Source organism: Pelmatolapia mariae, linkage group LG1 (genome assembly GCF_036321145.2).
Source record: "Pelmatolapia mariae isolate MD_Pm_ZW linkage group LG1, Pm_UMD_F_2, whole genome shotgun sequence".
In the NCBI taxonomy this organism is placed as follows: Eukaryota; Metazoa; Chordata; class Actinopteri; order Cichliformes; family Cichlidae; genus Pelmatolapia; species Pelmatolapia mariae.
In genome coordinates, this window is record NC_086227.1 from 18,029,824 (window position 1) to 18,279,557 (window position 249,734).

Below are 249,734 nucleotides of genomic sequence, written 5' to 3' on the forward strand. Positions count from 1 at the left end.
ATCCCAGGAAGACCCATGTAATTACAATCATAAACACCTGCAATGGTCCAGTGATATAATCTGTATGATTCTTACAGAAGCTATTTTATATGAGTGAGGTATTAGGTATTGAAAATATATTTTGATTTTTTACACAGGTTGCACTAATAATAAGTTTACTTAAGTTAAAAGACTAAAAGACTATTTAACTATGCAAATAATTATGTTTAAACTCCTCTGTAGCATTACTTTTCAGGTAATAAAACTGTAACTGTTTTTTGTGAGTAACATCATCTCTAAACCTGCCATCTTGTAAACCTTCATTTTCACTCTTTCTGCTATCCTTCTGTCATAAATCACCCCAACACTCGTCTCCAGCCACTCCACCCAGCCTGCGCTCTCTTCTTCACCTCTCTTGTGCACTTGTTTGGTACCTTGGTTGACCCCGGATATTTAAACTCTGGGTATTTAAACTCATTTAACTTCACTACTCTTTGCATGTGCAAAGTCTCCCTCTCGTTCACACACACGTGTATTCTGTCTTGCTTCTACTGAGTTTAATTCCTCTTCTCTCCACAGCATACCTCTACCTCTGCAGGCTCTCATCCACCATCTCCCTGCTCTCACCACAGATCACAATGTCATCTGAAAACAGCATAGTCCACAGAGACTTCTGCCTGACCTCATCTGTCAACCTGCTCATCACCATAGCAAACAAAAAGGGCTTCAGAGGTGTAATGTGTCATCTGTAACTACTTCATCTAAACAGACAAATTCATTAAAATCCCTGATAGCTACCCGAAATCAAATGGAAAAAAAAAAAAAAAACAGAAAATAGTGAGAAGAAAAATAAAAAGATAAAAGGCGGTCTGCTAAATATTCACAACATAAATATACAAATATAAAAGTGAATAAAATTCCGATTTTATATATGTTATTTCTAACACAATATTAATTATAACCAGGGGCGATTTTAGCCCATTTTTGGGGGTGCCAAAAATGATTGAGGTGCCATTTTTCTTAATTTTTTTTGGACAATATTTGCTGTCTGTGTGACACACTTCTAAAAATATAAAAACCATACAGTACTTGGTTGAGACATAACATTTTAACAACAAAAGTATAGATATCCCCCCCCTCTCCCAAAATGGTTTGTTCCAGCTCGCTCTCCGCTGCTCTGGCTCAGTTGCTGCCAGAGCCGTGGTGGCTGAGACGCAGCGGAGCGGAGGTGTGAGTGCCTGGCTTAAAACAGGACATATTAGCTGCATTTAACCTTCAGTTACTCTTTATATAGTTAGGTAGGAGTCAGGCCATGTTTGTTTTTAGCTGAAAAACATTACACCCAGGTAACCTGCAGTGTTGAAAACATGTTTTCCGACGATGTTTGCTACCCTACAATCCGTCCTGCTCTGTAGTAAATTCAGCGACATTTGACCGTCCTGTTGCTCCCATTGAAATGTATATAGCCAATTTAAAATCTAAAACTTAAAATTGTCCGTAGCCTACTGTTGTTACCACTGTCCTGTTTGAAATGGATACTAATTAGCTAACTGACTGGATGCCCATTAACCTTATAACTCCTGTTGTGTGTGTGTGTGTGTGTGTGTACAGAGAGACTGCCAGGTTCATAGGGGATATAAGGAAGTTTTTTCAAAAAAAGGAGCCACATTCAGGTAAAAGTGTAAAATCAAATGATCCGTCAATCAAAAATAATGTTGGATCAGTGTTTCAATATTTATATCTTTTATTAGATGTTCATGTGGTTTGGTTATTTGCCTTTTGGTTGAAAGTAGACTGAGAGAGGACTTTTTGTTAGTGATCTTAATAGTATTTTTTCATATTAATGTAATTTTTCATCTAATTGAATACAATCTATTTGTGTATGATTGTCAGTCCAAAGAGGGAGAGAGGAAAGACGTGAGGAGAAAGTACAAGGTCAGGAAGAACCAGGTAAGAAAACAGACAGGGAACAGTGACAGGCAAAACAGAAACTGTTAAACTGAGGAAGAGAAAAAACCTGATTTTACTCATACAATCTGGAAGTTGTGCTCTCCCTATATAAAAGCTGCTATACAGAATCTGCAAAACAAACTGGGTTGAAACATTTTTGACCGTCTTTAACAACATTCCAACATAACATTATAATTGATTGGGGAGATTAAAATTAATGATATATTTTTATGTGGTTCAGCCACAACTCTACTAAAACCTCAGCCAGTAATAGGTAGTCATACAGACAACTGGACCGTCCAGTTGTCTGTATGACTGCCCAGTACAGTATCAGAAAGTGCCAAACGGTGCCCTGGTGGAGTGAGGAGCTGTAAAGAGAAGCAGATGCTCTGTTTATATTCTAAAAGTGTTTTAAGCTAGCTTGTTTCAATGATTCTGTACAGCAGCTTTAAATGTTTTCCAAAAGCACACATACACTTATCAGTGTTTCTCAAACTTTTTACAGTGTGTGCCACCTGATAAAAATGTCAAGCTCTCCCAAGTACCAAGCATGAAACTCATAAATCTTACAACACAAAATTAGTATTATTAAATTAGTAAAATTAGTATCTGCAGTAAAGATTTTTATTTGTAATAATTTATTCTGTTTTGGGAGTGTTTTTTATGTATCTGTATTATATTATACATACACATTAAAAGTGAATCTCTGTCCAAATGCACTGAGTTTACTTCTTACTCACTATGAGCATCATTCATTATTCTCCCGCAGTAATTAAGATTAGGATATGTATTTTTTTTATTATTCCAATCCATTCTTCTTTTGCAGCATTTAAATAACCTTTATCAGATTTGATGGTTTTGTTACAGACTTTTCAAAAAAAGTGTTTTGCTTTTCTTTCACAAATGTGGGGATTAAATTGTGTTAAAATGTACAAAACAGTGATGTCATGTTTTGAGACGAGGACCCAGGCACAGAGAGACTTGTTGAATTTAAGAATCTTATGATTTAAGAAAGAAATTTGCAGACTTGCACAGAGATGGTAAATTTATGATGACTGATAATGGAGATGAAGACAACAGACGACTAGGACAGGGAGGAACAGGGGTTTAAATGCACCAAGGAGACAGTCAGAGGGAATTCGGGACAACTGGAGACATTTAAGGATGCAGGGACTGACAGAGACAGGGAAGAAGTCTTATTGTGACGTGTAAAGTTTATCTTGCCTGGCTGGACAGCTCTCTGGGTGCTCAGCACCCCCAAAGATCTAATCCTAGAATCGCCCCTGATTATAACGCTGTTGATCTGTGTCGAAAGTGCAAGAGCGGATTTTCGAGCGGGCACTTTTGTGTCGAATCTGGCGCAGAGGAAGTCAATTTACGTCCGTTAACGTCACTCAACACATAGCTATCATGGCATCCACCAAAGCCTCGAAAGAGCAAAAATACGACCGGCAGCTCAGGTTAGTTTAAACAGCAGAGTAATTTTCACAAAGAAATAACATCCCTCTCGCTAAGCGTGTGAAAACATGAGAGGTCACAGCAGCAACGCTGTTGGGGCAAAAGTGCTGAAGCTAGCTAGCGTTAGCTTGCTATGAGAGATGCAGTTGAAATAAGCACCGGCGAGCTAATGCATTAGTAAGCCGTAAGAGTGATGTGACTGATGTGATGTTATGCTCTTTGTTTCTGTGAGGGCTCAGGTGTCACCCTGTTTGAACGTATTTATGAACAGCTCTTGATGGTTTAACAGGTGTAATAATACAGGGCTGTCGATGAGGGTGAATCTTTCTTACCAGCAGCCGAGTCATTCTGGGAAAAGTAGCTCACTGTGTTTGTATAGCAAGTGAGGATAAATGACAAATGGCAACAAATGTCCGTGTTGTGCTGTGTGCTTTCAGGCTGTGGGGTGACCACGGCCAGGAAACACTGGAAAATGCACACGTGTGTCTCATCAACGCCACGGCGACGGGAACGGAGATACTGAAGAACCTCGTACTTCCAGGTGAACAGATTTTTCTCAGTGTTAGTGACCGTGCTGCAGGTGATGGTGAAAACATCTGACTGAATGAATTGTTCTGTGTGTCAGGTATTGGAGCATTCACCATAGTAGATGGGCACACAGTCACAGGTGAAGATGTTGGAAACAAGTAAGTGGTCATGTTCAGCTTAAAAGTATTTTTATTCTATCAGTTTTACTTGCCTGCTTGCAGCTGACCTCTTAATCTCCTTTTGCAGCTTTTTCCTCAGCAAAGACAGCATTGGAAAGGTATGCGTTGCTGGCAGTTTCCATTTTCTCCCAACAGCTCTGTTGTTCTTTTGTTGAAGTACGCAGTGTATTTCCATATTTGTTCGAGTTCTTATCGTACTTTTTGTGCTGCAGAACAGAGCACAGGCTGCCACCGAACTGCTGCAAGAGCTGAACAGTGATGTCTCTGGAAACTTTGTCGAGGAGGTTGGTGTTGCTTCCCTTCCAAGGCAGTCTTGGCTGTTTGTAATCACGTGTACTGTCTGTAATCACATGGCAGCATGATTACACACACAAAATAAACTACTAAAATGAATTTCATGTAACTTATCACTATGGCTGTATCCAGCTATTTTTATTTAAATGTGTTGCACAGCTATTTTATTTTCAGCTAAAGATCATGAGATCATAACAAGATTTACCAACTTGTTTCGAATAATTTACCAAGAGGTCAATGTCTGAGCAATAGTTAAGTGTATGGTGAAATTATTTGACAACATGCAGGTATTAACCACATTAACTTTTCCAGCTGTTTTCAAAACCTTAATAATGTTTCAGTAGAAATTTAAAACATCCGCAGTGTTTGTGATGTTGAAATGAAGATCTTTCTGCACCATTACACCAAGACAAATTCCACAAACTTGACAATAAACCTAACTCTGATTCAGATGAATGAAACATGGTTTGTGAATTTATGACTTTTGCCACTCTGAAGCCTCTTGTAATTTCTGTCACACCTGCAGGGTCCAGATAAGCTTATGGACAACGATTCAGAATTTTTCCACAGGTTTACCATAGTCATTGGTGTACAGCTACCAGAAAGGTATGAGATCATCTTAATCCTTGCATTCATTTACAGTGCTGTGCTAAAATCTTGACCCACCTGTCATTTCTTTATACTGTGCTGGGAAAATAGAAAATTGGTGCAGTGTTTTGAAACAATGTGCAAACATACATAGAAATGCAATGTATAAGGAAAAAACATTTTGTGCAATTCTAACAAGTTTGAAAGTCAACATTTGGTATGACCACCTTTATTCTTCAACACAGCCTGAACTTTCTTAAGTAAGCTTTTTTGTCATTTCTTTAAGTAGTCTTGAGGAATAGTTCTCCAGGCTTCTTGAAGCACATTAAAAAATCTTTCATGATGATGAAGAGCTTTGAATGATGAAGATGATCCCACACTGCTTCAATAATGAGGTCGGGGCTCGGGGTAAGCCAGTCCCCAACTGATAGTGTTTCATTGTGTGTTTTACAGTTCAGTGTGTTTGGGATCATTGTCACACTGAAATATGAAGAACGGAAGCTGATGCCAATTTTCCCTATTTCCTAAGGATATGACTTTCAGATACTGTTTATCTGCTGTCACAGTCACTTCTTGCCCTCTTCCACCTGGACATATTTGGCACTTTTCAAGGACTCTTAGGCTCTTTTGAAGTCACTTTGGTGGTTCAAAAAAAATTTTTATGTTGTTCAAACTGTGTTCTCTTTGGCATTTCATAGGTCCAACTACAATGATTTGGAAATTGTTTAAAAAAGATACAAGAAAGTCTGATTCCTTGGAAGCAAAATGATTCAAGCCTTTTCCACTGTACTGTAATACTGTAACAAAGAGGTGATGAAGAAAACTACGGCGGTCCATAAGTCATTTATTCTTAGAGAATGTTCATGCATATCTATTGCAAGATTTTCCAATCAAATTAAAAAATACTTCATTGTCGGACTGCTTTTAATATGTGCTTTTTTCTTTTATGTAAAATGTTAACTCTTTTTGCAGAAAGTTTCAGGACTGACTTAATTTTCTTGCTGGTCTTATTTTCTGTCCAAATATCTTCACATCTTTTCAAATCCAACAGCACGTGTTTGAGGCTCGGGTCAGTTCTTTGGAGTGCCTCTGTACCTTTCCTAGTCTGTAAGACCTACGGCCTCATTGGCTACATGAGACTGGTGGTGCAGGAGCATACAGGCAAGTTGCTCTTAGCAGCAGTTTTCTTCTTTGCCAAGACTATAAAAAGGATTTATTCTACAGTTGGTATGTCTATCCCGATAAGTTCACTTTTCAGTGAACAGTGAACTTGGTAGGAACATAGCCTATTTATGTATTCATATTTCACAAATTACACAGTATATTTAAGAGTACTGACATGACACTAATATTGAATTTCTCTGCATCTCTCTTCAGTGATTGAATCTCACCCAGACAATGCCTTGGAGGATCTAAGGTTGGACCAACCCTATGCTGAATTTCAGAACCACATTAAGTCATATGATCTTGACAGCATGGAGAAGAAGGTGTGTGTTTCATTTGTGCATGCACATCATTCAAATGATGCCAGGGTTACACATCTAATCATCTTCCTTTCTGTTCTTTATTTAATCTGTAGGATCACAGTCACACGCCGTGGATAATCATTGTTGCTAAATACCTGGAGAAATGGCTCAGTGAGGTGCAGTATTACATTTTTCTTTTGCTTCTCTAGTGCCAAAATGTCTGACAGCTCCTTTAGCATTTTTGTAGCTGTGCAGAAGAATCTAATTCTGCTTTTGCTGTTTGTCATTGTAGCATAATGGTCAGCCACCAAAAAACTACAAGGAGAAAGAGGCCTTCAGACAGCTCATTCGGGAAGGTACTTGTGGACCTGTGAAGATAATTGTGGACCTTTCTCTTCATTTTATGTATACTATTTCTCTTTTTTTTTTCAGGGATCAGGAAGAATGAGAATGGTGTCCCAGAGGATGAGGAAAACTTTGAGGAAGCTATTAAGAATGTCAATACTGCTTTAAATCCTACCAAGGTGACAAAATTTAAAAGCTCTTGGCTTCCTTAAGAGCTATCTTGTGTCCCACACAGCATATCTCACTTTTAACCCCCACCCCTCCATAGTTTAGTCTATTAAGACTTGTGAAATCTCTTGCTTCTGCAGATTCCTAGCACTGTTGAAGACATCTTCAATAGTGAGCAGTGTAAAAACATCACAGCACAGGTTGTAATTTTTGCCCAATCTTTCCTATAAAAAATACATATTTTAAGGTGTTTGCTTTTAATCTGTAAAGTATTTCTTGTATGTGTTTGTTTAGAGTCCATCCTTCTGGGTGATGCTGCGAGCTGTCAAAGAATTTGTTCACAATGAGGGAAATGGAAGCCTACCCGTACGAGGAACCATACCTGACATGATTGCAGATTCTCAGAAGTTTATCAACCTTCAAAATGTGTAAGTGGGGAAATATGTGGGTGCTCACTGTTTAATTAAACAAGAGCAACAGAAATGAACTCAACAGTTCTGCATTTATTGATACATACTTGCCATTTGTGGGTGGTTTTACTTCTTATTTGTGTTTTATTACAGTTACAGGGAAAAGGCCATGCAGGATGCAGCAGCTGTTTCTAAACATGTAGAATCTCTGTTACAGTCTGTTGGAAAGGTATGGCGCAAAGCTGTGGAGTCAGTATAAAGCTTAGATTTCTAAATTTAATGCATAATGAAATTAGAATGTAGTGTGCTTTAAACAGTGCAGCAATCAGACTAGTATGCTAATCTGGAGAAATATATGGTACAGGTTTTTTTTTTAAAAAGTCATATCATAGCAGGTGTTTATCACAGGTACATTTGTAGATCCTTCATCTCCATCCAAATAAGTTTAATTCATCAGCAAAGCCAAGAGTGATGAAGTTTTTAGTTAATGCTTTTGGTACTAGAACCTAATATCTCCATCATATGTCTTTTCTCTTTAGTCATGATATGATTGAGCTATAGAATTCTATAGAGTTTGCCCTCACATGCTCAGTATGGCAGTTTCACCATTTAATTTGACTAAAAACTGGATTCCTACAGTACTTAATTCTGCTTACTTTTTTTCCACTAGCCATCAGAAAGCATTCCTGAGAAGGACATCAAACTGTTCTGTAAGCACTATGTTCTTTTATCAACAACCATTCACTCTGCGTGCGTGCGTACGTGCCAAAAGAGGGATAAATACCATGTGTGTTTTTGAGGGGGGCCCAGTTTTTATTGCTGTTCAGCGGGGCCCCATTTAATTGTGTTGTGTACAACCTGGAAGTTAGTTATAATTGATCAACTTCAAATAACATGGCTTTCAGATATGACTATTCATGGTAATTTAATTATTATTGATTTTACTAATGCCTTCCAGTGAGCTTTATTAACATCCATATGACATTAACAAAGCTGCACAGTGCCATACATTCATTTGTAAAAATGAAAGTCTGTCATGTGTTGCTTTACTGATAATTTTTTAAGTCTCTATTTCCTCTGAGCCTGGCCATTTTCAGCATGTGTTACTCTGTTACTTTTTCCTCTCTAAGGACTCATTGGAAGTGGAGCATGATATCTCTTTGTGACACCTGCTTCATGTGAGGCTAGTCATTTCCTAACTGTAGATATTTGTGTTTAGGTAAGAATGCATCCTTTCTGCGGGTGGTGCGCTGCAGGTCTCTGGCTGAAGAATATAGTGTGGATACAGTAAACAAAGATGAAATCAGTAAGTTGGGAATTCATTTTGTCTTAGAGTAAACTCTTTTATGTTGGAGTCATGTCATGTTCTTCTTGTTGCAACAAAGCCTACTTTTGTATTAACATCAGCTGTCTCCCCACAGCCTCCTGCATGGACAGTCCAGATAGTGAGATGGTCTTCTACCTCATGCTTCGAGCAGTTGATCGTTTCTATCAGCAGCACTCTCGCTACCCAGGTATGAAGTGCTTTAAACTTTCCTCAACGAGGAAAGTAATATTGATAAAGCTTTGGATATGTAAATGCATACTAATGTGGCCACTGACCATTAAGAAAAGAATAGCTGCTGCAACATTAAGAATCTCATCCAGTTTGTATACAGTCAGCATCTAAGCTAGAGTCTTAAAAAGGGAGAAAAAAAAAGGCTTGCAGGGTTTATCGAGAATACTTCTCATCTTTTATTAAACCATGCTTTCACCAGGTTGGACAATTCTTTTGCCTTCAGAAATGTCTTAATTCTTCATGGCACAGATTCAAAATGGTGCTGGAAACATTCCTCAGAAATCTTTGATCATATTGACATGATGGCCCAAAGTGTGCCAAAGAAAATTCAGAATTTGGTGCGATCAAATGGTGCAACAGAAGTCAAGATTCATCAGACCAGGAAACATGTTAGAACCTCTTCAGTTGTCCCCGGTTGGAGAACCCATGTGAAGCTGACAGGAGTGGCACACGCTGTGGTTTCTGCTCCTGTAGCCAATCTGCTGCAAGCATTGAAGTTTTGTGTATTCAGAAATGCTTCTCTGCATACCTTGGTTGCAACTAATGGTTATTTGAGTTACCATTGCCTTTCTATCAGCTTGAAGCCGTCTGGCCATTCTCCTCAGACTTCTGACATCAGCAGCCTACTGCCCACTGGATATTTCTTTTTTTAAAACCATTATTTGTAAACCTCTGTGATGATTGTGCAGAAAAATCCAAGTAGATCAGCAGCTGACACACCCTTTTTAAAGTTAAAGCCCCTTTGTTTTTCCCCATTCTGATGCTCAGTTTGGACTTCAGCAACTCACTTTGACCATATCTACATGCTTGAATGCACTGAATTGCTGCCATGTGACTGGTTGGTTAGATATTTGTATTAATGAGCAGTTGAACAGCTGTACCTAACAAAGTGGGCAGTAAGTGTATGCTACAGTCTGATTTTACTTCCTGCTGATGCCAGAATACAGAAACAGAACTGATTTCTTTAGTCTCATGTCTTTTTTTTCCTGTGTTTACTCTCTTTAGGCGTATATAACTACCAGGTGGAGGAAGACATTAGCAAACTGAAGGCCTGTGTGAATAGCCTACTGCAGGAGTACAGCCTCAATGTCAACATCAAAGACGACTATATCCATGAGTTGTAAGTCGAGGGCAAAGCTGGATGTGCTGTTTTGAGTAATTGTTTCAAAAACACATAAGCAAATACTTACTTTCTGTTTATACATCTGCAGCTGTCGATATGGAGCGGCAGAGCCACACACAGTTTCTGCATTTTTGGGAGGTAAAGTTTCGATTGATTCCTACAGCATTTCTTTGTGAAACAGTGCTGATAAGTAAGATATATCTGTTCAAATCTTTCATTACGTTTTATTTTAGGATCAGCTGCTCAGGAGGCCATAAAGATTATCAGCCACCAGTTTGTGCCATTTAACAACACTTTTATTTACAATGCAATGTCACAGACGTCAGCCACGTTGCGTTTGTGAGTACGATTACTGAAGCTGCTTACGGAAAATATGAGAGAAAAATAGCACAAGGATAAGCAGGAGTGTAATAGATCAAACTGTAAAACTGGACATTGGGATTTGATTTTTACAAACACGCATATGCTTAAACCTAGAAGTGCTTCTCACTGAGAAGAAGCATTTTAGACTGAACTGTCAGTCCATAGTGTTTCAGCTTCTTCTCAAAGTTCTTAAAATCAAGATATCACCCATCACACATTTTCTGTTAAGCGGACCTTTAAGCCAGAAATGAAACTGTCAGATTCCAAACCTCAATCTAGTATTTTCATCTGAAATTCAGCATTTATGGATGATGTATTACAGTGTAGTGGCACTTTGTATACATTAGTCACACCTGTCTTATTGTATTTGGAACAAGCTATGTAAAACTTGTAGCGTTGAACTGTCTTGTATTGCGATAAAACATTAAACATTTTATTTGATGTGTTTTGGGTTTTTTTTTTTTGTTTGTTTGTTTGTTTGTTTGTTTGTTTTATTATCAGTAAATCCTCTATTGAGTGTCTTTTGTCTTCAGCTCACTCACCAACCTAAGTCACATATGGGTTTACCTCTGGAAAACACTTAAAGTGACTTTTTGATTTGTTTTGCAATGATTTCAGTTCTTCATCCTGAATAAATGTTTGATGACTAACATGTGAGCTTCTTGAGAGGCCTGTAATGTGACCCCTGGCAAGATCCACATGAAACCACCATGGTATTTTTATGAGGGTTTGTTAACATTATCTTTACTCAACACTAGATGGCACTCCTCTTTTTTCTTTTTCTTTTTTACCATTTGTTGGTCATCATGTAGTTGCAAGTTTATTTAACATTCCTACACAGTGACCAGTACCTGGATGCTGACCTTTGGATACAGACTGAGTTTGACTTAATCAGAGGTAGGATGTTAACAAAAAACCTTTAGTGTTAACGATTAACCAGTGTGTTGTTTCTCAGCAGCTCTTTTTAGATACTGTTCAGTGTGGAGCACACTGGTCTTTCTTTTGAGAGTGATCTAATATGTAGCACAGCCTTGCAAGGTGCTTATGTGATATAACTGGTGCACAGGGTAAGGTTTGCTTTTTGCTTTTTCCAGACTTGAGCTGGATGGAAATTTACCCTTAGCAGACCTCTTCTCCTCTCCAAATCTCCCCATGTAGATATCTGTCACAGACTCTCACTCTCATACCCCCCGTCACCGTCTGTCTGAGAAGGATAGAGCAGGTTGCCAAGAACTACTCTGGCCATTTTCTAAATCAAGAATTTGTCCGTTGCCTCTTAGAGATTATCACAGCTCCATCCAGCCGCTGCTTCTAAGAGTACCACGCTGTAACAGTCCCCTGTACAGTGAAATTCTTTCTTTGCTGTCCACAGATGCCACACAGAATACATAAGTAGAGTTAATGATAATTTCAAAACAATAGAAACGACTATAAACTACACTAAGTACAATAAAAGACAACAGAAATATAAGATATGCAAAATATATACAAATAAATTCAGTTCACAGGTATCCATCCGAACATGTAATGTTCAGCGCTGGTTATACTAGGATGTCTTCGTTTCTGCTTCATACTGTCAGAGTGACGACAGTAACTCATGTGTCTTCTTGTAACCCAAGGCCCCCACTCATGTAAGAATGTCGACTGATAAGAGATTACAGAAACGAATAAGCAAAGAAGAGCTTTTTATCTGACGCAACAGACCAGCCGTTTGTCTTTTTTAAACCTTTTTTTTCTCTATTGAAGGATTCAGAGTGTAAAAATTCAAGTATTCAAGCAAAAATCGCAGGACATGATGCAATGATAAAGGGAAGGGTATCATGTAAAGCCGCTTTAAAATCCAACTAAATGCTTCTACCTAAATAAATATTAGAAACAAAATGACACAATTAGTCAACTTCAGTCAAAGTAGTGCTTTGTCCTGTAAGAAATATCACCTTTGCTTCATCACGAGATCCCTAAAAAATGTTGATTATACAGTTTTGTTAACAGTGGTGCAGACTGTAATTGCGTCATTGTTTACCACTGACACACACACAGCAAGCAGTCCTCCTTCTGCAGTGGTTGTAGGCAAACTAACATGTTTGCTTTTCAGTTGCCAGTGATTTGTTTGGTAAATTGACGGCTTTGAAAAGAACTGAAACTGCATTATTTAAATATGGTTGAGTGAAACAAGTGCAAAGGTACATTAGTCTTGAAACACATATTAAGCACAACATAAACCCAAGGGTAGAGCGACCCCTCACACTGTAGCAAACAAATATGTGATCACAAGATCAGAAGTTAATCACATCTGTTGCACACACCTCAGCTTGCAAGTGCTTTATCTTGAAGCTACAGCAGAGGCCCCACACTGGAGACATGAGTGTGTTAGGGGCCGTGGGTCAAAGGAGGTGGTCGTTAACGCTAAAATCAATCTGTAAATGAGTGGCAAAGTCTGCAGAATGGCCGCTCTGCCAATGATGATTCTGGCTGAAAGCTTCTAGCAACAAATGGAGAGCAAGGGCGGAGGGAACTGCATGAGTCAGCATAAGGAAATGAAGAAAACTGCACAGTAAAGGTGGCAGATTTATGGGCACATCCCCCACACGGACGAGGGACCACTGTGGCCTTTGTCACATAATATGTCACTGGATAAAAGGTTGCATTTAGCACACACGTCACTAACAAAGTCAGAGTGAAGAGTGAAGGCGGTGAAAGAAAAAACCTGCAGCGCTCGAGGATAATGTTCTCTGATGGTTCAGGGCTGTTACTTTGAATCATTTACCTGGCAGATATCCAACTTGTTCACCTCCTCGTGAGACCTGGGCTGAATTAAAAACAGTGCAGAGTGGAGTGTTGAATGTGTTTGCAGGAGGACTGCAGGAGGCCGGTATACTTTAAACCTCCTAGAGGTCTGCTGAGGGTTCTCTCCATTCTTCCTCTAAACAGAAGGAGCTGCATGCTTGGATTTAACACCTTTGCTTTCTTAAGAATGTACCTAACTTATATTTCAGTATTGTGTTGATTTGACTGGTGTAAATGGCTCATTTTTGACGAAGGAGCTGTAAAGCTTGTTCATTTGAGTAAAGCAAGCTTGCAATTGTGTTCCTGGAAACAGCCAGCTGGTTTGTTACACAGAACCACCTGCAGTGTGCTCCTTCAAAGGTTTTAGGGAAAGGGCAACCGTTAGTCTATCAGTGTGTACCAGCTAGCTTAAGGAACCACAGAAAGTGAAAAAGGAGGTTTGAAAGATAGAAAGTTGGCATCAGTGTAGGCAACATGTCTACTTTATTGTCACTGTAGCTGTGACCTTATTGGTCAGTAGTTCCTGAGAGGACACAGATTGGTCCCTCACGAGGTAGACTATTTTATTGTGATGTTGCACGAAATAAGCTGCCTCACAAAGTAAAGTGGAGGACTCGGAAGAAGTCTCTTGCATGACGTGTGATCAGGACGTTTAGCAAAGTTTCCCAATGGCAGAAATGTTCCTGGTTCAAACATCATGATCAGCTGTGGCCTTTCTTTTTGAAGTTGTCTTCTTTAGGTTCTCTTTGAGCACTCTGGTCCCTCCCACAGTCCAAAAACATGTTTGTTATGTCAACTGGTGATTATATCAGAATCAGAATAAAAGGTGACAAGCATGTATGGGTGTGTATGGTTGTCCTGTGTTCACCCTGTAATGGATGGACCATCTGTCCAAAGTACCCATTTCTCACCTATGACACTTCTAATAGGCCTCATCCTACCCACTACCCTGAGTTGGATAAGTGGTTAAGAAAGTGGATGAATGGGGTTCAAAACAGTTTCAAGATTCACAAATACATCTTTAGAGACTTCATTTGCCATCTACAAAACCTACTAGGAAATCCAAAGCTCTGCGATTTGATTCTGCTGACCACTTTTTGAACTTAAAATGCAAACCCAAGAGAGCATGTGGTGCTGTGATCACACCAACTGGTATGCCAGTGAGTTACACAGATTTTCCAAACTTTACCTTTAGTTTGCTCTCAACCGCAGGAGGAACGCTTTCTGGCTTTATTTCACACGGTAGTGACACTGTTGTGATCACAAAATGAGTCCACAGACAGGCAGACGTATAAACACTCAATCGTGTGTGTTAGTCTTTGTGTTGCAGGAGTTTGCAGAACAATATTTCATGAAGATACACAAACACAGGCTACACAAATTCACAGGTGCAAGCAAACACCAGTATTAAATATTATATGTTAAGATAAGGATATTTGACATTGGGAGTTACAAACGCATTAGTCTGAAAAAATGTGCGATAAGAGTAGAGCTCACTGGATAATTTCTCTTTTTCAAACCATTCTCTGTAAACCCTAGAGATGTTTGTGTGGGAAAATCCCAGTAGATCAGCAGTTTCTGGACTGAAGCACTCAGACGTGTCTGTTTGGCCCCAATAACCATGCTACATTCAAATACACTTGAATCACCTTTATTCCTCATTCTGATATTCGGTTTGAACTTTACGGGTCATCTCGGCCGTGTCTGCATGCCTATGAGTTGCTGTCATGTAATTGGCTGACTATTTACATTAAAAAGACCAAGCAGCATGTTTGTATTACTTTCCCAGCTTTGCAATCTAAAACGGTAAACTCTAAATTAAGGGAGGTTTTTATATTTATTATGATCTAAACATTGCTATCAGCATGTCCTGATTTAGATTTGATTTTTATTATTTAAAGACTGGTGGACATTATCAATTCAGAGGAGCTAAGCTGAGAAACATCCCAGTGTGCGTCGTCAAGTATAATACAGATCAACGGTATCATCGGATGTGTCTGTAATGATTTAGTACACTGGAATGAAATCATAACAAACATCCTGACGAGACTTCCACATAACTCAAACATGCGGTCATTGATGTTTCTAAGATGTTCATCTGTGTGTTAAAGAAGGGCAACATTACAATATGCCAAACTGAACCTTACAACACATCTGATATGCAGCTGACTGTTGTGGCTGTACAATCTTGATAAACTTGGTACAGGTCAGAAACCCCAGTTTGGCTCCTGTCAACATTTCACTAGCGATCTGAGATTTGTAACGCTGTCAGATTACCAGTGATTTTAACTCAACTTGACTTGTCATAGTAAGAAAATCACAGGTCTAGCAAGACTGAAAATGACCTCCACGCAATACTTAAATAGAGCCCCTGAATTCAGAAGGATATCTGGATAATAGAATAGTCTTTGATATTTAACTAACTAACTGATAAAATCCAGGATGTGGATCCACTACTTTGAAAGTTAATCACTTCTCTTCTGAGCACCTTCTAGTAAAATTTGGGTTATCCTTCTAGCAAACAGGCAAATTATGAAACAGAAGAACTAAACCCATTACATAAACTTCTTGGTGGAGATGGTAATAATAGAAACTATCTTGTGACCACATCAGCAGATGAGTTCTGAGACCACACTCATCCTAAAAACTGTGATAATGATAATTCATACAGGGAGTTACAAATGCAAAAGGCACTGACCAGTGGGAAAAAGCAACAACTATACATCTGTAAAGACTTTTGAATGTACTGTGCACATTTGTTGACATAGGTTGTGAGTATAACCACAGACAAACAGATGGACATATAAACACTTGTCACAGTTACCATCCATCCATACATCCATTTTCTTCTGGTAGTCCAATTCAGGGTCATTGGGCAGCTGGAGCCTTTCCCAGCTGTCACTTGGTGAGAGCCGGGAAACAGCCTGGAGAGTTTGACAGCCCACTGCATGGCTAACAATTCTCACAACCACCTTTGGTAAAGATTAATAGGAGGTGGAAAGGGGGTGAGGGTGGGTATGTTTGTTTATTGTCTGTCCACATCTACCATCTATTCATCTGCATTTATGTTCCATTAGTGGGTAGGACTTCAGGGAGTCTGGAAACAGGCATATCCAGATGGAGTCAGAGATTCAGCCCCCCCTACTATGTAAGACCTGGGTGTCACCTTACACTTCTAAAATGCATAAACAAATGGGGAGGCACACACACACACACACACACACACACACACACACACACACACACACACACACACACAGCCAGCTTGATAACTGTTATACACGATGGATGGTTAATCATCCTGTTTTAAAATGATTAAGTACACAGATGTCTTTGCATTTTAGATCCTGTCCTCCTAAAAGTTGCTGACAGGCTTGCGTGTAAATATCTTTGATTCTTGAACGTAAGACAGCGTTTGCAGACAATTTACTTCAGAGGTACATGAAACGTGCTCCAGAGTGCATTCTCCAAGAGCCATTCTTATCTCTGTCGTTGTACTCTGACATTCTCCTCATCGCTGAGATCAGACGGAAACGAGGCAGCCTGAATTCCACGCTGGTATAAAAACACAGTGTTACTCTGTGCAGTCATATCTATGTGTGTTTTATGTTTTATCAGAAGGGGATCTGTCATAGTGAGGTAAAGACAAAAAATGTCTTACCTCAACAGACCCTTATCGGTTTCTGGGAATACCAAAAAAGGGGTGAGATGAGATGTGGCTTGGTGGGCAAAGAGATTAGTGCTGCTTTGTAAGGAATTTTGACAGATATTATTCCTTTCTCATGAGTTGGTATGTAAAGGAAGACATTAAGTCATTCTTTGTTGTGACTCATGCTTTTAAGTAGGTTTCAATAAATAAAGTAGGTCTGGTAACATTAACAACAGAAAAACAAAAATCTATTCCAGCATCTACATATAAAAAACTGCAAATACAGAACAAAAATAAAACTACACTTCACGTTTTGTTCATTTAGGACACAGCTACACAGAGCTTTTATTTGGATTTGTCCCAGGATTTTTATGTGTTATATTTCAATAAAAATGATTTAATGCATTTTCAATGTGATTTCCAGGAAAAAGATGAAAGAATATTAATAATAACCAGAGCAGTTTTAAGGGAGTAACCCACAGGGGCTTAAAATCTTTCTCTCACAGTTATTCATGTTGACGTGTTTAAACGTTTAACTTTATCAAGTAAGCAATAGAAATGAAACACAATTTTCTTACACGGTGCACCGTTGTGTAGAATATTAAACTCAAAGCAAGATCAACAAGGCTCCGCGGCTAGATATATGATCATCTTGGCTAGCAGAGGAGTTTTTGCAGTGAGGAAGTGTCAGGTGGCATGCACGACTTGGATGATGGGTATTGTTTCTGTTACACAGCCTCTTGCATAGATTTTGGTTTCATTTACTTCTAAAGTAAACTGGTAGCACACCATGTGAATTCATGTGTGTGTGTGTGTGTGTGTGTGTGTGTGTGTGTGTGTGTGTGTGTGTGTGTGTGTGTGTGTGTGTGTGTGTGTGTGTGTACGGGTTCGTACTATCCTGGTGGGGACCAAAATCTGACTTTTACTATCCTGGTGGGGACTTTCTGCACCGTGGGGACCAAAATCCAGGTCCCCTCGGGGTTGAAAGCAATTTTCACACTCAAAATGCGGTTTTACTGTCAGGGTTACAATTAGGTTATGGTTAGGTTTAGGGTAAGGGTTAGGGTTAGGCATTCATTTTTAATGGTTAGGGTTAGGGTAAGGGGCTAGGGAAAGCATTATGTCAATGGGATGTCCCCACGAGGATAGCAAACCAGACATGTGTGTGTGTGTGTGTGTGTGTGTGTGTGTGTGAAAGCAAGAGACCGAGAAGGAGGAGCGTCTGCCACAGGGTAGTGTTTATGAAGAGGACATGTTCGGGATGAATTCCTCAGATACGTGACATGGCCTCTTACATAGATGTAGCGGTGCATATGGTTAGTATACACTGCTAACCATATGCATGGATTACATACAAGTCCTTTATTGCAAGATCAGCTTTATAATAAGTAGCCTTCTGCTGTTGGAGGATGCTTAGGAGAAAAGGTGGTACCAGTAGCACCAAAGTAAAAATCCCCCCAGTACAATACCCCAAGATGCACACACACACACACATAGACATGCTCTTTAAGTGAGTAAGTACGCTGCATGGGAGCCTGTACATGGTGTCATCCACAGTTCAGATCACAGCATTACTCAGATTCCTGTCTGTAATTATACTGGCAGGCCTGATTCAGCTTTATATAAAATTGGGGTATGGTTTAGATCATCCTCAAATCCTCCTAAAAAACTCCATCGCATACACACACACATGCAATCATATACAGAATCAAAAGATACAATAGAGAATAATCAGCTTGTAAAATAAAAAAAAACCTCTCAGCCTTGTGTATGTGTACACATTAACTTCTGTGCCCACGTGTATGGGTGTTTGTTGGTGTTTAGAGACAGTAGGTGGGTTTGGGGGGCGTTTTATGTGCGTGAATGCTTGCGCCTTGCATGTGTCAGCAGTCCAGGATACACTCCAGCCACAGAGAAACTACAGAGACCCATAAACGCAGCAGTGTGCCCTGGCGGGGTGGAGGAGGAGGAGACAGAAAGAGGGAGAGGAAGGGGTAACCTCAACAGGGGATTGCAGCAAGTATGTAGAGTCTAATCCTCTCATTAGACAGCAGGGGGTGCGTGGTGCAATCAGATTCAAGCAGGGAGTGGGGAGAGCCTTGTCGGGAGTCTGTGGCCTGGCAGAACACTGGGGAAGATGTCTGCAGCTGTAAGAATATTATCTAATCACAGGAGCAGACATACTCATGCACGCAAATTCACGTTTAATCACCGAATTCTGATTAAAATTCAAAGTTAAAAAACAGAACTACTTCACGGAGAAACATCAGGCAGAGAGCTGTGGATGCTGATCTACTGGTATTTTTTTAAAAGCTTCTCCCCCTTTGTATATGACTTTCTCCTTCCATCTCGAGGTTGAAAAACAACACGTGTTTCACACTGCAAACATCCACAATCGTTTACAGACATTTTGCTGCCTCAGCTCTTGCTTGCTGTATTTGTTCTACTTCCTCTGCTGTGTGGGATTTTTTTTTTCCGAGCAGTTGCTGTTTAGATTTTTTTTTAGATTTTCATTTTGAAGGAGTAAAATTTTGATCTAAGTTGTGGCAAGAACGTGAAAAAGAACATTTCTGAAACTAGAGCTATTTATTTGAAGAGATTGAATTTAGTTAAAAGTCTCCAAAGGGGAGACTTCTGTTGTTTTGTGAGTTTCCAGCACAGCAAATCACCAAGTATCAGTTCCAGGGTGCTCTGTCCGCCTCTGCTCACTCTGTAGTCTCTGTCTCCCCTTAACGTCACACTACAAGCCTCCCCCCTCCCATCCACCGCTAGGAACGCTTTGAAGAAAAACAGAGTCTCATCTCAAAGGAGAGTTTTACATTCCATTTTCTGGAGAAGCTGCTTTGAACAGTTTTTTTTTAGTTGTCTACATTAAGATGTTATGAACAGTTAACAAAGTAAATTATCTGTAATCTCGTAATGTGATCTATTATTGCAGATGCATCTGTCTAATGTTATCGTTCTCTCTAAGCCTGCATGCTCAATAAGCACAGCAACGGGGTCAAACAAAAGTCATTTGCCTGCATTTGGAGCCATACGGCTGCTATATGAAGGATAAACCATTGTTATTTTTTGGAAGGAAGGTTATTGGGTTTTTTGTGGGAGGTTACCTCTTTAGAGTTACATGAACTGAACACATGCAGCGCAGCTTTCCTTCAACCCCTCTCCCTCTCTGCTTTCCTTTGAGCATTAGCTGAGTTTGCTTTCTTGTTAAATAGTGCCAGGGGAGCTGTTCCTTCCTTTACTCTGAGTGGCAGTAATACTTTGGAGTGATGGCAGATCCTGACCTGCACTGCCTGACACTTCTCGATCAGAAATACACAGCAGTTTTGGATCTGGGTCACGTCCCATTGCCCAATGCTGAGTCACTGTGATAGCAACCACTGGTCAGGCTTTGTCAGAAGACAGAGCGCCCCTGTGAAGGGGAGATAAATCCATCTTCATTGTTTATTTAATCCAGACTTTCCACCTACAGTTGTGGTCAGAAGTTTACAAGCACTAACCATGGTTATGTTATGTTATGTTATGTTATGTTATGTTATGTTATGTTATGTTATGTTATGTTATGTTATGTTATGTTATGTTATGTTATGGTAATTTGGGAATTTTAATGATTTTTTTTTTCAACGTTGAATGATTATACAGCATACATCTTTAATGACATTAAAAAACAAGCATTGGGTGCACACATTTTAATTTATCTTGGATTTTCTCTAATTTATGTAGGTTTAAAATTATTTGTACAGGCTCAAATATATACATATCCTGACATCTTTTAATAAGTTGTGCCAAAGGTTCTACTTTACCTTGTCCTTTATCTTGACAAGACCAAGACCTATTAACTTCTCATTAGTTCTCATGACTGACAACAACTAGTCCCTTTTCTTTGGCAGTATAAAAGGGATTTGTTTGACAACACTGGATTAACCAATACTCAGAACAATGGGAAAAATCAAAAGGAACTGTAGATTCACAAGTTGGGTAAGTCTCTTCTATCCTTTCCTAAACAAATGCAGATTCCAGGGTCATCAGTTCAAACAGCAGAATAACAAAATTTGTCACCACTTTACCAAAGTCTGCCAAGGTCCAAGCTGTCAACCTCGAATGAGATGAAATTATTTTGAATGTTCATGTACAACCCAGGAACCACCAAGGCTCCAGCCTGCTGGAAACTGGAAGCCCCTGTTCCAAAAGTAACACCTTTAAACTCGACTGAAATTTGCAGCTGCCCATGTTAAAAAGCAACACGAGGTGTTTTTGGAGGAGTAAAGTTGAGGCTTTCAAACCTAAGAACACTGTACCAACACTGTCAGCCATGGTGGTGGTAGCATCATGCTCTATGGTTGTTTTTCTGCCAGTGGTACTGGTACATTGCACAAATTGGATGGAATAACGAAGAAGAAGAAATATTTCCAAATTCTTCAACATCACCTGAAATGCATAACTATGTGGTTGAAACTAGGACACAGCTGGGTTTTCCAACAGGTCAGTTATCCCAAATATATATATCAGCTGGGTTTGCAGTGGATAAAAAAGGCAAACGTTAAGCTTCTGGAATAACCTTCCCAAAGTCCCGACCTCGAGGGCTGTTGAAAATTTCTGTAATATGCTTAAAAGCTGGGTAGCAACCAAACCTACCAACACACCAATTTAAATTAACTCTGCCAATTCTGCCAAGAAGAGTGGTCAAATATCGAATCAGAATAATGCCAGAAGCCTGTCTCTTTATTTGGCTTGATCATTTCAGTTCATCTGTCAAAATACTCACAGCTTCTCAGTTCAAATCTTCTTAACGAGAAACCAAAGCTGAGAGTTGTCCAACTGTTTCATAACCTGTTCTCTGCTGCAATATGTCAGTACTTTAAATAATTAATGTAAGCTAATGTAGTCAGTCTGATTCAAGGCATTCAGAACTTTTTTTTGTCTATCAATATCTAGTTAAAATGTGACCATTTTACCAAATCTGAAAAAAATCAAAGCTCCAATGTACAACATGAAATATTTCTTTTGCACACTTAGTTTGACAAATTTTACGAATCAATAATAAATGTCACTCTTAAAGCCATGCAACACAAATTGTTCTGCAAGTAAAGGTGTTACAGTCAGTTATGAAGCTGTCATGGTGTGCAACTATCTAACTATTAACAATCAATCCTCAGCTGACCCTGAGACAAGGTTGCTGGTGACAACATACTTCACTGAATGCCTGTCAATGGTTGACTATGACCTGCATGATAGAAAATCAGCTCCGTCAAATGATTACCTGTCTTTCCACTGCATCTGGAAACCATGGAAGGCCTTTGGGGAGTTTATTTTTCACTTATCTGGTAAAAAAAAGAAAGAAAAAGAAATGTGGTTTATTCAGCTAATTACTTGTGCGATGTTTGATAGCACAGCAAGCAAATATATCAGCCTCACAGGATGAATCCAACTGTGACATGTAAGATTTAACTGGATCAGGGAGGGGTAAAAGGTTAGGATCAAATTTGCAGTCCTCGTACAAATCCAGTTTTGTCATTTCCTTTACACACAACTACAGCAAGAGGCATGAAAAGTTATATATTAATCTTTAAGAAATCTTAGATGGGCATGAATACTTTGCGCTGTCAAATAAAATGTTAGGGTGACTCTTGGTTTTCAATGCAATTTGTTTGTGTTGTCTAAAATGTTTAAAGGAAACAGACACTGCTTGGAAAACATGTGTAGAAACCCCAGAATGAAATAGATGATCCATAAACTCATGTTCTCAAACCCACCATGACACTTTCGATTCTTAGTGGGCAACACTGTTACATCAGATGGCTCTAGGTTATGTCAAAACCAAACCAAACCAACTGTCTCAACAGTGGGATCAAAAGCCTGAGGTGTTGTGGATGCCTTGCAGTCATTGTGCAGGGTCTTAGATTTAAATGTGTGTGCTGAGTACAAAGTAGTGCAAAGCTGCCAGTGCCTGGTCGATGGACATATGGCAACTACATGGGCCTGGGGCATCATGAGGGGGGTGGAGGCACGGGGCATTTTTGTAGCGTGTGTGTGTGAGTTAGTGTGTGTGTGTGAGTGAGTGTGTGTTGGGATGGATCTATGACAGAGTTTAGAGGTTTAATGAGGCATGCACGGGGTCAGTGATAAAAGGAGGTCCCAACACTTGCCCAGTGAGCCTCTGTTAAGGAGGCGCCAGTGCGAAGCCGTTGTTTCTCTAATACAATAAAACCCCACCCCATCTACTCTTTGCATCTTAGATCTTTTTTCCTCCATTGCAGGCAGAAAAAATACCTATTTAAGCAAGTACACATGCAATTGACAATTTAAAATGTTGAGTAATAGCAACGGTGAGCACTGGGAGGCTGAACTGAAAGACTCTGACCTCAGTTTTATTGTCTACATTGGGGTGAGTGTTTATACATGTATCCAGGCTGGATGGATTCCTTTTTATTGAGTCTATCCGTCTCACTCTGAAAAAATAGATGAGCTGGAATTTAGTTGTGTATACACAATGAGAATACACTGAAAACCCATTCTCAGCAAATGAAAAACTAAACGAATACTAGGAAATTGCTGTAATGTAGTATAATTTTTATATTATACAATGGAGTATTAATGAGCTGGAGTAATAATTGGTTTTGGAAATTATTTTTGATTTTTCAGGAAATACATTTCTCTGTAGTATTCCTGTTTCTGTTAGCCTTCATGCTCAAACACTGATGGAACTGGGTTTGAAATTCTCACTTTTCAGTTATTTGAATAGAAATGAATCTTTCTTCTCTCTGTCTCATTCTTCCTTTGCCTCTTTGTTGACAGAGCTGGATGAGAAAAGCTGGGCTGATAATCTGCCATGTCATTTTAGACTTCTCCACACTTAAACCCATGATGACAGGCCAAAACAAAAGGGAATACAAAGAACACTCTATGGCTGATGTAAAACAATATTCAGCTTATTTAGGATGTGCAAGTTTTTGGTGTACAAGATACTGAGTCATGCATGCTTTTCGCTAATTCAATTGTAACTTTTCAGGAATGCATTTATGGAGCCATTCTGGAGCCTTTCTCTATAGTGCAAACTCTTCTCAACCACTGTGGTTAAACACCATTGTGCAACTGAGTGGAGTCAGTTTTAATGTGCCTCTGTAAATTGTGCCAGAACTGTAAAAAAAAAAAAAAGCTTGCAAATAAAAGAAAAACAAAACATTACAATTAGCACCTTTTGTCATGTTCCTTTAGGACTGTGAAAACTGGCTGTAGGTGATAGATGCTTTAAGCTGACTGCTTTAACAGCTACCTGCCACAAAACAATCCCCAGTACCTGATATACTAACCTACTGGAGAAAAACATAGGGTGCAGTACACTGAGGCTGGTATATATCCAAAAAAAACACTGGAAATGTGTTCTTTTATACTTTTTCACATTGAGAAATAAAGTAAAGTTCATATACAGTACTGTGTAAAAGTCTTGAGCCATCCTTAGTTTGTCTATATTTTGAAAGGAAAGTAGGTGCAGTGATTTACTGAAACATGCGAACAGTGAACTACATTATAAAAGGCAAAAGCAGAGTTTGTGCAGTTCTAACAAGCCACTAAGTCAATATTTGGTATGACCTCCTTTATTCTTCAACACAGCATGAACGCTGTCAGGTAAGCTTTCTTGTAATGTCTTTAAATAGTCTTCAGGAATATTTCTCCAGGCTTCTTGGAGGAAATTCAGAGCTCTTCTTTGTGATAATTGTGTTTGGGATCATCGTCATGCAGAAAATTAAAGCCAATGCCAGTCAAGCACTTTCCATATGATATTGCATGCTGGATCACTATTGGCACGTGTAATATACTTCCATCAGTTTTGAAAAGATTCCACCATTGGCTGAAATGAAGCCCCAAAGCATCGCAGAGCCTCAGTTTGGTACAGATAGATATTTCTTGCATTCATCACTCCACAAGATCTGATTTCTAGTCCACTTCTTGTGTAATTGTACAAGATGAATCTCTCAGGTACTGGATTTTATTCCTATTTCTTTAAGACATGACTTTTGTTTGGTGTAGAGATTGTATGCCTGACATTTCTTATTTTGTCCTCCACATGTCCAGTGAAGGTCACACTGCACATCATGCTAAGATCTGCCAAGTTTTTTGATAATAGTTAACACAAGGACAGGCACAAGGACTGGACTGAAAATGAATGACAAAATAGATCTACTGCTAACAACCACTAAAGATCACAAGAAAAATTTGGCTCATTGGAGAGAAATATGTAGAAATGGGTTATTACTAAAAAATGAAATGAATTAATGTTACCTTATTCTTGAGACCTTTTAAATTTATGTGTACATGTGAGTTATAAGTCTGTTTTGGAGAAGAATGCTGCCTGTCATGTTGCCCTACGTGCCAATCAGTCTCCTTATAGTCAGCCTGTAAAAATGTTGCCCTACATCCCCTTGTCATGTTTCCTTCCTGTTATGTTCTGTGCCTTTTGTGTTCTTCACCTTTATCTGACCTGAAAAACCACTTACATGTGAAATGATGACTAAAATGGCAAAACAACACAATTACTTACCAAACAGAGGTAACATGTGTCAGATTTAGATAAGTGTACGCCATCAGGATTCTATAAAATGACCTCAGGCTTCATTTAAAAAGTAATGGAGCCATAAAAACACAAATATCAAATTAATGCCATGAGAAAATGGTGCCGTGATTCAAACTAATGACCTTTGACTAAATGTTTAAATACCTAAATGAACAATATCAATATAACTTCTTTTGACAGCGTTGGTAAATTAAAGTAATCTGTATTTTTGCAAAGATGGAAATTTGTCCTAATTCATTATGAAATGTACCGCAGGTACATGTGAACACGAGATATTCGGGTAAAAAAAAGAGCAAACATATTCAGTTCTGGCTGGATCTCTTTGCTTTTCCAGCATTCCTTGTACGTGCAAAGCTTTATTTCACTCGTTGTTTTTGAGCCCTACAACAATATAAAAGCAAAGGAGAGGACAAAGAGGAGGTGTATAAGATTTATTAAACAATGTTTAGGGTGTTCATGATCTGCATCACCCAGTTATTTTTAAAATGGTTATGAATACCACGTGTCCAAAGCCTGAAACCACAAGGTTATTGTGAGGGGAATATCATGTTCAGGAAATAATAAAAGTGTCAATACTGATTAATAATATGAGAGAAAAACACAGGCATCTGGAGCCAAAGGCAATCGTACCCATGGATCTGAGCTGTCAGCTCAATTTTACTGAGAAGCCTGAACTTTCAGCACTGCCGTTGACTCATTTCTGGCATTTAGTCTTAATCACTTCTAAATAATTAAATTTTTACTAATGGAATCTGTCGGCGAGTGTGCTTGTGTGTGTCATGTCTGCTTGACAAGCATTCAGATGGATGTTATTAAAGTTGACTATATTACGTGTAAGTATGTTAGATTTTACCAGTCAGACACACACTTGTATACTTACATATAGGGCATACAGATACAGTTCTCTGTACTCTCAGCATCACATTTGCTGGACTCATCTCTTACTGTTACAACTTACCTAAAACAAAACTAACTTTTAACCTTCAAATATTCATGTAAAGAACAAAACAAAACTGGGGATAATGCTGCCATTCTAAAAACAGGTGCAAAAATTTTATTTCAAAGTTGTATATCCACAAGCCTATAAACATACACAGCCTGCACAAGCAAGCTGCTGCTCCAGCAGGTTTGAAAATAATTCCATTAACCATTAACTCTTACTTGCTTCTCCTAAGGGCTGAGCATTCACTTTATTTCTTTATTTTCTTTCTCCTTTTTTTAGCATATATAGAAATATATATATATGAACATACAGCAAAACCTTCTTTGTCCCTGCATTTCACTCTCTCTGCCTACCCCTGCACTTTTCTCCTCTGATTTATCCTTGCTGTATTCATATAAACAATCGTACACTGGCCATAGAGACAGTGCACATTCGCTGTGTTAAACAGGCAGCTGCTTTGATTTTGCTATGGTTTTCACCAAAAGAACAGTGAAGGTCATGTCTTCCCAGCGGACACTCCTCTGCAGCCATGGCGGCTGGTTCTGAAACAATTTACGATTGAAATGTTATTACAAGGGCACAAACACTGTGTTAGTACTTGACTTTTCTATAAAAATAGAACTGCAAAAGCTTCCTGCCACCTCGATATTTTTATACGCTTGTCAAAATTTAATGATGAACACTAATGTGAGCATTTAAGTAAAGAGGAGAATTTCCAACAGGGTAAAGTGTACCTTACACCAGGGGAAGGTTAGAGAAGCAAAAACAAGGAATGAACTCTTCGCTTCGTGTTTCCTTGGAACTTGCAGGGCCTAGAGGCATCAAGGTGAATGCACACAGAAGAAGTTTCCATCTCTAATCTAAAACACACACTGTGCTTATACACTCCTTGTATGCAAACTCTCTTTCGATGACTAAGAGAGATAAGTGGTGGAAGAGTGGCCAATTTAAAGCTCTGTTCCTGTGTTTTGACAATGATTTCAGGAGAAGACTGGCAGGCTAACACATGTGACTCTTATGTAAAGCATGTATGTATTTAAGTCGGTTATAATTATGCATGTGCAGTATGATGTTATTTATCATATACTATGTCACACAGCTGAAGGAGTCCCAATTAAACCAGCTTTGTTTGACTGGCCATCTATATTCACCCTCTAGAGATGGGTCCAGAGCTGAAGCTGGACCCACATAAAACACATTTCTTTTTTTGTCCTTTTTTTTTTTTTTTTACCAACAACTGGTATCAAAGATCAGAAATGTTATATATATATATTACATTGGGTGGTGGTTAATTTACATCTTACTGGAAACTAAACGGGTGGCACGGGGATGTGATAGTTAGAATTGTTGTTTCATAGCAAGAAGGTTCTGGGTTCAAATCTATTCTGGGGCATTTCTGAGGTTTGCATGTTTTCTCCTTTAACTCAGCTTTCTTCCACAGTCCAAAGACATGCATCTCGTTAACCTGTGATGTGAATGCTTCTGCCTCTGTGTGTTGCCACTACAACAGTTTGGCGACCCACCAATGACCCTGAATTTAAAAAGCAAAAGAAAATGGATGGAAAATAAATAAGCTTACAGTTGTTGTTGTTGTTGTTGTTTCATAAGAACACATATTTATCTTTTTATTTTTATTTTCATAACTTACGTCAAAGTTATGACTTTGTTATTTAAAAGCAAGTTGATATTGAGATTTGTTTTACAGCACAAAATTTAAAAAATAATTAAGATCACCTCATGCTGAAGTGCTTCTTGGCAAGCTACAGCAGCTGAATTCAAACTGAGTTATAAATGCAGATCTTAAAATTTGTGGTATCAGCTAAATATAGAGATTGCATCCATACTGCCATGATAGCAACACACGATGCTATCGATGCTGGCTGCACAGTCATGATGCAAATCTCCCTTTCCAGCACATCTCAAAGCTGATCTGTTGAACTGAGATCTGGTGACTGTGGAGGCCATTTGAGTACAGTGAGCTTATTGTCATGTTGAAGAAACCAGTCTGAGATTCAGTTCAATTCAATTTTATTTATATAGCTCTAAATCAAAGTAACAGTCAACTCAGGGCACATAGCGACATGATCTGAGCTTTGTGGCAAGGTGTCACAAAGCTCAGATCTTCTTCACCATCTTCTGATATCTGGTATCTTCTGTTGCAAGGCACTGTCGTAATAAAGATTCTTACATGGTCTGCAAAAACACTCGGGTGGGCTGTGGTGTTTAAATGCTAAATGGATATGTGCTTATACAGTACCTTTCTACTTAGGCACTCAGAACTTCCTTCTACAAGTCTCATTCACTCACACACACATTCATGAAGCACTTTTATCTTCTATCTATGCTTAAGGGCTTTTGTCTAACATTCACACTCCAATGGTTGCATCAGGTGCAACTCGTGGTTCAGTATTTTGCCAAAGAATACCTCAACATGTGGACTGGATTATCCGAGGATCAGTCCACCAACCTTCAACTGGTGGACAACCCACTTTACCACCGGAACGAGTGATACCACCTAAATTTTAATTTTGGTGCTGTCCAGCAAGCACTGCAGCCCTGAGTAGTTGCTGATTCAACAGCCTGAGCAGTAAAAACTTCAGCAGAGATTGAGCCAAAATGAAAATTGAGATGGCATTGATGCTGATGTCTGCTTTATTTTGTGATGTCATAGCCTAAATAGGTTTCTGTTTTTGTGCTGGTTTTAGTTCATGTCAAACTATGCATGGTACTAGAGCAGCTTTTCCACATGGGGCTCTAAATCTTCTGGTTGTTATTGTCTCAAAGGTCTGGAATGTTTGTTAAAAGGAAATAAATTTAGATACAGCTGAAAAACCACATGCCCTTATATGTTTATGTAGCTAGGGTTTACATAAATCTTTATGTTCAGTTTTACTCCTCAAACATGCACACACTCACAGGCAGAAATGGGCAGCTGTAAAGTGCTCATTCAGCACAGCAGCTGCATCAGCAGAGTAGAATAGAAAGCAGCGTTTTTGTCTGTGTGCATGGTTGAGAGAGAGGAAGAGAAAGTGTGCATGTGTGAGGAGTTAGGGGTGATGGGATCTCTGAGCAGACAGAGGGGAATCACTGGTGCTCTCAGTGTCCATTAGACTAACCTCATGGATCAATATTGATCCTTACTACCACCAAGCTCTGTCTAATAGGCTTCTGGCTGCCCTGATACAATGACAGCATTAGCGCACATGTCCAGATGGATGGATTTGGGGGTAGGAGGATGAACCAGAGACAGAACAAGAGAGAGAGAGTGTGTGATGAGAAGGCTAAAAGGATTTGCAGGTCCAGAGGAGAAAGGAGAGGAGACAGTAATGCCGATTATTTGCGCAAGACATAGTGAGAGTAAAAGAGAGAACAAGAGAGCAGCAGAAAAATGGACATACTGTATCATAGCTTGCTTATGTCAGCAGAGACTGAAGCAAGCTGCATTTTCAGTTAGTGCATGTTTTCCTGACTGACTGTTTTTAGAGAACATAAAGGGAAAGTGAGGAAGTCTCTGTACAGCCATAATTGTAAAAGCAGTAGACAACAGTATTTGTGTGCATTTGTGTGTGTGTGTGTGTGTGTGTGTGTGTGTGTGTGTGTGTGTGTGTGTGTGTGTGTGTGTGTGTGTGTGTGTGTGTGTGTGTGTGTGTGTGTGTGTGTGTGTGTCTGAGATGAGAGATTGTGAAAAGGGAAGAGTGAACTGTTTCTCTCATGTATGTTTTCCTGTCTGTACTTCTGCTCTGATGCCCTGTTGTTTGAATAATAAATAGTGATCAGCTGTCGCTGTAATTTGGCCACCTGACTCGTGTTATCTCTGAGCCAGCTGAGTGAATGGAATGTGGAAAAGAATATCTCTCAGACACAAATATTTCAGAAGTCTGAGTAGTCTTCCGTCACACTCTCACATCCTCCTTTTGGTAATTAAAAAAGTCAAAACTAAACAGATTGTGTCTCAGAAGCACACAGGACAGTAGAATCATTAAATATAACTGCCCTCTAGACAGGAACAGGGGTGGAAACTCTGTTAAATATTGCCTCAGGCAAATTCGTCGTGAGCTACAGTCTGTGAAGAGTCAGACATGTTTGTATGCAGAGTAAAGTCTCTGAAATATATTAATCACAGCCATATATTTCCAGGGTTTGAGGTGATATAAGCTACATAGATTTATAGGTTAACATACATTTAGATAGATACTTAGAATAAATAAAATGGTAATATCAGTGCTAAAATCTGGCATTATATTTCCTCAAATATACTTATGTATAGTTTTGTATTATTTCACAGGATTCGTTCTGTTTTACTGCATTTAAGAGATACTGTACCACACTGTAGCTTTGGTTCCACACAAACAAATGAGAAGATCACACATTGCCATGTACTGTTTAAACCAGTGCTTAGCCTTCATTTAAATACTTTTTTGATTATAAGTATTTTGGCACTTTGATATTGCTACTTTTACTAAAGTAAAGCAAGCCAATACTTCTTGACTGTCCAATTATTGACACCAGAGTTGGAAAATCCTACAGATCTGAAAACGTTTTAAGAGGCTTCCAAAAAAGACATGATGAAAATTAATTTAATATTAAATTAATTATCTAAATATCTAAAATTTTAATGCAGTATAACTGTATACTTATCCAGTCATAATGTAAAGGACTTCAATCAAGTTAAGCCAAAATGATCAAGATGGCACTCATTTGTACTTGACTCTGTCACAAATGTATTAATACTTTACATTAAGGGTATCCAGATTGGAATGAGCTCATCATTCATCATTAGTTCATGGAACCAGCTTTAAAAAAACTCAGCAGTAATGGCAGCAATGGCCTATAATACCAAATGTTGCTACCACGATGAACTAAACATAACTTCCTTGTGGTTTCATGTTTGCGGCCTTTCAGACAAAGTGGTGACTTGGTTCTTGCTTCTTGTCTCTCAAGCTTAGCGTATAGGATGGATATTAACAAGGGTTAAACAGTCAAAATCAACACGTCTTTTTATGTATTTATTCTTTTTGCCATTTTTGGATCATGAGCCCTGAACTGGGGAAAGAGTTAAGTTTTGAAGGTGTTTTACATCTTTGAGTTTCTTATGATATAATAATAATGCCATCTTCATTTATTTCAGTCTTCTTCTAATGAACTCCTGCTGATAACACTAAATAGCCAAGTTTTAAACAAGAATCTGGACACCGCTTTATCTGAAGGATCACAGCCACAATAAAGTCATGAGGAAGTTATGCTAAATGTTGTATAGTTAATGCTGGCCTTCCTCCATCAATTTGATTTATATCTAACAACAAAACATCCATTAAAATAAAGTGTATGGGTGCATGCAACAACACTTAAACCTGGTAGTTTGGTGCTTCATGGAAATTCTTATAATATAGCCTTTGGACTAGGCCTTTTTCTGTTTGTTTGTTTGTTTCCTTCTTCCTTTTGCATCTCAGCTGGGGATAGATAAAGCCTGGAGGCTAGTCTTCACACCAGGAAAAAAGAAGCTGAGACACAGTCCGAGCTTTGTGCAGGACCTTGCGTATAGAGACCATAGTGTTTGGGTAACTAGGCAGTGCAGCTGGCCTTTCACGGCTATGCAACTTTAAGGCAGTGTTTAAATCAACATGCAAAGGACAAGTACCCTGTTCTTCTACACAAACACACACACGAGAAAAGGAAAGTGAACTGCAGGGAAATGTGGAAGTGATGAGGCTTTGGGATAATGTTTCAAACATGAAATCTGGTAAATCCTTAGTCATACTAATTAATATGCAGTAATAGAAGTCTAAATCGACATATTTTGCTGTTACCATTCTGTTTGTTTGTCAGCCTCCCCCAAACCTTCATCCATGGAGGTTAGCAGGGGTCAGTCATGGTCCTGCCAAGCTGTCTTTTTAGGAAATACATCATGAGTTGTACTAATTACTTTAAAAGGCATAAATATTATAAATGGTATTTTGACCTGATTTTTCCACAAGGAAGACAAAAAAACCTGCCAGCAAATTCCAATTTCTACCCCCAAACCCACTCCACAGCATTCCTATCATAAATTTGCTGTCTTGGAGTATACTGGATTTGTTTTCTAACAGTCTAGAGACATCTGGGATGGCCACTTGAAGGAGCTGCTTTTATGGGAAGCTTCTGTTATCAGATCTCTTCTCATGCTCTGACCCACGGTCCATTAGTTATTCCAAGGTTGGATCACTATACTCCACTAATGCTCCCCTCCGCACGCACAGAACACATACTCATCCTCCTCCTCACTTTCCATGCATGTACTGACAGATGCACAGAAGCGCTAATTTCATTTTGCTGCCTCATGTTAATGTATGTGCGTTAACACCTGCACGGCAACAATTGTCTGGTGTGACAGCGTGAGCAGCAGGAGAGGGCAGCTTTCTACAAAAAGGCCTCCGATAGGTGTCAAAGCACGTTTATCCCTGCCCTGAATTTATTGTTTTGGTCATTTTAATATGTGAACTACAAACTGAAAAAGCAGAGAATGCCATTTTTTTCCTTCATGATAGCAATGGCTTTCATCCCACAACACTCCTCCCCTTCCCCCTCTTCCCTTTCTCTGCCTCCTGCAAGTATCCCTGCCCATCCCCCCTTCTTTAGTTCCCCTTTTGCCGGTATGGATCTGTGAAATGTTAGCCGGATGTGCTGGTATGGCCTCAGCAAAAGGCATGGTGATATCAGAGAGATAGAGGCAACAGTTAACTCAGAAAATAGACCATGTGCGGTGATATCCTTTTGTTTGCTCAGTTGTGACGTGCAGGTTGCATACAATAACTGAAAATATTCCACCAGCTAGTGACCTAAAGGACATTGCCCTGTGTGGACATAAATAATCGACTGAGCTCTAACCCACTGACCTGTAGAGGCGGAGCCTAAATGAACGGACCCTTTTGATGTTGTGTAAATATTGATGCTCTGCTAGTCTTGCAAATGCAGCAAAACTGCAATTCAAATATAGATTTTCATAGTGCTGGTTGGGTCAGTGCCTTGCTCAAGCCTAATAGAAATTTAAAAATCAACTGCAAATTACAACATTTCCACCAGGCCAGAGTGAATGTTTTTAAAAAATGCATAAAATTATGTAATGGATGTCTAGAACATTTCCATTTGAGGCAAATGATTCATAAAAAGTCTTTGATTTGAATTCGAAGTAGATTGTGTTACACAGAAACCAAATGGGTTCGTATCCACAAGCGTAATCTTTGTAATCAAACTTTTTTTTTTTTTTTAAGTAAAAGAAAGAAGAATGACGGATGATCTGAGTCACAGCTTAAAGTACTATTAATATTAGTAGCCCAAGGCCTCAGATGCGTTTGATGCTGAGAGAACGTTTGAAAGAAAAAGAAGATCACTGTAGACTAAAACAGTCTCTTTTTATTCTCTATTCTGAACAATTGGTTTTAATTAAACAATCCTTACAGGTACCATTACTATAAAAGGCCAAAACACATCACGTCTCTGCATATAGTAATAGAAAGGATATTTGAGTTTCTAAAATCAAATAATATACTAATAATGACAGATTTTCCATTAAGCCACTTTGTAATATTCATCGGCCTCACACACACAGACACATTCCTTTATTTTACTGAACAATGTCGTTTTTGCTGTCCAGTATTTTTTTTTCCGCCAAGCTGTCCAGCTTCACTGCCTTTCAGTACTCGAATTCCAAACTTCAGTCTCTTCACGGCACTTCCATCTCACTATAAATATCTCCCTGTGTCCCTCTATCCTCAAGTGGTTGGGCTTCGTTTTTGGTTACTCAAGAGAAAGCATCCTTTTTGCCTGAGTTGCCACTAAAGAGATTGCAGTGGTTACAGCATTTCAGAAAGCGTAGCTGTGTTTGTGATACCTCGACGGCTTCCTTGCACCACGGGGGGGATTATACTTGATTTGAATGATGCTTCCTGCTTTTAAGCTTCTTGAGTGACCTCAGTGCTCAGGCCATCCACCATGTCTGAGACTGCATCAGGAAATTCTGGGCCATCCCCACTCAGGTTCAAGTCCTTTTTCAGTTCAAGGTCACTCGGCTCCTTGATAGGGATCTCCTCTGGCATTTCACCCCCATTAACACATTCCTCTGCCTGTGTGGCCATGGCAGTGTCAGGATCTCTACACTCCCCGTTCACAGCTGGAATTGCATCCTTGGTAACAGAGGGGCTCTTTAAATCTCCATTTTCCAACTTGTTTTCCACCTCCGGCTCTGCTTGAGGCACTGCTTCCACGGAGGGCTCAGCTGCCTTTTCAGATTCGACAGCAGCTTCGCACGCAGAGGCGATGACAACCTCAGATACAAGTTCTGCTTCCTTGAGCTCATCTGGCACCTCAGTGCTGGGAGCTTCTGGTGTAAAAGATTCCTCTTTTGCAGCTTGATCAGTGAGGGTATCCTCTGCGGTAGCCTCCGTGACATCAGAAGAGTCTCCTCCCACAGTCGCCACTTCACTCACATCAGAAGTGGCTACAGCCGGCTCAGCTTCAGTTTCTTCCACTTGATCCTCTGTTGCAGCTTTCAAAGCCTCAGCCTCTTGCTCAGGTCCTGGCTCTGATGTTTGTTCCAGCTCTGCCTCTGGGGCTTGTTCTGTTTCAGGCTCAGGTTCTGTTGTCTCCACAATCTCTGGCTCTGGTTCCTGTTTTAGTTCTGGCTCCAGTATTTGCTCAGGCTCTTCTTCTTTCTCTGGCTCCACCTCTGGCTCTGCTGCTTGCTCTGGCTCTTGCTTGGGCTCTTCCTCTGGTTCTGTGGCTGACTCCAGCACTGGTTCAGCTGCTGGCTCAGCCACCGGTTCAGGCTCAGGGACAGCTGCAGAGACCACGGTCTCCTCCACAGTAGCTTCAGGCTCAGTCTCTGGGATGGGCTCTGGCTCTTTGGTGGCCTCTGACACAGATTCAGCGACTGCAGCAGGTTCTTCTTCATGGACCTCTTCAGACTTGGGTTCAGCTTCAACTGGCACAGATTCTTCTGATGTTGGGGCAGAAGATTTCTCTGCTACAGCAGCCACTGCAAGGTCTTCTGGAGCTTGCTCTTGTACTGCTGCACTTTGTTCCAATACTACAGCTGCTTCTTCTTTTTCTGGAGCTGGCTCCTTTGATTCTGCACTTGGTTCTTCTTTCACTGGAGCTACTTCCTCCGCTGCCACAACTGGTTCTTCTACAACTGGAGCTGCTTTATCCGCTGCAGCAGCTGGTTCTTTTGCTACTGTAGCGGCTTCATCTGCTGCCACGACTGGTTCCTCTACAACTGGAGCTACATCCTCTGGCGCTGCTGCTGCAACTGGTTCCTTAACAGTGGATGCTACTGGTTCTTCCACAGCTGGGGAATCTGATTGTGCTGCTGGTTCCTTCTCAGATTTTTCAGGTGCTTCTGACTCTTGAGGTACCGCTGCCTCTGCTGTCACAGCCTTTTCGTCTTCTACGTTGCCTGCCTCTGCTGTTGTCTCTTCTCCTGTAGGCGGGGCTCCACCTTCCCCTTTAGCAGAGTTGTCTGCACTTGCAACTGTTGCAGGGGATTCATCCTTCTTGTCTTTTGGATCGCTCACATCATATCCTTTTCTTTTTTTGCTCAGCTTGCCTCCCATGATGTTTCCTAGAGGAAAAAATAAGAAATTGATTGGTTTTTGGCCTTTTTATTTAGTCGTAAATGTTAAGTTCATGTTCAGGGGGAGTCTAATATATGTTCATGTTCCCAGTACCCCTGATGTGACCCCATCCCTGGGTTGTGGATCAAGAGTCCTTGCATACACAAGGAAACCATACAAACTAAAACGTTCCACTAAATAGATGAAAATAATCTAGTATGTCTAGACTAAATATACGGAAAGCAGAAATGCCATAGTTTTGAAGCTTTTCTTAGATCTAATAGAAGCATATAATGTTCTATAATGTTCTAAATGTAATGAAATTACATTTAAATGACTAGAGGGAATATAAGGAGAAGTAAATGAAGAAGCGCTTTCACTTCAGTAAAGAAGTGTCTCATGTTAAAGTAAACCAGAAGTTCAGTTAGGAAATGATGTCTGCCATTTGCAATTTGTCTGGAAAACCAATGTCAGCGCATGGGAACCTCAGTGAGATCAGGCAACCAAGCAGACTCACTACCCTTTAAGGAATGCGTGGTGAGGATCAGCGCCAAGTGAACCCACAAGTCTGAGTTGAACATCTATGATGTAGATGCGCAACTATTTCTCCCTCAGTAGTGTCATAAGTTTCCCAGCATGCAGGCAGCGATCACCCAGAGTTTGTAGTTATATCCATTCATCTAAACTAGCTGAGAAATGTGGATTTTCAGCACAAACCACAACTGTCATTCTGCCGGTGCAGAAAATATGTTACAGACACGTACTTCCGTGTGATCATGCTTTGACTATGGAGGAAGTGAAGTGTAATGATTGCCACATAACTTCCTTAAAGCAAACCTGGGAGTTCAGCTTCATCCCTGCAATTGGTTTTCAGCGAACCTTGCAGACTTTCTGAATATAGCCCTAAATTATTCATAAGAGTGGAGTACTTAAACACCCTGATTCCCACTAAAGATACAGACAGATTTTTTTTACATGGAACATTTTCATTTAATAAAGCAGAAATACTGTTCAGCGTTCTTGTTTGTTTGGTTGATTGATTAATTTTTTTTTTCTGCAAAACTGCCACATGCTGGAGTTTTCACCTGCAGTGAAGCATGTTGGCACAGGTACGAACAACCCGGGAACTGTCCATAGTGCTGCAGGAGGGCATTAACGACAGGATGCGACACATACCGGAGAGCCAACCCAATATAGCAATTTGGATTCTATAAACCTTCCAATTAAAACAACAACAAAAAAAAGTGTATTTTTTTTTTTTTTTGAAATCTATTCCACTCGCTTCGTATCTTACTTGTATTATGTGCCTGATCGTGTTCGTGAGGATATTTATTTATTAATTTTTTTAATTCGCCCATTCATGTTCCCAGTGTCACGGGGCCTCCCAGTCAGACAAAGCAAAATTTTATAATGTGGGAAGACTTCATATTTCAAACCACTGAAATAATCCAATGTAACAGTTTATTACTGCGTAAAGCCAATTTTCCAGTTGGTCAAAAAGTAGATAAAATTCATCACGCTAAAACGCTGGGAAGATAAAGGAGGCGTGCATGTAACCGGCAGCATGTGCCGGCCGGTAACAAAGGACTGTGATTCCTCGCTAGGCGTTACATCCCGATAAAAGTAACGGTTTGGACAAAGTTGACAGGAAAAAAAAAGACGACGCCAGGCTCGGGACCTACTTTAGTGCGGACTTCTATTAGTCGCTATAACCAGGTGGATTTAACGTTATGTTGGAAGATTTGAAGGATAAAGGCTATAGAGGGGTATCCATCCCCCCTTTTCAAAGCCACCCACCCACCGCTTCCCTCAGCTGCTCTGCCCTTCTTCTTTTTTTGTGTCCAGCTGCTTTGAAAATGCCTCTCGCGCACACAAGCGTGCAAAAAAATACGAAATTCTCTACAACAATGTGTTGACTGCGTCCACACTAATGACTTTGTTCTGCGGTTTCGTTATAATGGCAGAAGGATTTCAACCGCCTGGCCTACTTTTAAAAAAGCGCTACTTGCCTGGAAGACGCTGATTCAACAACTGAGAACAAAAAAAGTCTTCCCTTTATTAAACACACTTTCAGCTGTAGTCTATAAAAATAAAGAAAAAAGCAGCACAGCGGGAATGATAAAAGTAGATCAACTAGATTCATCACAGGTAGGAAGACCTTTCTTTCTTTCTTTCTTTCTTTCTTTCTTTCTTTCTTTTTTACAACATCGCACTGCTCGGAATTCAATATAAAACATTTTAAAAAATGAAATCATTTTTAAAAAAATCATTGTGACGACACTTACCTGTATTTCTAGTGCGTAACCAGCTCGGCTTCTTTTGCAATCTGTGGCTGGATGTGGTAATGGAGGTAAGGCTTTTTGGAGTGACAGCTGCAGATTCCGCCCCTGCTCTCCGAGGTGCAGCCTGGGGTCCGTGTGTTGTAGACTATCCGACGAGTGCCCCTCACACAATTTTCTAGACATCTGTCGATATCACAATCCAGCCAACCCCACTACTGCTCCGTCTGCAATCTACACCCTCCCAGTCTTTAACCCCTCCTCCCTCGCACACCCACTCTGGCGAATTTGTTGTAGAAAGCCATCTGGGAAGTTAAGAATGATTATTAACGGACCATCGCTTATTACACTTTAAGAAACTGCATTTGTGTGTGAATGTGCGTGTGTCCTCTGCTTTTCCTCAGCCAAAAAGTAATTCTAAAAAATCAAGTTAGTGCCCACCTCCCCTCACAGAAGTATGGGTGTAATATAAATTATGCATGAGAAAGCTTTGTGTCAGTAAAACCACTTAAGCGCAACACACACACACACTCACACACACTCCATGGAAAAGGATTCTTTCATGTTTTTTCCCGTCTTTTTGTCAGCAAGAATCCTCCCTGCTCTTCTTTTGCCAGTTTGTCAGCAAATTATATTGTACATCACAGAAATAAGCACAACTTTTAGGGCTACACGGTCAAGAGTATGACATCTATAAAACTCTGTGTTTTTGAGTTGTGCTGCAATGTTGATACATGATTATTCACATATGTCACTGTGGGCTAAATCCACCCACCAATCCATCCATCCATCCATAATGTGGGGACATAGAGAGTACGAGAAGTCCATTCCACACTTTGTAATATACACTGAAGCACTGAGTCTGTTAGCTATCTTTCTTCTAAGTGTTAATGGGACAAGCCTGGTGTGACTGACTTTAACAAATTCACCAAATGACCCGTTCAGATAAACATGTTGTCAGCCACTGACACGCTGGTATGCTGACGCAGGTGTCAGGTGAAATTGGGGCTTAAGAATGAAGTTTAATGTTTCTAAAACAACGTCAATCAAAAGGTGATGACTGAATCACTATTAGCAGTTTTAAAAAGTACTGTATCAAATTAAACTGCTTAAGCATGCTTGGTTAAACAGTCTCATCTTTTGGTGCAGTAGGAATTACATGTAGAAAAACTTGATTTGTTTTTTTTTAATGACAAACACTTTTCTCTTTACTTTTTCTTTCCCCGAAACTGAAAGAAAGGGATTACCACTCATATGCGAAATGCGGCTGCCATGTTGATTGCATCATCCAAAAGTCCCCAACCTGCTATTTAATCACAAATGATCTGAAAAGCATCCAGGCGGGTTAGTAGGTCCTGTTTAGGCTATACCGAGGCTGAATTTCCCTTTATTTAAACTACTTCTTGCACGTGGCATCAACCCATGTATCACTGGGCTTTTTCCACTGCCACAACATCCGAAAATTCGTCAGCATTTATTCAGTGATGCATGTGATATATCCCAGATATGTTTTTCTGCCCTTTTACTCTTATTTTAATCCTTTAATTCAATACAGAAACGGCTTTCTAAATAAATAGATTTACGTAGATTTTCAAAGGACAGACCACATTATTGAGGAGACAGCGCCCTCTCCTGGCAAAAAAGCTGATAGCACAAGGCAGCATCTCTGCAGCCAGAGACACATTGTTGCGCATGAAAATAATATTTAATGCAGATATTTATAAAGCTATTTGCTCATTTATGAGATTTTAATAGAATTTATAACAAATTCAATAGACTTTCAACAGATTTATAAAATTAAATTAAACATATGTGACGGTCAGAAATATACCTAGCAAATCTATGTTCTGTACTCAATCTTCTCAGACATTTGAGTATTTTACAAGTTGTTCAAAGAGATGACAGAACAATTTGTAAAATATATCCCGCCACTGAACACGTGAAAGTTTGATCCCGGGAGGAGACACAAATCTCTTTGGGGTTGCGTCAGGAAGGGCATCAGCTGTAAAAAGAAAAAGAAAATCTGGCAAATAAAACACACAGAGCTATCTGTGGTGACCCCTTATGAATACAGGAGCAGTTGAAAATAGCTTCTGTCCCATCTACTTGTTCCAAATAGGATGAAGTTGTGCTTTCAAGCTTTACAAAAATAAAATCAATCTTGTTTGTTTTTCCTCCTGGCAGCAAAGCTAAACAGTGACAAAGGGGCAGCAAAGGCTGACTTTCACATGATGCAAAAGCTCTGGAATGCACTCCCTGGAGAATAACCACCATCCCAGCCAACCACTCTACTCCACATAGCCAGGACTCAAAGACATATGGGAAAATCCCCCAGACTTTCTGTGTTAATGTCCAGAGCTCATCTGTCTGCAACTCCTGCTTCAGCTGAGCTAGACTGAAAAAATGAAAGAAACACAGAGAAATAAAGAAACAGGTGTTTGGAAGCTACAACATGATACGGGTCAATAGCTCTCCACTCAAGAGTGCTAAGGAATGTGCCAAAGCCACAGTTCAGTAAGAGAGGGAAAACTCTGGACAGGTTTTCATTATATTAGATTTTCATTCCTATGCATAAATTAACAGTCAATACTCTGACCTATAAAACAAACGAAAAACATATTTGTTCATTTCAGAATAGTCAGGTGTCCTTGTATGTTGAGCACTTCAACTCTCAAAACCTGAAACTCTCCAAACACACCTGAGAGAATGTTCCCCTTGTAATGAGAGCTATTGAGCAGAGGGTGTGGCACACAGACATAATGACACCCTATAGTGTGTCACCAATAAGGACCTAGATTCTTTTACCAAAGTGAGGTGACACCTGTGCTGCACATGTTCACACTGTGCTTATTTCTTTCAAAGGTGTGTTGTTGTGCTCTGCCAAGTGAAAATGTCATCAGTGTTGTTACTGGTTAAACATTGTCCCAGGTAGTTTTCTTCCTGTAAGTAAAGGGTATAGTTTCAGTAATAAAGTAATACAAATGTCACAGTATGCGGTGGCACACTATAGGAATTTGTAAAGAGGACCCAAAATGCAGACACAAAAGGAATGTGGAACCAAAACTTGGGTATTAACAAAAAGCGAGCCGTTTAATGAGGCTGGTAAAAAGGGTACAAACAAAGGGCAAGGCAAACTGAAGCAAAACTAACATTAACCTAAAGTGGGTGAAGTAAACAAACAACATGAAAAACCTGGACATGAAACTTAGAAACATGGCGAGGAGAACATGACGTGAACAACAGACAACCTGACCAAGAATGAACAGAAACACACAGACTAAATACACACAAGGATGATTAGGGGAAGTGGAAACACATGGGGAAACAGCTGACACTAATCTGACATAATGAGACAAAGGAAGCAAAGCTGACTACACTGACATAGGACACAGACCTTCAAAATAAAACAGGAAACAGAATGGAAAGCAGACATGACAATACAACTTCACAACATGGCCAAGAAGACAAGAAACATGACAGACTAACACAGAAGACCTAAGTGAAACATAAATAAACTAAAGGCAGCCAAAAGATAATCCAATTACTCAACATAATAAAGGAATAACTTAAGAACTCAAAACGTAAACTGAAAACGCTGGGTCAGAGACCCAGGATCGTGACAACGAATGGGGTCAGTTATGAGTAAGTGAGTTTTAGTGTTATGCCTCAGCCATTCAGATTAATACAAAGGGGTGCTTTATTCCTCATATGACAAATTCAAACAGGCTACCACTGCGCTTTATGAACAATCATCTATTTTGATACTGAAACATTCTTGTTTGGCAATCCTGAATTGCTCATATGTAAGAACTCTAGATAAATACTGTTATGTGTTACTCTGGCATTTTTATTTTCTAAATCATATGTGCATGTGAGCTCTATGCCTTAAAGATAATAGATCTTAAAGGCATAGATCCAGTTATCTCCCTTGATAACAAGTGACCTGTGAAGTATGCGGGCTGAGCTGATTCTTCCTAAACTCCCTTTCTCTAGTCTTTCACAAAGAAAGCCTTGTTGTTCAACATTTGATTAATAAATGGTATTAATCAGAATCTAAACCTGTGTCATGTCCTTCTTTGTGTTCAGCCTTTGCCTACCCAAACCAGTGTCTTGTAGTGTGACTTGAGGCCTGTCAAACCATAAAGCTCTCCTCTGTAGCACCCCCGTTCTGTCAGCTCCAGACTTTTGCACACCATTCAAGCTGTCTGTTGACTCTAGTGGAGTTGGAGTTACTGCTTTTTTGTTACAGGAAGATTCCTTCGGCACTGGTCACCCAGTTTCCTCCTGATTGGTGTGAGTATAGTGCAACTGAAAGGGAAGCCCGAGCAGCCCTTCAGGCCTTTCAACATTTCAAGATTTTTAACACCACGGTCATTAATAGTCTTTACAGACCACAACATCAGCTCTGTTTCCTGCCTGGTATTTTTAGTGGAAGAGTGGTAACCACTTCATTGGGGTTGTCAGGTAGGTACCCTCCATCCTCAGTGTTTTGTTGATTTATTTCCAACAACACCTCTTAAAGAGTGATGTCACCCAACCTCCACAAGGATGCCTTGGTAAGCTAATTGTTTCAGCATAGTTTAAGTTTATCTGCCTCTCCAACTATATCTTACAGGAACTATAATATCTCCTGAGAAGACGACCATGACCAGATGCTTGATAGTCCAGGGAATGGGGGAGCGAAGACACTTGTGGTTGTTCACTTTCCTTCTAGGATGATCACCAGTTGTTGCAAGACCTGATTGTGCGTACAGGTGTAGCAGCCTCGGGACAGGCTGGTTTTTGTAAAGATGTGCCTCAGAGTTGCTGGAGTTTGGAAGAGAGTACACATTACACAGTACACAGCATCTTCTCTTAACCACTGATTTAAGTTTTGGGATGTCAGATGGATAAATAATGATCAACAAAACCTTCCCAATCTAAGCCTTTGTTGGATCACTCCTTGTGCTGTGGCTGTGGCTGTGGCCTTTAGACCCAATTGTAACCATATAAATCAAATAGAAATGGTAGTAGGTTTGTTTTTTCACTATTAGAATTTCCAAAGAGTTAGTGGAGACAGAGATCTTATTTCATTTAGTTTTTGTTTGTTGTTTCAATTCATTTTAGTTTAAGTTAGTTCCCATAGTGAGTTTCCATGTTTCAGTGTAGCTTTAACTGTTTGAAAATGTTTAGTTTTAGTTTAGTTTTTATTAGTTTCGGTGTTATTGCAATACCTATACTGATACTGGAAAATCGGTATCGGTGTTAGAATCAAAAATATTTTTGAAAGCAGTTAACTCACAGCCTTGGAGACCTTTAAAAACTCAGTAAACATGTCCATCAAAGCCTTTTTTATAACAAATTTTACTAAAATAACAAATCCTATTACTATATGTTGTTATTTCATTTTGTTAATTTATCACATCGCAAAATCGTTTCAGTTAATTTTATCTATTACTTTTTCTGAAATTGTAGCGTTTATTTTATTTTAGTTAACTGGAATGCCCGTTTTTCCACATCTAGTTTTATTTTTACATTTTGGTTAACCGTAATAGTGAAGACGGATTTCTGAGCAATAGCATCATCTACTGGAGACCTGCTAAATACCACTATTGTTGGACACAAATGTATTTACAATAATAATAATAATGATAATAAAACCCTGATCAATCAAATAGTATAACTTATATTTTCACTTTTCACTTTAAAACTTCGGTAAAATCAGTAATACTTATATTTTTAAAAAATAAACTCATTATGCATTTGTTGCTAAAAATGAGGAATTATAGGTTAAATTAACACCGAATAGTAAGTGTAAATGACAGAAACCAGTAAAATGTTTGCCCCGAGTCAATTATTGATATCACAATGTTCTCCATCAGCTGTTTAAAGAAAGAAAAAACTGCCATTACATCACTTACTGGAACGTGGCCAGAAGGACAACTAGATATTTTGACCCCATGTAAGTGCCATAAAAACAGTCTGATTTGTGCAAACTTTTTTACACTCATATATATCAATAAAAGTTTTAGTTTATTCAATAAAGGCGGTCCTCATCAATAATAAATATTAAATAAATTAATAAAAGCACATTACAATAAGTGAAATAGCAGAGGAGAAACACGGGGTTCCGGCGGGACGCGGCAGACGAAGAATGTAACGCACCCTTGGCCACTCGGATGAAGGCGGTGCTACTGGTGGCCAAGCAGCAGGGCCTTGCCTTTGTGGTTGTAGAAAGAGAAGATGGCTCCCGTTTTGGAGAAACAGCTCCCGGGCGCAGCTGGGACAGGAGACAACAACAACGAAGAGGAAGAAGGGCAAAATCTTTGGCAAGTCCTGCTACTCTTTTAACGACTTCATGCTTCCGCAGGGCCTTCTCAGAACAGCACAGCCGCCATGGTTCTGCTTTGTCACTGCCGGTTTTTCCCTATCAAACACCGGCCCGGCTAGCACCAACGTTAGCACTAACTGAAGCTGAGCGGTCAGTCTGTTAGCAGATCAGCTAACGTCAGCTAGCGGGTTTGCTGCTGCTCCTCCTGATGTTAAGCTAACACTGCCTTGTAGTTACCTAGCAGAGGAGTTTTACTAATACAGTGAACGTTAGACACTTTCCAGGGCGCCATTCAAATAACTAGTAGCTTTGATAGTTTTTGTCAAGATAAGAGCTAAATACTAGTTAGCGTCTTGATGCAGGATACAGTAAGCTAATAGTAACGTAAACGTTAGAAACCCGTTAACTTAAAGAGAAATGCAAAACACAAAACAAAAAACAAAACATGATAGCGTCTTTAGATAACAGTTGCTCGTCGGTAAATTCATGGATTCAGGATTGAGCTTCTGTCGTACCAGTCAATGGAAACGAATTATCATTTCCTGTTTCTGTGCTGTCTTGGAGTCATCACTGGACCGGCTCAAAGAGTCAAAAAGTGATCGTAATCAATGAAGTTAAGGTGTGTCCAACTAGTTACCGGTTAACAGTTTTGACACCACGTTTGACTGCTCTGAGATGAGGAGCTGCTGTCAGTCTGATCACAGTCAGTGTGACTTGTATATTAAAATCTACCTGTCTTTTTCTTATCTGTAGGTCCTCAATACTGAGTGAAGTTTCAACTAGATCGAGTTCAAAATTGCCTTCGGGAAAAAATATCCTGATATTTGGTGAGTATTGGTTACATGTGTGAAAATTGAAGTTTCTGTAGTTTATTTGTGCTGGTCAACCCTGAGAGGTAGAAGAGGGCAAAGCAGCTGCAAAATCTAATGATTGCACGTTTCTGAATTGCACTTTGAGCTGCTTAACCCCCACCTCGGGCTGAGGTTTGAACTAAAGACAGACATAATAAACAGAAGAATATAGGGTATTCTTCTTGGGTGGGGTCATATTTATTCGAACAGGCCCTCTGAAAATGTGAGAAGTGCTGCTTCTCATCAGGCAGGTTTGTGTGAGAGTGTGTAGATTGTGGAAAATCTAGATATCCTTCTTGAAAGGAACGGAAATGTATTAGTGCTTTTTTTTTGTCATATAATTTGTTGTTTAAAAATAACATTAATATAATCTATTTATCTGTATTATGAATAAAATATTTTGCAGGTGAGGATGGTTCAGGAAAGATTAATATAATCTATTTATCTGTATTATGAATAAAATATTTTGCAGGTGAGGATGGTTCAGGAAAGACAACACTCATGGCCAAACTTCAAGGAGCTGAGCACAACAAGAAGGGGAGGGGACTGGAGTATCTGTACTTAAGTGTCCACGATGAGGACAGGGATGGTGAGATTCACTGATGAACCTTGAATGTGGTCTCTGTCATTAATCTGCAGGAACCTTTATAAAATAATTCCACTTTAAAACTGATTATTATTAGTGCTTGTGTTTAACTAGCATTTTACTTTCTTATTGCAGACCTTACACGCTGTAATGTGTGGATCCTGGATGGGGACCTATACCACAAAGGCCTTCTTAAGTTTGCTGTTACTGCTCAGTCGCTACCTGACTGTCTAGCTGTGTTTGTTGTGGATATGTCACGACCTTGGACCATTATGGAGTCGCTGCAGAAGTGGGCCAGTGTCCTGCGTGACCATGTGGACAAGCTCAAGATTCCTCCTGAGAACATGAGAGAAATGGAGCAGAAGAGTAAGTTACATATACACCAATAATAAATGCATATACACCAATAATAAATGCAAGGCTTGTATTTAGAACACCCCACCCCACACACACCTCACCCCACACACACACACACACTCTGCTTGATCTAGCTTTACATTCATACCTGCATTCATGCATGTAGCTTATAAAGTGAAAAACTAACATCCCCTGAAACCTCAGCGGTAGAAATGTGTACATTTTGGTCAAGTAGCTGGCATCGGTCATGGTTGAGCATTTCAAAAGACACATTCAGATTGTTAAAATATCAATAACTAGCATACCTCCAAATAGATCTCTGTTTTGTTGAAGCAGATCCACTTATTGAAATGGCGATTTGTTATAATGTGGTCATTTTCCTTCATATATCAAAATGCAAAAATCTGACTTGAACTGACTCTTTAAGGTGAAAACGTAAAGGAAAAAAACAAATGTGCCTAAAGCATCCCATGGTGGATGCAATGGGAGTGTTACATAATAACTGCTGGACTCCTTGCTGATTGGTTGCTGTATAGCATCGAAGGCAAGCACTGTATGTTATTACACTTTGCTGAGGTGGATTCTAGGTCATCATCAGAGAGGCCCGTGATCCTCAGCTGTGTGTTCTTGCTGGAGGCAAGTTCTGCAGATCAATGACTGTGATGCACTCAGATGTTGTTCTCCTGTTAATTTTAGAATTGGGGCATCTCATGCTTATGAACGCTTCTTTTGTATTTGGAAAGATTGTTGGTATTCAGATAAGTTTATTTCAGCCTCCAGGGTTTGCTCAATGTTCTTGTCAGCTCCCAAACATTGCCTGCTGCTTTTGCTCTTAAAAGTGCCAAAAGAGATTGGACAGAGAAGTAAAACTGGTTATATGCTAGATGAGGTTGACAGCACAGGTTCAGAGAGATTCTCACTGTGTAGCATGCCAATACAAGTAGCCTTATCTGCAGAAAAACGTGTGAAAAAGAAAAGAGAAGCTGCTCAATAACTGATGACTAAAGCACACTGAATTGCTTTCTGTCATTTTGCCCACTAATAATTGGTTTAATGACTTTCAGTTAGCCCACATGTTAAGTTTGCTTTCGCTTTGAGTAGTTGTATTGGAATAAAATTACAATTGGCTGATATAATGTAGCAGAAAGCTTTCCTACCTGGAATGTAGACCTCATACCCTGTGTGGATTGCTGTTTTGTGACTACTGTTGTTGTTGGTGGTGGTGGTGTTGTTTACTATTTGGTCCGTTTTGGGTGACTGACTTCTGTTTGTCAGACTTCTCTTAACATTTCATTTTTGATGATCCCTGTCCAGTTTAGCCAAGGCCTCTCACCGAAATAAAGGATCTTCTGGCATGTAAACGATAATGTAAATAGCAGACTGGTGAGGACTAGTCAGATTTTAAACGTGTGACCATGAGTGTTTGAGTGAGAGTCAGACCGACAGACTGGAAGTGTGTGAGTGGCTTTTGTCCAGGGAGTCTTGCAGTCATCTTGCATCATGGTTTCCTCCCCTCTTACAGCAGCGTCAGGGACAGGAAGGGACGTAACTCAAAATTCAGTGGGCTGGACGTTCTGACTCGTGCTCTGTTCTGCTGTAAATAAAGTAGGCTGGCTGCTGGAATCATCTCAAACCAAATAACAGGATAAACCTACTGCTTCTCTACCGCTCGTTGAATGGAAAACTATTTGCGTCCATGACTTCTGTTAGTAATAGGCTTGTTTATCTGCAGTTGCAGTAATTATGTTTTGAGGCAGTTTTTGTATCTAATAAACAGTTGAAGAGCATTGTAGAAGTTTAGTTTGACTTAACAGTAGTATCCAAGACCAAATGTTATTAGGTGAAATTAGTCTGGCCACAAGACACCTTTATTTATAGCTGAAGTTGAGCTTTTACTGACATCAAGTGTAAACCTTTGAATTTAGAAAGAATATATACTGACTGGTGCTTTTGCAGTACTTAAAATGTAGTACATTTTAAAGTATTTGAAAAGTCCTTAATGAAGACCGCTGATGCATTTTGACCTCACCCTTGTTTGTGGAACAGATAAGTAGGTCTTAGTGGGGCAAAGTCTGTCTCTTTAATGTTTTTATTTTAAAGTGACAGTCCACCAATCATCTCTCCTTTCAGCATTAAATGTTGCTGTTTTGAAATCACTGCAAAATTTCATGTTTCTGTACATGCTGCCCAAAGTATTATATTTTTTCTTTCCATTTACTTAGAATATTCTCAGCCTTAATCAGTTGTACCAAATAACTTTTAAGGGGTTTTGTGTGTGTGTGTGTGTGTGTGTGTGTGTGTGTGTGTGTGTGTGTGTGTGTGTGTGTTGCAAACAAAGGAAAGTTGAGACGCGGCTCACATTATCTCAGGTGTTGCATGCATGGTTGTCATAAAACTTGAAGCTGCCTTAATTCAGTCTTTTTTTGTCTTTCCTGTGTTCTGATAAAATCAAAATGTTTAGTATTGCTGTCTTTTATTTTGTCTTATCTTATCTATGCCTTTAAAACACAGACTTAAAAAAACATTGTCTTTATATATGAAAGCATTAGGGGTTTTTTTTGGAATGTTTGGATCCTTTGGTAGTCCCATTTGGCCTATGAACTTTTTGTGCATACGTACTGGATTTGTGCAGTTGTGCATCTTAAGAAGGGTTCTTGTAGCTTTTCAGACCAGTTCTCATCCCCTGTATAAAATTCTTTGCCTGAAAGTAAAGGGCTTGACTCTAAACACCAAGTCAATCTGGCTTTAGCTTTTGAGGAAATAGGCCATGGCTTCCTGCGTAACCCCCCCCCCCCTTCACACTGCAGCTTTGTAAATGTCTGGACAGCTGGGATCAGCACAACAGGAAAATAAAGGATGTCTTTTTCTGTCTTTGAACAAGGCATGTTATTTAACTGGAAATGTAACATTGTAATTTTCTTTCTGTGATGCTACACAAATGTATACACGGCAGTGACTTCTTGTGTGAACATTTAAATTTAGACTGTCACTAGGCAGACATAGTCTTATCCTGATATACCACTAAGAAGCTTTATTTGTGTTGACCCTATGATCTAATCTGAGGAACACAGTTTGAGGCCTTGCACAACAATTAAAACTGTGCTATAAAACAAAGTTTATAGTGCTGAAGAAGCTGCAAGTGGCTCATTGCTCTTTCCAACGTTACAAGCAAAGATAATGTGCACCTATAAAATGCTGTCAGTGCTACAGAGTCCCTGAGGTCAGACCACATTTGTCACCTTAGTGTTGTTTATATTTTAGGGCTTTTTTTTTTTTGTCAGTGCTGAAGTGCTAGATGCCAGGCGAGGAGAGGGAAAAGGAAAGAAGAAAACAGTGGATCGAGACACTGAATACTGAAATAATTTTCTGTCTTTCTATAGATCTGGAGCTTTGCGTTCACTAATACACTCATTTTACCCTTTTTTCCCTTTAATTTGTCTTCTAGTGATAAAAGCCTTCCAAGAGTACACAGAACCAGAGGATGCCACCCCATCCTCCCCACAGAGACGAGCCCCAACAGCAGGAGAGGACGAGGACGTTGTGTTACCACTAGGGGAAAACACACTCACGCACAACCTGGGCATTCCAGTGCTAATAGTTTGCACAAAGGTAAAAACCTCTTAAACCTACCAGAATGTCACATTTGAAGCCGTTTACAAATGTTGCTATAAAAAGCTTTTTAGAGGTACTTGTTTCTGAGATGTAACAGAGCTAAAACTTGGAATCTTAATGATAATTAATCTTGGTAATGTATTACAACATTGTTGTTTCTTTTACTACACAAGAAGGAACAGCTGCTGGTCATCTAAAAAGCTACTTGTTATTTGTATGCGTGTCTGTGCCTCTACAGTCTCAGTTTTGGGAGTTAAACTTACCGTATAATCTATTTCCCCCAGCGAGGCTTTGATTTCTGTTGAGGGCATGGATCCATTTCATTCAGGAGCTTCTTAACATGCTGATAATTTAATTGTGTCCTCAGAAAAGTCTAAGGATACCTGTTTTAGGTTAAGCTATTTTGGACAATCTCTAGATAATGCCAGAAGCATCCTATCCTTGGCTGCTGCCATGATTTTTGTTTGTAGCCACCTGTGTTCATGATCTATAGATTTTCTAAACTGGCTTTTTGTATCACAGCCAGGAGATCAATAGCTCCTTCTATTTAGGGCTGAGTCGTCTGCCATAAACAGGCAAAGGAAATCTTCTTTAACACCCTGATATCTGTTCTTCCAGCTGTTCTATGTGATTGAATTCCCACACTAGTGAGCATATTTGGCCTAAAATCCCATGTGGAGACCATCCCCACTGATGCATTTATCTGTGTTCTTACTTTTATGCTGTGCTTTGTGAGGCAGTATTTACTAATAAAAAGTTACCATTATACTTGCCTGTTAATCCTCTAGGCAAAGACGGGTGCTGAAAAGCACAAGGTAGCCATCAGCAGAGCTTCACATGCTAGCTGTGGCTGGAACATGGGGAATGTGCCTTTTTTTTTTTTTTTTTTTTTAAATTAATTAATTTTTTTCATCATTGGGGCCTCTGAATAGCTCTTGTCAGAGGAAAAACTACTAAATCTGGATAAAATGGCTGCTCGATATCTCAAAGATATTTCAAAAGATTCAAAATGTCTTTTCTTCTCCAACCCACAACATCTCCAACTCTCAGAGAAAAGGTTATGAAACAAGAAGTTCGCCTACATTCACAGGAGTGTACCACTCTTCTCTGCTCAGTTATCTGTCCCTCAGATATCTGTTGTCGCCGATTCGACGGCTGGCCAAATGGTTGACTAACTTTAAAAACCAGTGTGTTATTTATTTTTAATTGTCTGCCACTAAAATCTTGTATTTCTTTCCTTATATCAATAATTTTTGCTTCAATTCTTAAGTGTGATGCAGTCAGCGTACTAGAGAAGGAGCACGACTACAGAGACGAGCACTTCGACTTCATCCAGTCCCACATCAGGCGATTTTGCTTACACTGTATCCTTGTTTTTAATGCATGTCTTTTTTTTTTTTTTTTTTTATTCTTTTTTACTCTTGAGCTCTGCCATACCTTGAATTTCTGTATGTGACTTAATATCAATTTACCATATATGACACTAACCCAACAACTGCTGCCTTAACTTAACTGAACAGATGGAGCAGGTCTGATCTATACCTCAGTCAAAGAGGAGAAGAACCTGGATCTGCTTTACAAATATATAGTACATAAACTGTATGACTTTCAGTTCGTCACACCTGCCTTAGTGGTGGAGAAGGATGCAGTGTTCATGTAAGTAAAACTAGTCAACCTTGTCCCAAATATTAAAACCTGTTTGTCATATTGTTGGCAAACAGTTTGTGCTGGCATCTGTCTTCAGATCTTTTTAAACAACAATTTAAAAATCTTTTCCTTCTCTTTTAGTCCATCCGGATGGGATAACGAGAAGAAAATTGGTATTTTGCACGAAAACTTCACAACAGTCAGACCAGAAGATCCATTTGAAGATTTTATCACAAAGCCTCCAGTACGAAAGGTATGAAAATGCAAATATTGATCAAACGTAAAAGTTACAAAAATGCAGAAGTATTCCAGAGCTTTTTGCCGCTGTAGTCCTCTGTTCTTCTCCTTTTTAATGCCATTCTTGTTTCCTTTGCTCTTCTTAACAGCTGGTTCATGACAAAGAGATAAATGCAGAGGATGAGCAGGTTTTCCTGATGAAGCAGCAGGTAGATGTGGCCTTCTCCCCATTTTTCATGATTTCTGTCACCAGCCAGTGAGCTGCGTTTGTTTGTTGTTTTTTAGTTTCTGATTTTGATCTAAGCAGGATCTCAAAATCAGGTCAAATATCTTTCACTGGTAAAAAAAAGGATCAGTCCTTTCTAACATATTTGTGGTGATCTGCTGCTTTCACTGTTAAACAGTGTTTTATACTGCACCCGTGCTGATCTGAAACTGTCGCATGACATGAAACATTACCCCCACTTCCTATTTTGTGAAAAAATAAACCAGGAAGACAATTTAAAAAAAAACGTAACTGAAGTTGCAGGTTAGTATTGCCCAGCGCTTTAAGTTCCTTCTACTGCACTAAATGCCCCCTTTATTTATTTATTTGTCACAGTTTTCTTGCATACATTTTTCTTTGATATTTTCATTATGAAAGAAGTTGTATCAAAATATGTTACCTGAAAATAAAGGATAGGGAAAACCTGTTGTTATACTAGTAATATAACAGTAATTGCATCTAACTCAAGCTTTTCTTCTTTTCTTTTTTAGTCCTTATTAGCAAAGCAGCCAGCCACACCAACAAGAGGAGCAACGGTAAGTGTCTTAAGGTTCCTCAAATGTGAAATTTAATTTGTATGTTTTTTTTCTCTGGATAGAAAAACGTGAGCTGCTTTTGTTCGTGGCCACACTCTTATTCTGGTTCCTGTGTTTTAGGAGTCTCCAGGACGGACAACCTCAGGGTCTCCTCGGCCTACAGGCCGTGCCGGTCCAACAGCCGTAACCAGTGGCTCACCAATGGCCTCTGTCAAGAAGCCTGACCCTAACATGAAACGTACGTTCGAAAGGAATACAATTTCAAATGTCAATAAATGAGAATCACACTTTACACTCCAGTACACCCTAATTTCTGATGTTTTGTTATGTGGACTCTCTTTTGAGATAGAGAGGGTATTCAAGATTCTCTTTTGTCATCCATATTATTTGAAATCAAAGAAAAAGAACAGCTTTTCACTTATTTTTTTTATGTTTTTGCTGTATGAACACTGAACAAGTTGTGAAGTACTGCCCTCTAGAGTTAACACTACAAGAATTCACATAATGGTGGAACTGTGCAGGTCACAAATTTGCCATTATTATATATACAGTCAGGGTTTAGTGTATTCTATTTTTTTAATATCAGTCTATTAACTATATTTAATAGTTTTTTTTCTTGGTTTGTAGGAACATAACTCTTTCAAAATAAAATATTGTAGAATATTTTGTTTAAAAAGGAAAGAAAGATAAATAGTTCCCACATTGGTGCCAAACACCACTCAGTGATGGGCAGTGAGGAGCTTTTGTCTTCAATTACACAAGAAAGACTTATTTTGGGAAAAAAAAACAAAATGGATTATATGTGTATTAATACAAATAATTCATAGGAATTAACTGGGTAAACTCAAATTATATGGCAATGGTGATGTTGTTACTAAGTAAGCATGTAGCATTTATTAGAAACGTATTTATAAACAAGTTCCCTTCCCACCCCCCACCCCTCTCATTTCTCCTACCTCCTACAGCGGGAGCTGCCAATGAGGGAGTGCTGGCTAACTTCTTCAACAGTCTGTTGAGTAAAAAGACTGGAGCCCCTGGGAGCCCAGGAGCTGGAGCAGTGGGAGCTGGAGTTCAAGGCTCTGCCAAGAAAACAGGTACAACCTCTAATTCCAGTGCTTTCACCTCTGATCTCAGTGAAAAACAGAAGTTGCCGATTATTTAACCCCTTCTCTCTCATAGGTTAGCAGTTGATCTCTTACCAAAGCAGTAAGGATTATAGGATGCTGTGTGTTACAGAGTGCGTGCACTCTAAATTACAAACACTTGTTAGAGACTGTGGACCATTTTGCTGTCTGGAGATTTATCTCTACAGCCTGAGTGAGAAGGTTAAAGCAGGAGAAAAAAGTTGTCCTCTTAGACTGAACTTCTGACAGCTGAGGAAACTTGTGGCAGGCCTGTATTTATCATCCCACCCATCATAACTGCATCTCACTCACACCATACCTTGTCCCGCTGCTTTTGAGCTCTATTAATTAATCTTTTTTTCTACTTAAGTAACATTTTTTTCTTTGTTATATTAAATGTAACAAAGTAAAATATTGGCTGTGCAATAGCTTGATTGTACCCAGTGAAAGATGAGAGAAATGATTGCATAACTCATCTCTGCCTGAGAACACTAACATGTACTCTTTGTTCCAGCGCTGAGCAGTGTTAATGTCTCTGCAACAGGATAATGCATGTTCCTTTTGTCTGATGATTAGTTTTGCATGTGTGCGTGTTAACTGTGGCAGCAAGCCACCAACCTCCAGCATGGGAACGCATCACCATTCAAACCCCATCCATCCATCCATCTGCTTGCCATAGAAAGCTGTTTTTATGAGCAGGCGCAGAAGCTACAGGAGATTACTTTTGGGCTTTGTCTCCTGTCTTTTTTTCCAAGGGCAGAAGCCGGGTTTGACTGATGTCCAGGCTGAGTTGGACCGGATGACTCGCAAGCAAGACTCCATGGTTTCAGCTAACAACATACCACCGCAGACAGAGAACGAAGCGTGAAGGCAACAAAAACAGCTGCATCGTCCACTTAATACTCTGGAAAAATATATGTACATGTGAGCATAAAAAAACAAGACAAAAAAAATTGACCAAATTCCTAACGCCTGTATCAGTCAGCACACACAGTGGTTTCACTGAATGAGATTCAAAGGCTATCAGAAGGTTGGAGAGGGAGTGGAGATGGGAAGAGAAAGAGAACATAAATGGAGGTGTTAATGAAATTAGTGCTGAAGGCTTGGCTTTTTCTATCCTCTCTTCCACTGTAAATGTTATTTTGTAAGTTTAGGGAAATGTGTGCACACTCCCTGGCAGTCAGCCTGACCTGCTGGGCTGAAGGCCCCCCAGATTCTGGGCTCATACACTCTACTCATAGGTTTAAGAGTGGCAGTATACTGGTTCCTCTGGTTTCGCTTGTCATACTGAAGGAATTTGGTTGCATTTGGAAAAGTATTTAAATATATTCATTAATAAATTCAAATACTTGCAAACATATGTAATATGTACAAAAAATGTTGGATATGATACTGATGTATTTATACAAACCTCCTCCTTTTTATTTCATGTTGTGCACCATTTATCAGTTTAAAGAAAAGGCTCATCGTAACATGTAAAAATGCCACTGACACCATGACACTAATATGACATGTTCAGTTAGCGGATAGCATATCATTCGCCCTAGTCATCTCGAAGGATTCTGTAAATATGAATACAAAAAAAAAATTATTCAGGTTAACTTGATTTTGTATAAAGCGCTTTTTTGTCCAAATTCTTAAGATAGCTTCTTTGAATAAAATGGTTGGGATTTGACAAGAAGTTAGAGGTCGCAGCAGAATTGCTTCTTTAGCTACAGGTGTGTATATTTGGGGGAGGGGATGGGGCAGCATCTTTCCTACTATAACGCCTAAGTGCCTCGCACAGTTAGCTGTTTGTGTCATAGTAGAGGTGCTTGTCTGCGCAGGAGGAAACGCACTTGTAGCACCATCGGTTCAAAGGTTTTTATCCATTTCTCGTCATCCAAATAATTTATTTCGTTTTACTATTTTTTTTTTTAAATGTACAACAAGCCTGTGGTCTCTTCTATTCTTCAGAAATACGATTTCTGTGGCCTAGTTCATGTTTATAGATTGAATGCCTTCATAAAAACTGTAAGGCTGCCGATACTGAGAAGGAACCACACGATGGAACCTTTGGGTCCCCCAGACTTACTGTGGTTGAAACCACTCATTTGCAGCCAAAGCACACAGGCACACACACAAAATTATCTGCTGTGGTTTGAACAAAATGAGATTTTCTAACATTCAGTGTTAGACACCACTGTCGTCCTCTGGTCTCACATGTTTTGCTCTCGCTGTGTTTTGCATGTCAGTTTAAACATTCCCAGTTTCTACGTGAAGTAGCTGTAGAAACTCATCCCTGTAGAAAGCCTGTTGTTGTTGTTTTGGTTCGGGTTTTTGTTATTGTTTGTTTTTTTTTTTTTTTTCAGATCAGGTCTTTTGTTTTTTCCGGCCCTTTTTAGTGCCCATTTAAGATGACAACTTTTGCCTTCAATGCACAGCTAACAGTTTGTCACAACAGGCACCCTGCCTTCACGGGAAAGCTCCTAATTAATTTGTGTGTCCTTAAGGGGTTGCTTAAATGTCTTGTGTCATTTCTATGCTTTTATCAAAAAATTATACTGTACCATATCAAATTGTCTGTATAATATTTATGGTTTCATGATACCATAATCAAAATGAAATGTACATTTTCATTCTTAAATCTCTATACAAGGCCCTACTTAATCCCATGGATGGTGTATTTCAGTAACTTTTGCAGAATGAATGGCAAGTGATAGGAGAGCAGCTATTTGCTACAAATAGCCAAAAAGGAAAAATGAAAACTGGAGTGAATTGGAACAGAACCAAAGATGCATATTATCTGCATTTGTAGTCATCCATAAGATTAACCAGCTGCCTTTTTTTGTTTGTTTCTTTTGTCCAACTCTTGCATAGAGCCCTTGCATTCCAAACCTCAGACTGGCCTATAACTTTTTTTTTTTAAGTAACACCCTGTAAAATGGTAGAAATGTCTTTCTCTATTCAGCCGTGTCTGGAGTTTCAGCAGACAGAAGGGGGGGCGTACCATAATTGTGTTTTGGCTGTTGAAACTGGTCTTTGAACACATTGTCAGCAGGTTTTTTGTTCAAACATTCGCTCTGTAAGGGAATAGCAGTGTACCGTCTGCTTTGTGCATTGTCACAGTGATTCAACACAGCAGTTCTGGGTTTACTTTGAACAAAATGAAGCGCTTATTGTTTTTACTTTGCTTTGTTTTTGTGACTGGTGGGGGGGGAAACGTGCACTCGAGGGCCCGTTGCCGACGTGGATGAAGCACAATTTCGGAAGGAGCAGCACGGCCGCATTTTGGAATAAGCACTTTTCTTTGGACACTGTTGCTACAGCTGCAGATGCAGAGTGCATCTTTTTCTTTTTGCCTTGCCTCATTTAAGAATAAAACAAGATGTTAACATGCACAGAGAAAATGCCATTTTGCTGCTGAGGTTGTTAAATGGGCCCCTTGTGGTTAACTATGGAATAACACATTTGTGCTGGCAATATTGTAACTAATACAAATCCTCTAATAACTGCTGCCAGTAAAGCTTTCACTGTAGATAAACTACAGCAGATAAACCCCCATTTGTTTGCACATTTGGCCTTTTTGGTCATGATTTGTCATTTTGTTTCAGAATACACAGATTCGTCATATCACACTTAGGTTTATAAGAAGTTTGAACTGTAATTTGTCAACAATATGGCCACACTTGTTAAATTTGGCATTTAGCTGAGTGGAATGAAGTGCTCTCTTGCTGCTTGTGCTTGAAAGTTGGACTTGGATTACTTTTTGCTCCCAAGATGGATTTTTGTTTTCTTCTGGTACACAAATTCAGTGGAAAGCAACTTCCTCTTCTCATCCTAACTGAATTGCCTTCGACCACTATCGACAGTCTACATCTATACGAGACTATGAGCTTCTGCTTCCAGTCCTTTTGTATTCAGGATATCAAAACATTGTAAGCACATGGCTGGCTGCACTTTTGTGCCCTGGGATAATTCAGAAGCTTGATTGTATGTCTGTAACACAAATTCTGTAGCCTTCAAGCTGCCATGCGGATTCTAGCTTATTATGCCGACAAAGATAAGGAAAATGTTTATCAGACCCCTGGCTTCAATAAAACCAAGAATCCAAACTTTTGTTGGCTTCCGTGTGTGTGTGTCTGTTTGTACAACATTTGATTAGAGTTGTGTGTGATGAGAAAGCAAAGGTTACAACTTTAAGTCACACACATCAACCTGTGAGGTCTACATACCCCTAATCCTTTTTCATTCATTTATTTGTTCATTTCAGGCACAACAAAAATACATATATTAAACATAAAGTGCACAAAAACAAAATTTACCTGAAAAGGAGTGGGACGAAGAAAACTTATTAAATCCCACCCCTATACTCACTTATCAACAAAAAATAAATAAATAAGCTTCCCGCAGCTACGCCCATCGTTACAAACCAAACAACCCATCAACAGCCCCCGGGCACATGCAAGCATCTCAACAACAACAAACACACATACATATACATATATATCTACACACGCATGTACATATATGTACATACATACGCACACACTTTTTTTTTTTGGAATCCATACCAGCAATGGTAAGAGAACAGACATTACAGAGCACACTAAAACCATCATTGAGTATACTGTGACCAGACCAACTGTTTGTAGAGAAATTTAAATCTATGAATATTTTTGCATTGTATCTTATAATATAATAACCCTATGTTATAAGAGTGTGATTTTTATTTTATTTATTTATTTATTTTTGGCATTGGAAAATTTGCTTTCTTGATCCTCGACAATAACGGGACAAAGATAAATCAATATTTCAGATTTTATTTCGCTCATTTTAAGTTCTTCATTTATCATTTAGTTTAAGTGCTTCATTTATCTGTAAAACATATTGTGATAACTTCTCACTATGTTCAGGGTTACAACACATTTATACTGTAGTTGTAATTCAATGTCTCTCACCAGTCACATGCATAGAGTGTCGGGTTTTTTTTTTTTACGTTTTATTTCAAAGGTTATTTCCAGCATCTTTGGACCTCTGCAATTACCTAGGCAACCTTTAATGCCGCTTAGCGCCACGAGAGAGCAGTAAAGTACGGGGGGGAGCTATACAGCACAGCTTATGCCCCTGAAAGAAAATTAGGCCTACCCTTTCATTTGTTGAAGTTAGACTAACTTTACATATATGGTACGATTTCTAACCTGCACTGACTTCTTTTAAAAACTCGGTGAAACCAACCTGCTTTATACGCAGAGAATTGGCAACGTGTAATTTGAAATATGTCTGTATTTTGTATTAGACATTTTCACATATAAAACGTAGGAGGAAAAAAAAGCTATGTGGATCATGATGGTGATATTCACCCTGGCAGAGAGGAACAGTGGGTTTTAAACTCCATATAAAGACAAGCAGCCATACACTGTAATCCCCTTGGGAAAATAGAAATCGTGTCACCAGGCCTGGCTGGTGTTCAAATGCTGCACGGTCACACCGACGAATGTGAGTGTGTGAGAAGAGCTCGGTACTGTCGGCGTGGTTCCGGCTGGATTCGTTTTGCAGGCTGTTTGGGAGCACTTAAACCGGGCGCAGAGCCTACTCTGAAGAATGTGCAGTTTTCACGAGGGCGGAGACAAGCCTGCTTTCCATCCACAGCGAGGGACAGCGGCGTCCGTACGCAGCCGTACTGCGCGCTGCTGCTGCTGCTGTGGAGGCTGCATAATTAAGTTTACAACAGGAGACAGCGCGGATCTCTCTCGCTTCTTCTGGGCCACAATGGGTGAATGTTTTTCGGTCTCACAGCACGGCAGGCATTTCCCCCCGATCTGCCGAACTAACCGGAGTCGTCCGTGGTAAAGTGAGTGGCACAGGGACTCGAACAAGTGACCCGCCTAACATAGTTCTAAGTGCGGCTGTTTTGGAGAGGCGCAACACTGGAACCGGGAGGAACCGCCTGGAGGTGGAGGGGGTGGCTGCACTGATCCTATACCAGTCCTGCACGCGATGTTAAAGAGCAACTACCGTTGCGGTTTCACCTCGGGGTGGCTACGAGAAGTGGACTGTCCGGTTTGTTTTCCCCATCTGCTCCCAGCTTGCGTGGAACAAAGTGTGCTCTCTGTCACATAAGCCGCGCAGTGAGGTAGATCCAGGAGGACTGGCAGCGTCGGTTTCCATTTGTCTCTCTCTCTTTTAAAAAAGGAGTTCAGCTTCTGCAGAAATCATGAGGACCACCGAAGAGACGGAGGGCTTTGACGGCGAGGCCTCCAACACTTCCATGATCTCCGGGGCCAGCAGTCCCTACCAGCCCACCACCGAGCCCGTCCATTCGCGGAACGTTTTTGGGGGGATAGTGTGCGACATGGAGTACCTCAAGTCATACTTTGGGATTTTAAAGGTGGTTGAAGTGGTAAGTCAAAGCATGGCGACATCGTTGCAGTAATACTCAGAGATGTACAGCCTTCCTTTAAGTGGCCAAGCTGTGACGCACCGTTGGTGCATAACTTCTACTGATCAGCAACTAACATGCGGAGGAAAACTCAACTTCCAGGGGGCAAAACACGATAAAGTGCAGCTATAGTTAAACTCGCTGTATGCTAAGCATTAATACCTTACTTATTATTTATGTGTAATAATAACCCCGAAGTTTCATTCTAAAGTTAGCCACACCGGTCCTGGCTTAACCTTCACTGCATCCCTACTAGAGGTCACTTCAACAGTATGCCTACCCCATGACTAGTGAATGTATAGAGGCGAGCTTGTTTTTGAATGGATAATGGCTCCTACATAATAGGGTACTATCCCAGAGGGATTTATAGTGTTTAATAATGTCTGCCATTTGCGATTCGCTTGCACTCCTTGAACGTCTTGATAACTTTTAGTTACTACTTGCATATTTGCAAGTAGTTCCATTTTTTCACTGTGTGGCTGTTTGCTGCTCCAGACCACTTAAACACGTGTGCAAATACGGCTGTACTCGGTGAGGCACCTGGGAAAACCTGTATGTGTTACCCATTCAGTTGCTGTTGAGGATAAAAAGTGTTATCACCATTTCTTTTCACGCTGTAGTCAGTGGAAAACACATTTCTGATGGAATTTTTGAATCAGTTCACCCAAACCAGATGTCTGAACTGGGATAAGAGGCAACAACAAAGCACAATGAAAGGGTCCCAAAGATCTGATAACTCACCAGAGGAGGAAACATCTATCAAACTGGGACCATTTCTCTTCTTCCTCTGCCAAGAAAAATTCACTACAGGGCTGCGCTCATACACATGTTGGAGTGTATCCCCAACAACACGGAGGAGAACAATGTATGTGGGAGGCAGTTTCTCTGCAATACTTTAAGAACTTATGCCCAGCTCCAGAAAAAGTTTTAAGGTTGTTTTTTTTAGCTTGTGGGTGGCTGAGTGTCCCAGTGGTCTGAGAGAAGCTCACAGTCTGTTGCACACCTGTGATGTTTACCTGTGTGTGGGAAGGAAGGCTAGGAATCCTTCTGTCATCAGCGTGGGGGAAGTTTGGAGCAGGCGGTAACTTAAAAGTATTAGATTTATAATCTTCACGCATTTCATAGCAAACTGGAAATGTTTGAGTATTGCCTTAGACTTTGCTGGTTAATTAATTTCTTTTGGGGTTTTTTGGTTTTTTACTTTTAGCCACAGAGCCACATCCTCTGCCCAGACATAAGACACCACAAAAATCACATTCTCCACCTGTGCAAACATCCAGGTGCTTGGTTTTGTGGTTTTAATGTAATTGCATATATATATATATCTGATTCTGCTCCTGCAAAGCCACGGTGGATCATAATATAACAGCCGGTCAGTGGGTTAAAATGCTATGTATGTTTTTTGGGAGGTGTGCCTGTAGATTACCTGAATAGCAGTTTCTTTCTCATTTAACAATTTAAACCAAACTCCTTACGTCTTAAGTTTTGTCTAAACACGAGCATCTGTGCAAAGACTTAAAAATAATTCTGGATTTGTTTAAAAAAAATATCTGTGATACTTTAAAGTCTCATTTTGCTCTATACCACAAAAAGTACTTAGTTGTGATACCCCAAAATAGGCCAAGTCATGAATAGCGCATAAATAACCCATTAAAAATATGTTGAGGTATTTGAAGTAGAATCTGTATTACAGGCATTGTGGGCACAAGAGAACAAGCGTCATCTCATATCTATTAATAATCTTCAGTTTGTACTTTAGACTTCAGAAGCGTGGGAGTACTTTTGCAGTTTCAGATAGCCACGTTTCTCCTCTGTGAACAAGGAGAGGACCAGTCAAAGTCATCCAAGTTTATATTCAGTACCTTAGAGGCCTTTAAAGGCATCCTGCCAAGCATTAATGGCTTCATCGGCTTTCATTTTTACTGCTCTCTCCTCTAATTGTTTCACTCTGTGCCAGCCAAGGAGCAGTGATGATCTTTCAGAGCTGGAAAAACAAGCAAAACAATGTGGAGGAGATGCACTGCGAAAGGGCATCATGTAGCAAATGGCAGCAGTCTACTGTCAGCAGTACACTCGATGCTCCAGTTTGTGGTTGGGACGTCTGTATCGACTAGGTATTCATTCGTTAACTGCCATCTGTTTATTGGCAAGTAAGAATAGATTTGCTGATGGCAGCCTTTATCTGTTATGTCCAATCAACTTAAAGGGCTTTATAAGTGGAATCCTGTTTTATAAATTTGTTTGACTGAATTCTTTGTTAAACAGTTGAATAAATGGCTGAAAGACACTAAAGTAGTTGGGTTTAATCCCCTCAAACCTTCTTTTTTTCATACTTCCTTTTTTTCACAAATATGCTTTTGCAAAGGCTTTAAGGGGGCCGGTCAACCTGTCATATCTTGGGTGAATTGATACATGTGATGCTGCTGCTGTTGGCCCTGCACTGAGCAGTACAAACTCTCAGTGGCATGTAACCTGATCGAGGTGCGCCCATCCTGACAGCAGGTTTGTCTTTGTCTCTTTGTGACCGGGTCAACAAAGTCCAGCTGATATTCACATCATGCACGTCGACATAGTGACAGGAATTTAATACCTTGTTGGGCCTTATAGTACACCTATCAATCACACTGTTTCCCAGCAGGGCTCATGCCTTCATGATAAATAACAGCTTTTCTGTTATGGAGTGTATCCTGCCCTATTTTTAAAAGTAATATTCTAACAAGTGGAGGTTAAATATTAAGGAGAGGTGTTCTTTCTCCAAATCTTGTGTAATGAAGTTACCATATGCTCCCAAATGTCAGCACACGCTTCCTTAACCGAGAGAGACGCCATGTGCTTTACTCTCGTGTGGTTGAAACACGACTTATTTGGATCTTGCAGGATGGCATAAAGACAACAGGAATGTTGTGCAGGCACGAGGGGAGACATGTATGCTGTTGCATATGTGCAGCAACACACTTTTCCTCTGGGGTGAAATTTAACCAGCATTCAGGGTAAATTTTCCATCTCATAGCCGACTGTGAGCTCCTGCTAAAGCACATTCAATCTTTTGGGTCATTTTTAAGGTGGTTTTTTTTTTTTTTTTTTGCATGAAGTAGTACAGTGTGGAAGTCCTGCAGATAGTGTTGCAAAGTTTCAACAATAAAGCCTCCCATTCTCCTCCTTTAATTATCTGTTCACAACAGATGGCGTATAAGAAGGGGATCGGCATCCAAGATGTCCTTAAGGCAACTAATAATGTGCTAAATCCCTGAGATAAGGACTTGTTTGCATGTAGGAGAAAGAAGGAAAAGAAAGCTGACACATTTGTTCCTGCACATATGATGCATGATGAATAGACTGAACAAGAGAGAAGGTTGACATATAATCAATACTTACAAAATTATCCAGTGTGGTGCTTGCAATTCTCCGCCTCCTCCCCTGTGACTGCCTGACACCTGCTACACAGGGGCATGGAGGAAGTAATATGCTTTCTTTGAGAGACATTACATCATCTCCCAGTGCAGTGCACTTCATTCCTGTTTGGGTGTGACCCTTTCAGTTGTATTTCAGTCAAAGACAGGCTGCTATCCAGCTACACACTCTAATGAGGCTTCGGCAACTGCACACAATTCAACTGTTGTCCTAACGATAGTCTGCCCAGTCGACTTACTTTCTCTTCCTTTTGGTTTCCTGTGAGGTAATGTCACAGACAGAGATTTAAATGATTAGACTGGAGTTTGACATAAACTGTGGAGGGTTTTCCCCTTATGCTTTACTAGTGCCAGTCATCCAACAGCTCTGCTCACTGAACAGGATAAACAGGGTTGAATAAATGATCGTTTTCTGAGATAAAATCTGCTAGACTTGCTCTTTGTTAATTATGCTAGTGTAGAAACATACATGTTTGAGCATTTAGAAGTTTATTCTTTGCTTCTTTGTAACATAACACCCACCCACCAGGCCTGCCCGTGACACTGAATTAGATAAGCAGTTAAGAGGATGGATGGATGGAGGGATGGAGGGATGGGTGGCCAACAAGGTGTAGGAGTGTAGTGGTAGAGATAGTTCTTTTATTTCAGCTTCATCTCACTGATTAACCAACACTTATCTACATGCGAGAGTCCAAGAAACTGGCTGTGTCAGAAGGGAGGGTAGATTGTCCGCTAATCGCGTGTTCGGTAGTTTGACCCTCTGCTCCTCCAGCCCACATGGGGGAAGATACTGAATCCGAATTGACCCCATATTGCACCCAGTGTGGGATAGTCGAGAATAAAATGCTGTCTAAGTGAATGAAGTTCTTTGAATGCTCAGTGTCCTACATGCACATATTTACCATGGACCTTACTTAATTAGTCCCACAAGTTAGCTAAGCTCTAGCTTTGTGCTACAAGCTCCGTGCATGTCAGGTTAGATGACGGTTCTAAAGTTTAAATGGTCTTTGCATTAGCAGGATACTGGAGTAGACTCCCTGTGACCCTGCGATGGATAAGCAGTTAAAATAAAATGGATGGCTGTTTAAATTAATGTGCCTGAACTGACTGGGTGTGCCAGCACAAGCATTTATGTGGGTAAATTTATTAAATGTCGTGGGATTTAATAAGCTATTCATGTGACCCGCACAACACTGTGAAGCTGCAATTGTGACTCAGAGATATACAGTACTTTGCAAAAGTCTTGAGCAATCCCTCCTTCTTTTATATTTTGCCAGCAAAATGGGAAATAGATGCAGTGATTTATAGAAGCACGTGAAAACATACGTGGAAGTACAGGTATATAAGGAGAAAAAGAGTTGGTGCAATTCTAATGAGCTTGAAAGTCAATATTTGGTATGACCACCTTTATTGTATCCTGATATATTTTTACTGCATTAGAAGAGTGTGTTTGATCACTGTCAAGCTGGAAAATTAGGCCATTCCCAATGAGACATTTTCAAGATGGTATTGCATGGTGAATGAAAATCTGATGGTGCTTTTCTGCGTTCATTCATCCATCAGTTTTTAAAGATCTACAACACCACTGCTAAAATCCAACCCCACAAACCACGATAGAGCCTCCACTGTGTCTTACAGATGGCTGCAGACACTCACTGTTGTACCCCTTTTCTGACCTGTGCACTCATCACTTTATAAGACCGGATGTTCAGGTCAGATCCTGTTTGATTTGGCTTTCCTCAGCCTTTCCCTCCTGCGTCCCTTCTTTAAGAATGGCTTTTTGACAGCCATCCTTCCCCAGACCGGGACAGGGGCATCTCTCAGGTCGCGTGTCAGGTCTCTGTTGGATTTTTTCTGTTGTGTGTTTCCTAAGGATGTAACGTTCAGATACTAATACTGATACTGATACACTCCACATCATACTGAGATACTGAGAGATACCAAATTGACAGGCTATCAAAAAAGTGGCTAAAAATACAATTTAAAATAGGTTCTTTGCTAAGTGGTCTGTTATGTGTAGACACAGCACTGGTTCATCAGCTGGAGTAGGTAAACAAACAAACAACAACAACAAAATTCCTCCAAAAATGGAAATCCCAAGAGCCTGGCTCCTTGGAAGAAAAAGAAATAAGAGTTAGCTCAATACTCGTATAAACTACTGTACATGATGTAATTTTGATAAATGTTTTGTTTTAATGTAAAATGGAGTTAAAGGACAAATATCTGCTGTTAAAGTGATCATTTTTCTTTTGCAACAGAAGACACAGAGACAGTTGAGTAGCTAAAATAAGCCACAGGCAAAGAAAAGGGGATGCTGTTTGTGCTTAAACTGCTTAGATTTGTTAGTAATGACAAGTAATGAAATAACAAAATACCTGCCTCAAACTTGACCCAGTTTCTTCAGTAACTTTCTTTGAAAAGCAAAAAATGATCTTACTATTCAAGCTTTGCTTCTTGAGCGCAGCTCCTTGTTGAATGTTTTAACAACTTGGACACAAAGTAATTCCTGCATGGAATATTACAATAATCCGAAATCATCTTAACAGAAACTGTTTAGCACGAAAGTTAATATTTATTTTTCCATGTTCAAATATGGGCTTTGTGATTCACAACCAACCTGCATACAGTAAATGAAGCACAGATCCTGCAAGCCATTGTGCTTCTTAGATCTTCTATGAATAGGTCTTGTTTGCTAAAACACAGATGCAAACAGTAGGCGACAACTCTTATTATATCTCCATATCAATAGATCAAAACTCATTTTTGCTTCAATGATGGAAAACCGTCCAGGCCAAGAAGCAGTAAAGCAGCACCAACTAATGATACTCAGCTATGCCGCTGCGCTTTGCTGCTGGGTTGATGCTTTCAAGCTGATGTTTTATCAGCTCAAAGGATATCTTCCAGGTAACACTGAGGAGTGGGAAGCTGTTTCTTGGCAGTTTTTTTAGTGCATTTTGTTGAGTGTGGATGAGATTACTAGAGTGGTTTGTGAATTATTAGTCAAACAGATCTGTAAATTGCATATGTCTGATATGTGATTGCTGTTGTTTTGCATTAAATGACCTTGAGTGAAGTTTCACTAACATTGCGTAGACTTTCAGGGGTAACATTTGTAAATGAAAGAGAAAGGAAAACTGGAGTCTCTTATCACATCCTTCACATCTGCTCATGCAAAACTGGCCTTTGCAGTTTGCATAAAATTAGAAAACTGATTCTTAGCTACTTCAGGTCGGTATTATGTTGCATTTTCATGGTTCTGCTATGCCTCTTGGTTTTGGACTGCTCCTAGGCAGTCGGCAATCTGTGTGTGGTTTTGTCGGGGTCTAGATGGCAGAAGAACACCTAAGTAGCAGAATTCTTTCCATACTGTGGTTTGTTGATGGCTGTTGGCTGGAAGCGGGCATCTTCACAAACTGCCAGGAGCAGAACTCATGGGATCACAGACTCTGGTCTATTCATAGGACAATCGCTTTATGAACTGGAAAGTTTGAAATTTCAATCCCATAATCTTACAGAAATAACTTACAGTATTCTTTATGCTTATATTCAATATACTGACTAAGCATGTATATATTTTAAGTTTTTATATACTTTGTATTTAATGTGCTAGCGTATCATTTGTTAACTGGCATCGCTGGTAAGACTCACTGTCAGATTTGTCCAAGCTTCAGAAATGAAGGTCAGACATATTTTGTCAAAGGTCTGATGGATCCCACAGTTATTCAGAAAAGAGACTGAATAATGAACTCCATTCTAGGATAATGAATGCAGACTGCTCATGCTGACCTAGTTTTCAAACCAGGAGAGATGATTCACTAATCAGCCAGTGAATTATCTAACCTGTTGTTGGCATAATATACTCAATATATCCCTGCACTATTAGCACCACACTCATGCTTCCTGGACAGTGTGACTGTACCTGGCTGCAGGATTTTTTTCAGAGTGGTAAATGTGATATAGTAGCACTCAAAGTGCTTGAGACTACATTTAAACATAAATTTGTGCAGTGCTTTATGATATATGAGCACTTTATCTACCTGTCATCCATAGCCAAATTTAGAACCAGCAGTTGTCTTTGGCATGCAGAAACAATGGTGAAGTCTTAACATATAAATGCTGGTATTTTGGTAAAGAACTTGCAAATTACACATAGACCCCAGCTGTGCTTTGAATTAGAAGCTTTCTTGCAATAAGGTGACAATGCTAACCAAAGCACCTCCTTGCTGCACATAATAAGATAAAATGTGCAATCGGTGCACTAGTTATAAGTAAAGACGGCGTAGTCCTGTGCAGTACTGTAAAGGAGTTTGTCTATGGCCTGAATACTGAACTTGTAGCTGTGGGATTGTGTCCATATCGCTTGCCGGGGGAATTTTCTCCCATCGTTACAGTTCTTGTTTGGATCCAGTTTGAATCAATACAGTATTTGGATTCCCCAGTTAACAATGCAGAGGTCATCAGCATGACTGTGGCTGTGGTGAATGGATGTTGATAGACCCTGACCACCCTCTGCACCAGCTAAAGACCTCCTCTAACATCTGGTTCAGCTTTGCTGCCACAAGGACATATACAGAAAATCTTTACCATCTCACACCACAATACCTGCATTTCTCTGTTAGATTTCACTTATTAAGCTCATTTGAACACTGCACTTTTTCAGTTTTCTGTTAAGTTTTTCCATTCTTTATCTTTCCAGGCTATTTGATTTTATGATATTGTATTTATTTTATTGAGATAAGCTGTTCCCAACCTGTGGAATAAACAAAGTGTATCTTATTTGATCGGATCTTAACTCTTGTCTCTCCTGTTGTCTTCCCTCTCACTTCAGGTCCTTTCACTCATCGGCTTCATCTGCATAGAAACTATCATGATGTGTTCCCCCTGTGGAGGGGTCTACTTCTTTGAGTTTGTCAGCTGCAGTGCTCTTGTGGTGACAGGAGTCCTCCTCCTGATCTTCTGCCTCAACATCCACACCAAGGTGCCCCACGTAAACTGGAGCCTCACGGTACGTCTACACTACAGAGTGTTAACATAACTCATGTATACTAATGTATTGCTGAACCTCTAAAATAAAAGAACAGGATGACTAATGTTAATGCAGTTTATGATGATACTAGGATTGCCATTGTGGAGAGATACTCAGGAGATACAGATGAATAGTACAGCATTTAGATAAATTCACTATGAAGTGTCATCTTCATGCACGCATTACAGCCGGCATCGGCATCCGGTTTTAAAGTTCTAATCTCACACATGAACCCCCTTACTCTCCAGATATGGAAAGATGTTATGTCTGTTCACTATCTACAATCGGTTGTCATGTCCTTGTGACTGATAGCAGAGTCAAAACACTCCTCAGCATCAGAGGTCATCGTACTCCTGAAGACTCCCCTGAGGCTTGTGCATTTTCAGGCCTTCCCAAATATAGAAGTTAATCCTAAAAAAAATCAATTTAAAATCAAGGCAACATGACATTTTAGAAGAGCAGGGTTTAAATTTGCCCTCTGAAACCTTACTGGTTTACACACCAGTAATTTTGCATTATTCTCGTCATATTTAGCGACAGTCTGGCTTACAATTTAATGCTTAGCTGCACGTGTAAATCTATTGATATGCTCACCTTATGATAATAATGCAGTGGTCCAGGTAAAGGTTTACATGGCACTAAATTTATAAGCTTTGCTTTTTTACTCTTCTTGAGACCAGTGACCAGTACAGTTATTAATTTTATCTACATTAGCAGCAGTAAAGACTCCCTGTACATTTTCTTTAGCTCTATTTAAGGAGCTGTTATCATTTTAAGAGGCTATAATAGGCTTGTTAGCATTTAACTCAGTTTAACAGTTAAGCAGCAGTAAAATACAGAGAGGCTGGCATGGCTTGATGTGTCTCTTGTTGCTTTATCAGATACCATTTTGTACAGAGGTTAAATTGCTGCACAAAGTGGTATATGATCAATTTTATCTTGACAGAAATAAATGAGTATTAAACACATTTGTTTATTTTTATTATGTTTACTTTCACTAGAACCTGACAGATATATGATTCACCGATACTGATATTTGTTTTTAAAACTCTGATATAGCAGCTCATATTTCTTTCTTTCAGACACAAAACACAAACATTTCTTAAAAGTTGTTATGTGCAGTTATTTATGAGTCTTTACTACAATGATATGGCACTGCGGGTTAAAAATGATCCTGTTTTATTATAAGGACAAGTTGTGGATTACTGGTTTAGATGCTAGGATCAGATGGTTGTCGTGTTTCTGGTAATCCAAACATGACTTGCTGAGTTCCCTCTGGTGGACAAACTACAACAACAGTAACACTCACACCATCGTTGGAGGGTATTTCTCCCATCTCTACTTTTTTATTTAGAAATGTTATTTAGAAATGCACATTCCAGTATATTGGTAAATAGTGGGTATCAGCTGATTTACTCGGCCTGCTCAGCCAATAAATGATAATAAAAACTATACAGAGCAAATCATATTATTAAAACAAGATTCGTTTTTAAACAGGATTGTTGTGTAATCTTAGTAAGGACTCACAAATACATACACATAGCAAATGTTAGTGAAATCTGTTTCTGTTTTGTTTTCTAAGAGAAAAAAATATCAGCTGATGAATCACATTTTTTTTAAATCACCAAATATCGGTATTGGAAAATCCCCTGGGCTTGACTGAAAATAAACATGCATAGTAATAAAAATACACAAATGCATGGTGGCTGTCTGCCGTCAATATCAGTTTAAAAAACCTTACATCAGTCAGTCTACCAATAGCTAATATCAGCCAGGTTAGCTAATATTAGCCAGGCAGTGATTTTCCTTTTTGCCTTTTTTTTATCTTCTTTTTTTATCTTCTTGATGATTGTTCTTGAGATTTAAGCTTATTATTTAAACAAAGCATTTAAACTTAGTTTCTTTCTAAAGTAAGAAATTGAAACAAGCTTTACTTGAACTTCTGTTTGTTGAATATTGTTCTGTATTTAGCACTAGAATAAAATCTAGCACAAAGTCATTACAGTTTCCATGTTACTACCAGGATGTGCACTGTCAGCTGTAAGCAAATGAGCTGGTGGGTATTCTCCAGGAGATACTGGCTGCCTCTCACTGTTTGCCTGACAAGCAGTTGGTGGTGAGTTCTGATCTTCAGCCAAGTGTCTTTTACAGACCCGTGTAGAAGAAACTTCTTTGACCATACTTCCAGCTTACAGTACATACTGTAGTAAAGATGTGGATGCTAAGCCAGATGTTCAGATCTAACCACAGCTATCAGATTGCTCTACGGTATCCTTAGTACAGTATTCCACCTCAAACATGAAGAGAGGGTGTGCCTTTGGCGTCTGCTTTTGGCAGAGTAACACCGAACGAAAGCTTTTTACAGTCCCATAGAGGCCAGGGCTAATTTAAGAGTGCTGATTTAGGAACTTTTACCAGATACCTGTAACCATTACTGTCCATATAATCCAAAATCCTTCTGTTTGCTCTTTTCAAGACTGCCTGTTCTTTTTCGTCTTAAGCCCGCTGGCGTTTCTCCTGTCACTTCTGCCTGGTTATTATTTTTCCATTTAGGAGATTAATGGTTAAATAATGAAATGTTTAATTAGCATGTACACTGCGTGTTTGTGTGCTTAAGCCTGAGCTCAGGAGTTGGCATTGGGTTCACACAAAGAGGTTGGAGTTGGATGGCCTGTGGTTTGGCACACTGGTGTTGCTGGACTTTATGCTGTTATGCAAAAGAATAAAGGTGAATTTGTCAAATATGAAGGACTTTTTTGGTTAGCAAAATGTTGCAAACAAAGGTTTACCGAACGTGTTACTTTGCAGATTTAACAGTGTTTGCTCTCACTCCAAACTGCTTAGCTGACGAGCCCACGTTCCTTGGACGCACTCCACGGTGTGGGCTCAGCCACACGCTGTTTATGTCTATCGTAGTCAAAGCTGCTCCGGTCACATTGGTCCCCTGGGAATTTTACCACGAGTGAGCATTTCACAGTGTTAACCAACTGTTAAACCTTCTGCTGACTTTTCTGTTTCCCAACTACAAACTCTCAGTAGAAGGGTTCTTAATCTAACAATTACGTGCTATACGATCCCATCTCCTCCACTTCCCCCTCTGTGATGACTTTGGCAGCACAGAGGGGGAAACACAGGCCTTGACCCCATTCCCCTTCTTCCAAATGGAAATGAATGCAGTCCTAGGACTCTTTTGTAAAGCTACTCTGTAACTTTAGGTGATTAAATTAAACTCGAGGATTTAGTTTTTGAAGGCAGATAATTCAGTCCATTGTTTTCCTCATTCACAGCCAAATAGCTGTGGGTCATGCTAGGGGGATTCTGGGACAGAAATGAGGCAAAACTAAAGACACAAAGGGAGAGACAGATAATAGTGTTGTTATTCTCTCGTTGGAGGGAGAGCGGCCGTTCGATTGCCCTGCCAGTACGCCCAGTATTTTCTGGTTGTTTTGTTCTGAGAACAGAGAGTATCTCATCACAGTTAATGCATGAATGAAGTAAGTAGTTCAGGGTGGAAGCCCACAACTGGATGCTGAGTTGTTCCACTACAGTAAGCTGTTACACAGCATTTCCAAACAGCACTGTAGAGACAACAGTCACTTGGAATCCCACTTTATTCTTTTCCTTTCCTGGTAAAATGTTTGCATTCAGGCGATTACCATTATTGCTGGTCAGATGGAGCGCAACAGACAGACTTTTTAAATTTTTCATAGGCTGTGAAATTCCATGCTAGTTGTTTACATGCGCATTTTTCTATTGGACCTATATGGGAAAATTCAGGAAAGAATATAATCACACATGCGATTTGTGACTTTTGGGCGAGGGTAAAGCAGAGAGGCTGAGAAACAAGTGAACTGACTGTGGGATTGAACTGGCATCATGAAAACGTGCAAAATCGTTTGTACACATGAAAGAGCAAAATGGAACAGGAATATCTGGTTGGCTGTGTCTCGTTTAACCAGTTTGACAAGCTGGATGGGAGTGCATGAGTAATGTGAGCAGTGTTTGCAGTACGCTGAGTGTGCACCTATGAAGTGGGTTTAAGATTACGGTCGAAGGTTAAGATCATAACTGTGGTGTTCATTGACTTTCCCAGTTAACATGTAGAGATATGGTTCTGTATTTATGTTACTGATTAAACCACGAGATCAGTGGCACATTATCTCACTTTTTATGCCCTGCTGAGGTATGTGCATGCACATGTGTGTAAGTCTGCGACCAGCTAGCCTTTTTGACTTTGCTATTGTATGGTCCATGCGTGTCATATGAGAGACCATGTCTGCAATGATTATAATCACGCCTCTGATCACGAGGGCCGTGCCCCAGCCACGCTGAGCCCTTCATTATTAACCCCCTCCCCACGGTTTGGCGTGCCAAAAACAGGAGAGCGGTACTTGAAAAGCAACTGTCTCTTTCACATTACTTCCTATGTGTAAAAACGTGGGGGATGGAGTTAGTTATATGTGTGGACTGAGTGTTTGTTTGAATTGAATGAATGAGGTGCTAGGTGGCTTTTAAAAAAATATGTGCTGTTGGCTTCTTTGCTCTCCTGCGGTTTTTGGATATGGAGCACCAGGATGCAGTCTGACTGGTTAGAAGAGTGCAAACAAGCTCTGTTTGTTCAGTATACAACATCAGCCACAATGTGCTCAGTCCTTAGACTAATAGGAGGCTACATTGTGCCATTTTTTTTAATTAGTCTTGTGGGGTTTAACTAATGCACATCACTGGCAGCAGCTTTCAGACAGCTCAGTTTTATCTTGAGCTCACATTACATTAGTTTGTTATTTCAGTGGTGTGCTTTGGGGTAACAAACATGTTGTGCTGTGATTTAAAATTGATTTTTGTTGTTTTAAAAGTTATTTAAATGTAAAAGCAAGAGGCAGCCGTAGGAGATTTGTTGCCGTGAGTGCTTTAAGTGGATTAAATTGAAGTTTTATGTTAAAACACCAGGAGTGGATATTTTTTATTTGTTATTATAACCCAAGGTTGGTCTAAGAGGAAGGATGTCAAGAGGAAGTTCAGGAATTCTGCCTTCTTATTACCAAGTCTAGAAATAGCCAAAATAACAAGTTTCCTAATGATGTTGTGTAGAAATAAAGCAATCCCAAATAGCAGGTACAATTATGGTGAAAAGAAAGAACACACTCTTTTAATTCTAAGATTTTATCTATCAAGATGTATATTACACTGAGTCATTATTTATTAAACAAAAAAACTGAGCCAAAATGCAGAAGCAGCATGTAAACAAACTAAAACAAAACAAAAAAAAACTAGGCACACCCTTTCCATGGGGATTAAGAGGGTCTATAAAAGCAGTGGTTTTGGCAGTTTGCTGGCCTGGAGCGTTCAGGGGGAAAGAGATCAGCAATGATCTCAGAGAAGCTGCCCAGCAATCTGGAAAGGCCAAATAATCCAACAGGCTGTCTTGCCTGTTACAAGTGGTAACAGGCAAGACAGCCGACAGTCTTCCCAGGAGTGGACATCCAGGCAAATTCATCCCAAAGTGAGACCGTGCCATTCTCAGAGAAATTGCAAAAAAAAAAAGTCAAAACTGAAATGCTGTGGATGGACTATAAGAGAGCCGTCGCATAAACAAATGCCCACAAACCTCAATGAACTGAAGCAAAGGAGAGCAGGCCAGAATTCTTCCACAACGATGTGAGAGACTGATGAAGTCGTGCAAAAAATGATTACTTCAAGTTATTGCTGCTAAAAGTGGTTCTACAAGCTACTGAATCATGGCGACTTGCTTGCACCACTTTCCCATTTTGGCTTGGTTTCTGCTAAATAAATAATGACATGATGATGGAGTGTGTCATGTGCTGTCATTCAGCTCAGGTTGTATTCAAGACATGGAAAGAAAGAAATATGTCCTGATATGTAAAACCTTAGAACTGTTAGGGGGTGTACTTTCTTTTTACCATGACCGTACAATTCTTCCCAGCAGGAGGTTAAAAAACAGACAAGAAGACAAGGAGCACCAAAGAATAACTCCAAATGAATCATCAACTACTCTTGGAAAAACAAGGGAGTTTTGGATCAATGGTTTTCTGTCACGAACTTTGAATTCTTGTTATTATTTAACGTTCTGTTGGTTCGCAGGTTGTTCGTTGTTGTTTATTCTTGTTTTCCATGTTTCTAAATATCTTGAGTCCTAGTTCTTTTCTTTTAGTTTCTGGTTATTTTCATGATTATTCTGTTTTAGGTTTATTTTGTATAGTCTATTCTTTTATTAGTCTTGCCCTTGTGCCTCTCTGTGTCAAATTTGTAGAACTGAGCCTGTCATCTGTCAGTGAGGGGAAAATAGATGGGGAACACAGGAGGAACAAATCAGGAGGACGAGACAAGGGAAGTAGAACTCAATGTAAAAGCACAGGTTACAAAAGACTACCAAAGAAAAATGGGGAGTAACTACACAGAGATGATCGACTTGACATAAAGGGCCATAAGGGAAGGATTAACAGAACAAAAAGCTAATGCAGAATATGTCTGTGAAGGTTCTCAGTCATCCAGGTCATCGTAGTCTAAGGAGCTTGAAACTCAGGCGAGTTCTCCAAGCATGACATCCCAGTGTACTTTAGGCCCAGCCACACACTCAGACAAAACCTGGTTCATCTCAAAGATAAAACTCCTAAACACAAACTTAAAAACTTAGTGTATGATGTACAGTGTAGCGAGAAATGCTCAGACTTCTACATTGGAGAGACCAAACAGCCACTTCATAAACGCATGGCACAACATAGAAGAGCCACCTTGACGGGACAAGACTCGGCGGTCCATCTGCATCTAAAGGACAAAGGTCACTCTTTTGAGGATGCTAATGTTCACATTTTGGACAGAGAAGACAGATGGTTTGAAAGAGGAGTGAAAGAAGCCATTTATGTCCACTTTGAACAGAGGCGGTGGTTTACGACATCAACTGTCTGTCATCTGTAATCCAGTTTTGAGATCCCTTCCCAGATGCCTTAACGCCCACTCACATCCTGGGCCATCTGACCTCAAGAAATCACATGATAGGGTGGAGCTAGGTTTCACAATGGGTTCACCCGAAACCCTGGTTGATTGTCACCTACACCCGTTTTCACACCTTGGCTCATGTGATTAGGTAGAGGATCAATAGGGGGTCCATTGTCCCTCTTGGGGACTTAAAATCTGGGACTCTCCAGCAGTTGCTCTTAGAACTGAAGAAGCTTTTTGGATGAGAGGTGAAACGTCTTCAAGGAAACTTAAAGAAGTCCAGACGCTTTTCTTTCCAAGCTCCTTAGACTAATGCAGAATACTCATGAAAATACTTACAAACTCAAAAATAAACAGTAATGAAAAAACTGAGAACCAACAGAACGCTAAAAAACAACAAAAATTCAAAGTTCGTAACAGAGAAAACCAAAGAGGACCTGTGGAGCCATAGACCACATGTGAATGCATTCAAATAAATTCAAACAATGGGGAACATACCATGTTAAAATGTACTTTATCAAAATATACATTTACTTCATATGTTATTTTGGTATTGCCCAAAACTGCCAGGTACTTAAAACATCCTGTGTTCAATACTCAAAGACATTTCATTGTTGTTGATTCAAATCACAGGTGATCCCAGTCTTATATAACATCACTAATTCAGAGCTGTGATCTTTGTTTTTCTCTTCCTGTAGGACCTCGTTAACACAGGTGCCAGCACCCTGTTTTTCTTCTTGTCATCTCTCGTGCTTGCTTGCATCAACCACAACACTGGAGCTGAAATAGCAGCAGTGGTGAGTACTGACTCTTTGAACTTCATCCAGTGGCATCCTGCTTAGATCTATAACAAAGGAAGCATAAACGTGTGTAGATATGGATGCTATTTTTGTGCCTTACTTTACTGCAGCATCACTGACTGATGATGTCCATAGATTTTGTTTCTTACTGACCAGGCTGCTAAATAAGCCTGCTAAATTTCCTACCACTGCACAGTTCTGTATGTGTGTTTAATTACATTAATTTATGCACTTGTAGAAATTTTGATATATCAGACAACTTCATCAGCTTATTGAGCTGTAATCACGTAGCTTTGACATTTGTTGACACGTAAATGGTTCTGCTTCCCATTTTCACCTGTGTGCAGATTTTTGGCTTCCTGGTGACTGTCGTGTACGGAATAAACACCTTCCTGGCAGTGCGGAAGTGGCGCCGTGGCGCTGGGTGTCAGGGGGTGGCTCAGGCCAGCGATTACATTCGGGCACGCACGGCATCGCGTGGCGAAGTGGAGCCACGACCTGAGCTTGCATGAGTGCTGGCAGACAATCAGGAAGACTAAGAGAAAGCCACGCTACCAGCAGCTGACTCTAATGGAAACAGCTCTGCCTTCAGAACAGCATTTCCACTCCAGTGAGACAGCCACCTTCGGCTCACCGCACGCTTTTGACTTCTCATCACAACACTTCAGCTGTGAATGAGGCTCCGTGGCTTTGTTCAGCAGCTGTCCTGGCTGCTCCTGGTGACACATAAACACTTAAGTAGAAAACCCGGGTCACATTTGAGGGTGTGCTTTGTAAAACCCTTCATCCACATGTTTTTCTAAAGCATTTTGAAGGACAACTTCCCCTGAAAGGCTACAAAAAGAAAGCCTGACTTCTCTCCAGCTGTGCACCTACTCTGGCTCCGGTATATGTGTTGACTTTTGAGCACGCTTTGTTTTTCACTGTGAATGAAGTCCAGTAAAACAAGGTCAGCTTTTGTACAGTCTGCTTATGTCATGCCGCTGAAGTCTGTGGTAATAAATGTGATCATGAAATGAGGAAACCAGTGGACCAGCAACAAACCCTAACCTGCAGTCCAACCATGACTTCATTGTTCTTTCTCACAGCTTTTACCTTCTACCTTTGAGCAAGCCTGACATTTAATTTTTTAATTATACATGCTCTCATGAAAGTTTCCTTGTCCTTGTCTTGGCTAATCTTACAAATCTTACTTTTACACATGACTTTTAGCCACTATTGCCATACTGCATTTGCTGTCAGCATTTATGGAGTAAGTGCAGATTACATGCACTACATTAGTCCACAACACTTAAAATGGGGAAAAAATAACTTCTTTGTAACACAAATGCATCCAGTTGGTTTGACACAATAACAGGGACATAATTTTTAGCTGAGCTTAATAAGTTTTACTTATAGATGTGTGTTAGGCCTACACTGTGAGCCTGGAGGAGGTTATATCAAGCAATGATAAGGTAATCCGTATCTTAATTTTGCACACGTCCAACACTTCAGGTAACACAAATCTTAAAAGTACATCAGTGAGATTAATTTTAAAGCAAACATCAGTAGATGGCGTGGTTGAGACCAATGTCATTAGCCTATACACTGCTTCTCAGGTACTGACCCTCCTATATTACAAAAAAAAATCACAGGGTGCCTCGACCTAAACACTGTGTTTCCTAATGCCTTTCTAAATATTAGACTTGATGAGTCTGTGGGGTGGAAACATGGTACATTTAGCAAATCTGTGGTTGATTAAAATGTTTGTATATGTATCTACAATGATATTATCCCACATTTCATGTATTATGATATCCCTATCCTTCATTCCCCTTATAGCAGCCTCCGCAAAGCCCATCCATCCAATACTGATTTCTCTTTAATATTTTTCAGTTGGTCAGTGCACCTGAAGTAAACAGGAAGTTAAACCTTTGTCTACTTATTTAGCATCTGATCTTCTTTTAATGTACACTACAATTAAGACCTGAACCTTCTTCGGGCAAGTTGACTATGGCCCCCTCTTCTGGTCTTTATATGAAATGTATCTTTTGTTGCGTCAGTGGATCGGGTGTATAGTCAGATGATTTTACATTAGTGTGTTTATAAGTGAAGGACCAGAAATGTATTTGACTGTGGATTTTTTTTTTAAATTAAGACTAATAAATGCCCTGAAGATGCTTGATTAACCAGGCATTTCTTAGATTTTAAATAACTTATGTTTTAATGCTGTTTCTCTTGGTTTGGTGATTGACATAGACGTATGAGAAGACAATCTTGTTCGTATTTATGTGTGTGTAACTTACTTTGATGGATTTGTTTTTGAGTAATACTATTACCATGTTCACTTAAGAATTTGTACAGCAACAAAATCACGCTATTGCATTATGCTATTTGATCATATAAACCGACCATATTTGTCAAACGCTTATCAAGCTGCAGCTCTCTCTGTGTATGACTGTGCTGCAATATGTTACGAAATTTGTATTTATGAGAAAGAAAAGGCTTTCTGCTGGTTTGCAGGTCGTGACATAAACGGCAAACAATGATCCGATCACGAAGAAGTGTGGAGACTTCACACTGGTTTATATTGACATTATTGAAATGAAGACAGGTTTTTATTCAAACTTTTTTTTTTTGCAAAAAAATCCAAAACCAAACAAAAAATAAACAAGCAGGCAACATACATCTACACTGGTTTTACAAAGGTACCCGTTTATAAAATGGTACTGTGTGGGGATGTTGTTTGAATGTTTCAAATAAACTGAAGGTTCTCCTACTTCTTGGAAAGAATAAATCATTTAAAACCATTCGGGAATGTTTGAAATGTACACTTTCACAATGTCTGTACCCGTGTTACCTTTTTAAGCATGTTTAAAGTTAAGGTTTATGACAAGGATGTCAAACATAAGGTCTGGGGGCCAGAATTTGCCCAGCAAAGACCCCAATCAGGCCCGCTGGATGACTTTGGAAAATGTGAAGAAGAACACAGTTTACAGTTTTTCCTACCCATGGCCAGTCACATTACACCAAAGTAATTAAATTACAGATTTCTGTAATTTTACACATTAATTCTTACAATCTAAGCTTGAAGAGTCATGCTGAACGATTTATTTTATTTACTACAACAGCATTTCTTTACCATGTAGAAAAACTGAGACATAATTTTGAAATTGCTTATGTTTGTGTTGATATTTCAGTGAGTGAATCCACAGTTACACTTTTTACACAGAGAAATTGGAATTTCACCGGTCCAACCCACATAAGATCAAAGTGAACTCACAGGGCATTTTCTCATTTTGTTCATTTATTTCCACTCAACTTTAAAACATGAAGCTACAGCTGTAACAAATCCATAAAAATTTTTACCGTACTCGATGCACTGAAAAATGTGGGGAAATGCCATGGTGGCCAATTCCCAGTCATTTGTTTTTAATTCAGTGCTGTTGTAGCACTCGTGTAGTCCGCCGTAGATTTCATTAACAGTCACTGTGGCGTTCTAGTGCATCTAATTTGTCAGTAGTGGCAGTGGATGGAGAGAAATCATACATCACACATGCAAATAAAAAAAAAAAACATGCAATGATTTATATAGCAGATATTTAGAATTTCTCAAAGTAATACTGCATTAAATGGTTTTAATGAGCTGCACACACATATGCACATATGAAGAAATAGCACACAAACAAAAAAAGAGCAGGAAGTCGACAAAGTGTGTTACCTTAGTAAGTGTGTCAAAGTAGCATGATTTCTAATGTCTTCAAGCACATCACAGAAACTCAAATGAGGAAGTAAACTTAAGATAAACAAAGGTTATCCTCAGATTGTGAAATAGGCTTTTATAAATCTACCACAGTTGGACAGAGGTTGTAACCAGCCAACCATTCTCTTCTTGTAATATAGTATAGGCTACAAAATTTTTTATAACTTTGTTTCCTAAAATGTCAAAACACTGTGAAAAATGTGAATAAAATTAGAAGGAAACTGATTGTAGCTCATTCAAACTCTGAAAAGGAGGAGACACAAACCGTTCGGGGTTACAACAAGAAAAAAAACAAAAAGAGACCTACCAAATCAAGCATGCGTTGCTACGTGCTCTGGCAACCACTCTTAAATAAGGCACGAGCCAAAATTAGCTTTATTTAATTTAGAAGGGTAAAAACAACGTTTGTTTTTTTTACGTGAGCTCATTTTGAGTTTGATGCCAGTAAAATGTTACAAAGCCGTCATTACAGAGGCAACAATAGACGGGAAAATTTTGTAAATTTGTGCAATCCAGAAAGAAATTTGGTGCTCAACACATTAGGTTAATTAGTAACATGCTATATGAAAAGAGCATCGCAGGGAAATTGAGTCTTTCAGAAGTAAAGTTAGGAAGGGGTTCACCTGATCCAGAGAAATCTGGACAAGGCTGGAAACCTGTACCGAATGTTTGTGATCCTTAGTTCTATAATGGAAATCGATGCATGGGCTTTGGGTAGACACCAATAACCACAAATTTAGCACACAAAGTAAGAAAAAAACATTCAAACAAGTGGCAAAAAATGTTTCTGCATTCTATAAGCATAGTTTATCTAATATAGACTCAAGTCAATTGGAAAAATAAAGTCAAAAGGAAGCCTGGGGCAGGCCTATGGGCTCCCCTAGTGGTAGAGTTGCACATCTGTGAAGGCATCATTTATGCTGAACGATACGTTCTTACATCCAGCTGTGTCAGTTAATGCCGTGCATTACTAAGCGAGACTAGGCCAAAACACATTCTGTACATACTGTAACAGCATGGCTCCATTTTAAAAGATTCTGGGTGGTGAGCTGGCCTGCTTGTAAACCAGACCTGACATCTATTAAAAATATTTGGAGCACTAGAAAACAAAAATACAACAAAGGAGGCCTGCAGTTGTTAAGGTGCTGAAACCCATCATCAAGTGACAAAGGGAAAGCAATTTATCTCCAAAATCATAGCAAGTTGACTCCTTAGGTCCCTTTTAACAGACTACAGAGCAGATGCAACGCAGCCGAGTTGTAAACACGCCCCCTTTACAGTTTCTTTGGAAAAGCTTTGCTGTAATCAATCTCTAAATGAGCCTACTGCTTTCGAGTAAATAAGAAGAATTCTGAAAGGCAGCATCTGATGCTTAAAATTAAATATAGGGTTGCATTTTACACAGTGTGCAAACTTTATAGGAAACAGGGTTATAAACATAATGCTGTCAATTTAATAAAGGACAGTTAAGCAGGCCTCCTGGTCTGAATTCCTGTTACAGCATTATTACATTATTAGTACATTGGTAAACATTTATTTAATAAGGCATTTTGCAGTGTTCTAGTGTGCAAACATGTAAACAGGGCTAGAGTATTTTCCCCTGATTTAGACATAATGCACGCACTTTTTGATGTTAATAACTGCTTCTCCATAACATGAGCAGAAACAGTTTCACAGCTTCAGGAAAGTGTTGGAGTGATAGTAGCTCTTACATTTTTGGCAAATGATCTAAGACACTGGAAGTAAACTTGAACATGAAAAAAGAAAAGAACATGTTTTATAAACTTTGTGTAGCAACCAATGAAACAGAAGGCTAGCGTGTTTGATGCGTCAGTTTAAAAAGTATTTTTTCTAATGTGTGAATTGCACTAAAACCTTCTTTGTTCGTGTTCGGTGACTTGAAACTGACCAACAATGAGTCTGACCTTGATATACAGTGTCCTTCTGTAACTCTGTTGCACAAAAACCAGGCAGGTGTTTGCAAATATCTGCTCGGCAGTGTTGATTTTTACTACAAAGGTTTAGACTGCATGATCACACTTGTTCTGCCAAAGATCCCCACAGTTTCAGTCTGAGTCAGAGTCTGAAAATTCATCTACAAAACAAAAAAAGAGAAGAAAACCCTGCGTTAGACGGAGTGTCACTTCTCTGGGTGCACTTTCTGTGGACAAGCTACATCAATAAGGAAGAAAATAACAAGCGCACAAAACGTGGTGCACTTGGAGAAAGGCATTTTTTATCTTTTGAACATAGAGAATTGTCTAAGGGTTGACTCGTGTAATTGCAAAGGAAAAAAAGTGCCAGTTCTGTTTTCAGGAATAAAATGAAACTTTTTTGTTGAAAGGGTTGGTTCATGCTTTGCACAAAATACTTTGCACAGCAAAGGGATCAGACATCAAAGTGAAGTTTATAAATGATCCATCTCTGAATGTGTTCCGCCACCTCAGTGTGGAAACAAATACTTCAGTTATGGCATTGAAAGCATGAAAAATGGCATTTTTAATCATGCAATTAAAAACATGTTTACCTGAACAGTTTACAGGTCCAGGTGTGTCATTCAAATCAATTCAATTCAATTCAGTTTTATTTATTTAGTGGCAAATCGCAACAATAATCACTCCAAGGCACATACTCTCACTGGCCACTTTATTAGGTACACCTGTTCAATCACACGAGGGCAACCCACTGTCAAGGTGACCTGCTAACCTTCACACTGAGGTGGAAGTTGATTTAAGTGACTCTGAATGTGCTATGGTTGTTGGTATTTATTTAGATTATCCCTAGGTTTCACAGAAAATGGTTCAAAAAAAGAGAAAATATCCTTTGGCTGAAAATGCCTTGTTGATGCCAAAGGTCAGGCGACCACACTGGGTATCACTCCTGTCAGCTAAGAACTGGAAACTGATGCTACAGTTGACACTGGATCACCAAAATTGTACAATATAAGATTAGAAAAATGCTGCCTGATCTGATAAGTCTCTACACAACATGAAAGCATGGACTCATCCTGCCTGGAATCAACGATTTAGGCTGGTGCTGGAGCTGTAATGGTGTGGGAGATATTTTCTTGGCACAATTAGTAGCAAGTTCATTATAGTTTACCAAAACTAAACTAAAAACTAAAACTAGATGTGAAAAAACTAAAAATAAAAGTTTTAGTTTTAGCTTAGTTTAGTTTTGTTAAAAACTTTATAACGACTTGACTGATGAGGCAATGATGGATATGTTCACTGAGATTCAGGTTGTCTACAAGACTGTGAGTCAACTGCTTTCAAACTGTTAAGTGTTTTCATTATTTTATAACAATAAAAGCTAAACTAAACAAGAAATTCAACTCTGGAAAGTAACTGGATTGAGACTGAATTAAAAGCAAAAAGTCAAAATGAAATTAAATAAAGACTAACTAGAAAATGTAACTATAATAACTCTGCTTAGAATTACAAATATTATCAAGTATTATTGCTGATCATTTCCATCCCTTTATAGCCACAGAGTGTCCATCTTCTGATGGATGCTTCAAGCATTTGCCACAAAGAAGAAAGAAGAGGGTCCAAACCACAACTACCAAGGTGTAACTAATAAAGTGGCCAGTGAATGGACCTGTACTCAGAGCCTGCATAAAAACTAATTTTATTTTTACCTATTTCTCTCCTATTATGAAACTACATTAAACATGTACTTATATGTACATGAGGTGACTTTGTTACCTTGCTGTCTTGACGGTTCCTCGTTGGACTCCCCTCCTTGCTTCAAGAAACTGGCCAGCTCATTAAAAATAAAATAAAAATCTACGGCAAAAACAATGGTGGCGATGAACCCAAATATCTGCAAAAAGAGGCAAATACAATGTGAATACAATAACAAATGTATTCAGTTATGGACTATGCTGATGATGATGACAGCGTTACCCCAGCAGCCTTTGAGGAACCGTCTGAGTATCTGGACACTGCCATTATTGAGATGATGAAAAAGATAATGGAGGCAGTCACGCATCTAATGAAATCCTTTGAGAGAAAAACACCGGAGCTGATTCAGAGGCACAATCAAACACTACACGACTAATTTCTTCATTTAGCGCCGCAAGATCATGCGGGGCAAAGTTTCAAGGTTCTATCTGAAACAGCTGCTCTCACCGTTAGAGGCCAGCAGAAACCTTTAAACCTCTCGTTGAATTTGGTGGAGTAACCAAACAGCAGGAAGAGAGAAGCCAGGAATGCCAGCAGGGGGACGGTCACAAATGCTGCTGCCGAGGATCCAGCGAAGCACACGAATGATATAAAGGACAGACCCTAAAAAGAGCAAGACAAAACAAAGAGAAATAGAAAATAAGACAACTCTTTGGCATTTGAAATAAAAAGTTTAAGACAGCAGATGGTGTGGAGTTATTTCCAAGTAGGATTCTGCAAGTCAGATCTAAGTAATGAACTGTAGCACTATCTTCTCCTTTCAAGATAGTGTTACAGTGCCCCGAAGCTGTTAGTCTATGTGAATTACAGCTTCAGGCCCACTTCCTGTAAGGAGATACAGCTGTTAAAAGCTATTCACACAGGCTTCTACTCCGTCACCCTTCTCTGTATGCCTCACACATGTATGCTTGTGCAAACATCCACAAAAGAAACGCAGCTAAAATAAAGGAAAATGTTTTATTGGTTTTATTAATCACAAAGACAAGACGGCCAACCCCGCCTTGTCTTTGAAGCTCCCCACTGGAAGAGCTGGACACACCACATCAGCACAAATGAAGGCGAGCCCAGACGCTGTAATCTCAAACAGCCACGGCCATCTTGTCTTTGTCTCAGTCAGTTATCCCACACTAGCCTGAGGGTAGGAACTCTGTCTGACTAAACCCAAACTCCTGCAGCTGCCGTTCTATAAAAATGCTGCTACCGAGTGATATAAAACTTTCCCTGTAAGGCAACACTTAACAGTAAAGTTTAGAATATATTCTGTTACAGTGTGGCTGGACTCGTGTCAGTAAAAAAGAAAAAATATTATTGTTTCGATTATAATTATGTAAAACTAATTAAAAAGAAACGTTACAGTTAAATAAAAAGAATTACTGGGGAAAAGCCACTGATTAATAGATTATCAATTAACAAATCTTTTCCAACCTATACTGGCCAGTCTCATTCTAAACACTGACAACATCCAAGAAGAAAAATTATTCAAATATGCCATGAGATATTTATGGAAGACGTTTATTTCCTGTGAGTGTGAATCTGGGCTTGTAACCTCTCAAAAACATCCATTATGCATTACGTACCGAGCTGAGAAGCCTCACAATCTTTAGATTTTTAGTTTAGTCTATCACCTCACTTTAAGGTGGCACGCTTTGCCTCAACATGTGCCTCTTATTAACAGCTTGTTTGCATTTTGGAAACATTTCAAACACTACACAGTCCTGTCTTTTACTGCACATTAAATGTAGACCCTGTGGTTACACAGAAAGACACAGTGGTCTGACACACTATGCATGCTCAGCAGGTGCATATATGAGCCTGCCTAATACGTCCAAGCAGGGCAACAGTGGTATTATGGTATGATCTATTTTCTTTAGAAGCCTCATGTGTAACATTTGAGTTCAGTGACTGTGGACTTGTGTCGTATTATTTGAAATCTTTTTAATCAGAAAGACAATCGCACACAGATGTGTGAGTTCATTCAAAGGTTTCCCAACTACTGCAAGGAAGTTTAGCTTACACAGCAACTTAAAGCAAATTAATTTAGCTTCATACCTTGTATCATACCTTTAACACTGAGACAAAAACTTAACATTTGAAAAGGCCACCCTTCATTCAGACTTGTCCCTCATTTTTATACCGGTGGATTATTGTTTGTGGTGCTGAGGTGAATGAGAAAACATTTTTAACTGTTTGGCATTTAAATAGATGCTTCAAAAATCAAATAAGCAAAGAATTGGAAAGTATAAGAAACAGATTTCAAACTCTTGAAAATCCTGCAAAGCATACCACTCACATACAGCGAGATGCACTGACACGCTTCACTTATGAAAAGTTTAGGAATGTTAGATGGACTCACTGAACAGAAGTGCTGCATAGTATATGACAAATCTCCTAAAATAAGCCTAAACCAGGCGTGGTATCTCACCTACAATCCAAGTAGGACACACTTCTGACTTCTACTGTTGACAAAAGTCTTGTGTTGCCTTTGATTTCTTTATATTTTGCTAGGAAAATGTGATTTACATGGAAATACAGTATGCAAGGCAAAAACAGAGTTTGTGGAAATTCTAACAAGCCTGAAGGTTAATATTTGACATGGCCACCTTTACTCTAAGAACAGGCTGAACTCTCTTAGGCAAGCTTTCTTGTCATTTCTTTAAGTCTTTGGATGTTGGCTGGCTTTTTTTCTGTTCTCTGTCAAGATGATCCCACACGGCTTCGATAATGTCGAGATCAAGGCTCTGCGAGGCCAATCCAGGACTGATAGTGTCTCATTGTCTGTTTTACTATCCAGGTATGATTTTACTGCACTGGCAGTGTGTTTTGGGGTAATCGTCATGCTGAAAAATGAAGATGTTGCCAATCACATGTTTTGCAGATGGTGGATCAAAATCTAATAGTAGTTTTCTCTGTTCATAATTCCACCAATTTGGTCAGGTTCTCCAACATCACTGGCTGAAGTTCAGCCCCAAACCATGACAGAGCCTCCACCTTGTTTTACAGACACTCACTGCTGTACCTCTCTCCTGCCCTCCTCCATATATACAACCAAAAATGTCAAGTTTGGTATTAACACTACATCAGACCTGTTGCCACTGATTTTCAGTCCACCTCTTGCATGATTTGCCATACCTCACTCTTTTCATTTGTCCACCACTTTTCCAGTTTTCTGAGATTTTTTTTAAGGACACATTGCACATCATGCCGAGATATGCCAAGCTTTCAGCCAATAGTTCTGTGAGAATCACCTTGTTTGTGCAAAAATATAATTTTATCTCTATCAAGCTGTCTTATCGTTGGCATTATTAAAGATTCGACCACAGAAATCGAAACAAATGTATTTTTGTGACAGGCTGCTAATAACAAAGAGGCTAAAGATACAACTGGTTCTTGGCTGAGTATTATGTGGCTTAAGTAAAATAAATTATCTGAAAATGTTCAACTACTGGGGCTGTCCAAAGAAAAACTTTAAAAGACCTTTAAAAAGCCTGGCACTACTGGTCACAACAAATTCTGGCTCCTTCAAGAATATAGGAAATATAAAGATATTAGGTTTGGCTAAAGACTTTTGCACACTACTATCTTGTTTAACGTGGGTTATAGGCCATTCCACGCTGTGAAGCAGCAGTAAAGAGACTGCGCTTTGTGTGGGAGTGTAGAGCTGTGCTCCAGGCGACATACAGTAAAGGATGTGACTGCGAGGAAGATAACTGCTCACTCACAGCCCAGCATGAGCCGAATGTCACATGACACAGTTTGAGGGTTCGCAGCGAGAAGACCCTTCCCACAAATAACTCGCGATGCTGGTAATCTCACACTAACACCATGGCGCAGACAGCTTTTCAGTACTTGGTTTGTTAAAATCGACAATAAAAACCCCAAGTTCTTCTCAAAACACGTGGATATTTGAACTTGAAATGAATTGTGCACAAAAGAGAGCCTGGAATTAGACCGTGGTTTACTTGGATCACTGACAGCGTGGACAACAGTGGTTACCTCAGGCTTTTCACCGCGTGTCCATCCAAACCAGTATGATCCAGTATAAAGTCAGTCAGAGTTTCCTAAGCTTGTCTCACGGCTGCTTTAGACTTACTGTTCTTCCCGTTTCTAAAGGAGACCTAACGGAAACCGAGTGAACCCAAAATGACAGTTAACCAAGCTTTTAAAGTTATTTCTGAATGTGCGCTGAAAGCAACACAGTGCAGTGTCTGCAACAACCGCCAGAAACTACCCACAACTCTGCGCCTTTGGTGAAACAACGGTCCACTGGCGCTCAAATTTGCTGGCCTGGCTCATTTCTTACCACTTCAGCAATAAGCAGCATTCCTTTCCTGGATGTGACGAACTCTTTGCTGGGAAGAATAGACTTCAGGACAGCCTGGGGCGGCCGGTTCGAGCTGGGAGCCTCGATGTCCCCCATTGTTATGAAAAGAAAAACTCTCCTCGAGCTCCGGGCTGCTCAAACTACAAGTACTGCAGAGATTTTAGTGCAAAATAAACACACGCACACACACACACACAAACACTCAAATGAGATATGAGGAGGCGTGAGGCTTCTCTGAGGTGGAAGCGGAAACAATGACAAGCTCGGAAATGCAGCGCGAGCGCCAGAAAAAAAGAAGCGCAACATCTGCTTTCTCCAGATGTGAAATGCGATGCCCCCAGCTGCACACAACGGCGGAAATATACAACTCATGATGTCACAAAGAAAAAAAATCTTTATTGATATTTGTTTTTTTTCCTCTTTCCCTTTACAATTTAGAAATCTTAAACAGCCACACCATGGCACCATGCTTAGTTACAGAATCAAATATGCCTGTGGATAAACTAACAAACACTTCTACAGCTAAACCTTTAAACTACGCACAGAATGCAAAAGCAGTTAGCGGGTTGGGGTCATTCATGCGCACACGTTGTCATTAGTTTGCTGCAGTTCGTCTGTTTTATGTATTCTGCGTTTCAGTCCTCGGCCTGTTGAATGTGATGATACTGAACAGAATGTAGCTCTCAACGCACAGCAGCACAGCTAAGAGGAAACACATGATCTGCAAAAAGAGGGTACATCTCAGCATACATCCATTGCATTCCATATGTGTGTGTTCGTGTGTATGTAGGCTACTCATATTGGGAGTGTTTTTACGTTTTTTACACAGTCAAACTTTAAGGACTTGCCTCTCTTTGAGAAACAAGAAAACAAGTCATTCAGGGGTAAAGGCTTGTTTAAACTTAGAGTAGTGCTCCAGAAGTGAATCTATGCCAATGCATGAAGGTTTAATGTTACTGAACATACTGTATATACACTTAAATACATCTCACCCCTCCAATCAGCATGCCTGTGTTAATGTAAGAAGTCATAGCCATCAAGCTCAAGGTGATGAAGTAAACGCTCGCAAAGACTGAATTCAATACATCCTGAAGAAGGAGAACAAAAAGAAAAGAACAAGAGCTTGAACATGCAACAGGCAGTCACACTTTTTTTCACTCTCTCTCACTATGTCCAAAGCTATAACACATCACTTACAACTAGAGGCCAAAAGAAGAAGGTCAGCCTCTTGTTGAGTTTGAGCAGGTAGAGCACCAGCAGAAGCGAGGTGATGAAAAACTCCAACGCTGTGGCTGCGATGTACTTGGGTGTCGAGGCTACAGCGAAACACACAAAAGCCACAAACAGAGTCACCTAAAGCAGAGAGGGGGAGATTGCAAAGAGAAACTGTCACTGAGATAACAGAGCCAAGAAAAAAACACTGTGATGTTTGATAACAGCATATTTTAAAACTGCATCGTGTACTGTGAGGTCTCCTTCCTTCTCATCCACTGGTTGCTTTGCAGTTTTTTTTGCAACGCGTTGCACCTTTCAGTTTAGAGAGAAAAACAGGAACTGTCATTTTGAGAAGCTTTCCTCATGACATTTAAAAAGATTAAACAGATCATGATCCACTTCAGCAACAGCCTTTAAATCACACACTGCTTATACTAACATTTACCAACTAAAGCATATAGCAAATTTGTGAAGCTATTGCACCATGTTCTGTTTCTGTTCCCCTTTTTTAACAGGCACAAGGCAGAGAAACGGCATGTATCAGCTGTTTTACACCACATTACACCAAAAGTCCAAAGTTAGGATATAAGCAGATATCTCACCATCTCTGTCACCTTCACAATCCCCCTCCTGGATTTGAGAAAAGCAGTGTCCACTTCCATGGCTGTCTGTTTTGTTGTCATTCTACAGCACGATGATCTGATTTCAACAGAGAACTCGCTCAGTCTGTTTCCTGAAACATGCAATTTCCTTTGATAGAAATAGAAAATGACTGGTCACAAGAATAGACACAGTATTTTCACACCTACTGCTACTTATCACTGCTCAGGGGGAAAAAACACAAGTAAAGATGAGCTCTGGATGCAACAGAAACCTTACCTAGAGCCAGAGATAAACCACCACTGAGGGCAGACACTGCAGTGACACTGTGGGTAAAACATCATATTTGCTTTTAGGATGGATAAGATCATAATTAACATCTTCATCAACTTCAGTAAATGTTGAACATCAACAGGAAATAACTGAAGATTTCTGTTTCAGCAGAGTCAAACCTTGACCTAATAAGCCTACACCTTGACTACTCTGATACTCATACTTGGACTATGGTTGTGCTACCAGTTGGCTAATTGTGGCTACATTTAAAAAAGCTATGTCTTCCTCTTATTTATTCTCAGTCAGATTGGTGCAAAAGCGTCTGTGAAGCTTCTCAGTCATCCAGGTCATCCTAGTCTAAAGATATTTCACCTCTCATCTGAGAAGCTTCTTCAGTTCTAAGAGCAACTGGTGGAGAATCCCAGATTTTAAGTCTTATGGGAGTGTCCCCAAGCTGTCTGCAAGCTGCCATGTGTTTATGAAGTGGCTGCACAGGCACTTCATAAACGTATGGCACAACACAGAAGAGCCACCTTGACGGGACAAGATTCGGCTGTCCATCTGCATCTAAAGGACAAAGGTCACTCTAACGAGGATGCTAATGTTCACATTTTGGACAGAGAAGACAGATGGTTTGAAAGAGGAGTGAAAGAAACCATCTATGTCCACTGTGAACAACCATCTTTGAACAGAGGTGGTGGCTTACAACACCAACTGCCTGTCATCTATAATCCAGTTTTGAGATCCCTTCCCAGATGCCTTAACGCCCACTCACATCCTGGGCCATTTGACGTCAGTAAATTACATGATAGGGTGGAGCTGGGCTTCACAGTGGGTTCACCCGAAACCTTGGCTGACTGCGACCCACACCTTGGCTCGTGTAATTAGGTAGAGGATCAATGGGGGTCCATGACCCTCTTGGGGGACACTCCCATAGGGTTTAAAATCCTGGACTCTCCACCAGTTGCTCTTAGAACCGAAGAAGCTTCTTGGATGAGAGGTGAAACGTCTTCAAGGAAACTTCAAGAAGTCCAGACGCTTTTCTTTCCAAGCTCCTTAGAATTGGTGCATAAGCATTTCACTGCAGATTTTACTTGAATAATTATGTATGTGAGAAATACAGCTAATCTTGACTCTTAAAATTACCATCAGATATTTTTGGCCACAGGAATAAATCCTTTATGAGCACATAGTGTATGAAGCCCTTTCCCCTTATGCCACCAAAACAGTTCTGCCCCACTGGGACACGGACTCTGGACCCCCCACGCTGTGACCCTACCTTTGGATTCTGCATGTTGTGAAGTGCACTAGGTTTGCTCTGGTGGATCCCACTGCATGTATGTGGCTGGACTGATTAGGGAGACCAGTGCATCAGGGCGCGGCATGTATTATACCTGAACAAAAAGGTTACCCAGCAAGATGACACTGTGTTCAATTTGGATTCCTGTGTTTGAGCAGTATACAATAATGACAATGACCCACCATCTACAGCAAAGGTGTCAAACACAAGAATCACCCTGGCATAGACTCTAATCCGGCCTAACTGAAAAGCATTTAAAAATGTGAAGGAAGGTGCAATTGTTGCCCTTTTAACTATATGTTTATAGGTGTTACAGCTTTATTTTGACTGATAATGACCTGACACATAAGTTAAACATACATAAAAAATGAAATAATGAAAAAAGTTTTTTCAGTCCTTTTTTAATATCTAGTATAGGAATTTCTTTGTGTGTGTGTGTGTGTGTGTGTGTTTTACAATGGATTCACAAGATACCCTGTGTATCCACTAAACCTATGCACTGTACACATAAATACACATTTTCTTTTTACACCCAATTTTACATCTTTATTTCTCACAATTTAAGCCCATACAATTTATTTCTTACAGTGTAAGAGTGCTGACAGACTTGTTTCATTAACTTGAGCAGCATTTCTTTACCACATAGAAAAAAACCTGATAAATGCTGTTGAAATTGCACTTCTATTGCTCATATTAAGATATCGCAAGGATTAAATGTGTAATTAAAGACAGAAAGGGAAGTTTCACTGGTATGGCCCACTTCAAATTAAAGTGGGATGTATGTGGCTCACAATATAAAATGAGTTTGACATCCTTGATCTACACTAATAAAATCTGTCTTTTTTCCATTCCATAGCAAGTTGAAATAGAATTGACAGATTAAAACACACAGATATAAAAACAACTGCAATCATAGTTTGCAAACATGTTTCCCTGATTTGACCGAATGCTCTTTTCTTCAAACATTGTACAAAAACACAAAGAGTTCAAAAATACATTCCTTTAAACACAGAGGCTGTGTGCTATTCTATGGCTTGGCACATCTTCAGGTTTTAGTTCCTCATGTTGGCGTCTAGTCCAGTACTTTTGCTCTCAGTGTGGCCAGTCGCACTTCCAAGGGTTAGACTCGGGCGGTTTCAGACACTTTCCCAACTTCTCACAGCCAGCGGGGGCCCAGTTCTATAAAACAGAGAGGTCCACACAGTAAGTACAGCAAAATGAAAGTATCAAATATATGATTGCTCTGCAGTACAATGTACATTTTTAAAGTCGTAACTGATCTTCACTAGGCTGAAACCAGCAGATAATATTTGTGACCCATCCTTTCCACAGTTTCCTGTCCTGTGTTCTGCAGATCATTTACATCTGATTCCTATCAAGTCTTTTTCTTTTTTAAATGTTAAACTATGAATACATATTATCCCTGTATAACATTTTTCATCAAAAAACTTAATTTATTGAAAAACAAATTATTCTTTCCCAATACACATCGTGCATAAAATGTATTTTTCAAATACTGAAGTGGTGCCGTGAAATTTTAATGTCTTCATACTTCAAATTTACCAGTTTAACCTTGAGCGGTCGTATTACCTACTAGGTTGTGCACATTTTCTAGCATTTTCTTGTGCACCATTCCTCTAAAAGTAAGTCCTCATGACAAAACCATGTTAAAAAGATAATACATTTTTGTCTTTTTCTTAATGAAAAATGCAGAATAAAAAGATGCAATAATTCAGGTTTTTAAGCATTTAAATTACAACACTTCTATCAAAGACAGGAACTGGATGCAACATAGCATGTTTATTTGAATGACCACCAGGGGGCAGTGGCATGCCACAAATAAGGTGGGCGCTTGGGGAGACAAAGCCAGGCTGCTTTTTAAATAATACCGTTACAATAACACTGAAAGAGAAAGTCCCAGGCAGAAGGGGAGGATGTCATCAAATCGGTACACACTGATATGTAAAGTTAGCACACAAACAACAAAATAAAAGCTACGATTGATTCAAAGCAAGGCCAGGAGCCTTCTCTATTTTAGCTTGTTCTTCCATAGACTTTTAATTCTTTCTGGCCCTTAAAGGGTTTATCATTGTCACTTACATATCAATTTATCTGATGTATACAGCTGAAAAGAGCACCTGATCTAGTAGTCGGATTTACAACATGACAACTGATCTTAAACATGACCGTAAGAGATATATTTAGTTATATTGTGTCTCACCATCACTGCACTGTCACACATGTTGAGCTGGGGAATGCCGGGCACCAGAGTGTCTTTATGCTGCTGCACAACTGCAGATATCCTGCTCAGAGCGTCCTGGTACTCCTTAGAAAGAACACTGCCAACACAAAAAGCAGCTGGGTATTATCAGTAGAGCACTTTCAAGTAAATGATTATCATTTTAGTTAACCAAAGCTCCAAAACTCCAAACATTATTCATTTATATTGATGCATGACAAGGAAACATGATAAAGACTAACATGTGAGAAAATTTTGTACTTTAATCAAATGATTGTCAACAGAGATGCAAAGTATATTTGACAAATTGATGACATCATCTTGTAGTAATGTTACAAAGAATAAAATCAGATTTTAATATATTTAATACCAAATTTTCTTTAACAGTGATCTGAACACTTAATCCTGAATGGAACCAGTTGTTTTATGTTCTGGACATATATTAGTACATATGAGAAAGGAAAGGCTGCTTTGTGTTTGAAACACACGGAATAAAGATCACCCATTTTTCCTGCCTTTCTGTTCATGTATCTAGTGACAAAACATGACTGCGGCCCACGAGCGTTACTCATTATATCGGTGGGGGGACGAGCCGCAGCTTTCGATGACAAAAACAGAAACCTAAACACATAAACACACACACAGGCTGTCCACTCTTGTACCCTTTGGGAAGGCACGCTCAGCAGGATGAACTATGTAACCCCCATCACATCCCCTGTCTCTCAATTACTGTTGTTGGACACCAGTGAGCCCGGGCACCTCTGTGCATTATTATATTCAGAGTGTAAAACACAGGGGCCCTGAAGGCTTTCAAAGGAACGCTGCTCTCAATAGGACCTGTAGGGTTAATGGGCTCTGTGTGTGTGTGTCTGTTGGGGGAGTGAGCGTCTGGTGGCGTGACACAGGGATAGACAAATATCAGCAGTGCAATTACACCCCTGATACACTCGCAGGCAGCACCTGTGCCAGCCTTCCATCCTCCCTCCACTGCAAACGCAATGCTCTGATTGGCCCCTGGGGAACATGTGCATGTGTGTGAGGTGAAGTGTCAATTAGAGTAATAACCCCAGGCCCTGTCCAGCTCACACCTACCCTCCCTCTTAGATCTCCCACAGGGCAGCAAGCCTTCCTCCATCAACCAGCACCTGCTCCTTTCCTTGATACTCACTCTTTACTTCCTCCTGCAATTACTTGACTGGTAGCGCTCGCTGCAATTAGTCTCTCTCCTTGTGCGCTGCGTTTGTCATAAGCTAACTATCTATGCATTGTGACCCTAGCTGATAGGGAAAAACCAGATTGCTCCGCTGTGTTAAACATCCAGCATTCAGATTAAATTGCTTCAGCTATCTGAAATCACAAATTCTGCTTTTTGCTCGATCTCGATCAGCAAGAGGGATATTTCATTCCCCTCCTATCTGTGCCGGCTCCTGATTGTTGCGATTCATTTTGCGATAAGTGATGAAGCAGCTTAACAGAAGTAAATGTAAGGGAGATTTATCAGACTGCTGTAAGTATTCAATTTCTCCGTGCAAGTGTGCAAAGCAAAGTAAAGCAAAGTGCGAGAAAGTTGCACGAGACGCAAAGTTTTCCATTGTTTTGTCTATGCGCCAAAAATCTTACAGTGCAGAAGCTCTAAATCAAAAACTAATAATATCATTTGTTTATACCCCCTCTGCAAACAAATAATGAAAAGCCCACAGTCAGCACAGCTCATTATCATGATTATAACCCTTAGCTTACTAGTGTAGAGGCAAAATCTGGAATAATAAGCAGGCTGTATGCAAATGGAGTCTTTTGATTTATAATGTATGGCACCCAAGGGGGATGGGGGCATAGCTCAGGTGTGTCACCGCTCTGATTACTGATTCATAACACTATTGCTGGAACACATACACACAAACAACCACACAGTAGCAGAAGGTGGGGGAATTGAGGAGACAATCAAATACATCTGTCCTGCCTGCCCCTCCCCTCCACCATCTTCTCCACCCCGGTGGAAATTGAGCACTTCAGTGAGAGACTATTGATTGGGGACAGAAGAGCATGGTGGCAGGCAGCAGATGAGGCCAGACTTGAGCAAGGCTGCCTGCAGTGTTAGGGCTGGGGCTTACACCACACATGACCCGGGGGCTCTGGGGACAAAAGCCGAGGTAGGTGGTGAGGAAGTAGGATGTGTTAATCTCAGGGCATTAGGTCACAGGGACGAAGGGTAATGTGGGAGGCAGAGAGAGGCTTTGAGAGTCCAGCGTAGCCATCATCGAGTTAGGCTGATGCAAACCTGGATGGGTCTATGTTTCATCCTGGACAGAAGGACCACCAACACAAACCCTGTCATCCTCCCCAGGCCCACCTTCATCTACAATAGCAGCAACACATTTTTTTTTTGCTCTCACAAAGCAAAATGGAAACAACTAGAACCTTAAAAAAAGGAAATATTTCAAAAATCTTCATAATGACATGGAACTGTGCAGGAACAGAAACTGTGTACATGTGTGCGCTCTTTGCTACATCACAGCCTGCGACAGTAGTGAAGGTATGTGCACAGACAGGCCCTACATCATCTTAAGTGGCTCTTTAGGTGCTGACTAAGATTAATGATGGCCAGGCAGCCGGTCCAGCTGGGGGACCTGAGAGCACACGGACAAAACACACGCATGCACATGTGCAGACAAACACACACACACACACGTGTGGATGGGGGAGCACAGTCCCGGCGGATGCAGAGGGACAGCAGCTGAGAGGCGACAAGTGAGATGAGATGCATAGCAGTAGGTGGAGGGAGAAGGTGCGAGAAGGGAAAACAAGTTTGGCGAAGAAGGAGAATTTATAGTGAAGATTAAAACGGATCGAAGAAGAACGGCGCGTGAACAGTGAAGAGGTCAGGCAGCTTGGCGTTGGCGGGGGCGTGACCTTGGAGACAAACTCACTAACCCCTCTGTGCAGAAGTAAAAAAATAAAATAAATGGGCAGTTTTGGTTTGTGTGGATGTGTATGTGTGCACATCTAGCACTCAGCACAACACATGGCTGCATATTGATTGGTTTCTGCCTTTTTTTTTTATTCCTCCGAGTGAATAGCAAGGCTAAAAGGTGGGCAAACGAAAAACAGCATTAATGTTTTATCATCCAATCTCGCTCCAGAACAGAGAGGAGCACAAGCAGGAAGCAAATGAGGAGATGAGGCTAGAGCAAAAAAAATATGAGCGGCTAAGCTGCAGAAGGCAGAAAAGAAAGGTCAGTCTAAGAGGGTTTATGACAGGAGGAGCCACAGAAAATTCTCTCCTGAAAGCATTTCGAGATTATCTTAATGTATTAGTCACTCTGTCATTTAAAAAAAAAAATCTACATGGTCACATTGAACTTCTCGCGCTGTCCAGGCACAGCGGAAGATGGTGCTCATTCATCTTTTCACCCTTATTTAGTAATAGTTCAACCTCGGCCGTTTGCATCCTCTCTCCGTGATTCTTAACTCTCCTTGGAGAGGAGGCAGACCCACACAAAACACATTAAACAGAACTAGCTCTCAATTTAGACCTGAACAATTTATCTTGCAATTTTAACCTGCAGCGATGTACCAAAGGGTTGAGGGCCCGATAGTGATCTTTAAGGAGCTGTTTGCAATCACAAAGAGAAGGGTGTAATCAGGCGTGCTCTGGCTGAGTGGATCAATCCGCCGCCTTTTTTTTTTTTTTCATGCCGCTAAATCTTCATTGATCTTGCACACATTCAGTACCACAGGCAAACAACCTTCTTATTCTTATCCCTGCTTTCTTCCCTTTTTTCCCCCACAGCTTTTTCCCTGTTAGCCTGGTTGACTCCCCTCTTCTCCACACCTCACCCCTGATCCTCTCTGTCCGTTTCCTGGAGATCAGCTAATAGCAAATTTGAACTTTTTTAAGGTACTGACCTGAGAGGGAACTTTTCTCCAGGATCCCGCCCCAGGTGGAAAATGAGTGGCTGGAGTGGGTGCTCCTTCTGCTCGTGAGTAGTCACATTTGGCACCTCTTCACCCGGACAGAAGTTTATGCCCTGTAAAACATATGACACATGTTATTAAGCACACTGATCTGAGCTACAGGTAAAGTCCTTCACCTAGACTGCCTGTACTTTAATCTACCCCAGAATAAGTATTCTACAATTGATTCAATTTGTTTTAAAATCAACATTTTAAAGAAGTGGAACCTTTCTTCTGTCTATATTTTCCAGTTTATATGCCTGCTGAAGCATCAGTTCACCAAACACAAATCGATACTCGTGTGGCAGCAGCATGGCCGCTGCCTTCTGTGCTTATTCTTGTAGAAGACTAATCTATGACACAAAAAAGCAGACCTGCCTGAAATACTATCCTAAATTAAACATGAAACATAATATCTGAAGTCAGTGCAGCAAGAAAGGAAGAAATAGAATATTTGCTTTGGCTCGTATTGCACCACATAAATGACACTTAAGACATCATGAAAATAAGGATCTCAGTAATGTGATTACAATTTGTCTTTAAGTTTGATGGTTAAAGATCTTTAAACTGAAGGTTTTTATGCGCTTCATCATGTCCAATTAAAAAAAAAAAAAAAAACACTGCACTAAGCTCAGCAGGAGAGATGTGAGTGTTTAGGTTTAGGCTTGCAGCCACCTGCTGCCAAGAGCTGAATGCTTAATCTCATTGTAGTATGGGTTATATGCATATTGTCTTCCAATCTGCTGTGTTATTTGTGCTCCTGTTGGTACACCGTGAAGGCTTTCTTGCAAAACAGAGAAATTTTGCTGCCTCCTCTTCATCTCTCCACGCCTTCGCTCCTGCTCCCTGACTCTATTTCTCAGGAGCCTGGCAGTGATCGCAGCCTGATTGAGTCACACTCACTCCTCCAGAACCCCCTGGAGATCTGCCTCCTCCTTTAATACACACATAAGCACACGCACGCACAAACAAACTCACACTTTTGTTTTTTTTTGATGAGCACAACTAATATTGAAAAAGCATTCATCTGTAAGACACTGTTGCTGCCCCCCCTCTGAGATCGCTCAACGGAGCACCTCAAAATACATATAGAAGAGAGAGAAAGAGTGAGAGTGAAGATAGATACCCCCCGCCCAGCAGAGCTTCCACTGATCCAGACTTGTCCTGCCTTTTAAAGTCAACTGCTTAGAAATGCAGAAAAGAATCAGGGGGGAAAAAACCATCCCAGAGGAGCAGCAAGAAAGGCCTGCTGTGTGTATCCGTCTGACTTTTTCTCTTGTAGCCAAGATATTAGAGCAAGAACTCCATATCTCACATGACATTAATGCTATGGATACAGCAAGGCTGCTTTTAAACTGGAGCACAGTGGTCGTCATTACAAGATAAGGTGCAGGAGCATCCACGGGTGGGAGCGTGGATTTTGGGGATGGGAATGAGGAAAAAGTATTTGATTTGGCTGGATCATTTTATGTAGACTGGACAATGTTTAAATATATTCTTTCTTTCACATACTGAATATTTGACTAATCTGAACAGCAATTTAAAGAACAGAAACAGGTAAAGATAGTAAAATGTATTTGACAAAAAAAAAAAAAACATTTAAAAACTGTTCATACCAATCAAGCCTCTCATGAACCCTCAGATCTGTGTTATGGCCATTGTAGTTGGTGATATTAAACAACTTAACTTTATGGAGTATTTGCATTTGCTCTATCTTAACAAGCATTGAAACTGAGCTAAAACAGGACATTTTTGCATGTATATCAGTTGTGTGAGTGATTAAGAGTGCATCAACTAACTCAACAGGAGAATTTCTATGCTGGATTCATGTAAATAAATGATTGAACTACAACAAAATCCTAGTTTTACTGTCACAAAATTAATACAGTCCCTGTTTAAAGGAAATCCATCCTCTTGTGCTAAGCAGCTTAGTTTTGCTGCTATAGGTGGTTTTACACCTTCTCAATAACATTTTGTTTTGTTGTGGAGGAATTTTGGTCCACTCTTATTTACAACGTTGCTTCCATTCATTGAAGTTTGTAGCCATTCATTTATTCATTTATTAAAATTCATTTATGTGAATTTATACATTTTACTCAGGTTGAGGTTTGAATTTTGTCTGGGCCATTACGATGCATGGTTCTTTTCTTTTCTGTTTGATATTACTGTCCTGCTGTATGGCCCAATTTCGACCAAGCTTTTGTTTCAGATAGATAGATCACATTTGACTCCAGAGTACTTCGGTATACAGAGGAGTGACTGCAAGGTGCCCAGGCCCAGTGGCTGCAAAACAAACCCAAATCCTCACCCCCTCCACCACCGTGCTTGACAGTTGGTATGAGGTATTTGTAATGGTAATGGCGTGATTGGTTTTCACCAAATGTGGTGCAATGCATTATGGGCAAACATCTCCACTTTGGCGTTGTCTGTTTAATTGACATTATTCCAAACATCTTGTGGTTTGTTCAGATTTAACATCTAAGCTGTGTTCCCATGTTCTTTTTAGAGAGAAGAGACTTTCTCTCCATGGCAGGCTTTCCAAAAAAAACCATACTTGTTCAGCCTTTTTGTAATTGTACTGTTATGAACATTTAAGACCTGTAGAGTCTCAGATGTAGGTTGCAGATTTTTTTGTCTTTGAGCATTGCACGGCCTGACCTTGGGGTGAATCTGCTGGGACGTCCACTGCTGGGAAGATTGGCAGCTGTCTTAAATGTTTTCCACCTGTGAATAATCTTTCTCAGTGCAGATTGATGGACTTCAAATTGTTTGGAAATGTCCTTTTAACCCTTCCCAGATTGATTGGCAGCAATAATTGCTTCTCTATTGCTGATATCTTTCCTCCTTGGCATTGTGTTAACACTCACCAGAATGCTCAAGACGTGCAAACTGGCAAAACTGGCAAAAGTGTAATATGCTATGTGTTATTTTTCATATGAGGTTGCCTTGCTTTAAAACTTGGGGCGATCGTGGCTCAAGAGTTGGGAGTTCACCTTGTAATCAGAAGGTTGCCGGTTCGAGCCCCGGCTTGGACAGTCTCGGTCGTTGTGTCCTTGGGCAAGACATTTCACCCGTTGCCTACTGGTGGTGGTCAGAGGGCCTGGTGGCGCCAGTGTCCGGCAGCCTCGCCTCTGTCAGCGTGCCCCAGGGTGGCTGTGGCTACAATGTAGCTTGCCATCACCAGTGTGTGAATGGGTGGATGACTGGATGTGTAAAGCGCTTTGGGGTCCTTAGGGACTAGTAAAGCGCTATACAAATACAGGCCATTTACCATTTATTTTTCATATGAGGTTGCATTGCTTTAAGACTTGCTAAGGACCAGATTATTTTTTATTATGTCCTGATTTGTAAAACCTTTGAATTTAAAGAGGGTGTGCTTTACTTTTCTCATTCTGCAGAATGAAGGCAAAACATCTAAAAGAAACAACTCCAACCAAAACACGTTACTGACTGGAGGGAAGCTCCAAGTATGATAATTTATTTGTGCTTTTACTTGAATGAACAATAATTTCTGCTGCCTGGGGTTTGTCAGTCAATACAATAACATGATGCTATGAGGAATCACTGGAGTTATTGTCTTTTTCAACATTTCTGATGAAATGATGTGACTTGAGCTGAGTTTATTACAGTTTTATTCACACTATTTTTTATTCTAATAAATCTTTTATTTAATATAGATCAAAAGGCAACAAGTAGCATTAGCTGCAGTAACATTAACTGCTAACCTAGCATCAGATGAGTTGACTGCTTAAGCTGTTACTTGAGCTAATGCTATATCCGATGCTCAGAATAACTTAGTGAATATTTGAAATACTTTAAGCTTATTGTCACCATTATTATCAAGTGTTTACAGTGTTAGAGTAACCAGAGAGTGTAAAATGGATGTGACAGGTTCATCATTTGCTGAAGACTATTACAGTTTTCTTTGAACATTATTGGAAATATTCGGACATCCTCATATGTGCTTTCATTCTTTCATTTATGAATTAGTACTTTTACTAAATTAAAAACTGATTGTGTTTTTTTCACCAGTGTGCATTAAAGTGTGTGTTAATGTAAAAAAAACCCAAATTTTAAAAGTTATAATTCAAGTTTAAAGTACATCAGCTATGGAACAGCCTAATTCTTGTCAATTTCTGCAGTTTCAGTGATGCCAAGAAAGAGTTATTCCCAGTACAGTTGTCTAAAAAAAACCGTCCTTTTTCAGTTTTCGCCATATGAAACATTCAGCAAGGCTACTCACAGTTGCATAGGTTACTCAGCAATCCAGATAAAAGGGAGACACAGTCACGACAAACTATGTTTCACAATATTAACATCAATACGCTGCCTCAAAAGAATTTGATGAGAGGCATTTAAGCCTGTGAAATTTCTCATTTTCCTCATGGCTGAGCAGCACGGACTCAGACAGGACAGAGCAACACGTCTCCCAGCCATTAACCTGTAATTTCAGTCTTCTTTAGAGACACACATCTTCCTTCCTTGTTTATTTTTCAGCAAGGAGCACAAAAAAGCCAAATTGTACTGCAGCACATTACCCACAAAGCAGCAATACACGTTTCATTTCAGTGAGGAGTGGATTTCATTGTGTATCACTATCATGAGACGGGTTAATCCTCAGTGTATATGGGGTGGGTTATCTTCAACATGAGTTTAGTAGGAATGATCAATTCCAAAGAAAGTAGAGCATTACCTTTAAAGCAGATGTATGAAAAGTGAATGTGGGCAACACAAGAAGAAACAGTTTAGGAGTTCATAATGACATCGGGGATTTGTCTTGTAGGAACTCAACCGTCGGTCAGCGAAACACACTAGACACGCACGTCTGTACAAAGAAGCCCGAACATGTATGTGCATGTTTTTTTTCATTCTGTCTTTTCTCTCTCCCATGTGCACACACACACATACACACACACACACACACACACACACACACACATACCAATCGATAGGCAACTCACAGGCAATCAGATGCTATTATTTGTGAAGTTCCACTTCAGTTCACATGAGTTGATAAAGGAGGCTACTATTGATTCAGCGGCCCTGAAGGAGAGAGCAATTTAAGCAACCGATGGGGCATAAAACAAACTGGATCACAGGAAAGGCATAGCCATGGAGGGAGGACAGAAGGACATGTTTTTATAGATGGGCTCAGGGTATCCAGGGAAAAAAGAACGCACTATACTTCTGCTTCTCAGGTGCCAGATTTCACATTTCTATTGATATTTTTAATCCGCACTGAGTTGATGTAATTACGCCTGAGCGCTATGATGCCAAAAGAACAAGCAGGTAATGACGATATGTAAATGGAGGGGTGGGGGGGTGGAGGGTATTTCCACTGGAGTTTGAACAAACAAGTCATCTGGCTGATGAATGATGTACATTCGCTTATGTGGGGGCTCTTCATTAATATTCATTACACTGATGTACACAGCAGTCAACTGATGAGCCGCTCTCAAGATAACACCAGCAACAGCCAAAGTGTTTGTGTGTTTGAGTGCGATTAGGAGAGACAAAGGAGGAGGATGTGGCAGTGCAAATGAAGAACTGAGGAACAGAGTTGAACTGTTCAGAGGGAATCTCACCTGTCTAAACTCCTCCCACGAGTTGCTCCAGGTCCAGTAGTGTGCCTTGTATTGTCCAAGCCTCACAGCCATCAGTTCATTCCCACGGTAATAAAATATTGGCCTGAAGATGGCGAGAAGAGGCAGAAATAAAGCTCAGATTTCCTTCAACTTGCATATATTTACATCAAATTGCCTTAGAAAATGTCCAATCTTGCATTCTTGCATTTTTTTTTTTTATACATCAGAGGAGGAACGTGAACTCCCTAAAAATCACTCAAACTGTTGTGAATGTCCGTTTTTGGTCAAAATTAAGAGTCTGACACTAGAAAAGGAGTGAATAATGGCACAGAAAGCAAAAGTTGTGGAAGCCACACAGTTTTCAAAAAATATCATCCTGATGGAGACATGAACCTTTGTACAGTGTTTTTATGCATTTGTATTAAACCCTCAAATGTCAACATTTTCATAGCATATAGCAAAAAGACATTAAGATTCATTGTAGAGGCAATTACATTCGTCAGCCACTTTATTAGGCACACCTGTTAACGCAAATATCTAATCAGCCAATCACATGGCAGCAATTCAGTGTCTTTAGGCATGTAGACGTGGGAAGATGACCTGTTCAAGTTCAAACCGGGGATCAGAATGGGGAAGAAAGGTGATTTAAGTGACTATATATGTGGCATGGTTGTTGGGGTCAGATGGGCACCAGTAGATCAGAACCTGCTGATCAACTGGGATTTTCCAACACAACCATCTCAGAATTGAAACATTAGTAATTCAAATAACCACTTGTTATCACTAAATCTACAACAGACCTTGAAGCAGATGGTCTGCTAAAAAAAAGAAACTGAAAATAGAAGATTTCAAATACGCTGCCTGGTCTTGTGAGTCTCAATTTCTGGTGCAACATTCAGATGTAAGGGTCAGAATTTGGCATAAATAAAAAGAAAGCATTGATCCATCCAACAATTTAGACTGGTGTTGGTGTAATGTTGCAGGGGATATTTTCTTGAGGAGTTAAGGAAGACCAAAAGTGTGTGTGTATGCTCACCTGTTTTTGAGTGGCTGGGAGGAGTTGAGCAAAACAGGTGTTAGGTCCAGTCCGTCTAGGATTCGATCATCAGGAGGGTTGATGCCAGCGAGAACCAGACTAGTGGTGAACAGGTCCATGACATTGGCCAACTGGAAGTTCACCTATAGAAAAGAGAAGAAAATAAACGGGTCTAGTAAAATAAGATGTTCCACACACACACAGAAAAGCATGTTTGTTTGAGGACCATCCACAGAGAAACACACTACTAGAGTTTTGTCTTTTGATCGCTTTTTCATATCTTCCACGGGTTCTGAAATGTCCTCCTTGATGACTGAAGTCCTTGAAATCAAGAATGAGCTGTGGCAACATGCTAACAATGCACAGTCATGATAAGCATTCGTTCCATGTGTGGTTGTGTGTACACACGCAGGAAAAGAGATGCATTTCAACAGCCTCCACTCTAATCTCTGCATGCAGGTTTATTATTAAAACTCCAAAATGCTTCTCTTTCTAAATGAGCTTTGGGAGGGAAAAAGGGGAAAAAAGGAGGAGCAAAAAAAAGAGGAAAGGAGAGGAAGTAGAGAGAGGACAAGACATTGGCGAGAAGGTGGCTGAAGCTAGAGCGAGCTGGCGTTTTATCTCCTTCTCCCAGTCCCAGTGAAAAGCGTTATTTTATTTATAAACTTTGAACTATTTTCAGATAAAATGCCATTTTTTCGCTGTCATCCTTGATCTTCCGTTCCATTCTCTCCTGAGCGAGCCTTAGAGGGAGACGGCACGCTCACAATCAGATAGCACTATCAGCCCTCTGCAGCTGCACCGCCATGTGCCGCTGTGCTCCTATCGGCAGCCAGCACACATACAGGCATACACACAAGCTCCTAAGCACTGAAATGAATTCCCCTTTTCTTCTGTATCCACAGAACTAGCCACAGAAAGGGCTCTGCAATGCACTCCATGATCTATCTGCACATCCAGACGCTCTTTCTCTCTTTCGTGCGCGCGTACACAAACACGGAGAGATTTGGTCCTTTATTTCATTTTTCTTTTTTTTTTTTAAGTCCCTCTAACACAGACACACACAGACCATTAAAGAAGACAGGACAAAAGGACAAGAGGAGAAGCAGCACTGACATTTAGTTGGGAATAACTTGCGTCTCCAAAAACCGAAAGTTTAAAACTCGGACTGGTCTGACAGAGGAGTTTATCTCACGAGTTGCCATCTTTTATTTCCTCCCTTATTAGCTCTGCTCTCTTTTGCAGTCTAAGCTGATTTTTTTTTTCAAATCACCCTTTGTTCTTTTCTCTTTTGTCCCACTCTTCGCTCCCTATTAATGTCACATTCTCCTGTTTCTCCATTGTAAGCAGTGATGTTGTTTATCTGAGGAGGCAGTGCTTCTATCCCCATCTCTGCCACTCTGCCAGTGTGTCTGCAGCCTGATAACCCACCGAAGGGGATTGCGATGCTCAACAATGTTGTGGCACTGTCAGCCCACCCACCTCCCAATCTCTGTTCCTGTAGCCACCATGCAGCCCCTCACCTGCCCTCAGGCACTGGGAGAATGCTTCAGAGCACCCGTGCGCCTTCATCTCAGATCTGCTCCTTCCATCCTCCAAAATATACAGTAAGTGAATGACTAATCAGAAACATTCACCTGCACTCAGACTTGTGTCAGTTTAATTGAGTCATCACTCATGTTCATTCACTGATAACAGGCTTTATTTTCTATTAATAGGCATGGAAATACCAAGCTCATGTAAATGAAGCCAATGGAGAAACCCTACAAAACCTGCAGTTCTGAGTCAATCCCTGTGGACTGCCATATTAACATCTCTAACTTTCTAGCAAAATTAAATATGTGAACAGGCTGATAACTGTATGCAGGATGTGTCTGAACTCGCCTGTTTGAACTGTATCAAGGCCTAAAGCTATGCTCTATCTACAGCCAACCAGTCTGCTGTCTATCTGCTGGGTTTAACCTCCACCAGTTCAACTCACTGAACTGGATCTCTTGACTGTTTTAGTGTTTGTGCCTTCTGGAGTTTTTAATGTGGTTATAAGAATAATAAGATGGGCTGCTGTGCTACTGTTCTAACACCCCTCCCAAGATGCCTGTGCTACACTTTTGATGTGCTACAGTGTGTCTTTTTGCCTGGTTCTGCTTAAGGCTTCTTCCTGTTAAAAGGGAGTTTTTCTTTCCCACTGTAACCAAATGCTTGCTCAAAGGAGGTCGTTTGATTGTTGGGGTTTTCTCTCTAGTAATGAAGGGTCTTTACCTTACAATATAAATCACCTTAAGGTAACTGTTGTTGTGATTTGGCGCTCTATAAATAAAAATGAATTAAACTAAATTAAAATTCTGGTATCGCATGTTCTTTATAAATAATAATAAATAAATAAACCAAGATAACAGCAGACACAATGCTAACTGTTGAAATAGTATTTTTGTCTCCCATTCCCAAATGCTCCAAAAACTTTCTCCCGATTTCTGTGTTGGGTCAATACAATAAACCTGATGAAATCCCCCATTTAAGAAAAGCTTGCCAGCTTGGTAATTTGTCTCCAGCATTTTGTTCAGAGGGTTTACAGACTTTTCAAAGCACCCATCAACAGAGATTTGAAAAGACTACAAAATAAAGACAGGGGGACAATCTTGTATCTGTTATCCTCCCTCCCAAGCGACACAAAGTGATAAATCCAGAGCTATAGAGCACAGTAACTCCAGCACAATAGCCTTGTCATCACATCCCTGGATATTTCAGGATCTACAGTCCCCTTTCTACTAAAACTCGAGTCAAGTCATTACAACTACCGAACACACGAACACACACACACACACACACACACACACACAGACACACACACAGACACACACACACACAGGTGTTTTAAGGTTAGAAAGCTATCTCTCATGCAAACAAACGTGCACATATAGTTGTGTGGGAGCTAACAAAAATTACACCGACATGTTCTGCACCCTTGCATATACATATAGAGGCACACTGGTCAATTATAACATGGCACAGGTGCAGGCAAAGCTTTGCAAACACTAAAACCATCCTGGCAGTGTGGCAGTGCTGCAATCTTTAGCACTCTTCCTCCTTTTCTCTTTTCTACACCAGCCACCTCTTTTACTTCTTCCTTGCCTCTTTCCCTCCAACCCCCCCACCCCCCTCCCGTTCCTTTATCCTGAGCGCCTGGCATATTCAGATACTGAAGTCCTCATTACGGCTCAATCCAACCTCAGCAAACACACAAACAGATTAGCCGCTTAAGACGCTCCCAATCCCCCTCTCCCTCGCTACTCTGCTGTGCTATCAGGCCCCAGCACAACCCTGTGAGATGAGCCAGGGGCAAGGCTTACTGCAGACTGCAGCCTCCGCTTGCTCCTCCACAAAATCCCTCTGCGTCACAGCCCCGTGTCACAGCTGCCCCTAATACAATTAAAAGTCATTTGCAGAACGCACAGGCTTAGGGGATCACAGTGTGGGTGGGGGGTTAAATTGGGGAATATGAGAGAGGGGGGGGGCATTAATTCCAGAAATATTTTAGGAAACAGTAGAAAAAGGCTCCCACTTGCTTTGTGGCCAAAATCACAGTCTGGCTTTCTGGAGTTCGGCTCTGTTTGACAGAAGCTGGACACAGTCGGGATTAATTGATGCCAGTGGATCAAATTGTGTATGTGTAAATAGCTAATTGATACATAAACAAAAAAGCAATGATTGTTTGAAAGAGAGAACGAGTAAAATAATTTTTCCTTTATACATAACTTGCTTCAGATTTTCAGCTCCTGGTACAATCTGATTGGCAGAAAGTCAGGGAACAACAAAGCATAGAATAATAAGCTGTCCTCTGGGTGCCTGGACTAAGATTAGACTAGCCTCTCGAGAGCACGTGTTGTATTTTATTGTGGGGTTTTTTCATGCTTTATTTGGTAAAAGCTCTAATGACTGGGGTATTCTTACTGAGCCTTCTTTGATGTGCCCAGGCCACCAAGCAATGGCAGGCTCCCTCATGCCTCCCTCAAAGGTGGTCTCCTTCCCACAGAGGAAGGGTCCGTTGCTGCCACCTGAGGAGTCAAAAATCACAAAAACACCTGCATCAATCACACGGGACACAAAAGCGAGTCAGAATTAGATTTTAAAAAAGCACTTTGTTTATGAAATAATTGCCTACTTTCATTGGGGCCAGACATAACAGCTGCACCGTTGTCTGAGGTGAAGAAGACAAAGGTATTATTGTCAATACCCAGAGTTCGCAGCCACTTCAAAATCTGACCAATGCTGTAGTCCAGCTCCATCACCGCATCGCCATAGCTACAGCACAAAGGCAGATCACATTTTTCACCTCGATACAATCATTTATAACCACTTGCATGACATTGTCTTTGCGTCAATAGGAGAGTCAGCAGGATATGTACCGGCCTCGCTGGCTCTTCCCTAAGAAGCGTTTGGAGGCATAGACGGGGGCGTGAGTGGCATCGACTGCCCAGTAGAGGAAGAAGGGCTGCTGAGCTTTAGTTTGACGAAGTATGAAGTCAAGACCTTCCTGCAGAGGTGGAAGAAAACGTCATTACACTGGGAATACAAAAGCCAGGAGACTTACTGCAGCTTCTTTCACAGCATTGCAGTTAAGGTAACAAGAATTCTCTTTCTCACTCACTAAACACTCAAACAGTGTTTTCAAGTAAAGCAGTGAGTCAGACAAGCCTTCAATAAAACCACCTCCAAGAAGAGAGTATGGAGTTCAGTTTTTGTTTAAACTGTTTTAGAGTGAGACTCATCATCCTTCTTAGGTATTGTTGTACTAAGGAGTCTCCAACGTGTTGTCTAGCCTGTTGAAATCAATAAAAGCAAACTGAGGAACATCTCTCGATACAATGCAAAAGAGTTTCAACAGTTTCAACAAAAACACATATTCTGTCATGTAGGCAGAATACTGTATTATAGTTTTAGCAGTTTATTAACACTTATATGAAAACTGAGCTTGCAACCCAGGAAAAGGACGGTTATAATTCATCTAAAACCTTTTGCTAACTACATGTCAGACACTTACATTTGCACCATTTGTTCTTTATTACAAAAAGAGATAATCATTTTGCACACAGATAAATATTTTACAGCAGATGACTGCAAATTTGCCAGTTATCCAAACAAAACTTAACAGTTACAAAAAGAAATCTGATTTTTGCTTAATGTTCACCAAGTTTTAAGACATGCTGCCTTTCACAGGACCGCCCTCTTCCAGTGATGACACACCATTCCAGCATGCAGTGTGTCTCTGCATGCTGGTTTTGATCATGTTCCAAACTGAATGGGAAGGACTGCCACAGCAGAGATAATCAGTGCACTTCCTCTGGTTAAATTACAGTAATTATTAAAGGCCAGAATTAGGCTTTACCTGCATTCATTATTTATTTTCAATTATATGTTTTTAATTTTTTCATATTTGGGTGAGGTAAAATTCTGTATCTGGCAGGCATTAAAATTTTGGCCCAGCCCTATGAGAGCTGGGATAGGCTCCCAGAAGGCAAAAGGTGGGTTAACAAGTTGCTAGTTTAACACAGGCAGGACCGTTCTGTCAACTGCTTTACAAAATATTGCATCAAAATGTGATGTACCTGGTATGAATATGTCACACTGAGACAGCAACAACAGGTGATCCTTCGCTTACCATCAGGTAGATCTGTGTGAGGTTTGACTCTCCAGTCTTTCTGTCAATCTTAAAGTCCTCATAGAATCTGAAAAAAATAACAGATGTATACATTTCATTGACAACACCTTCGTCCCATCTGAATAATAGCTAAGGTCAAGCTGGGTTATTTATCGTGTGTTTTTAACTAGACAAAAAAAAAGATTTAGCAGTAACCTGATTGTGTCATCAGTCTGCCTCCAAACTGACTGAAACTACTGTGGACTATGTGATTAGGAGAAAGGAAGTAAATTTCCCTCCTGTTGAGGGTGTTTGCAGGAAATTTTGGTGAAAGCCATATTTGGGAAGTCTCAGCGAAGCTGAGCAGAGGGAACTGTTATGAGGCGCTGCTGAAGCGTGGCGCGGCAAACAGAGAAGCAGTGACAGGCATCTCTTTCTTACGCTTCACTTCCTCCAGGTGTCCTCGCACACAGCCAACGCAACCTGCCGTCTCTTGAGGGCATGTGTGTGTCTCCGTGTATATATGCCTATGTGTGTGTGTGCTTCTGTCCAGGGCCCAGGTATGCGGTGCTGATTAAACCCACGGCTAAGCGAAAAACACGCCCGGCTGCCAGTTCCAATGACCCTGAATACACATATGGCTGTTTTGGGGAAAACAAATGGGCGGAAAATGGAATACACAAGCACAGCTGGTACAAAGAAGGAAGAAGGGCGGGGGGGAAGAGACACTCAACTCATCCTGAGGAGCAGACAGCCAAACTATTCCACTGAGTCATGGGGAAGGAGATTTGTATATAGATTTTCAGCCTTGCTGTGTGTTTGTGTGTGATATTACCTGCCGAGCATCTCAGAGTTGTTGTAGACAGGGATGTTGGGTATCGACTGGTCGTTATAAGGGCCAAAGTGGCAGTTTGGTGAACCAAACCATTCATCAAAACCGTTCTTCAGAGGAAGATACTGTGGTCTGTGGCCCAGGTGCCTATAGCGACAAATAAAGTGCATTCACACACTAAGATCAGTGTAGCTGAAGATCAACCCATATGTTTTTGTATATTTACTCTTAGGCCCTAGCTATAAAATCAGATATTCTTGCCCTGATATTTTTTTTTCTAAAGGCTGAATGCAGTATTTTTTCTGTTTGGATGCTAATACTTACAGTTCTTCACAGTATACTATGTAGACAAATTTTCAAATTTTAGAGGCTTAAAACTTGACACTGTGCATCTGCTTTACTGACTAACAAAATATGATGGTGGCATCAGGAAGACTTTGTTCTCATCTTAGCTGCACAGAAAGTCTATGTAATCTTACTTAAAGAAAAGAAGAAGAAATAAGAAAATAAACACTCTTTTTTGTATATTTGCAAATATACTGCACCATATACTTCCACCAGCACTCCTTCCACAACTGATCGTTGCTCTCTAAACCTTCAGAGACTTTAAAACCTGAGAAAAGATAAAGAGCTCACCACTTGCCAACTATCTTGCTGACATAGCCCTTTGTCTTCAGCAGCTGGGGTAACAAAATCTCATCCTTGGATATACCTCCTACTATCTCCTGTGGTGTGTATGCTGCAAAAAATAGATCCAAATTTAAGGTACTGAACTTTCCTTTGCTGCAACTACACTGTAAACTGCACAGTATAGATAATGCAGTGAGAAATCAGCAAGAAATTATTTGCACAATGCAAATGCACTCACTATTCCACTTTCCAAACTTCTAGGGAGACTTTTCAGACAAAAACAAAACAAAACAACTACCTTTCAATATATGTAACTAAATGGTTCTACAACCCAAGTCCCAACATGGGTATAAGACATTTAGAAAAATGTCCCGGAGCACTTTCTTTAGCATGTTTGGGCTCCACTGGCACATGACTGTGGAAAGTCTCATCCCACAATGCCTGTGTCCATTTTAGATAGAAGCTTTTTATTGTAGATTTTGAAATAATGAGTTAATTATTATTGTTAGTTAATAATTATTACTTCATTATTATTTAATTACTTCAGGTTTTTTGTAATATCTGTGTAAATAAGCTATTTCTTTTGTATACTTTTTCGCCCTCAACTTTGTTTGTATTTATTTTATTGAGCTGTTGTTTTTCTTTTGGGATGAGTAAATTATTTCTTCTTCCTCTTTGTCTCATTATTATTACATTTTGTCCAAACATGCTGTTATGTTGTGAAATAATTATCTAAGGCCTGCAGCTCAAGATAGGGTGGCTGCAGTGAGCTTGTCTGGGTTTAACGCCAAACTGCAGAACTAAACCAGTGAGCAACAAGGACGAACAACAAGAGGAAGTGAAGTATAAGTGCTGTCTTACTGTATAATCTATGCTTAAAAACTAAAATATTATATTAACAACCTCACCTGTCGCATAACTTTTAGTCTATTTTATATTGTAACTAAGAAACTCACTAAAAAGTAAGCATTTCTTTCTTATTTGTTATCACTATTATTATTATTAATAATATTTTCATATCGGACTGTATTTAAAAGATGGCTATACCTCCTATGACATCTGTCCATTTTTGGACTCCTGATTTGAAGCATCCAAGCTATTGACTATTTAAACTAATGCAGTGGGCATTGGGGTGGCTCCGTGGCTCTGACTGAAAAACCAGGTGATGTGACCACACCCCAAAGAATCACCTGGTTTAACCTCCATTTCACTCTAACTTAAACCATGATTTAAAAAAAATTAGCACCAAGTTGTCTGCAGCCAGAGAATGAAAGAATATAGGATAAAATCAGGCTGTAAGAAATCATCGAGTAACTCAAATAACTCAATTATAAAAACAATTCTTGATAGAAACTCCAATTCCAGTATGAAGAAAAGCAAACTTTGTAGTTGCTTTCATCCATCACCGTTTGTTTTACAACACAAAAAATCTACAGTTAAGCTTCAGAAGTTAAAATCCGATGTACAGATGAATACTTAACTTTGTCTGATATGATGTTTAAATTAGGCAGCTTGCTGAAGGGTGGAAAGCAGGGGTAAGTCTAAAAGGGGGGCAGAGGCATGGGGTGTACTAGATCGTGTTCATGTAAAGGCTTTAGTAACTATATTTTCCAGATTCAGATTAATATAACATATAACTAAAATATTATATTAATTAAATTGTGTTTATATTTAAAAATATAAAGACAAAAGCTTTTTTTTCCCTCTCAGGCAAGTAAAAAAATAATGGGCCAATAAAACTCTAAGCCACAGAGTGGGACGTTAGGCTATAATTAACTTTAATTATTAACATTAATTATTAACATCTTCGGAACATCTGTTTTCAACAGCAGGAAACGTTGCATCAAAGTGCAGGTCAAGTCTTAGTTCTTAGAATGTTGATATGTTCGCTTTTCTTCATTGCAACCACCACATGCTCAGTCATTCACCACTTAAACATGCAGACACACACATGCACAAAAACACATACACTTGAACACACACCTTATCTATCGCATCCAGAAAATACAATACTATCTGAAATCTTTTTACCTCCTACTAATGTAAGAAAGCTGTCCAAGAAGGCAGACCAAAGGCTATTTTATTTTAAGTTTCAGTTTAGGTTGTGTGTGTACCTTTTTTGTTATTAGTGTATTTGTGATTAGAACTGAAGCTATCATTTATTTTAGTAATCGAGTAATCTATTGTTTATTGTATCGATTAATCGGATAAGAAATACTTTTGCTTTGTTAATGAGCAATAATAAATTGGAGGGGCTGGAGGCTAGTTTTTTGTGCTTCTCATAACAGATGTTGTGATGGTGCATGATGGTATAATTTTAAATATTAATGTATTAATATTAATTAACACAATATTTAATATTATTTCACTATCAATCTGAAAAATGTCACAAAAGTTTTGAAATTAATATGGTCTAGGACACCTGATGCCCCCCTTTAGACTCACCCCTGTCTGCTGCAGGTATCACTGCATGGAAAATAGGACGGCTGCTGTAAGCCAACAGGAAGCTGTATAATTTAAACAGTCTGGTATCAGGCTAAGTTAACAGTTCATCTGCATAGTTTAATACAAATTCTGGAGGCTTACTGCTGATTTTTCGTTGTGAAAAAAAATGGCAGTGGATGTAGCAGGTACAAAGTTTTCACATCGGGTATTTAATAAAATATTTTCTTTAAAAATTTTATTTTAATATAGCGTGTAAATACACTGAATTTTTGGGAACATTATTTCTCATTCATAAGACAAAACTAGTTATCATCTTATTACCTGATGAATCCACGGAACAGTCAATAATCAATTCAAACTATCAATAGATGCAGCCCTAGTTTAAAGTTTTTTAATACTCAGAGACTACAGCCATGTTTTATTTACAGTCTACACATCAGACAAACCTATTACGTGTTTATTTGTTATGCTATGTAAATATACCAATACTGAGACATTTTCTTTCATCTTATCTGGACGCAAACATATATAACAGTTATAAGGCATTAGCAGCAGAGCCTTTTTTAACGCTGTGTGAGGTACTGGTGTGTAACAATGTGCATTCAGTCTTACACCACATTTATGACTTGCTTAATCACATCAAGCTTGCTCTGTCATGGCCTCTGCCACACAGTTGCAAACATTTTGGACCTGCTGGCTTCCTGCTCTAAACACAGTTAAGAAAAAAAAAACATTGCTTTCATGATCGAGACTAATTTTCATGCTCATTTATTTTCCACACTTATCCAGACTTTGACATTGCTAAAAATGAAAATCCATAATATTGCACAGTGCTTATGAACCCTGTACGGAGACATTACCGTTTCTGGCATGGGCATTAGTAGTGTAGAAACCATTTCTGATGGGCAGCCTCCCGGTGAGAAGTGCAGCTCGAGCTGTGGAAAAATAATGATGTCATTAGACAAGTTGAGTATGCATTTTACTTTTCTGACACGCAGATAGAGTGAAATTTGCTCCAATGGAAATGGCACACATTGAGATTATAAATGGTTTACTGTCTAGCTAGTATTTTGGATAAACTCTTAAATGCAATAAACAAATACAGTTGCCATTATGAAATGGTGCCTCCAGCGTGATGTGTACATCAGCTTATCGAGAATTTGTTTTGTGCAACTACCGACGTCCTTTTTCAGTTAATATTAATAGTGCTCAGTGTGTGGACGTTTGAAAAAACGTTTCTTAAAAAATGCAAGCGCATTGTCATTAAAATGACCAAATTGGTGATGTTGCAGTAACATTTATGATTTTCTGTATACTCTATTTTGCACAAATTTTATATTTTATAATATTTAAAAAATAAATGTTCTGTGATAAATTTATACTTTCAATCTGTAAATCAGCTGTTCTTTCAAAATGTTAAAAATGCACAATTGATCAATTCAATTCAGTTGTATTTATATAAGGCCAAATCACAAAAAGGTTTATGTCAGTGTTACATCGTCTACTGACTCACAGGGGGAGCAGAGTGGGTTGGCAGTGTAGAAGTTGGGTAGGAGCATGCCTTCAGCTGCCATGGCATCCAGATTGGGGGTCTCTTTAGAAGGCTGGCCAAACACCCCCAAGTCCCCCCAGCCCATCTGAACAGCAGAGAGAAGTTTATTACTCACTCCATACATATGCAGTCACATTTAGATTAGAGTTTACAGCCTGCTGTTTACATGAAGTAAAGGTGAATAAGTTACTTGACTAACAGCTGCAAGTCAGCACAGAAAGAACACAAATAAAACCTCACAGGTTTAACGAGAAATATGCAGCTTAGCCTGTCACTTACAGTACTGCAATCTGAGGTAAAATTGTAACGAAACATACAAACCAAAAGAAGAAAGAAGAAGAGAAAAACTCACGTCATCCATGAGCATGATGATAATGTTTGGAGTTGGAGCGTTTGGTATGTTTTTTGTCCAGGAACAACATATTATTGCTCCAAAAAAAGTTATCAGAGTTAGAGCAACCATCCTTCCCATGGCTGTGCAGAAGTCATATGAGCCTCAGCTACAAGGAAGTGTTTTGTTTGTCTTCGTGCAAGTTTTCAGCGCAATATTTGCGCATACAGGAAACAGCAGCTCTTAAGATGTTTGCTAGGATTTATTTACAGCTCACTGAAATCGCTTTATCTTTTTTTAGTTTAATTTCTCTTATATATGACTACGGTAGCTTTATATTGTGTTATTAAATAAACAAAAAAAATGCTTTTTGGAGTATGCTGCATTCAATGACTGCTGATAAATCTGACTGTCACGAATTTAAATTTCAAAATATTCGGATAAATAACAAAAAATAATCTCATAAAATATAATTTTATTTAAAATGAAAATATTTCTATATAAAGATTATAAGTCAAATATTTAAGCACATGGTATATACATCATACGGGAAAAACTGGCATTCAAAAGGGGGCTGCTCTCTACTCCTGCTTTACGGGTTGTAACTGAATGCAACGTGTCACGTGACCGCATCTGACAGCTCACAAGATGAGCACTAACATGGCGGTGTGCATAGCTGTGATCGCAAAAGAGGTAATGATTGTTGTTATATATCACAGGTTTTATTTCCGTGTTGTGTTCACAGGTTAACCTTATATTGATAGACGTATCCAAGCACATGTTAGCTTTGTCTGAACGCTGTAAGGTCGGCAAGTTTAAATGCACCAACATGGCTATCGCCTAGCATTAGCTAGATTACCTGCTGTTACAGTTTTCTGAATCTTTCCCGAGCAAGTGCTACAAAGACGATGCCTTTAACGGGTTTTTTCTTGTTCTTCTCTACATTTGTATGTGTTTTTGGCAGAATTACCCGCTATATATCCGCAGTGTTCCCACTCAGAATGAGCTGAAGTTTCACTACACAGTACACACCTCTCTGGATGTGGTGGAGGAAAAGATCTCAGCTGTGGGCAAAGCCTTGGGAGACCAGAGAGAGCTGTACCTGGGTCTGCTTTACCCAACAGAAGACTATAAAGTGTATCCTTTATTTTTAAGTAATTTTACTGTTTTTTTTTTTTCTTTTAGCTATCCGTGTACTCACATCACGTTTCTTTCACTAAGGATAGAGTATGCTCACCTTAGACTAATTATCTTAATATATAAAATATAAATAAACATTACTCTTCAAAATAGTGTGCAGAAGTATTTGGCCACGCCCACTTCTTTATATTTTGCTGGGAAAATCCTAACAAGCTATTAATAATAAGTCAGTATTTTGTATGACCACGTTTATTCTTCAGCAGAGCCTGAACTCTTAGACAACCTTTCTTGTAATCATCTTTAAACACACTTTTCCACCAAAACCATTTCAGATGACCGTATGGCAAATAATGGGTGGATCCATGCTGAAATCCTTATAAACCAGACTTGCAGATTCTTCTCTTATTCTACAAAACCAGAAGTTGTCTTAGCTGGAATGTTTGGTCTCAATGTTTCCTGAAGAAAACACAAGTATCCTTGACTTGTAAAATAGATATGGGTATGTGACCAACTCCAAGGTGAAATTTGTAATTGTTGTCGACTCATCAAATACATCTTTGCGGGATAATGAAATAAGAAGTGTAAGTTGAGTTTGCTAAGCATCTACACATTTTCAAACAGAGCTGGATTAAGTAGAATCCTGATGACAATTAACCTTACATTTCAAAGTTTAGAAATGTTTAGGATGCACTGTACACAGCTAGAACACAATACTTGATTAGAACGTCTTGTCGAGATTAACAGAATCAACTTTTTGGGACTCGATTAGAACATTTATCTTCATAACGGATCCTTGTTTCATTTTCAGATGTTCAGGAAGTTGCACAACTCGTTTACTGACGTTATGTGTAACCCGTTCCACAATCCTGGAGACACCATTCAATCCAAGTGAGTATACACTGATGTTGCATTTGATGTCCCCCATTTATACAGTGATGTTTAACCAATAATCGATCCTCCTCCAGGGCCTTCGATGGGATTGTTTCTGGAATGATGGTACAAACTGCCTGATGCATCTTTTACCCAGTCTGCTGATCCTCCACTGTACATAAACACCCTTTATTTTATTTACTTGTTTCTTTAATTATGAAATACAACTGTAATAAAACTGAACTGTTAGACATCACTGTGTGTTATTTTACTACAAGTGGAACACCAGATCATTTTTATTTATTCACATACATAGCAAAGAACTTAAGTTACACATAAGGGGAAAATTTGTAGATTACATTGCAGGCAGCAACACAAAACATTCATCAATTTGTAAAAACAGATGCAACTGCATAACATTTCGAGGATTGTCCCATGCATTCACAGCAACATAAGCTAATAAAGCGACATCTCTGAATTATGCACATCTCACCTTCATCACTGTGGTCATTTATGCACCTCTCATAATTGCCAACTTGATAATGGATGGAAGAATGTTTAAAATGACTTGTGTCACTTCTATCCTCCAACTTTATGCTGCGGGTAGACCTAGCGCTGCTGGGGGTAGTGCTGTCCACTCGACCCTGCCCCTAACTCCTCTGATGGTGGCGTGATAAGCAGCAGACATGGGTAACGTTTAGACGTCTGCTCATGGTAGTCCATGTGTCCCCACTGTCTTTTCCCCACTGGGGCTCCTCCGTAGTAAGGGTGGGGTGTTTGATGTTGTGGCCTGTTTGACTGGTAACGGAACCTGCCTCGAGAGCTGTTATGGTATCGGGGTGGACGGTAGCCACGACCTCTGCCTCTGGAGTGGGCGCCTCTGTGCCCTCCCCTATCAGTGGTGCTGATGCCTGGCATGTTAGTCCTCTTGGGCATTACCTGCAAGACAAAGGAGGCTCTTTACTGGTTAAGACTAATTTGGTTAAAAAGACAAACACTGAACATACAACCAAGGCCTTTGGTGTTCTATTTTCACTTCCAAACAGGAAGTGGGGTTATGTCCAGTACACAAGGCAAAATATCATTTTCCCCAGTCTATTCCTTTGTCCTAAGCAAAACAACTTTAACTTTGTTCCAACCAAGAACAGTACAAACAGTACAAATTTGTTTCTTCCCAAGCAAGAAGGTTATTTTGGTAGAATATATGTTGCCACCTGAGATCTTTTCCCTCTTATGGTGCTGCAAGCTGTGCATGTACAACAAATGTACTGAGATTTGACTGGCACTATTGTGCACCTAAAATCCGCACGTCTTCAAGAAGAGGGGGAAAAAAAAAAGAAAAAGCATAGTACCCCCTCACCTTTAAGACTCTTCCTCTGAACAGAGTCTCATGCAGTCCAATGGCACTCTGTACAGAATCTCGATCGGAGAACTCAATGTAAGCAAAGCTGTGAAGGTCAGAAAAGATAAAAAGCACCAATTAGATATGCAGCCAACATTCATGTAGGTGTATGCTATGATCAAACAATGTTAGGCTGCAAAAAAATAAAAATATATCGATATATAAATACAGACTGAACCTACCCCTTAGGATGGCCGGAGAACCTGTCACACAGGATGGTAACTCTGTTGACAGGACCACAGCCATTGAAGTGGATCTCCAACTCATCTGCAGTGGCTCCATAGTCTACCTGAGATTTATTCAGTGTGTTAGAACAAAACTGTGACACACCCAAAAATATCCAAGTGTAGAAATGAATGTTCCTTACATTTCCAACATAGATCGACCTGTTGTCTGCGTCTATCCTCTCCTCGGGAGTCATGTTGTAGAAAGGTCCTGTGGAGGAAACTAACTTTATTCACTGCTTTTGCACATGCAACACAGGGAACGTGCAGTCTACATAAGTCATGCTAGGTCAAACTAATGATTACATTCACCAATATTATCTCTTTGACAATACACATCTCAGTCTGGCTCTTCTCTGACTGCATCTCTGCTCAGAGCAGGAACCAAAGAGTAGGATGGGGGGGAGGGAGACGCACAGAGGCAGAAAATAGCCACAGGCAGCGAGGAGGACACTTCTGGTTCTCTGGGGCTCACTGCTTCGTCTCATTGGGCAGTGATGAGGCACAACACTCGCAACCACTGTGAAGTATCCCAGGTGTTGGCCAGATGGAGAAGAATGTGGTTATCTCACCTGCCTGGAGGCTGTAATGCTACACACACCTGGCTAAAAATACACTGTTGAGGCTTCTTGCATGCATTTAGCTATGCAGCTATACAATGTGGTACAACAAAGCACCGCTCCACAGATGAGATGCAAGCTGTCTCACCAGACTGAGGGCTGCTGGTCAGGAGCTGCATGTCCACTGCATCACACCTCTCCTCCTCCTTCAGTCTTTCCGACTCTTCTTCCATCTCCAGCTCCTGCACCCTGGCCTTGATGGCCAGCAGCTCCTGTGACACAACCAAAAAAGGAAACTTGAAGAAACTTTGGACTAAAGTAAGACGCTCAGCAATGACGGCAAATTAAAGAAAAACTTTTAAACAGATGCAGAAACATTTGAATCTTATGGGTAGTAGTACAATTAGTGCTCTCCAACAGCGCCATTAAAACAAAATTAGACATTTTATGTTCATTTGCAGTTTGAGGTTAGAGGCTTGGACAGATTTTGTCAAAAGGTACATTGGCATCTTCTGGAGGCTAGAGGGCATTGCTTATTCCTACTGGGTTAACTTTAGTTGGGAACCTTCCCAGATTCACTGATCTGAAACTAGGCTTGTTGTTTGACTTCTGGATCCTGTGATACAAAGATACTGATTTTTTTGTCCCTCCTATGTTCCAATATCTACTGCATATTTACATAAACATGAACTAATCTCCCTTAAAAAACAAACATGTTCAAATTGAGCTGTCCTGATATTTCTGGGCAGCAATGTAATCTAATCACGCCTGAAGTGCAGCACAAAACGTAGCTATAACCGCACTTAACCCGGACCCACAATGCGCCGAGTGGCCCAGCTTTTCACTCTGCATCTTAGATGTGGCTCAGTGGTGCTCTTATCACACAACGTTTGTCGGGGATATACAATACGACACAGCGTTTGCACTCGTTTGCCTAGCGTGACGAGCTTGGTTTATTGCACCGCGTCGACATATAGCACACAAGCAAACAAATAACCCGTGTCAAACCTGCTTTTTGCCCACCGCCAGCACAATAATAGCCCATGCTCACCGGGTCCTCCGTGAATTGCTCTCCAATGGACTCGCCCTCGAGGTAGCCGTACTCCAGATGATTTTCCGCCATGCTTACTGCTCACACATAGCATCTGCAAAGCTGACTGCAGCTTGCCAAAACCGCCACAGAAAAATATCCCTGACAGGGAGGAACCCGGTGGACGGTCCGCAAACAAACGCGACTGCACAATTTGAGGTAACCTAATAGATATCACCTGTGAGTGAGGCGCATGGCGCGCGGGACTGATTGACAGACGACCGCACGTGAGCGCGGTTTTTCTTTTGTGTGGAGGCTCTTCCTCTCAGTGGCGTACCTACTGTACGTGGGGGCCATGGCTGCCCCCTACACTACACACACACATACCTCACCACAGCTTACCCACATGAGTGAACTAGTAAAACTATAACTATAAAAAGCCTGTAAAATGATATTTGCGCATCCCATTCTTCATTGTAAAATTTGATTTATTTTATACATTTGAAATCACTAGAAGTTTCTAATAATGAGCTACACTGGCCACTAGACTCCCATTTTAAATTTTTTAGCAGAAATGAACATGTTTACTGCTTGGTTTTAAAAAATAAAGCTCTCTGTAGTTTATTTTTCCCAGATAATAACTGTATGTATAAACCACCCAATTCAACTTTATGTACGGGGGCCCTTTTGAGCAACACTTGGGTGTCTCTATATCTGTCTTATAACTATAATTTTAGTTAATTTTAGTTACTGATCTGAAGTGAACCTCCCGACCTCTCTGTGTTGTTGGTGGCTTTTGGATTATTATAACTGTGATTATCTGTCGAAGCTTTCCATCCATCCTCTTAAGCTTATCCAATTCAGGGTCACAGGGGGGCTGGAGCCTATCGCAGCTGCCATAGTATGAGAGGCGGGGTGCACCCTGGACAGGTCAGACAGACAGACAGACAACAAGTCAGACTCAGATTCACACCTATGGACAATTTAGAGCAACCAGTTAACTAAGCCTGAAGAACTGCATGTCTTTGGACTGTGGGAGTACCCAGAGAGAATTGGGGAGCTCATGTAAACGCCACACAGAAAGCACCCATCCACATAGTGGATTCAAACCTGGGACCTTTTTGCTGTGAGGCAAGAGTGCTAACCGACAAAGCTTTCCTCTTTTACATGTTATTTATAACCTATCTGTGCTCAGAAGTCTGAAATCTGTCCTCAGGGGTTTTTTATTTTTTTTCAGTGAGTGAAGTTCTAACAATCTTTTATTCATAAGTTTTCACTGATTAGCAGGTATGCCTACGTGATAATATAAAGTCCAACCCCAGGAACACACCAGGTTTGTGTTTGTGAATCACATCTCCAATCCAGTTTTGTTCCATCCTTCGCATTGCTTCAAATCACACCCTCACTCCCTATCTGCTCCACCACTGTATAACTATACAAATAATGTGATTAAGAAAAGAAAGAATGAAAAGAAAAAGACTAAAAAGATGAGCCTTTAGAGACTCTATAGTGCCTCTCTTGGCAAAGCAAATGTATTTGGCACAACAATGCATTTATGTCTGCTTGCTAAAACTGCAGGACAGGACAGATGAAAAAATAATAAAAATAATACAATTTTACAGAACAGAGAGCTACTTCTAGGAAGCTTCAAAAAAGCTTCAAAATACTCCACTGCATTTGGTGGAGTATTATCTGGACTGGGTACAATCAGCTCAGGTGACCCTTACTAAGCTAGTTAGTGTTAGCTGATAATATATATGTCCAAATATATTTAGATGTGGTGATGAGCGTTAATGGCATCAAAACTGTGCCCCCAAACCGATGGGTTATGTCACATCTTTTATATACAGTTAGGTAGGTTTGACAGTTTTCTGTACACCACTAAAGTGGATTTTAAATCAAGAAATCAAGATGTGATTGAAGTGCAGACTTTCAGATTTAATTCAAAGGTTTTCACAAAAGTAAAGGAATTACAGCAATTTTTATACATAATCTGCCATCCAAACGTAATTATAAAAACTGACCTAGTTTTATATATAAGGATTGTTTTTAATACATGGATGAAAATCCTTTGCAAACAGCGTTTGCCTGAAGTCTAGAATTTATGGACATTACCAAATGCTGTGTTTCCTCCCTTGAGATGCTCTTTACTGCAGATACATCTAGTTGCTACTTGTTTGCGGGTTTTTCTGCATTCAGTTTTGTCTTCAGTAATTGCAAAGCATACTCTACTTGTTTAATATTTGGCAACTGACTTTTGCAATATGATTCTAGTCATTATCATTTGCACCGTGAAGTGCTGTCCAATCAATTTTGCAGCACTGGACTGAATCTGAGCTGAGAGTATAGCCCTGTACACTTTACAATTAATCCTGCTACTTCTATCAGGAGTCACATCATCATTAAAAACTATTGCTGCTAGTTCCACTGGCAGCCACACATACTCATGCCATAACATTACCATAACCATACTGGACAGGTAATGTCATTGGATCATGAGCTGTTTCTCTCCTTCTCCATGCTTTTCTGTTTTCATCATTCTTTTACAAGTTCATCTTGGTTGCATCTCTCCAGAAATGTTCAGGTTCTGTTAGGTGTTTTCTGACCCTCCTGTTCTTCAGTGGTTTGGACCTTAGTGTAAACCCTCTGTATTTCCATTCATAATGGCACTTCTTGTTTGTAGACCTTGACAATGATACACCTGCCTCCTTGAGAGTGTTCTTGACAGAATTTGCTTTGGTTGTACTCTGTGGTCTCCCAGGCGTCTAAGCAGTGCTAAGTAGTGCACCTTTTAAAGACTGTACCAGACAATAAAGTTGCCCACCTTTGGCCACTAATGTTTTTCATATCTCTCTGTCTATTTTTCAGCTTGATGGCTTCCTTCACTTGCAACAACATCTCACATGGAAAATTCCCTTGACAAGTTACCAAATAAGTTCAACACTTGGTATTAACTCCAAATCTTGTGTTTGCTTAATTTTTCATAAATTAACAAGGGAACAGACTTCACCAGTGAAACAGCCTGTCAGCCAATTATCCAGTTACTTTTAACAATTTGAAAATGTGGGACTGTGTATAAAAAAAGCTGTCATTCCTAAACAGATAATGCAATATTTCTTGGAAAACCCCTTGAAAAATAAAACTGAAAATGGGCACTTAAACCATATCTTGACTGTGGTGCTGTACAGAAGCAAAAATACAGGGAAAAAATGTGTAACTGTGGACCTAACTGTAGCTTCTATTGGTGTCTCTAATAACAACAATATCACATTGTTGTCCTGAAGTGTCTCAAAAAGAAACACCAATGTATGAGGAAGAAACAGCCGCGTAACTTTGTGCTGAACATTGGAGGGGTCAAGATCTCTGTCTAAATAAATAAATAAATCTGGGTAAATTCCCAGATGATTAAACATGCAACTATTTTGCTGGTAATAACTGAAATGAGGAAAGAAGATCAACAGCCCATTTATGCAAGATAATTCATAATTTTATTGATGGGGGTTATATTGGCTGGGTCTGATTATTAACCCCCCTGGAAATTACGCCCCTGGGAAGAAAGCATATACAATAAAAATCTCAGAATTAAGCAGCTAAAGAGAATTTAGTCAATAATAATTCTGTTTTTTTATTTTTTTATTTTATATATTATTTTATTTCTCCAGTGAAAAGGCCTCATCTGTTGATATTATGTTCAGGAACCACTCGGAAATACCACAAATATTCTGACATAACACCAGTTAAACATATGAGAAGAAATAACTAAATAGGAGTAAATGGTGGGGAGAGTTTTTGCAGCTTTTAATAAACATAGCCACATACCAAATGTGTCATTTGAAAATTAAGAAAATATAGAAAGAAATTGCAGTAAAAAGGTGTCTGTTGTTTGGTTTTCCCATTAACATACACTGACCTTTCTCTTCCCTTTTCTCAGTCCTCTTCTTTTAAGTCACACTGCCAGACAGCATAACCTGCTCCAGCTGTTTAATTCAGTTCAGCTTTATTTATGTAGCGCTAAAACACACACACACAAAAGTTGGCTCTAGTTGCTTTATATCGTAAGATAAAAACTCTACAATAATACAGAGCAAACCCCAACAATGAGACGACCCCTGATGAGCAAGCTTTTGGTGAAAGTGGAGAGGAAAAACTCGCTTTTAACAGGAAGAAACCTCCAGCAGAACCAGGCTCAGGGAGGGGCGGCCATATGCCGTGACCGGTTGGGGGCGATGGGAGGAAGAAAAAACTCATACATGGAGTGTCATTTCTATAGGAGCCCTGGGAAGGTTTGGATAACCTTAAAAAATGTAAAATAAAGTTCTGCGGTTTAGATGTAGGGAGGCAAGTCCAGGATCAACAATGCATCTGACCAATCACTTTGTTAAGGTGTCATAGCTTTGCAACTTGGAAAAAAACTGGCGATGCCCACTGAGGGAAAAAAAATCCAAAAACGGGGTCAGTTAAGGTCAGGATTATGGATGGGGGTTGGGATGTGATCATGAATGGGTTTAGGGTTACTGGGCTATAGTAAGATTCTATCGGATTAGGCTTATGTTTGGTATGTGGTGTTATGGTGTTTCCACGTTACAAAACTATGACATCACTACAATTTGATTGGTGAACCTGGGCAATTGATTTAAAAAAAAAAAACAACCTAGCAGGTGATTCAGAAGAGGCTAAAAGTATAATAAGATTTAATCAGACTATTACATTTACTTTAGTATAAAATCCAAAGCAACGGACAGTGCACAAAAGACCTAAAAAAAACCAGCTGGTAGGGTGGAAAGGGACAGCTCAGGTTGAGCAGTCTGGAGAGAGTTAGAGAGGCAAGGCTGAGATGATTTGGGCATGTGCAGATGAAATAATGGACAGGAAGACCAGACAAAGGAGGTTGAAGATGGAGCTGCCAGGCAGGAGGAAAAGACCACAGAGGAGATTCATGGATGCAGTGAAGGAGGACATGGAGAGGGTTGGTGTGACAGAGGGAAATGCTATGAATAGGGTCAATGGAGGCAGGTGTAAAGATGGAGATGGAGTGAAGCAGCCGAAAGAAGAAGAATTAGTAGAAGAGGTGACTTTAACATGAGGCGAGAGTTGTTTAGTAATGTTTTTGTGTGTCACTGTTGTAATATACTTACATAATCTTCATGGTATGTCTAGATTTTTTGGTGATATGTCAACATTTGGGATAATGACTAATTATTTAATAACAATGGATCAATTTCATTTTCTGGGCATGTAATCTTAGAATATTCCCACATTTGAAAAAGACAAGAGAGAACAGCAATGAATACTTCATTTCATGTTTTAATTACACAGTTACATTGTTCAACACAGACAATAACCTGAATTAGAATGTTTTACAGCTTCACACATCCAACAGAGCGAACAGTTAAAGAGCGGTATTAGCAACAGGGAGGAAAGCATGCAAGAAATAAATACAAATAAGAATTGAATTCTTCTGGCACAGTTTACTTCATCTAAAAATGGCAACAGGACCGTTTGAAGAGGGAAATTAAACAAAAGGGAAAAGATCTTCAAAGCGCCATCCTTTCCTACAGAAACATGTTTTTCTGTAATAATGTATTGCACATTACAGTATAGAATGCTTCCCTACACATAAAAAACCATAAACCTTTATTCAGTTTATGTAAAGATAGAAACAAGACCATCCTGAGCCATGGCTTTTGGGAAAACAAGTTCTGTATCCACTGTTTGCCACCTTAGCTTTCTACTGTAGCTATATATTGGAGCCTGTTTCACAGGAAGGACAAGTCAGCGTCACATCTGATGAGCTTTGAAGCTTCTCTGGTTGGAGTTGGGAGGAACAAACACCAACCTGCTAATATCTGTCTTCTCTAAACATGTGTTTTGCCCATATCATGTACATAGTTAAACAAATAAGACACATGGCCAATGCAAAGTGTTTGGAGACCCTTGGATGGTATTCACAACAGCAGAGCCCTTATGCGTTTGCCATATATAATATCTTCACAGAGAAAAGTAAATGACACCACAGCACTAATGCACTAATTGCATTTGTTTCATTACCCCAGCTGATCTTCTGTATCCTACTGTCCACTGAACCCAGGAGGAGTGAAGGACAATTTTGCTCTTTCCTGTGCAGATTCGAACTGCAGTCTCATATCTCACGCAATCAATCACAGCTGACGTTCTCTACTGCTGGGACATAACACAAAAATTAGAACCAAAGCGAAATTGAACTGAGATGGTTGTAGCTTTTGGTTGTGTTTTGGTCATTTATAATGGTCTGTTGGGTTTGGCTTTGTTTCGTTTATCTGAGGGCTTACTCACAGACATGGAGGCACACACACAAGCAGCGCGCTCGAAAGATGAACGGAACTGCCGCCACAATGTTGCGTGGATGTGGATGTTATAGAAAAACGTGTCACTGTACTGCAAAAAGCTGCTGCTACATACTGTGAATCAATGTGCCACTGTACACGGCCTGGGATGTTTCATTAAAGCTCTGAAGGTTTCAAGTAGTTTGTACAGAGACATAAAGAAAAAAAGACTTACAAAAACACACACACCCAACCATATGCACACACACGCACACACACCATGCATTCATTTTTATCTCTGCAAGGCTTTGTGACTGTAAGAACACGCAATCAGTAGGCTGTTTGAAAGGAGAGGCTTCTATTATTTTTACAGAAGCACTTTTCAGTATGTAGACAACAAGCGCTTTGATTGCTTGAATAATAATTCTACACTTCTGAAACTCAGCCGGTTCATTGAGGGCGGTCTTCACTCCTGGGCTCTGAGCGTGTGTATTTCAGACACTTTGGTTAACTGGTGTAGCTGAGCTCTAACCTTTATTACTTCTGGTCTGCTGATTCACACCATTTCAGAACCTACTATGGCAATACAGGAGTACTTTGGTCTGTGCTTTTATTGGATTTGGACAACAAATGGCATGTCATGGTCAATTCTCTGATCGGTTTGGTAATACGGAGGTCTGACTGCATGTGTGCCTGTTACTAAATTCTAGCAGTATCAGTTTTTTTAGTGGGATGTGTTTTAAAAAAGAAAAAGAGAGACACTAGGGTCCGAGAGGAATAAATAGATTTAAACATTATGAGTAAAGACAGTTCTCTACAACGCTATTTCCTTTTATGACGACTTTTGAGCGGGCATGTGTGTGTGTCCATGTCTGCTCTCAACCCAGCTTTTCAAAGTCCAGGTCAACCTCTCCTGGTGGTTAGCTGTATGGTCACAGGAGGTAGCTAGTGTGAAGGGAGGGTTGTGAGCACTGGTTTGTGGTAGTAGTGGAGGAATTCGACATCAGGGTAAAAGGAACAAGTCACAGAAAAAGAAAATAGGCTGAGGTCAGCGCCTTAACATGGTAATTCTAACACACATACATAAATGCTACACACGAATGAAGGGGTACCTTGCAGCTTATGTCATTTGAAATATGGTCTCAGATAGTCAAAAAAATATCAATCCAACAAAAACTAAAAAGTAACAAAGAGTTTTTGTTTTCCCATGCCCCAACTGCAAAAACAAAGTTACTCTTTTTTCCCCTTTTGGTCCAAGCAAAGGAGGCCAAGCATGTAAGCTATACAATAATCAATATAAAATATGCACACACATTTTTTCAAGGCTTTTTGACTGTTTAGTATTCTCGTGTTAACCTTATTGCTGAGGCGTGTGGGAAAGCCTGGAAAAGAAAAAACAGAGCGAAAGAAGCCGTGCTACTCTCTTGGCCTGAAACTAAAGACCTGCCCCCCACCCCACCCCACCCCCCACCCCCAAGTCAGCAGCTTATACTCAAATTGTATCTTTACAAATGAACAATAAGCAGCGAGGAGTTAAGAACAACATTTTAAAGATTGGGTATCAAATTAGATTTGTCATGTACTGTAGCTTAACACTGGCGTATCGCTTAATCCTGCACCATGGGAGAAACAAACACTCTTAACCACATGCACGCAGACTGATGAGGACCAAGAGAGAGAGGATCACTACAGGGGCGCTGGAGCTAAACGGCTGGTAAGAAACGGAGTGCTTGACGTGATGTGTCAAGTTTGACATTTCCAAAAATTGGTGTAAATGAGGAAAAAAAACAAAACTAATTGAGTTACCACTGAGCCTTTCTATTAATACACACTGTTGAGTCACCTACTGCAGGATGCAGAGCTGTTTTACCACTGTTGCCAACAGTTTCCTCCACTCAGGGTCACATGACACTTTGATTTGAGTGAAAATTGAAAAAGTGTTTAACTTGTATGAGAGAAAAAAAAAGTCGATCAATTTTAGAAACAAATGTACTGTGAAAAAAAATCTGGACATTAAACTTTAAAGGTTTCTGTTATTTGGCAAACACATTTTTGGACCTCTTTAAATACTATGTACATTCACATTAAGTTACTGATGTTACTTTAAATATATTTATATGTATCTATATTATATGACACCCTATGGGCAGTTGCTGAGGTTCCATTCAGTAGCTGAATTCTCTTCATATTGCACCTCCGTCCTCTCACTGTCTTACAATGCGAGCAATACAAAATATTCTACAAGAGGGGTTTCCATCTCATTGATATAGATTCAACAAATCAAACAATAAGTACAATGCAGGGCTTCCTCTCATAAACATAAGCGTCCTTGCTCTGTCTTCACTGCTCAACCCGAACTCAAAGGAGGAAAGTGAAAGGTAGCAAAACTAAAACAAAAGTCCGTCTTTCTGGATATACACAAGGGCAGCACGTGTGGACATCAGCAACAAGAGACATTATTGAAAAATGAAAAGAGGAACGATATCTACAAGCGGGTTCAGCCCTACCCGTGGGACTTGCTTTGTGGCTCTCTGTCCAAAGCCAGCGGAGGGGTAGGGCACACGTGAGTCAAGTAGTCGGGGAAGAACATGGAAGGGAGGAGAGGGGTGAGGGGAGGTAGAAAGAGAGAGGAGAACAAAGTCTACACCGCCCTTTTTTAGGCTCTGTCTTGTGTTTATCATGCTTTGGAAAAGGAGGGAGTAAATGTAAAGGTAATTCCTTCAAAGATCTCCTCGCTGTGGAGCGTAAATTAAAAAGAAAACAAAAAACAACAAAAACTTACAAACAATCCTTCCACGTGTCTCCATAGTTTGTAATGCCATCTTGGACAATGTTTTCAAGCTTGTGTTGAGGTTTTTTTTTTTCTGTTTTGGCAGCTCCTTTGCCATGTACACACCATCGTCTCCTTTGAGGCTGTGTAGCTTTTTTCGTTCCTCTTTGTCCTCTCTACCATTTAAACAAAAACACACTGTTGCAGGGTTTCCATCTATTTCATTAAGTCTTTCTTGTAGGTAAGTTCAGAGCATTGTCCATATTCACTAGTCTGGGCCGTCTCTGAGGAATCGCTGTACTTTTACCCAGACTGCAGGAGGCAGCTGCACATGAAAGCAGGTCACAGTTTGCTGTCTCTGGGTCCCGTTTTGCAGCTCCTCTGCAGCCCGGTCGTCTCAGGGCTGGCTTATCTGCTGAGGAGGTGATGTTGCTTTGTGTTTGGTTACAAGATGAGTGCTTCTCTTTATCGCTTACTTACTCACTTTGGCAGTGTAATACAAAGGTTTGGATCATGTTATTTTTCATCTTTGAAATCATTTGGGTTCATAATGGTGCAGAGAGGTGAGTCCGGTGTAGATTTTCTTGGCTCGCTAGCAAGGTAGTTAGCAGTTCAAAATTAAGTTATTTTTTCATATCATTACTGTTATCATAATCAACGTCAGCATCATCGCTATTATTCTTTATTTAGAATATTTGGACTTCTCTTTGTTTTCCCTTAAAGCCAGAAAGGAACTTTTAATAAATACTAAGCTGTGTTTCTGAGGAATTAATCGCATCCCAACTTTTACCCCTTCCCTCAAAAATAACAAAAAAGGTATTATGCTCCTTGCCTTTCTCCAATGGGATACTAGAAAAAGTCCCACATCTGGGAACTGTTTGGACTGTTAGTGCACATCTCAGGGCTCATCTCATTGGTGCTAAATTAAAGGGAAATCCTATCCAGGTGCTAATCGGCCTAGTCATCCCCCATCGATGCTGCTTCCTCACAGCCCTTATAGTGGACATTATTTACCATGCTTACGTTACTGAGGGCAAATCTTCAAGTCAAAGCTCATGTTCTCAGCAAACACATCTGATATGTTTCTTCAACAGAGAAAGGAGACACTGCACTCGTCATGCTTTACACTACATTGAACCCCAGACCACAATCTTTGTATCTGTGGCTGTGAAAGAGAAAGTATTCTGGAGGAAGGTGAGGAAATAAGTCCATCATCACGTTAAAAAGAAGATGTTAAAGATCGGGATATGAGGGAAATAAGAGCTAAAGGAGGGGACTGGAGCAGTTTGCGATGAAGATTCCTCAGTTTGGTTTTGTGTGAAGTGTGAGCGCTGTCACTTCGGTATGCAGGGAAGCGACGAAGGTCAGACGTCAGCGAGAGGTGGCATCCAGTAGTGCGGGGGTGGCTGGAGTTGTGGAGCGAGAGGCACTGCTGGAACTGCTCTCTTTGGGGCTGGCAGAAACACTTCCGCTGCCGGCCCCTCCCGCAATACTGCTCTGGGCTGCGAGTGACAGGGGTCCTGGAGGAGTGCCCTCGGAGTGAGTTGGGGGCGCGCTGGAGGAGGCGGAGGAGCTGGAGGAGGGGGTTCCTAGAGGGACACTGCTGCCCCCTGGCAGCCCCTGAAGGCCTTGACCACAGACGTGATGGTGCTTCTCCCAGTCTTTGTGTTGGCAGAAGGAGCCACAGTAGCGAGCTGTGTTGCAGCCGCTGCACGTCTCGCTGGCTTTCCTCCCACAATTCCAGCAGCTCTGTTGAGACAGTAGGGAGAGAGTGGGTCGATAAAAATAAGTCTATTTTGTACCCAACCAAGCAGAGTTTACACTTTCTAACGCTGCAACAAGAGTCTAGATTTGCCAGCAGGAAATATGTTTTTTCTCCTCTGTATTACTTTAATATACAGGTTATTTTTCCAAAAAATATTACAGTATCGTTACGATGTAACACAGTGTGCCGTTCAGGTGATATGAAAATAAAACAACAACTATATTATACCACAAGACTGCACAGTAGGTGTGTTCCTCAAAGGCATCAGCTTTTACATTTTTTAAACTTTATTCATCAAAAACAATGCATTACAGTTCAGAATGTACTGTATTTTTAAAACAATTTCTCACATTGTACATGTTAAAACCTAAACTAAGTGGCATTTATAAGCCAGTTTGTGTGTGTCATCCACAATTTGTCTGCTACTCTTTGCATGGGGATTCGATGTTATGGATTTAATTCTTGGTCCAAGGCCACTGGTTTGTGTTACCAGCAGGTGGTGGTCAACTGCTCACTAATGGCCTCAGCCTGGCACTCTGCTCCAACCATCTGGGTCTGTCTGCTTTTATTTACACAGACAACTGGACTGCTTCTGCAGTAATGATGACAACATGCTGCTGCTGCACCAAACCGAGAGAAGCCAGCTGCATGGATTACACAATGCAAGGTAATGTCATGGTCCTGAGTCTGTCGACTCAGTGTTTTGTGTTTCTTTATATTATTCTATGTTCTTGTTTAGTCTGTTATATCTTTTGTTAAGGTTTGCCATTTGTTAGGGTTTTGTTCTATGCCTGCCTGCTCCCACTTCTCTGTGTTCCCTCTCTGTCCATGGTGTCACACTGTATGCCCGTGAATCTGTCTGTTAAGTTCAGTGTCTTGTCTGGTTCTCTGTGTATGCGAGTGTGTTCAGTTTACGTTTCCCCTGTCACGTCAGCTCTGATTTCTCCCAGGTGTGTTCCCCTCCTGTCTCTCATCCCTTGATTGTTGCTGTGTGTATTTAAGCCCTGTGTGTTCTCCTGCCTGTTGCCGGTTCATCTGCGTTATTTCCCTGCATCACCCTATGTTGGTTCCCCGAGTCTCCCTGCATCTCCATTTCAGGTCTGCTTGTGTTAGTTTTTCCCAGTTTAGTTAAGCTTAGGTTCAGCACTTGCCACCTCCTTTGCTGTTTGTTCTATCTCCGTCACAATAAAGCTCACTCTCATCAAAGTCAGTGCTTGCATCTTGGGTCCTACGTCCAACCTCCACTCGTCTGCCACTGCGGACGTGACAGGTAAGGGGAGTGGAGCAAAGGGTAATGGATCAAGAAAGCCTTGAAACAAAGGGCCTGATGAGTGATTAAGGAATTTAAAGTTCCAATGAGAGGAGGATGAGGCAATATGTCGGTAGGGAGTCTATGATACTCACTTCACTGGAGTCTTCCTGCTGGTTGATGACTGTTAACGCATCCTCAGAGGCTTGCCTCTTGGCTTCGGCCAGTGCCCTCTCCATTTTAGAGCGCTCGGCAGAAATCATCTCATGAGCCTTCCTCTCAGCATCTGACACTGCTTTCTGCAGCTCCGACATCGCCTGTCGCTTCACCTCATTCACTGCCTCCTCTGAGAGGGAAACCGAGAGAGAAAGAGAGGGAGAGAGAGAGTGTTAGTGCTTATGGCCATCGTCCCATCCAGCCTGCTCTGTCTGTCATCCTTTATTAAGGCTCTTTAAGCTGCCGTCTTGTTGTAACGCGGCAAACAGATGTACATCATCCAAGATTTAAAACTTTATGCCAGGAAAAGTGTGAAAAAAAGAAAAGAAACCAGACTTCAATAATTTATTCAAACACGTCTGGTCACAATCATTTTCAGAGCTGACAACAGCAGATGTCACCAACTCGGTTGTTCATCAAGCACCCTGAATGAATTGTCATCCTATCACAAGAACAGTTTTACCAGAAACTGACAAGAGTTTACAGTAAAGGGCGAATAATTTCCCCCCGCAGCCGGCACACATATCTCCACCGGCTGACTTCCTACAATGTAGGCTTCATCACATGGTCTTTTGTTTTTCCAGCAGGAGTCCACCATATGAGTAAGGAGGCTTTGTTTTTATAACAGGCAGGTGGGTAGACTCCTTTCCAGATGGCAGTCTAAAATAGAAACTTCCTGTAGTTCCTTCTCAGTAAGAAGCAGAAGTGATTACGTTTTGTGGTCTTTCATTACTGGCCTCGCAGCGCACAACATGTTTTCCCGTAGGACTTCATTCGCCTCGGAAATAGTTTGCCAAAAACACAATGTTTAGCATTCAAATGCTAATGTGGTATGTTGTGATGACAAGATGTGAATTCCTCTAACATATTTTCTACCAGCAAAGACAGCAATATTTTCATACATTGAATAATATTTCTCCAGATAACCCACATGAGCCAATTATAGCAACGTGCGCACATGCATAAAGACACAAATGACACCCTAAAGTGGATTGCTAGGCGGGTTAGACGACGCAGTTCTCTCCCCTGCTCCCCATTTCCTCCAGTCAGTGTTTGTTTGAAGGGGAACTCATAAATAACTGTCACTTTTCCTCGCCGCTCCACTCCAGTTGTTTCAAACTACTGTGCAAAAAGATAGGGAGTGAGGGGGAGCCTTATCCACACTTTGCTGCTGTGTACATGCGCATGGCAGCGTGTGCATGGAGCTCTATGTGAGCTTGTGTGAATTCAGCGCTCATGTGCTAAAAAAAAGTTTGCATTCTGTCAACGCTGTACACATATAGTTACACTTAAGGCACACGTGTCTATGCTGTCCCACATCCCGTCATTCCCTCACTACCTTCATTTTATTCCTACTCCTTTTTTCCCCCCTTACACCCCTCCTTCTCCTCCTCTTCTTTCTTCTCTACCTTGCAAACACTATCTGCATTATTCCAAGCTTCTCAATTATCTGGCCTAATGCATGCACCACTAAGATTAGTTTGCAAATTTAATTAATTCTTATCAAGGAGACTGCATAGCAGATGCTGGGGCAATTAGCACTTAATGGAAAACACGGGGGCAGCAATATTAACGTTTTAATTCTGCAGGGATTTGGCAAGTCCCTGAGATGTGTTATTTCTGTCTGCTTTTTCACACTTCAGATCTTATTTTTCAAAAGCAATGCAGTCTCTCAATGTGAACCAGACCAGAGAACACGTGTCTGGTTTTAATTAAAAAAAGCGAGAGGTGCCACAGCTACATCAGCGCAGACTACCTGGGTGCTGAGATAGAGCTGACACATATGCACATACACGCACACAAACATTGGAGGTGAGATGCTGGGAGTGAGATATGTTACTCACCCTGCTTGTTTTGGAGGTGCTTTAGTGCTGGGGAGAGCGGGATGCTTGTAGTACCTGTATGAAAAACAACTGCAATTAAAAGAGCCTTTTGCTGCCGGTGAAAATGCAGCACAGTATTTTGCAGACAGCAGCAGCATCTATTCCTCCGCAGGGTATTGGAGTATGAGTGCAGCATAATGGTGCTGGGACTGAGGTGGAACAAGGGCTGAACCAGACCGCTCCCGGGACAGGCTCTATCTAACATGCAGGTCCCATGCGGTGCAACGCTCCCACCTGCTTCCCTTTGGCAAAATTAGCCAAAAATAAAGCTTTTTTTGGATTTCTTTTTCTTTTGTCTCTATATCGCAGCAGTTTGTTTCTTATTCCCTTCAGTCAAAGGTCTGTGTATGAAATGTGAGTGGAAAAAGTGGGATAAAAATTCAAGTGCTCCCGATGATGGAGACCAGTTAAAACTCCACCTTGTGCTGTGCTGTGCTGCCGCGGCCTACCGTAGGCCCACTGACTGCATTTTCACTGCAGCTTTAACTGCAGTGGCCTTTCATGGTGGTGACAGATGGAGGGCATTTATCCTAATGACACAGAGGACGTCCAATCCTCTGGCCTGATGGACCTACAGCTGTAAGGCCTCTGCTCTGTCTGTCTGCAGCCGGGGTGAGGGCCATGAAGAATGACGACAGTGTTTGTGTGTGTGTGTGAGGGTGTGTTTTGTTAGTCTGTGTGAGGTCAATCACGGAGACAATAGAAAGAAGAAGAAGAAGGAAGACGCTTGACTCTTACCAGCTTTCCTCCAGATTTCTTCCGGGAGGTATCCTGAGGGAGGCCTGTGTAAGAAGTCTCGATGGATCTCTGAAACACACACGCAGGCTCACACTCAGTGTCGATTGCATGCACACGGCGACAAACTGTTGATCTGCTCGAACACACATCCATCCATGACTGCCCTACAGTTTCCAGTTCTATTCTTGGAATCGATAAAAAGGTAAAATGTATATATGTATGTGGCAACATCAGTGCAGTAAACAGGCTGCCATAGACTTTCTCCAACTATTTGTGGGAAGGAAGTGGAATACGGGAGCTAGAAGTGAATACAAATCTTAATTACGAATGAGCATGCTGTCGACATAAGGGTGCAATCAGCTGGTTAAAGATCCAGGATACTGCAAGGAGATTTTTTGTATGCCTCACAGTGTGAGCTAAAATTTGTAAATCTGCTGTAAATATCATCATCTGACTGACTCTCTGTGTCTAAATTGATATATTATGGCGTTTCCAGCATTTTAAGTAAGCCCTACCTTGCTGTGAGTGTTTTGCTTTGCCAAACATACCCTGCGTGTGTTTGTCTACCTGTCTGTCTGCCTGTCTGCCTTTCAGCAGCCGAGGAAGTTCCTACGGGCAGTGACTCGCTGCTGCTAGCTGTGTTGGAGGAGGAGTTGTGGTGAGGAGGAGGAAGAGGAGGAGGAGGAAGGCAGTGCTGTCCGTTGCTCCCACCTTTTTTCATCTCCTCCACGTCACTGTAGCGCCGGATCCAGTGATTCATCTCCTCCCGGTCGGCCTCCTGGCAGCGGCGCAGCACTGTCAAAGAGCGCCTTGTCTTCTCTACCATGTCCATGATGCAGTTGAGGAGCTGCAAAGGCAAATGATATTTACTTAAAGTGATTAATGAACAAGAGGAGAAGTTTACTGGTCCCCTCCGCCCCAGAAAAAAAGTAAACTAACGGGAGGGAAGTTAAACTTTCAAATGAAAGGTTTTGAAAGGGACCAGATTTTTAAATAGATTGTTTTTCCTAATAGCTCATGAGAACAAAACCTCTCCAAAACTTAAGAGCCACTTTCCGAGCCACTTTTCCTGTCCCAAAACCAGACGTGTGCTTGCGAGCAGTGTGTGTTAGTGTCTCGACCTATTTGTTCATGAATTCCGTGCTTGTTGGTGAATGTCTGACAGCATTACGATGATGCAACGATGATAATTTAACAGCTGGGCTGCTGATGACAGTGTTGAACCGATTCCTTCTACCCTTCTGCTCTGCTCCTTGCCAGCTCAACAGATTTCCTTCCCCCTCCACCTCCCCCTTTATTGTAACCAGTGTAACTGTTTTCCAAAGTGCCGTCTTTCCAGACAGAAAAGTCTGCTAAATGGGTTTAGCATGGTTGACATTCAATCTATATCATTATTCCCATTCGTCTTTCCCTCTCTCTGTTTCTGACTTCTTTCCCCTGCCTCTCCACCACCTCCCTCCCCTCTGAGTTAGCTATATTTATTTCAGTGAAGTGTTTCTAATTTGGCAGGGGTCCAGGCCTGGCCGGTTCTCTCCATGACTGCAGCTCTTGTCTCAGCTGCTCACCCCAGCTGGAGCTGCTCTCTGCTGGGTCCTGAGCTCCATCTGGGGCCCTGTTTCTCTCTCTCTCTCTGTGTTTCTCACTCTTGCATTGTGTGTGCGTGTATATGTTTCTAGCCTACATGGTTTCTCATAGAGTTGAGTGCTAGGAATCCAGATAGGTGTGTGTCTGTTGTTAATTCACCGCACTGACGCAGACCTCGTAAGGTCAACTGTCTGTCAGCAGCTCCTGTCCCTGTCATCTGCATGCCGTCTTTTGCACTAAAACAAACTTTCATCACCCGCTGACCTCTTAGCTCTTTTCCCCCCCATTGTTTTAATTTGAATGAAGTAAAGAGGTGGTTGTCATTAAACACAGCTGCTTTGCAGATTCGTACATTATCGAGGTGCTTCCATTCCTCTGCCCACTCTCGATCTGTAAGACGGTGATCAATCACTTCCTCTTGGCGAGCTCCGTGGACTGCTATAAAAAAGAAACCCACAAACACAGAGAGGTTTGTGCCACATTATTGTCATGTAGACTTCACACATCATCAACTCATTTTTTAAATAACTGTGTCGACATAAAGAAATAAACTCCCTGACTTATTTCTTAGGCCTTACTAGCTGTGTCAGTATGGTAGTGGTTGTCAGCTTTGTCCATTAGCTGAGCGCACTGCTTTAATGATCTTGTTTTTTGATTTTTTATATTTCCTGTACAACTCCTGCTGTATGCATTTTAATGTAAGTCACATAATAAAGCATATAAAGACACTGAATTATACAAATTTAGCACAAATCAAATTAGAAGAGTCACTGAAACACGCTCTAGCATTAAATCCACTATACATTGTCTATACATTGTTTATAATAAAAACACACGCTCATATCTAATCAGTGAGATTATTTGTATAAGAACCAGAAGGAAGGCATGTATGGTTGCTGCAGTTGGGCATGGGCATGTATGGCTGTGGTCTTTATATAGACACAGTGCCACAAGGATTATCACACTGGACTGACAGGTGGCCTTTGTTCTCTACATACACCCCATTTATATACACTGAAGCTCACTCGGTCTTGACCGTGAAACTGTGTGTAGTGTCACTGTGGTATTACTGACTTATCTAACCAAATGAATGCTTTGCAGCTGTTCTACCTGTCTGCCGGAGCCTGTCACGGACTTCACGGTGTTCGTTATGCCTGTAAGCATCTCTGTATTGGTGTGCCAGAGCCATGTCTTCTAAACGATAGTGCTGGGGTCCCACTTGGGGGTTTGGCGGGTGGGGGATGCCATTGGGAGGGTGTGTGGGGAGTCCATTGGGAGGAGGGTGAGCAGGAAGACCTGTGCTGGGGCTGAAGCGTTGGCTGGGGCTGATGGTGCAGGGCCTCTTAGCCAGGTGCTCCGGGTGCAACCCATCTCTCTCAGAGCTGTCTTTGGTCCTGTGAAAGAGGACAGGGTGGTGGATTAATTCAGTGTTTCTGAGCCCAGATGGCCTGGAAGGGTGATTTAGCGGCATAGCCACAAGTTATTTTGCTTTTTTCTTTTTTTTGGATGTCATCAGTGGTAAAGTAATTGCAAATGTATCCTGTTTAAAGTTAAGTTTAGAGGGCAAACCTTTAAAACCTTATTCCAATGTTATCTCAAGTGTCATAATACTTGAAAATACACAAAACTCATTATTATTCATCTCATATATATATATGTATATATATCATCTTACTTTGGCATGTCTGCAAGAAAAGAATCAACCTCTATACAGACTACTTCATGTTTCTCTTGTTATTCCATCCTTGGCCTTGCCAGACCACAGTGACTAATATGGAAACTGTGGGATGGCTTTGCAAGCATTGATATCCAATGCCAATGTATTATGTCAGAGTTCAGGAGGGCACAATAAAGTTAAAGCCAGAATCTCCTTTTAGGAGAAAAGACTAGCCCTAAACATGTAGATGTGATTCCTTTTATGATACCTATCTGTTGTCTGTCTTCTAATGTATCTTTGTATTTGGTGTACGGTTAAATATCAAATGGTAACAGCAGAGTCTGATGGATGATTATTAAATGAAGACTCTAGTATTGCAAGTTAAACCTGTTTGAAGAGGCTTCAGGAAGGAACACAAATCTGTCTTTTTTTAAAGTTGAGCAACTCCCATATGGTGTATGCCAGCGCACATACATCCTCACGCACGCATCTTGCGTATCCCTGCTGAGAGGTGCTTGTTGTTCAACTGCGGTAAGTCAGCGCCTCTCCAAAGCTTTTGCACAGCTGTACGCCATATGTACCAAACAAAACCAAGTCCAAGCATACACCCTGCATCTCAAGCTCTTAATCTGAATATCCCTCAGCCTACTCTTAGATTGCAAGTATTTCTCCCACCCTGCTCTTGGGCTTAAGGGGCAATATGGGCTGAATGCTGTGTGTTTGGCAGATGTTTAGTGACACTCATTTGTGTCTGTGTACTTTAAGTGTGTGCGTGTGCGAGAGGTTGTGTTTTCAAGCCATCTGGACAGTTTAAATGGGAGTGTTGATATTAATCTGTTTAGCTGGATGGCAATAGCCAGGCATTCAGATGGAAATCACTCTTTATTATCCCGGGGATCAAAGGCGAATAAATGCAACACTGATGATGATGGTGTGTGTTTATGGGTGTGCGTACTCGTTCTCAGTTATCCGTGTCTATATTATTGTGCATGTCAGCTATAATCGTACACATCCCTGGTTGTACTGTCTAACAAATCAGAGGTACAGCTGGTATGACGTAGGCCTTGGCCCAGCTGTACACCCCCACCTCCCGTCCTCTGAGTCCTGCCTGCTGCGTATAAGCCAGAGGTTGTGAAGAGGATGTGTGGGGATTACAGTGGGATTGCATGTCCAGCTCCAACCTCTAGTCCCATTCAAAACCATGGCCACCACCCGTCTCCCCACACCCTGCCTAGGATGTGCTCAGCATTATGGCCAGCACATCACCATCTGGACACGTCTCTGACATATGGACAGCGGCCGGGAGCCCGCAGGTCAGGCGATGTAAGAAGGGGAGCGAGAGAGCGGGGTGAAGAAGTCATCAGAAAAGAAGGGTAATGCCAGTAAGAGAAGAAGGAAGAAATGAAAAAGGGAAATGTCAGTTAATTCTCTCGTGTGTTATCCTCTTAGCTGAGCGAATAAATCAGAGTGCCGGGGAGAAATGTGGGACAATAGCTCTGTTAGACCTCCTGTCTGTCTTTGGATAATGTTCAGGACATGTACTGTACTTCGCTCCCTGCGCTCCCCTTTGGATCTCGTTTTCTTTTGCGTCTCAGTCTCTCTTTTTTCTTTTCCTATGCTGCATTTATCTCTCTCCTCCCTCCCAGACAGCTGGCAGAGGCAGTCTGGCATCAGGGCTGTCCAGACTTCCGCCTCCCGCACAGAGGATTTATAGCCTCCCCTTGTCGCTTGGCATTCTGAAATACCCTAAAATAATTCATTTACAACAGTCTGTGTAAGACTCTGCCAATGCATGTTCATTTCTGAAGTCTGTGCTTTCTTGTTTTTAAACAGAGAGATGTTACCTGTCAGGGGTCCTTCTCTTGCCATGCTCATTCATCTCCAGCATTATCTCGGAGGAGTCGAGTGGTGAGCTGGCGTTTGCGTCCAGGAGTAGCTGCTCGTGTTGGGCCAGATACTGAGCTGGGGTCTGCTTGGCCAACCTGGCACAGTGAAGCAGTTCTCTCTGCAGCAAGGGCAGGTTTGCCTTCAGTGGAAAAAAGAGGGAAGACAGTATGTAAGTTGTTATAGGAAGGACATGCTGTAGATTTACTGAACCTGTAGGAACATAGATTGTTGAGTGGACAGGAAAAGAGCTAGAAACTCACGGTGGAATCACAGATAGATGGGGTGAGAGTGAAATAATGCCAGATTAGGGTGAGGAAAAAGAAAGTGATAGATGAAGAGACAGGATGAGATAAGACAGGTCCCTTGACACATTCCTCTACCATGTGTCTCCCTCTCTTTCTCCGGGGTGTGCTGTTGTGTGTCTTTTATCTGTGTGTGTACGTGTGAATGTGTGTGTAACAGTGCTGTCAAATAGCTCTCTCAGACCTGTCTGGTTGATATAACACAGCTATTGCTGCGATGTCCCAGATGTGGAGGATCATCGCACGCCAGGAGGTCTGACACTCACACACACAAACTCACATACACCCTTTTTGTCAGACATTACCATGCACGTCTTACCACTGTTTATATACAGTATGATGGCTACCGCATGTACACACTGTACACATATGGATTCCCCTTTTTACTACTCTTTGAATACTTTCATTGAAACGCTGTCCTGAGCGCTGACCACAGCGAGAAGTAAAGTTTGTGCATTTAACTAGAGGACATCAGGCTTGATTTGTTGAAATGTGCAGACATTTACCTTTAAGAAAGGAATGACGAACGGCCTCAGAGGGAAGTTGGTGGCCTCGTGAAGTTTAGCGTGAAATTCTTCAATGGTGAGAGTGGAATTCTATCCAAGACAACAAGAAGATTGGAAAAAAGGCAGAACATGAGAAAAAAGTGCTTTTATTGCTTTATAGATAGCTCGCACAATCATTCCAACACATGCCATTTCCTTATTGTCTTCTCCACATGCTTATATCTGTTTGTATTATGTGCACACATTCTTGATTCTCAATGAGCAAATAACACAATAAGTTCCACGTAAGAGCTTAATGTAGCTTCAGATATTTATACAAAACGTTGTTACTGAAAAGATTCATCAGGCAAATTCTACATGAGCATAATCACAACTTACCACCAGTCCCAGGACGAGGCTGCGCACTCTCTCTCCAATCTCAGGCGATATGTCGTTGCCAAATTGCTGCAGCGTGGTCAGGAAGCGCTTCAGCTTGCAGAGCTGCCGAGCGCCGCAGGCCGGCGGGAGCTGCTGGTTGGACAACGAGGCTGTCGAGGACATGGCCGGCCCGTTGCTGAAGCCGTTAGGAGTGGACGGAGCACCGTTTAGCGATGTAGGAGAGTGGCTGCTCCCATTCAGCACTGCAGATAAACAGACAGGAGGAGGAGGCGGCGTGAACTGGGTCAGTAGTTTCGGAGGGGCCTGAGGGGCATCTGACAGATCTAGGGGCATGACAAGGGCAGAAGCTTTTAAATCCTGCTGACAGAAGAGTGTTTGGCTGAGATGAATTAAATAAAGCACACAACAGATTTAAAGTCGATACCACGCCAGTAAATGACAACTGTAGTGATGCAATTTTCTGCTAGATGTCGTGTGTGTGTGTTTGCAGTAACTTCAGCTGTCTCACAAGTGGTACCATTTGACTCCCACCCCGACCCATCCATCTGCCTCTGTATCAGTCTATTTCGCCCTGCTTCTCACTCACTCACTCACTAGGACACAACTATATGAGGAACTTGTTAAAGAGATGCCAAAAATAGTCCTATGGCCTGTGTTACTTTTATTCCAGTAGCAGGTGTGTAGCTAAATCTGGGCCCGCACATGTCCACCAGCTGAAAGTACATTTGCAGCTTTGAGGTTCAGAATAGGCACAGCATTCATACACATTTATACTCACTCGCGTATTTTTCTTAATGCAGGCACAAACAAACAGAGAAAAACAAAAACACGTATGACCTCTCCCCTGAAATGCTCTTCTCCGGTCAGTCCCGTGTCTCACCAAATCTAAATAAATATATTTGCGTCTGTGTATGAATGCTGCGTGTTTGCTGGAATACCTAATGATGACACAACGTGGCATTTTTTCCTAAAGCTGTATATAGCTTAAACTTCACGATAACAGCATATGACAGCACTTACAGTGAGCACAGCATCCAACCAGCTGCGTAATCTTTTCAGTGTGTATTTTTAGGGCTCTGTAGTGAGCTACTGTCAGGTATGATACTTTTCCATCATATTTTGATAAAGCAAAGACTATAGGCAGTTCAAATGTCCACTGGTGTGTAGCTGCTTTGGTTCCTCTCAGGCATGCTTGTTGCTCTAATCCACGGAACGAGGGCCTGAACACATATGGGCTAACCCATGTGATTCTAATAGGCTGCACTTGTGTTCTGGTTTTAGAGAGCGAGGGAGAGGTGCAAGGAGAGATCTACACTCCTGACCACCCGCCACAACAGGTGAAACAACATAGTCTGTCATTGCTATATAGGGAAGAAAGCACTCTACACACTGAAACACCATCCTGGCCGATGTACCCTGTACCGACTGCCGCCTGACCAGCTGGTAAACAACACAGGCACACACGCATACACAATGCCATACACTTACATAGGCACTCAAAGACACTTGTCCCCCCAGCAAGGGCGTTATGCACTCCAAAAGACACAAGCACACACGGACGCCTGCAGGGAAACACACCTGACGCACAAGTGACTTCAACACTTGTTCATCAGAGCAGAGAAGAAACACATATTTGGAATTTCTCTTCCTTTACACGAGCGTATAGAGTGACACATGACAAAAGCAGAACAAATGGCTGCGAAGTTCATCGCAGATGGCTGCTAAGGTATTGCAAAAATGTATGCATTTGTGAAGAGTCTGATCGGCATGTGGTAGGTCTTAACGAATGAATTTTTCTTACTGGAATAGCCCTACTTTCGTTTTCATGGCAAATTTAGGGGGAAGGAAGGAAGAGTTTTAAGTCCTAGCAAAGACACAATAAGGCCAAAGTCACAACAAATCATAGACAATGTGATTATAATATACCACAAACTGGTCCAGTTTGGTGTAAAGTAGCTTTTACCCCAATACCAGCTACCTAATCTATGCTGTAAAGAAGCATTTACAATGCCTTGGACACCAGCGCACACAGCCACATCCTGTTTACTATGAGATAAAGGTTTGGAGCGACTCCATTCAAGAGTCACCAAAGCAGCACACCAGTCAGTGTTTTTCTTACACCCGTCTCATAGCGTAGTCAAAGTAGTCAGTGGGTTATGAACAATTTATTCCAAAAAGTTTGGACTCTAGATGACGCTCACAGTAAATAAATCGCGGACTAAAGTTGTTAAAGTATAAAGTGGACGTGTTGTTTTTCCTACTTAAAAATAGGATGGAATAGATAGAAAGGATCCTTACTTGATTTACTGGTGGTAGGGGTGAACGAAGCATTGCGATTGGTTGATTGGCTGACAGCCGGGGGTGGAGGAGGCATGGTGGGTGGGGTGGACCTGGGCTGGGTTTTCACATCCGCAGGTGAATCTGGCATTGTTCCAACCTTCTGCACTCTGCTACCTACAATATGAAAGGAGAAGACAGACACAGTTTGTCAAGAACGAACTCCAGCTTTACAAAAACAAAAAAAGTGTCTACCTAAAACTTCAAAGTGGAGACTGGTGGTTTAAAAGAGAGCACTGACATCTTCACCTGGGAGCCATTAGATGTTTTCTTAAGCCAGAAGCCCCACATATACAGAACAAAAACAAATCAATGCAGCAAGTGGAAATGAATCCAAACTTCTTTTGTCTTTCCCGATGGAAATTCATGGGCCTGGGAGACATACAACACCTGCTCACTAGCTCAGCTGCTGCTGACTGAGAGCCCCCTTTCGCTTCCCTCTTGCTCTCTCTCCTTCACACATGCACAATCCATGTAGCTGTGACATCCCAATCAGACCCCCTCCACTGTAACCTCCAACACCCACACACTTCCCCCCGCCTGTCCCTTCTCGTTCCCCAGTTCAGACAGCCGGCTTGATAGCCAGTGACAAGTGCAGCTGGATCTGCTGCTGTCCATCACTGTGGACTGGCTTTCAGCGGGGCTCTGTCCTGCTACCAGAGGCTTCACTGTCCTCTGCCAGACAGCCTGCCAGGACCAAACAAGGCAAGGCCAAGCTCTGTAGTGTGAAGGGAATGGATGGTACATCAACGGACATGAGAAGAAAACACAACACGTGGTTTATGTGAGATGGCCACACGCATGTGCGTGGACAGATGCGCTACGTTGTACACTAGTGGCAAAGGGTCTCACGCAGTACAAAAAAATTTACACAAAAACACGGTCATGTGAAAAACTGTAAACACTAAGTCGCTGTATCTATTTATCTAGCTATCTATAGAGCGTTGTCTTTCTGTCTGACTGTCAGTGCAGCTGCTGGATCCTTCTGCAATGTAAACTTGAGCTGAGAGTGTGATGACTTTTTCAGCTTGAGAAGATATTTTATAATGATGTGTGTGGCTGGCACAAAGTGCAATGAATGCGCACCATGTCATAAGAAACAATAAAATCACTATTAACACTCAGTTTATGCATACGGTTGAGTACTAAAACTCTATTACTCAAGTAAACCCATCTATTCATGAACAAAGCCTAAGACAGAGGCCCGTCTTCTCTACTCTAGCAAAGCAGCACACTGTAGACTTTATGTGGCATTCAATGCTTCCTAACCCATCCCTCACCTTCTCTCTTTTTCTTATTTTCACCTGTCTTGTCATCACTGGATTTAAAAAAAGTAATAATAATTCTGTCCTTCCTCACTAACATAGAGAACCCAAACAAGTGACCACAGTAGCTTTCATAGATCTTCATATAGTTGGCAGAACAGTATAAGCAAACCAACTTAGGGGCCAACAGAAACCTTTCTTTTCCTCTCTTTCCTTAATTTTCTTGGCTCAGTTGATGTATTTTGTTTTCTACTGTTACCATCCAAAATACAATATCAGACCACATTTATGATCTGGTTAAATAATACCACTGGTTTAAAGCGTTCCTGCTGCCAATATCAGAGCTGATGTCACATTCATGTGCACATCATGGATGTTAACTGCATTTTAATGCAAGCACAGTAAGTGAGTCTAACTTATTTGTGACAATAAGTATCTCTGAGAAGACAGAGACCAAAAGTTGGAATTCAGATATTTGCCAAATTTAGAAGAGGAGACAAATAATTATTTGCCACAGACAGCATTTTTGCAAAGTCAATAAAGTTTCCCTTGACTCAATAACTCACAGTCAGCTTCTTTAAGGTATTCTGGGGGTTTTTACCTTTGCAGATGGTTACAGGTTTTGAAATATCGGCTTTTACCATCATTAAACATGACACAAAATAACGCAACAGATGAAATCTGTTTAAACAGTGTGTTCACACATATCTGCTGCTTGTCTTGGCTGGTAAAATGCACTAGAGGCACAGAGGAGCCTGCACCATGTTACAGCAACATGCCGAGACAATATTTTTTTAAACAAAGGAAAAAATTACACATCACTTTGCCAGTTTCACAAGAATGGACAAATGATTAGGCGTATGATTCACTGTCTAAGTTTATGAACTTTCCCCTGCCGTAAAAACACACACATTTTGAATTTTTAAGAGAGTCTGGAAGTTTCTCCTTTGTCTCTCTGACATTGCGTGCTGCTTTTTCCTTGTTTGCCTATGTTTGAATCTTGTCTGTGTGCCTTGAGGATGTTGTTGATGTAAGAAAAGTGTGGCAAACGCCATTACAAATGCGTATTTTTGATTTATAAATTAATGTCATCCTGAGCCAAACATAACCAGTTAGAGATAATGTCTGGTAATGCATTTCTGCTAATCAAAAAGTGCTAATAAAAACTCTACCAGCATCGCTACTGAAGTATAATGTTTAACACTCACTGGGCTTTTTGTATCTTTACCCTGGTGTGTAGCTGGAGTATAGTAATCAGCTAATATATCAAATCACTACCACATAATGTGTTTTTCATTTCTCCTGCGAAATGTTTTCCTACACACAACTCCTGCCTCAGTCGGCCTCGGTCCTTGGTGTTAGCCTATTTCTGAGAGCTCCGTTCAACAGCTGGTGTCTGTATTTAAAGAGTGCCACACTGGAGTGTGCAGTGTGAGAGCCATTGACACACTGATCCTCAAGAACACGAGGGGCACTCTGCTGTTTGCCCGATGCCAGACGCTCTAAACATAAACACACAAGGTTGTGGATAGAGGCAAACGAGGCTGGTTTGTATAAATAGATGCTCCTCTATACAGCGCTAAACATGTAAAAACACATTACATGCTGTTGAATTGGTGGTCTTATTCCTTTATAGAAGCAGCCGTATGTTTCAGTAAACCTCGTCTTTGAGCAACTTTATTATGTCACTCTCTGTACAAGATCTTTTCTAGTGTGTACGGTTAGTTTTTGAGAGGAGAGGAGAGGAGATGAGAGGCGAGGAGGAGAGGAGAGGACGAGGATAAGGGGACCATTCAGTCTGTCTGCTCCCACCGTGGGATTATAGACAGCTGTTTAATCTGACCAGCTACAGAGACAGGGCGCACACGTACACACCATGCTCTGGATTTTACTTTTAATACATTAGGAAGTCTGCAAGGTCTGCATCCCCATCTGTGGCCATCTGTGCTCCAATTGTGCTTCGTGTTGAAGGACAAAATATTTATACCAAAAGAAGTATAAAAAGAGAGCTGGGTATGGCAGGTGAAGTGGACCTGTGGTTACGATTCAGGTTTGGACCATGCTATTTCTCCCTCACTTGCACACATCTGAGTCTACTAAGAAGGCCACTTTAGGGACAAATACATCTTTTTTTTAGTCCAAAATATCTCTGAATATTGTGCTGAAAATATGATACAACCATTACCTTTCTCTCTGAGGCTGTTTGCCTCTGTTTCTCAGACTCTCTGAACAGCTGTATCTCTCTGTGTTTGACGTAATCAGGGCTAAAAGATTGCTCACCAAAGAAACAGTCCTCAGTCTGAGTTCTAAAAATGTTCTCTGTCTTCTGTTCTCTCCTTGTGCCATGATGAAACAAGATGAAAAACAATTCACTGCAAGGCACACAAAACCACAGATAACATACTGTACGCGGGCATATGCACAGTGCAGTGGTTTGTCTAAGTCATTTGAGGGTCTCATTATAGATTCAGAGACACATGTTTTCATTTTAGTTCCTTAAGATGAGCGCAGATAGAGATATAACGACCGCCATGTAATGATAAGATATTAGAAGGTCATTCAGATGCTGGTTGTGCAGCGTGGTCTCATTTTACGTATGCATATGCCCGCGTGTTGACTGTATGTGTATCTAGGCATTTGTTCTTCCACTGGAAATGCGGCTGAAACTTCTTAGCTTTAGCTAACCACTGCAGAACAGTCCCCTTAAATCCCCCCTGTCTATTCAGTCTCTCATACTCCGCAGAGACTCTTGTGAGTGACCACATAGCCCTAAAATTCTCTCTCTGTCTCTCGCTCCCTCCCTCCCACTGTAATTCCCCCAGTCTCCAGGAATGCTGTTGTTTTTAATTTCTCCCAGCTGCTCTGGCTGGCTGCCCAGCCGCCTGGCTTTCCACATCTGTTCCCTATCACGCCGCTGTGGAGTCCACACAAACAGAGCCTAAGCCCCTGGCCCCCAGACCCCCACCAGGCCTTAGAATCAAAACACTGGGGATTGCAGGCCTTGCTTTTTGGACCTGGGACTAAGGGCTACAGCACCTACAGTACAATCCATTATTATAGTACCAGCACAAATATCATTCAAATAAAAAGGAGTGTGAACATCATTAGCACAAAATTAATGTCATCTTCCCAAAACCTAGAGCAAGTCATTGTATTTTTTCTGTCTGTGTGCCTGCTTCTCCATTTTGACATTTACCCTGTTATCAGGGTGCACCGAGCCACAGGTAAGATAGGAATGTGTGTGCGTGTGTGCATAAATATTTGTGAGTCTGCACCGAGGCTGCTCCTGCAGACAGATCCCAGACTCCGCTTCATCTTGAGCTGATTTAGAGTTCAGAGGCTTTAAAGCCCTCACTAATGACAGGGTGGGAGGCAGGCCGGTGCAGTGTGTGCGCACACAAACGCGCTTGTACATCTATCTTTATGAGGACTCACGTTAAAGTAGTGTATTCCCTGGTCCCATCACACTAACCCTAATCTAAACTAATTTCTAACCTTAAGTCTTAACTCTGAAGCTGCCTGTTGAAGGTAACTTCATAGCAATGTCCTCACTCCTACGGTTCAGATTACAGTTGCTCAAGAACACTCTCAAACACACACACACACACGCACACACTATAAACAGATGCACAGATGGTTTCACACGTGCTTACAAGTTTTCAAAATACGTATGCTCATGCTGTGGACACAAACATGGACATTTTGCCCTTTGTTACTTAAGAATCGCTGTGATATTACACATGTGCAGCATATGGCATAATAAACACGGTGACCAATAACAAACAGGGGAATAAGGAAGGGAGGATGGGGGAGGACTGGTTGTCTTCAAGCACTGACAACAGCCGGGCTGTCTTTGATCAGATTACAACAAGAAGATCATTGACAATTCGCTAGCTTTTCAAAGTCGAAAACATCTCCATTTTCTTTTAAATGATCAAACTGGGGAGGGAAGAGTAAGAATAACTACAGGACAAGCAGAAGGTGAGGACAGATCAAAGACAATTTATCCAGGACCAGAGGTGCTAAGGTTAGAAAAGCCGTATTTCTGCCTCTCAAAGCTGCAGGGATGCTGTCATACACTGCTTATATCTGTGAAAGCTGTTGATGTAATTGTATTGAAGTTCTAGCGACCATCTGTTCTCCTTTGGGAGGGCCTGGCTCCTCTCGTCGGCAGTGAAGTGGTTATGTGCAGCATATCACTGCTGCCGACGTGCTCGCAGAGAAAAAACTTCCTTTTCAGATTTTCCCAACGGCTGCTAATAAAATCCAGATGCTAGACTGTTTCTGCCTCACTCCCGCTTCCCTCACTCCTCCCTCTCCATCTTCTGTCCTTCTACATCTCCTCTTTTAGTCCCCCCCCACCCCACCCCACCCCCACCCTGAGCTATCCTGTCTTCCTACATTGCTAATCATTTTTTTGCTTTTCTTTTTTTTTTAATCTACCTGTCCTCCCTTTGCCCTGTTCTTCATTCCCTCACCACCCGTCCATCCTCACCTCCTTCTTTTCTCCAGCCACTAACTCAGAGCCATTCCTAAATAAAGGAAAGTATTTGTGACATTTGGCCGAGGCAGGCTGTGCCAAGAACAACTCCCTGGCTAGCCAGACACATCTGGAGTGTGTTAGGACTGCACTGGGCACTGGTACTGACACTGGCTATCCCACCACACACACACACACACACACACACACACACACACACACACACACACACACACACACACACACACACACACACACACACACACACACACACACACACACACACAGAGAAAATAGTCCCACATATAAGATCACCAAAAAACCTATAAAAATTGCTCTCCTTACATGCCAGAAGCTGCAGGCACAAATTCTCAGTTGTACTTGTTATTGTATTGCTTACACTTCCTCAGAAGCAGCAGGGAAATACACAGGTTTTCATGGATAATTATGCAAGTACATGACTACACGCATGCGTTCTGTGTAGGTATGTAAACAGCATCGGAGTGCACGCATGTGTTTTGTGCTTCTGCATGTGTGCAAATGTGTGTGGGTTTGCCTGTGTGCGTGCTTGTGTGGCTCCAGGGTCCCTGTGTGAGAGGAGCTGAACACCTGAACATCAATAACTGTCATGTGAGCCACCTGGGACCCCACAGCCAGCTTGCACCATGGGCACACAGCCATCACCAGCACAGCTGCCACAGAGAGGGGAGGGGATGGGGTTATAGAAAGAGAGAGAGAGAGAGAAAGAGAGGGAGAGAAAGAGAGAAGGACTGAGAGCAGAGATGTGGGGGAGGAAGTGGGAGACAAGACAGAGTCACAGATATGAGGAAGTGACTGTGCATGTACATCTAGGAATGGGCCAGCAAAGCAGGCAGGCAGACAAACAAAAGCAGAAAAATTTACATGTAGCTTCTGCCGTGCATGAAAACTCTCGTTTGTTTTTGCTCATCTACATCTTTTTTTTTTCCTCATCCTGTCAGCCATGCACCTAATTTTGCCAGCTGAGAGCTCAGCCCCAGGCAGCCAATAACATCGGATAAGACTCTCTGTTGTCTTCACTTTTTGATGAGCCCGGTTATTGGGCTTCCTCAAAAGTGACATAATTCATCCTCGCAACGAGTGCACTCGTGTAAAATCCAGTTTTGCTGAAGCAGAAAACATTTTTTGTGGAATGTATGGAGTCATGATTGGTATCACAGTAAAGTGGAAGCGTAAACACAGCATCTACCTAGGCATCTGATATTGTTTTAGGTAACAGGATTCAGTAAATAAATTCTATTGAGAAATCACATTACCGCCTTATCGATCATCTTGAGCATCTAGTACCGATTTCTTTAATGACCGACCAACATCAGCTTCATATTTCACTTCAATGGGAATAAAACCAAAAGACAAAACATATTGGAAAAGAGTATGTTCACAATGAGCGCACTTCCTCGATCCAAACACCTGCAGCCTCACCCAGCACCAATTAGCTCATCAGGCTTTTAATTACTCTGTTAATTGCATACAGGCAGCGTGAAGGGCAGCCTGGGAATAGGGCAAGGGGGCCTCCTGAGGACCCAGCCTGACAAGCCTGACAAACAAAGAGGAAATTTTCTACCAACAGCAGCCACAACAGAACAACTCTGGAGCCTAGGAGGAGAAGTGAAACGGGAGAAAAATAACTGCAAGTGCCTTATTGACAGCACTGTGATGTCACTTCCTGTTCGGATCAGAGGCTGAGACCGTGATCTGGGTGATGTGAAAGGCTGGGGCAAGCTGAGATGCAGAGAAAGAGAAGAATCTGAAGGAAGAAAGGAGCAGCGCCTTGTACAAAGAGTTATGTGGACATCTGTGAGCAGCCACACCGCATCTGGATTAGTTCATGATGGTCACAGGAGAGAGAGAGAGAGAGAGCGAAGGGCTGGGGTGGATTGGTGCTGGAGGGGCGGGTGAGAGGGGCTAGCGTGGGAATGTCCCACTGTTAAGTTTCGGGCATGCAGGCTTAGTGTATTTGTGGGAGAGTTGGGCCGGAGTCTCCACAGAGTGACCCGTCTGTCACAGAGCTCTGCAATAACACAAACATCCTCTAAACTGTGCAAACTGGACACACACATTCACATGCAAATATGACTACAAGGCAGCTGATATGAAAACAGTCGGAGCGGCGGGGGAGGAATTCTGTATCTGTTTTCTCCTGCTGCTACAGTGGTTGGCATTTACTCTTCATCCATGTTTTACCGTATCAGAGAGGCCGCCTTCGTGCCTCTCCCTCACAGCAGATGTCCCCCCTTCCATTTCTTCCAGGAGCAGTGTTTGAGGAGGTGTATCCAGGAAACAGTGGCCAGCGCTCACTTCCTGTGTGACAGGTGTGCGATGGAGGCCTGACAGCTGCTGTCCTGCTCTCTCTTTCCCTCTCTGTATTCCTCTCTCCTGTATCTCCCTCTTTCCAGCCAGCTGCAGCAGAGAGCAGTTCTGTTTGTTCTTACGTCACTGCTGCTGCCTGCTGATTTATGGAGCACAAAAGACTTAGAATTGACCCTGGCAACATGCACACACCACAGCAAATGCAGCATCGCTGTGTATCCTTTGCCATAAACTCTTTGCGTGAGTGTGTGTTAACAGAGCGCGTGAACTACGGCTGCCTATTTTTCTCCCCGTGTCTCCCCTCTCTCTTATGCTTTGTGCACCGTTAAAAACCTGACACTGAGCTGTCACTTACAGCTAAGATAGGAAAACAAACAGCAGATTAGTCATTCTCCTGCTTGATGTCTTGTATTTCATTTCATTCTGTGTTAAATGTCTGCTCTGTCACCATGGAGCTGTCAGCGCTGACAAAACTGTCTGTAGCCTGAACTGCTCTCCAGCCTGCCAGCGCTCTCATACCTCTTCATTTGCCCCGCGGGCACAGTAACAAAAGCTCCTGACATTAGCCAGGCATGGGGAGGGTGTTCTGTATTATCCTGGAGGACCCCATAGGTTTCACACACAGACACGCAAGAAACAAGAATGCAGCAGAGGAGGCGGGGGCAGGGGGGGGAGACATTCATGTGACAGGTTAGAGGGAAGCTTTGACAGTTTCTTCATTTAGCCTACAGCCAGCTCATGCTGGAAGCTGCAGAAATAAATACCAGCAAGTCCTCTGGGACGCAGGCCGACTACAGGACGCCGCCACAAAAACAGAGCGAGTGGCTAAAGAAGGAGAGCGCCCGCTGTGCCAATAACATGGTGATTATGTGAGCTAATTGGGAAATTAAGATGACCTGATGCCGCGCGATGGTCAAGGTGGAGGGAAAACTGCCACTGTAAGGGAACTGTGTAAATTTATGTAAATTTAAACAAAACATCTGCACTCTTACACTGGTATAATCTTCCTAGGGAGAGATGACAGAAAAAAAAATCTATATAGTTTATATTAGTGCATGCTTACTAAGTTACAGTTTTTTAGGAAAAAATAAAGTCTAATCCAGGGAAGATAATCTCAGTCTTGTATATGTCACAAAATTATCCACTCATATGTTTCCTTATGCTTTGTTCTTCTCTGTTATTACAAGTGCAACTCGTTCATATTACATAAAAAGAGAGACGCTGTGGAATCAATCATAGTTTCAGGGTAGAAAGTGATATGAGTGAAAACATTACCAGGTGATTATCAGTTCATTTAATGCATAACATTATTTCTTATGAGATGAAATTCTACCACAGACTCAAAAATAATCTTTAAACCTTTTAAAAGATCTTTTCACCAGGTCCAGCTCACCATATCACAAACTTTTTGGTCCTACAAAGCGTCTTTATGTTTTCTCATATCACATTTATTTCTTTACTTGAAGGTCTCTGGAGGAACTTATAGATTTCTCCACAAAGACATAACATAGTTTTCAGAAATCTTACAGATGGGCTGATTTCTGTTGGAAGCAATAATTGAAATATCAAACACAACCTCTACACCCTGCAGACGTGACTGCGCCGCTCCTCAAAGTCACCACTACTCTTTGACATATCAAGGAAATCTCTAACCTTCCTCTCTCTACACTTCAAATATATCTGTTTTCTGAAAGGTTGAAATATCAATTTCCAAGTGAAATTAGAACTTTACACGGGCAACACTTTTATCTGAAGGGGCACAGTTTCTCTATTCCTATGTGTGCGTGTGTGGAGAGACAGACATGCACAGGAAGGAAGGCTGAAGTCGAGATTAAGGTCTGTACAACTAGCTGGTAACACACTCAGTGGCTCAGCCTCCTATTTGAAGAGGGACGGAACCATCTGTGTGGCACAGGATCTGTTTCCAGGAGATAACGACATTTTTAATTTCACAAATACTGTAAGGGGAGAGAGAGAGCGCAAATGTGAGAGACATGCCTTCCTTCCCAATCTCTGTCTGCACGGTCGCCCCGTTGCAGCACTTCCCCAGACGTCCAGAGAGGACGTGTTTTCGAGTGGAGGCCTTAATAACTTCAGTCTGTGTTCCTTTGCGCTTGTTTATCCCACGCCTGTGATAAAGGGCTCGATGTGGGGCAGAAGGAAAGGGAGGGATTCATTATATCATGTAGCAGTGGCGATTTGCACTTCCCATTTTCTCTGCCGGCCTGTTCGCTTGGCGTGATTAAAACACAGCTCGGTGCTACTGTAGATTAGCCCAGCTGTATCCTGTGTCAGACTCTGATCTGAGCACATTTCCTACAATGAAGTAGAAAGGGTGGGAGGTGACAAGATGTAGCAGTGGGAATGGGACGAGGAAAAGAAAGGGGTCAAAAGAAGGTCAGAGGTGAGTGACCAGGCGAGGAAGTAAAAAAAGGTGAGGAGGGATAGCAGGAGGTGAAATAGGCACAAGATAAGGAAGGGAGGAGGAGGAAGGTTGTTCTTCTTGGCTGTAGCTGTCAGCATTTCAGCTACATACTGTGGTGACACTGGTTTGAACCTGCATTCACAACCGGGTGTTTATGTGAGCTACAAATGCGCCTCGTTTGAAAAATGCATAATTGAGGGTGCAATTTGTGAATGCTTTATATGTTGATGAATTTTTGAAGAGTCAATTCAACAAATAATTTTCAGAAATGCTTAGCTATAAAGGGTGAGTTTTCAACCGTGAATGTTCCAGATAAAGTAATTCAAGCATCTCACCTGCTGTGAGAAAGCTGGAGAAAAGACACCTGATAATTCCAGTGAAAACAGTGTTATTACTAGATATGTTGCATCTCTGTGCCTGTGTGTGTGCTGTGGCGCTTAAGAATATGAGTGGATATGCGCACATTTAGGAGAAAGCAAAAGGAAAAGAGAGAAAGAGTTATATTTCAAACACACAATTGGGGTTTTACTTGGCCTCCACCCACCGCTCTGCTCCCACGCTGTGGCGTCAGCAGGCCAGCCATCCAGCGAGTGTGTTTCTCATTCCATCAGATGTTGGGAAGCTGCTCGCTTCTTGACTCTAGTCTCTGACATTCTCCATCTCCCCAGAGAGGCTGGGCAGCCTTGTCACAGTAATGTCAAACACATGTGGAACAGACCAGAGAACGGCCGACCAAAAACACACACACACACAAAAGACGGAGGACTGAGCAGCAGGCATCCAGAACCACGCTGGTTTACCCCAGTGTGCGTCAGGATAAACAGCACCGAAACTATAGAGATGCTGCACCTCATCATTTGCTCTCATAAATTTACACAAAAAGCACAAATTTCCATATCGCTCTCACTGAACTCACTTCAACTGTGTAATAAGCACACTGTTCCTCTGCTGTGAGCAACAGTTCTGCAAAGAACTGCCAGAGAGCAAAAGTCAACTAAGCTGGATGTTTCTCTACATCACAGATGTACAGTATAACTCCCCTGTTAGTCTGAACACACGCAAATATACACTGAGGGCTGCAACAACTGGAACCAACAACTAGTGACTGGCTTCTGTACAATTTGCAGTTTTAGAGTTACTGTAACCATAAGTGCTGTTTTTTCTCTTTATCTATTAAGGCATAATCTTCTCAAATTAAAGGCAAGGCCATGTGACTTCCTACAGTCAGCTAATCAGAGCAACTGGTGAGAGACAACTTGTATGACAAAGAAGAAGACAATCTGGAGAGTGTACATATGTCAAACAACACAAATATGAACTACTTCAACTTATATTCACCATAAACTTTGCTGCTATAGTGTTTGATTAAGAATAGTGTGTTATTCATATAAGGTTTGCTTCTTAATTAATTAGATATAGTGCACACAGCTCCTCTGTTTAATGAGGAAATCACTCACACATAAACCCATCAAAACATCTTCAAAACTGGGATTGCGTTTTTTTTTTTCTTTTTGTACCACTAACTAAACTTTGCAGAAAAGAGAAGAAGAAATGAAAGATTATCTTCTCAAACCACCTCGTCTTGTTTATTTCTTCTTCTCTTTGCTGAATAGCGATTTACCTTTTCAACACACTGTGTTTGAAATTTCCCATCTAATACATCTTCAGCATGAAGAAGAGGGTTTCTATAAATGTTTGTTGACTAGAGAAAGATATGTAAACACACGCAAACACAGGTTTATATCTTTGGCCTGTGTCAGCCGCTTGACTTGTCTTGTTTGTGATGGCCCAGGTGTCTGTGTTGTGCTGACCACCTGACCGGCTCGCTGTGTGCTTGCAGCTCCCGCCCACCCAGGGCCATCTGCTCCACTCATTAATTAGGAGGCAGCCAGTTTCACCTGCACTGCCTGCATTTAGATCCCAATAATTAACGTGCGGACACACACAAACACACACAGACACATACTCAACAAGCCCACACACCCATATAACAAACACATAAGCTGCAACCAGATGCTGAGGCATCAAGTCAAAGTATAAGCGAGAGCCTTTTCTCTGTTAGACACTGAAGGCTTCTATCATCTCCATTTCTGCTGTTGAATGCCTGATATGTAACTCACTGATAAACTAATGAGGTATAACAAACAAAAGAGAAAGCCATCTTGAAGTGAATGGAAGTGAAGTACATTGGCCTGTGGTTTCGCTTGATGCCTTTTCTTCTGAGGAAAAGTGGTCCTATTACTCAAAACCTGTGGTTGTTTTCCTCTGTATATATAAAACAGCAGACATCCTATCCGTGCACCTGTAGTAGATGGGAACTGAACAAACACTCTGCAGGCTCGGGTCATAATGAATGGCCAGCCTTTTAAGAGAGCTACTTAATGATGAAGTGGGGACATCTGCCTTAGCAGGCGGCATGCCCTCCTGGTCTGAGCGATTGGGCGGCCGGCACTGGGAAGGAGAGAGGACGAGATGCTCACTTGGTGGTGATGGAAGTATAATGTGCGGTGAGGCAGGGTGTCTGCACTGCGGTTTCACCTCTGCAACCTCCCATCTATTGTTCAAGACTATTATCAACTGTTCAATTATTCAGATGATATTTACCAGGGCCAATTACACGGGGCCACATCCTGCAGAGAAAATGGCCGGAGTGTTTTACTGTTGCACTTGCATGCGGAAGAGTGCGCTGCTGAGGCTGTTCAAGTGGGGCTCAGAAACCTTTGGCTGGACTTGTTTTCTTCGCTGGGAGTGTCTCCACACTCACAAGAGTTATTATGAGCCGTCCAGTTCTTTATAACCCACTTCTCTAGTGCCTCCACAGAATGGTATCACCGCAGTGACACGTAAAAGGTTATCCCTCAAAGCTGCTCAAATCTTAACATAAACAAACACTCATGACACCATACCTTGCACTACACTGTTTTGGGGCACCGAGCAGTTCAGTTAAGGGTAAATTCCTAAATGTATCCCTTCACACCCATTGCCTTCATCCAGGCCAAAATCACAGAGACCAAAGATTTTGTGTCATCACTTTGTCTCAGCATCACTTTGATATGTAGCACAGACTCATGTGGCGAACAACTCATGACCTCCCCTTGCTCTGTCTTTCAGTGTCTCTGTCTTTTTATGTCTAATCTCAGCTCTAAAGAATTAAAAGTACAGGAAAAGAGAAAAGTTCATATAGCACTACTGATATTAATAGCAACAATAATATTAATAGAGTCACTTTTTCCTGCCCCTGTAACTGTCTCTTGTTACCAATGTTATTCAATTCAATTATATTTACAAGGCAACATCCTACAGTGGCCCAGCAGTAACCATCTAAAGACATCATAACAGGCAAAGCGACAAAAAAGGCAAAAGCAAAAGTTATCCAGTATCCTGATCTTCACCTTCACAGAGCAAATAAACATTGAATACTTACAATAATGTCAAAGTTTACATTTGAAATATTTTAGTATTTAAAGCTTTTCCATTTAAAACATCGAAAGAGCAATTAAAAATAATGCATGCCAATAAAAATAATAATAGACATATTTTTTAAAGGCGTTTTGCCGTAGTTTCACTCAAAACTGACTTGTGCAGGTTGTACTTACTTTATGAAGGTCGAGGTCAAGCTGAGGTAACAGTAGCGGAGATAATCCACACCAAATAGTTTCTAAAACCGATTTTTATATGTCATCTCAATCCTCATCATTTGAAAATAATAATAATAATAATAAAGCTTTGTCGCGGTCTTATTCCTTATTTTTCTGTCTTTGAAATATTGAGAGGAAAGAGCGAGAGTCTAGCAGGAAAAAACAGACGGTTTAACTTTCCTTTGGGTGTTCAGTAGGGGGTCTTGACTTTCCAGGTTTAATAAATTATGAGGTATTTCACTTCTCAGTTATATCGAAAAACGTATAAATAAAATCAAAGCCAGAGCTCTTGGATCTTTAAGCAGATTGATGTCTTTGGTTTTTGCAGTCTGAGTTGTTGTTGTTGTTTTTGTTTTTGTTTTCTTTTAAAGCAAAAATCAGAACTTGTCCCAGGCATGTAAATCCGCACTCTTGCTCATTTTAACCATCCCAGATCGAAGAAGGAAAAACACAGCCGAGTTTCACCTGCAAAAAAACCCAAATATACCTATCTATCTATCTATATTTTTTTAAAGCAAACAAAACTATTAACCTGTCGCTACTGCAGAAATCATCGCATCCCCCAGGCAAAAAAACGAAATTATAAAGATGCGGATCCTCTGTTCGGCAGGGTGCGTCTATTATTCCTCCTGTTACAACTTTAAAACCCTCCTTTTTTAACTTCACAGTTAAGCCACAGTCCGTGGTGTCAGGAGCGAGTCCTTGTACATCCGACGAAACGAAGTGACCTTCTTTGTTTCTGTCTCTTTTAAAAATGTTTGAACACACAGTTACCCTACAGCCCGTGGACAGGCTGCTCCACCACCACGCTTCTCAGTACGGCACTTCTCCGACGACGCGCTGTCTTTCAGTGTTGTGGTCTTTAAAGAAAAAAAAGAGGAACGCAAAAAAAAAAAAAAAAGCTTCACTTCCAAAAAAGAAAATCACATTCGGCTGAGCAGATCTGACGGTTTATTTTCCTGTGGATTCACAATTTGGGATTTGCAGACTTGTTTTGTCTTCTTCACTGATGAGTGGAGCTGGCGGGGCCACTGTGCGCAGTAACCGCGGCTCTCTCCTCCTCCTCCTCTCTCTCTCTGTCCTCGCTGTAGCCTTCTGTCTGCGTTTAAACACCATCTGGAGCTCCTAACCTCTCTCTCTCCCTCCCTCTCTCTCTCTCCCTCTCTCTCTCGGGTACCATCATAGGCGAGAGCTGGCAGCTATTGTGCAGGAATCCTTTCTAAATTGAAAAAGATCCAAAATTGCACATTGTAAACCCCGCATTTGTGCAAAGTTATTAAAATTATGCTAAAAAAAACCCCTGCGATATTTGTTTAACGGCGATTTAACCAGTAAAACCTTGCTAAAAAACACATCTGCAGTTCTCCAATAAAATGCAGGCAAAAATTAATAATAATAAACTGGACGAAGATGTATAGTAATGACATTATATGGCTGTATGGTTTGTAATATATACCCTATCCTTTCCTACCTATATATTATTTTAGAAGTTTTTTTTTTTAGAAGCTAAACAGCTCGATTCCAAAAGCAGTGAGACTGAGTGAAATACAACTCTTTTACCGTCCCGCTGTCTGCCCGTGGGGGCCGCTGTTTCCTCATATCAGGACGACGGGGACGACAAGGAAAGCAGACTATATTTACTTTAACACTTGGGGGGGAAACCACAAGCTTTCTGAGAGCTGAATGAATGCAAAAGAATGCGTCTGTCGGCATGTGACCATACGCCAATAAACGCAACGCGTCTCGTAAAAGTGACAGTTTCCCTTTATGTTCAAGTGTTGTCCTTAATAGTCAAGTCAGTGGACTGTTGTAAAGAAGGATAGCAGGACGATTCGTCTTGTAAAAGAGCTCCATAAATGTGCCCCATATCTTCCCACCCATATACTCGTTTCAACTGCGATCATCTAAGATCACACGTGGCAACATTAGTATTCCCACTTTGCAATGGATTCACGATTGATGACTGCTTCAACCTTTAATCCTTCTCCTTTGATGCAACATCTGTTCGAAGATGACGAATGACAATTCAAAAAATAACGATTATTTTAAATGGACTAATCTGTCTTTTTTTTTTTTAATTTATTAATCAATTCATTAGCACGTCAATAAAATTTCAACAGTTTAAACGGTGAAAAATGCCCATCGGAAGTTTCCAGAAGCAAGAAGATGTTCTGCTCTCCGGATCAGCATTCCCAAACTTTTTCATTTATTTATTTACAAAAAGCAGTTTTATTTTTAGGTTTCTTTTAAATCTGAAAACAATAATATTAAGTACCCATAAGTATATAAAGTAATATGAATGCATTGTCCTAAATAGATAAACAAATACACTGGACAGGCAGACAGAGATACACAAAGAGCGACAGAGAAAAAGGCAGGTACAGTACATCTGGCTCCTCTATAGTGAGAATCCTCCACCTGTCCACACTGGTCTGTTAGTCCCTTTGCCCCACCCACCTGCCCTCTCTCCCTCCAACAGACACACATAGCCATGGAAGGGGACAGAAGACAAAGCTGACACCCTTCTGACCCCTTCTGCGTCGACAGAACAAACAGAACCAGCTTGTAAAGTACACACAGACAGCTGCTGTGCCCTGACTCCAGTCTCACCAGCCTTCGCCAGCACTGAACGCAAATGCTGCCTTCGTATGGAGACTTCTGAAAAAGCCCTCCACTACTGATTAAATAATGTGAGCAAGTGCGCAGGGGGGGGAAGCCCCGTTCCTCTCTGACTGGAACAGTTCCCTGCACGGCTGATGAGAGGCAATAACTTCAGGTAACGTCAGCACCAGGTGCCAATGTTCTTTTTTTTCTTCAAGCCACAATATCTGATCAAGCTGTTGCTGCAAATGTGATCAAACAAACAAAAGCAGGAGAAATACACCGCAACATTACACACATAAACTGATGCACGGGACATTACAAGGGTGAATCTGTCACAGACTGGGTAGCTAGCGCTAAACTTCAGAGTTTTGGCCCTAAAGCAGCTCTGTATACATGCATGTTGCAGTGTGTGTGCGCACCATAGGTGACTTATTTGCTCTCTGTGCAGAATACTGAGAAAGGAAGAGATATGTGTGTCTCTGTGTGGCCCTGAGTGACAGAAAGGTAGGCGATGGGGGTTGCATCCAAAGAAAGGATTCCTGTCAAGGTGACAGCTCAGAGATTGACAGGATGCTATTCTCTTCGGGAACAGCGTCAGTCAACCTGTCAGCCTCCCTGTACGACAGCCTCTCACTCCTCTTAATTTGGCCTTTTGTTGAGCGGTCACCGGGTTAGCTCTGACACTCCATGTGGCCAGCCCGATAAACTGCACAATGAAATACACTCACGTAAGGTGGGAACTCGCCTCGATGAACTCTCTGTGGCATAATACTGCGACTGGAAGTCCCTTTGATGGCATTAATGACAAAAACAGCTTTGTCTTCCCCGCCTTTTCACTCTCTATCTCCCTGTCACACCACAAACACCCCCACCCTCCACCCCCTTCCAACCATTGCTCTGGATTCTATTATGTTGGCAGCATCTTCTGGGTAGTTGAGCACAAACTGAGACAGAAGAACTCAGTTCGGTCATTGTGCTGCTTTGGAAATGACTATTTCTGTTTGTGTGTGTCAGACTAAAAGCAAGAAAGAAAGAGAGAAGTTTTGCAGCATTTCCTCCTCTTGCACATTGTAAATCCTTTCCTATAGTGGCAGTCACAGGCTAGTGTGTTGAAAGGAGATAAGGCCCTGAGCCGGCTGAAAGGAACGCTAGACCCATTGTGTTCCTGCGCTCTTCTCCCTTCTGCTATCCTTTCCTCTGTCGTGCACGTTCAACAGACCACACGTTCGCGGAGCTACCATTAATGTCACCAGTGTAGGCTCCAGGCAGATGTGAAGGAGGAAAGAGCACATTTTGATCAAAAGAAGAGGGGGGGGGAGAGTTAACTGCACTGAGTTATGCTGTTTGATAGAAACGATTAGAATCATACCGAGCCTCCCCTCCTCTGAGTCACATGCATCGTTTGTGAATATGACTCGTGTACTTTAAACTCTATTTTCTTTGATAAAGCACTTAACAGGATGTTTATCTCTCACTTTGTATTCCAGCATCTTAAATGTGTGCATGTCCTCCAGCTGCTCCATTATATTATGAAAGAGAGAGTCTTCCTGTAATATGGCGTGGTGTAACGGATCATTGACCCACCCACTCAAGCACACACGGCGGAATGCTGCTTTTACAAATTGCACCCATAGACCCTCTGACATTTTGTTTGCAATCAAGCAGGAAAGTATCGCCTGTTTGAATCATCCAGACATGATGGGAATCGTAAATTCAATCCATGCTCTTGGACCAAATGTCCTTTGAAGTACTCCATTTCCAGTATTGTCATCTTCATCTAATAAGAGTACTATCTATTACTGCATTTCTGTAGATGCTCCAGCATATGCAATAAAGCTGATTAATTACCCACTCTATGTGCTTTGGTTAAATTCTGCGTTTCAGATGGTGAAATTTGGCACGAGTATCGCAGGGATGTGTTTCATTCATAGTGTTACAACCAAAAATGGCTTCAGAGGACTTACACGCTGGCATGAAGTTTTCTTTAACCAGAGTGCTAGGCTATGTAAGGACAGTGTACACGTGGTCATATCTGACCAAGAGAAGTGCAAACTTACAAAAGAGGAAGTGACATCTGATCAAATCAAGTGTTGACTCAAGAGCAGGATATGCAGCCTGAACTAGTCGAGGGGGGTGGAGGGGGGACGGACAACGGCCAGTAAAATGTCCGCAGGCAGGTGAATGCGTCCCATACGTTCACATGAAAAAGTCAGTGCTAAGTATGTCTGTGTTTCCCAAGAGACAATATGTGTGTGTGTGTTTGTGTGGAAGCAGACAGTTGGTGGTGCTGGCACTGGAGATAGTGAGTAGAGGGGGATGAGGCGCTGTATCAAGTTGTGAACATCTGTTCCTCATAGAAACCACAAAGCTGGTACTGAGGAAATAAAGAGGATAACTGCTCTGCTGCTCTCTCTCTCTCTTTCACACACACACACAAACACACACTCATCTCACTTTTTTCCACTCCTTGTTTACTCAGTACTTTTACCTCTTCTTGCATCACTATCAGCATCCATGTTTTTCCAACATTTTTGATCATCCATTCCACATTTATTTGCTCATATCTCTGCTGGAAATCCAGTGATGTAATCATTAAGCAACGGATAAGTGCACACAGACGATGGTATATTTTTTATGTAGATGAAGTTTCAAAATGCTATTACAAAATATGTCCTGTTGTTCTAGATGCGATAACAATTATGTAAGCTGGACTTCTAAGAAAGAGTGACATGGCGAAACCGCAAGGCCAAGCATTTACAAAGAAGGAGGACAAAAGATAAACTGATCCACAGACTTAAAACTAAACAAAAGCACATATGGTTGATTTTCCAATCCTAAAGTCAAAACTGTAAATGGATAGTTAATTAAGCTTTAGTCAATACCTAGTTTGCTTTTGACAATCAATAAGATTATTATTAATGCCTCTAGTCCCCCGTAGCCTCGTGAAGTCCTCAGAGATTTTGGTCCAGATTGTCATAACACGGTTGCTGCAGATTTATCAGCTTGACATACACGATGAGTCTCCCGCTCCACTACACCCTAACAGTGCTCTGCTGGACTGAGATCTGGTGACAGTGGAGGCCAGTTGAGTACAGTGAACTCATGTTCAAGAAACCAGTTTGAGATGATCTGAATTTTGTAACCTAGTGGATTATCCTGCTGGAAGCAGCCGTCAAAAGATGGGTACACTGTGGTCATAAAAGGTTAGACATGGCCAGCAGCAGTAATCATTTAAGCTGTGAAGCTGAGTTTAAATAGTGGTCATTTGATATGAAGGGGGGTCAGTGTAAACTGTAGCATCAGTTTCCCGTTCTTAGATGACAGGTTGGGATCACTGTGGCGTTCTGCGTCTGCTTCATCCGGTCTGCTTCATCCGGTCTGCTTCAAGATTTGAATCAAGGTATGCAGAGATGCTCTGCATGCTTTTGCTGTAACGAGTAGTTATTTGAACTGCTGTTGTCTTTCTCTGGGCTCAAAACCGAGGTAAATCCCAGGAGAACAAGAATTTGTGAAATCCTCAGACCAGCCCATCTGGCAGAAACAACCATTCCCTGTTCCAAGTCATTTAAATCATCTTTCTTTCCCTATTATGATGCTCAGTTTGAACTTTAGCAGGTTATCTAGACCATCTCCACAAACCTAGATGCACTGAGTTTCTACCACTGATTATATTTACACTTAACAGAGAAGCAGAACAGGTGTAACTAATGAAATAACCGCTGGCTGTACACATAGTATTTATTACCATGTAAAAAGTTTTATAAACATCAGCTGCAACTTAACAAACATGTTGCGGCTCACACATGATTTATAATACAGTTATTAGTAAATTCTATTAATGAGTATTTCAGTGTTGACAGTGACAGCAAAACATTTTTATTAAGTATTTAAAATGACTATTATGAAGCGTAATCAAAAAGCTTTATTTAGAGTCTATGTTAGATGACTAATTGTGCAAACAGGTCTTTGGCAAGCCGGATAACAAAGAAAGCAACAAAGTTATGTGCTTATGTATTTATACGAAACTTATTACTGGTGACATGCCTGTTTTTGTCAAAGAAAATTGTAAAGAATAGCCTCTTCATAGCTATAGAGGATTAGAGTTGGCACAAAATTACAAAGTCTATGATACAGCAGACATGAGCCAAGGCTTTGTTAGGGATTCTCTGCACCTTTTCCATCAAAGACCCTTGATTTAGTCCTTGCTGCTTTTCTTCTTCCTCTCTCCATCTCTCTCACTGCCTTACTGGCTCTATCTGGGCCTGCTGCGAGGTTGTGCGAGCGCTGGGTGGCAGTTCCTTATTGTACAGTGTCTATATGAGTGTGCGTCTGTGTGTATGTGTGAGTCTGTATGCTGTGTGCGACTGATAAGACCCAGGGAGAAGAGCCAGCATGCCGACATATTCTTGCCACCGCGGTTATCGCCTGTCGCAGCTGTGCCTGAGCTCTGCGACATCTGCTCCCTCACAGGAAGCCTATGCTGTGGCTCACAACACCTCTCCCTCTCCCTCACACACACACACACACACACACGCACATATGTACATGCATGAACACATACTTTACTCCTGCTTCTCCATACAGCAAGAACATATTACCAGACTGTAACCCCCCCCCACACACACACACACAGTTACACCAGGTAAACTACATGAGACAAAGAGCTGTGTTTATAGTTCTCAATGGCACATTTTGTTTTTCTCAGTCTATACATGTGTGCATGTGTGTGTGTGATGAATGGGCTGGAGCACCGACGCTGGAGTTCTACTGGGTTTTTATCACTGAATTACAGGGGGGGATGCTTATGACTAAGCCTAATTATAGAGGCCTTATCGCTGCAACGTTCACAAAGCTCATTACTGCCAAGAGACGGTATGCGCTGCAGGTAATTCACCACGTTGGGTATTAGTCCTCGCACTGGCTTACCGTTTCTACATATTTAGAGTCTATAAAATTAGGCTTTTAATGTCTGATTCTTAATGCATCTCTCTCTTCAAACCCTTCGCTGATTTAAGTGAAGGTTTTCATTTTTATACCTAAAGGCAGTGTTTTCACTTCTTTATGAATCAATTACATTTTTTCTCTTTTTACTTTTTTTTTTTTTTACCTCACATGTCTTTTCATGTATTCCTCAGCTGTCTGCTCTCTTAAACCTGTCCGTCTGTCATTCACCCATTTTTGACCTTCATGTGTATTATGAAACCATTAAAGCTCAACAGTGAAACTCCAGAATCTGGTTCTGTTCCCTTTAGCTGCTTGGGGAAGCCCAGAGGAAGACACCCCCGGCTCACCCACCCAACCACCAAAAGCTCTAAAAACCTCTTTCCTTTTCCTTTCCAGCGCCCACAGGATAAATGTGCTCCACTGGGCTTGGTAACAACAAGGACAAGTTTATTTAATCTAGACTGGTAATATGAAGAAAGGGGGGGGGGGGGGAGCATGCAGACAAAAAAGAAAGCGTTAAGAGAGCAATTTAATACCAGTTTTATTTGTTATATAACAGGCCAAAAAAGGCCATGTTTTGATGCCCTTCTAACCTTGAATCCCTTTGCTTCAGTCATCAAATAGCAAGATGAAGAAACCTCACATAACCCCACATAGCATGTAGCACAAAGTCAACACAAACTGATTATACGTCAATCACTTGAACTTAATGAGCAGATCAGACCGCTGCGGGACCCTCCGTCACTCATCGCGATTAACACGATGCCAAAAGACCTTCATAAAAAAGGTCCTGTAAGATGACAAGCTCATACCTTCACTATATCTGTAACGGCTGCTGGCCACCAGGTTGTGATCGAGGCTTCCGGGCTGGAGTATGTGGGCAGCGAATTTATCCCTCAGCTCGCGGTGGCTGATAAGTGTGACGGTAGGGACACGTGGAGCAAACGCTGGAACAGCTCTCAGGTCAGCCCTCTTCTGGCGCTCCAAATGGACCTCAGCAGACATGTTCAGACTTTCCTGTTTATTTGAGAGGTGAGAGGCTTGGAGCATAAGGGACATGCTCTTTGAAACTCTCTGGCGCACACTGGCAGCTTGCAGGTTCAACCGTGGAAGCAGCAACAGCACACTTAACACTAAAAGTTAGTATTACCTCCAAAGGCTTTCCTGCTGAATGTTCTCGTTCAGTTTCGCTTGAGGATTTCCATGTGTTTCTTTACAATTTCTAGTTTTGCCTTTGAGGGCCCAGTGGATCATTCTGTGACCCGCTGAACTGTTGTACACATACACGGACTTAGCTTCACTTAAGGCTCCAAAAATTGAAATAGACAGTAACAGCCAGCCTTTCCTTATATTCCTTTCATTCCTTCAGTGAATAAGTTTATCCTGGTTGAAGTATTCCTGGAATCTTCTGGTGTTTTTTTCTTTGCCTCTTGCCTGCGTGCAGAAAAGAGAAATAGATTGTAGTTGTATTCTGTTTTTTCACAAGTAAGTCTTTGTCCTTAACCGCTGTTCCCTTTAACATGGCACATCTTGCATGTAAATCCCCATTTCTTTCTTCTTCTTGGTTCACCCGATCCTCTCAGTCGCTCTTCTCTTCTCCCCAGCAGAGTGTGTGGGAGTTAATCAAGAGTGTGTGTGTGAGTGTCAAAGGCAGGTCAGCTTGTCTTGTGGCTCTGGCTGAGGGGTTGTGCTCTCATCTGAACCCTCCTCCTGCCCTGCCTGCCACAACAGCTCAAAAGAGAAGTGAGTGCTTGGATGTCACACTATCTGTGTGTGTGGTTATTTTTTCTGTCTTGAGGCTAACACCCCTGGGGAGGCCAGGCAGCAGTGCTGCTTGCGGTGATAGCTGCAGACAGCAGCACGCAGCAGGACCTGGGCCTCAGTCTGGGCTTCCTCTGTCAGGAACCAGCTGTGTCGGCCAGCAGCCGCTCCTTCCCTTACTGCATCCTCCCTTCAGAGGTGCCCTCCTTTGCTTCTGTGCACCTTGCCTGGTGGCTATAATGATGCCGTCTGTGCTCCCTTGTTCAAAATCCTTCCTTGTTGTTCTTCCTCCTGTTTAATTTTTGCGTTTTAATTCAAACCAGTTACTTCATCATAGGGATTTTTCTTCTGCCTCGCTGCAAAACAACAGACTAAAAAACTTTGGATGTTTCGTTTTTGTATATTTCGTGGAAGTTTACAGAACAGGACAACAGGAAATACAACAAAAGCCAAAGTCACTGTTTATCAAACTGTACACAGAACTGGAACACAGCAAATCAGTTAACATGCTGACTTTCCTATAAAAATCTGCTCTTATACACACAGATGTGTCTCAAAAGTTTATAATATTAATCCATGTTTTTATTTAGTTTTTCTTTTTTAACTCCTAAAAAGTAGATGCTCAGGATTTTTTAGTCCTGGCTTGGTTCATGGTAGACAGATATTTAGTCAAAGTAGTTATGGGACACAGCTACCTATTTTGTTATTTTTTAATATATATCATAGGACTAATAAGCTAGAAGTTGGCCATCAATTCTCCTGACCAGTGATAATATTAATTGTAATAAATGTGTTTATTTCAATTAATTAATAAATAAATACTTTGATTTCAGGTTAAATATAAATATTAAAGTAGCATACTAATTGTCAAAACTCATATTTACCATTATAGCACCATAATAGGTCATAATAGAAATATAAAAATGCAGTTAACAACTTCAATATTCTCTTTTTTTCGCTAACCATTTCACCAGAAATTGCCGCCACATGTTACTTTTGTTTTCAGCAGAGTTCTGAGTGGACAGGCCAACCGACCAAATCCACGTTTTACTTCTCTTTTTTTGTTTTCTCGATAAATGAAGGGTTTCCCTGTGGAAGTTCTTTTTTCCCACTTATAGACAAATGGTGGTGTGTCTTTATCCAAAAGACACATGCATATGTCTGCCTCATATTAGTCCAAAATAATAAAAAGCTTATAACTCATGTCCTCTGTGATTACTGACTGTCTGTATATACTTCATACTTCCTCAGTGGCTTTCTGGTGTCGTTGACATCAGCCAAATTAAAGATCGTGACATGATAATTGTTTTGTCACTAATATTTTTTACTTTTTTATTCATTCCTACTACGTGTGAGCAACATTAAGCTGTTGCTGCAAAGTAGAAAGAAAGTAAGTAGGACTACAGCTGCAGTGGGAAAGAACATGCTGAAACAGGGCTGTGACACATGCTCTCACACACAGGAACCAAAGACATCGACTTTTACCTACTCTGGCCTCTGACCTGGGGGCTCATTAAACAATAACCATAAGTCCCAGCATTAACCCTCACTGCTGCCACACACACACACACACACACACACACACACACACACACACACACACACACACACACACACACACACACACACACACACACACACATTTCCACACAATTTATGTTTGTGTATGTCGTTTACTGATGAGAGAAGTGAGAGGGGATGTGAGTACACAGATGTGCCAAGTGCCTGGTTGAAACTAACACACAGATGGTCATCAGCAGAGAGGAAGTGAGAGAAACTCATGTTGCTTTCTCTGACTTTGGGCGTGGGGAACAAACAGTGTGAGAGAGAGAGAGAGAGAGATCGAGAGAGAGATCGAGAGAGAGAGAGAGAGAGAGAGATCGAGAGAGAGATCGAGAGAGAGATCGAGAGAGAGAGAGAGAGAGAGAAAGGGAGAGAGAGACCTGATTTCTCTATAAACCAACAGTGTGTGAAGAAGATGAAATTTAGGTGTTTTTTAATGTATTTTTATTAGAACAACCATTGGTGATTTCCCAGTCACAGGTATTCGAACACGGAACATCTGCACTCTGTTTTAAAGCTGATATAATTCTGAATAATAGCAACAATCAAACTGCTGTTACATTTCATTTAGGAGTTGATTCTCTGACGACATGATTACATTTTGGCATGGATTTTTAGGGGGGTTAAATAAAAGAGCCCCGTCAGTAAAATGAAAATGAAAGCATATGTTTGTTGGAGGATATGACAGCTTCTGAGAACATATGAGGAGGGGATGCTGATCATATGTTTGGAAACACATTACAGACAGCTACTGGGGCAGAAGATGGGGTAAGTTGAAAAAAGAGCAGAAATTGGCCCTACATTAGCTCTCGTAGGGAAGTTTTGATGTGTGACAAAAGAGATTTCTCTTTGGATTGTTTTGTGCTGTGATTCATAGTTTTTATCCAAATAGAAATAAGATGAAGAAATAAACAGGATCAAATAAGACCAAGTGGAATAAAAGAAAGTGATTTGGGCGCAAAACCTACAAAAAGACCTTTATTCACTTAACATCAAATAACATCTAAATTATTAAGTTCCTTAACTCTGACTGAACTGTTGAATCTTCTTGATTGTAATGCTTTCGTGTGCCTATATGCTTGATTATATATACATAAGCATGAAGCAGTAATGGGCAGAAAACAGATGAGTATCCATTAAATGTAATCTCTATCCTATCCTATTTATATCCTATCCTATGTCAAAAAACGCTAAATGTCTTCCTGAACGTATTTTTGCCTTTTTGCTTTGTGTGCCTCAATGTAAACATGTGAACACACACACACACACACACACACACACACACACACACACACACACACACACACACACACACACACACACACACACACAGTTTTCTCTGTTACCTGTTAGAGAAGCCTTTCCTCTCTTGCCTGCCCCCCTCCCCTCAGATGTTGGCAGGTATAAAATGAGTTTTTGGGGAGAGCGAGATAATGATTCCCCCATAATCACCAGAGGCCAGGTCTGGTTCTGGCAGGTGCTATCACAGTAGCGACCCAGTGGTGCCTTCTCCCCTGAGATAAGGTCAGGGGGATGATGCGAGGGAGGATGGTTGGAAGGGAGGAGCAGAAGAGGAGAGGAGAACAGGGCAGAGGGGGGCAAAACGTGAGTTACAGACGAGCGGCTAGCCTCGCCTTATCTCCCCCCAGCGGCTGCCACTGCTGGCTCCCAGATGCGGCGGGCCAGAGCAGCCGTGTCAGAGAGATCCCTCTATCAGCGACACGCAGGCACCCCTCGCCAAATACAACCCCAGCAGGAGGACACACCAGGACTTCATTACCTCTTTAAAACTCCAATCAGCATTCAGAGAGAGAAGCAAAATAATCTCTAACTTTGTTGCCGTATCAGAAATCCAGAGGAAACGCACAAAAACTGCGATTGTTGTTTTCTAGCCAGGTTATTAATTGTCTCATTGCAACAGCAGCTCCAGGTCCCCTGCCTTAAGAATGCAAACACACACAGAGTTCTTTCAGCATGTTGGTCAGGGTTTAGATGAAGTGCAACTTTTCACCTTGTGCAGCAAAAGTGAAGCTTGTGAAAGTCAGTGGTTGGGACGTCTGGCGTCTGGTGGCGAGAAGCAGCCATATGGTGAAGCGCCTTGCCTGCCTGTGAGACACCTGGCCACCACTAACTGGCTGAACTTTTCAACTCTGCAGCCGTCCTTATCACACTTTGACCGAACAAGGTTCTTCTAATGGAGTGACTGTGCGCAGATGCAGAAACACACAGCTTTAATTTGACACCACTAACTGTGAAGATTAAACCTTCTAAGAAATTTGGGTTTGTTATACTGCTATGAAGCTACTTTTTATAGCAACTTGAACATAAAATGCTTCATGTGTTTATACTTCGATGATCTAAATTCATAAAGTACCGGAACTGACAGCATTAGTGATACCCACTGAACCCACAGTAAACACAGCTCATGGGAATTTGTTTCCACTTGCAAGCAGTGACAAAAGGATGAATGAGAACACTCAAGGCTGGAGTGTCTTCCAAAAGAGACTAACTACAATGATCTTGGACCAGCATAAGGAAGTGAGAAAAAAAACACAGTATACGCCGACAACCTCCTCATATCAGTGGAAACACCACCACCACTACCAGACAAATAAGTCAGTCGAGGCTTGTTCGTCTTTTCTCTCGGTGGTGTTTTTAGAATACACACCTGTTTGGCAGAGACAGCTTCAGAAAAACCTCCAGATCTTAACAGAACTCTATAAGTTAAACCGTCCCCATCTGTCACAGTCGAGCTCCACACAGATGCACACTGAGCGCCTCCTCTTTTTTTTTATCCTTCTTACAGCAGACTTGGCACTCATTCAAGAACTGTCAAAGCACACCTGCTAAATTAAGCCGGGCCTCATACTCGCACAGACACAGAGGCACGAGTTCAGGAATACACACAGCAGACACATGTGCAGCTGGACGCACATCACCAAGTGCGCTCACATGTGGATGCTGATATATGGACACCTTGAGGTGACTGTTGTTGTGAATTGGTGCTATATAAAGAAAGCTGATCTGAATATATTATGATATGGACTGGATGCGGTGTTTTAGATTATCTTCAACGGCCTGTTTAGCTAACTGTGTTTTACCTTTGGTCAGTTTGCTTTGACAGATGTGTTACATCAGGAAATTTGCTTTTGAAAAGTGCAATATGTTACTATAATTAGTCATATATAACAAGTCTATTGTGTCCCAGCTACATATAACCCCATTTTTTTTTATTGCTGTACACACAAATATGTAATCTATTGATGCCCACCTCTCTTGACCCCACTAAACCCAGTCTCTTCCTTCTCTCTTCTTGTGGCTCGTGGCATGCACAGCCGCTGAGCTGCTCTAAATAGGTGCCACTGTGAATTGGAGACAGATGGAAACGAAGGTTCCCCGCAGAGTGGTTCCCCTGCAGCTGTGCAGTGTTCCCGGTGCCAGGGAGTGATGACAGCTCAGCAAGGGGCACCCGGAGAAATAGAAGACAGCAACATCTCCGTCTCACCCACGCACCCATCACCACACACACACTCACACACACACACACACACACACATTCTCACACGGACTGTGCAAAGGTGCAAAGAGGAGGGGTGTGAGCTCCAGTACTAGCCTCCAGGAATGTGAAAGTGGAGATTTAAGTGAGGAGACAAGCGATAGACAGCTATAACACAACACATTTCCACTGCTCTATGGCAACCAAACAAACAGACACACTAACTCATGCCTAAAGACTCATACATTAAATATTAGCGTAATAATTTCCAGTAAATGATAATGAAAGGGAAGTAAAGGGAAGTGTGTAGTGTTGGCTCTGAGTGTAAAGCATTTATATGATTGTTTTAAGAGAAAGTGTTTCCATTCTGGACTTTCCAAGATAATAAGGTTGTTAAAATGCTCCACTTCTATCTTCTGTTTGATATTAAATAAATAAATCATTTTTATTAATTTATCTGTTTAACATTCAACTGTTCAGGAAATAATATTGCCAAGAGTTATATGAGATAGTAGGCTGGCCAGTCCTTCAGTCACGAATGGTGATGTAGAAATTTGTACCACTTTTAACTCCCACCAGTTAACTAACACACTACATTTTGTTTGTGTAATTAATGAAGTCTGAAAATAAGCATAAATCAAGAACTATTTATCATTAAGGCTTCATTTACTGTATGTATTTAAACACCTACCAAAGAGTCCAAATATTGAGTCTTCATAGCTAAATATCACACAAATTTCTTGTTTACGTAGAAGTCTGGGAGAGTTTAGTCAAAGCACACTGCCTAAAGTAGGCACCAGAAGTGAGTAACACCTCTTTGTAATATCAAAATTGTATCACCTCTCAATAATTGCATTTCCACAAATCATTAAAAAAGACTAAAGGTCTGAAAGTTGGAAAACACAATGACTACACCTCACAGATAGAGAAGTTAGAAAGCCCCTGTGATTACTAAAATAGAATTAAGCACACCTTCAGTATTCCTGTTACGCCTGTTTCTTGGCTGCGGTTATAAAGTGACCTGTTAATGCCAGAACATTCTCAGTTTTGATCTATAGACTTTGTCATCTGCCTGTCAGCATGATGGCCACACAAGGAAAAACACTGCCAGAGGAGCAGAAATATCTGAACGCTTCACTGAGACACACGAAGATCTATAACCATTTAAAAATCGGTGGTAACACAGTTGTGGAAGTAATCAGGAGGTATCTAATGAGCCATAGTACCACACAAATTACACCATGGAGAGAGCTCTACTTGGGCAATTTATCTCAAGTACTTTGAGCTCGAGTTTCTGCGACACTCAGACATTGCATAGAAGCAGCTTCTATACTGTAAATACTGTAAACATATCGGATTTAAGTGGAATCAACCACGCTGGGTCTGACCCTGTCGAGGACTATCAGTATTAATGCATATTCCTGGGAGGTGGGAGTTTGATGATATGGGGCTGTGTGAAAGGTGTTCGGTGAGGACAATGACTGACACCGTAAACGCCTGTGGATATGCAAGAGTAGTGGCTGATAATTGACTCCCAGTCTCCAGAAGCTTTGCACAAGGTGAATATTCCAGTATGATAATGAATTAAAGTGCAGGGCTAAATTATGAGTCTCGACAGAAGAAAAAAAGTGAAAGGTAGGGTATGCTGTCTGGCTTGAATACAAGAGAACCAGCAAAGAGCAGCTGAGAAGGTCTTCTCTGGGGAGGATTTAGTCCGTCATCAAAAAAAGTTTTGAAACATAAGATAAAAAAGTAAATATTTAGCTCTCAGTAATAAAAGATGTTCTGACGTTTATTGCATTGCTGCTGCTGCAGAGCCTTTTTATAGGAAATGAAGACTGATTTTGTAATTGTGTATAAGAAAACATACAATATTATTTTCTTTAAATTAGAAGTAATCATAAGGTGATAGAATTTTGAATTACATGGGATGTTAGTGATGGTGATGGAGGTTGTAAAAGAAAAGGACCTGACCTTTTTGGCTTGACCTTCAGCTTATGTTTTGTGCCATCTTTTCCATCTTTGGAGTCAGGACTTTGAACTTCAGGTTATTTTTTTTTGGGATAATAATCACTAATGGTTCAGTCACAGCAGAGCAAAAATAAGACTGTAACCCTGTTAGCTTTAATCAGAAGATCCAAAAATTCTGAGTTCATGAGGTGGAGGAGGTGAAGTGGATGATCCCAACCACAGTAGTTTCAGCCTACCAGCAACTAAGACTATTTAAAAATGTAGTGAGGTCAACACTACCAGAGCTGTGAGACAGCATCATGTGGCACAGAAATCCAAGCACGCTTGCACGTGTGTGTGCGCGCACGCGTGTGTGTGCAAGGCCTTCAGAATTTACCTGAAGCTAATTAGCCTTGTCTAGCTGTCTTGACATATTGTGTTCAGGGTCATGTATATTTCATGAGAGGAGGCTTCCTGTAAAGGTCATTGTGGAATTTTCAAATGAAGAGACACCTGCTTTATTCATCACATATAATTGTATGTATTATCAACTCTTTGCCCAAGTTTCAGCTCCCTCTCCCATCCATTCTAGTGAGCAAAACAATTCTCGGCAATTACATTTTTACTGTAGAAAATTAGTCATGTGACACTGTTGCCATCATCAAAATGGTTTTCTTACAATAATTACTGCTGCTGTCGTTACACTGAGCTGTTGTTTTTTTTTTTGTTGAGGGGAGAGGGGGGTATGGGGTGGAGTGTCGGGGTGCTCCCGCTCATTAGAGTTGTATTTTACCAGTAGAAGTGAGTCCAGGGAGTACTTTTGTTTGATCTGCTTTACATAAACCAATCCAATCTAACCTAGCTTGTGAAGAAAAATCAATTAAATTCTCTGTAATTGGACTGACAGTGCACTCCAAAGTAGAGCAGCAATCAATATTAAAGATGAAAAATGAAGCCAAAGGCCATCTCGCTCCATTGATTTGCACTGAGAGAAGGAGGGATCCAGATATTACTGCCACATAGGAGCGCGAGCCATTGAACTCCATGATGTTGTTATTGTCTCAGTATTGAAATAAGTACCATGGAAGTGAGTGTGGCCTGACAATGTCAATTAAGGCTCAGTGATCTGTAAACAGAGTTGGGTCAAATAATATTTGCAAAGACTTTCTCTGCTTTGTTTATTCTTCTTCACCACCATATGGTTAGCGTAGCAGAATAAACACATGTCCAAGGTGTTTTACTTTTATCCTTTTATATTTACTTTTGTCAAACTTTTCAGTGGAGATGGGAGATAGCATTACCCACAATACCTACCCATGGCAATCTATCTACTGATGATGAATAATGAGGACATGGTGTTAGAGAGCACTGCATGTCTTCTGTTTTTGAAGGAACATTTTGAGATTATAAAACATTGCTTTCTTGCCAAGAGTTAGAAGACTGACTCCACCTTCGTGTCTGTGGGGCAAACATGAAGCGTCGAGCAACAGTTATTTTGTTTTGCATCACAGAAACTGGAAGCAGGATAAATAGAAGCAAACAGGAACTGTCTCTGAGCAATAAAGCCATAAAAGCCTTACACTGTCTGGCCTTGTGTAAAATTTCTAATATATGTAGTCAGAAATACTGCATTTGAAAAGAAGAAGGGTTATTATTTTAATCTAGTTTAATGGTTAGGACATTTTTATTTATTTTGAAACGGATAAAGATGATTATCTAACATTTAAAACAGAAATAGGCTTGCATGCAAATACTTTATAACTGTATCACCTTTAGAGAGATTTTCAAGAACCACATATCCCAATCTATGTGGATGTATATGACTGGCTGTTTTACATGGTTTGTATGTTGATCCCATTTAAAATATTATCCAGAATGTTTTTTATGCTGACCCTGAAGAAGGCCATGAGCCAAAATGCATCAGTCAATAAATAAATTCTTCTATTTTCTGCAAAGGTTGCTGGAGATCTTCACACTTTATTATTTAGACTTTATTTTGTTGTCTATGCACCTTGAAAATTTACTCTGCCTGGATAACACTTATCCACTTGGAGAAGTTGGATTTTCCAAGCAAGCAGAGAGATGTTATTTTTGCAGGGTGTCTCATTCCAGCAGTACATGCCCCAAACACCTCATCTAGGAAAAGCTCAGGAGGCATCCTGGTCAGATGCCCAAAGCTCCTAAATTGACTCGTTTCAAAGCAGAGGAGTAGGATCTCTACTCTGAGCTCCTCATGCTATCTCCAAAGGTGGAATCACTGTTTTCCCAGGTAACAGCAAAATATGATGTATGTCTGGGAGTGCGTAGAGGGTTTGTTGTCAGTCTTCTTTTATTAAAGCAGACAAACAGGTGTTTTTTATTTACTCCACTGTACGTCATCCTTCTCTCCAACTGCAGGATAACAGGGCGGTACCCTAATGTTGCTCATGTCCTCTACACCTTGGCTCCAAAAGCTGGCAGATGGATAGACAGACAGCTGTGCACTAATCAGCAGACAGATGGATTGACCAACCATCAAAAAGGCAGGCAGATGTTCACATAGTTAGACTTAAAAAATCACTTTTTTGGTTGTTGAGGACCTAAAACACACACACACAAAAACCAAACACATCCTGTAATACCCCAAGAGGGTGTACTACTTAATCTTTATGACTCTCGAACCGTAAGGCTCTGTTTTAATTTTGAATTCTGCAAAGAAGGGAAAAAGGTAATATCATCTGGTCCTGTGAAATTCTGTGTCTAAAAAGTGATTAAACAGGATTAGACGGGATTAAACTGCACAAAAGGTAAAACGGACACAACTTGAAGCATGCAGTGAAGCCCATTATGTAATAAGGGTAAAAATATGAATGACCAATTTGTGGTTTTAGACCTGTACTCTTGAATTGTGTCATTTTCTTTCTTAGAACGAGCCAGCATTTCTGAGTGTAACACTGTACAGTAATGTGATTACTCCAGTCCCAGGGCTAACTGTATATTTGAATAAATATCGCTAATATAAGTTAAATAATTGCATGTTTTAACAACAGTTGTACAGTTTGGATTGTTTGCTGCAGATTTAGATCAGTTTGGTCTTCAGGAAGTATTTTCTTACTCTGTACAGCAGTGCTTTCCAAAAAGAAAGTCTACGTGGCCGTCATGATAGTCACGGACATTAGTGCTCAGACACCGAAAGTACTCTCCATTGTCAACAGCCTTACGTCCCCACAACACAACCCAATCCTTCCACCTCTTGCTGTCCTCTCCTGCCCGTCAGCTTATCAGGACCCTGGCAGACACTCTGATCAGGGTTGCTCTGTGCTGCCCATGTGTTTGTTTGCTCCTTATCCCACCTCGTGGCATGGCAAGCGGCATAGTGCGCCTCAAGCCCCTCAGCATATCCTGCATGCAGGAGAGAGATAAAAAAAAAAAAAAAAAAAACTGCCATGAAGATTGCAGTTGTAGAAGAGGCAGTCATCACTCTGAGAATCTTAATGTCCTTCCCTTTGGAGAGGAGAAGAGAGAATAACAGAGCAAAAGAGAGGAGAATGGTGGATATTTCAATGTCACTTAATTCAAGCCTTTCGTTGATGTTCTTGACGTACGGATAAGTGACAGATTAAAGGAATAAAATTGACATTAAAAGGTATTAGTGAGGTGCTGGTCCATCATGTGCTGCAAGAACAGCTATAGAGCACCTTTGCATTCGTTGAAAAAGCCTCTTGAAACAAATATTCACTTAGTCTGTGTTTTGAAGATGACTGTCACAAAAATCTCCCATAGGTGTTTAGTTGGATAAAGATCTGGTGACCGCAAAGACAACAGTACACGAGTCACAAAACTTTAATAGTCATCAAACCAGTTAGTGACCTCTCATCTTTTATGGATTGGGGTGTTGTTCCCATCAGAATTTGAATGTTTTATCACAGGATAAAGCGTGAAACAACTTTGCTCTGATTTCTGTGACCCTTTCCTCTAAGGCCCCAAACCAAACATGTCCCCCACATCAAAACAGCAGCGCCAGATCACCTCACTGCAGTTTCTAAATTTTTCACTCATCAGTAGGTGTGCCAGTTAAATCTCTGAGAGCTTTAAGTAACTGATTGGCTGCCAAACTCAATTCCTCTCAGCTTTACTTGTACTTGCCTGCAGGTTGTGATGCAATGAAAGCTGGTGCACACAGCTGCCTGGTGATAGTAGGGTGAGTTCTTTAAAGGAATCATCCCTTTGGGGCTTTCACCGCATCTGGTGCCTCTTGGCAGACAAATTTTTTGAAACTCGGATGTCTCTTAAATTCTTCCGTGCCTTATGTTGGATTTTATTGTTAAAACCCTTCTCCTAAAAGACTCGATCCTTTAACTGATAAACTGCTCTACTTGTCGCAGGACCATTTGTGGTGTACAAATAAATTTGAGTTATTTGTACTTTTGTGTGTGCGTGGATAAAGACAACCAAAATGACGCTATTAATTCATTTAAATGATAACAAGGACAGATAACTCTGAAATCCTGCGTGCATGAGATGCTTCATTCTTGCATCAGCAGCAGTTCAAATCTATCATAGCATCCAGTTATATTAATTCACAATAGGCATATAAAGTGGCATTTCTTTATGACTACAACACGCGTAAGAAAGCCAGACACACCCTGCACTACCTGGAGGAGAAGTGTCGTATCAGAGCAACAGGAGATAGGCTACACCAGCATGTGGAAAGAGGCAGGGTTAAATGTGAGGAAGTTGCTGTGGCCTTATGTCCCACTATGGGATGAAGAGGATAAGAAGAAGAAGACTACACTTATATCTACAGCTCCTCCCTCGCCACATTACCATAATTATTATAATGCCTATTATTATTATGTTTATTAATATTGTTGTTAGTTCTACTAATAGCATGTCTGCACGAGCCAGATAGAAAAAGGAACCGAAAAGCAGCAGCAGCTTTAGTCCCTTGTGCCTCTATAGAAGGTGTTTTCCCTTGCATTATGGCAGTGCTCAGACAGCGACACAAATCACTGCTATTTGTGTAGAAGGGAAGAATGAGACTATTCATATTTTCTTGCGTATCATGGCAGCAAAGACAGTTTGAACGTCACGGTTAAACGAAACAAACGTCCACTTTGGACTCTGATGTTTTCATGGTTTAAAGTGTTTGGGCCAGTCGTGCATGTTGTCATGTAATGTGCCTCATTTTGTCTATAATATCTTTATAAAAGTGGTCCCTGTAGTTCATAGCTGCTTGCTTATTAGCAGGCAAAGCCATGTCCAGAACTTTATGTCATGGTGAAGGTCATAAGAAGAGGCAGGACAAAAAGGTATACTGCAAAGAGACAAACAGTAAAAAAGAGAAAGATAGGCATAGCCAAACAGAGAGAGAGAAAAAGAAAGAGGAGGAGATGAGAGACACCGCGATGCCTGGTGGAGGGAGAGGAGGAGGCAGTGAGTAAATAGTCAGCGGCTCTAATAGGAATATCAAGCCAGTGAAAGGTAAACAGGCTTCTCCAGGCAGATACAAAGGGAATGTGGCGGCTTTGAGAGCGCTGGAGTGCCGGCACGCCACTGTGGCACAGCGATAACGGCCCCAGGCCTGCCTGCATCCCAGAGATAAGGCCGAGCGCTGGCATGTGTCGCCCCTGATCCCAATTTCACAGTCAATATTCATCCAGCCCGACAAACAAGCAACATTTAAGATAAAAAATAAATATAGAGTCCTTCTGCTATTACCTCCTGTTTATTAATCTGCACACAGCACCCACTGCCTTTTAAATAGTAGTAAACACCCAGCCCTCCTCGCCTCGTCCCCTCCCTCTCTCTCCCTCGCTCCCTTCTCACCATCAGAATCCCTCTCTCTCCCCTCCTTCCAGGCACTCCACTTCTCCCAATCCTCTCTTCCCCCCATCTTCCTGCACATCTGGGGATTTGCATGGCTTCGCTTATTCTTCTCAGATTGCCTCAGGCATGTGTGTGTGTGTGTGTGTGTGTGTGTGTGTGTGTGTGTGTGTGTGTGTGTGTGTGTGTGTGTGTGTGTGTGTGTGTGTGTGTGTGTGCGCGCGCGCACGCCTGTGTGCAGGTCTCTGTGTGTACGAGCTGATGACACCTGTGCTTGCATGTGTACACAACATCCTTTCCAGATATATTTCTGATATGTACCTGTATGACCAGTTTCTTTGATTGCTGCAATAGGTGCGTGAGAGTGTCTTTATGTTTTGAGACATGTTTGCCTGCAGTGATTTTGTGTGTACGGAGTCAGACCCCAGCTGTATGCTTGAATCACTCAGTGTCTTCATCTTATCCTTCGCATTTCCTCAGCTGGCACCTGTACTGGCGTAAAAAAAAAAAAAAGCCACTCTGACAGGTTGTCAAGCCTCGTGTTCAGTCACGAAACCTGCATTTTCCTAAAACACAGGATCAATCACAAATGTTCAACTAGTTCTTGTAGAGCTTTACTTTGAAAGAATGCTCACTAAGAATTTCTACAGAACAAAAGCAAAAACCATTGAAATTCTTAAGTGAAATGATCTCATACCACTGGAAATTTTCCCACCAAAAATAAGGTTAAATACTGGATTAAATCACTTGCTAAGTCTGATTTTATTTTGAAACGCTGGCCCAAACTGCAGCCAACAAGCCAGCTGGGGTCTGATTACCATATGCAACAATCACAGAGACGAGTAAACCAAGAGCTAAGCAGAGCTACTTGGCCTACAGCTTGTTTTATTTCTTTTTCTGGACTGAGCACAAAGCCTCTCTTCAATTAGCGTCATTAATTTTGTGACACAGAGCGGTGAGAAAAGGAAGCAGAGCAGTGAAGTACATAAGCCAGGATTGACACAGGTACATGTCACATTACTGCAGCTGGCACAGGCCCGCTGTAGTATTTACGGTTACAGGCATGAACATTACATTACAGTTCCATAATTTGCTGGCAGCTGGACTATAATCATTCTTACCAGTGCTCTTTATTGCTCCCTGACCACCAATCCTCAGCTCCCATATCATCCTCCCCACTACGCCTGACCTGCTTCATCACTGCTCATTTACTCATCCCCTTCTCTGTGGCCTTCTCCTGCCCTTCCTTTCTCTCCGTGGTACAGACCTGTCCATGCCTGGCCAGCTGGCCATATCCCTTTAAATCTGGCCTGAGCTGAGCCGCTGTCTCCAGGAGATTACTGCACACTCTCCTAGGCTCCACAGATGGGAGAGACAGGCTGCCAGCTGGCACAGGGACACCCACTATCCCCACTGGAAACTGGCCAACGGGCCTAGCTCTCTGCTCCAAACACTCTGCCCATTCACACTCTGTAGAGCTAGGCTTCCAACTTCCTGCTCTACATTTTTTTTTTTTGCCATCCCCTTCTGCCCTATTCACCTGTCTCAAGCGGTCATGTCTATTATTTAAGTAAAGCTCCATAAAGTACATATTTTGACCTGTGCTTTAGATATCTAATAACTGCTGGAGTGTTTTGGACTTTTCCAGATGGCTTTAATTGCACTGAATTAAACTATTGTGTGCAATTAAAAAAAAACAAGACCCAGAGAGGTGACGTTATCCGGCAAGAAAGAAAAAAAGGCCAAATAACAAAATAACAATAATAGCAGAATTGTTTTTTCTTCCTTATAACATCCATCAGTCATCTCTTAACCTTTCAGACATTAGTTGTTACACAGGCAGTTTAAATTACTTTCCAGCCTCCTTGTACTCTGATGAAGTCACGCAGCTTGTCAGTATGTTAGCTGCTACACACCATCCAGTCATTTAAGTGTAACGGTATGATCCAGAGCTCTTTTATCCAAGAGACTGTCTTATGAATGGAGAGTGGTTTTTTTTCTTAGTGGAATAGAAGTATTAAGAACCACATAATGTAAGTATCTATGATGCTTTTTTTCCTCATTTCTGTTCTTCTAACTACTTCACACACATACATACACTCGCTCTTTATCTCTCTGGTCCCCATTTTAGAGCACAGTGAAAGGTGCAGACTGAGGCTTATTGAAAGGTGTCACATGTGCAGATGTGATAAGAGTACCAGGTAGAGATAAACAAGCCCCCTTCATCACTATGTAACCACACACATGCTGTCCTCTTGAGTTAAAACAGAACACACACATATGCACCCACACGCTCACATGTATTTAATGTACCAGGGTTGAACAAGTTCATTATCCCTGTGTGTGGTGGCTTGATAAGGCCCGGATCTCCTGAAATAGCTTTGCTATTGAGCTAAGACCTTCCACTGTGGAATAGAAAAAAAAGGGAACCCAGAGTGGAATATATATCATTATCCTCTCTGCTCTGTTATCTGTCACCTTTCCATTACAGGAGAATAAGGTGGTTTTGTCCCGGAGGCAAACAGCTATCAGGAAATATGTTTTCTGATGCAGTCAGGACACACTCTCGTACTTTGTGCTACAACAATGGCTGTTGTTCCTGCTTACATCGACCTCCTGCTGTACTTCCTGAGCTGACTGAAAAATTCCTGTGCCACTTCTGGCACCTTGCACTTCCACACGTGCACCCGCCATGGGAAAGTGTCAAGTGCACTAAAACGGGGGACGGCACTGTCAACACAGCCGCCTGACTGCTGCAGATAGTAATGAGATAGGAAAAACACTCCCCTATATTTAGATTTGCATAATTCTGTCCAGTGTAACCTGGTTAATATTGAACTTTATCTATCTTTGCACACAAATTTAATTTTGTGGTAGTAGTCATACATGGCATACTTACACCGCATGCGCAGTGTTAACCGATCATAGAGTTGTGTGGAGCGGAATAGCCTTTGGTGGCTAAGAGAAGAGAAAATGCACAAAAACCTTGCTCCCCATCCTTCTACGGGACCACCTGCTGACCACTGAGATGATTACAGTGCAAGATTGCTGTACCAGATTACTGTGACCCCAAGGAACCCTCAAGATGGATGTGCACACACACAAATACACACATCCACACACGCACCTACAAAAGCACCTGCCATCTTCATGTAGAATACTTCTTACAGCTTTAACTGGTGGTGTTGACTCCACAAACTGAGTATACTTCATTTACAAATTCTCAATCACCCATCATGGCCACTCAGGAAGTAGCTTCTAAGGAACAAGGGAGCAAGGGAAGTGAATGTTATTGCTGATTGAAAGGATGATCAAACCTAGAAAAAGGTAATATAGCTCAAACCTGAAGTCTAAAACTATTTTTAAATGTTTCAAATACATTTTTGAGCAACATCGTAAGCTCTGTGGCTAAGAGATCACATCTATAAAATATATATAGAATAAGCAAATTAGGACAGCAAGACATTGCAAACAGGTGTGTGCTGATGTAATCATCAGCATGACTACAAAGAAAGTTCGATAATCCTTGTGTCAAGATACAGCTTCTGAAACATGTATATCAATATGCATGTATGAGAATAATGAGACACCGAGGCTCAAAAATATCAGTTTTTGCCCACTTGGGGACGTTTAGTTCCCTATAATGATCTGTTATCACAGTAATTAAAAAGTACCACATAAAAGAGATATCGGCATAAATGTTTCCGCCAGCTCTAGACAAAGCAGCAGATTTCTATCAAAGGAGCCTATGTAAGATGAAGCAAGGGAGAAAAGGGAGAGGTTTACGTTAACTGACTTGACAGTGCATCACTTCGCATCATATGTGACGGACTGTCATTATGGTTCACATCCAACTGCACGGCTCTCTTTACCAGACTGTGGACGTCACATGATATCAGTGAAATGGAGAAGTTAACTTGCGGCTCCTTCCCCATCCCTCCTCCTTACATACACTGCTTCTCCGAACCCCCTCGCTTCTTCAGCACCAGCCCCCCCCACCACCACCACCTCCTCCTTCCACCCCTCCACCTCCTTCCACCCCTCCTCTCCTGCCATGTTTGCAAGAGCGAGGGCTTTGGAGGGTGGCACTCTGATGGCGTGAAGCCAGATGGCAGCCACAAGGCAGGCGATGTGGCACAGAGCGAGGAAGGGTGCACATGTACGCACACACCCGTACACAATCAGTCACTCACACTTTCTCTCCTTAATGAACAGCCATGAATTATTCATCACACACACATGCACATACACACTCACACATGCCTCTCACAGGGCACGTACACAGCTCCTGTCAGCAACAGAAGGCTCTGCGACTTCTCTCTATTTTATTATCATTTCTCTAGGCATTTTCCTTGGTTGTAAAGGAATACCAGGTGGTGCTCGACCCCTCAAACTATCAACTCCTCCTCCTTCCTCCCCACCATTTCCTCCTCATTGCACCCCGTCTCTCTTCCCATCTCTCTGAGTCCTTGTCATCCTCTCCCAGCCTGTTTTGCAGTTTTGCTCATAGCCTCTTCCGTCTCTCTTTGACTGTCCTCACCTTTCCTCAGATTCTCACGAGCAGGGCATGGTACGGACTAGGGCTGCACAAGTAATCGAGTTTTAATCTCAATCACGATTTCGGCTTCCCACAATTAAATGAACAAGATCAAGCGATATTGCAAATGCATCCTCCAACAACAGAACCCAAAACAAAAGCAAATCAAGCACTCACTAAATTACCGCCCGATGTGCCAATCACAACTGTTCCCTGCACCGCGCAGCTTGATGTTTCCTGGACTAGTCTGGATGAGTAACACTATGTTAAAAGACAGATGTACAACAAAAACCAAATGTCTGGCACAGCAGCAGGTGAAGAGATTGTCTCTCAAAGTGATCATTACCCACTGTTTGGAAAAACTTCTAGTTTAAGGAAAAAGATGGTAACCAGAACAAATCATACAAATAGTTTATTTAATAGCCTGAAAACCATACATCAGAAAATGCAGCATCATTAATGCATGAAGGTCAAGACAAACAGCCCAATGCTAACACGTATCGTCCAACTTCAACTCAGATGCCCATGGAAGGCAGCATGTACTGTACATCCAACGCACAAAGACCCACTGAAATCACCAATGTAATTATATTCTGTTTGGCCACAGATAAGTGTCGAGTAAACACCGAAATGATGGCTGTGGGAAAATGGTCAATACACTGGACAAAAGTTTGTATGTAATGAAGAATTGGTACCATGGTACTTCAAATTGCGCCAAATTCTACTTTAAAGTTGAAGTCAAAATTGTCAGGATCAGATAACCACTGATTTACTGTTATTTATGCTCTGTCTTTACAGTTAAGTAAAAGTGTGTTTTTTGTTTGTTTGGTTTGGTTTTTGCAATGGTTAAAGCTAATAATAAGTGTCTGGGTATTGTCAATGAGGATAGCTTGCCTAGAAAAAAAACAGAGGGGATTATGGGATGCTGAGGCTGAGGACCCTGGATAGCTCACTCATACAAAGGGTAGCATGATCACACACTCGTGTCTTCAACACTTTGACACACTGCTGTTTGTGACGGCTACAAAAGCAGTGTGTCTCAGTCTTAGGGCACAGTCACTCCTACAAATCTTGATTCTTGCAGCAGATAGCTTAAAATGACGTTTCAGTCCAAAAATCATTTTCCACATTCATAATCTTCCTTGACTGAGGTGAACAAGCAGATTGAATATACTGTGTCTTGTTTATTCTTGTCTCAGTTATGTTTACCCAAAAGTGCTTTCGTGTGCATCAGCTACAGATTAATTGGGATGATGGGGGCGCTGTGGAGGGATGATAACAAGGGTTGAGAGGTCTTACTTTGTGTAATCCATGTTGTCCTTATCATTCAAGGATCAGACAACAAAAAAATGTATTTGCATCACAATCATGTTCAGTTTCAAAGCTAACTCATTTTTCCTCTCTCATGTTGTCCTCTCGACTTTGTTGCAAGCAAGATGGTTAGTCACTTGGCTTCTGCCTCTTTTCTCAGCAGCTGTGTAGAGGGTGTAAAATGATGGTGACAGATACTGTACGATGGGTGGATGGCTAAAGGAAAATGTGCCCTTGCTGTCAGGGAGGTTCAAGGTATAAAAGGGAGATGTGAAGGTGAAGGGATGTCAGTGATGGGATGGAGGGAGGTGCAGAGCTCTCAGGGGAGAGGGAGCTATGAGGAAGCCTGATAAGGTGTACAGTATGTGGATGAGAAGAGAGAAGGAAAGCGCTATAGTGTGACAGAAGGGAAGGGACAGGCTGTGCTGCTGTGGTAAAGGTCACCAGTCTCCCCTGTGAGGTTGAGTGGTATTTGAACCTCACTTCTGTGGTTACAATGTCTATCCACTGTGTCTGTATGTGTGTGTGTCTGTGTGTGTCTTTGCAACTATGCTTGCTTCTTTGGCAAGGGAGACAGACCGGTGCTGAGTTTAATTGTCTGTAACAAAGAGCTGACTCCTTTAGGATCCATTGGTGTGCTGAGCATCATCTGGGAGACCGCAAAACAAAACACACAATCATACGCACAGACAGGCACACACACATAAACTTCAATGAATGTTACACACGGCACAGCACGAAATGTTTCCAGGAGTGTGTAGTTATCGTTTCACCTGAGGACTGTACTCTCAGCAAGACAAACTGACACAGGGTAGGAGGTAAAAGGCCAAAGGATTCAGCTGAAAATAATTCAGAGCACTGCTACCTTCTTTTCAAACTGATGTACCAGAAAAAAAAGGCTTATCCACGCCTGTATCATCACTTAATAAGCACACTATCCTTCTCTGGGATCCAAAACATGTCATGCCAAAGATAATCCTTCTAGTGCTCTCTGCCTCAGCATCTGGGTCTCCACCAAGTTGGACATGGTTGGTTCAAAACATCTCAGCACCAAGAATGAAACAAAACATCCTGATTTAATGCAAAAAACAACTCAACTGACACGTCTTGAGTCCCGAATGGTAATACCAGACAGCCTGTGTCAGAGTAACCTGACAGAATAAACACTGCACTTTATGTACACATAAAAAAAGTCAGTGTATTTTAAAATATATAGTATTTGTACCTTTAATAGTATAATGCATTTATATGTAGACAAGTTTTCTTATTTATTAAATAAGTTAAATAAATAAAGATTAAATAAAGTCTATGAATATTGTTCTTATTAGTAATTGGTGCTTAATGTCATAAAAGACAAATATTAAACTGTATCCTACTTTCAAGCAGAATAAAAACAGCCAACTAATTGATGACAACTGATGAGTTATTTGAATCAAAAATGTTGTTTCTTTTTTTGTCAGCGTCTCCTTTGTTCCACAAAACTTCATGCATAGGTGGGTTGTTTTTTTTCCCATCAGGTAGAAGAGATTGTTTTTAAATATTTCATAATATTTTTACGAGGCACTGTAATTAGGAATTTTAGGAATTGTAGAGCAATAGTACAGGTTCAGTTTCTTCAGTTTATCTTGTTTTATTTTTTCTTTAATGCAAACTCATGTGTTATGCAGTGAGAGATTGTAGGAAATGCTCTTCCTGCAAAAGGACCGTTATGTGGGTGATGTAAGGAACAGAAGCCAAAATGTCAAAATAAGATAACCTTTATTAGTCCCACACGTGGGAAATTTGTTTGGGAAAATGTTGATAATGTTCCTGGATGTGGGTTAATGTTTAATGCAGCAGTCCCACTGCATGTATGACACAGGATGAACAAAGTTTATATGTGAAATTTAGCTTCAGTTGCTCATTTCTGCATTCATTTTAATAACTGAATTTGAGGTTAAAATCATTGTATGATATGAAAATACAGCAATCTGTTTATAATAGGAAAGAACAGCATTTTTTCCTGCTGCTTTATTTCTGTGAAAGTAACTGTGACTAATTTTGAGGGACATGCAAAGGGTGGCTGGTGTGTATACGTGAATGAGTGGGTGTTTATCTGAGACAGACAGAGTGTGAAAGCAGCAGGAGGCCTGGAGAAGATGCTTAGGGACAATGGAATCAAGAAGACCCAAGACAAAGAGAGAGGGCAGAAAAAGCCACAGTCATTATCACCTGGGCTTTATTTCTGTGAGACTTCCCTCCGCACACTACTCACCACCAGAATCTCATTTTCTTACCCTTTTAATCAATAGATCTTCAGTTTGAGTGGTAACGACTGAGCCTTCTGACCAGTCACCTGTGAAGAAGAAGTAGAGGATCGCCTTCCTTCATCAACCTGTGCTGTGGCACTCTCATATATATGAACACACAAAGATCTAATGGATGTTGAGTAGAGTAGGAAGCAGAAAAAAAAGAAAATAGAAAAGATGATTTAGATATTTTGAGATGAAATAAAATTCAGTTTGTTAATCTTTAACATCTTTCCTTAAGGATTAATAAAGTATTTGGATGATTCTGAATCTCTCTTTTTGAAAGAGAAGTAAAAAATGAAGTTGACAGTCATACAGGCTGTACTGTGTATTCTCCAAACGAGTCAGTGTAAGAAACAAACATCACTGCAACCCTAAAGGCAAAAGCCCCCACAATCGGACTACGTCACAGAAAACAGTCTATAAAACCACCAGCCGGACACTTCAAACTTCAATCAGGTCAATCAAATTCCCACATAAGTAAAACTTTATACCATCAACAAATAATATATTTCTAAAATGTTTCCAGAATCTGAGGGCATGATGAAAATGAGGACCCAAATGCAGGACAACAGATAACAACTAAAGTAACTAAATGTGTAATAAGGAAAAATATTTCCTGGCCTGGTGTGACAAATCCGCTGCCTGATAATTGGTGTATTGGTCACAAAAAACAGGCAGGCACACAGATGCCCGCACAGATAGTGTGGACAGTATAATCCCTGCCTAAAGGCCCAGTCAGGCGGGCTTAGAGAACAGTTTTCCCTCAGTTTGAGTCAGATTTTGGTTGTTTTCCATTACAATTGAGTAACACCTCAGTGTGAGATGGGGTTGTTACAGCAATGCCGGCAAACGTCCTATGACATCATTTGTACAATACAACAATGGGGAACGTCGAGGCGATGGTATCCCCTCTCCTCAGTCTATGTCTTTTAGTCAAACTTGGGGACCATGGTGTTGTTTTTCTGTGCAGCCATTTCAAAAATGGTGGTTTTGATTTTCGTGATGGAGTTACCACTGACTGGCCAATGAGTGGCATGCAGTCTATTGACGTCATACTTGCGGAGTACCTCAGATGGCTTGGAAACCTGGCTGAGCAAGTACTAAAAATGTACCTGGTACCAGGTTCCTCCACCTAATGGAAAACCCTAAAAACCAAGTAGGTACTGGTGGAAAAATGGCTTTAGTGACCCACCTGGTGACCACTGGTCACTCGGTGAGTGGTTTCAGGAGATTGTTGTAGCTAAGTGAAATTTACTCCAATGGGGTATACAGTGGTGCACCGAAAACCTGTTTTGCACTAGCAAGTTACAGTTTGTATTACCTATAATGTTTGCAAACACTTGACAACTACAAGAATTTGGTAAGTTGTAATGAAACTACAAAATGGAGACTGTTCACCTTCAAAGTAAAAGTTGTTTTGTTGTTTTGAAATGTGTTTATTTCAGTAGTGAAGGAATATCTTATAGTTAATTTCTGGTTTGCATCACCCAACCAGGGAAAACTCATTTTTCGCTATCAACCAGGGGTTTCCAGAGGGTTCCCAACCGGTATCTAGGCTGGTGTGACTGAGGCCTTAATAAAAAGCTGTTAGTCAAAGTGCAATGAGAAGATCAACTAAGAGACAGGTTCACCAAAAATAATAATAATAATAATAATAAAGTAAAGGGAGCAAAAACTATATGTCACAATTGGAGGTGATGAGAATCATGGAAAGAAACACAAATATAGGCCAAAGAGGTTAGAAAGCAAGCTGACAAGAAGGAGGAGAGGACTGTGAATACACAGAGGGATCACTGAGTGATTGAATACAAAACGAAGTATTTCTTTCCTGACAAAAACAGAAAAAAGAAAGACTGGAAGTAAGATTAAATGGCACACAATGTAAGAACTGAACAAACCAAAACAGGAATAGAACATGCAGACAAACAGAAGACAAAATCTAAGAAAATACAGTCAAAAGGGGAAAACGTGAAGAAACAGATGCAAAAAGTACCAAAGGAAAAAAAAAAACACAGGAAATGTTTTTTTTAATCAATGAGGACAGAAGTGATGATCTTAGGGACACATGCTGTAAACCCCACAACGTGGAAGCAGATGGAAGGAAAACAGTCGGCAACTTCTAATTTCAATGACTGATATCAGTCATCATGTATAAAAGCTGCCTGGACGGTTCAAGAAAGCCGATAATGTTCCCTTCCTTTGTAAATGAAAGGCATGCCCACCTGCTTCACCTGTTTAACCTCTTAAGCCCCAACGCCCCCTGATACGGGGGCAAATGGCAGGAGATCAGTTAGGCTTGGGGTTTAAGAGGTTAATATACATATTATAATGTGATCACAATGCACCTGTGTGCAGATGTGATGTGATTTAATACAACCAGGCAAGCATGGGGTTAAAAATTGCATTTTAATACATTTAAGCTGAATACATTTATGGATCCATCCACTATGCATTAAGTAATTTTCCATATTCACGGTACAATGTGAGACCAGTATGTCAAAACTGATCTATTTTTATGATGGCTGTCAACAGTCTCTGATTTAGGTGATAGAAAATATTTGCATTAGTGAAAACTAAAGGGCCAAAACCCAAACAAGTTCTCAGACTTACAAGCATTAGTGTAAACATGATGTAAGCCCTTCTCTGGTCCTCTAACATGTGTTCTGAGGAGGGCTCTTGGTTTAAGCTATGTGCTGTAAAGCTGAAGCCTCTGGTTTGAGAGTTTTAAGAGGTTGGGGCTGCCCCCCCTCTGTGTTTGTCCTAAATGGCTATGTAATTGCAGGGCTGCTGGTCATGGACCCCCTGCTGCGTGGAGATGAGAGCTTGACTACTTCAATCCTGACCCCGTGATCCCGCCTCTCTTTCCATCTTTTTCACTCGCTCCCCAGCTTTTTCTGGCTCTTGCCTCTTAATTTGTCCCTTTCTCTCTGCCATTCTCCTTGTGTCTCTCTTACACACAAACACAGTGAAACAAGCACAATGACCACACAGATACATTTCTGTCTGTGGTAAATAGTCAAATGTTCAGCACAGCAGGGAGATGAACCCATGCAGGGCTGCTGCTGGTCAGGGAGGTTTGTTAGTGCACAGGGGTTTGGAGGCCTACCAGGTGCAATTTTTAAAGCCTTTAAAACAGTGAGACCGAGATAAGGAGAAAAGCAGATAGCAGACTGCATGGGGATCATCCATTAGTAAATATTATTGTGTTTATTATTGTATTATTATATTGTGAAAGATCCAATGGCTTTGTGTTATTAAAAAAAGTGTATTTTGGGAGATGAAAAGGGTTTAACTGGCATATTTGACATTTAAACCTCTATTTCTAACAAATTTATATTTTCTTTATACACTTTTAATGAATATAACATCATACATTTATGAACTATGAACTAGCACAAGCGTTGTGCAAACAACAAAACGATTACATTAACCTCAAGTTTCATGCAAGATCTAAACTCCAATCTCCCACCTGAAAGCTCTGCACTGCTTTCTATGAAAGACTGAATCTACTACGTCTTCTACCAAAGGCTCCAGAGGAATTGCAAGAGTCTAGTTCCCACTAAAGTTACAACATGCTTAAAGGTTATTCTGGGTTCTCTGCAGTGATGGGAATAACGGCGTTACAAGTAACGGCGTTACTAACGGCGTTACTAACGGCGTTACTAACGGCGTTAACTTTTTTCAGTAACGAGTAATCTAACTAATTACTATTCCTATCGTTACAACGCCGTTACAGTTACTAACAAGAAAATGCGGCCGTTACTATTTTTCAACAAACAGACGGTTGAAGCTGTGTTCAGCTTACCGCATTTTATATCAGTTGCACGGAAGTAGCTGTAAGTAATCTGGGCGCTACAGCTTTAAGCAGCTGCGCGCGCTCCCGCGGACGGCAATCACTTTCTGCCCGAAGATCAGTTTTTGGCACAACACCTGGAGCTAAGGGGGCAAAACAATAGCATGAGTGCTGCTGTTTGGCTGAGGAAGAATAAAGTAGTCGTGGTAAGCTAATCACATGACCACTTAAAGACAAAGCAACAAGGTGATATATACCAGTTTATAAATTGTGTTGATAGGCCACGTAAAACCAGAGTCATGATAAACAATATATACGCGGCGTTTTTTCCTCAATAGTTTCGTCACGTTTACTGTCTAAGGACAGCGCTAGCAAGCACTCTCTGCTTATGAGCAAAAAAACCCAACCCCCCCCCCCCCCCCCCCCCCCAAAAAAAAACAGGGGAAGTTTTAGGAGTGACGAAGAGAGAGAGAGAGATAGAGAGAGAGAGAGAGAGAGAGAGAGAGCAGGAAAAGAGAGAGCGAGTTTTGAGACGTGAGAGATTTGTGACGTTTAGCGTGTTTGGAGTGTATAGTTAATGTGTTGTCTTGTGTAGTTAGTGTGTAGTGTTGTGGATAGTTTTGTGTTGTGTGTCAGAACAATGAGGCGACTGCTGTCTCCAGGTAGAAACAGGAGTGATACACCTGCTGCTGTCAGACCTGCAGGTATCAGGCTGTGATGTTCTCCTTTATAGTGGACAGAAATATTTGGAGTGGCACAAATAATTTGTGTGGCATCTTATTGAATGCAGAACAGCTGATTGTTCTGTAAATAGTTTGAAATGGTTATTTTAAAAAAGTGTAAAAGGTAAATGGCTGCAAATAACTTTGTTGTTTGCAAAACTTGTGCATAGGATTTTAAAACTGACAATTTATATTTGCATTTAAAGTTATGAAATATGATTCATTAAACATGTTTGTGGTTGTTACAGTAAAAAAATATAACTTTTTCTACTCTGATTTTATGTTTTTTGTCTGATTTTAGATCAATTGTGTTAATACAGTATGTCAACATGAAAACATGACTGTAAATTCAGACACGTGAGGTTGTGCTGAAAAGGATGATACCAAACAAGGCAAAGTAAATACTTTTTAAAGGTAAAATGTGGAGGGAAAATCAAAAGTAGTTAAAAATGGCCAATTATACCCTGGACCCCAGAGGGTTAAACATTTTTTTTAAAGTAACGCAATAGTTACTTTTCAAGTAATTAATTACTTTTAGAATATTGTAACTCAGTTACTAACTCAGTTACTTTTTTGAAGAAGTAACTAGTAACTATAATTAATTACTTTTTCAAAGTAACTTGCCCAACACTGGTTCTCTGTGGGTTGATTCAGTTCATCTGGATTCTTCAGTCTCCGCTGGCTTACGGTTCCACAACCTGGACCCGAGCAAATGTGGTCATCCCAACTGGGCCTTTGTCAAAGAATGTTCCAGACACCCAAAAGGGAGAACGAACAACCGCTGCTTAAGTGTAAGTACAGCTGAGATGCATATTTTCAAAACACCATGCCCATTTGGCTTTCAAACAACAAAAATTGGCCAAAAACTGGTCCTCCCAACACAAGCAGAGTCCCCTGGCACAAACAGGGCAATATAGTGTATGTTGTATGTTAAGTGCCAAGAGGATTGCAATGAATTATACATTGAGGAAACCAAAGCACCTCTGGCTAAATGGATGGCACAACACAGAAGAGCTACCTCATCAGTCCCAGACTCTGCAGTCTATTTACACCTACAGGCCTGCAGCCATTCCTTCAATGATGAAGATGTGCACATCACGGACAGGGAGGAATGCTGGCTTGAATGTGGAGTCATGGAGGCCGTTTATGTATAAAAGGGACCATCTAAAAACAAAAAAAAAAACATCTTGTAATTGTATTATCTGTGTGTAGTACATATGACCATTATGATTGATAAACATCTGCAATGAATCTTTGTAGAGCTTATGACATAATCTACAAAAGTGGTGGATGCCATTGCCGGTATTTAAATGTGTATGACCTTGTGCAGAGGTGGGAAGTAACAAAGTACAAATACTTTGTTACTGTACTTAAGTAGAGTTTTCAGGTATCTATACTTGAGTATTATTTTCTGACTACTTACTCATTACTTTTGCTCTAATGCATTTGAGGAAAGTATTATTACACCTCCAAACATCAAACCGATTTGAGACTAAACAGTAACACGGTTCGTGTATTAATCACCAGAGAATATCACATAAATAGAGATGACGTTTGCCGAAGTCAGGGGTTAAAAGTGGGACAGTGGTGGGGTTTTGTTTTGTTTTTTTGGCACAACAGTGAAATGACTGCAGGTCTCCATAAGTTGCAGCTGCGGTACTTCTGCATCTAGCTAGCCCTACTGAAGAGGAGCGAGCATAAAGGGAGTGACTTTTTAAAGTAGCAGATTATTTGAAATGCAGCGTTTCTGTCAGCTCAACAAACATCAGCAAACACAAACTGTTTGTGTGCAGTTTGTCCCACAGTGTGTTGCTAGCTAAAGGTCCAGCTGCTGTATTTCACAGGGAGAGAAAAGAAAGAGAGCTAACTTCACTCAGAGATGGAAAAACATAAGAAACACAGAATTGGAGAGGAAGAAGAGAGGTTAGATTTAAAGGTAAGAACTGCTCAGTGGTATTTAATAAACTGGAAATTTAAAGCTTACAGGTAAGTTCTCATGTTTTTAAATCAGACATTGAGTCTGTGCATAAAACATTATGTTTTTTCATATTGTGAAATAAGCAGCAAAGCAAACTGAGGTAGGCCAACTGTTATTTAAAGGTTGCATGTTAGTGCAAGATAAACAGGTTAGTTTGCTGTACTGTGATGGATTTAAAGTAAAGAACGATGAGTGTGACTCATGCAGAGTGGCTGTGGTTTCATGATCAGAGTTAGGTTACATGAAGTGTAGCTGAGACTCATATGAATTGTAGCTGATGATGCTGAGATCCATTCGGTAAATTTTAACTTTGTACTAGAAAAAAGACAGTAGAAACAGTGTATTGTCAGTGTAGAGGATGGAACTCGGCCAGGACAATTCATGAAACATCTGCTGCCATCTGGTTTAATTAAGTTGTGTAAATCCACAAAGAGCAGCAGGTCAGCTGATCACAGCCTGTACGCTAAGAAAATCTACTGGAGCTCTCAATAGAAATTATTTTTGACTTATTTTTTTCCCCACACTGAGCCATTACAACCAATTTTAAGGGTTTCCCCACCTGCTGAATCCACTTTAACCCCCAACTGTACACATTTTCCTGTTTAGAGGCAAAGTCGCCCTCTAAAATATAGACAACAGAAAATAGAGATTTTTTTTTTAAATTTTTCTTCTTTTTCTTCAGATTCAAGCTGTGTATAATCATTTTTTAAGAAAACGTTAAACTACAGTTTGTAGCAGAGAATAATGTCTACTGATATTATTTTATCACTATGTTAATATAGCACAAGCTTCAGTTAGCTTTGCACAAAAATAGAAACAAGTAACAGGCTGGAAAATTGTTTCCCTACTAGGCTGTGGTCAGTTTTTTGGGAGGCAAACAAATTTGTCCCTCTAGTTTTTCCAGGTTCTTTGTACATTCCTTCATTTCTATTCCGACAGTTTCAGCAATCACCTTCCAGGACATTTTTCAGTTCTTGATGCTATGATTATTATTCATTAGATTGATTATTATTCCTTGTATTATGTCACTGAAACTGAAATTTGCTTGAAATTAACAAGGGGAGTGGATGGTATTGACCAGCCCAGCTGCAGTAGTAATGTGGACGTGACATGCAGTTGCATTTCTAGGGTGATGCAAGTTAGGTTAAGCCACAGGTTAATCCCTAATTTAGACTTGGGCGTTATTAAATTATGATTTAACCAGAAACGCCTTTTAACTTTACATCAAAAAATTCCACGTAACCTGACGTGCACCTCCTGAGAAACGTTTCTACACGTCGGTTCGATACAGCCTGCAATGATTGAATGGCATGAAAGGCTAAGGCATAAAAGGGGTTACACCATAAGTTATGGCCTAGATTTGTCGTCACTTGGATGAGTGATGAAACGTTTCTTCCACTGAAAACGTTGAATCCAAATGAACTGAATGATCTTTCTGGGATTTTCTTACCTGGATTGTAGAAGATGCATCAAAACGTCTATTGGTGCCAAAAACACACTGCCATGAAACTCTTTAAGTTCATGAAAAAGACTGCTGTTGGATGAACAGATGGGTTGAGAGACCAGTCATTGCTTTTTGACACTGTAGCACATCACGGTCAGTGTCTTTTTTTTCCCTCTGGGGCAATAAATTCATGTACGCTTAACAACAGAAAAACTGCAATAAAGTTCAGACGGATTTAAAAGAAAAAAGCTTTTAAAATTAATGTGTGCAGCTTGACTTCGCACCAACTGCTGACATAATTACAGAGAGGGAAAAAAATTTGAAAAACTAATTTCAAATTTAATGTAAATTATAGTGATTGGAAGAGCTGCAGCAATCGCCATTCATGTACGAAGGAAATATGCGTGCTTGGAGCTCGCGTGCGTGCACTGGGAACGGCTCATATAAGCCATCAGAAAACCATCAGATACAGACATGAATGCAAAATGCATGAACAAACAAGAAGACCTTGAGCAAGAGGAAAAAATCTGACAGCCATACTGCAGCAAGTAGTCACAGATATAAGGACTTTTTTGAACACAATATTTTCAATGGTTATAACTTTATTTGTATTAATAAAGCTGTGTGAGGCTACATTTTCATTAATGATGCATTTGTATACTAGAATCCAGTTAAGAATGACTCACAGTTGTCAAATAAAAGGCAACTTGTAATTACATTAAATCCCCTTTTCATGATATGTGTCTTGTTTAGCTGCTCAGAGATGTTTTTGTAGGGTTGTTATTTAATATTTGCTCTGCTCCTTCGGGTGACTCTGTCGTCATTATTTATCGTTCGCTTAATAATTGGCTGTCTTTGTGCAGATATTTATCCATAATCCAAAGAGTACAACACAAAATAATAACTATGCTGCAGATCTTTAATAGTTAATTACACAAAAACCGAAAGTTTAATTTCAGATTTCAGAAGTTTCTTAGTTCTTGTTGTTCCCTCTGGTCTTTATTTTTAAGTGTTTGATTTAATTGACAATAAAATGCCAATAAAAACGTCTAATGAACAAATGTCTTTGAAATATTTTCAAAACATCTGCAGACGCACTTTATGCTAACATCTGCTAGGACTGCAGTGAAACACCCACCAACTCGCAGACTCTGCCGTCTTGAGCAGGTCCGACTCATTGCACACATCAAACAAAATCATCCTTGTTTAGACGATAGTATTAAAAAGCATTCCTCACAACTGTTATGACAACTGTTGATCATTTGTATGGTTGGAAAACATTCACAAAAATACTCTGGGAAGACCTTTGAGATGACAAAAGCGTTGTGAATATGATGTTTTACAATCAGATAAATCAAAGGACAGAAACATCACACTGCAAATCTAAAGGGTCATCTATTTTTTGACAGGTTCTTTTTTTTTAAATTCATATTTCATGCTCTTGTGATTTATTGCTCTCATAATAGAACTAAGCAGCTGTCACATGAATGGGGATCTATGGGGATTGGCTCGCTTTTGGAGCCAGTCTCATCTTTTAGCCTCTTGTTGCCTTCCCATCATCTCTGGAGTAGTCGTGAGGCTACATTAGCTGCTTCTACCTTACCACACCCAAATCCAGTCAACTGTGACATGCGTTGAGGTTCTTGTTTTTGTATTATTATTATGATTTTAAAAGCTATAACAGGTGATATCTGTGATTTCCTGCATCAATTCTTAGAAAGTGTCCACATAAGTCCAAAAGTGCTGTAGCCTTCAACTCCAGAGAAAGATTCATTTAATATTTCTTTTTTTTTTTTTACCATCACTGTGTGATTTGCACTCAGCATTGACATAAACCCACACAGACTACACATGATGGGATGCTTATGATACAAAACATTCCTCAACGTGAAAATATGTTCGTCTTGTTGTGAGTAGCTGCACCAGTTCTATAAAATAAAATCTCGAGAATAACATACAAATATGTTCATGAAAATCACAAACATACTTTTACACAGACATAAACACACAGATATATTCCTCTTGTGTGCTGGGCGCCTGTCACTCAGCATGTCACCCTGGCATCTGGAGTACACCCGCCTCCACCCAAATTAAAACAAGGAGGGAAAAAAGATATTTTTCAATTCAGCAGATGTGAGTCATTTCATCTTGTGATTCAAATGAGTTTTGTGTTTTGTGTGAACAGATGTCCGTACCCCGCCTCCTTTATCAACATTAGCTGATTGGGTTTTAGCATGCAGCTTGCCGTGCCTCTGCCTCACAGGTACTAACACACTAATCTGCCTCTGCACAGCTGTGCAGCACAGTGGAGGAGGGAAGAGAGGAAAACAAGCATGAGAGTAAGGGCAGAATGGAATGATGGAGAAGGGCTGAAAGGGATGGAGAAAAAGATGGAGGGGAGGGAAGGAGGGTAAGAGGGAGAGCCAGAGGGCGATAAGAAGAGAGGATGTTAGTGAGACAAAGAGAAGAGTTTGAGAGAAGAAACAGACGCTAGGAGAGAGGGGAGAGAGGATGAAAGAGAAATAACAAAGAAGAGGAGGGCAGAGAAAGTGAGAATGGAAAAATGAATGAAGGAGTTGATCGTGAGGCACAAATCAAACAGGAATGCACAAGAAACGCAAAGTTTTCATAGCAGTGTGTGTGTGTGTGTGTGTGTGCGTGCGTGCGTGCGTGCGTGCGTGTGTGTGTGTGTGTGTGTGTGTGTGTGTGTGTGCGTGCGCGCGTGTGTGTGTGTGTGTGTGGTGAGGGCAGTGGCTCTCAGATAATCCTTCAGCAGCTTCTTGGCCTGTGGCTGTTCATACAGAGAGCACCTGCAGCACAGCGAGGGTCACACCGTGGCGACACACTTTCTGCTCTAATAGCGTGTGTGCTTGCAGGTGGATGTGTGTGTGTTTGTGTGTGAGTCGCTTCATCATTGTGTGTCGCCAGTGATTGTGCGTGCGTGTGGCTTCGTCATTGTAAAGCAGATTTGTGTGTCCCGCTCCAAGCCATCTTAAACTCAATTCTGCACTTCTCCTCTGAGCTGAGATGTTAGATATCTGAGGGTGTGATTCTGTTGAATCTGTGTGTGTGTGTGTGTGTGTGTGTGTGTGTGTGTGTGTGTGTGTGTGTGTGTGTGTGTGACAGGACAATGTGGCATGGACCTCTGGTGCGTTTGTTTACCCAGCCATCGTGCCACAACAACGGGACTCTTTCTGTCTGCACACCTGTTCAGCAGTCCTGACATCAGCAGCACTCAGCACACAAAGACCACCTCTGCACCCTAGAGGGGAGCAGCAGGAGGGGAAAATGAATTAGGGCTTTGGGAGGAGCGGACTAGAGGGAGGGAAAGTGCACCCAGTGATGAGAGGTAAGAAAGAGCGAGAGTTCGTGGAGAGAAGTTGAAAGCCTCGGTGAGAAACACACGGAGACAGAGGTATGATGTGCCAGAAAGCGGGAGAAAATTCTGCAAGAACAGGCTGAAGACAGGGAGCAACACAAAAGCTGGGTCTGTAACATAGTTGGTGATGCTAAAAAAAGGGGGAGGAAGGGTGGGTGACAGTGAGGTAAGGTGGTTGGGTGCTGTGTCCCTCGCGTCATTCTCCTCCACCCCGGGAGTTGATCGGGTGCACTCAGCTTGTGAGCTCATTAAAAAGCACCCATTATCCCGACATTTGCACGCATCGCATGCAAAACTAATTTACTTGTAAGAAATTAAAAGTTCATTTTAATTGAGCTCGCGCTGCAGTATGCAAATTAGGAGTACATAATGTACATTGATGCGGAGCAGACAACACACTGAAAATGGACTTAACCCTTTCATAACAATATGGGGAATCCTTAAGTGAAAATTATTAACAAAGACAACTCCAAAACATAGCTAACCTGACAGTAAATAACAGAGATAGAGTGACAGAGTGTGTTTTTTATGTATAAAAACATAAATTAGGATAGATGGATGGTTACCTCAGTAATACTGACAAGGCAACACAGTATGAATTGCTAAAAAAAATAGCAGAACCCGGTCTCACATATAAAGTCTGTGCTGGATTCTTTTTAAAAACATTTTTCAACATCTTTTTTAAAAGTAGAAGTCTGAATCACTGGGCCAGGTGTCTATATACTTTTTTCTTGTGTGACGGTCTATGTGACAGCAGCGTTTAACGCTCAGTTGGGCAGTGAAATAGCAACAATCTATTTGTATATTGCCCAGGTAGAGGTCAGGTGTGTCAAATAAAGATTGGGGTCGGGAAGTGAATAAGGTGGAGCTGAGCTTTCATTTCTTCTACACTTGTTTGTCTCTCATCTTAACGGGAACTCCGTGCCCTGACCTTCTTGATCTAGCCTTCAGCCTGTCAATAGCCAATACTGATCAATAAAAAGGCACAGTCACCTGCAGTTTTCCATTAGCGGACAGATTGGTTGATGAGTCATAGGGAAGCTTGTGCAAACATCTGTGAGCACCGATATGGATGAGTCAAAGAGTGCAGTGATTGTAAACAGATTCGAGCCTTTACTAGATAAAATGGCGTAACTAGCGATGGATCCCTTCTTGCTTTTGATCTGTGCTGATCGCTAATTAACACTAAAGCGTTTGTTGCGATGGGTCTGTTCCTTTCAAATCAAAACAGGACAAAGAAGAGATTTAGCTCTTTCACCACTGTTTGTAGCTGTGTCAGTGTGATCTCAAATAACCAAAAATCTGCTCTATTTTCACACGGGAGTAGCAGCTTTACTGCAGTGGCCCTGAAAGGTCAAATGGACTACAAATGAAAACACCAGCAAATAGAAAAACGTCTGCGAAAGCACAGAAAAAAACACATCAGAAGTTGAATAAAACACAGCAGGAAAAGGATAAAAAACAATAAAAGAAGAAAGAAAATCTCAGAGAACAGCGGAAGTGTTTCCGGGGACACAATAACATGACGGACTATGACAGCTGTGTGTGTGGCAGAGAGGAAAACATGCAAAGGATTATAATGAGACCCACTTAAAAGGAGCAGAGGGTTTATTGGTGTTGTCAGGGAGAAAAAGATACAAGGTAATGTCTTTTAATCACATGAATTATATAATGCTGTAGATCTGTGTAAGCTATCAGCTGCCCTTCTGTCACATTACTGTTTCCACAAAACACTTCCGTTTTGTTTCATGACTTTTTTAAAAAAATTTGAATTTTTTTTCTATTTTGAGCTTGACTTGTGTCCTTTTGCAGCATTTTTTTTTTTTGTATTTGCTGGTGTTTTCTTAAGATGCAGTCCATTTGAACTGGCCACTGTACTTTGGACATATAGATATTACAAGACTTGGGGAGTGTTGGGAAAAGCTTGGGATGGGTGAGGTTTGTACAGCTAGGAACACATTTCTGTTGTAGGGGAAAAGGAGCAGAAATGCAGAAATGAGAAATATACTACATACACTGAGAAATGGGGAACAAAAAAAGGTTGTTATTGTTATTATTTGTTTCACAATATAATCTTAATGTTATTAAAGTAAAGCTTACTGGCCTCACATTTTCTACACAGAACACACAAAGAAAGGAGGCAGATTGTGTAATTTAAAGTCTGCTGAATCAGCACTGACTCAGCAAAGTGTTTCCCTCCATGCTGTCGGGTTCACCCAGTGATGACAGGTGAGTCTGGCACTCACAGGGCATGGATGGTTGGCACAGAGGGTCGGCTACGGAGCCACATTGAAGGCGGGTGCGTTGCTAGCTGGCGTGTGCAGCCTCTTAATGAGCAAAGTGTTGATTTGGCGCTGATCCTAATAGGATCAAAGCTGTCATTTGGCTCTCCCGATGGCTGACAGGAGGCCAACCCTGGCACACCACCAAGAAGGAAGAGAGAGACGACGACACTTTCACAGGACACATCTACACAGAGTAAAACTGATCATCTTCTCTATTTGCTGTCTCTTTCTCTGCCCCACCCCCTGTATTTTTTGCATTTAACTCACATTCTTTCATTTCTTTATCTCCTCTCTTCGATCTCCTTTATAGGCACGTCTAATATACTCGCTCTACATAAACATATGCCAGTATACAAAAGAGCTAATGGAGCTCCAGTTCATAATTGTAACTCAATTGTAAGTCAGGATTACGATATAGCCCTGACGCATGTTCCTCTGTATTTGAATGTGCCGTCAGTCTACTGGAAAAGCCTCAAGGCCCCTATTTCTAGCAAACAGAAATCACCCACAGTGAGGGCAATAGGAGCAATGTTTATTGAATGTAGCTAGATGATATTGTAATGCACTAAGGGGTGTCTCAGCTGGCTTCAGCTCATTGAGAAGAATGATTTATTGTGCAGGAGTAAGTGAGGTTTATTTTGGCTTGGGAGTGCTGCATGCCCTAAGGGCTGGTGATGGATTCAGACACACACAAACCCGCACACACACACACGCATGTATTGTCATTTACAGATACATACAGAGAGGACTAGGAACAACTTAAAGGCGTGTGTAGTCACATTAAAATAGTGTGAAATAGTATGCAGAAGAAAACAGATTTTAAAATCCCAAAAGCAGATATAATAAAGAGAGCAAGGGCAAAAGAAAGGAGACAAAGACAAAGAAAAAAAATCAGTCCCCCCTCTGCTTTCAAATTAAAATGCAAATGTTTTTCTTTTTTTTTCTTTTTTTTGTTATCATTATTTGCCTCATCCTCTTCATCCCACATGCCACCCCCACCCTTTCGCCCTCAAATCCCACCCAACCCCCCCACCCCCTCGTCTCCTCCATCCTTTTGTCTCAAAATTAGTGAAGCAGAGTGCTCGGGCGGCTAATTATGTATTCAAATGAAAGAGGCTCGTTAATGTTGCACTGGGGAGAGGCAAGATGATTGGGAGAGGGTGATGGAATTGAAATGAGTGCTGGGGTGTCGTTCGCTCGCTCACTCGCTCGGGTGGCGGTGGCTGCGGCGGTGGTGGAAGAGGCAGCGGTGCATCTGGAACCAGCCGAGCGCATCCCGGCAGATGTCACCTCCCGGGGGGTGATTGGAAGGCAGGGTGGGGAGAGAGGGAGAGAGAGAGGATGAGAGAGAGGGGGGGTGCTTGGGGAGCAAAGGGGGTTGGGGTAAGGTAGAAATGCAATAGTTGGAGGCGTGGGGTGGGGTGGGGGTGTAGAGGGGGGTGTGATGTTGGGGGTAAGGAGAGGGGGAGTACACGGTCAGACAGGAGACGCACACCTCACAATGACAGGATGGGTGGGGAGTAAAGAGGGAAAGCGAGGCAGGGAGGGAGGGAAGGGTGATGGGAGGAGGGGCGTGTGTGTGTGTGTGTGGGGGGGGGGGCAACATGGCTTTGTTTCTGCAGAGGACACACAAAGAAGAGAAATGGGATGGTTAATTTAGCTCAGTGGAGAAACAGGGAAAAAACAGAAATGAGCTAATGAGTATGTTGTTCTTGTCTCTCTATATGCTTCCTCTGCTATGTGACCTGCTGCAGCACGTATCTGTGAGGATCTGTGAAGTTCTGACTAGACACCTGCACTCAAATAATGCATTAAAGCGCTAAGCAGGCATGCATTTGTCCTTTTATAGCAGGGATTCATCACTCGGTGAAAAAGGTATAAATCTAAAACTTTAGAGACAACTTTAGGGTAGCGAAAGCGTTGTGCACACATCACCAATGCAGAGGCTCAACATGAGTTTACTCTGGGATTCAGCGGTTCTGTGGAGTCGAGAAGGGAGTGAGCAGTGAGGTGTATTGAGTCATGCTGCAGAGGAAAAATTTCACATTGAATGATGCACAGAGGCAGGCAGAGATGAGGTGAGGTGTTCATACTGCTCCAACCAGCCATCTGCTCTCTGTGTCCTTCATCTGACATACTTCTCAACCATATTGGCCCATACACACACACACACACACAGACACACACACACGCAGAGTTTACTCCAGTCCTATCCTGTATTCATGAGGACTGTTCTGCCAGCTCTGTACCCTGAGGCCTCTGGCCCCGTGGCCTGCAGCTATCATTAGAGAGAGCCTGTACTCTCATTATTGATCCCCTGCCTGATAATCAAATGCATGCTCTGTCCCTAGAGGGCACCACTGGGACTGGTGTCCCCCACCTGCCTTGCACCTCTGTTGTAAGGGTGTTCCATCAACGACACATCAGTTCACTCACACACACAAACACGTAGACTCAACCTCCCAATGCAGCAGACAGGACAGAGAGGCATCTATCTATCTATCTATCTATCTATCTATCTATCTATCTATCTATCTATCTATCTATCTATCTATCTATCTATCTATCTATCTATCTATCTATCTATCTATCTATCTATCTATCTATCTATCTATCTATCATATTTGTGTCTGTTGCTCACTCCCTTTCTATTTCTCCTTCTTTCTCTCCCTTCCCTCCCTTTCTTCCTTTTTTTCTTCCCCGAGTCTCTGACGGAGATGCATGGTGTTTCTAATTTGGCATGCAGACATTAATTCCAGCACAGCTGCTGCCTCCTCCTCCTCCTCCCTCCATCCTCTCCCCACCTTCCTCCGCCACCCTCAACCCCATATCTCCTCCTCCCTCACTCTCTCCCTGAAGGCTTCTCTCTAATGTGCAGCTTCAGAGAGGCGCGGCAAATTAACACCATTTGTTCTGCGGAGCATGCCTTCTTCTCAACACTACAAGCATATCTTATGAGGTTTGTCTAAATTTGAGAGGGAGCAGAAATGAGAAATCCACAGAAATGATACAATGTTGTTTTTCCCCCTATTCAAACCCACAGTAGATGCAAGTGCAAAACAAATCCTGTTTTGTTGTTTTGTTGTTTTTTCACTTTTTACACAAGAGATCTCAAAGCTTGTTGCTTTCTTATCTCCGCAAAGTTGTGCCTTCAGCGACAAACGCTCTTTTACTTTTACTCGCCAGCAGTGACATAGATCAAAATGTGTAAATTGTCTCTGCTACAACAGTCAACATCTGTGCAACTGCTGAGATCTATGTCGCCTTTGTTGCACTAGCACTATTTATCCATTAGCGCGCCACGTTATGATCTCTTGAAACAAATGTTTGATTCAATCTTAAACCCCCTCCCATTAGAAGCAAATATCTGTTTTGTCAGAGGGATAGCAGCTGAAATGGTGAGCCATATGCGTGAGCGGTGCAAAGGGAGAAAACAGAGCAAAGGAGGTAGAGGAGGAGAGGTGGGGAGAGGAAGGTGCAGAGAGGCAGGAGCATCTGTATACTCCCAGACAGGTTGTTTTGGTATTCTAAGTCCTGGCTGACGGGAATATTGAATATGGCAGACCTACCTTTGCATACTGCACACAAAGAAAACACAGCCACATGCGTGCATACACTCGCACAGACACATATACAGAGCCCTCCAGACTTTCACCTGCCCCACCGCCCCCTGCATAGACCCAGCAGTGCTCCCTCTCTCTCTCTGTGGGCATAGCTCTTTTTGAACCATGGGCTAATTCCCTCCCTCCTTCCTTTCCTGCATCCCCCTCTTCTTGTCCTCTCTTCACTATACCTCCCTCCTTTTCAATCCTTCATCATCCTCTTTTATTTGCTTTTATTTTCTCCCTGCACTCTTCAGTCCCTCTCCCCCTCTTATCCCACATCGTCTTGCCTCCCTCCTTCTCCTCCTTGCCTCCCAGATAACAGCATTATTAACTGGCCTAGTTGACCTACACTCCCGATAAACTCATCCCGCTGAGGATCCCTGCTTTCTTTCCCCGCTGCCGTGTGGGGTTTATATCTTACGGAGCCGAGGAAACCGCAAACACTGAATGATCACAAGAAAGTCTAACTGTGAAGAGATTGGCGACAGAGATACGCACGCTCACGCAGGCAGAGAGAATCAAAGTAAAAAACGGGGGATAGAGAAGGACATTCAATGTAGCATTCACAGCCAAATGTTTGCAATAAAATGTTTAGAGTAGCTAATAATTGAAAAATTATATTAGCAGCTAATTAGCTGACGATGTAAAAGCAATTTTGATTAGCTAGAGTGGAAATGGTGCCGGATGTGGGCCAGAGAGTAGTCAGCTGTGCCTCAGCTGGCAGAGAGCTGAATAACCTCTTTACCACAGGTGCATGCTGGGAGACTGCAGGGGGATCTGTCTCTGAAACTAAACAAATGCTCGGCTTCAGAAGAATCTCTTACTTAAACACAGGCGTCGTCTTGTTACGTCTTTCACAATTTTTACTGTATAGGGAAAAGGAAAAATCGAAGTGTGTAATTAAACACATAGCTAAACTGTTGCGGAAGGGAAAGATGAATGAGGCATACAGGGAGAGATGGTAATGGAGCAACCAGATAGACTTGCCTGTTTTTTTTTCTTATTTTAAACCAGAGAAGAGGGAGAAGAAGAACAATGCAAACAAGAAAAAGAACAGGGGAATAGAGAGAAAGAAAGGAGGGATGAAGTGTTGCTGCACTTGGAAAGCTGCCGCCACATCTGCTCGTCCATGATGTCTGCGCGGCAGCCGTCAGCTGTCATTTTGGACCGCAGTCAAGTGGAGCAGAGGTACCGCCTGGCTCCCTGCCTTCCTGACTCCTTTTGTACCCAGAAAGCTGGTCTGTCTTTGCACAGCAAAAAAACCAAAAAAAAAAAACGGCTCTTTTTCTCTCCTTTAGCGCTTTTTTTCTGATCCTGGAATTGGCTTTCTTGAAAACAGTTCTACACCCCCCACACACATTTTTGTTTTTCCTGGTTAAGAAGCACAACATATCGGTGCATGTTCTTGGTTTCTTGGGTAATAATTTGGAGTACCATCACTCTGCAAGTGAGGCAGATTATAAATGTTACTTGGGCTTCTACCGATAAATAATTGCCTCCAAACCTTTGTCCAAACAACAAGCTGATCCATCATGAAAAACATGCCACTAACAGGATGCATTACTGTAGAGCATTTAGCCCAATTATCACCACCAAACAAAGAATTTAAGTGTCCAAATGCATTAGGCAGGGTTGTAAATAATGGCATTGTATTTAAGCACCACCATTAGGATTCACAAACATCAGTTATTCAACACTCTCTTCACGCCCCACCCATCTGCCTAATAAAACTGACAGAGAGAGACAGGAGAAGCTCAGTAGAAAGAGAGAGAGAGAAATCAAGAGCAGGGTAAGGGAAGGTAAGAAAAACAAAGTGAATACAGACTAAGACATGTTTATTTATCCTGTCAAGGAAAGGAAAACACTGAAAATGATAGGAAGGGGCTGAGGAGAAACGGGAAGGTGAGAGGACGCTCTTGTATGGTGAACTGTTGTTGTGCATTATACAGGCAGGCAGCGGGGTGATGAAATAAATAAATAAATGGTCTCTGGTCTGTGCTGTGCTGTGGTGCCTGGTTGCCCATGAATATTCCATGAGGCAGAGAGTGGGGAAGTGTGCTGCCTGGAACATCTGGTCTAGTCCACAGGGACCCTTGTGGCGAGAAAGCTGCAACTTCAGGAGGAAAGAAGGGAAGGAGGGCAAAAATGCCAATAAAAATAAGGGGGAAAAACAGCAGCAATCAGCAAGCCTGCTCATCATATGGTTGATTTGTTTTGCTAATTTCATTTTAAGACCAGCGGTCCCAGCAAGAACAAAACAAACTAAATGAATAAATTCACAGTTCACAAAATAAATCCTGCACCACAAAACATCAGGGTCATCCCGTCTTTTTTCAGCTTCGGCTTTGTGTCTAATCAAATACGTATTTCACGCTGCATTTGTATGTGAGGGGCATGTTTGCTCACTGATAACTAAGAAGCTAAGGATAGTTAGCTGTCCAGTGAGACTGAGTTATTTAATTTTGTGCTGCCTTGAGCGCATTGCATGTTTCAGAACTCTCCAAGTTGCGCTTTTGTATATTACGTTTCCATAGCTTGAGGTTGAACATGCAAAGCTGTATTCAGTGTTGCTCGGTGGCTATCGGGATGAAAATGTGAAGATGGTAAAGAGCCATGTCATGAGCATAATACATGTGGCAGGGTGCAAAATGTGGCACAATGGCTGTAGCCTTGTGAGAACACTTTAGCTACATAATGAATGTGATTGACTGGCCTTAGCAGAAAGATCACCCTATTGATGGGAATGAATATCAATGCAGACCTTGACGTACATTCAGTAGGAGCCTAATTCATGTTTAATGCCATTTTTCCTATTGCTTTTTACTTTATCTGCGCATGACAGCTTGGTATCATTTATTGCAGTGACAAAAAAATTAACGATTGCAATCACTCGTATATTCCTCCTGCCTCCTTAGAGACTTAGTATCCTATTACACGAATGAGCGCGTCAGTCTCAGGGTGCAGGCTCCCTTATGTTTGTTTGTTTGTTTTTTTTAGAGTTTCTGAAAGTAAAATGGGAGACAGAGTTGCCAGTTATCAGGGTCTTTCACTGAGGAACCAGGTTAAGCACGAAGGTGATAGTTTGAGCCGGACCCTTTCTGCAGGTATTTCCCTTTCAGTGAAACGCCTGAGACGACTGTTGTTGTGAAAATGCTTTCTCTCTCGCTAAGCTAAAAGCCAAGTATATATGAATTACATACACAACACATAAGATTTTTATTTTTTTGTGCAATTTTGCTGCTACTAGGCACTACAATAAAAATTATGGCTGTCTTATTGTACATTCTAAATAGCTGTAACACGTGTATAATACATGTATCTTAAACTACAGGTTGACCTCACTCACCAGATTATAAGGAGTAACATTGACACTGTAGGTCTATAGCTCATAAAGATCCAGCATATATTTTGTTTACCACGTTCTTACTCTATGAACACAAATACACAAGTGTGTTTCTCACTGGATGATGATGACATCCACGCTATATCTGACCCATCTTCAGTGAAAAGAGCATTATAGAGGAGAGGCCAAATGCTGGAGTGAAGACAGACTCAGTGCTGTAGTAACTTTCTATTTGCCTCTTAAAGCACACAGTATTGGTTTAATTCTTCTTTAACCTTGGAGAAGGAAAGCATATTTTTGATGTATATGAGTGTTCAGAGAACTGAAAAACAACCTGTTTTGTCATTAAGCAACTTGTTGAAATGTAAATAATTAAAATTGGTCACAAACACAAAGTCACACCAACAAAATTGCTTACAAACACATCCACACATCCACACTCAGTTTATGCATGCACTGTGAATCCAATGAAAGGTTCTCCTTCTTGCAGTCATTCCAGCCTTTTCTGATTCAAAGAGATTACAGTGAACAAATCCTAATTTTCTGAGAGTGAGAGATTGCTCTGAATGTTATGATGAAGTTCTCCACAATGAAACACCTCAAGGTTTTTTGCTTTAGAAAGCATTTGACGTTCCTATTTAAGCATAAGAATGCCAGCCTTTTTCCCCTTTTTTTTTTTTGCAATGCAGTAGTTGCAAGGTTAGTTATAAAACCTTGCACAGAATGTCTTTGCATTGAAAGCAACTGTCCAAGAAGCAAAAGAGAGCAGGTTGAAATTAATTAAGTTGTCTGACTCATTGTGATTCCACTTGTGACTTTCAGTCAAAGTGAAAAAAAAATGTGTTGTTTGTTTTCAGGTCTTGTAAATCTGTGAGTTTATGTGAATGCTCTCGTGTTTTCCTTTTAATCAGTCTGCCATTCAGGAATCAAGAAGAAGCAGAAGCAGCATTCAGGTACTGTTCCAGCGGGTGCTGTCATTCAGCGCTACTGCCATCTGCATCTAGATTATATTACCTCACTTCTTTTGTATTATTATTTACTAATTTTGTCAGTATGTTGGCATTATTTTGTTGTTTTTAATAAAAGCTAATGTGATATTCAGTCCTAGTGAACGAATAACTGGTGGCTTGTTTTTGGGGTTTTTCTTGTGATGAATTCAACTACTAAATAGCACAGACCCACCCTCCCAACTTCCTGGTGAGAAGCCGCAGTCTGCTATTGCTATTTACAAGTATTTCTTTGCTAAAGCTGTTTCTGCTAGCACTAACTCTAAAGTGTTTCTGGTAAAGTACACAAGATATAGCCTTTACAGTCCCAGCATCTGAGGTACTAAAGAGCCAATGGGTATCCATTTGATGGCATTGTCAACAATGTCATCAATGTCAGCAAATAGCACTAGTTAGCATTAGCACTTTGCACATTAATGCTGAGGAAAGTGGTGAAAGACTGATTTGTCGTGTTTGCATATTGCTTTTTGTACATCAGCGAAAACTCAGCCGGCTTTTGTCAGCCCTTACATCTGTTTGCTTCTCTCCAACTCTTAGGTGCTCACATATTTACTGTATTTTAATACAAACAGAATTCCAGTACAGCTGTTCTCATTTACACGTTTCTGTTCTCAGACAATAAGTGTGAAACAGTGACTCAAAGGTGGGACATCGGCTACATGATAACTAGCTATCCTTTACAAGCCGTTTTCCAAGTCGCTGCTCTGTATTACTAAAATCCATATATGCAAATCACCATCAGTTACACTTTTAAGTTACAGTGCAGTGCAAAAGGCCTCAGACATCCCTCATTTTTTATATTTTGGTAGGAAAATAGGAAATAGGTTTAGCAATTTGTTTTAACGTGTGAAAAATATAATGAAAGTAGAGTAAATAAGGAAAAAACAGAGTTTATACAGTTCTAATGAGTTTCAAAGTCAATATTTATCACTGTTAAATCTCATTCCTACAAGACTGATCAAATAAGTCATTAGTAACCTTCACTAACAGCATTAGTGAATTAGTTTCTACTTGTTAAAAGAGTGTTTTTCCTTCCCACTGTCGCTAAGAGCTCACTCAAAGGGGGTTGTTTGATCGTTGAGGTTTTCTCTGTGTTGTTGTAGGGTCTTCACATTACAATATGAAGTACTTTGAGGTGACTGCTGTTGTGATTTGGAGCTATATTATATATACAATTGAAATGAATTGTATTTTGACAGAAACTTTTGTTTTCGTCAGAGTTGTTTGTCTAAAAACCTTGTTTACTTTTGAATATAAGATCTAAATCCTTTTAGTTGTAGTTGACTAAGTATCATAAGAATATAGAAGACTACATTTGAAAGTTGATTTGTTGACTAACTGGTGACGATTGCTCCTCACAGTTAGTAAGGCAACTTAATATCCATGACATTAAATGTGAAACGTGTCCATATGAAATTACTTCTGATTGGATTTGACTGGAACTCGTCCCGCCCTTCTACACAACTTAAGGGGTTTTGATTGGATCTCGTCCCTCCAGATTTTTTTTGTTCATTGGCAAACGTGCCATTGCATTTCATAATCTTTTTTGTCCTTCTGCAATACTTTTTTAATTAACTTATCGTCTTGTTTTCATCAGAAAAGTATGATGAAACTTATTGGTCAACCAAACATTGGCTAACACATCTTCCTGAATCAAGTTGTCTGTGTAAAAATTCCATGTTGTGCCTGTGAAGCTGTGTTATCTTTGGGTGTCTTTTTCATAGATTCAACTAAAGAAATGGGAGCAAATGCAACAGGCTGCGGAAAGATACAATTTAAAGCAATAAAAACAGGCAATCTAAATTGCCTGTTATGGGTTGGCACAACGCTAGTTCACTCTTTAAGTTAGGTGCCTTTTTTATGCTTGAATGATTCATCGGTCAGTGTTAAGTGGGTTAACAAACAAAGAAAAAAGTCCTGAGCTGAAAATGAATGAAAGCAGCTAATGTCCAAAGACATTCACTGGATTGAAAGACCTTCAGAAAGCCTGAAGAACTATTGCTTAAGACCGTTTTTTAAAAATGACAAGAAAGTCTGGATCCTTGGAAATAAAATATGAAGAAATGCGACATGATGTTTATTGTAAAACTAACAGGTAAAACGCTAAAAGTGATATGAAGTCTCATTCATATCTATTTCTGCTACCTCATGGTCCACAGAGTGTTGTCTGCTGCCTCCATTGGCTCCTTTTCTGTGGGTATAGGCAGCAGATGGACAGTTGAATTAAAACCTACAACCAATGTAACAGTTAGTTTTTTATTTATCTTCTGCCACTTTTTTAGCATTTTATTCTAAAACCAGGGGTATTATAGGTAAGGTATATGAACTGTCTGTGCAGTTTCTTGAGCTAATAAAGCTGTTTTTATTGGAAGAGTAATTTGCACCACATTAGGATTTCCAGATGTGAGATGTGAGAATGCAAGTATTTAAATCCCTGCCAAGTAATTGTATTTTAGTCCTAAAAGATTGTATGAGAAGAGGTCAGCATAGCTTAACCTGTGTGTGTCCTCAATTTTCATTTTGCACCAGTAGGGCATAGTAGCAGCTGGTGTCCAGAACTGGGAGGACTGGTGAATGTGGGTCAGGGTACCCTGTCCTGGATACTGGATCATGGAGATCCCTTCATTAGATAGACCCAACCCTGTGAAGATTGGCCCTCAAGACCAAGCACCTGAGCACTACTCACTGCCTTGGCTCTCTCCTAACAATAACACTGCTGCTGTTGCCTGCTATGCTGCCTCTCAGAAGGCTTCATTATTATGGCAGCTGGACAGTACTTCCAAGTGTGTTTATTTCAGGTAGGCGTATCATTCGGAAATCAAATAAAGCATTTTTACTGTGGAACAAAGCAAAACAAAACAAATAAAAGCTAAAATACTTTAAGTTTTATTTATTTGTCTATTCTATGGAAATACATATTTTATTGTACACTGTGTGTCACCTGTCCAATACTGATGAAGTTTATGTGGTACAGAGTACTGACTCACCTCATTTTACCTTCAGGAGCTGTTGGTTGTGGAAAACCATGTCATGAATCTCACAGTTTTTGTGTTGGTGTTAATGCCAGAGGAGCTTTGGAATTCTGAAATTATTGAGTCTGCAAAGCTCTGGCAACGTTTACACACTATACACCTCAGCACTTTACAACTTTATGCACATTCTAACTTTATGTCCTCTGCCTCTTTGTGGTTGAGTTTCTGTGTTTTCTAAACACTTCCACTTTGTAATAATACCACTTACAGTTGATTGTGGAATATTTAGAGAAGGGAAGAAATTTCACAAACTGACTTGTTGCAACAGTGGGTTCCTATTACAGCACCACAGTCGAAGTCACTGAGTTCTTTAGAATTATTCTTTCACAAATATTTGAAAAGGCAGACTACATGGCACGTGCTTGATTTTAGACACCAGTGAAAAAGACCTGAAGTCAAAGATTAAGAGGTGTGGACAGCAATTTTACACATATATTGTATATTACAGTAAATACTGCCTTTTAAAAAAGCATTTTTAAAGTAACACACAGATACTAAATATTCTTTTTCTATGTCCGAAAATATTTTACAGTAGCCATATATCTAGTTGGCCTAGACCAGAGGAGCTTATAGGCTCTGTCTCCTTGTTTAAATATTGTTTCGTTAGATTTTGATTTGTCTTTAACCTTCCACTTTTTGCTGGGTCACATATGTGTGACCAGTGACTGACAAATGAATACACTGCTTTTATATAGCACGTCTTCTCCTATTGACTGAAACCACTTTAGATTGCAAGATGCGTTTATCCTTTCACACAAGGCATTTTCTATTGCATGAATGCACAGAGGGCAGTTTTTAGGTTTTGTATCTTGCATAATGACACTAACATGCAGGCTGTCATGGTTCCCTCTGTGCTGTCAGATCCTGACCCACCTTCTCTCTCTCTCTAGCATATGTGCGCATGTGTGTTCGGTAACTATGCTTACCACATCGCAGGTATGAGTGTGATTTCCACAGTGATTGCACTTACACTCACCTGCAGTGTATAACCTCTGATTTCCTCTCCATCCCTCACTGGATTGTTGAACTGCATTGACTGATTTTGTCTTGATGTGACAGCCTGGCTGACCCAATCTTGCCCATGAAGAGAAACTCACCTGGATTCAAACCTGTGAAACCAGAGGACACTCAAGTAAGCATTCAGTACTAGACTTAATATAGGTTTTGTATTTTCTTTTTTTTTCACTTTTACTTTTTAACTCAGTTTAGTTTCAGTCAGTTTCCTGAGTGGGTTTGCTCACTTCAGTTCATTTTTATTGTTTAAAAATAATTAGTTGATGTTAGTTTTAGTTATTTTAAGTATTATTGTATACACGGCATATGCCAATGGCAAGATCTAGGAAAATCAGTACAGTATTACAAAAATGTAGACAACTTTTTGAAACCAGCTGTCTTGTAGACATCTAAAGCCCCAAGAAGCATGTTCATCAAACCCTCGTCAGAGAAATTGTGATAAAAAAATTTACCAATGAGAAAACACTGAAACTATTGTATCATATCCAAGTTCACAAAATTTTTAGTTTGAATTGTTTTCAAGTCTTTATTTTTGTTAACAAATATGTCTTTTACATATTGAAATATTTCACATATGTCCTTACCTGCGAGAGACTATACAGTAAGAAATTACCTGAGACTACACCAGTAAAATCAGTATCCACTTATTAGAGCCCACTGTGAAAGCTGTGAACACTTACCTTCCAAACCATCTTGTGATTTATGGACCCATCTCTGCAACGAAATAGAGAACAGTATTACAAACACTCACCTGTGATTAATCTGAATTTGTTCATTAAAATCTTTGAACCTTTTCCAGCACGTTCTGCGGTTTATGTGGCACAGACTGCAGGAGCTGGGGATTTGTGGATGACCTGCTCTACCTCCTGAGCTACAGTCTTTCAAAGGAAGACTAATGAAATCAGGATGGTTAGATGCTGTCGGCCTCGCGACCAAGTGAGGATAAAACACTCTGCTTTGGCCTTATTTACTTCTTTCCTGTTCCTCTTACATTGACAAATTGGCTTTAAGCTTTTCTGAAGTTTACTGTCAGATCTATTGGATTTTCATTAGATATATTTTCATGATGCATGTAATGTAGCATGCATCACGAAAAGCATTTGACGTATTACGGTTTTCAGAAAGGATATAGAGATCACACTACATGTCTGCTCTACAGCATGCAGGACTGATGGGAGTGGAGGAATCCTCTGGTCCAGTATTCACTGATGGATTGCCTGTTTGACCATAATATCTGCGGTGAGCGACCACATTAGCGCACCCCATCCATCACACACCATATTCACCTTGCCATCACTCCAACTCACATATTTACTTCTCCACCTGAGACCTTTGCACAGACAAACATCTGTCCCTAACCCTTCCTCCACAACAGAGGTGACCCCTCTGTCTTCACCTCTCCCCTTTATACACCCACACACAGCAGGACAAGAAGAATCAGGTCTGCTCCCCCGACCCCCATGGTTTTGTCAGCGCTTCATAAAATGTGAGTGGTGCATGGCACTCGAGTGTAGTTGGGTTTAACCTTGAGCTATTCAGAACGAAGTCAAAACTATTTTGAGTCGTATAACTGTAAACAACAAAACTGTAAATTTGATTAAATTTTCCACAAAGCCACATTAAATGAAAGGATTTTCATAGAAACTATTCAATACTTTACTGTGGATGTTGCTCTTCAAGTTCATCGAAGCCAAAGTTCTTAAAACATAGCGTGCAGCGAGTGATCAAATTGCTTTTGGTTAGCAGTCAAGTAGGGGCGAGAGAATACAGTGCAGTATTTATTCAGCTGCATACTTACAAAGGCAACTTTTCAGTATGTGGAATCTTCTTTGGGCATATTGCTCTTGCCTTTTGTAAGAATGTTATAAAAGAGATTGAAATGACTGGATTGTAGCCCAGCAGTGCGCAAACCCAAAGACATGCAGTCTGTGTACTGAACTTTTGCCACAATAAGTGAAGTCACTTTTTATTTATATAGTGCATTCAGTCCATTTCGCTTTCCTCAACTAAGGATTCAAGTGTACAGAAATACAATACAGAATAAGTGGTGCAAGGGACTGTTAAAGAAATACAAAAGACGATAACTATAAAACCAGAGAAACACAATCACACATAGATAATTAAATGGAAAAGAATAATAGTAATAATAATGCAAGAAATTTTAGTCTGAAATTTCTACCCTTGCTGTCTTTGCTAAGGTATTAGCAAGTCTAAATTCTCCATTCTGTTCAGGACAGTAGAGTAGCCTACCTTCACATTAATTCTCCAAGTGCAAATGGATGAAACCTCATTCTTCCAAATATATTCCCCCATACATTCTCAAATATATTCCCTTGATGGTGGGTGGTTCTGTATAACATGTTGGTTGCAACTGTCCCATAGGTGTTCACTTAGTGGCTGTGAAGGCTCTGGTATATGGAAAACATTATTTTTTAATGTTCATCAGACCATTCAGGGGTCTATCTATTCCAATTATGGGAACATTGTCATCTCATAAGAGAGCATCACCAGTGTAATATAAAGATTTAACCACTGAGAATGATCATTACGGTCACTCTTCCCTTTAGAGCAACCTCTTAGACCGAGACGATACCAGCAAAAAGTTTCCCACAGCACAATGAAGACATGTACATTTACATGTAACCATATCTTGGTTTTGAATTTTATAGCTGTTTCTACATTTGCTCCTTGCCTCTGTATTTAAAAAGTCCTGGAATAGTCTCTTAATGATTATAAACCAACTATTTACAACAACAAAAACAACAAATTTATGAATATCTGGATTATATGAATATATTTTAGTTGTGTAACTTCAGACTTTCAGCAATTTATTCCATGCAAAATATGTATTATTCATATTATGTGTACATTTCGGTACAGTGCATGCTCCCTGTATCGAATCAGCAATTTAGATAGAATGTTGGTCTGTTTTCACAGCAGACGCAAGAAGTAAATTAAAAGCAGTGGCTGACAGCGAACCATATGGTAGCGCTCTCTGCAAGAGAAAAACACAGCAAAGATTAATTGATAATAGCTGGCAATTCCACCACCTCCAACAGGGATATTAGTGTGTGTACGTGTGTGTGTGAAAGTGAATGTGTATATGCATTGCAGCACATGTGTGTACGCATCCTGATCGCAAACAGCATGCTTTTATTGAAAGGCCCAGGAGGGGGACCTGTCAGACAAGATGGTTTGTATTGTCTGTAGCGTCAACATGCCTACATTTTTAAACTTGCCATCTTGTAAGAGATGCTGAAGACTTAAACAAGCAACACATTACTCATGTATGAGAGCTTTTGGGGCACTGTGTGTGTGTGTGTGTGTGTATGTGTGTGTGGTTTTTCCTTTCTTTTTTTTCACTGTGTCTGTTTTTCTTCATGTAGCATGCAATTTATTCATCTAACAACCTGGTGTTTTCTCCTATGGTTGTTACAACAGGAGGGAAAAGATGGCATTTACTGAACTACTGAGAATGATTGAGAGCATTCGACCGGTGGTTTTCTTACTATAAACTTTAAAAAAAAATTATTATTATTAAATAAAGAAGAGATCTCAATTATTTTCACGTGTCTGTTTGGTCAGTAACCCCTCCAACTCAAGACTGTCTGAAATTAAATCTGAATGTCAGACAGCTGAAGCCCCCTGCAGAGGTGGAAAGAGCTGGAAGAGGAAGTGAGGGAGGAAGAGATTCTCTTTGATTGGGTGGACTGATGCAGAGAGAAAAGGAGAGAAAGAAGCAGAGTGAGAGGGAGAGAGGGGGGAAGAGGGAGAAAGACCACTCAGGGGAAATCAGCTCTCTCCACTCATAAACAAATTCATCATCAGCTCTGACAAACCACACGCCGCATAACGATGAGCTTAAGTGCACAGAGCAAGAGGAGGGGAGGATGTGTGTGTGTGTGTGTGTGTGAGAGAGAGAGAGAGAGAGCGAGAGGGAGGAAAGGGGAAGGATTTAAGGCACAAGGTATATGTATAGAGAGCAGTGGTAACCATCATGCATTTATCCTTGATGTGTTACTAACCCCTGCCTCCTGAAAACAGTTCACATATGTTATGCATGTGTCCTGTTTTGAATACATCCAACCATCCATTTTCTTAACCACAAACGCAACTGATCCATTTTAATATAAGGTGCGGAGCGTGCACGGGGGCCAGAAAGGCAGCACTGTTTACATTTACCTCTAGATCTTACCCTAAAATTAGTTTGAATGGCAAAGATTTTAGGTTAGCCTAATAGTCGATTGGGGATCATGTAGGTGTAAGTCACACTGATATATGTGAAAGTGATGGTAGTAAGTGATGGCAGTCTGGGTGTGGTGAAGCAGAGGGGAGGACATGGACCCATGAGATGGGAGAGCATAGAGGGTGCCAGGGTCTGGACTGACAGCCCATAATTACGGCTCATTTTCAGTCATTAAGCCATGGAGTGTGAGCAGCTCTCACACTTAGGGAAGGGCTCTGATTAATAATGAAGCCCCCCTCTATTTCTTCTAACACACACGCAGATATAGTAACACGTGCATGCACAGACACACACGACTAAAGTCTTTCTTTGGGTCTCTCTCTTTCTTAAACGGTTCAGAATATCCAGACAAAAAAAAACCAGATTTCTGCTGAAGACCGAGGGAGCTGTCCAGGAAACTGGTGGTACTGAATCTAAACTGAGCACACAACAGTGCCTCCTTTCCTTACTCCCCTCTTCCCCTCACTTCTCTCACCCCACCTCTTGTCTTACCCCAGTCTCTCCTCCTCCTCCTCCGCTCTGTTCTGGCTGGCTGTCAGAAGGCCCACCGTCTCCTTTGAACTCCTACAGCAGCACCCTGCAACGATCAAACTTCGAGCTGCTCCCTGCCATGAAATATTTACCGCACAGAAGGGACATATTCAGTCAGTGTCGGTCGAGAGCTTGGTACAAAGGTGCAACATGAAAGATAGAGAGAATATGAAAGGAGGAGCGGAGCAGTTTGAAGCTGAAATCATCAAACCGAAAAGGAACATGACTACTCTGTTAGCATTTTATTTAATGATGTAATATTTTGGCAAGGGATAAATAATGCATCATTTTCCCAAAGAGCAGGAGGAAAAACAAGAAGAGGAGGAAGAAGGCGCAGATGAAATATGAAAGGTTCCTCACTGTCATCCAAACAAGACCCATACTCTATTACTTTGTTATCATCTATGTTTTTGATTAAAATCTACTCCACACTATGCAAAATTTAGAACAAAGCCCAACAGTATAATGATGCTCAAACAATGCTTCAGGCCTTGTTGTTGAATTTAAGCATCAAATGTGGGTGTTAATATAAAATTTTGAATCCTAAGACTTCAACTGTGTGTCTGACAAAGGACCATTAGCTCACAAATCAGAATTCCCAACAGCAACTTTTCACATACTGAACAGAAACACAGTCTGTTTCTCCACTTCTGCAGCATCAATATCCACCAATGGCGCTTCATCATGTTATTTGCAGGTGTCACTGTCTCCCTGCCACCACACACATACCGTAAATGCACACACCCACACCAGCAGCACCAGCACGGAAAAGGCACGGGACAGAGCCGGCTGGTCCCAGCTGGTCCCTGCTAACACATTCCACTGCACCCTAATGACAGCAGGCCCCCCAGCTTCTGTGACCCTGGCCCTAACACCCCTTCATGGGCCCCCAGGGATCCCGCAGGGCCAGGAGGGGTGAGGAGGAGGAGGAAGGGTGAGGGAAAGAGGAGGGGGAAGTAGTGACACAGATGAGGGAGGACACTCCAGGTGGTTGGACAGCTCTGAGGGAATTGGAAGTCATGAATATATTAACTGACAGGAGGGGGAGTAATGAATTCAAATTAAATTATATGTGCTGAGCACCACACGAACACGAGCGAGCACGCCGGGGATATTTCAAGGGGGTCGACATAATTACACCTTTCAGGAAATCTGATAAAAAGGAAATATGTGTAAGACAATCTGAGATGCCAAGCTTGTGCTACAGTCTTAGAAAGTAGATACTATCAAACAGAGAAGTTTTACGGGGTACTGACTGCCTGGGTTTTGTTAATTTTTCCTATCTAATTTCTGATTTCTCTAATCTTTTATGACCATCAAAGCTTTCCTTTCAGATTTTACACATTTGTATTCATTAAGTCGCATCAGTTATTGCCACTACAAACAGCACCATGGCAGTCTTTGTACATACTCCAGTGACCTATGGGACTGTAATCCCTCGCTAATGTCTGATCAAACTGGGCTTTGGTAGAAGGCCTCTCTCTTGGCCAAGTCCTATAGGTTTTAGTCATGTTCTAAGCCGGGGACTTGGTCCTTATGGCTGTGGTAACAGGGCTGACCCCCACAAGCCAGGAGGTGAGAGGGAGTCCAGCTGTCTCCCAGGGCTGGAACTGACTGAGGCGGCTGGAACTGAGGGCCCCCCCCCCCCCCCCCCCCCCCCCCCCACCCCTCTTCCCTCCACTTTGTCCATGAGTCTGTCTTCCCTTCGCCAGAGGCTAAACTGTCAGCCTGAAATCTCTTCTGCTGTGGTGTTGAGCCAGGTGACCAGAGGGCAAACAGAGCTGGGGGACAATTGGTCCAAAACAACAAGCGGGACTTGAAATTGACTACGGAGGTGAAGGGGACAGATTGGAAAGAGTGCAAAAGGACAGGAACAGAGGGTGAAAAGGCAGGAAGGGAGATGTCAAGATGGGGAGCAGTGTTAGTTTGAAGGAGCAGAAGGACTGAAGCAGATAGGGCTGTCTTCCACAATGCCAGAGGCAAAATAGAGATTGAGAGAGAAGAGGCAAGCTCCCCTGCCTATTGTTCAGCTGATCCTTTAACCAATATCCCAATCCTTGTTATCTGCTGCGTATTAGCCTGTCCATACGGGCCTCGCTCCTTAACACCAAGACAAACCAGCCAAAGTTAAAAGATTTATAAAACCTTCTGGACATTTTGTTCTCCTTGCTGAAACCATTACATTCTTTTTTTAATGCTTTCTTTACTTTAATTAATTCCCCTTAAAGAATGGATGTTAAAATAGTTGTCTGATCAGTAAAGGCACTGAATAAATAATCTTTAAGCCTACGTTTGAGCAGAACAAAATGCAACTTTCATAAATTTCAGCAAAGTGTTACATGTGAAAATGTGAGAGCACTCCGCAAGTAATGGCAGCCAGTGTGTTGTTCTGCACATTAAGGAACTGTGTTAATTATGGATTCTGAAGACCAATTAAAAACCGCAGTCACACTGGGCTTTGTTTCAAGGTTTCTATTATTTGGGAAGACAGCAAGATGAGGAGAGATACAGCTAGAGGCAGACGGAGATAAGCGTAGAGTGAGATGACGCAGGGATAACCAGTTATCTCAGCTTTCACACGCCTTCAGCTTTGTCCTTCCTTTACCCTCCTTCCCGCACTTTCTATCTCTGCATTTCTATCACTTTTCGATCTTTCTCAAGTAATCTGTTTCGTTTTCTCCAAACCCATGTCCTTGTGTCTTTCACTATAACATGCTAATTGGTATGTTGCGTCTAAAAACCATATCTCACCATCTAAACATTTTAACACACCTATTTTTGCAGGGTACAGCTGGGTATAAATAATGTAGCTTTAGTTGTTTCCTGTCCTCTGGTCGTGTCTTCCTCAATTGCTTCTTGAAGTTAGAGAGAGACAAAGGGGGGTGCAAATATATATATATTGACAAGGATATTTGATTTATTATCAAGTATGTGTAATTAGTTACATTATTTGTAGTAGGAAACGATGACCTGGACGTGGATAAGCTGAAGAAAATCAATGGATGGATGGATGGAAACACTCACACACTGTGTGTGTGTGTGTGTGTGTGTGTGTGTGTGTGTGTGTGTGTGTGTGTGTGTGTGTGTGTGTGTGTGTGTGTGTGTGCAGCAGATTAGGAGGTGCGAGACAGCAGATGGATATGTCTACAAAAGCCCCAAGCTCCCCACACCAATCAGCAGTTGCAGGTTGGGATTGATGTTGAGGTGGCAAATTATTTAATTAGTGCAGATAAAAACTGATTACAAGAATATCAAAATCACACCACAGAAGTAAAATTTAGTAAAAAATTTAAAAATTTAAAATCTAAGGAAAGACAGCATGAAAACCAAAATCATTTATAATCAGGAATATGATTGGAATATTCTGAATTCTTTTTTTTGTTTTTGCTTTAACGAGACAGCTGCTCATCCAGCCTCATCTTTCTTTCATAAAAAAGTATACCACTGTATTTTGCTGTGCTTGTTCCATGTCTGTGTGTGTGTGTGTGTGTGTGTGTGAGTGTGTGTGTGTGTGTGTGTGCATGTCTGACAGATGAACATGGACTAGTGTATGAGCACAGTGGCTGATGACAATGACAGGACTTGATGAGCAGAGATAGCCCGTTGCTGATGCCCTGACCATATGGACGGGTATTGTTGTGCCTCCCCCTCACCACCACAGATGGTGCCCGCAGGAACACAACACAACAAAACCTAAGCCATTGTTTTACCAGTAGCAATCATAATGAGGGGAAGGAGGGAGGAAGACAGGAAAAATAATTACTTCTGCAGCCAGGAAAAATCTGTCCTTCTCTCGGAGCTGGTGTCCAGAAGGGCAGATTCCTGAGAGAAAGCAGCCAGAGTGGTTGTTGGTAATTGACTGATATGGTAATGAGTGCCTAATTATACCCGGTACACGGGCGCAGAGGGCCGCCTCCACAGTGACTGCCCCATGACCCGCTTTCTGACAAACTGTCACTTTATCTTGCCACATCACTCAAGGGCTTATCAAATATGACCCTAAAATAGACAAGCAGCAATATACACACAGGCGGAGTTGGACATATGCAAAACATACCCTAATATGTACAGTGTGCTTGCAGGCGTGGTTCACACAGACATATGATTGGATTGTCTCAGATTTAAGTACATGTGTGTACATACTTTGACAATCTTTGGGTATACTGGCACTGGAAAAGCCCAAAGCCTTGAAAAAAAAGAGCAGTGTTTTTTAAGAAATAACCTATCCCAGATTGAGGTTGGATCCTGAACTGGATACATCCCCAGGAAAATGGATGATTGCATATCTGTTAATGTTCCCGCTTAGATTCAGTATTCAGTGTGAATCAAAATATATGAAACCTTTTTCAGTCGTGTAACATCCTGTCTCACCCCGATCAGCATATTCAGCCATATTATATCTGTGACACATTATAGTCTGTGATTGCAGAGTGATCCGACGTGGGCATGATTTACTGTTTTGATAAATAAAGCAGAGCCCAGAGATGCAGACTGTTATCGCTGTGCTTGTCACCTCTCCTGTAATGAATCAAAATACGTATGCCACATAATTACAAGCCTATCACATAATAAAACTCTCTTTACATGTGACTAATGGCTGCACCACTTCTTATTGAAACCTACTCTACAAAACATTAGCTGTTAAAAAAAAAGAAAGAGGAAAAAGAGTAGAGCCGTGGCAGTTTTCAACGTTCATTCAAATGGCTTGCTATTGTTCGGAAGGTATTCATGTAGCCTAACATCTGGTTTTATTTTTGACAGTGGTGTGAATGATATTCAAACATACACTGCAGGGGCTCTGAATTAAAAGCCCTCTTGACCAAAAGGGCTTTTAACTCAACGGAGTCCCCACAAGGGTGCCAACATTAGCTAAATTAAAGTTACGTTAAAATTTCATTGAGTTCCTTGAGAAGGTAAACAAAGTGGAGAATTATAATCATAAGGAGGAAAAACTAAAAATCAATCCTAATATTTAAACAATTAAAGATAAAACTGAAGATATAAAACTGAACATTTGAGTACGTAAAGGGCCTGCATATAGCTTTATTTGGATTCGAAAAAAATATATAGGCTATAATATTATCAGAGTTGAAAAATCCTCAGCCTTGCTATAATCATTTAAAATCATTACAGTAATTATATTATTTCAATTTCTAAATCACTTCAGTCAATCAGCCAGTAATAAAATATATTTTCAAAAAGTTTAATAGAACTAGGTGCAGTTCTGGAGTGTGCAAAATGTGCCATTAAAATCCACAGACAGCATAAAAGATAAATGTAGCTATCAGGACGCCATCCACTGCTTTCGCTAGGTTCTGAAGCCTTGAGGTGAACATTTCTGCCATCTTGGTTGCAAAAAACACATGTAAGTGTGACTAAGGGTCTGACTGTGAATCCGCCCGCTCATTGGTTGATAACTTGTGACTAGGAAGTCATTAGCCAATGAGTGTGCAGTGTCATACTGCAGGTAATCATTTTCAAACATATTATGACAAAGATTAACAAAATAGAAAAGTGAAAAAAGATAAGTGAATGGGACCATGAATTTATAATAACTTATAAAAACTCATAACGTACAACAACAAGGTGTTTACAGAGGTTAAGACAGTCAGCTGTTTTCCGAAAGACATCTACAGGAACTTAAGTCATTTTGCAACCACAGCTATCGTCATCTGGTGGCCTTTAAACACAATGTATGTTTTAGGCATTTCCACATCACCTCATAATTGTTTCCAGCTCATAAGCTAGATCAGTGTTTTATAATGCTTCTTACGGTTTACTTTTGAAATGGCGTAGGTCACTGAATAGATGCAAAGGTAAGGAAAGAAATAGTCCAGAAACAGAACTTAATTTCTTTTGTATTTGAACATAAAGTGCTCTCATAGTGCTCTCAAAACGCTACGTCCAGATGAACAGATTCATCTTTTGGAGATTTACTTTCCTGGATGATTGAGAATGCATCAAGATGCTCTCATAGTGGTTGTCGTTATTATTTAAACTAGGTATCAGTTTTAACCAAATGCTGAATCCGCTTAAGATAAGCTATCAAAATTCTTCTTTAAGCATTCTTTGAGCATAGCTGGATAATAGAAGCTAGGTTTGATCATTTTCTAGGTGAATATATATACTGCAAAATATATTTATGCAGCAAAATTCACATCCATCCCTTTTAATGTAAGAATTTATATAAAAAAAAATTGTCAATGCATGTTAATTCACTTATATTTATCTCCTCCTTTACACTGCCATCATATTCATGCTTTTAGGCCCACAGTGTAATCAGCAAATCGCTTTGCATCCCACCACAGTCAGAACAGATGGTAGTCAGCATAGATTATACTTTCTTTGTTTTGTTTTTTTAATTTACTTTCTGGAAAATGGTAACCTAGTGGAAGTATTTTGCCTGTCACGGTTGTTGACACAGACACACATTTTCACCCACTGCAAATATGGTACAATGGCAGCAGAAGCCTCAAGATGTTGTGGGAAACTGTGTTTATAGTCTTACAGTGGGTAATGAATTCACAGTGAACAACCCGGCAACTGATCACAAAAATTGCAAGAAATGCTTATGATGACAGTCCTGAAATGCACAAGGAGATAACACTGAAATGGAGATGGGCCAAATTCCTTGTCTGGCTCTGTAAATGTAGGCTAAAAATAATCTGAAACCATTTTTGAAAATAGCAAAACTGCATTTTTTATTTTTATATATAACTCTTCACACGCAAGTGTTGAATAATAACAACACATCATATCCTAAAGGCCTCATTGTCCCATTAGAGCACTTAGCTCTCAGACTACAGGCTTACTTGTGGTTTCTAGAGTATTTAAAAGTAGAATGAGAGGCAGAGCCTCATCTGTGGAACCAGATTCCAGTTTGGATTTAGTAGACAGATACTCACCCTACTTGTAAGATTCACCTTAAAACTTATAGTTAGGTCTGGATCAGGTGATGGTGACGCCTCTGCTAGTTACCCTGCAACTAGGTTCCTGGTGCTTCCCATGATGCACTGAACGTTTCTTCTTCACTCATCTTTTTTTTTTAGACTCCATATATTTTTTACACCACTATTGCATTTAATCATTAATAATTCATTTAAAATTCTGGCTCTGGCTCTCTGGTGTCTTTTGTCCTGTCTTTCTCTGCTCTCTTCTCTTTTCTCTCACTCCCCATCAGCAGATGGCTGCCCCTCCCTGGCCCTGGTTCTGCCTGAGGTTTCTTCCTGTTGAAAAGGAGTTTTTCCTTCCCACTGTCATCAATTGATTGCTCAGCGGGGGTTGTCTGATTGTTAGGGTTTTCTCTCTAATATTGAAGGGTACTTACTTTGCAATGTAAAGTGCCTTTGGCAAACAGTTGTTGTTGGCTTTTGAAGATACTTTGCCTAAAATATGAAACATTATTCTTTTATTAAATTTTACTGACCATATGTTATGTGTGAATAGCTGTAACTGTAAAAATGAACTTTTCTCCAACTACAACGGTTGCCTATAAATTGTCTTTGAATAACCAATATGTAAAAGACAGTATGGTATGGTGTTTTTTCATTCCTATGTGCCTTTTCTCGGAGCTTCATTTTCTACTTCTATTTTTACTTCTATGTATCTACTAAAACTAGCTGAAAAACAAAAAGTCTTTAATGTCAGCAAAACCCAGTAAGTACAACAGGAACTTCAACACAAACTCTATGTCATGATCCTGGGTCCTTTTGACCCAGCGTTTTGTGTTTTCTATTAGTGTCATTTTGGTTCTGTTCTTCCTACTGTTTAGTGTTGTTCTGTTCTGCCGTCTACTCCTGTGTTAAGTCCGCGTTTCCTAGTCTGTGTCTTTGTGTGTATGTGTTTCCTGTTTTATTGTGAAGGTCTGCGTCTGATGTGAGTGTTTTCAGTTTGCCTCCCTTGTCTCGTCAGGTTAATCTCTCCCAGCTGTGTCCCCCACCTGTGTGTAATCTCCCTGTGTTCTCTGAGTGTATTTTAGTCGTGTCTTTTGTCTTAGTGATTGCTGGTTCGTCTGTGTTGCTCCCCGTCATGTCCTGGAGTATTCTCCCTGCATCTACGTTTCTCACCTCAAGGTTTTAGGTTAGTTTTGGTGTAGCTTTTCCCTGTTTAGTTTATTCTTAGGGTTTGGTTTTCCTCCTCCTCGTTCTCGTTGGTTTTCCCTTTTGTTAATAAAGCTCGCTCACAACTGAAGCAGTCTGCATTTTGGGTCCATTAATATTCACACACGGCCTGCCTCGGCACCCCGTGACAGTACGAACCAGCCACGACATGGATCCAGCGGACTTACCCGGGGAGAGCGATCTGATGCGAGTCCAACGCCTGGTCGAGTGGATAACCCACACCTCGAACATGAGAGCTAGGATCGTGGGGATAAATGGCATTGAGGAAATCCTCAAAGGAAATCCCTATCTCCGCCAGGTCAGAGGATGTTCGGACTTATTGGCCAACTTGTATGAAGCCCGGGAGGCGGCGCGAGCTCGGGAAATATCGGACTTTGTCCAGGAGCAACAGCCAGCCACCCCGGAGCAGCCGCGTCAGCCTCACCTGCAGGATGCGAGTTTACCCGGCCTGTCGGAGCCGGCTGCGGGGAAGAAATGTCGATCGCGCCGCCGGCGCGCCACCCCACAGCCGGACGTTCGGACTTCTAAATCGCCGGCTGTGGTGAGTGAGGACTCGTTTTCCATTGTGGATTGTGGAACTGTTTGTTCCGGGGCAGTGTGTTGTGCGACGGATAACAATGTAAACAGCTTATCGCCTGCTCAGCCATTCTTAGCTCAGTTAGCTGCTATGCAGCCACTCTCCACTCAGTCTCCAGTGTCAGTCGCTCACTCACCGTCAGCTCAGTCTCCAGTGCCCCCAGCGTCACCTGTAGTTCAGTCTCCAGTGCCCCCAGCGTCACCTGTAGTTCAGCCTCCAGTGCCCCCAGCGTCACCTGTAGTTCAGCCTCCAGTGCCTCCAGCGTCACCTGTAGTTCAGCCTCCAGTGCCTCCAGCGTCACCTGCAGTGCAGCCTCCAGTGCTCCCAGCTTCACCCTCAGTGCAGCCTCCAGTGCTCCCAGCTTCACCCTCAGTGCAGCCTCCAGTGCTCCCAGCTTCACCCTCAGTGCAGCCTCCAGTGCTACCAGCTTCACCCTCAGTGCAGCCTCCAGTGCTCCCAGCTTCACCCTCAGTGCAGCCTCCAGTGCTCCCAGCTTCACCCTCAGTGCAGCCTCCAGTGCTCCCAGCTTCACCCTCAGTGCAGCCTCCAGTGCTCCCAGCTTGACCCTCAGTCCAGGCTCCAGTGCTCCCAGCTTGACCCTCAGTCCAGGCTCCAGTGCTCCCAGCTTGACCCTCAGTCCAGGCTCCAGTGCTCCCAGCTTGACCCTCAGTCCAGGCTCCAGTGCTCCCAGCTTGACCCTCAGTCCAGGCCCCAGTGCCGCCTGTAGTCCAGGCCCCAGTGCCGCCTGTAGTCCAGGCCCCTGTGCCGCCTGTAGTCCAGGCCCCTGTGCCGCCTGTAGTCCAGGCCCCTGTGCCGCCTGTAGTCCAGGCCCCTGTGCCGCCTGTAGTCCAGGCCCCTGTGCCGCCTGTAGTCCAGGCCCCTGTGCCGCCTGTAGTCCAGGCCCCTGTGCCGCCTGTAGTCCAGGCCCCTGTGCCGCCTGTAGTCCAGGCCCCTGTGCCGCCTGTAGTCCAGGCCCCTGTGCCTCCAGTGTCACTTTCGGTTCGGTCTCCAGTGCCCCCTGTAGGTCAGGCCCCTGTGCTTCCAGTGTCACCGTTACTTGCAGTACAGGTTCCAGTATTACCAGTTTCACTCATTCACTCCATGCAGGGAGAAAGTCTAAGTTCCAGCCAGGGAGTTTCTCGCACTTTAGCTGCTTCAGGCACCGTTATGCACTCCAGGGCCTCCCCAGAAGCTAGGTTTCAGCCCCCAGCTGGTTCTGGACCCCTGAAAATTAAGCAGCCCTCTGAGAATAACTCCGTGTCAGCGCTGTCTGAGCAGAGCCAGTGCTCAGCACAGCACCCTCTACTTTCGTGTTTGCTAGTGGCCTCCATGACCGCTGGCTTGCTGATGGCTTCCGCTGGAGGGTCCGAGGGACCGCTCCGGCCTTTGTCTCAAGTCTCCGCTGGAGGGTCCGAGGGACCGCTCCGGCCTTTGTCTCAAGTCTCCGCTGGAGGGTCCGTGAGACCGCTCCGGCCTTCGTCTCTAGTCTCCGCTGGAGGGTCCGAGGGACCGCTCCGGCCCTCGTCTCTGGTCTCCGCTGGAGGGTCCGAGGGACCGCTCCGGCCTTCGTTTCGTGTCTCCGCTGGAGGGTCCGAGGGACCGCTCCGGCCTTCGTCTCTGGTCTCCGCTGGAGGGTCCGAGGGACCGCTCCGGCCTTCGTCTCTGGTCTCCGCTGGAGGGTCCGAGGGACCGCTCCGGCCTTCGTCTCTGGTCCCCGCTGGAGGATCCGAGGGACCCGTCCAGCCTGCAGCGCCTCCGTCTCCGGCTTCCACGCCGCCGCCTGCAGCGTCTCCGGCTTCCACGCCGCCGCCTGCAGCGTCTCCGGCTTCCACGCCGCCGCCTGCAGCCTCTTCGTCTCCGGCTTCCACGCCGCCGCCAGCTGCAGCCTCTTCGTCCACGCCAGCTGTAGTGCCTCCGTCTCCGGCTTCCACGCCGTCACCTGCAGCCTCTTCACCCTCGCCTGCAGCCGCCTCCGGGTCTGCACCCTCGCCTGCAGCCGCCTCCGGGTCTGCACCCTCGCCTGCAGCCGCCTCCGGGTCTGCACCCTCGCCTGCTGCCGCCTCCGGGTCTGCACCCTCGCCTGCTGCCGCCTCCCGGTCTTCACCCTCGCCTGCTGCCGCCTCCCGGTCTTCACCCTCGCCTGCTGCCGCCTCCCGGTCTTCACCCTCGCCTGCTGCCGCCTCCGGGTCTTCACCCTCGCCTGCTGCCGCCTCCGGGTCTTCACCCTCGCCTGCTGCCGCCTCCGGGTCTTCACCCTCGCCTGCTGCCGCCTCCGGGTCTTCACCCTCGCCTGCTGCCGCCTCCGGGTCTTCACCCTCGCCTGCTGCCGCCTCCGGGTCTTCACCCTCGCCTGCTGCCGCCTCCGGGTCTTCACCCTCGCCTGCTGCCGCCTCCGGGTCTTCACCCTCGCCTGCTGCCGCCTCCGGGTCTTCACCCTCGCCTGCTGCCGCCTCCGGGTCTTCACCCTCGCCTGCTGCCGCCTCCGGGTCTTCACCCTCGCCTGCTGCCGCCTCCGGGTCTTCACCCTCGCCTGCTGCCGCCTCCGGGTCTTCACCCTCGCCTGCTGCCGCCTCCGGGTCTTCACCCTCGCCTGCTGCCGCCTCCGGGTCTTCACCCTCGCCTGCTGCCGCCTCCGAGTCTTCAGCGTCGTCTGGTCCAGCCTCCGAGTCTTCAGCGTCGTCTGGTCCAGCCTCCGTGTCTTCAGCGTCGTCTGGTCCAGCCTCCGTGTCTTCAGCGTCGTCTGGTCCAGCCTCCGTGTCTTCACCTTCAGCTAACCAGCCACTTTCCAGGCCACTGGCCAGGCGCCATCACCGTTGTGGGCGGCCCCCGGACCGCCTTCGCCTGAGTCGCCGCCGTTGCCTTCCGCACGGCCGGCCCCCGGACGCCCTATTCCTGAGTCGCCGCCGCTGCCTTCCGCACGGCCGGCCCCCGGACGCCCTATTCCTGAGTCGCCGCCGCTGCCTTCCGCACGGCCGGCCCCCGGACGCCTTTCGCCCGAGTCGCCGCCGCTGCCTTCCGCACGGCCGGCCCCCGGACGCCATTCGCCCGCGTCGCCGCCGCTGCTTTCCGCACGGCCGGCCCCCTGAACTGCCTCCACGTGGCCGCCGCTGCTTTCCGCACGGCCGGCCCCCTGAACTGCTTCCACGTGGCCGCCGCTGCCTTCCGCACGGCCGGCCCCCCAAACTGTTTGGGCTCCGGTGTTGTCGGCCCCCTGGCCGGCCCCCTGAACTCTTCTGTTTTGGACTCTGTTTTCTTGTGCTCCGGTGTGTTTCTTTTGTTGTTGTTCTTTTGGTGCTGGACTCGCGTTTTGTTTTTGACTTTCTAGTGCTCCTGTTTTGTTTTGCCTCGGGCCCTCCGTCCTGGACCCCCGCCGCCCGCCCTGGTCGGGTTGTTTTCTGTTTTTCTGGCTGTTTTTGTTTTCTTGTGGGCTGTCTGGAGCCAGCCTTTGACGGGGGGGTACTGTCATGATCCTGGGTCCTTTTGACCCAGCGTTTTGTGTTTTCTATTAGTGTCATTTTGGTTCTGTTCTTCCTACTGTTTAGTGTTGTTCTGTTCTGCCGTCTACTCCTGTGTTAAGTCCGCGTTTCCTAGTCTGTGTCTTTGTGTGTATGTGTTTCCTGTTTTATTGTGAAGGTCTGCGTCTGATGTGAGTGTTTTCAGTTTGCCTCCCTTGTCTCGTCAGGTTAATCTCTCCCAGCTGTGTCCCCCACCTGTGTGTAATCTCCCTGTGTTCTCTGAGTGTATTTTAGTCGTGTCTTTTGTCTTAGTGATTGCTGGTTCGTCTGTGTTGCTCCCCGTCATGTCCTGGAGTATTCTCCCTGCATCTACGTTTCTCACCTCAAGGTTTTAGGTTAGTTTTGGTGTAGCTTTTCCCTGTTTAGTTTATTCTTAGGGTTTGGTTTTCCTCCTCCTCGTTCTCGTTGGTTTTCCCTTTTGTTAATAAAGCTCGCTCACAACTGAAGCAGTCTGCATTTTGGGTCCATTAATATTCACACACGGCCTGCCTCGGCACCCCGTGACACTCTACATATGCTTTAAAAACACACACACACATAGTTGTCATGCAATATTGCAAGCAGAATATGGAAATGTGGTCCTGCAGCAACATCAACTTGCAGGGCTGATTATAAGTCTTGATTGGCTAGCTTGCCACTTGCCAACTGCTTTATCAGTTAATGTTAAACTACTGGAAGTTTGTGTAGGTTACCACCTAATTGTTCACCAGCAGTGCTGGGGAGTAACAGAATACATGTACCAGCGTTACGTATTTAAAATACAAAATATGAGTAACTGTATTCTGTTACAGTTACCACTTAAATAGTTGACAACTAAAATACAGTTACTTTGTTGAAACAAATGGATTACACAGCGATCTTTTCCTGTTTCATATGTTAGGCTATCCCCTCTCTAATTTTGGTAATTCCACGCATTGCCAGTGGACCCTGAGCCAGCACAACAGAGCCAGCAGTGCACGGGCAGGAATGCATTTCTTACTTGGAAATTCCAACACCACTTCACATTTAAAGAAGAAAGGGATGGGCAAAATCTGACCGTGCAATGCAAACTCTTGCCAGCAACCAAGCTGCTCTCAGCATCAAAAGACTCCACCTCCAACCTAAAGAAACATCTGGAAGTAAGTTCTTTTTAAAAACTAATGTTAGCCTTCTGCAACTACCTTGTTTTAGTTGTGGTAGCTACCTGGGTTATGTGCCACTTCAGTATCTTCGATGCACTATTGCTGTGTGATTTATTACTATTAATGAAGGCTACTCATCACCGAGCTAACATTGTTACCTGGCGTTAGCTGAGGTTAGCTCATACACTGCAGACTGTTACACTTGATGGATAGCATTAGCAACCTGCTAGCTGCAAATAATCATGTTCAGTTCAGTAATAGCAATAAATCACACAGCAATAGTACATTCATGTAGTTGTGAAAAGCATGACAATATATTAAGTATTCAGAATAAGTTACTCACATTGAGTAACGAAATAAGTAACCTTCCCAACACTGTTCACCAGTACACTATTCTGAGATCAGCCAAATAACTTTGATACATAATGTAGTACAACTTGCCATCAACAGTACATTTTTACTCTCACAACTGACAAATATTCCATATGGAGGTCACTAACACTTCAGCCTCTGAACTCACTGACACCATCAAAACTCCAAGGTAAAATAATAGAAACTATTGCAAACAGGTGTTTTATTATGCATCCACTATGCTGAGCAACTTTCCATTTTCTCTGAGTTAATTTTGACATAAAAAGAATTGAGCCCCTAGAAGGTGGGGGGAAACAAATGTGAAAATTACACCACCGCTTGCGTTAACAGTAAATTCACTGTTGGGGAATATATATTGCAAACACACATTTTATTGGAGTTACTGTGCACCACAGCTGGTTTATTAAATGCTGAAAGATGCAGGTGACTTTTTCCTTGCAGGACATACATGTTTTCTCAGTTACAGTGTGTTACAACAGAGGTAAAGTGCTAACAGATGGAGATCTTAAAGCTGGTGCAGCCATCTAAGCACCTTTCGAATAGTGGGTCCATCACAGGCCACCAGTCTGCCACCTGCCAATATTCACATGAAAATGCACTGAAAGGGAAAATATTGTTATATACCCCAGTTTAAAAAAGAAAGAAAGAAAAGCTGGGACAGCATTTAATATGTAAATCTAATTTGTGTCAGGCATGGTGAGGCTGGCAGGACAACTGACAGAGCCAGAGGGGAAATAAGATAAAAACAGCACAGAAAAGGTGAGGAGAAGTTGCAGGTGAGGGTGAAGGAATGAAGAGAGAGACATCAAGTGTGTGAAATTAGGAGAAAGGTAACTATTGTATGTGTGTGAGAGGGTGTTAAGTAACTTTTTGTTTAATAATAAAATGTGGCAGAAATCATTCTTAGTCTCTGCTGACATTGAAAACATTTAGTGAAATTTGCTTTTCTGAACTTGAAAATGTGCAGATTAAATTAATTTAAAACTCTGGAATTATCATTTATTATCTTTGCAGTGATAAAAAAACTGTGATTATTTATGGCATTTTATTTTATTTTTTATTAAAATGAATAACACTGACTTGTCAGGTGTTGTTCCTGTGACAGCGATGAGGGAGATTTACCTTTTAATTTTCTTGTGATTTTGTTTGTTTGTTTGGAGGTTTTTTTTACATAATGGGTTCTTGGTTTCTTTTGTTGGCTTTTCATTTCTAGCTGGCGACTATCGATTTTGCTGCTAAGAAATTACTTGAAAATATTTGTATTATTGTTGGTATTGATCTCAGCTTTCTTCCTAGTAACACCAAACATTCAGCTGAAAGGAGAAAACAGAAATAAAGGAGAATAAAGGAGACAGACAGACAGAAGGACTCAGACATGCAGAAAGTTCTGTGTGATCATGTGATCATCTATCGTTGGTCAGCGTGCTGGGTCAGACCCTTGCAGGATCACTCCAGAAAGAGACGGCCCACCCTCCAGATGGCCTCAGTCCAACAGGTGGTCCCATAGTGGGGGTGGGGCTGAGAGGTCTGACATCTGCCATCCTAGGCTAACCCTTCACACACACATTACACACACTAGCACAGTTTGCAGCAACACATTTTCCTCACCGTTCAGCATATCTGCTGTGGTGAGATCTCGGGGCCTTCAGGCTCAGACTCTGACTGTCTGTCTGTTTCCTCTACAAAATTTCACACTCATCTCACACATCTCCGCTCAGTGTGAGCTCGGTTCCATGGCTCAGGCTTCAAACAATGACAACTCATTAGCATGTATTGTGTGATATTAGATTGCCATGAAGAATGAATATAGATTCAGTGTGCAGGGGCTTTTGCTTTATTCTCATTTGCTGTAGCTGCGCTCTGTCAGAGCTCTACCAGTTACTGTAATGATCTTCGTTAAATTGCAAATCATAAATAAAATATATATTATAAGAGGGGTGCTACACACATGATACAACTGACTGGCACACAGTTTGTGTCACTGTGGAATATTTGTGATAAAAAAAAAAGTAACCCAAAGTCTTGCTGTGTGGATTTGTTGCCATATAAATTGCTGTTTTTGTTATATTTAGTTTTTTGTTTTTAATATTCATTTTCAGCATTCAAAATTCAGTATTCATTAATTAAAACGTTTTGTAGTTTTTAAATAAACTTGAAAGCAATGGCTGTATGTTATCAATTTCCCAAACAGGTTGATTAGTCATTGCTAAATTAGGTAATTTTAATTCAGCATTAAAACTTTAATAAAGCTTCAGATTTGCCTACACAGATTAACATTATTTAGCTACTTATTATCATGCTTATTTGTAGTCTGTTTCTACTTTATTACTTGTTACAAGAGGTATTTTAACAGCTTAACAAATAAATAAATACTTAAATAACTAAATTTCCCCAGTAGCCTCCTATTTGCTAGTTATTGCTGGAAAGTAAAAAAGTTGTTCATGTGTTATGATCTTGCAGTACATAATAGTAGGTTAGTACCAAAAAGAGTAGTAATTTTCTAGTAGTAATAAATAACTCTCAATAATGTGATAACTAACTAGGTAAATAATGTCCAAATAACCCCAAATTAAGTCTTTCTAATTCAGAATATGTTCCCCATCAAAAGGTGCAGCTTTGCAGAAGCAGTCTGAAACCTATTAACCTACACGGAGTCTCCATTTTAGTAATAGTAAAGTCATCATAGCCCACTTTCTATTTATAAAATCTTCATTATTGGTTACACCATTTAAAAAAAAAAGTCCAGTGCACATGTACTAGTTCCACTGAATGGCATACGAAGATTATCAGCACATGTAATTCACCAGAGATTTTAGTACTTTAAATATTTTCTTTTCTGAGGCACACCTAATCTTTCACAATAAACTAAATCTAAGCAACGAATGCACTGTCTGCAGAAATCTTGTCTGCAGGACGATTATGGCAAAGAATCAAAAAGAAAATGTTGTCTAAGAATACAGAAAAGTCCAGAAAATGTCACATACTGTGAACTCAAGCTGTGAAAGTTCAGGTGAACTTGCTGCTTAGGTTGAATTATTCATCAGATGTTGCCATTCTTTTCTACCTTCAACTGACAGGTGTCTACAAGTACATATGGCATGTGTGCCTGGATACACACACATACAAGTAGAGCTGAAGGTGCTCCGGGCTGAGAACAGATGATTGGTTCCATGTCATGAGTGTGTGTGTTTGTGTGGGTGTGTGTGTTCACATTGTGGAGGTCTTGTTAGCAACACTAGTGTATGGCTAAATTAGTCTCCTCTATCCCATCGCACCTGCTCTCAGACCCTGCAGCTGTCACCATGCAATCCATCTATCTGTTGGGATATAACATATTACAGCTATATTTTTTTTAAATGCAAATGTAGGTAAACATTGAAACATTGCAGTTAAAGTTAAAATACTTGTTAACATACTGTAACAGTGAGGTTTGTATAGAAAATTAAAGTTACTTAAATTATTTACTGTCACTTGTTTTTTGTTGTTTTGTTTTGTTCGTTTTTTTAGGCACTTTAGGTACGAAATTTTGTTTTCTTCTACTTCATATTAACATGAACATGCTCTATGCTACAGTGTTGTTGGGCTTGTTTGTGCTGTTGGAAAACTGATATACTTAATCATATTTTAAAAAGTAAATAAAGAAAATGGGCGTGGTCGATTATTGATCATTGAAGCTGGTGCAATGTGGTGGCAACCACCAAGCAATGGGGTAATGGGGTCAAATACAATCATGTATAATTTAGCTTTTGTGGATATAAATGCAACGTTATTGTGGTGACATGAAAAAGACAAGATTGTTTTGCAGCGTGTTATAGGTTTATAAATGCTAAAACCTTTAGCTCTTTGCGAGGTGGTTACCAGAGAACATGATTACAGAATAATATCTGATATGGATGAAAACCTTCAGATGCCCAAGATGTACCTGTGTGCCAACCGTGGTTGCTCAACTCTTGATGGTCTAGGAAGAGTTAGGGGACAAAGAAACAAACACAGAGACAGAGATTTCATGTATAAAAATTAACCTCCTAGGACCCGGCGTCCACATATGTGAACATCACATTTAGGGTTATTTAGACCACAATACTAAATCTTGCTCTACAAGGGCCTGATATCCACTTACGAGGACATTATACTGCCACTGTCCTATCGAAGTTTAAACAAATATCCTCATATGTGGCTCTCATTTTTCTTAGAAACAAAAATCAGGTTAAAAAAAAAAAATAAATCTGGTAATTCTTTGTTTTTGCATTCATCAGGTCCCAATCAGCCCAAATATCAAAGAGAAATTAAAAATGCATGCCATGGAACAGTTTGGGTCTTAGGAGGTTAAGGTACTGTGTTTTAGAAGTAACTGTTACTCTATTGTACTATATGTTTGATAGCTTTAATTCTGAGTCACTTTACAGATTAACTAAGTTAAGGTTTGTTTAACTTTATTAAACACCTAGCTTTGTGGGAAAAAAAAAACGAAATTCCAAATCTGTAGGATCCGAAGATACCGTGTAATGCATATGCACACCGAATGTAGTATCCTCGAAAAATGCACTGTAAAAAAAAATCATGATGAGGTTGTCCTGATGTTTCTGAACAAGAAAAATAATATTTTTATTTTATAAAAAAAAAAAAAAAAAAAAGGTTTGCAGGATTTTTACAGCCAGACACTGGAAGGTTAGGTAAGTAGCTGCATCTGCTAATGTTGTTCAGACAGCTCTTACTGAAAGTCAAGCATGATTCAAGGTAAACAAGTCAGTAAGCACATTTTAAATATGTTATTTGTATAATGTAGGTCAAAGCAGAAACATTAATATCTATTCATGTTGTTACAGTCACGATAACAAATCATAACTTAATTTGTGACATCTATTTCAGTGTTTTAACTCATTAGATTCTAACTAGATGAGAAGAATTTTCCTGTGCTGGGTAACAACTGTCTCTGCTTCACAGTCCTGCTGTTTCTGACCTCAACAGCCCCTTTCTTTCTTTTCCTTGAAACATTAAATTGCTGTATCTTCTTGCTCAGGTCTTTAATGTCTCTTCTCCCTGTCATCTCATTAAAAAGAAATGTTATGCCTGGCCATGGTTCTTCATCCCCTCCCCATATTGTTCAATAGTTGGAAGAAAGAAAGAGCAAAGAAGAGCAAATGCACTGGAATGAAAGTATACAATAGACCACTGAAGTAAAAGGTTAAAAGGTCACGTTGGTCATGACCTCTGTAGTCATTTAGTATCAATGTGGACTGTGCTGCCACCACCTCAGATGCTTGTTATTGCTAGTGAGGTCATCACTCCCTCTCCTGTCATAGCAGCTTTACAACTTACGAGGAAAATGTTAGAATAGATATAGATGTTTAAATATGTCTGAATGTAAAATTATGTTTTTTTGGCGACTTTTTGTATTTTGTGTTACTTTCTTTCTTAATGCTCAGGCAGGCTTGCTAATTGACATGGTGTGACCTCCCTCCAGTATACAAGCTGCCCCCCTAGAGTTTGCAGAGACCTTCACAATATTGCTTTTGAACAAGGTCCAATAAACAAACAATTACAAGAGAGGAAGATGTATCAGGCTGAATTGCTTCACGATGGCGAGGCGTTTAATTTCTGATTTCACAGTCCTTTGGAAGAGGGGACAGGGGGCCAAGCCAAACAGCAGTCACTTTCCCAGAGAGGCACACACACACTTCTCAGTCCGTTAAGCACACACACACACAGTTATTTTCATGCCCTACTGTTCTTGAACGGCCTGTAATTACATCTCATGGCCTAATGTCATGGTTCCCCATTTTCAATTTTATGTATAGATGTAATGCGCCGCGGCCTGAGGAAAACATTCATCTCTATCTGTTTTTTTTTTACATGCTGCTCATAACTGAATCGCATATTGAATAATTCAATTTGCAGCCATATATAATCACTACACATTGTGGAGAGTGACCACAGTTTCAATATTCACCTAATGGATTGATTCAGTTATAACAGTGGGCTGGAGTAAGTAGTTTTCCTACTGGCTTGTCTGACCGCAGTGTAGCCATAAAGACCAACATTAAGCTACACACAGATCAATATGTACCACTGGAAAGGGGGAGATCGTGAGTAAGACCATGATTAAGCCTTTCCTTGGAGAAAGTTTAAATGTTATTCCACTATAAGAAATCTTTTAACACATTTGCCTCTTGTGTGAGTTTCGTTAATGTTGTGTAACATTAGCTACACCGTCCCTGAATCTAATGTTTGCTACAGCAGTGGTCAAAACTCCCAAAGAGGTGACACAAAAAAAGAAAATAAGGACAGCTACATTATTTACTTATATTTTCTTTTATTGAAATGCCAGATTTTTTTATTCCCTGGGTGTTCCAAAATGACCCTAACCAAACAGTTTGTCAAGAAACTTTTGACTGTGTGCAACTTACACCATCGCTGTAGACTTTAATGGGTTACATGCAAACCACAAATCTACAGCAAATTCATAATATATTAGCCATAAATGCTTATCATCTGTAAAGTGGTGGGAAAAAAACATTCACATCCCAGGCTACTTAAGAAAGAGTGGCAGCACCACAATGTACAAACAGTCCATTAAAAACTCTTGCTTTCAAACTTTATTTGAGGAAAATTGAGGAAGCATTAGCTGTAAATTTAACTAATGTATTATAATGACTCATGTAAAAGACCAGTTCCTTTCAAGTTGTTAAATATTAATGATTTTGAGTGTAAGCAGCATTGTAATGGTGTATTTCATCCACATGCTGCCACATCTAAATAATGCACATCAGCCACTAGTGAGTAGCTGTCATTTTGTATCAAACCACTTTATAAAGGTAACAACTAAAAAGAGGCTTTATGCACTCTTGTATAAAGTGCAGTGAAAAAGTCTTGAGTCATGCCTCATTTCTTCACATTTTCCTTCAAAGTAGCCAGATTTTCTTGTAAATTTTTAAGGTGGCCTTGAGCAATAGCTGGCTGCTTTAACACTCATTTTCAGTTCAGACCATTCAGACCATTTTCAGAGGAGCATTTTTTTAATTTGTTTAATTATTTAGCCACTTAACAATGGCCTATGAATCATTCAAGCGTGACAAAGGCACCTTAACAAGTGTTTTCTACATATGACACAACAGCTGCACACTGTTGTGTTCTTACCTGAGAAACAACTTTCAATTGTATATTTCTCCACTTTGTTACTTGAAGCCTGTCCCAAAAAATAATTTGTTCCCCCGTTTTTAGTTGAATCTACAAAAAATCCGCCAATGATGCAGTTTCATGCGCATGAAGTTGTACACCAACAAGGTGATTCTCAAAGAGTTATTAGCCAAAAACTTGGCACATGCCAGCATAGTATGAAATGTGTACTTAAAAATCTGAGGAAACTGGAGAACTGGAGGACAAAAAGGAGAAGTGTCAGGCCTAAAAACTAATGAAGAGCACCTGTAAGTCATGTCCTTAAGAAAAAGAAAGAATCCAGCAAAGACCTGACAAAAGACTTGAGAGATGAATCTCGCCCTTCAGTTGATCTATCTACTGTTCACTGAAGTCTCATCTGAAATGGTCTCAGTGGAAGAGTGGCTGTCAAGAAGCACTGGGTTGGCTTCCCTGGAGTCCGGACCTCAACATTATTGAAGCAGTGTGACATCATCTTGACAGAGAACAGGACAAAAAGGAAGCCAACATCCAAAGAAGAGCTTTGAATGTCCTTCAAGAACCCTGGAGAACTATTCCTGAAGACTGCTTAAACAAATGATGAGAGAGTTCAGACTGTATTGAAGGATAAAGGTACCAAAAAGGTACCATACCAAATATTGACCTTTAAGCTTGCTAGAATTGGTTCTTGTCTTACATTCTGCATTTCCATGTTTGCACATGTTTCAATCAGTCGTTGCATTTATTTCAGATTTTCTTAACAAAATGTAAGGAAATTAGGGGTGTCACTAATCTAATTTTAAAAACATATGATTTGATTTTAATAGCAGTATTCAAACTTTGCTAAATAACAGAATGTGTGTAACTCATAGACTTATGAGTCCCCTGATTTTTGTCTCTTCTTAGACACACGCACACACAAACACACATAGACTTGCCTTCCCCTATTATTTCTGCAGTATTGTTCTCAGTGGCTTTGTGCGTATCATTCAACTCCCCCCCTCCCCACAATACATCTGCCAGTCCTGATCCATTGTCCAGCAGCGTGCCACACAAACAGGCCTCAATTAAGCAAGCTGTGCCGCCTTTCTGTAGCAACATGATTGTTTTGATCTCATCTCCATTGCAGCACCTGTCTCAGGCATGTTGGAGTCCTTTGATGGGCCGTAACTTAACCCCTGTTCAAATCAAACGGGGTTAAAAATAGCACGTGCCACGCAGGTCACATTCAGCTAATGACTTGCACAGCTGATATCTCTTTACTGTACAAATTATTACTGAAATAATACTAGCGCCATTTTTTTTATTGACATCATAATACATGTCTGTTTGCACATATAAATTGCTGCTGGTTTCAGGGCGCCTAATGAAAGCTATCATGTTATGGTCATATTCGATGTCCAATAGCTAATACCAGGCTAAAAATAATTATCACATAGGCCAGTCAATGTCCACAGCTTTAAAACAGAACCTTTAAGTAATCTGACCTCATTCCACTGTTATTCATCATCTAATCAATCATTATTGCCATTTTAAACATTTGGCAGACAGGAAATGGAGCAAAAGAGAAATGCGGGGACTAGCGAATAGAAGACTGGGAGTAGCTAATTTACCTTAGTTCAGTTCTTTTGTGGCGACTGATAGAGTCTGTGTACTGTTAGCATGTGTAATTTCAGCTGCTAGACTGCAGGGAAGCTGGAATTAATTTTATGATGTCAAAGCTGTTTAAATAACATGGTTTAGTGTCATGGCTTTTTAAGGATGTGTGGCTGACCTGTAGTAATGTTCTCTTTTATCAGTACTTTAGGGACACTTTATGTCTTTATTAGAGAGCCTCCAGAAGAGACATGACAGGAAAGGATGGGGAAAAAAGGACTCAAACCAGAAGAAAATTACAATTCATGATCATTGCTTTACACCTCAGAGGAACCCGTTTCTCTGTAGATCTTAACAGAGGTAGATTTACTCTTTACTTGTGTTCATTAAATTGGCCTTTAAAAGTGTCAAGTCCCAGAAAAGTACATCTACTTCAGGCGCCTATTGTATGACCTGTGTTTAACAACAGTGTTATAATGAAATTCAGCGGAGAAGTTTTATCTCCACTGCAAAGATTGCTGACAACTGATATCATGTTTTGCTTTTTGCTGACAAAGCAAAAGATGATTTTAAATATCAGCAATATTTAAATCACAATATACCAAAACACAATTAATTCAAGAAACTCGTACCACTACAGTTAAACAACCTTCTCTCTTCTTTATGCCATGTGAACATCTATAAGTTTTATTTATATAACAACTTTTCTAGGCACCTTTCAAAGACAGACGTGATGAAACAGACTGTAATAAAAGTTTCAAAGTTATACATCATAGGGAGGGGAAAACTAGCAGCACAAGCAATAAATAGACACATTTAAAATTAAAAACAAATAAATTAAAAGCAACATAAAATAATTCAAAATAATCAGTAAGAAGAGATGATGAAACAGAACAGGAGCCAGCATAAAAGTAGCTTAAACTGGAAGCACCAAGAAAACCGACTTTTAAGAATACGTCTTTTGGAGAGAGATAAAAGACCACGGGGCGCTCGTTTCAGAGAGTGGGTGCCCTAACAGAGAAGGTCGCCTAAACAGGACCATGCTATGTTATTTCAGGTTAATACATTTTCATTTTTTCTAAATGAATATTTGCACGTTTCCAACTCAGAAGGCAGAAAGTGGATGGACGTGATTATATAGACTGTAATAAAATACTGTCCTGAAATCCAGGAAAGTATGCTGCAACTCAAGGTTAAACTTTCACGAACACACAAAGCAATAAGAACTGCACTTCAGTTATTTCATGCTAGTATGTAAACCAGTCTCTAAGCTGCACTTTGTTTTATTAATATGTATGTTTCCAACACTCAAAGGTCTGTACCTGAATGATCAAAATAGTCTTTTTAAGCTGTAAAATGTCCACATTTTGATTTTGTTTGAAAACTCATTCAGGTAATTAAACCATACCTGAGTCTAGTTATTGCAAACCAGCATTTTAATATAAAAACATATGGAAATAAAAGCAAGAGAAAGAACAGACAGTATGAAACTGCTGTTTAAGTACAGTGGATCAAATGGCAGCTTGTGAGCATTTAATGCAAATTTCATGCAAAGCCACCCTGAAATACAGAAACACACAAATATAGAAATTATGGCAGCATCTCGGTGAAACAGAAGCCACTGCGTATTTCTCTTATGATTACATGAAAGAAGCTCGAACACAAAATCAAATCTGTGTGTGTGTGTTTGTTTTTTATGTGTCAACATCTTCTGATGTGCATTTCATATATGCCTGCATAGATGGAGCACAAGTAAATATTATCTTGTGTACAAAAAGATACTGTTAATCTGTTCTCAAACTTCACGGTTTAAAAGAACCGCAGCTAATTAACCGCACACCAGAACAGGAATACATTTTAATATTGATCCCCTTATGTCCCTGGTGCTTTGTCTGTGTGCATACGTGTGTGTGTGTGTGTGTGTGTGTGTGTGTGTGTGTGTGTGTGTGTGTGTGTGTGTGTGTGTGTGTGTGCGCGCGCGCACGCGTATGCATGTGTGTGTGTATGTGAGTGCAGGCAAGAGTATGATTATGAATATTTTAAGAGCACATTTAACATGGCGAAGCCGGAGCAGGCTCGGTGAGGGATTTGCGCCTACTCTTCAGCTAATGACCCCAGGCGCTTCCAGCAAAGCTTCTTCATATTTTAAAGAAAGTCGATAGAGCTGCAGCCCAGTCAGCAGCATTAAGATTCATACAGACGCCACAGGGACCCTGAAAAAATTAATAACACGCGTGTCTAACAATCCTTCCTGCGATTTAGTGGAGCACCCAAGCTCTCTGCCTAAAATGCAAAGTAGTAATGAACACACAGATAAGATAAATTCTGAACACGCGTCCCCTACCCCTCAAGTCATTCACAAACGCACTCTTACGCCCACTCTGTCCTGCATCCCCTTTCAACAAACACACCCACCGCCACTTCTGACCAAAGGTATCCAAACACTCTTTCCACCGTGCTGCACTCTGTGATTTTACCATCTGTATTTCATCTGTCTCACCTTCACTCAGAAAGAGGAGAAAGCACAAATCCATTGGTTTTAAGAGACCCCGTGTGTCACAACTGAACAAAAGCGCTTTTTTTTTTTGACTCTCTCAAGCTATAATGAATTTTCAAGACTTCTCATCTGCAGATGTGCAGAGGCATTGACAGGTGCTCTCACTTCAAGGTTAGTCATTGTCTAGACTCCATCTCAGCAGCTCTTTACCCCTAGAAGTGTTCAGACTGTGCTGCTGGTAGCCCTTTTTATCATCCAGCAAGACAGAGACACACACATGTAGTGTGTTTCTACAGTACCTACTCCTTTTTTATTGTAAAAGTGTAAAAATTGTACAAATAAAAATTCTGGTTGACATTAGATTTTTGGTGGGCTTTAAACTTAGCACTTTAGTAAAAGTACATAGGCTCACCATATAGTTTTCTTAATTTTTACCCTGCTTTGTTTTGTTTTTGTAAGTGTAAAAAAAAAAGTAAAGGGAAGTATATAAAGTAAATAACTAAAATAAAAGAAATCTGAAGGCGTTGATTATTTCCACAAGTATCAGAAACAGACCTCAAAAAAAGCTAATGAGGCTGCCCTGCGTGGATCTCTTTCTTCTGTATGTATCGTGTGAGTTATTTCTTTTCTCTCTCATAAAGATTGTAACAAAAACAAGTAGAATTTTCAAAGACAAACAGTTACAGAGCACTGAACACAAAAAGAGTAAAATAAATAACAACATTAAGTGCTATAACAGCTAATAAAAGGATACACTAAGACACAATGAAATAAATAAAAGGAACATTATACTTTGTAAAAGAGTGCATTTGTTGTTTTAAATAATTTTTCCCTGAGTAAACTCCATAAAATTAACAACAAAATAAAAATCTTCACATTTATTTTGGTTAAAAGAAAGAAAACAAATTTAGTCATCAAGATAAACTCAATATCTCACATTTGCAGTCTCTGTGTAGACTTTAAGTTGAAAAATCTATTGAATGCACACAAATGGGCTGAGTTTCAGGACTACCAGTAGGTGAGGTGTTGCACTGCAGTGGGTTTCCCTTAGAGTCAGGACACACAGTACAGCGGCAGGCTCTGCCCTCCCTGGGAGGCTAGACAGCATATGGCACCGTCTCCCAGAGAACAACACACCACCCAAGCATCCTGGCAGCCTCCTTGTGTGCGTTTCTCCCTGTGTCTATGTTATGTGTGTAGGGCAAGTGAGGGTGTGTGTAGCTGCTTATGCTGTGCTATGGGCATGTTTGTAGGAGATGGAGCAAGACAGATGGCTGCCAAGTAGAAAAATAAATTGAAGGGAAACTCTATTGGAAAGCGTGTATTGGAAATCTTTCTCTTGCACAGTCACTTAAACCACACAGATATCAACATAGCAAACATTTGCCAGACTTTGGGAAACAATACGAACAGCCACCTCCTGGTGTGAACTCTAATTTTATCCAAGTTTCCTTATCAGCATGTTTCTAAACAAAAAGGTGACTGAAGAGAAAATGATTTCAGTTTACATCTGGTTGTAATACAGCATAACAGCATGCTACACTTGTTTGAATGAGGCGATTTAACACTTTGAATATTTGCAGGCAGCGTAATGTTGACGATGCAGGACAGAGGGAGTGAGGTGAATGAGAAAGCCGGGCCGAGGCCCTGATTGTCCGTCTAGCAGAATAGTTTCCATTTCCATATGAGAGAGTTAAAAGGGAAAGAGGAGAATCAATAAGGCATTAGTGGAAAGCTATCAAAAAATTCTTGAGCAGTCTAAAGCCTATTACAGCCAGTAGGTCAGGAAGTTAGATAGAATTTATTTAGAGGGTGAGTAAGCTTAAGACTACAGTTAAATCAACTTTATTCTGTCCATTTGACCACACCGTCTCCCTCGGTTATTCAGAGAACGTGTAAATTCCAGTTTCAGGCATTTTTATGTTCCCTTTTCTGTTCTACAGTGTTTGCCCCCCTGATGGAGCTCGATATTTTGAGTGAGAACATCTATGCAGACAAACATATCTGCTCTCCATGAGGCATGAGTCCAAGTCATGGTGCCAAACCACACAATGCACATCCACCGCACACAGCCACTTTAAATCCTCTGGTGGAGATATCACTCTCTAAGGCCATGATGAGAGGCTCATATAAGCAGCTCATCAGCAGCCTGTTTGCCCATATGTGCCTCACACCCCTTAGTCCCCAGTGAGTCCTGGCTCTGTGCAATGAAACCATCTCATCTGCCAACATGGAGAACTTGAAGGAAAAAAACAATCCCTCTTCTACTTTGGCAATTTTGCCCTTTAAATGGCTAATCTGTATTGATAATGTGTTGTAATCTGCATAGATAATGAAGTCAGTCCACCAAGTCAAGGGCCCACTCCAGAGCTGGCCAGCAGAAACGGAAGAAATATAAAAGGTGCACATTCAATAAAAATGAGTTAATGAGACAGATGCAGACTCAGGATGACAAACTGAGGCCAGTATAGAAAAGAAGGATGCACAAATTAATTTCACGTCATCAGATAATCAAATCTGATGAAACACGTCTGACTCAGGGGAGGAAAAGAAGCAGAAGAAGCCGTGATGACATATGCTATGGGAAGCAGACAGACAGGAGAGCAGGGTCCAGTGTCATATCTGCAGAGTGTGTCTGCAGGTCCCGCGCGGCGATGGTTCGCTTATCCCCCTGCCACCACACATATGTTTGGGACATGGAACAGTTGGATGTGGCCGAGGGCAAAAATGGGTCAGACTGACACAGATGGAGAAAAAAAACTCCCACTGGGTCACTGTCAGATGACTAACACCCACAGAAAAAAAAGTGAGAATGTGTGTGTGTGTGTGTGTTTATATGTGTTCAAGTGAGTGATTTATTCAACTTTTGACAGATTTTAACAGCTTGCCAACAACGTTGCTCTCGAAACAAGGATGAAAAAATACTAACACAACAAGTTTCGAATTCAAATTGGGTCAGGCAGTTCTCGAGTAGCCAAGAGGAGAGCATGAACTCTGCAGAAAGCGAGGGGATAGCAAGAATTCCTCGTGTTTCATTTGGCCTTTTGCCGTCTTAATGTCTCTTCCCTTCTCTGCCTGCCTTCACTTTACCTAATGTATAAACATAAACAAAAAATATGTGATCGATAACTTGACTGGGTGCCCATAATGTCATTAAAACTCAACAAGGCTCGTTGTAAACACAATGTAATTTTTTCTTCTTCTTCTTCTTTTTGGATCACTACTAACAGCCTTGGATGGAAGAAGAGCTGACATTTGGGATAAACTGAAACATTTGGGTTTTTGCCACGAGGTGTTCAGCGCAAGAAAAATCAATTGAGAGTTCAGGAAATCCCCCAAACCTTTCTGGAATGATGGAGAAGAGCTGGCATTAAATGCAGCTCAGCTATGAAACAGCAGACGATATGATTTGTGACAAGAGTTTAAAAAAAACTACAGAGCTTTAAACAAATTAACATCAGGGAATACTGTCTATCAGCTTTATGATCACATCTCCCAAAGATTTTATCGAAAATTCTTCTTCCATTTGGAGGTAATCTTCCTAACCTTTGCCATCAATCCATGATGTCACAGCTGAAATTAATTCAAAAAACCTCAGATAAATGCCCTCAGTTGTCAAAACCTCCATTAGAACTGGAATGTAAGGCGGTAATTGTAGAGTTGAAAGGTCCATTTGTTCATTATCAAAATGGTAGTGAGATTCCTTTCAGAGTAATCCTTGGCTTTTCGATTTGCCTATTCAACGCTATTTCCCAACACAATAAGACATGCTGATGCCGCTGTATGAAGATCACTAAGCTCAAATTCCTATGTCCTTCAGAAAGCTGTGTCGCTGCCTCTTAAATGTGTCTTTTTCTCGATTTGCTTTTTCTTATTTTGAAGCTTTCAAATCTGTTTTTGTCAAGCAAAAGCTTCCAGTTGCATCTGCTGCTTCTATCACAAGCCTTTAACTTTCCCTTAAAGTGAACCGCACCATCGCGCAAGGACACCCAAGTCCCTTTGCGCAGGACACAAGCAACGTCGTCAACCGTGCATTAGTATGTGGGTGGCATGTGCTCCGTGAGGCAGTCATATGTTTACATCCAATCTCTTGGATGAAAGTCAAGTTTGCAGCTGCAGCCTCGGAATAATTCATCGCTCGCCTTTTTTACCCAGGAGGAGCCACAGGTAGTTGATGAAGTGGCAGTGCCAAGACTCCCAACTGGCGAAGACGAAGCGCAGCTGCCAGGAGTCAGCGTGGCCAGATGCCGCTGCTGATGTACCATGTGTTCCAAGCAGGGCAACAGTGTGTTTGTGTGTGAGCTGGGGTGGGAGGGGAGAGAACGGCACGCTTGCCAAGACATTCTCACATTGATGCCAACCTGACACATGCTTGGGTACTCCCCACGGTTTGTGTTACCATCTCAGCCACTCTCACAGATCTGTGGGGGGTCCCCTCTTTTCTCTTTTCCACTGATGCCGTCCCTTGCCAAGATGAGAGTTGGCGCCTGCTTGCGGCCATCCTGCCCATCAGTGGCGAGATTCTTTAAGGTGTTCTTTTTTGAATGGCGCGCTGGCAGGAGGCCACCACAGCAGAATGCCAGCCTCTGCTTACTATATACTGCATCTAACCCTCATTTTTCGCAATATAGCCAAAACCGTAACTCCTTACGATAGCTGTGTCTCGTCCTTACATGACAAGCGTGTCTTTATTATCCTCCCCTGTTCATCCATCTCTGCATGTCACAAGTAGCTGTAAATAAATCTCTGGCTCAGATTCCCGTCCCCACATAACGCACGTCAAAGATATGGCCAACTTCCAGGAAACAAATCCAAAAACACGGGTCTTCTGCGCCTTATTTCGTTACATCAGAGATGACATTCGGTCATTTTTTAGTTGAATCCTTCGAAAATCTGGCAGCGCCATCTGCGTCAGAAAAACACTGAAGACTCCAAATTCCCTACAAATAAAGGATTCTCTGGAAATTACATAGTTGCTGGGGTAGCATAGCATTCCCTTCAATAGCGTTTTCCCCGCGAATGGGAATGAGTGGTCTTTGCCACTATTCCTGAGAGTGGAGGGGAGCACTGAGAAACAAAGGCTCCAGTTTTTAGGAACATGCCATCCTCGTTTGCAGTGTAGGGGGTTTGGGGAGGGAAGTGAAAACTTTTTGAACGTGTGCCATGTCTGTACCATTCTCTTATCTGAGGCCCGCGACTGCCAGCTGGCGGCTGAATGTGCCCACTTGCACTGTGATGATGAAGCCAGCCAAGCTAGTTGGCACACTGCGTGGTGGGACTGGCACGTGATCTAAAACACAGCACTGTGTGGAGCGGCTGCGTATACGTCCCGCTCTCCCCTCCCGTGTCCTCCTCTCTGCTGAGCAGCTTCTCCACTGGATCTGCAGGTCCTCAGTAAAGTGGGTGGAGGTTATGCCAACAACTGCCAAGCTGAGTTAATAACCACGGGATGACAGAAAA

At 41.2% G+C, this 249,734-nt stretch overlaps 10 protein-coding genes across 19 annotated transcripts; 4 read left to right on the top strand and 6 right to left on the bottom strand.

The window, feature by feature from the left end:
• The first annotated feature begins 3,296 nt into the window (after positions 1–3,296).
• Positions 3,297–10,946, top strand: nae1 (nedd8 activating enzyme E1 subunit 1). Its single transcript, XM_063491605.1, has 20 exons — positions 3,297–3,389; positions 3,825–3,928; positions 4,013–4,073; positions 4,162–4,192; positions 4,307–4,378; positions 4,915–4,994; positions 6,028–6,137; positions 6,354–6,463; positions 6,556–6,618; positions 6,735–6,798; positions 6,875–6,966; positions 7,096–7,155; positions 7,250–7,383; positions 7,519–7,594; positions 8,036–8,075; positions 8,585–8,671; positions 8,787–8,879; positions 9,929–10,043; positions 10,135–10,184; positions 10,280–10,946. Exons 1-20 carry the CDS (start codon positions 3,340–3,342, stop codon positions 10,387–10,389), a joined length of 1,602 nt encoding a protein of 533 aa, XP_063347675.1. The 5' UTR covers positions 3,297–3,339; the 3' UTR covers positions 10,390–10,946.
• Positions 10,947–33,732: 22,786 nt separating this feature from the next.
• si:dkey-56m19.5 (enolase-phosphatase E1) lies at positions 33,733–38,435 on the bottom strand. Its single transcript, XM_063474416.1, has 2 exons — positions 38,236–38,435; positions 33,733–35,958 (listed from the first exon to the last, which is right to left on the bottom strand). The coding sequence occupies exon 2, from the start codon at positions 35,948–35,950 to the stop codon at positions 34,292–34,294; it is 1,659 nt and encodes a 552-aa protein (XP_063330486.1). The 5' UTR covers positions 35,951–35,958; positions 38,236–38,435; the 3' UTR covers positions 33,733–34,291.
• Positions 38,436–44,369: 5,934 nt separating this feature from the next.
• On the top strand, positions 44,370–57,852 carry dync1li2 (dynein, cytoplasmic 1, light intermediate chain 2). 2 transcript variants are annotated; one of them, XM_063474427.1, is made up of 13 exons: positions 44,370–44,537; positions 45,293–45,366; positions 45,863–45,979; positions 46,112–46,342; positions 49,779–49,942; positions 51,216–51,309; positions 51,466–51,601; positions 51,734–51,845; positions 51,979–52,038; positions 52,586–52,630; positions 52,751–52,868; positions 53,596–53,724; positions 54,510–57,852. In XM_063474427.1, exons 1-13 carry the CDS (start codon positions 44,452–44,454, stop codon positions 54,620–54,622), a joined length of 1,479 nt encoding a protein of 492 aa, XP_063330497.1. In that variant the 5' UTR covers positions 44,370–44,451; the 3' UTR covers positions 54,623–57,852. The 2 variants fall into 2 exon arrangements, with proteins under 2 accessions (XP_063330497.1, XP_063330506.1); XM_063474436.1 differs by having other exon boundaries at positions 54,515–57,852.
• A 1,180-nt stretch (positions 57,853–59,032) lies between these two features.
• On the top strand, positions 59,033–79,781 carry cmtm4 (CKLF-like MARVEL transmembrane domain containing 4). The gene is made up of 4 exons (XM_063474448.1): positions 59,033–60,136; positions 68,414–68,590; positions 76,267–76,365; positions 76,716–79,781. The coding sequence occupies exons 1-4, from the start codon at positions 59,951–59,953 to the stop codon at positions 76,878–76,880; spliced, it is 627 nt and encodes a 208-aa protein (XP_063330518.1). The 5' UTR covers positions 59,033–59,950; the 3' UTR covers positions 76,881–79,781.
• Positions 79,782–79,904: 123 nt separating this feature from the next.
• Positions 79,905–88,389, bottom strand: cmtm3 (CKLF-like MARVEL transmembrane domain containing 3). The gene is made up of 5 exons (XM_063474461.1): positions 88,097–88,389; positions 84,244–84,399; positions 84,019–84,114; positions 83,818–83,935; positions 79,905–82,205 (listed from the first exon to the last, which is right to left on the bottom strand). The coding sequence occupies exons 1-5, from the start codon at positions 88,211–88,213 to the stop codon at positions 82,177–82,179; spliced, it is 516 nt and encodes a 171-aa protein (XP_063330531.1). The 5' UTR covers positions 88,214–88,389; the 3' UTR covers positions 79,905–82,176.
• A 150-nt stretch (positions 88,390–88,539) lies between these two features.
• On the bottom strand, positions 88,540–90,265 carry LOC134640089 (chemokine-like factor). Its single transcript, XM_063491720.1, has 5 exons — positions 90,212–90,265; positions 89,935–90,082; positions 89,315–89,470; positions 89,110–89,205; positions 88,540–88,838 (listed from the first exon to the last, which is right to left on the bottom strand). The coding sequence occupies exons 2-5, from the start codon at positions 90,013–90,015 to the stop codon at positions 88,737–88,739; spliced, it is 435 nt and encodes a 144-aa protein (XP_063347790.1). The 5' UTR covers positions 90,016–90,082; positions 90,212–90,265; the 3' UTR covers positions 88,540–88,736.
• A 1,714-nt stretch (positions 90,266–91,979) lies between these two features.
• On the bottom strand, positions 91,980–115,878 carry galns (galactosamine (N-acetyl)-6-sulfatase). Of its 2 annotated transcripts, XM_063491836.1 has the most exons (14): positions 115,766–115,878; positions 115,375–115,498; positions 114,722–114,796; positions 111,423–111,525; positions 110,790–110,933; positions 109,976–110,042; positions 108,723–108,850; positions 108,479–108,618; positions 108,268–108,371; positions 104,320–104,462; positions 103,284–103,386; positions 97,651–97,772; positions 93,727–93,844; positions 91,980–92,684 (listed from the first exon to the last, which is right to left on the bottom strand). In XM_063491836.1, the coding sequence occupies exons 1-14, from the start codon at positions 115,874–115,876 to the stop codon at positions 92,598–92,600; spliced, it is 1,569 nt and encodes a 522-aa protein (XP_063347906.1). In that variant the 5' UTR covers positions 115,877–115,878; the 3' UTR covers positions 91,980–92,597. The 2 variants fall into 2 exon arrangements, with proteins under 2 accessions (XP_063347906.1, XP_063347983.1); XM_063491913.1 differs by lacking the exons at positions 111,423–111,525; positions 115,766–115,878 and having other exon boundaries at positions 91,982–92,684; positions 115,375–115,392.
• A 476-nt stretch (positions 115,879–116,354) lies between these two features.
• trappc2l (trafficking protein particle complex subunit 2L) lies at positions 116,355–118,004 on the top strand. The gene is made up of 5 exons (XM_063492161.1): positions 116,355–116,437; positions 116,709–116,881; positions 117,378–117,465; positions 117,693–117,772; positions 117,850–118,004. The coding sequence occupies exons 1-5, from the start codon at positions 116,393–116,395 to the stop codon at positions 117,893–117,895; spliced, it is 432 nt and encodes a 143-aa protein (XP_063348231.1). The 5' UTR covers positions 116,355–116,392; the 3' UTR covers positions 117,896–118,004.
• Positions 118,005–118,064: 60 nt separating this feature from the next.
• Positions 118,065–121,294, bottom strand: pabpn1l (PABPN1 like, cytoplasmic). The gene is made up of 6 exons (XM_063492032.1): positions 120,992–121,294; positions 120,089–120,212; positions 119,524–119,591; positions 119,339–119,445; positions 119,115–119,202; positions 118,065–118,693 (listed from the first exon to the last, which is right to left on the bottom strand). Exons 1-6 carry the CDS (start codon positions 121,061–121,063, stop codon positions 118,364–118,366), a joined length of 789 nt encoding a protein of 262 aa, XP_063348102.1. The 5' UTR covers positions 121,064–121,294; the 3' UTR covers positions 118,065–118,363.
• Positions 121,295–128,752: 7,458 nt separating this feature from the next.
• cbfa2t3 (CBFA2/RUNX1 partner transcriptional co-repressor 3) lies at positions 128,753–167,947 on the bottom strand. 8 transcript variants are annotated; one of them, XM_063474493.1, is made up of 13 exons: positions 167,400–167,947; positions 167,062–167,266; positions 144,506–144,661; positions 142,208–142,530; positions 141,830–141,919; positions 140,979–141,160; positions 138,588–138,871; positions 137,830–137,915; positions 136,461–136,740; positions 135,894–135,962; positions 135,117–135,170; positions 133,212–133,402; positions 128,753–131,791 (listed from the first exon to the last, which is right to left on the bottom strand). In XM_063474493.1, exons 2-13 carry the CDS (start codon positions 167,252–167,254, stop codon positions 131,414–131,416), a joined length of 2,286 nt encoding a protein of 761 aa, XP_063330563.1. In that variant the 5' UTR covers positions 167,255–167,266; positions 167,400–167,947; the 3' UTR covers positions 128,753–131,413. The 8 variants fall into 8 exon arrangements, with proteins under 8 accessions (XP_063330563.1, XP_063330571.1, XP_063330579.1 ...); XM_063474501.2 differs by having other exon boundaries at positions 142,208–142,449; positions 167,062–167,947; XM_063474509.1 differs by having other exon boundaries at positions 136,605–136,740; positions 167,062–167,947.
• Positions 167,948–249,734: the final 81,787 nt, after the last annotated feature.

Coding starts and splice junctions, on each gene's coding strand:
- nae1 (XM_063491605.1), top strand. CDS start 3,340: ATGGCATCCACCAAAGCCTCGAAAGAGCAAAAATACGACCGGCAGCTC. Junction 7,384..7,518: donor TTTATCAACCTTCAAAATGT/GTAAGTGGGGAA, acceptor GTTTTATTACAG/TTACAGGGAAAAGGCCATGC. Junction 10,044..10,134: donor GACGACTATATCCATGAGTT/GTAAGTCGAGGG, acceptor ATACATCTGCAG/CTGTCGATATGGAGCGGCAG.
- si:dkey-56m19.5 (XM_063474416.1), bottom strand. CDS start 35,950: ATGGGAGGCAAGCTGAGCAAAAAAAGAAAAGGATATGATGTGAGCGAT.
- dync1li2 (XM_063474427.1), top strand. CDS start 44,452: ATGGCTCCCGTTTTGGAGAAACAGCTCCCGGGCGCAGCTGGGACAGGA. Junction 52,039..52,585: donor TTTTCCTGATGAAGCAGCAG/GTAGATGTGGCC, acceptor TTTCTTTTTTAG/TCCTTATTAGCAAAGCAGCC. Junction 53,725..54,509: donor AGGCTCTGCCAAGAAAACAG/GTACAACCTCTA, acceptor TTTTTTTCCAAG/GGCAGAAGCCGGGTTTGACT.
- cmtm4 (XM_063474448.1), top strand. CDS start 59,951: ATGAGGACCACCGAAGAGACGGAGGGCTTTGACGGCGAGGCCTCCAAC. Junction 60,137..68,413: donor TTTTAAAGGTGGTTGAAGTG/GTAAGTCAAAGC, acceptor CTCTCACTTCAG/GTCCTTTCACTCATCGGCTT. Junction 76,366..76,715: donor GAGCTGAAATAGCAGCAGTG/GTGAGTACTGAC, acceptor ACCTGTGTGCAG/ATTTTTGGCTTCCTGGTGAC.
- cmtm3 (XM_063474461.1), bottom strand. CDS start 88,213: ATGGGGGACATCGAGGCTCCCAGCTCGAACCGGCCGCCCCAGGCTGTC. Junction 84,400..88,096: donor TGCTGCTTATTGCTGAAGTG/GTAAGAAATGAG, acceptor TGCTCTTTTTAG/GGTCTGTCCTTTATATCATT. Junction 82,206..83,817: donor GGAACCGTCAAGACAGCAAG/GTAACAAAGTCA, acceptor TTTGTTTTGTAG/ATGAATTTTCAGACTCTGAC.
- LOC134640089 (XM_063491720.1), bottom strand. CDS start 90,015: ATGACAACAAAACAGACAGCCATGGAAGTGGACACTGCTTTTCTCAAA. Junction 89,471..89,934: donor TTGTGAAGGTGACAGAGATG/GTGAGATATCTG, acceptor TCTCTGCTTTAG/GTGACTCTGTTTGTGGCTTT. Junction 88,839..89,109: donor CAGGCATGCTGATTGGAGGG/GTGAGATGTATT, acceptor CTCTTTTTGCAG/ATCATGTGTTTCCTCTTAGC.
- galns (XM_063491836.1), bottom strand. CDS start 115,876: ATGGTTGCTCTAACTCTGATAACTTTTTTTGGAGCAATAATATGTTGT. Junction 108,851..109,975: donor TCACACAGATCTACCTGATG/GTAAGCGAAGGA, acceptor CCACCTCTGCAG/GAAGGTCTTGACTTCATACT. Junction 93,845..97,650: donor GGAGAAAAGTTCCCTCTCAG/GTCAGTACCTTA, acceptor TTGTGTTGGCAG/TGTTCTTTCTAAGGAGTACC.
- trappc2l (XM_063492161.1), top strand. CDS start 116,393: ATGAGCACTAACATGGCGGTGTGCATAGCTGTGATCGCAAAAGAG. Junction 116,438..116,708: donor TAGCTGTGATCGCAAAAGAG/GTAATGATTGTT, acceptor TGTTTTTGGCAG/AATTACCCGCTATATATCCG. Junction 117,466..117,692: donor GGGATAATGAAATAAGAAGT/GTAAGTTGAGTT, acceptor TTTCATTTTCAG/ATGTTCAGGAAGTTGCACAA.
- pabpn1l (XM_063492032.1), bottom strand. CDS start 121,063: ATGGCGGAAAATCATCTGGAGTACGGCTACCTCGAGGGCGAGTCCATT. Junction 119,592..120,088: donor GACCAGCAGCCCTCAGTCTG/GTGAGACAGCTT, acceptor TTTCCTCCACAG/GACCTTTCTACAACATGACT. Junction 119,446..119,523: donor GGTCGATCTATGTTGGAAAT/GTAAGGAACATT, acceptor AATAAATCTCAG/GTAGACTATGGAGCCACTGC.
- cbfa2t3 (XM_063474475.1), bottom strand. CDS start 167,308: ATGTCCCTTATGCTCCAAGCCTCTCACCTCTCAAATAAACAGGAAAGT. Junction 137,916..138,587: donor TGACAGGCTCCGGCAGACAG/GTAGAACAGCTG, acceptor TCTTTTTTATAG/CAGTCCACGGAGCTCGCCAA. Junction 136,741..137,829: donor AATGGAAGCACCTCGATAAT/GTACGAATCTGC, acceptor TTGCCTTTGCAG/CTCCTCAACTGCATCATGGA.